The sequence below is a fragment of the Suncus etruscus genome, chromosome 14, assembly GCF_024139225.1.
Source record: "Suncus etruscus isolate mSunEtr1 chromosome 14, mSunEtr1.pri.cur, whole genome shotgun sequence".
Classification (NCBI taxonomy): Eukaryota; Metazoa; Chordata; class Mammalia; order Eulipotyphla; family Soricidae; genus Suncus; species Suncus etruscus.
In genome coordinates, this window is record NC_064861.1 from 68,311,685 (window position 1) to 68,532,248 (window position 220,564).

Genomic DNA, 220,564 nt, shown 5'->3' on the forward strand with positions numbered 1-220,564 from the left:
TTGGGAAGCCTCTGAAGATACAATCAGTTTTATAATCTCTAAGAAGTTACTCCCTTTTCACTTCTCCTATCACACGTGTACAATAGAGTCCTCCAGATGCTACTGAAGCAGTATAAGACTTCAAAGGTTTCCTAGTTAGTAAGAATTTTTTTTTTTTTTGGTTCTTTGGGCCACACTCGTTTGATGCTCAGGGGTTACTCCTGGCTAAGCGCTCAGAAATTGCCCCTGGCTTGGGGGGACCATATGGGACGCCGGGGGATCGAACCCCGTTCTGTGGCTAGTGCTTGCAAGGCAGACACCTTACCTCTAGTGCCACCTCACTGGCCCCAGTTAGTAAGAATTTTGTTTGCCATTCAACTCAATAAAAATTTTATCCCCAGAACATAGCTATTTTTCACTAATAAAATGTATTATTAATTTAATGCTCATTTACATTTAAATACTAACAGGCCAGAGAGAGAGAGAGAGAGAGAGAGAGAGAGAGAGAGAAAGAGACTGAGCTCATGATGTGAATGCTGGAGGCACACCCCAAGATCCCTGGATACCATCAGGAACTTTGGAGCCCATTTGGGAGTAAGTACTCTCTAAGCACCAACAGCTGTGGACCCCACATATTAAAAAAACAAAATTAATGAAAAATAAGATTCTTTCTTTTCTTTCTCTCTTTTTTGTTTGTTTTGGGGCCACACCTGGCGGCGCTCAGGGGTTACTCCTGGCTCTGCACTCAGAAATTGGTCCTGGCAGGCACAGGGGACCATATGGAATGCTAGTAATCAAACCAAGGTCCGTCCTACGTCAGCCACACACAACGCCAACACCCTACCGCTATGCTATCATTTCGGCCCTAAAATAGAGATTCTTAAAATTCCCATCTTGGGGGGCTGGAGAGATAGCACAGTGGAAGGGCATTTGCCTTGCAAGCAGCCAACCCAGGACTAAGGGTGGTTCAAATCCCGGCATCTCATATGGTCCCCCGTGCCTGCTAGGAGTGATTTCTGAGCAGAGTCTAGAACCCCTGAACTTCACTGGGTGTGGCCCAAAAAATTTCATCTTGATTATAATAATTACTATCAACAAAAAAATAATTGAGATCTTTAATAACCTTGAGGATCAAAGGGGTCCTGAACTCACAAAGTTTGAGAATGGTCTTGTCAGCCTCAGGACCGGTAATTACATTTTCTTTTCTCCCCAACCTCCCCAGCTCTCGCTGAACTGGTTTGGCTTCAGGTTCTTTATAGAAAGGGGAAATGAACTGCCTTGTTTGATGGTGAAAGTTGTTAAGGACAGAGCCCAGACTTTATTCAATAATTCAATTGTAAATGATGAATATTGGTGGTTACTAGAATCAGTATTTCTCTACAGCAAGCCATCATTTGAGTAGAGGAGAAAGTCTTTCTCTCCTTTCCAGAGACGATCAGGCTTGAGTTACCTCACATCCCAGGAAATCCCCAGTTGACACACATTGGGACAGTGAATCCCCAACAACAAACCAGTACTTGACAGCCTTCACCAAATGCAAGCAATATGCAAGAACCTAAAGGAGGATCTGGACATGACAACCTGAAAAATGTAACTTCAGTACTTTACCCTTTAGTATTAGTATTTTTTTGGATGGGGGAGCACACCCAATGGCGCTCAGGGATTACTCCTGACTCTTCACTCAGAAATAGCTCCCAGGGACTGGAGCAGTGGCGCAAGCAGTAAGGCGTCTGTCTTGCCTGCACTAGCTTGGGACAGACTGCAGTTTGATTCCCAGCATTTCGTATGGTCTCCCAAGCCAGGAGTGATTTCTGAGTGCATAGCCAGGAGTAACCCCTAAGCATCATTGGGAGTGCCCCCTCCCCCCCAAAAAAAGAAAGAAAAGAAAAGAGCTCCTGGCAGGCTTAGGGGACCATATGGGATGCCGGGGATCGAATTCAAGTCTATCCCACGTTGACTGCATGCAAGGCAAATGCCTTATTGCTGTGCTATCACTCCAGCTCCTAGTATTGGGATTTTGATGAAGCACACTAATAGCAAAAGGAATGTCAACAAGTCAAATGTGGGCAGAGATGAGAAGTGTGAGGTACTGGTGTGTTCCAGAGATATACGGCAGAATGGTGGGACATGGGCCTGGTATGTATGAGGTTCTCAGTCCTAGTTCTGCAAAGAGAATTAACAAAGTAACCAAGACTTGAAGCATTTTTCCAGCTGGCATTCAGGGATCCATGCTTCCTCGTGTCTTTAAAACATATAGTACGGGGCCAGAGAGATAGCATGGAGGTAAGGCATTTGCCTTGTATGCAGAGGGTCGGTGGTTCAAATCCCGGCATTCCAGATGGTCTCCCGAGCCTGCCAGGAGCGGTTTCTGAGCATAGAGCCAGGAGTAACCTCTGAGTGCTGCTGGGTGTGACCCAAAAACCAAAAAAAAAAAAAAAAAAAAAATAGTACCATTTATAATTTTACATTTATTTGGTTCTTTAATATTTTCAAGCTCTGACAGTACAGAGAACAGGATTCATATAGCAAAGTGACTGTCCCTCTCCATGAGGATGGAGATGTGGAGATGGATGTGGCAGATAAAATCACAGTTGCTAGGGAGCCTAATGCTGGCCAGGTCATCAGGGCACTTGTAAGACAACAAGCAACTTTAAAGCTTCTCAAGGTCCTGGTTCTACTTACTCTTTTTTTTTTGTTTGTTTTTTTGGGGTCACACCCGGCAGCACTCAGGGGTTCCTCCTGGCTCTACGCTCAGAAATCGCCCCCAGTAAGCTCGAGGGACCATATGGTATGCCGGAATTCGAACCAATGACATTTTGCATAAAAGGCAAACACCTTACCTCCATGCTATCTCTCCAGCCCCCTCTACTTACTCTTTCCTCAATTCTTTTTTTTTTTGTTTTTGGGCCACACCCAGCATTCTCAGGGGTTACTCCTGGCTGTCTGCTCAGAAATAGCTCCTGGCAGGCATGGGGGACCATATGGGACACCGGGATTCGAACCAGCCACCTTTGGTCCTGGATCGGCTGCTTGCAAGGCAAACACCGCTGTGCTATCTCTCCGGGCCGTCTTTCCTCAATTCTTCTCTTTTATTCTGGTACCAGGAATCAAACCCCATGTCTCAAATACCTAAAACATGTATTCTACTTCTTTTATCTATTTTTGGACCACACCCATTTGACGCTCAGGGGTTACTCCTGGCTGTCTGCTCAGAAATAGCTCCTGGTAGGCACGGGGGACCATATGGGATACCGGGATTTGAACCAACCACCTTTGGTCCTGGATCGGCTGCTTGCAAGGCAAACACCGCTGTGCTATCTCTCCCGGCCCTGCTTTTACTTTTTTATACTCAAAAGGCAATACTGAATCAAACATCATTCTCCTTAAAAATCTCTTGGCATGGTCCAGGGAGGTAGCTCCTTCAGTTCTTTCCGACTCACTAATCAGTAAGTCTCACACACTGCAGTTCCTGGAAAACTCCTCCCTTATAAAGTTCCTCCAGAGGGTTGGAGAGATCATACAATGGGTAGGCACTTAACTTGCTCAAAGTGAATAGGGTTCTATACACAGAATACTGTATAATCCCCCGAATTTGCCAGGAGTGATTCCTGAATGCTTTGCATGCCTCAGTTTGATTCCCAGAATAGTATGGTCCCCTAAGGACTACCAAGAACCACCCTGAGTACTGATCTAGGAGCAGCCTCTAACACACACACACACACACACACACACACACACACACACATTAAACACACTGAGGACTGAGTGGATAAATTAATTCACCTAACACACCATGTTATTATTTTTGTTTGTTTGTTTGTTTGTTTGTTTTTGGGTCACATCTGGCAGCACTCAGGGGTTACTCCTGGCTCTATACTCAGAAATCTCCCTGGCAAGCTCAGGGGACCATGTGGGATGCCGGGACTCAAACCACCATTCTTCTGCATGCAAGGCAAATGCCCTACCTCCATGTTATCTCTCCGGCTCCAACACCATGTTATTATTATTTTGCTTTCTACCTAGGATATCATAGGTGCTCGGTTAGTTGTTCCAAAGGCATGATTAGCCAGATCAGGTATGGTCATAACATATGATGAATGTAAACAGGCTGCAAAGAGAACAGCTGGAAAAGTTGGAAGATTTAGTTGAGATGATTCCCCTGGGGCTGGAGAAAGTGCAGAGTAGGTGAGGTCTTGCATGCAACAGGACCTGGAAGAATAGTGATGGTCCTTGCTTAGGAATTGAGGTATTCTTTTTTTTTTTTTTTTTTTATGTAGAGTTAGAATGAAAATAGAAATAGATTAGTGATGAGACCAGAGCAATAACATAGCAGGAAAGGCACTTGCTTTGCAAGCAATAAATTTGGGTTTGATCCCTGGCATCCCATATGGTCCCCCAAGCACAACCAAGAATAATTCCTGAAAAAAGGGGCAGGAGTAACCACTGAGCATTGCTTGGTGTGGCCCCAAAACAAACAAACAAAAAAACAAACCAGAAGAAATAGACTAATGATGGGCCAGAGTTATAGTACAGTGGGGAGGACATTTGCCTTGTACTCAAATTGACTCAGATTTGATCCATGACACCCCATATGGTCCCCTGAGCACATAGCTAGGAGTATGGCCCCCCCAAACAAAAACAATAGATTAGTGGCTCCCAAACTGCTGAACTGTGTCCTATATGAATCTGTTTTTCACTAAACCCAGCAGGGTTGTCCTTGCCTGAGCATTTTTGCAGCTCTCCTCAGCTAGCAGCATCTCTGTCTGTTTCTCAAAAACCTGCCTGTCATGGTTCATAGACACAGAAAGTACTTTGAATTTCAAGTCCTTGGAGCATTTTGTTCTCTTGCTTCACTCTGTTCTCCCCCCTCCCCTCTTGTTCCCTCCCCTTCTCTTCTCTCTTCTCTCTCGTTTTTTGAGCCATACTTGCCAATGCTCAGGGGTTACCCCTGGCTCTGCATTCAGGAATTACTCCTGCCTCTGCTCAGGGACCATATGCCAGGATCAAACCAGGGTCAGCCACATGCAAGGCAAAAATACCCTACCCTACTCTACCTGTGCTTTCTCTCTGGCCCCCCAAAGGTCCCTTTTCTTTTCTTTTCTTTTTGGTTTTTGGGCCACACCCGGCGATGCTCAGGAGTTACTCCTAGCTGTCTCGGGGGACCATATGGGACCCCAGGACTCGAACCTCCGTCCTTCTGCATGAAAGGCAAATGCCTTACCTCCATGCTATCTCTCCAGCCTCAGGCCTCTTTTCAAACAGACTTCAGCTTGCTGACAAGACCCCAGTCCTTATCAGCAAACACTCTTGGAAAGTCACTGCTAGCCACACTAAGAGAAGGCAACACCAGAAATCCCATGCTTCATTCAGCAGGCACTTATCAGCAAGTAGCATGGCAATTTACAATAGGATCCTTTATCTTTCTGGACCCGTTTCCTCTTGGACAGAACATGCATTTAGCTGAATCCTCAGTCCCAATCCACCTGGGTGTCTTGCAGCCCTGACTTGAGAAGCTCCTGCCTTCTCCCCACAATCTGAAAATCTTGATGCTGTGAGCTCAGGCTCCTTGCTAGATGCATCTGTTGGCTTGTTACTCTTGCTTCTCTTCCTTCCTTCCTTCCGTTCATTCTCTCCGTCCTTTTTTTTTTTATTTATGGGGCCACATCCAATAGTGCATAGGGGTTGCTCCTGGGCAGGAGTGGTGGTGGTGGGGGAAAACCCTGCAGTCCAGAGGATTCAGCCCAAGCCTCTTGCATGCAAAGTGGGTGCTCAGCCCGTGGAGCCAGATCTCCAACCCCTAATGTTCCTCTTTTCAAGCAAAAGGATAAGAATCTAAACAGTCCCGGAAACTTTGGGAGGAGCTTTCTGACTGGAAGTGCCTGGTCCACTCAGGAGAAGGCGTATGTGTGTTTGTGTGTTGGGGGGGGTTCCTCTTCACCTTATGATTCATGGAGACAGATTTCATTAGAAACCTACTAGAACAAAGCATTGACCCGTTGGGTTTTGTTTTGTTTTGGGCCACACCCAGCATTACTCAGAGCTGACTCCTGGCTCTGTACTCAGGAATCACTCCTGGCAGGGTCAGGTGCCGGGAATTGAACCCAGATCGGTTGCATGCAAGGCAAGCATACTACCTACTGTGCTATCTCTCTAGTCCTCGGCCTCTAGGCCTCTATTTTTTATGCTCTTGCAGCTCCACATTTATGATGTTTCTGGATGTTTAAACTTGGGGCTTGGCAGTGTTGACAGGTGCTCACAAACCATTTTGACAAATGATTTTATCAGCCCTTTCTCCTGACTGCCCTTGCAGGAGGGTGAGTGGTTTATTAACCTGTTTCACAGTTGAAGATGAGCCAAGAAATAGCTTATCTGGAGTCAGTGAAAGCCTGAAGACAAAAATACAATTTAATACAATACAAGAAACAAAGACCCTGATCATTTTAGGGTCCCCTGTTCTTGCCTTCAGAAGGTTCAGGGCAACTTAACAGTATAGGGGTTAAGGCACTTACCTTGCATCGTGCTGACCCTGGTTCATTCTCAGCACCACATGGTCCCTGGAAAAGGCCAGGAGCAGCCAGAGCACTGCCAAATGTGGCCCACAAACCTAAACCCCAAAACAACAAAGAAACACCTCACTTACCATCACTTGATACCTCCCCAATTTTCTCAGTTTATTTTGTGGTGTATTTATTTATTTTATTTATTATTTTATTTATTTATTTATTTATTTATTTTGGTTTTTGGGCCACACCCAGCATTGATCAGGGGTTACTCCTGGCTGTCTGCTCAGAAATAGCTCCTGGCAGGCACGGGGGACCATATGGGACACCGGGATTCGAACCAACCACCTTAGGTCCTGGATCAGCTGCTTGCAAGGCAAACACCGCTGTGCTATCTCTCCGGGCCCTAGTTTCTCTTTTCTTTCTTTTTTTTCCTTTTTTTTTTTTTTTTTGGGCCACACCTGTTTGATGCTCAGGGGTTACTCCTGGCTAAGCGCTCAGAAATCGCCCCTGGCTTGGGGGGACCATATGGGACGCCAGGGGGACCAGATGGGACACCGGGATTCGAACCAACCACCTTTGGTCCTGGATCGGCTGCTTGCAAGGAAAACGCTGCTGTGCTATCTCTCCGGGCCCTATTTATTTATTATTTTATTTTTATTTATTTTATTTGCAGTTGTTGGGAATCAAATCCAGGGCTTCTGACCTGCAGGCAATATGCTTAGTCTCTGAGCCATTATTTCAAATTTATTTATTGATTAATTGATTGGTGTTTGGATCACATCTGGCAATGCTCAGGGGTTACTCCTGGCTCTCCTGGAATCACTCCTGCCCATGAGATCCACTATTTTATTTTATTTTATTATAAATGTTATATGCATATATTTACATGCCCATATGTCCATATATTTATTATAGTTTATATTAATTATATTTTATTATAGTTATTAATTATATTTATTTATATGTACTATATTATACACAGTGTGTTATATGTTAGATATATTATTTATATATTTTAATCAAATTTATTTTATTTTTATGCTTTTGGGCCACACTTGGTGATGGTCAGGGATTTGTTTTTTTTTTAGGGGGTCACACCCAGTGGCACTCAGGGTTTACTCCTGGCTCTGTGCTCAGAAATTGCTCCTGGCAGGCTTGGGGAACCATATGGGATGCTGGGGATCGAACTCAAGTCTGTCCCAGGTCATCTGCATGCAAGGCAAATGCCCTACTGCTGTGCAATCGCTCCACCCCTGATTCTCAGGGATCATTACTGGCTCTGCACACATGAATCACTGCTGGCAGTTCTCAAGGGATTATATGGGATGCAGGAGATTGAACCCGAGTCAGCCATGAGCAAGGCAAACTCCCTGCCTGCTATACTATCACTCCCACCTATGAAAACCATTACTTTAAACCAAGAAGGTTCATGGATAGACAATACAGGGATTAAGGTGCTGGCCTTCCCATGGCCAATTCCAATTTGATTTCTAGCACCACATCTGGTATACTCAGCATTGTGATCCCTGAGCCCCGAAGCAGGAGTATGCTCTTATTGGCACTGAGTGCTCTGTCAAATCAAAACAACCCACAACAGATCAAAACAAAACCAAGCAACTACATGAGAAACTCCAAACAAAATATAGCCTAGGGGCCAGACTAGCATAGCAGTAGGGCATTAGCCTTGCATACAGCTGACCCGAGAAGGACTCAGGTTTGATTCTTAGTATCTCATATGGTACTCTGAGCTCTGCCAGAAGCAATTTCTGAGAGAGCAGAGCCAGGAGTGCCACTGAGTGTGGCCCCAACTCTCTCCCCTACAAAACAAAACAAAACAAAACAAAACAAAACAAAACACAGGCAAGGCTAAATGCAACAAAGGAGCAGCTGATGCTTACCCAAGGCTGGAGGCTCTGTGCATACTGGCTTGTGTCTCTCTGAATGGGCGGAGTCAGAGCCAGTTCCCCAAGGAAGAACTACCTCTATGTGGTGTTTCATGCTTTTATTCCAAGGGAAACCATGACCCACACAAGTGCACAGGAGCTCACAAGGGCACTGCCCAAGAAAGGCTGCCATTCCGAGTCCCCACCCCCACCCCAGCATCTGGACTTGCAGATTAGTCTCAGCTGATTGGTGAGAGAGATTGGCTCAAGATGACCTGGATGCAGGAAAATAAACCTTAAAGTCTAATGGTTATTGTGCACTAAGAAACACAGCTGTTAAGCAGCGCTAATGTTTTTTATTCTGTTGGAAAGTGTATAGAGAAACAAAAGGTCCTTAAGAAGCGTGTTCACAGTAAATCACCGGAGTACGTATCTGTGTAAATGTGGTTTATGTTGTACATGATCCCGCCTTGACATTTATTTATCATCCATACAGCCTTCCATCCCTCATCTCTCTGCATTGCTCAAACACTAAAAAGGCGGAAAAGCCATATAATAAAATAATATGGAAAATATTTCTCTCAGTTTTTATTTTTGCACTTCCCGAACAGTGCTCAGGGGCTCTTCCAGGCTTAGTGTTTGGGGGCCACTTCTGGTTGTGGCACAGGAGACCAGGCAGTACTGAAGATAGAGCGTGGGCCTGCTAAACCTGCTAAAAGACATTTCTCATCCACCATGTCACTGCTCTGCAGTTCCTGCTATTTATCCTTTAGAACTACATTGTGTTGTGTCATATTCTTTTTATGAATATGCAGGCAAAGAAGTTTGTTGTTTTTTTTTTTGGTTTTTTTTTTTTTTTGGTTTTTGGGTCACACCCAGCGGTGCTCAGAGTTACTCCTGACTCTGCTCAGAAATCATTCCTGGTGGCACAGGGGATCATATGAAATGCTGGGATTCGAACCACTGTCCTTCCACATGCAAGACAAATACCCTACCTCCATGCTATCTCTCCGGCCCAGAAAAAGAGGTTTTTTTACTTGGAAAAGGGCACCTTTCTTCATTTCTTTGAGTCTTGGCATTTTAATGCTCATTAATCACTAGACATTATGATTATTTTTGTTTGTTTGTTTTTTGGGGGTCACACCAGGGGTTACTCCTGGCTCTGTGCTCAGAAATTGCTCCTGGCAGGTTCTGGGGACCATATGGAATGGCAAGAATCAAACCAGGGTTTGCCCTGTGTGGGCTGTGTACAAAGCAAACACCGTACTGCTGTTCTATTGCTCTGCCCCACCATTATGATTATTGTTGGTTCAACTTTCTAACCTCTCTGTCCCGAAGGGGTTCCTCACCAGGCCTCACCAGACTCTCTCACTGCACTCACAGGACATTCTTGTCTGTTCTTGTCTGTCCCTTTACAGCTAGCTTTCTTTTCTTTTCTTGTGTTTTTTTTTTGGGGGGGGAGGGGCCAAAACTGGTGTTGCTCAGGGGCTACTCCTGGATGTCTGCTCAGAAATAGCTCCTGGCAGGCACGGGGGGACCATATGGGACACTGGGATTTGAACCAACCACCTTTGGTCCTGGATGGATGCTTGCAAGGCAAACACCGTTGTGCTATCTCTCTGAGCCCTTCTTTTTTTTTTTTTTTCTTTTCTTTTCTTTTCTCTTCTCCCCTCCCCTCCCCTCCCTTCTCCTCTCCTCTCCTCTTTTATTGGTTTTTGGATCACACCCGGCAGTGCTCAGGGGTTACTCCTGGCTCTGCACTCAGAAATCGCTCCTGGCAGGCTCGGGGGACCATATGGGATGCCGGGATTAGAACTACCTTCCATCTTGAATTGGCTGCGTGCAAAGCAAACACCCTACGGCTGTGCTATCTCTCCGGCCTCACTACTAGCTTTCTTTTTGGTTTGTGCCTCCTCCCTTGACATCTTCCCCTTCCTGGTGAATGCCATGTTCTCTAGCTCTCAAATCTGCTCTTCCTTCTTTTGGGAACATTCTCCTGAAACCCAATTCTCTCCCTACCACCCCTAGCAGCTCCTTGGCTACCTAATTTCCAGATATAAGCTTAGAATTGCTGTTTGGGCCTGCTTCCTGTCTTTCTACCAGCACCATGCTTTCTCTTCCAGCCTCAGAGAGCACTTCCATGCATGCCTGCATTCATTATTCTTCAGGTTGTTATTTTCTGCTACGTGCCATGCACTATTCCAGGCTAATATAGCACATCCTGCATGCCACTGTCTGTATATTTTTTTTTTTTTTTTTGGTTTTTGGGCCACACCCGGCGGTGCTCAGGGGTTACTCCTGGCTATCTGCTCAGAAATAGCTCCTGGCAGGCTCGGGGGACCATATGGGACACCGGGATTCGAACCAACCACCTTTGGTCCTGGATCGGCTGCTTGCAAGGCAAACGCAGTTGTGCTATCTCTCCGGGCCCACTGTCTGTATATTTAAGATTTATCATCTATAAAATAGATGATATATGGGGCCCAGAGAGATAGCACTGTGGCGTTTGCCTTGCAAGCAGCCGATCCAGGACCAAAGGTGGTTGGTTCGAATCCTGGTGTCTCATATGGTCCCCCATGCCTGCCAGAAGCTATTTCTGAGCAGACAGCCAGGAGTAACCCCTGAGCACCGCCGGGTGTGGGCCCCCCCCCAAAAAAAAAGATAGATGATATACGGGGCCAGGGAGATAGCATGGAGGTAAGGTGTTTGCCTTCCATGCAGAAGGACAATGGTTCGAATCTCGGCATTCCATATGGTCCCCTGTGCCTGCCAGGGGCTATTTCTGAGCGTAGAGCCAGGAGTAACCCCTGAGCGCTGCTGGGTGTGACCCCCACCCCAAAAAAAAAGATAGATGATATACAATAAATATCACATATGTTATACATATTGCATATAGACCATAAAAATTATACAGTAATACATATATACACATATGCACATATGTAAAATGTTTATAAAACATTGTACTGTAATTCACCAAAAATTTACTTATTTAAGTACAATTCAGTGTTTGGGCATATTTACACTTTTGTATAATCCCCATGATCTAATTTTAGATATATTCAGCACTGTCAAACAAATCTAGGGGCTGGGGAGATAACTCAAGACTTAGGGGTGCATATTCGCATGACAAAGAGCTGAGTTTGGGCGTTAAAGTACATCCCAGTCTTCCTGAGTCCAGCTCTCAGTGTGTGACCCTGGTGGCCTCTGAGCACCACTTGACTTCTCAGGCATCAGTCCGAGTGACCTCAGCATCGTTGGGGAAACCCTCCATATAAAAATGTAATGAAGTTGCCTGGAGAAATAGCACAGCGGCGTTTGCCTTGCAAGCAGCCATCCAGGACCAAAGATGGTTGGTTTAAATCCCTGTGTCCCATATGGTCTCCCGTGCCCGGTGACGCTCAGGGGTTACTCCTGGCTATGCGCTCAGAAGTCGCTCCTGGCTTGGGGGACCATATGGGACGCCGGGGGATCGAACCGCGGTCCGTCTCCTAGGCTAGCGCAGGTAAGGCAGGCACCTTACCTCGAGCGCCACCGCCCGGCCCCGCCAGGAGCTATTTCTGAGCAGATAGCCAGGAATAACCCCTGAGCAATGCCAGGTGTGGCCCAAAAACAAACAAACAAAAAAAAAAAACAAAACAAAAGTAATGAAGGGGGCCGAAGAGATAGCACAGCGATAGGGCATTTGCCTTGCACGCAGCCAATCCAGGATGCATGGTGGTTCGAATCCTGGTATCCCATATGGTCCCCTGAGCCTGCCAGGAGTGACTTCTTTTTTTTGGGGGGGGTCACACCTGGCAATGCTTAGGGGTACTCCTGGCTCTAAGCTCAGAAATTGCCCGTGGCAGGCTCAGGGGACTATATGGTATACTGGGAATCGAACCACCAGTCTTCTGGGTTGGCTTGCATGCAAGGCAAATGTCTTACCACTATGCTATCTCTCCAGCCCCCCAGTAGTAACTTCTGAGTGCAGAGCTAGAAGTAACCCCTGAACACCGCTGGGTGTGACCCAAACCCCCCCCCAAAAAAAAAGAAAAGAAAAAGTAATGAATACAAATAGAGCCAGGATATGGCTTATAGGGCTGGAGCACATGTTCTCATGTTCTGTATGTGGGTGCCCCAGGATTGTCTCTGGGACAGTATGTTTCCCTAAGAAATACTAGTGTGATTATACTCCAAAAGATGAGGTTGGGGTGGGGGGGAGACAGGCAGGAAGAGAGAAGGAAAGAGAGAGGGAAAGAGAGATTACAGTACTTATTTTACATGAGGCCAATCCTGGTTTGAGCCCCAGTACCACATAGGGTCCTCACAGCATCAGGAATGACCCCACACACGGAATCAGGAATAGATCTTGAGCACCATTGGATGTGGCTCAAGCCCCTGCACCCCCCAATAAATAAATGAATAAATAAATTGAATGAACCCATTAGCAGTCACTCTTCTATTTCTACTCTCTCAATACTCTGGAATACTATTAACCTTTCTGTCTCAATGGATTTGTCTTTTCTGAACGTTTCTGTCAAACTGACTTACATAATATGTGGACTGTTGTGACTGATTTTGTTTTCCAGAGCTTCATACTTTTAAGACAGTATTACTGCCTTCTTGTTTTAGTATTACTTAGCATTATGTTTCCAAGATTTATCCATGTTATACAAGATTTATCCATGTTGTACCATATTATCTGCAATTGGCACTGATCTCTTTTATGGTGGAATAGCAGCCTCTTGCATAGCCATTCCACATTTGTTTTTTTCATTCACCAACTGACATTTGGATCCTTTCTTGGTGGCTACTATAGCTTGGTGCTCATGGCATATTGAATAATATGTTATGCTTATTTGGGGAGGAAGGAGGCCACACCCAATGGTGCTCATTCCTGGGCTCTTGTGCTTAGGGTGGATCCAAGATATATGGGCTGATGTGGATTAGATACAGATGGCTGTGTGCAAGGCAGGTATCCCTACCCACTGCCACAAATATTCTTTTTGTTTGTTTTTGTTTTGGGGCTTAACCAGGCAGCGCTCAGGTGTTACTCCTGGAGGGGCTGGAGAGATAGCACGGAGGTAAAGCGTTTGCCTTGCATGCAGAAGGTTGGTGGTTTGAATCCCGGCATCCCATATGGTCCCCCGAGCCTGCCATGGGGTGCTGGGGATTGATCCTGGGTTAGCACTGGACCTTCCACTTGGTTGTCCAATTGCTGGAAGTAGTCTTCATTCCAGAGTATAGTTCGAGAGAGTACATCAAGGGGGCTGGAAAATGCAGTTCAGCAGTAGGACTCCTCACCTTGTATGTGCTTGAGGCACTGGTTGGCGGTGCTCAGGGGTTACTCCTGGATGTCTGTCTGCTCAGAAATAGCTCTTGGCAGGCACGGGGGACCATATAGGACACCAGGATTCGAACCAACCATCTTAGGTCCAGGATCAGCTGCTTGCAAGGCAAACACCGCTGTGCTATCTCTCCGGGCCCGCATTATGTACTTTCCCCCTCTGCTATCTAGAACCATTTCAGGATCTCCTTTTCCTCTGAGGAATGCTAATCATTTCCTTAAATTCCCAGTAGGAAAGTTCTTATCTACTATCAGCATGAAGCCTAGGTGCATACTGTTTAACTACCAAAAGCTTAAAAAAGAAAAAAGAAAAAAAATCCCCCAAGGCTAAGTTTCCTGATTCTTTTTTTTTTTTTTTTTAGGGGAGGAGGGGTTTCTTACTTGGAGAACCCCTAAACCCCTAAAAAGCAAAGACCGCACGTCCACCAGAGGGTGCTGTGGGGGCAAAATTTGGACAGAAAGAGGGGGGGAGAACTTGACCACATTCCCCATAGCAAGGTAGACCTCTGGAAGGAGGGTCAGATCATTCTTCCAGGGGGGTTTCCTTCCCATTCCCCCCCTGAACCCCATGGCCTCTTCTCCCCCATTGGTGGCTCTCCCTTTGGTAAACCCCCCCCCCCAAATAATAAAATCAGGCCTTTAATTGAGCAAAAGACATCTGTGTAACTCCAGCGTCACTTGGGCCCGGGGCCGGATGGTGGCTGGCTGAGTGGGTGGGTGGGAGGAAACCTCCATGGGCGTCAGCAGGCGGGTGTGCGCGCCGCAGGGGCCGCGAAGGGGTTAAAGCCGGCTGGGGGGGGGGAGGGGGAGAGGGAGCGGAGGGTGGAGGGGGCGCGCCGCGCCTGCGCTCTGCCGCCCTCCATTGTCTCCCCAGCAGCAGCGGCGGCGGCGGCGGCGGCGGCGAGGAGCGCCTGCCTGCCTGCCTGCCTGGGCGGGCGAGCCAGCGGGGCCGGCGGCGAGAACTGGGGACGAGAGCTCGAGCGAGAGCACGACGCGCCGCGCCCGCCGACGAGCGATCGCAGAGGAAGGAGAGGAGAAGCGAGGAGCTTCCCCGCGCCGCCCAGCGCCCCATGATCGCGGCGTCCTGAGACCGAGGGGTCGAGCTGGGTGGGGGGGGGGGACGCGCCCGGCGCCCCCCAAAACCCTGCAACCGCCACCCGTGGCCTCCTGCGGCGCCTCCCTGTTTCCTTCCTTCCTTCCTTCCCTGCGGCTCCGGGGGCGGCCTGTGGCGCGCCCGACTGCGCCTCTTGCCTTTGGGGGGGCTCCTGGAGAGGAAGGAAAAAAAATCATGCATTTAGCTGCGAGCGTTTAAGACCTTCTTTGACTTTTTTTTGGGGGGGGGGCTCCCCCAAAGAGCCTCCCCGCTGCTTTTTCTTTTCTTTTTCTCCCCCCCCCTATTTTTTTGTTAAAAATTTTTCATTTTATTTAATTTAGCTTTTTCAATTTCCTCTCCCCCTTTTTTGGGGGGTAATTTTTTAGGGGGGACGCTCTCCTCCTCCACCTTCCCCCCTGTATGCTCGCCCAGCCCTCCCCCAGCTGCTGAGATTTTGGGGTGGGGGGCTCCACATTGCCCGCCCGCCCGCCCGCCCCTGGGCGAGCCATGGGAGGCAAGCAGAGCACGGCGGGCCGGTCTCGGGGCCCTTTCCCGGGCGTCTCCAGCGATGACAGCGCCGTGCCCCCGCCCGGAGGGGCGCCCCACTTCGGGCACTACCGGGCGGGCGGTGGCGGGGCCATGGGGCTGCGCAGCCGCTCGGTCAGCTCGGTGGCGGGCATGGGCATGGACCCCAGCACGGCCGGAGGGGTGCCCTTCGGCCTCTACACCCCCGCGCCCCGGGGCCCCGGCGACCCGGAGAGGGCCCCCGGCGGCGGCGGCGGGTCGGCGTCCGAGTCCTCCACCACCACCACCTATGCCCACGGCAATGGGTACCCGGAGACGGGCGGCGGTCACCATAGAGACGGGATGCTCTACCTGGGCTCCCGGTCCTCGCTGGCGGATGCTCTACCTCTGCACATCGCGCCCAGGTGGTTCAGCTCGCACAGCGGTGAGTCGGCGGGGGCGACGTCGGGCAGGGAGGGATGCGGGATCTGGGGTGCGGGCACTGGGCGGAGGAGGGTGCGCCCCGGTGCGGCCGGCCCCGTCTCTGTGGATTCTCGTAGGGGGGTGAAAGGCGCCGGCTGCTGGCCCCTCCGTCGTCCGGGCGTGGGTTCTCACTTGTGGATGAATGGATGGATGGATGCATAATGGGTGGATGGATGGGCAAGAGCCAAGGGCGCCTCGCGAACACCCCCAAGATTTGACACCGCTGCCCCTTTTGGTCTCATGGGCCGCCAGCTCGTTGCCTCTCTTGGGCAGCTTGTCACTGCTGCGGTCAGTCACCCCCCCACTCCCCGACAGGGAAAGGGAAGTGGGGGGCATCCCACTACTAAGTGGGGGGCATCCCATCTACTAAGCACTGCCTCCCAGAGTATGCCAAGGATGGACAATTGAGAGCAGGTGGGGTTCTTGATGGGGCTTTCACTCTTGCTTGGCAGAAGGAAGGAGGAAGGGTGCCTCAGGAAGTCCCCAAGATTTGACACCGCTGTCCCCCCCCCCCCATGGGGTCTGATGGGCCCCCAGCTCGTTGCCTCTCTTGGGCAGCTTGTCACTGCTGCCGTCTGTCTCCCCCTCTCCCCGATAGGGAAAGGGAAGTGGGGGGCATCCAGTTTTACCAAGTGGTGCCTCCCAGAGTGTGCCAAGGATGGAAAATTGAGAGCAAGTGGGGTTCTGATGGGTGCTGCTTTCATTTCACTCTTGCTTGGTAGAAGCAAGTGCCCACCTTGTTGGAGATGCGCTTGGGTGGTTTAAAATGGAACAGCAGGAGGCCGCTGGCTGAGGCAGGTGTGGTCTGGTGAAGCTGAAGGCCCAGCTGAAGCCTCTCTCTCCCCCCCTGAGGTCTGGAAGGACCAGGGCCCCTGTAGCTTGCAGTAGACTAGGCTCCCTGCTCTGCCTTCCATCTTCTTCCTCATACCTCCCCCTCCCTTCCGTGTATAAGTTCTTGCTTGGTCTTGCAGCAATCTGGGTCTTTTGGTACCAGAGATGGGGTTTTTGTCGCTGACACATGATAGGAAGAGGATTCAAAGAATCTGGGTGAATTCATTTCTTGTGAACTCCTGGGGACAGGCTAGCAAAAAATGCTGAAAGTCGATTTCCCAGTCTGGCTGGCAGAGCTTCGGGAGAAAACAGGTCTGTCTGCTCAGCTAACCCCGAGAAGCCAGGTTAGTCTTCATTGGTCCAAAGGGATGTGGGGCCTCTCTCAGCTAATTGTGCCGCTGGCGAGGCTTGGGGAGAGAGTTGAGAACATTCAAAGGTTGGCTAGGAGAAAGGTTGCTTACTGGGGATTTTTATCTGTTGCATCACTGTTCTAGGTGTTGTGAAATATGATAGGTTTTTTAGGCCTCTTTATTTCTGGAAATGGCTTGGGTTTTGTTTTCAGTTCTAATTTAGAATTGTGCTTGACACTGCCTTTTGAATTGGGAAGGTGGTATTTTAATCCTTCAACTGACCACTAGATAACACTGGGACTGTCTCTGACCTGCATTGCAAATCTCTCCTGAATGAGGGAGGCTTGGCGAGCTCTGGCACTGTCAGTCACCTGATCCTCTTGAGATTTAGTATTCTTTCTTACAAAAATTAGTTGAGGAAGAGTGGGCTATTTGAGCTGATGTGGTTACGGTTTTTGTTTTTGTTTCTGTTTTTTTTTTTTTGTTTGTTTTGTTTTTGGGCCACAACCGGTGGTTTTCAGGGGTTACTCTTGGCTCTGCCACAGAAATCACTCCTGGCAGGCTTGGGAACATCTGGGACACTGAGGATTGGGGATCGAACCTAGGTTGGCCGTTTACAAGGCAAATGCCCTACCTGCCCTGCTATCGCTCTGGCCCCTTTTGTTTTCTAAAATAACTGTCTTTTATCTGAGTTTAAACCAAAATGTACTATGAGAAAGTTCTGTAAAATCACAGACTTGTGTGTGTGTTATAAACCAAATTTAATTTCATAAAGTTTTTTGTTTTTTTTTGTACAAAAGTTCTCTTTTATTTTTGTTAATTTTCCCGCAGGTGCTGGGGATTGAATGTAGGATCTTGGCACAAGCTAGTCATTAACATTTGAGCATTTGAGTTTGTCTCTTATTGGAAACTTCCTTTTTTTTTTTTTTTTTGGTTGAATTCTGGGTCTATGCTCAGGGATCAGTGCTAGCAGGCACATGCAAGGCACTGCTTTACCCTATGCACTCTCTCACCAACCTGGAAACTTCTGTATCCTTACTCTGATGCTCAGTTTAATGTTTCTCCCCTTCCAGTTGTGTTCATACAGCTAGTTAGTGAGCCTTGGGAAGATAAAGACATTGGAGCATATTCATCCTTTAGGGAAGGGAGTCTAACATTAGATGGAGAGAGCTCTGTGAGGCTGATTGCTGCTTTGTGTGCTGGAGGTCTGGTTTTAATCTCCAGCACCTTGTTCCTTGAGCACTGTCTGGAGCAAGATTGTTGGTACACAATCAAGAGTAGCCTTTGGCTTTCCCTTCCCCTCAGGAAAAAATAAAAGTAAGGACAAGCTCATGGTTAATTATACATTTCTTAGGGGTTGAAGAAAATGTATAGGGGGTTAGATAGTCCTCCAGATCTTTGGGCACAGGGCTGGAAGTAACCTTTGAACACTGCCACATGTGGCCTAACCCCTCCTCCACTCAAGTTTGATTTATACTTTATAGGACCAGCCTGTCTTTGTGCAAGACGTTGAGTATATCTAGATATTTCCTCTCATTTCCCTGTGCATTTTTGGTGTGAGAATTTTTTTTTTTTTTTACTGAGAATGGCTGGCGGAGGTTTATTCTTCTATCAAGAAGTGAGTTTTTCCTGTGCAGTGTAGCCAAACACAGCACATGCCCTGCTTTCTCCTAATCTAAAAACACAAGGCTCACACTCTTCTTTTCCCTAAACACTCAGAGCTCTCACCCTACTTTCCCCTAATCTGATTGGCTGAGGCACATTATAAGTATCCCACTCTCACCTAAAATAAACTGAATAATTTCCCTGAAGTGTTTCGGGGATGGTTTTGAATCTGTAAGCTCTTAAACTCTTGAACTCTGCTGTCCCTCCCTACACTAAGGTGCCGGGCGAACTCTTCCCCAGACTGAGACCCAGACCTGACATCCCCAGCTTCATCTACACACAGTCACTGATTTGACCCTTTCTATTTCCAGTCTATTGTGATGGTGGTTCTCTCTCTCTCTCTCTCTTTGGGAATAGGTCATGGGACCCTCTTTTTCTTTTTCTTTTTTTTTTCTCTTGTTCGTGGCAGCAAGAAGAAAATCTTGTATTTTGCTGCCTTTGAGTAAGGTTTGTGCTCCTGTGTCCTGAGAGTCGAAGGTCAGGATTTTGTGTACTGTTGGCCAGATGCCTGGAGTTGATGTGTTTATTGGTGTTTTCAAGGTGCTTTCAGAACTCTTCATAGACACAGAAAACTGTTGTGAGCAGAGAAAGTGAGGGGAGTTCTGTGTGTACTTGGCTTCCTCAGAGGGAATGAACCAATGTCTTAGGAGGGTTGAAGATGTTAGAGGAGTCCCAACTTCTTTTCTGAGGAGCTGTGACCTTGGGGGAGACATATCATCTCTCATCAGGCTCATCTCTGTTATTAAAAAAATATTGGGGGGAAAAAATATTGGGGGGGGGTCACACCTAACCTTAGGATTACTCCTGGCTCTGTGCTCAGGAATTACTTCTGGTGGAGCTCAGGATGCCAGGGATTGAACCTGGGCTAGCCTTGTGCAGGGCTATGCTATCACTCCTCCTCACTATGCTATCAGTCTGACCCCAACATCTGTTATTTTCAAAATTGATGTGGTGGGGGCCAGAGAAATAGCACAGCGGCAGGTCATTTGCCTTACACGCAGCCGATCCAGGACGATTCTGGTTGGACATTGGTATCCCATATGGTCCCCTCTGCCTGCAGGGTGATTTCTGAGCACAGAACCAGGAGTAACCCCTGAGTGTTGCCGGGTGTGACCCAAAACAAAAAACAAAAAAACAAAAAAACAAAACAAACCCAAAATTGATGTGGTGGACCAGTGAGATAGTTGAAGGAGTGGAAGTTCTATCTCTGACATTGCATGCCTCTTCTGAGCACTCTCTGTCTAAAGGTTGCCCTAGTAGCTTGAAAACGAGTCATTTGAGTACTACTGGGAATGTCCCAGGACCCCAGAGCATTGCTTGGGAGTGCTCCCCATCATAAAACACCAACAACAAAAATTGATGTGATCATCCTTGGGAACCAGCCTATCAGAGTTGTTCCTCAAATCCTGCGAGGGTTCCCCAAACTCATCCCCCAGGTTAATTCTCTGTGCTGAGCTGCGCCTGACTCTCAATCCTCTCTTGAATTCTCCTGGAACATTCTTCATTACCTTTTCTCCTGGGGAGCTCCTTAGACCCCTTGGGGCTCAGCTGCATTTCTTCACTGTCTACCTCAATGCCTAATAGCAATTATTCACCATATCTGCAAAATAATGGCACTTGCTCCTATTCTACATGTTATACCCTGCTTCCTTTTGGGGGCTGGAGAATACCCAGAATGGATAGGGTGCATGCCTTGCACATGTCCTTGCTCGACCTGGATTCGAGGCCTCACATCCCATATGATTCTGTGAGCCCCACCAGGAGTCATCCCTGAGGGCAGAATTGAGAGTAATCCCTGAGCATTGCCAGGTGTTGTCCAAAAGCCAAACCCAAAGAAAACCTGTTTTCTTTTTAAATTTAGTTTATATTTTAAACTCAGAAGAGCAAAACTCATGATCACTAGCATAACTGTATTGTGTGCCCTGACACAAATGTTTATTGTGGGATTGGGTTTGACTGTTTTATGTCTATCTCATTCAATGAGATCAGGCTTTATTCCTCTTTTAGAGATGAAGAAACAGATTTTGGGGCAAGTTAAGGAATCCACACAGGGTCCAGTAAATTAACCCACACAGGATGGTGGGTTAAGTTGGGGTATAAGCCAGCCTGAACACCAGGCCCTGGGTGGGCCCTTACTCAATTCTACTACATTGCCCTTGAACCCGAGAAAGCTGGGGTTGTCCCTGGCATCATATTGGCTGAATCTCGGGCCAGGCTCAGCTTCTGCCTGGGCTTCTGATTAACTGCTTGGTCTTCGATCTTGGGAAAGGGGTGCTCGAGATCGAGGCCAGGTCTCATGCATGCAAGACTGATGAACAACATCCTGAACAAATGAGTCATTTTAGCTATTTATTATTGTTTCATCTGTAGGATGGAAATATCACCTACCTGGCTTAGCGCATAGGCTAATCTGTGAGGGTCTCCCGAGATATTATATAATAACTGAGTACATATAGGCTATTAGGGACTGCTTCCAGATAATGCTCAGAGGATCTGCAGGCCACTTCTGGCCATACTCTGCCCACTAGGGCAGGACATTTAGTTTTGGGGCTCAGCAGTGTGATGCTGCGTGGGTAGTGCTGCATGCCAATGGGGCCACACGTGTAGTGCTTCCCTGAACATTATGGTACTGGCCATTGAACTCAGACTCAGGCATGGCATATGCCTCTGAGCCTTGAGTTATCTCCTCAGCCCTTGGCTTCTAGAATTTGCTGGGTAGAGAGATTTAGAGCTGCGGACTGTGTCCCCAGTGTGGAATTCATGCTCTCTGCTGCAAGCTGACCTACATTGATGGACCGTTCGTGATAATGAGCGCTATTGAGAAGACCTGCTTTGTAGTTTCAGAGGGGAGTCTTCCTTCTTTCTACTTGGTGTACACCTCCCAGTCCTATCCCTTTTGAACCCAGAACAAGGTTTCAGTTTCTGTGGCTAAGTACTAGTCCATTATATCACATCTGGGTTCACCCATTCTCCTTGAGCACTTGGGATGTTTCCATAGCTTAGATCTGCAGTGATCATTGGGGTTCTTTGAGTTGATATATAGGAGTGGAGTTCTTAGATCATGTGGTAAACCTATTTTGAGATCTTGAGAAATTTCCATCTGTTTTCCATATTGGTTGGGCCAGTTTACATTTTACCAGCAGGGTACAATGGTTTCTTTTACTGCACATCCTCACTTGCACTTGGGAAAAAAAGCCTTTCTTGTATTAGTGATATCATTTGATATTGTGAGTTATATTTCCCAGAAAATTGATGATTACAGGATTTTTTAAATGCGCCTGTTGGATATTTGTAAGTCTTCTAAAAATTCTTTTCGTTTGTGTATTTTTGGTTTTATTTTGGTTTAGTGCTTGAGGATATGTGGTTCTGGAACCAGCATCCTGTATGCAAATGCTCCAGTTCATTGAGCTATCTCCCAAAGTTTTTTTTTTTACTTGGTTTATTTATTTATTTATTTATTTATTTATTTATTTATTTATTTATTTATTTATTTATTGGTTTATGGGCCACACCCAGTGACACTTAGGGGTTATTCCTGGCTATGTGCTCAGAAATCGCTCTTGGCTTGGGGGACCATATTGGACGCCGGGGGTGTTGAACCGTGATCTGTACTAGGTTAGTGCCACCGTGCCACTCCTTACTTGGTTTTTAGATCACACCTGGCAATGTTCAGGGCTTATTCCAGGACCATCTGAGATGTTGTGGATCAAATCAAGGTTGGCTGTGTGCAAGTCAAGTGCTCATATGGTTCCCAATGCATTGCCAGCAATAATTCTTGAGGTCAGAGCCAGGAGTAACCCCTGAGCTCTGCTACTTGTAGCCCTCCCCGAAATAGATATTTTTTGTCTGTGGGCCACATCTGACTGCCTTTATGTTTTTATTTTGGGGCCACACCTGGCAGTGCTCAGGGCTTATTCCTGGCTCCTCCTCAGGGATCATTTTAGGTGATGCTCAGGGAACTATACGGTGATCCTCAGGGATCACTCCTGGTGATACTGGAGGGTACGAATGGGGTGATGGGGATCAAACCCTAGTTGGCCATATGCAAGGCAAGTGCGCTAACTCCTGTACTATTGCTCCATCCCTTAAAGACATTTTTAAAAGAAGAGTTTTTGGTCCTATGTTACTACAAGGACTTAACATTCTCTTAAAATTTAAAAAGTTCCCTCAGACCAGAGGATAGCACAGTGGTAAGATGTTTGCCTTGCATGCAGCCAACTCAGGACGGACCCTGGTTCGAATCCCAGCATCCCATATGGTCCCCCTAGCCTGCCAGGAGTGACTTCTGAGCTCAGAGCCAGGGTAACCACTGAATGCTAACAGATGTGACCCAAAGACTAAAAAAAAATGTTCCCTTAACAAGAAGATTGTTTTTGTTCCGTATCTTGCAGGCTGGCTTCTTGTTCTTATCTGGGGGCTTATCTGGGGGAATCATTCCAGGTGGTGCTTAGGGTGACCATGTGATTCTGTGTCTTGAACCTCAACTTGCTGCCTGCATCACATGCCCAACCTGTTGAGCTATGTCTCTGGCCCAAGAGGAAGTTAATTTCCTCATTAGTTCTTCCTTATTGGATTGTGAAAGATGTTATAAGAATGAGTGGTTTTATTCATAAAGTTTTATGATACGTCTACATTTTGCTATTAAGTAAAGTCCCATCACAATAATGCACAAGGAATACTCTGAGCTAAACCATTTTTTCTGGAGGGTGGTTTGGGGCCATGGTCTGCAGTGCTCAGGGCTTACTCCTGGTGGTGCTCAGGATACCATGTATTATGATTGCCTTAAGACAAGGGTCTTACCCCTGCCCTGGTCTATGTCTCAGCTACTCTTTTTTTTTGGGAGGGTCACACTCACAGTGCTCAGGGGTTATTCCTGGCTCTGCGCTCAGAATTCACTCATGGCAGGCTCGGGGGACCATATGGGATGCCAAGGATCGAACCTGGATCTGTCCCAGGTTGGCTGTATGCAAGGCAAACACCCTATCACTGTGCTATCTCTTCAGCCCTCTCAGCCACTCTTAATGAAATAAATGAGCTCTAGGTCCTTTGAGGAAAAAGTACATTGTATTCATTATTATTATTGCAGCGTTGAATCTAGGTCACCCACTTGCCGGCATGTGCTCTACCATGACTGAACCACATCATTGACTCTATATTGCACTTTATAAATGTGATTTTATAAAATATCAGCACTCAAGTTTATTGAATGGTAAAATTTTAGTCATCAATAATGAAACCAAACTTTATTTTTAACATATTTAAAGTTGGATAAACTGTCTTAGGGAAGTAGTGGAAACAAATGGGATGTTTCTGTTAACCTTTATTTATTTTGGGGATGAGGGACACATTCTGCTCTGCTTAGGGCTTACTCCTGGCTCTGTGCTCAGGGATCATTCCTGGTGGGCTTGGGGGACCATATGAGGTACCTGGGATTAAACCCAGGCTAGCTGTGTTCAAAGCAAACAGCTTCCTACCCATTGCATTCTTTTTGTTGTTGTTTGTTTTGGGGCCACACTCAGTGATGTTCAAGTGTAACTCCAGATTTTGCACTCAGGAATCACTGTTGTACTGCTTGGGGGATTCATATGGGATGCTGGGGATCAAATCCAGGTTGGCTGTGTACAAGGCCAACGTTCCACCTGCAGTACTATTGCTCCTGTCCTAGCTTGCTTCTCTTTTAAAAAGGATATTTTTCACACCATGGATCTCTAAGGGTATGCAACTAGGAATTCTGGCCCAAAACTTAAACTCTAATCCCTGTCTTTTAGAAGGATGAATGTGTACAACTTCCTATCTTTTTTCCCCAAGCTTGTCCTGTCTTTTATATTTGTTTTGGTGGAGAGGAGTTGGTTTATTTTTTATTTTTTTTTAGTTTTTGGACCATACCTGGCAATGCTCAAGGGTTACTCCTGGAAACCATGTAGGATGCCAGGGATCGAACTTAGGCAAGTGCCCTACTCTCTTTATTATCTTTCTGTCCTTCATCATGACTTCTGAATACTATATTTGAGGGAATGTCTACACACCCAGGGGTGCTAGAGGTGGTGCAGTGGGACCATGCAATGCTGGGGATCAATCCCAAGGTTTCGTGTACACTAAGCATGTACAGTAGTTTTTGGAGGTCTCCCAGGCTTCTGAAACACAAGATTTGTTGTTTGGACACGTAAATCATGCTGAGTCCATGAGGAGTCAGGAATGAGTGAAAGACAGTCTTTTTACCAGGAGTAAAAGAGGAACCCTCAAGTGTGAGGTGGCTACAGAATCAAGTTTAATCATTTCCTTTGGCGGGGGTAGGGGGGATGGGGGTGGAGGTGCCTCCCCAGCACTGCTGAGTCACCCGGGCTATACCCGTTGTACTGTGTCGTGCCAGGGATCCAACCTTGTATTGCCAGGCTTCGCTCTGGCTCTTTGAGCTCCCTTCTCAGCTCCCTGGTTTAAGGTTCTGCATCTAGGGTCCTTTCTAGAGTGCTAAGGCCGATTCCCTTGAACTGTCTCTGGAGTTGTGTGAAATAAGAGCACAACCTTCCTCTTTAGGGAGCCAAGAGGAAGGGGATCACTGGTCCCTGGATGCTGAGTCAGAGGAGGCATGATAAAAATTTACATAGCACATTCTTGGGGCTATAGCGAGGAGGCAGGTACAATCGAGCTCTCCTGAATTCCGTGAATGGTTCAAAGGATTTCCCAACTTGACTCTTCCCAGCATTCTCGGGGGGTTGTTAACAATGCCACGGCTGCACTCCACTATGGAATTCAGTGGAGCTGAGGAGAGATTCAAGGACCTCAATTTGTAACAGATGATTCTTTTGGTTTGTTTGTTTTGTTTTTTGGGCCACACCGGTGATGCTCAGGGGCTACTCCTGGCAGGCTCTGGGGACCTTATGGGTGCTGGCGATCAGACCCAGGTCCATCTAGGGGCAGTCACGTGCAAGGCAAATGCCCTTCTGCTGTGCTACTGCTCTGGTCCCTGAAACAGATGATTCTGAAATGTCATCAGAGGACCTGCATGTATTTGCAGCTCAATTCTGATGGATTTAGTTTCTCTTTTCTTTCTTTTTTTTCCTTTTTTTTTTTTGGCCACACCCGTTTGATGCTCAGGGGTTGCTCCTGGCTAAGCGCTCAGAAATTGCCCCTGGCTTGGGGGGACCATATGGGACGCCAGGGGATCGAACCTCGGTCCTTCCTTGGCTAGCGCTTGCAAGGCAGACACCTTACCTCTAGCGCAACCTCGCCGGCCCCTTTTTTCAATTTTTGATCCACATCTGGTGGTGCTCAAGGGAAATTTATGGGGTGGTGAGGGTTGAACCTGAGTAGGCACTGTGCAAGGCAAGGGCCTTATACTATCTCTTCAGCCCCAAATTTAGATTTTTTTTCCCCCAGACAGAAAGACTTATGAATACTTTTTTGGTGCTGTTATTAGCATTATTTATTTATTTATTTTTGTTTGTTTTTGAGCCACACCTGTTGGCACTCAGGGATACACCTGGCTCTGCACTCAGAAATCGCTCCTGACAGGCTTGGGGACCATATGGGATGCTGGGGATCTAATCCAGGTCTGTTCTGGGTCGGTCAGATGGAAGGCAAACACCCTACTGCTGTCCTATTTCTCCAGCCCCCATCATCATTACAATTTTTGTTAGATTTTTAATTATACCTGACTGTGTCCATACTTACTCCTGGTCTGCATTCAGGGATCACTTGTGGGGAGATTTGGGGGACATATGTGATGTGAGGATTGAATCAAGGTTGGCTGCATGGAAAGCAAGTTCTGTGCTCATTGTACTCTCTGGACCCTCAACATTGTTTTCAGTATTACTTAACTAGTCAGATAATTTCCTAAGCAAGCTCCATATCAGTCTTTTTTTTTCCCATTTCTTCCATAGGATAGATTTACTCATCAAGAGCATGGTCCATTATTTAGTGTTTTTCTTTCTTGGTGTGGGGTGAAGGATGGTGGTCCATACATATCCATCAGTATCTAGGGCTTGGATAGGGAGAGGGGTCATGGCAGTACTAGAAATCCAACTTAAGTCTTCTGCCTGATAGTATGCTTTTTGGCCCTTTGATCTCCCCAGACCTTTTACTTTACAAAAATAATTGGATGGATTGAACTCAGGGACTCACGTACTTGTGCTTTATGCTGAGCTATGTCCCCTGCCCCTTGATCTTATCTTTTCATTTGTGGGGGAATACCTGGTGGTGCTCAGGGTACCCTATGGGATGCCAGGGATCAACCCCAGGTAGACTATGCAAGGAAGCACCTAATCTGCTGTACTGTCTCTGTGATCTCAACCCTTCTATCATTCCTTTTGAACGTGGAACTCAAGCATTTTCTTTCTGCAGATCGTCCTGAGCCAGTCTGTCCTGTCCCCAAATTAAAGCTGCTCAGAACAGAAGATAATTGTGACAGTGTCCCCTTCCCTTCTGTGCTTGTCTTCTGATTTTTCTTCTACTGTGCAGCTGCCTTCAACGGATTGTGCCCAGAAAGGCTCACTGGTTACATTCTCTTTCACAGAGTCTCAGCCAGGCAGAGAGACAAGCCAAGATTTTAGGAGGAATCCAGCCTTTCAAGCAGACAGAATCAGGCTGAAGAGAGAGATCTCAATGGGCTGAGCACATGTTTGGCATGTGGAAGGCCTGGGTTTGATTCCTGGCACCACAGAGTCTTCTGGTCACTGCCAGATGTGGCCCTAACCCTACCCCCCCAAAAAAAAGAATAAAATAATTTTTTTTTGTTTTTGGGCCACACCCAGTGACGCTCAGGGGCTACTTCTGGCTATGCGCTCAGAAATTGCTCCTGGCTTGGGGGACCATATGGTATGGCAGGGATTGAACCGTTTCCGTGAATGCCATATGGTACGGTGAATGCCATACCGCTGCGCTATTGCTCTGGCCCCTAAAAGAAATTTTAAAAGGGCTATTTAAAAGGGCTAAATTTGGGCCCGGAGAGATAGCACAGCGGCGTTTGCCTTGCAAGCAGCCGATCCAGGACCAAAGGTGGTTGGTTGGAATCCCGGTGTCCCATATGGTCCCCCGTGCCTGCCAGGAGCTATTTCTGAGTAGACAGCCAGGAGTAACCCCTGAGCACTGCCAGGTGTGGCCCAAAAACAAAAACAAAAACAAAAAAAAAGGGCTAAATTAAAAAAATGGGCCAAGACTAGCTCAGTAGTCGAGTGTTTGCCTTGCCTTGTGTGTGTAAGAAGGGATTTCACCCCATCATAGCAACAAAAAAAAGAACAAAAAACAAAATGATAAAGTGAGTTGAATATCAGTTTTTCCTTTATTGTCCTACTTGTATAGATGTGTGGAGATCTGTTATGTTAAAATGCTCATTTCTTTTTTTTTTTTGGGGGGGGGGGCCGCACCTGTTTGATGCTCAGGGGTTACTCCTGGCTAAGAGCTCAGAAATTGCCCCTGGCTTGGGGGGACCATATGGGACGCTGTGGGATGGAACCACAGTCCTTCCTTGGCTAGCGCTTGTAAGGCAGACACCTTACCTCTAGCGCCACCTCGTCGGCCCCCTAAAATACTCATTTCTTCGACTTGTGTTTATTGGGTATCTCTAGTGTTCTGGACCCAGTATCTGCAGGATACTATGAATATGTTCGAGGATGAAGATCTCCAAGCAGGGTTCAGGGATCTGGGGAGCCAGATAGTTCGATATTTGTGCCTGGCAATACTGGGGATGGTTGGAAGTTGAAGCTTCTGCAGGACAGGAGGGTGCTTCTTTGAATTACCTTCCTTGTTTGGGGGGTACCTATTTTTTTTTTTTTTGGTTTTTGGGCCACACCCTGTGCCGCTCAGGGGTTACTCCTGGCTATGCGCTCAGAAGTTGCTCCTGGCTTCTTGGGGGACCATATGGGACACCGGGGGATCGAACCGCGGTCCGTCCTAGGCTAGCGCAGGCAAGGCAGGCACCTTACCTCCAGCGCCACCGCCCGGCCCCGGGTACCTATTTTTTTAAGGGGACTTGCTCCCAGCTGTGTCAGAGGTATGACAGAGCGTGAGAGAGTCACTCCCAGCTGTGACAGAGTCACTCATGGGGATGCTCAGAGGGTCAAAACCTGAAATCTGCTGATTGAGCCACACCCTCAATCCATACATAATTTTTTTTTTTTTTTTTTTTTGTGGTTTTTGGGTCACACCGGCAGTGCTCAGGGGTTATTCCTGGCTCCAGGCTCAGAAATTGCTCCTGGCAGGCACAGGGGATCATATGGGGCGCGGGGATTCGAACTGATGACCTCCTGCATGAAAGGCAAATGCCTTACCTCCATGCTCTCTCTCCGGCCCCCATACATAATTTTTTAATAAAGAAGATATCTTGTACGTTCCTTTGTTCTTTCTAAGAATCTTTGCCTCCTCACTCCTTAAGAGAGTCTGAATCAGCTGTGGAAGCTTTTACCTTGTTCTCAGCTCTTCAGCAGCATAAACAAACAAACTCAGGTGTTTGTAGGTAAGGCTACTGCACAGATGAAATTTCCTCCTGTTTTTCATTTGGGTTTTTGGGCCACCCACACACTTGGCAGTGCTCAGGAGCCTGAGAAGTGCCAGGATCAAACCAGGGCCTCCAACATAGTTGTATGAGCCTTAGCTTGACGCCTGTCGCTCATCTTTTTTTAATTCAATTAATTAATTAGCTAATTAATTAATTGGTATTTGGATACACCCGGTGGCACTTGGGTTACTCCTGGCTCTGCACTCGAAGTCATTCCTGGCAGACTCAGGGGACCTTATGAGATGCTGGGATTCGAACCACGGTCCATCCTGTATTGGCTGCGTGCAAGGCAAATACCCTACCACTGTGCTATTGCTCTGGCCCCATGTCGTTCCTCTTCTATTTAGGAGTGTGTGTATTCATTCTTCTTGGGCCTAGTGAGTTAGCCTAGGCTCCAGCTTGCTCACTGGTAGTTTCAGTTATTCCCTGAAAAGTATATCCAGCCATTCTCGGCAGAGTTATTCTGAACTTAGTTGCCTTTCTACTGTCCACTACTGTTGTGCTTGTACTTTGTTTTTGGGGGCCATGTCCAGCGTGCTCAGGGGATCATATGTGGTGCTAGGGATTAAACCAAGCTTTGCAAGACAAAGCTTCTTAACCTCAAATGATCTTTTCATTTTCCCTGGCAAAGGTGGTTTTCCTAAGAGTTGTTGGGATCTTTTATCCTGGTGCTTGTGCAGGTTGCCTGGAAAAATCAATAAAGATTAGAGGGAAAAAATGATTAGAGGAGAGTCTGTAAAGTCCAATCTATATCTATGAAATATTTTGGCTTATCATAAATACAAATTAGTTTCTGTTCTGTTTGGATCATTGATGTTCTTTGGAGGGAGGATTGGGCCATCCCCAGTGACCCCCAGGCCATTCACTCAGGGATCACTTCTGGCCCTGCTCTTGGGGATCATTACTGGATGGGCTCATGGGACAGTATGTGATGCTGGGGATCGAACTCAGGTCGATGATCAAACTTGTGTGCAAGGCACATGTCTTACCTGCTATACTGTCTGTCTATACCTAGATAATTCTTTAATTTTCTTTTTTGTTTGTTTGTTTTTGTTTTTGTTTTTTGGGCCACACCCGGCAGTGCTCAGGGTTACTCCTGGCATATGGTCAGAAATTGCTCCTGGCAGGCTAAAGGGATATGGGATGCCAGGATTCGAACCACTGTCCTTCTGCACGCAAGGCAATCAATGCTACCTCCATGCTATTATCTCTCCGGCCCAGATCAAATATACTTTTAATACCTTCAAGATATACCACCTATATCAGCTTTCTTTTTCCTTTCCTTTTCTTTTTGGTGTTGGGGGCAATCTGATAGTCACTCTTAACAGGACAAGGGGGACCATACTGGGGATTAAACCTAAGTTCGGCTTTGTGCAAGGTAAGTGCACTACCTGCTGTATATTATTTTTCCGAGCTCATTAGTCAGATTTTAGACCAACTTTGTTATATATAGCATTGCCCATTGCTTTTACCAAATACCCATGTGTATTATATGTTACTTGTTCTCCCCAGTGCTGGTCACATGTGGCTGAAACATGGGTACTTCTGCAGCCAATTGCACTGGAGAACTACAGCCAAGTTTTAAGAGCCTTGATGAGGCTGGCCTGCAGCTCACTCTTTCTCTCTCAATATCCGATGAGCCAGTGTTGTTGGCAGTATCGAATTCACCCGTTTCTTACCTCCCCTCTGCCCAGCAGCCAAGTGCAACATGAAAGGCCAGTGAATCTAAGTGTTGCCAGTGTTTGGGGGTACAGGAATCTCCTGTGAAGTAGCAGGCCTTTGAGAAATAGTATTATGAGCTGTTCTGTTTTTGCTGTGGCTTTGGAAAACCTTTGGATTCTTCTACCAAAAATTTGTTTGGGGAAAAAGATCTTTTTAATGAAACAGTGTGAGTCACAAAGCAGCCACTCCTCCTTATAATAGCATTTCTCACCGGGGGAATTTTTGGTAGCTCGTTGGGGGGAGGTATTTGAGTAGGCTGTGGGTGATACTTCCCTTGGAGGAACAGAACCAGGGGCCGCCATATCAGAAACTGGTACTTTCCACACTGACTGCAAGCCCTGAATTCAGCAGAGCAGAGTGGAGTAGAAGGTGGGTCTGACTCCTGCATGGCTGCAGGAGCTTGACTCAGGGGATGGGAGTTTCAACACTCAGACTTAACTGCAACAAGCTTGCAGTGTAAAGAGATCAGGAGAACCGAGTCCAGGGTCACAGGATCTGAGGCCATTTATGACAGCACCTCAGGTTTTGGGGATGAAGGGGAAGGCTATGAACCTAGTGATGAGAACTGAAAATAACAGGAGTCTTCTATTAGTCTCTTTTTTTCCCCCCCATTTGTGTAATAGTGACAAGGCAATTGGTATTGGCCAGCGGAATTCTTTACAATGAACGGACTTCTACAAATTTATCTGTACTTTTCAGAGGTAAGGGTTTTGGAGTACACCTGGTGGTGCTCAGGGATGACTTCTGGCTCAGGGTTTGTTCCTGCAGTGCAGGGAATCAAACTGCATGTTGAGTCCTAGTTCCAGCCCCTGTATGTATTCTTCTGATTTTAGGATGAAAGCACTTAGCAGAACCTGAAAGGAACACTGTTCTCTGGGATAGTCAAAAGGCAAGACCAGAGACACTGAGTTTATAATAAACCAGAATTGTGGGGTTTTGTTTGTCTTCGGTCACACCAGGTGCTGCTCAGGGCTGCTCCCTTGCTTGGAGCTCCTGACAGTGCTCAGAGAATCAGCCCTAGGCCACATCCAAGCAAAGCAGTCAGCCCTTTGAGCTATTCCTGGAATAAGCAAGGATAATGGTGGTAACATCCAAAACCTGTTCTCACTGTCTTCTGCCCACTGAAGCTGCGTTTGAACTGTTGACAACTTCACTGACCTGCAAATGATTTGGTCCTTGTGTCGGAGCTGCTACTTTATGTCAGCTGCTGACAGGAAAGTCTGAACAATTATTACCACTGTGGTGAGATTTACTTTTCTTTGGAAAATAGATCTGTCTCCATTCTGTATTTTCCTGGCTTTGTGCTTTCCTTCAAAGATCTCATAGTTACAAATCTCCAGGACTCAGTACAGGGGAAGAGGAAGCCAGTATTTGATGCCTTAGAGCTAGCAGTAACTAATAGAAGGGCCCAAGGATGGAACTGGAACAGGCTGGGGGCAGTTAGGGGCTTGTGGAATTCAAGGTACCCACTTCCATCATGACTTGAACCAGCCCTGCCAGCTAGAGAAGAACAGAGGATTGGGAGGACTTTTACATAGATTTTTATAGCTGAGGTGCCACATTTTTTTTTTTTATTTGACAGCATAATTACAAAGCTCCTTTGGCTTAAGGAGTTTAGAAGACTTGTGGGGTGGGGCCGGAGAGATAGCATGGAGGTAAGGCGTTTGCCTTTCATGCAGGAGGTCATCGGTTCGAATCCCGGCGCCCCATATGGTCCCCTGTGCCTGCCAGGAGCAATTTCTGAGCCTGGAGCCAGGAATAACCCCTGAGCACTGCCAGGTGTGACCCAAAAACCAAAAAAAAAAAAAAAAAAAAAAAAAGAAGACTTGTGGGGGAAAGTGGGGCTTGATCCCTCTTAGGAAACACAGGAATTCTCTACCTCTCCTCTCCCTCCCTGGCCGGCTATAGAGGAGGTAGATCTTGTTCTGGGATCCAGCACAGAGCCTGACACTTGCTTTTTCTGCTTGTTCACTCTTCGTAGACAGACTCTCAAAGTTTCAGTCCTGTGATCGCTAAATGGCAAAGTCACAGGGGTATGTGCTATTTCAATTTTGGTTTCACTTGCACATTTCAGGAAATCAAATAAGTGGTGTGATGCTGAATAGGAAAGCTGGTCTCTTTCTTAAACTATGAGCTATTTTAGGCATTTCATACTTGTCCACCAAGCAAGTTAATACAGATTGTTGATTTGCAATTATGCACATTCCAACTGGTGGTCGTTTTCTCTCTTCCCTGGACTGTTTTTAATCCAGTATGCATGTATTCTTGTCTTTCCTGTATATATCTAAAACCACATTCTGTTAGTCTATGAAATCTATTATATTTCTAACTCCATAATCACATATATCAAAAATGAATTCAAGATATATAAATTCATTGTTTTATGAATTGCTCTCTGCTACTCTTGTATGAGCATTTCACAGATAGCATTAATCAAACCATTCTTTCATTAATGTATTTAAAAATTACTTTCAGTTGCTTCAGAACTTTTTTTTGAGGGAGGGAACCACACCTGTGATGCTCAAGGAATACTCTTGGCTCTGCGCTCAGTTACTCCTGGTGGGTTTGCGGGACCATATGGGATGCTGGGGTGTCAGAGCCGGGCCTCTGCAGCTTTGCAGCTCTGCATTCCTGGCAGCCTTGGCCCTTTGCACTGGGGATTGAACTTAAGTTGACCACGTACAATACCAGTGCCCTGCCTGCTGTACTATTGTTCTGGCCCCTCTTAAAGAATGTTTTGCTTGGGGTGGAATAGGTATAGTAGTTAAGGCTCTTGGCCTGAACATGTTAACTGGGTTCAATGCCTGGCACCATATAGAGTCACCTGAGCACCACCAGGAATGATACCTGAGCACAGTTGGGTATGGCCCAATAATAAGCAAAGTCATGTTTTTCTAGGGGGGTGGTGTGAAGAGAATAAGAGAGCGCACCAGAGAGCATTTATTTTTTTGCCTTGCACATAACTGACCCTGATTTAATCTCCAGCACCCACATAATGGCCCTTGAGCATTGCCAGGGGTGACCCCACCCAATACCCGTTTTTCTTCCCCAGGGAAAAAAATGAGTTTTTGTTTCCTTACACACTTGAAGCTTCCTTTTGGACACACCCTTATTTGAATAAAGGGATTGTATTTCTTCACCACTACTCAGTAGAGCTCCATTGTGTTTGTACAAGTTTATATTCCTCATTAGCTTCAATCCTGCGACTGGGCCTTGTCCTACTTAATGTGTGTGACATGGCATACTATTTTGTGATACATTTACTATATTCTTTTATATTACTATACATGTATTACAAATACTGTACTTATTGTGTATTTATTTATTTGGTTTTTGGGTCACACACAGTGGTGCTCAGGTTACTCCTGGCTTTGTGCTCAGAAATCACTCCTGAGAGGGTCCGGGGACCATATGGAATGCCGGGAATTTAACCCGGGTCTGTCCCCTGGTCGGTTGCATGCAAGGCAAATGCCCTACTGCTGTGCTTTGGCCCCCATATTGTGTATTTAACAAAAAAAATTTTTTTGTTTTTGTTTTTTTGGCTCACACCCAGCAGCGCTCAGGGGTTACTTCTAGCTCTCTGCTCAGAAATTGCTCCTGGCAGGCTCAGGGGACCATATGGGATTCGAACCACCATCCTTCTGCATGCAAAGCAAATGCCTTGTCTCCATACTATCTCTCTGGCCCCTCAGTTTTTATTTTTAGGCCACACCTAGTGCTATTTGGGTTAGCATGTGGCCAACCCAGACTCCATCCCTGTCATCATATATGCTTCCCCAAGCACCAATGTGTGTGCCCCTAACTACCCCCCAAAAAAGAAAAGAAAAGGAAAGGGTATCAGGTTAGCTCAGGTTAAGCTATCTCAGTGACCTGGGAAGTTTCAGTGTAATAGTGACAGGAGGAGACAACTGGGCAGTTACTAGTGGCTGCCCATTGCAGCAGGACAATCTACTTATCTTTTTTAAAAAAGTTATTTATTTATTAATTGATTGATTGGTTGTTGGGCCACTCCCAGTGGTGCTGAGGAGTACTCCTGGCTCTGCACTCAGAAATCGTCCCAGGCAGGTTGGGGGACCATATGGGATGCCAGAAATTGAACTGGGTCCCTCCCAGGTCTGCCTCATGCAAGGCAAATGCCCCACTGCTGTGCTGTCTCTCTGGCTCCTCTACTTACTTATCTAAGAGGCAAGGAGTACATTGGGAATCGTCCATGTCCTTCCAAGCCCTGTTGAACTAAGGGTGCCCTGAGCTTCTCTACCTGTCAACAGCCTGAGTCTGAAGGAGGCTTATTGCCCTCCACTTGGGCCTGTTGGTTCTCCTACCTGTGCATAGTCTCCTGAGCTCACCCTTCTCTGAGGGTCCATCTTTCTTTCTTTCTTTCTTTTTTTTTTTTTTGGCCACACCCAGAGGTGCTCAGGGGTTATTCCTGGCTGTCTGCTCAGAAATAGCTCCTGGCAGGCATGGGGGACCATATGGGACACCGGGATTCCAACCAACCACCTTTGGTCCTGGATTGGCTGCTTACAAGGCAAACGCCGCTGTGCTATCTCTCTGGGCCCAGGGTCCATCTTTCAACAGCATGGTCTGATCACTGGCAGCCGGCTTCTCTGCCCTGGGCCAGAGATTTTGACAACCTGTCCAGAAATACAGATGTACCTTCATTCATTGTCTTGTTCTGCTGTTCTTTTTTTCAAGCATATAAGAAACATCTGTATGATACTTGAATGAGTAGGGCATGTCTGATGACCTTAGATAACATGGGATTGTAGACACATTCTGTTTGGTTCTCTTGACCACTGTATTCTGGGCCAAATGGTTTGTTTTCTAGGTTGTGTTTGATTTGGTACAGATTCTTGACAATGCTGTGCTTCATGAACTCAATTGCATTGATTTGGAAGGAAAGAAAAGGGGAACATGAGTTTAAATATTTTTGTTTCTGAGCAAAGAGCCAGGAGTAACACCTGAGTGCTGCAGGTGTGACTCCAAAACAAAACAAAAAAAAATTTGTTTACTTTTTAGGCCACACCCAGCTTTGCTCTGGGGTGACTCCTGTCTTTGGACTCAGGAATTACTCCTGGATATCCTTGGGGGACCATATGGGACGCCTGGATCAAATCCGGGTTGGCCAGGTGCAAGGCCAAACCCTACATGTTGAGCTATTGCTCAGACCCCACAATTTTGCTTTTATATAAAATGCTTAGTCATGTCTTTTACTCATGCTTACATTGAAGAGTTCATTCTTTGCCTATTTGTTTGGATGTATTTATGGGGGGTGTTTTTGTTTTTGTTTGGCTTTGGATCACACCTAAAGGCTCTCAGAGGTTATTCATGACTTGGCACTCAGAAATTACTCCTGGCAGGCTTGAAGGATGGGATGACAGATGGATGACAGAGATGGGACCCGGATCAGCCATGAGCATGGCAAGCATTCTACCTGCTATACTATTGTTCTGGTCTCTACATTTGTGTTTTAATTTTATTTCTAAGAGTGTTTGCCCTCATATGTAATGCAGGTGTGATTCTCCAGGTTTGTGGCTTAGCTTATTTATATGGGAGCATGCTAGGAAGTGAACCCAGGACTCCTGCATGCAAAGCATGTGCTCTAGCCTGCTGAGCTGCTCCCTTCCTACTCCATGTGATTTCTTTGTTTTATTTGTTTTTTTTTTTTGGGGGGTCACACCCGGCAGTGCTCAGGGGTTACTCCTGGCTCTATGCTCAGAAATCGCTCCTGGCAGGCTCAGGGGACCATATGGGACACCAAGATTTGAACCAATGACCTTCGGCATGAAAGGCAAACGCCTTACCTCCATGCTATCTCTCTGGTTCCCCCCCCCTTTTTTTTTGTGGTTTTTGGGTTACACCTGGCAGTGCTCAGGGGTTACTCCTGGCTCCATGCTCAGAAATTGCTCCTGGCAGGCACGGGGAGGGGGGGACGACTGGGGACCATATGGGACTCTGGGATTTGAACCGATGACCTTCTGTATGAAAGGCAAACGCCTTACCTCCAAGCTATCTTGTTTTGTTTCTGAGCCATACCTGGTGGTGGTCAGGGACTACTCTGCTTCTGTGCTTAGAAGTCATTCCTGGCTGAATTCAGAGGAGCATGCAGTGCTGGGTTGAAGACCTCTGCTGCTCATGTCAGTTCTCCAGTCCTCTCCTGTGGTAGATTCGCTTTTTTTTTTTTTTTTCTAGATTCGCTTTTTAAGGCCCACGCCCATTTGTGCATAGGGTTTACTTGGCTCTGGGATAACTCTCACTGCTACTCCAGAGACTATAAGGGATGGGTGGGGATCAACTCGGGTTGTCCTCATGCAAGACAAGCACCTAATCTGCTGTACTGTTGCTTCAGACCCTGGACTTGGGTGTCTTAAAAACATAAAAATGGGCCCAGAGAGATAGCACAGCGGCATTTGCCTTGCAAGCAGCCAATCCAGGACCAAAGGTGATTGGTTCGAATCCCGGTGTCCCATATGGTCCCCCGTGCCTGCCAGGAGCTATTTCTGAGCAGACAGCCAGGAGTAACCCCTGAGCACCACCGGTGTGGCCCAAAAACTAAAAAAAAAACACACACAAAAAAAAACCCCATAAAAATAAAAATTTCTCCAGAAATCATAAATATACTATATTTTCTTCTAAAAGTTAAATTTTTTGGTTATTTGTTCTTTTATCAAAGACGAATGAAGTTGTTTGAAGAGGTTAAGTTAGTAACTTGTTTCTCTTTTTTATGGGAAAAACTATATCTCGCTGCTAATCTTTTTCCTGCAGATTTGCAATCATCTGTCTTTTCATCGAGGACATTTCTGTCAAGGCATGGATTTGCTTCTGCCCTTTTTATTTTGTTCCATTTGTCAGTTTGTCTATCCTTGTTCAATTCTCTTGTAATTATTATAGTTCTGTCTCCCTGAAGGACAAATTCTTTTATCTGGTAATTTATTGTTTTTAAAAGCTTGTATAAATGAAGCTTATAAGGGCACAAATAAGGGACTCTGGCAGGATCAACAAAATTAAATACAAGTCGCAGGATCTGCTCTGTTTACAGTTGGTCTCCTTGATGGCAGGACATCTGGCAAAGCAAGGCTAATGGGCAGTTCCAGTCCCTGCCCCCCTCCCATACTGCACAAACAATAACATTTCCCCGGGTCTTTGTATTGTGAACAGCAGAATAAACAGTTCTGTATGATACAGACAACAACAGCAAAAGCCAACCCAAAACTGGGTAGCTATTTTTGGTGCTTTGTGCTTCTAGATAAATTTTAGAATCAACTTTGTCAGAGGAAGAAAACTGGATATTTTCTGGGATTACATGGAGTTTATCCATTGCCAGATTGATGACATTGAGTTACTTCTATAAAACTTAATGGTTGAATGAATATATATATATATATATATATGTGTACACACACACACACACACACACACACACACACACACACACACACACACACACAGAGTTTTTGGGCCACACCTGACGGTGCTCAGGGTTTACTCCTGGCTCTGTGCTCAGAAATTGTTCTTGGCAGGCTCTGGGGGCCATATGGGATTCTAGGAATCAAATCTAGGTCCGTCCTGGGTTGGCCTTGTGCAAGGCAAACACCATACCACTGTGCTTTCTCTCTGGCCCTGAGTTGAATATATTTAAAAAAAAAAGTCTTATTTGGGGCTGGAGCGGTGGCGTAAGCTTACCGCCATTAGCCTATGATGGGACCATGGTTTGATTCCCCCCACACGTCCCATATGGTCCCCCAAGCCAGGAGCGATTTCTGAGTGCATAGCCAGGAGTAACCTCTGAGTGTTACCGGGTGTGGCCCAAAAACTGAAAGAAAATAGTCTTATTTGTTTTTAACATTTTAAAAACATTTGAAGGGCCCAAAAGATAGCTCAATGGGCTGAATGTCTGCTTTTCTTGCAGGAGACCCAGGTTTAATCTCTGGTACTATATGGTCCTCAGCATCAGTGGAAGTGGCTCTGAGCAAAGAGCCAGGGGGGTACCTCAGCACCAAGAAACAAAAAAATAACTGAAATATTTTTAGACTTAAAGAAAAGTTGCAAAATTTGTATATTACAAAAGGGATTCTTTCACTTTCATTTTAAAGATCTTTTGTTTTGTTTTGTGGGTTTGGGGGCCACTGCTGGTGGTGCTCAGGGCTTACTCTTGACTCTGTGCTCAGGGATCACTTTTGGTGGTGCCCAGTGTACTACTACATGTGGTGCTAGCGATTAAACCCAGTTCAACCTTGTGCAAGGCAAGTGCCTCACCAACTATACCATTTATGCAAGTCAGTTTTGCACATCTGTTATCCTCAATTGAATCTTCTCTTGTTACAGAAAGTATAGTAGACTATACTTCAACTTATTCATTCTACATATAAAGTAGCTTAAGATCTTAATCAACTAAACCTTTTCAATCTGAGAAATCTACATGGGCTTCTCTGGGGGATGTGGAAATCACATCATAGCACCTTCCTCAGAGTTGGCCTGTGTCCTACCTGGAAATAGCTGGCTTTCCTTTCTCTGCTTCCCAAACTTGTGCACCCATCTGTTCAAAGAGGACCTTGTCATTCGCTTGAAGGTCTTTCTCAGATAACTAGGCTGGACAGTGCAGAAAACATCTGTTTGGGGAGGTGACTGACAGGCTTAGAGCAAATGCTTTGCCTGCAGAAGCCATGAGTTTTTTGTTTTTTGTTTTTTTAGAAGCTATGAGTTTGACTTCAAGGGGCAACCTCTCAGCATCACAGTGTATGTCTCAAAAACAAAGCAAGCAAACAGCAGATCAAGTCTGTCTAATATGATACTGGAGTATTTTCTGGAAAGATAGGGGATGTAGCTCAGCAGTAAAGCAGTTACCGTGTATGTTGACTCCTAGTACCATGAATAAAAATAAGTCTTGGATTCCTTTTATTAGGTTTGTATCATTAGGTGTCTTTTCTATATATATAATTTGGGGTAGGGGGGTCCGGGGTCACACCTGGCAACACTGAAGGCTTATTCTTGCCTTTGTACTCAGGGATCACTCCTGGCAGGCTCAGAGGACCTCTTGTGATTCCTGGGTTGGCTGTGTGCCAGATAAACACCCTACCCACTTTACTCCTTATTTACTTATTTACTCCTTATTAAGTGCCTTAACTCTTTTTGGTTCTTTTTTTTTTATTGTCAATTTTTGTCTTTAATGAAGTATTATACATCTATACATAGTATGTTGTGAAGCAAGTAGTTTTTTTTTTATTGTAAGAATTTATTCAAGAGTTTTTTGGTTCTTATTGTAAGTAGAAATTTATAAATAATTGTTTTTGGTTGATATATTTAGCATACTTGTCTCATGAACTCTGGTGAGACATAGTTTTAATAGGAAATACCAACAAAGGAAATCCAAGAGAGTCATGCGTACACATAATGTTATGTTTTGTGGCTGTACACATCATTCTGGCTCAGGGACCATTCTGGCTCTGTGCTGAAGGATCACTTCTGCAGGGGAGGAAAGAGGGTGCAAGGGATTGAATTTGGGCTGGGTCTTCAAGGCAAATGTCTTACCCGCTGTACAATTGTTCTTGCCTGTTTTGTGATTTTTATTGTCCCCCATCCCTTCTCTTAAGATAGATGATTAGTTCCTTCCAGTAACTAATTTGTAATCCTTTGAGTCCTTGTTTTCTTTTTAGTAAGGAGTACTGATTGCACTAGAAGGATTGTTTATGTTTTAGAGTAGAAATCATTTATTTCCTTTTGCTTTTAATTTGTTAACTTACATGCCATGAATTGTTATTTTATAAAAATTTCTTCATGCATTGATTCATCTGGTTTCTCATCTTTCACTGGTTAATGAGGTAAACTCTATTAACAGATTTTCTAATATTAAACTGTATTTTTAAAATAAGCCCTGCTAAAACCATGTGTGGTTTTGCTGTTGTTGGGTTCTTTTTTTTTAAGTTGTGCTGTTTACCATGTGTTTTGTTTGCATTTTTCTCATTTCCTGCCTTCTGGTAAATGGCTTCGGTTTTCTTAATCCCCTATCTCTGTCACTTCCTTTCAGTTCCCACCAACAGTTTCAGTTCTTTTAGAGAATACTTTTACTGTCTGGGAGGGCAACAACTGGCAGTTCTCAGAGCTTACTGCTGGTTTTGCGCTCAGGGATCACTCCTGGCTGGGCTCAAGTGACCATATGTGGTGCCAGGGATCAAACCCAGGTGTTTTATATAAGGCAAGTTCTGCACATTTTAGCTCTCCAATTCCTAGAGAATCCTTCTCAAATGTCTTTTATGCTCCCGGCCCTTCCCTTCCCTTTTTCAAAAGTTCAGGAGTTACTTCTGGCTCTTCGCTCAGAAATCGCTCCTGGCAGGCTCAGGGGACCATATGGGATGCTGGGAATCAAACCAGGATCTGTCCTAGGTTGGCTGCATGCAAGGCAAATGCCCTACATCTGTGCTATCACTCCTACCTTCCTTGTTCACTCTTAAATTTTTCACCTGCCTACTTGAATAAAATCTGAAGTTAAATTAGTATTTCTATTATTCCTGAAAAAATAGAAGACTTCACAGTTGATCTTACGCGTTGTGTGCTCAGTATGATTCCACCTTGTTTTTATAACCCAGAATCACTTGCTAAGGTTTTTATTGGAAAATGTTTGATTCATCTACTCACACACTCAATTTTTTGTCTACTCTTCTTTTATCACATCATAGCTTTTTGTTTTGTTTTGTTTTGTTTTTTTTGGGGGGTCACACCCAGCAGCACTCAGGGGTTCCTCCTGGCTCTATGCTCAGAAATCACTCCTGGCAGGTTCGGGGGACCATATGGGATGCCGGAATTCGAACCACCATCGTCCTGCATGCAAGGCAAATGTCCCACCTCCATGCTCTCTCTCTGGCCCCACATCATATCTTTGAGTTAATTTTCTTTCTTTAGAGGAAAGCTTAAAACTTTTTTGTTACTTTTGTTTTGGGGTCACATCCAGTGTTGCTCAAAGATTAATCCTACTTCTACACTTAGGCATTATTCCTGGTGGGTTTGGGAGGGACCATATGATATGTCGGATTGAACCAGGGTCAGGTTGTGTACAAGAGAAGCACCTTACCCTCTGTACTCTCCAGCCTCAGAGGATTATAAAAATTTTTTCCAGTGAGAGTTTATTCACATATAGACAGTTTTTTTTTCCTTGCCTAAAATTATTTTCCTTCATTAAAACCATTGAATGAAAATTTAGTTGGTTATAGAACTCAGTGTTCTTATTTTTTTGGTCAGCAGTAACTGTTACTGGGTTTTTATGTCATTTGCTTTTCTATTTTCAATTAAATATATATATATATATATATTTCTATGCTCAGAAGTCACTCCTGGCAGGTTCGGGGGACCATATGGGATGCCGGAATTTGAACCACCATCGTCCTGCATGCAAGGCAAGCGCCTTACCTCTATGCTATCTCTCCTGCCCCCAATTAAATATATTTTTAACCACATCCAGCAGTGCTCAAGGGGCTATTCCTGATTCTCTGCAGATGGTGTGTGTGTGGGGGGGACTTTATGTGGTACCAGGGATTTGAACCTCAGTATGAATGGTTCAAGACAAGTGCCTTAACCCCGGAACTATCTCCCTAGCTCCGCAGCTGCTTTTAAATATATATATTTTTCTTTAAACTGCTTTACAAATCTTCTGTCATGATCTTTTTTTTTTTCTTTTTTTTTTTGGGGGGGTGTCACACCGACTGTGCTCAGGGGTTACTCCTGGTTCTATGCTCAGAAATCACTCCTGGCAGGCTCAGGGGACCATAAGGGATGCCGGGATTTGAACCACCGTCTTTCTGAATGCCAGGCAAACGCATTACCTCCATGCTATCTCTCCGGCCCCTTCTCTCATGATCTTATTTGGACCATAAGGGATGCCGGGATTTGAACCACCGTCTTTCTGAATGCAAGACAAACGCCTTACCTCCATGCTATCTCTCCGGCCCCTTCTGTCATGATCTTATTTTGCATGTTCTAGTAAAATGCTGGGAGCTACACTTAGTGGTGGCACCATGGTGCTGAGGTAGATCCCAAGGCCTTACTCGGGTCACCTCTATGTCCCCCTGCAAGTCTTTTTTATCCTATCCATCGAACTTTGTTCACTTACTTATCTTGTGGCACATCCAACTATGTATGCTGCAGCCTAACTCATGGCTGTTTGTTCAGGAATAGCTCTTGTCAGTGCTTCAGTGACCAGGGCTCAGATTTGAATGAGTCCCCTTGCAAGGCCATATACCCTTGCCAGTTCTGCTTTTTCTGTAGCCTCCTATCCATTGAATTTTGTTTGTTTGTGTCACATCCTGGGGCACTCGGAGTTACTCCTGGCCCTGCACTCAGAAATTGTTCTTGGCAGGCCAAGGGGACCATATGGGATGCTGGGGATCAAACCCAGGTCAGTTGCATGCAAGGCAAATGCCCTACCCACTGTGCTATCACTTCAGTCCCACCGAACTTTAGATTTCATAGAACTTTAAATTTATTGAAATAGGAAGGTGTACACTATTTGCTCATTGCCTGCATTTATGTAGAAACAAACAAGGAGCCCATCACCTAGTTTCCAGGGCTCTGGTTTCCTTCCTTGGGGGGAATAGTAAGTGGGGTTGAGTAGGTGCTTTCTGTCCTCATCCTGTGCAAAAAATTCCATGAAGCCATATTGCTGGCATTACAGTGTTGAGCAAACAAGCACCAGGAACGGTGCAGGAAGCTGGAAACCCATCATCATTTTGTTCTCTCTTCCCAGAGGAAGGGCAGCTCCTGAGTCATGCAGGGAAGCCTTTCAGCTCTGTACCTCTCTGAGGTTCACAGCTGTGGCAGCGATTTGTTTCTATGGCAACAGAAGGCTTAGCTCTTCCTCTGTACTCAGGATGTGCGAAGGGAAGTTGCATGGTCAACTTTGAGAACTTCCCATTTTCTGAGGAGATGGGATTTCTTCCCTTTTTCTCTCCCTAGACAGTGCTCTGTCCTAACATAATACCTATGACTATTTCAGTTTTGAGCCTCAAAAATTTCATTTCTAAGTCATGGTAGCCAATTTCCAACTCTTCAGTGGCAAATGGCTTTGGCTACTATCATTTTTTTTGTCAGTAACATACATAGAATATTTTCATCATTGCACAAAGTTCTGTTGGGAGTTGTGTAGAATAGTATCAGCTGGTAAGGCATTTGCCTTCCATATGACTAAACCAAGTTTGATCCCTGGCACTGCATGTATTCCTCTGACTTGCCAGGAGTAATTTCTGAGTGCAGAGCCAGGAATAAGCCCTAAACACTGCTGAGTGTGACCAAAATGTAACAAAAAAGAAATTCTGTTGGACCATCCTTTCTGAGTGACTTCTTGGTATTTGATTGGAGTACCAGTGTAATGTTTAGAAAATGCATCCAATGAACCTCTTTTCTTTTTGGTGGGGTGCTTCACTTTGCTATGCACAGGGCTTCTATCTGTATACTCAGGAATTATTTGTGATTGGCTCTAGGGATCTTATGGGGTCCAGAGGATTGAATATGGGTTGACAACTTGCAAGGCAAACTCCCTATCCAGTGCTATTGCTCTGGCCCCTCAAATGAACTTCTTGAGACCCAGAAATCTAGATTTTCTTTAGCGTTACAACTATTCTACACTATGTGCAGGAAGAATTCAGAAAGATGTCACATCCTAAAATGATTTATGAGATAAAGTGGTAAGCCCAAGACAATCTTAGCGTAGATTTCTCCTTGGGAAGAGGGAGTTAGCTGAGTAAGTAAAAAAGTGAATGATTTCTGGGGCCGGAGCAATGGTGTAAGAGGTAGGCATTTGCCTTGCACATGCTAACCTAGGATGGATCTCGGTTCTATCTCCTGGTATCCCATAGGGTTCCTCAAGCCAGGAGCAATTTCTGAGTGCATAGCCAGGAGTAATCCCTGAGTGTCACTAGGTGTGGCCCAAAAACTAAAATAAAAGTGAATGATTTCTGATGTTGAATCCACTTTGGGGAACCTGGAGGAATGAATATCATAATATCAATGGATATAATGCAGTTGTAATTAAATCAAGTATAAGGGGAATCGGTTTGTTGGCTGATTTGGGAAAACTAGTACACGTTCCATTACTTGAAATTTGACTCATGTTGGAAATTCCTTGGAACAAAATCATCTTTCTCCACCCCCTTAAATTGCCATCTCATTTTCCTTTGAGTTGCTGCTAGAACAGTGAAAAAGATTTTCAAGGAAAGAAATTTGTCCTTCCTCTCTGCCCACTCCCCCCATACACACACCCACACCTGCTTCAAATATAGCAACATTTCACAGTGGCTGGCCTCAAGATAGAGCAAGCCTAAGAACAACGTGGGTCACACCAGCCCTGTCCCCAAAGGGCTGGGTGGAGATGGAAGAACACCCCATCCTTATTTTTTGCCCACAACAGCTTGGCTAAAGCTTACCTTGATCATGGAGTTCTACCTGGACTTGGAATCCTCCTTAACACCCTGCACCAGGTACCCCGTCCATATACACTTGCTAAAGTTGGCTAAACTTGTTTTCTGTCTCTTTGGGAGGTATATGAGACTTCCAGTTTGCCATTCAGAGGTCTTGCTGATTGCAAAGGCTCTATAAGGAGCTAAATATTTAAAAAAACAAAAAACAACAAACTTTTTTGAGTGCAGACTTAGTGCTGAAACATAAGTTGCTTGGCCAAGAAGCACTTGAAGGGCTGGGATTCAGAGTGCTAGAGTACACACTTTGCTTGTAGGAGCCCCAGATTTGATGTTCTGTACTCCATGGATCCCTCAGGTACCACCAGGTGTGACCCCCCCCCCCAAAGCCCCCCAAAGCAGAGAAATGTAGAGAAATTCATGAAGATGTATGCTAATGTAAAGGGTTAATATAATTTGTATTAGTCAAGGGGTTCACTCTTGAGTAGTTTGTGTGTGTGTGTGTGTGTGTGTGTGTGTGTTTTGGATTTTGGGTCACACCCAGTGCAACTCAGATTCTGTGCTCAGAAATCACCCCTGGCAGGCTCGGGGGACTATATGCGATGCTGGGATTCGAACCACCATCCGTCCTGTGTTGGTTGCATGCAAGGCAAATGCCTTACTACTGTGTCATTGCTCCAGTCCCTGTGTGTATATGTGTTTTTAAGTGTTGGCAAAGGTAGCTTGGACTTTCTGTAAGAAATTCAGTGAAAGCAAGCATGGCATATCCGATGGCTATGAGGGGTCTAGAAAGAATCCACCGAGGGGAAACAAAAAACTTAAAAGAAAGAGCTGTAGAACAGAGAAGTGGTTGTACAGGATCAGCTAGCAGGCATGCCCAGGAGCTATCATACAGTGGTGGCCCTGACAGTGTCTGCATGCAGGATCTCAACTTGCGAAGCAGATTGAAAAGTATGGATTTTTTTGGATTTCCATTTTTTCTGGTCACAAAAATAGTCAAATATTTATTGTTAAGATTTCAAACATTAGGAAAAAAAAAAGTTTTCAAACATTAGGAGCCGGAGAGATAGCACAGCGGTAGGGCATTTGCCTTGCATGTGGCTGACCCAGGACGGACCTACGTTTGATTCCCTACGTTTGATTCCCGGCATCCCATATGGTATCCCGAGCTTGCCAGGAGTGACCTCTTTGCTGGAGAGACCATATATATACTATTTGGTTAAAACAATGCAAAAGTAAGAAACAGCCTTGTATGTCCGCAGAAAAGCACAGCAAAGGATCACATGATTCCTTCCTATGAATGTCGCTGGTTCTCCCCAGCAATAACACTCTCAGTTGGAGCCATATCTGCCTTCTCCTCACCTGCAGAGTTCTCAGGTCATGGTTGCAGGAGCCCTGCTCTCCTCTGTCTTTCATTCCAAACTTATCTGCCATGTTCCAGAATTCTTTTTTTTTTTTTTTTTTTTTTTTTTGGTTTTTGGGCCACACCCGGTAACGCTCAGGGGTTACTCCTGGCTATGCGCTCAGAAGTCGCTCCTGGCTTGGGGGACCATATGGGACGCCGGGGGATCGAACCGCGGTCCGTCTCCTAGGCTAGCGCAGGTAAGGCAGGCACCTTACCTCCAGCGCCACCGCCCGGCCCCATTCCAGAATTCTTGGCTTCCTTCTTGCTTTTCTTTCTGGTGGGCATAAAGTACTTCTACCAACCAAAAAGCACAATTTAGAGTCTAGGAAAATGTGTGGTCTTAAGGGTCAAGATGGTAGCATAGAAGCATAGCATCTGCCCTGCAAGTGTCTGGTCACAGGTTTCAGGCCCATGATGCCTAGTTCTGCCTGACAGCTCTGTTGTCTGATTCCTGACTGCACTGCAGTCAGTTGTGAGGGGCTCCTGCGGAACACCTGTCTGAACTCTGTAGTGATATCCCACCCCCTGCAGGCCAGCACAACCACACTTGTGTGCTTCTGTTACATATGACCCCCATCGTGTGTGCGCCTGCGTGCGTGTGTGCTAGCTTGCTCTGCAGCTGCTGTAGGGGAACCTTCGGCAGTCACTATGAGCCAGTGTGTGATTCCCATAGCTTGATTACATGATTTCCTTGAAGTACTGGAGTGGGAGACAAATAGAGAGAGGCCAGGGAAGGTAGCTCAGCAGGTGAGCACTCGCGAGCACTCCCCTTGCAGTGTGGTGAGGATATGTTTCCATTTCCTGACTGTTAGCACCCAGTAGCCAAGCACCTGGTTTTGAGTGTATACTTTGGTCTCTTCTTCTTGGACATGCGAACAGCTCTTTTTTTTTTGGGGGGGGGGTCACACCCGGCAGTGCTCAGGGGTTACTCCTGGCTCTATGCTCAGAAATCGCTCCTGGCAGGCTCGGGGGACTATATGGGATGCCAGGATTCGAACCAATGACCTTCTGCATGAAAGGCAAACACCTTACCTTCATGCTATCTCTCCAGCCCCACGAACAGTTCTTAAGTAGGGGTAGAGGCCCCTCAGCATTGTTGTGGAGCCTATGTCTGCTAGTACTGTTAGCTGTGTAGTACTGGGGATTGAACCCATGGACTCATGCTTGTAAGCACATGCTCTGTCACTTGAAGCACACCCAGCTTCCCAATGGGGTTCTCTTAAAATCTGAGACTATTCCATGTGACTGGAACCTGCTGTGTTGCTGACACAGAAGTTGGACAGAGGTTAGAATGCAGTGGTCCCATGGCCTTATAGCAGGCCAATGTTACAGTTTCTGATGAGATCCCAGCCCTTTGGGATGGGATATGTCCTTTCTCCTAGGTCCCCAGAAAAGGGAGAAACAGAAGCTGAGTGGGAAAAGTACTCGGAAAATTTCTGTAATGACTTGAGCCTCAGCCAGGCTTAATTCCTGAGTCTTTGAACTCTCCCCTACTGAGACTATTGCTTTTTTAGCAATCTGTTTTATTTGGTTATTGTACTTAAAAAAAAAAAAAAAAAAAAGGAATAGGAGAAACTTTAAACAATAGTATGTAATAGCAGGATTACAAATAATTGACTTTAATGTTTGCAAAATTTCAGGCATAGTTCTAAATAGCTTTTTATATATTAATTTCGTGCTTTAAAATTTTTATTTTAAAATAAAATATACCTGGTGGTGTTCAGGGCTTACTCCTGCCTTTGAACTTAGGGATCACTTTTAGCAAGGCTCAGGAAATCATGTGAGTTTTCAGGGTTAAACCTGGGTTGGTCATGCGCAAGGTAAGAAAGAGCCCTACTGGGCCCGGAGAGATAGCCTTGCAAGCAGCCGATCCAGGACCAAAGGTGGTTGGTTCGAATCCCGGTGTCCCATATGGTCCCCCGTGCCTGCCAGGAGCTATTTCTGAGCAGACAGCCAGGAGTAACACCTGAGCACTGCCGGGTGTGACCCAAAAACCAAAAACCAAAAACCAAAAAAAAAAAAAAAAAAAAAGAAAGAGCCCTACTGCTGTACTATCTCTCCAGCCCTTTCAGTCATTTCCTATTATTATCATTTCATCTCTGCAGAATGAAAACTAAGCCCTTACGGTTAGGAACACACCCTGTGTCACAATGTCTAGAAATTGATGAGGCTTTGCTAAATGGTGTATTTCATATTGCTGTTAAACAACAGTTTGTTTGACCATCACAAATTAAAGTGTGGAAATTTCTCTCAGCCCTATTCTTGCCATAAACAGCCGGCAGCATTCTTAGAGTTTCATAACATCGTGAAGAGATTTCCTTAACACACAGGAGTTGCCTGAGACTCCAGGACCTCCCTTCCATTGAATGTCTTAGTTACTCCTTCCCATCTCTCTTTGGGGCTGAAGGGGAGGAAGGTGCTTGCTATGCCCCGCATATGTTCCCCTAAACATAGCTGGGTATGACCAGTTACATTTTTTAAAATAAAATTTATTGAGCTGTCACTCACATACCACTTAACCCGTTAATAAAACGAGCTGTGTGGTGGTTGTTTGGTCTGGTTAGAGGCTTCTGCCTGGGGCTGCAGTTAGGACAGCAAGTAAAGCGCTGACTTGCATGTGGCCTCTCCAGGTCTGATCCTTGGCATCCCATATGGTCCACTGAGAATCCCAAGGAGCAACCCCTGAGTATAGCTGGTTGTAGCCTAAAAACAAAATGAAAAAAGACTTGTGCAGCCATCTCTGCCATACCTGAGTTCAGTCCCAGGCAGTCATAGTCATTGCTTCATGACATGCTTTTTCCATTCTTTCCCCTTCTCTTGCTTTGCCACACTTGTTCAATCTGGCTCTGGCTAAATCCGGAATAGTTATTGTGGGTGTATTCCTGGGCCAGGAGGAACCCTGAACTTGCTCACTGGTCTTTCCATTCATCCAGCCACCCTTAGCAGGCCTCTGATGTCGGGAAGTCCCGCTGTTTTTCTGTAGTTGATGCATTCTACCCTCCTGGAGGACTATTCTATGCCATCTCCTCCCTTTTCAAAATGCTCTTCTCTGCCTTTGCTGAGAAACCTTATTTATTTATTTATTTATTTTACTTCATGGAGAAAACAAGTCATGGGTTGCCTACCTGCTTGCATCTGCCTCTGCTGGTTTGACCTTTCTTCTTGCTAGGTCTCTCTCAGTTGTCTGTACTCCTAGCAGGTGCCCCCTGCTTGTGTGCTAGATTTCATTCTTGCTGAGTCAAGAACATTGCTCCAGCCTTCCTCTCTCCTGGGTAAATAAATATTCCTTCTTGGTGGCACCTTCCCACCAGCACACAAACTGCTGGTATTTCTCCATCTCGGAAATAGCTGTGGATTCTCTTTATTCTACTTATCCAGAACATTTCTCATGTCTCTACTTCCTTTCATAGCAAAATTGCTTAAGAATTCTCTCTTTTTTTATATTTCTCTTTTCAGTTTTCTCAGATCAACTTTATTTCAGGTATTTGTCCTCACCACTCAATTGAAATTTTTATTATCAAGGTCATCGACAATCTTCGTTTGCTGCTAAAGCCCTGTCCTCCTCGCTCAGTACTTGGCTTGGGAAAGCCAACTGCATTTTAGCAAAGTGGTCTCCTGTGAATATTTGGTGCACTTGTTTCCAGAAACCACTGTTGCCTAGTTTCCCCCCCCACCCCCCTCTGTCTGTTTTGAGTAGTTCTCTGCATTGTGAATTCTTCCTCGGACCAGTTTAAACACTACCTTAGACAACACGTCTCATCTAGTACAAATCACAGCTCCAGGGGCTACAAAGCTGTAAATGCCAGAGGTTTGCTGATGATACCGAAGTGTTTTCTAGCCCAGCTTCTTTAACCCTTAAAAAAAGTTGGGTTTTTTTTTTTTTTTGTAATTTAACTTTTGGAGCTGAAGAACACTATAGTAGAGGAGGCACTTGTCATATATGCAAGCAAACAGCACAGTTCAATCTCCAGCACTGCATTTGGCTCTCCTGAACACCAGGTATGTCCAATAGAAAAATTTATAAATAAAATTTATTAAGGTGTCACATCTTACTTAACCAGTGTATAAAATGAACAGTGCAGTAGATTTTTTTTTTGGCTTTTGGGTCACACCCAGCAGCGCTCAGGGGCTACTCCTAGCTCTATACTCAGAAATCGCCCCAGCAAGCTCGGGGGACCTTGTGGGATGCTGGGATTCGAACCACCATTCTTCTGCATGCAAGGCAAATGTCTTACCTCCATGCTATCTCTCCGGCCCCAATGTACTCACTACAGCTTTAATCTGTTTCCCTCATGTCTGCCAGACAGGCTCATTCTACTGCATCCCCTTTCCCCAGGTATGAAGACAATGCTGTCAGGTTTCATTCATGTTATAGCCTGTATCAGACCTTCATTCCTTTTGTTTGTTTTTTTGGGTCACACCCAGCGGTGCTCAGGGGTTACTCATGGCTCTTCATTCAGGAATCGTTCCTGGCAGGTATGGGGGCCATATGGGATGCCGGAATTCGAACCAGGATCCGTCCTGAATCAGCTGTGTGCAAGGCAAACGTCTTAACACTGAGCTATCTCTCTTGCCCCAGACCTTCATTCCTTTTTGTGGCTAAATATTATTCAGCTGAATGAATGTCCTCCTGCATTACTTACCATGTTTTGGTCTGCCATAGTCTGCAAATATGGCAGTGGTCCTAGTTGGCTAGAACATGTCACCTAGATGTGTGTAAGCTGTACTACCTACATTTCTGTAATAAAATCATCCAACTTTGCATTTTTGGGGGCAACCCTGTCATGAAGAAATTCAGCACTATTCCATTGTTGTCTATCAGCTCATCAGTTGGACGTTTTGATTGTTTCAACATTTTTGTTTGTTTTTTGTTTTTTGTTTTTGGGTCACACCTGTCGGTGCTCAGGGGTTACTCCTGGATGTCTGCTCAGAAATAGCTCCTGGCAGGCATGGGGGACCATATGGGACACTGGGATTCGAACCAACTACCTTTGGTCCTGGATCGGCTGCTTGCAAGGCAAACCCGCTGTGCTCTCTCTCCAGGCCCGTTTCCACATTTTAACTATTAAAAACAATGTTACTATGGATACCTGGGTACAAGTTTTGTGTGGACATTTTTTTTTTTTTTTTTTTTTGGTTTTTGGGCCACACCCTGTGACACTCAGGGGTTACTCCTGGCTATGCACTCAGAAGTTGCTCCTGGCTTCTTAGGGGACCATATGGGACACCGGGGGATCGAACCGCGGTCCGTCCTAGGCTAGTGCAGGCAAGGCAGGCACCTTACCTCCAGCGCCACCGCCCGGCCCCATGTGTGGACATTTTTTAAATTTAATCCAGGTAGATATTTTGGAGTGAAATTGATATGACATAAGAAAACTATGCTTAATCTTTTTTTTTTTGGGGGGGGGGGGATACCTGGTAGTGCTCGGGGTACTTTTTTTTTCTTTTTTCTTTTGTTTTCTGAGTGCATAGCCAGGAGTAATCCCTGAGCGTAACCGGGTGTGGCACAAAAACCAAAAAAAAAAAAAAAGAAAAAAGAAAAGGCAGGCTAAGCTGTCTGTGTCCTTGGAAGTTTCAGTGTAATAGTGACAGGAGGAGACAACTGGGTAGTTACTCAGGCCTATCCATTGCAGTAGGACATTCCACTTACTTATTTAAGATTCAAGGAGTACATTGGGAATCATCCATGTCCTTCCAAGCCCTGTTGAACTAAGGGTGCCCTAAGCTTCTCTACCTGTCAACAGCCTGAGTCTGAAGGAGGCTCATTGCCCTCCACTTGGGCCTGTTGGTTCTCCTGCCTGTGCGCAGTCTCCTGAGCTCACCCTTCTCTGAGGGCCCATCTTTCGACAGCATGGCCTGATGATTTCTGGCAGCCAGCTTCTCTGCCCTTTGCCAGAGACTTTGACAACCTGTCCAGAAATACAGATGCACCTTCATTCATTGTCTAGCTCTGCTGTTCTTCTTTTTTTTTTTTTTTTTTTTTTTGGTTTTTGGGCCACACCCGGTGACGCTCAGGGGTTACTCCTGGCTATGCGCTCAGAAGTCGCTCCTGGCTTGGGGGACCATATGGGACGCCGGGGGATCGAACCACGGTCCGTCCTAGGCTAGTGCAGGCAAGGCAGGCACCTTACCTCCAAGGCCACCGCCCGGCCCCTGTTCTTCTTTTTTTCAAACATTTAAGATGGATAGAAATAGGGGCCGGGCGGTGGCGCTAGAGGTAAGGTGCCTGCCTTGCCTGTGCTAGCCTTGGACGGACCTCGGTTCGATCCCCCGGTGTCCCATATGGTCGTCCCCCAAGCCAGGAGCAACTTCTGAGCACATAGCCAGGAGTAAACCCTGAGCGTTACCGGGTGTGGCCCCCCCCCAAAAAAAAAAAGATGGGTAGAAATACCTATATGATACTTGAATGAGTAGGACATGTCTGGTGACCTTAGATAGATAACACAGGATTGTAGACACATTCTGTTTGGTTCTCCTGACTACTGTATTCTGGGCCACATGGTTTGTTTTCTAGGTTGTGTTTGATTTGGTACAGATCCTTGATAATGCTGTGCTTCATGAACTCAATTGCATTGATTTGGGAGGAAAGAGAGAAGGGAAATGTGAGTTTAAATATTTTTTGGGAGGGGGAGAGATAGTACAGCACTAGGTCATTTGCTTTGCTAATCTGGGACAGACCTGGGCTCAATTCCATATAATTTGCATCACTGCAAACAACATTTTGCTAATAAATTGAACAATTCAGATGAAATAGACAAATTACATGAAAAAAAAAAGTTTACCTGCTTACCTGACTAGAAATGACCCGAGTAACCTATTAAAAATGACCTATGGGGCCAGAGAGATAGCATGGAGGTAAGGCGTTTGCCTCTTATGCAGAAGGTCAGTGGTTCGAATCCCGGCATCCCACATATCCCCTGAGCCTGCCAGGAACGATTTCTGAGTGTAGAGCCAGGAGTAACCCCTGAGCACTGCCGGGTGTGACCAAAAAGCAAAAAACAAAAACAAAAACAAAAACAAAAAAATGACCTATTTGGGGGCTGGATAGCATGGAGGTACTGTGATTGCCTTGCATGCAGAAGGACTGTGGTTTGAATTCTGGCATCCCATATGGTCCCCTGAGCCTGCCAGGAGTGATTTCTGAGCGTAGAGCCAGGAGGAACCCCTGAGCGCTGCTGGGTGTGACTCAAAAATCAAAAAAAAGGGGCCAGCGAGGTGGCGCTAGAGGTAAGATGTCTGCCTTGCAAGCGCTAGCCAAGGAAGGACTGAGGTTCCATCCCCCAGTGTCCCATATGGTCCTCCCAAGCCAGGGGCAGTTTCTGAGCACTTAGCCAGGAGTAACCACTGAGCATCAAATGGGTGTGGCCCCAAAAAACCAAATAAATAAATAAATAAATAAATAAAATAAAAGATAAAATAAAATAATTTTAAAAAATGACCTATTAGTGGCCGGAGTGATAGCACCATGGCAGGGCTTGCCTTGTACATGGCCAGCCCAGGATGGACTTGGGTTTGATTCCCGGAATTCATATGGTCCCCTGAGTTTGCCAGGAGTGATTTATTTATTTATTTTTGGATTTTGGATCATACCTGATGGTGTTGATGTTTCACTCCTGGCTCTGTGCTCAGAAATCACTCCTGGTTCGGAAGACCATGTGAGATGCTTGGAATTGAACTCAGCTCCATCCTAGGTCGGCTGCATGCAAGGCAAATGACCTACTGCTGTGCTATTGCTCCAGCCCCTGCCAGGAGTGATTTCTGAGTGCAGAGCCAGGAGTAACCCTTGAGCACCACTGGGTGTGGCCCAAAAAACAAATATTTTTGTTTGTTTATTTTTGGGCCACACCCAGCTATGCGTAGGGACAACTCCTGTCTTTGCACTCAGGAATTACTCCTGAAAATGCTCAAGGTACCTAATGGGATGCTGTGTGTTGAACCTGCCTGAAGCAAGTGATAGTAATGCTATACAATCACTTCAGTCCCTGAGTTTAACATTTCTTTTTTTGGGGGAGCGGGGGCGGGTTGGGGTTGGGCCACACCTGGTGGTGCTCAGGGGTTACTCTTGGCTCTGCATTTAGAAACCTTTCCTGTCAGTTTCTGGGGACCATTTGGGATGCTGGGTATCAAACTCAGGTCTGCCGTGTGCAAGTCAACATCCTACCCATTGTGCTATTGCTCTGGCCTCCAAATTTAACATTCTTGAGCGTTTGCTCAATGAAAGAACCAGAATTTGAACACACTTGATTGGAGTTACATTTTATGAAGCCATTGGGATAGGAAGCATTTGATGTGGATTGGGTTTAAACACTCTTTCCTGAGGCTGAGGATGTGGCTCAGTGTTGGAACGCATGCCTTGCATACATGAAACCTTGGTTTGAACTATGGCACCACTAAATAAACAAACATACAAACCAAAAAAAAAAAAAAACCCAAAGCAAAAGTCTCTTGTTCCTTGTGTGTAACATAGCAGGAAATATTTGTGTGTAAAGCAGAATGATGAACCAGTTAAGACCCCCCCCAGCTCAGACCCTTCATTCCTCCTGTTCATCCAACACTTGTGAGTGGACCCACAGTGGTAGTTGGGTGAGACATGGTGACCCTCTGCCTCTTGGCATTTGAAAATATGAATGAAGCTTGCTTTTTGTGTTTTTGTTATTTCCCCTCTTCCCTACTCTTTCGTTGATGGCTGCCTATACCTGGATATGGTGCCCACACATATAGTCACTGTATCTTGTACTTTTGTGATGGGGCTGATGATACAGGGAATGGGGGTGTTGCACACTTTCAGGTGTGGTAACGAACACAGTTTTGGTTGCAAGTTTTTTCTTGAACACAAGTTTTGGTTTGATTTTAGGTTTTGGGCCACACCCCCATGTTTAGGGTTATTCCTGGCTCTGAACTCAAGGATCACTCCTCGTAGTGCTGGGGGACCATAACAGGTGCAGGGCTCAAACCTGGGTTGGCTGTTTACAAGATAAAAACCCTACTCGCTGTACTATTCTGGCCCTAAGCACAATTTTTTTTCTTGCCGAGGGTCACATTTTCGGTGTTTGCACACTTTATCGTGGTGTGTGAGAGATCACACACTTTGCTGTGGTGCTGGGAATACTAACCATTGCCCCCTGGGATAACACTTGTGTATGAGGTAGTAGCTTGGACCTCCAGTAATTTCCTTCTTTTGGTATAACATTTGAGATGCAAAAAAAAAACTTTTGCTGACAATGGGAAAGGTCTTTGATAAGGAAGCAAATTTAGTCTGATTTGGAAACACCTGTTTTCCTTGGGTAGCTGGATTTTCTTTCTTTCTTTCTTTCTTTCTTTCTTTCTTTCTTTCTTTCTTTCTTTCTTTCTTTCTTTCTTTCTTTCTTTCTTTCTTTCTTTCTTTCTTTCTTTCTTTCTTTCTTTCTTTCTTTCTTTCTTTCTTCCTTCCTTCCTTCCTTCCTTCCTTCCTTCCTTCCTTCCTTCCTTCCTTCCTTCCTCCCCTCCCCTCCCCTCCCCTCCCTTCTTCCCTTCTTCCCTTCTTCCTTTCTTTCTTTCTTTCTTTCTTTCTTTCTTTCTTTCTTTCTTTCTTTCTTTCTTTCTTTCTTTCTTTCTTTCTTTCTTTCTTTCTTTCTTTCTTTCTTTCTTTCTTTCTTTCTTTCTTTCTTTTTTTTTTTTTTTTTTTTTTTTTTTTTTTTTTTTTTTTTTTGGTTTTTGGGCCACACCCGGCGGTGCTCAGGGGTTACTCCTGGCTGTCTGCTCAGAAATAGCTCCTGGCAGGCACGGGGGACCATATGGGACACCGGGATTCGAACCAACCACCTTTGGTCCAGGATCGGCTGTTTGCAAGGCAAACGCCGCTGTGCTATCTCTCCGGGCCCTTTCTTTCTTTCTTTCTTTCTTCCTTCCTTCCTTCCTTCCTTCCTTCCTTCCTTCCTTCCTTCCTTCCTCCCCTCCCCTCCCCTCCCCTCCCCTCCCCTCCCCTCCCCTCCCTCCCTCCCTCCCTCCCTCCCTCCTTTCTTTCTTTCTTTCTTCCTTCCTTCCTTCCTTCCTTCCTTCCTTCCTTCCTTCCTTCCTTCCTTCCTTCCTTCCTTCCTTCCTCCCCTCCCCTCCCCTCCCTTCTTCCCTTCTTCCTTTCTTTCTTTCTTTCTTTCTTTCTTTCTTTCTTTCTTTCTTTCTTTCTTTCTTTCTTTCTTTCTTTCTTTCTCTCTTTCTTTCTGTCTTTCTCCCTTTCTTTCTTCGTCCGTGCCTTCCGTCCTTCCTTCCTTCCTTCCTTCCGTCCTTCCTCCCGTCCTCCCCTCCCCTCCCCTCCCCTCCCCTCCCCCTCCCTCCCTCCCTCCCTCCCTCCCCCTCCCTCCCTCCCTCCCTCCCTTCTTTCTTTCTTTCTTTCTTTCTTTCTTTCTTTCTTTCTTTCTTTCTTCTTTCTTTCTCTCTCTCTCTCTCTCTCTTTCTTTCTTTCTTTCTTTCTTCTTTCTTTCTTTCTTTCTTTCTTTCTTCTTTCTTTCTTTCTTTCTCTTTCTTTCCTTTTCTTTCTTTTTTTGATTTTTGGGTCACACAGGCAGCGCTCAGGGGTTATTGCTGGCTTTAGGTTCAGAAATCGCTCCTGGCAGGCACAAGGGACCATATGGGATGCCGGGATTTGAACCACCGTCCTTCTGCATGCAAGGCAAATGCACCACCTCTATGCAATCTCTCCGGCTCCAGGTAGCTGGATTTTCATCTCACAGTATAGAGACTACTTCTAGGTATGCTGTCACCTGAAAGAATGTCTGTTTGCTCTGAAGGCTTTGACTCAGAAATTCAGGCAGGACTCATCTAACTGGGCAGATAAGAGGGGTCATTGATGGCACATATTCCTAAGGTAGAGTCAGACACCAGCCAGAAAGAGGTGGACTATCTCCAATGCCTCTTCTGAATCTAACACTTCAGATGGCCATAGTTAAGCCTCAAGCCTCAAAGCAAGGACCAAAGTCACTCACTGTGGTACTTTCTGCACGTGGCTAGCTTGGCCCTCATTCCATGGTAACAGGTTCCAGGAGTGAACATTGCAAATGTGAGACCAGAGCTGCCTTTTGTATGGTACATGGTTTCATTTTCTCCACAGCCTGTTGATTCAAATAGGAGTCTGAGCCAGCCCTGAGAGAAGGGAGAGGGACCACTGCAGAGGAGCCCTGAGGAGTGGACCCCTTATCCCAGTTGTGGCTGGGTCTGCAGAATATCTGCTACAGAGCCCTTTCCTGAGGAAAGCTCACCCCAGCCCTGATCTGAAGACCCAGATACTCCCAGGGAAGTCGAGGGCCCAGCTGCTCTTCTCTGCAGACTGAGACCTGTGGTCTGGCTTTTGAGGCACAGTGCTTTGCATGTGAGACTGTGTTTGCTCTGTCCAGCCACACCCATAGAAGTAATGGGAACTGGGGCCCGGAGAGATAGCACAGCATCGTTTGCCTTGCAAGCAGCCGATCCAGGACCAAAGGTGGTTGGTTCGAATCCCGGTGTCCCATATGGTCCCCCGTGCCTGCCAGGAGCTATTTCTGAGCAGACAGCCAAGGAGTAGCCCCTGAGCACCGCTGGGTGTGGCCCAAAAACAAAAACAAAAACAAAACAAAAAACAAACAAAAAAAAGAAGTAATGGGAACTGTTTTGAAGTTACTTTTATTTTCTTCTTTCTTCTAGGACATAGTTCTCTATAAATTTGTCTCCATCTGCCCCACATACAGATTGCTTTTTAAGTACTCTTGTAGAAATTGGAGAATTCCTGTTAAGTACTGTCTTCTGCACCCAACTGTGTCTCCGGCGTTTGAATAGCAACAGCCTGTGGAAGGTAGCAGAAAATAATTTAATTGAACCCCTGAAAACGGCTCCTCTGCTGCTGAGTGGATCAGTACCTGTTGGCTTTGTGTGGAGTGAGGAGTTCCTGTAGAGTGAACAATTGCATACCCCTGTTAAGAATTCAGAAAAACATGTCATCTTCCACTTAAACAGGGTTGAAATTAAAAACTTGAAGTTAAACTTGAAAAGGTGCTAAACATTTTCAGGGAAGAAAACATTTACTTGTTTTGGATATTTGGATGCATGTGAAATATGCACTCTTACTCCTAAGCTCCATCCTGGCCCTAAAAAACCATGTCTTAAAAAAAGGGAGGGGATAACATGGGACCGGTTGTGCTTGTCTTGCATGAGAGGCCCTGGGTTCTATCTCCAGCCCCAGTGGGGTAGGGCAGGGAAAGATGTGATTGTATTTAAAATACCTTGAATAAATAAAATTCTATAAATTATTTTATTTAAGGGCTGAAGTGATGGGACTGCAAGCAAAGCACTTGCCTTCCACATGGTTGACCAAGTTTTATTCCCAGCACCCCATCTAGTCCCCAAGAGCTATCTGAGTACAAAGCCAGGAGTAAACTAAGCACCACCAGATGTGGCTCAAAATAAAATAAATTAAAAATGAACACATATGGGGCTGGAGCGGTGGCACAAGCGATAAAGAGTTTGCCTTGTGGGGCCGGTGAGGTAGCACTAGAGGTAAGGTGTCTGCTTTGCAAGCGCTAGCCAAGGAAGGACCGTGGTTCAATCCCCCGGTGTCCCGTATGGTCCCCCCAAGCCAAGGGCAATTTCTGAGCGCTTAGCCAGGAGTAACCCCTGAGCATCAAACGGGTGTGGCCCCCCCCAAAAAAAAAGAATTTGCCTTGTATGTGCTAACCTAGGAAGGACCACAGTTCGATCCCTGGTATCCCATATGGTCCCTCAAGTCAGGAGCGATTTCTGAGCGCATAGCCAGGGGTAACCCCTGAGCATCAGTCACCGGGTGTGACTCCCCCCCCAAAAAAAAGAACACATATAATTTAGATATTGCCAAAGTAATTTTCATGAGTGCATAGCCAGGAGTTTTTTAATAAACTTAGAGTAGTGCAACTATCACTAAAAGCTAATTTTAATGATAGTTTTTAACACTTCTCCATAAAACTTCAATCATGTTCATTTGCATTTGGTCTCTGTTCCACAGTAGTTTGTCTATTTGTTTTGTTTGGTTAGGGGGGCTTCTACGGTGCCAGGGATTGAACCTGGGTCAGCTACATGCAGAGTAAGTTCCTTAACAAATACTGTCCTTACTTTTTTGGCTGATAATCTCACAGTGTTATACAGTCTCCCTGTGTACTAATTTGCCACATTTTTCTATCCATTCACCAGTTATAGACATCAGTTGATTTGAGATGAAACAAAAGGCTGCTGTGAACACTAACGAACCAACTTGTATGTGGATGTGTTTTTATATGGTAGTTCTGTGTTTAACCCTCTAAGAAGTGGACAGACTTGTCCAGAGTGATTGTACAATCCCAGTCACATGCAGTCACAAGACTGGCTTTGGCAGTCTTCTGAGTTCTAGTCATTCTAGTAGATATGTAATAGTATGGTTGTCATTTGCATTTCTTTGGTGACTAATGGTGCTGAGCTTCTTTTATGTGTTTATTAGGGATTTATATATCTTCCTTGGTAAAATGTCTCTTCAAATCTTTGCCCATTTGATTTTTATTGGGCTGTCGGCCAGCTTATAATTGAGTTGTAAAAGTTGCTTAAGAGTTTTAGATAGAAGTCTTTTTATCAGAAATGTGATTTGCACATATTTTCTTTCAATATGTGGCTTGTTCCCTCCTCTCCTTCCCTCCCTCCCCGCCCAGGCTGTGCTTGGCTTACTCCTGGCTTTGCGCCTAGAAATCACTCCTTGTAGGCTTGAGAGTCTAGATGGGATTGTAGGGATTGAACCTAGGTTGGTCGAGTACAAGGCAAACACTACCAGCTTGCTATCGCACCAACCCCAATTTCTGTTTTTCTTTAATACGTCATGCTTTGGGGGGCAGGGATAGTGCACGCCTGGAAGTGCTCAAGAGTTATTCCTGGCTCTCCACTCATGGATCACTTGTGATGGACTTTAGGGAACCATATGGGATGACAGGCCTCATATCTGCTGTACTATTATTGCTCTAGCCCCAGTGTATCATGATTTGCTTAAGTCTAAGATCACCACATTTTTCTCATGGTTTTTTGTCTAGAAGTTTTAGTTTTAGCTTTTATATGTTTGTGTTTCATATTGAGTTAATTTGGAGCATGTTGTTATAGCAGAGGGTCTTGAGTTTTCTTTTTTACCTTTGTTTTGGGGCTATACCTGACTATGCTCTCAGGGTATGAGAATAGGATTTGGGTCTGCCTCACGCGCGCTTGCATGTGCGTGTGTGTACAGAGCTGCACCTGGCACCCTTCCTTTTGGGAAATTCCTTTAAGTAGTTTACGAGGGGTATCAGGTTCAAGCATTCAGGGGCCTGCAGAGACCACAGTGAGGTCTCCCTCCCCTTCGGTGTCTCATGGCAATTGGCACCAGTGAGGACCCCCACAGTCCTCAGTCCATGGTTGCAGATAGCACCTTTATAGTTAAGCCTAGGAGTTTGGATGGGACCGGACCAAGCCCAGTTTCCTCTTCACTGGGATGAGAACCCTTGAATTGGATGAGGGTGGCCCCTGTCAGGTTTTCTTTTCCCCTGATTTGCCCGAGTACATGAATCACGTACTTTCTCTTTTTAGAAACTTGTAAGGGACTCAAGCTTCTTTGACCCAGTCTTAAAGTAGTCTCTCTCTCCACACTCTATCCCTCATATTTTTGCTATGATTACTTTTGGTTTGGGGGCCATACCTAGTGGTGCTAAGAGGCTATTCCAGCTCCATGCTCAGAGGTCATTCCTGGAGGTGCTGGGTCATGCATTGCTGTCAGAATCTAATAGAGTCCTTTGAGTTTTCTCCATACCTCCCCTTCATTATACATTTGTATTGTTTAGGGGCCACAACTAGCAGTGCTCAAGGGCTACTCTCAGTATTCAAGGACCACAAGGTACCAGGCCTTCTGCATGCAGAGCATGTATTCATCAGTTGGTCCCCTCTTTCATATTTTGAAACTGTGATTTTTGACTTTCAGAATTTAATCCTGAGATTCTCTTAGAAGTTGGCCTTTCCTGGGATGGGGAGGGTAAGTCAAGTGCTTGTCATCTAGGCCTCCTGGTCCTGCAGCTGTCACTGATTCAGGATATATTTGTGACCAGGGTATTTGATCACAGGCATTCTGCTTTCCACTGAGAAGAGCTGTCTGTCTACCGCAGGAACCATATCCCTGCACACTCATCAGGGAGTAACCAACCACATGGAAGAATCTCATAGGTTCTTAAATGTTCGTTCCCAAGGGGAGTTCTCTGACATCCAGGAACCTCTTGAACGTGAGTCTCTTTTCTCTACCATAGTTTATTTCTTCGTCCAGACAAAGGAGGTGGGAGAGGATTTGAAACAGTGATTCTGTTAGCTTTTTCCACACCCCTTTCTGTCCTGTGGGGAACAATCCTATTCAGCAGAATCTTCTTATTGGGTATGGTTGCATGTCTGGTGGCCTCAGGGACCTGGTTAGTGATGTGTTCTTTGGACACTTGGTGAGAGAGGTTGGTTGGTTTGTTTTTAATCAAACCCACACACCACACAGACCATGCACCCCACGCCAGTACCAGAATAACCCTGGCCAGGACTTGAGCAAGACCTGGTAACTGTTCTAAAATTAAATGCATGAACTCTGCCTGCCCTTTGGATAGGACGTCTGTTACTTTCTCCCCCCCTTAGAAAAGGGCTGGGAAGAAACACTCTGGTCACTGTCCCAGGTGTTGTAGACAAGTTGGGAAGGTTATTTAATGATGAGCACAGGTCAGTACAACTTTTACTGCCGCAAAGACACTTTTTTTTTTTTTAGCCTAGCAATAAAGATCATCCCATACATGATCATCAATTGCGCTGTCCCTGAGCAGTCCATATTATGGTCTTTGAGTCATGTTACAGGCTTTGCTGTTTGGATGACTCAAAACATAAGGAGCTTACTGAACACTCAGACCCATGTTGAGAGTGTGACACATTTTCCTTGATGCCTTTATTTCAGGTCTAGAAGTGTTGGAGGGTGGCTTGTGGCTGTAAGTGGGCCTGGAGAGCAGGCGCCCAAGCTCACACTATAGCCCATGGTGCCATCTCTTTGGCTTCCTAATGCCTTTTATTCTGACTTTAAAAATGAGAGCCAACATTGGATTGCCAGAAACTAACTGTATTATGAGCATATTTGTAAACCACCATGTTTAAGTAAAAAACCAAAACCAAAAAAAACTTAGAAAAATCAAAATTAAATGTGGGCCAGAGATGTATATGACTTAGCAGAACACATACCTAGCATGAATAAGGGATTCAGTGCTTAGCAGCACACATGGGACACACACAGTGTCTTGACTGAAAGGGCTTTTTATTTTGTGGTGATGGTGTTGCCTTCCTGCTATGGTGGAAGTGAGCTGGATCTCGAGAGATGTGTGTGCAAAGTCAAGGCAGTGTGGTAGGGCAGAAGAAAACATTTCTGAGCGTCTTTGATTTTTTTTTTTTTTTTTTTTTTGCGTCTTTGATTTTGATGTCGGCTTTGGATGTAGAGCTTGGAGTGTCTTATTTTTATGCAAAAATAAAGCCTTTCATATAAACAGAAACAATATAGAAAGGAATATGGTAAGTGTCTTTGCCCCTCTCATCAAGATGAAATATTTGTATGTTTTCATCATTCCTGTGGCTTTATCTGCCTTCTGTAACTTTTATATTGATCCTTGTGATTTTGTAAGTGAAAAAGAAATAGGTATATTGCATCTTTCTCTTTGCAACTTGTTTAGCTTTTAATTCAGAGTTACCTTCTTTGAGAGGTATATGAATTGATTCAGTAGACATATTATAACTGCTTTATAGTGTTCCTTTGGTCGATGGATAAATATACTTCAGCTTATTCATTTATTTATTTAATTTATTTTTTGTTACTTCAGCTTATTTCTATGCACAGGGAGGCCCAGTTAATGAATGTACCTGTTGTTCTCCAACCACTTTCAGTTTAGGGAAGGGCATTTGTGAGAACTCCCGTCTACGTCATTGATTTTATGTTTACATTAATTCCAGCGGCTTGTAGATTCTCTGTTCTCAGGAATGGACATTGGGACTGTCTGGTCCAGATGCGCAAACTCTTCTTTCACAGTGAAATTCAGAAGAACTCACTAGCTGGCTGTAAAGAGCTGTAAAGAGCAGCTGAGCTAAGTATTGGGAGGACTGGGTTCCAGCATACAAATGCTCAGACGTGGTGTGTGTGTGTGGACCTCCCTGGTCTGGTTTCATGGTGTCATGTCTGAGTGGCTCAGAAAGCTCAGCTTCCTGCCCATGTCACTTTGTACCACCCGTTCAGGTGACTGAACTTTGCTTACTGCTTACTGTCTGCTGTAATTTTGAGGAAGCAGCTCTCACACTCTTTGGGTCGATTTCTCTTCCCAGGTGGTTCAAAACTTTACTTTTTTTTTTTTTTCTTTCAAAAACTAGATTTCTAAGTGTTTTTTTTATTGTTGTTGTTTTTATTTTATTTTATTTTATTTATTTTTTTTTTTTTTTTGGTTTTTGGGCCACACCCGGCGTTGCTCAGGGGTTACTCCTGGCTGTCTGCTCAGAAATAGCTCCTGGCAGGCACGGAGGACCATATGGGACACCGGGATTTGAACCAACCACCTTAGGTCCATGATCGGCTGCTTGCAAGGCAAACACCGCTGTGCTATCTCTCCGGGCCCTGTTGTTTTTATTTTTATTTTTGGGGTCACACCCGGCAGCGTTCAAAGGTTATTCTTGGCTCTACGCTCAGAAATTGCTCCTGGTAGGCTCGGGGGACCATATGGGATGCCAAGATTCCAACCACCATCCTTCTGTGTGCAAGGCAAACGCCATACCTCCATGATATCTCTCTGGCCCTTCTTTTTTTTTTTTTTTTTTTTTTTTTTTTTTGGGCCACACCCGTTTGACGCTCAGGGGTTACTCCTGGCTATGTGCTCAGAAATCGCCCCTGGCTTGGGGGGACCATATGGGACGCCGGGGGATCGAACCGCGGTCCGTTCCTTGGTAGCGCTTACAAGGCAGACACCTTATCTCCAGCGCCACCTTCCCGGCCCCTCTCTGGCCCTTCTAAGTGCTTTTGTTTTATTTTGTTTTGGTGGGCCACATCCAGCAGTGCTCAGAGGTTATTATTCCTGGCTCTGCTCAGAAACCACCCTTAGCAGGCTCGGGGGACTATGTGGGATGGCAGGAATCAAACCCGGGTCTGTCCAGGGGTTGGCAGCATTCAGGGCAAATGCCCTACCACTCTTGTATTGCTTCAGCCCCTCTGTTAGTTTTTAACATCTCTAGTTCATTTATTTTGACAACTTTATTGTTCACAAATAATTCATATTTCATCATTTTGTTTTGGGGCCAGACCAGTCAATGCTTAGAGAATTGTACATTGCCAGGGACATAGAGTTCAGATCTCCTGCATACAAAGCATGTGCCCAATTGCAATCCACTCAATGAAAGTGCACATATCAGGTGGTGATTAATCTATTCAGATTTTGCAATCAATAACACACAAAATATTACACACACACACAGGTGGTGATTAATCTATTCAGATTTTGCAATCAATAACACACAAAATATTTTACACACACACACACACACACACACACACACACACACACACACACACACACACACACACACACACACACCACTTCACCCAAAATGAAAAAGCACAGAAGCCAGAGGAATAGGAAGGGCCTAACACAACGAGCCTTGCCAAGCATATAGCCTGTTTCCGACTCTTGCTGCCCTGTTTGCTTGACCATCATCTGGCAGCTCTGCTGTTTGACCCAGCTGCTTTTCTGCTTGATTTCTGAGACCACAAGTGATTCCCGGTTATGGTTTACACACAACCAGATGTTTATAAGCACCACAAAAGGGTGTGGTCTTGGGGGCCGGGCGGTGGCGCTGGAGGTAAGGTTCCTGCCTTGCCTGCGCTAGCCTAGGACGGACCGCGGTTCTATCCCCTGGCGTCCCATATGGTCCCCCAAGAAGCCAGGAGCAACTTCTGAGCGCATAGCCAGGAGTAACCCCTGAGCGTCACAGGGTGTGGCCCAAAAACCAAAAAAAAAAAAAAAAAAGGGTGTGGTCTCCATTAAACACCACAGCTTTTAAAAAGATGTGTGCTGGACTGGAGAGGTAGTCAGTGGGGAGGGTGCTTACCTGTATTTAATTCCCAGCATTCCATGTGGTCCCCTGGCACCACCAGAAGTGGCCCCAAAACAACAGTAAAACAAGCAAAAGTGTGTGTGTGTGTGTGTGTGTGTGAGAGAGAGAGAGAGAGAGAGACAGACAGACAGACAGACAGACAGACAGACAGACACCCAGGAAGTTGATCTTTGGTGAGCACCTGTGTGAGCTACATACAACAGGATGCCAGGTGTGTGATCACTGCAACCTGATGTACAGTTCCTGGCAGGCACCCCTCACCACCACCGAGCATTGTTGCTGGGCCCCAGCACTGCAGCAGTGAAGGAAAAGGGGCAGGAGCAAAGGGCAATAAAATAACATATTAAGAAACAACATAAAGGGGCCGGGCGGTGGCGCTGGAGGTAAGGTGCCTGCCTTGCCTGCGCTAGCCTAGGACGGACTGCAGTTCGATCCCCCGGCGTCCCATATGGTCCCCCAAGAAGCCAGGAGCAACTTCTGAGCGCATAGCCAGGAGTAACCCCTGAGCGTCACAGGGCGTGGCCCAAAAACCAAAAAAAAAAAAAAAAAAAAAAAAAGAAACAACATAAAGCTCCAATTTGAGTCTAGGCAATTTGTTTCCCCCAGACTCCCAGCCTTACGTGCTTTACTTTCTGTCCCTAGTTATCTGCCTGCTTTAGGAGTGGCATTTTAAATTCCCCAATGTTCTGCTCAGCTATATGCAAGTGCTTTTTCTGATCATAGAATTTTTTTTAAAATATGGAACGCTTCACGAATTTGCGTGTCATCCTTGCGCAGGGGCCATGCTAATCTTCTCTATCGTTCCAATTTTCGTATATGTGCTGTCGAAGCGAGCACCTGATCATAGAATTTTTTTCTAACCCTTTCTTCTTCCTTTTCTAAAAATCACTTTGATACTAGCATAAGAAGCCCTCTGCTAATTTAATATTCAGGATTTATGATATAGAATATGTACTGAAAATATACTCAGATCTTTTTGAAGTTGGTAATTATATTTCCTTAGATAATCCAATACAAATGCCTGCTAGTGGGTCCAGAGGAGTAGTACAGCGGGTAAGGTGTTTGCCTGGTGCATGGCCTCCCAGGTTTGATCTCCAGCATCTCAAACACCGCCAGGAGCAATTCCTGAGTAGGAGTAACACTGAGCATCAAGGGACGTGTCCCCTTTTACCCTCCCCCCCCCAAAAAAAACAAAACAAAACAAAAATGCATTATTATCTGCTCAGTTTGTTTTTTTTTTTTTGGTTTTTGGGCCACACCCGGTAACGCTCAGGGGTTACTCCTGGCTATGTGCTCAGAAGTTGCTCCTGGCTTGGGGGACCATATGGGACACCGGGGGATCGAACCGCGGTCCATCCAAGGCTAGCGCTGGCAAGGCAGGCACCTTACCTTTAGCGCCACCGCCCGGCCCCATCTGCTCAGTTTTAAGAACGGAATTGAGATTCCTGAAATCAATGAACTCTTGGGGCTGGAGAATGGCTCAAGACTGAGTCCATGCTTTGCATGCTGGAGGCCCAATAATTCCCAACACCCCAAAACGGTAACAACAACAATAATGTTAAGTGAATATTCTGGGAGATTTCTTTCTTTATGTTAATTACCCTGATTGAAAGTATATGAAATCATTCTTTTTTCTTTTGGTTTTTGGTTTTTGGTTCACACCCGGCAGCGCTCAGGGGTTCCTCCTGGCTCTAGGCTCAGAAATCGCCCCTGGCAGGCACAGGGGACCATATGGGATGCCGGGATTCGAACCACTGTCCTTCTGCATGAAAGACAAACGCCTTACCTCCATGCTATCTCTCCGGCCCCATGAAATTATTCTTTTTTTTTTTTTTTTTTTTGGGCCACACCCGGTAACGCTCAGGGGTTACTCCTGGCTATGAGCTCAGAAGTTGCTCCTGGCTTGGGGGACCATATGGGACGCCAGGGATCGAACCGCGGTCCATTCAAGGCTAGCGCAGGTAAGGCAGGCACCTTACCTCTTGCGCCACCGCCCGGCCCCATGAAATTATTCTTAAAGTGCTTTCTTTCATTGTTTGGGGGGTGGGGAGTCCACATCCAGCAATGTTCAGAAGTTATTCCTGGCTCTGCATTCTCCTTGTGGTACTTGGGCGATCCTATGGGATGCTGCATGCAAAGCAAATGTCCTACTAACCTCTGTATCCACTCTCTTACCCTAGATGTGCATTTTCTTGCCTGCCTTTTCCATCATTCCTCTGTAATGCCCTGCTTGAAATGTTGAGCCATGTATGTATGTCTGTATGTATTATGTATTTTTGGGTCATCCCAGGGGTACTGAAGGGTTACTCCTGGCTCTGCGCTCAGAAATCACTCCTAGCACAGGGACCATATGGGATGCCAGGATTCGAACCACTGTCTATACTGGATGTCTGCGTGCAAGGCAAATACCTTTGAGCTCTTTATTAAAGCTGTTAATATTGTTGGGGGGGGGGAGGGAACTGCTCAGTGTTTTGGGTTCAGGTTCCATCTCCTGAGAGGCAAATGTAGGCTGTGCTAAGGGTGGTCACAGACCCTATAACAGACCTGATATTTTCCCTCCTCTGAGGAAGCTGGCCGGACATACCCCTTCCTTGTCCCACCTGGTCTTTGCACTTCTCCCACCTGCTTTAGGGGAGTTTCCAGTTGACTTATTTCCCCCTACTGTTTGGTATTGGCAACAGTAGCCATTTCTGGTTATCTAGGGTGTCATCCCTACTGCTAGAAGTTTCCTCAGTTGTTCTTTTCAGACTGAGACTTTTGTTTTTGTTTTGGTGGCTACACCCGGATCAGATTCCTGTTTCTATGCTCTGGAATCACTCCTGGCGGTGCTCAGAGAACCTCAGGCTGTGTGCAAAGCAAGCACCCTACCTGCTGTACTCTCTAGCCCAACTCTTTAAGCTTGGGTTTACTGTTTTTGTTCTTGAAATAGATTTATTGAAAATAAAAGGAAACTCCCCAACCAGGGTGGAACTTAAGTTCGCAGTAAATTGAGCTCTTAGCTAAGTGACTCAGGTTACTGCCTTCTCAGGATTTTGCAGTTTGGGGATTCTTAGCTCCTAAATTACTTGACCCATTGAGGTTTTACAAATAATCATTATTTTGGGGCTGGAGAGATAGCATGGAGGTAAGGCGTTTGCCTTTCATGCAGAAAGATGGTGGTTTGAATCCCGGCATCCCATATGGTCCCCTGAGCCTGCCAGGAGCGATTTCTGAGTGCAGAGCCAGGAGTAACCCCTGAGCGCTGCCGGGTGTGACCCAAAAACAAAAACAAAACAAAAAGATTACTGGCTGGAGTGATAGCACAGCAGTAGGGTGTTTGCCTTGCATGTGGCTGACCCAGAAAAGATCTGGGTTCAATCCCCAGTATTCTGTATGGTCCCCTGAGCCTGCCAGGAGCAATTTCCAAGCTCAGAGCCAAGAGTAATCCCTGAGCACTGCAAGGTGTGACCCAAAAACTAAAAAACAAAGATGAAAAGATTATCTCAAGGGAGGAATGGGATGGATCTTCAGGTATAAGTGGCTCAGAAGTAGTAGCACTGGAGGGGTCAGAGTGATCAGCACAGTGGTATGTCGTTTGCCTTGCATGCAGCCAGGTCAGACCCCAGTTCGATTCCCTGTATCCCATATGGTTCCCCGAGCCTGCCAGGAGTGATTTCTGAGTGCAGAGCCTGGAGTAACCCCTGCGTACTGCTGGGTGTGACCCAAAAACAAGCAAACAAAAAAAGAAGTAGCACTGGAGGGTCAGAGCAGTAGGACAACAAAACAAAAACAGAAAAAGAAATAGTGGGGCCGGAGAGATAGCATGGAGGTAAAGTGTTTGCCTTGCATGCAGAAGGTCAGTGGTTCGAATCTCGGCATCCCATATGGTCCCCTGAGCCTGCCAGGGCTGATTTCTGAGCATAGAGCCAGGAATAACGCCTGAGCGCTGCCAGGTGTGACGCAAAAACAAAACAAAATAAAATAAAATAGTTCTGTAGATTAGATTTTTGGTAATTGAAAACTTTAGTTTTGGAATCAGAAGATTAAGGCACTTGGACTGGTAGAGGAGGGAGGGAGAGAGAGGGGGGAGAGAGAGAAAGAAGTGAGAAACACACAAAACAAAAAAGTGAAACAAAACAAAAAGGCATTTATGTGTAGTAGCCCACTGTGGAGTTTCGTTTCTTCTATATATTCTATATATGGTGATTACATTTCACCAATAGGGGTATATAAAATTTTTGGTTGGGGAAGGTATACCTATTAGCTCAGGGGACCTTGTGGTGCTGATGATCAAACCTGAACCTTCTGCATACAATGCAGCCTCTTGAATTATCTTTCCAGCCTTGGACTAGAAGGTCTTATCCAGTGATAGGTTTTGGAATCATATGAGGGGCTTTTAAGCATTTTTGTTTTTAGTTTGTTTTGTTTTGGGGTCATATCCAGCAGTGCTCAGGGCTTACTGCTGGCTCTGTGCTCAAGGATCACTCCTGCTGGTGTTCAGGGAACAATATGGAGTCTGGGGATCAGACTACAAGGGTTGGCTACAAGCAAGGCTATTGCCCTGCCCATTTTACTATTTTGGGGGGGGGGGCGGGGGAGATCCTGGGACTTTAACTTTTACTCTAAAATATTTATAGGTGCTCAGGATGGCGAAAATTTTTTTAAAAATTGGGCCCGGAGATATAGCACAGCGGCGTTTGCCTTGCAAGCAGCCGATCCAGGACCAAAGGTGGTTGGTTCGAATCCCGGTGTCCCATATGGTCCCCCGTGCCTGCCAGGAGCTATTTCTGAGCAGACAGCCAGGAGTCACCCCTGAGCAATGCTGGGTGTGGCCCAAAAACCAAATAAATAAATAAATAAATGTATATAATGGTCACAGTGTTTATACCCATTTCCCATCAAAGGTATACCTTTTGTTGCTGTTTCTGAGTGTTGATCTGCTGAGAATGACATTCAGCACAATGGTATTTTTTGTGTATGATTCATAAAATGACTCTGATTTCATTAGTTTGATATTACACAGTTATGTGCATGTGCACTTTTTTTGGGTGTGTGTTTGTTTGGGTGCCACATCAAGTGGTGTAATGGGGTTACTTCTGGCTCTGCACTCATTACTGATGGGGTCAGGGGACCATAGGGGATGCTGGGGATCAAACTCGGGTTGGCAGAGTGCAAGACAAGCACCCTGCTACTGCTGTGCTATAGCTCCAGCCCTGTGTATGCAGTTTTATCAAATGTGTAAGGCCTGAGTATCCACCACCACTAAGTGCAGAGCTGTTTCATCAACAGAGATCCTAGTCACATCCATGCTGGACTCTCTACCTGCTTTTCCTTGTTTGCTTCATCACACACTCTCTGTCCTCCAGCTCCCACCCTTCTTGTTCAGCTGCATCACCCCACATTCAGTTTTAATCTTTGCCCAGTCTTCTCTAGTTCTGCTCTGTTGCAAGTCAGCCCCTGAAGAGGTTGACTGATGGAGGGATGGAGGATGAGGTCTTTCCCCTCCAGCTCGGAGCACACGTCTGCCACCCTGTCCAGCCGTCGATTCTGAGGTGAAACGGCGGGTAAACAGCTCGCAGTCAGGCTGGCTTGTGGAAATATTAGCTTTATTCGGTGGACAAGACTGAAGTCCAAAGACTCAGCATAAGTTCCAGCCAAAAGCCTCTCGCCTTCCACAGACCCTTGTTTTTATCCCCCAGAATCAGGTACCACCCTAGGGTGGGGGCAGAATGCCAGGTCACACCCTAGGGTAGGGCACAATCACCGATCAGGGTAGGGTCAGTAACATAATAATCCCCTAAAATATTTACATACACAACACTGCTCCATGACAGCACCAGGTAGAGAATTCCAACAGAGTAGGCCACAAGGAGAAGTAGTTGCCCTTGCTGCCGTGGGGGAAACATGGCATGTTTCTTCCCGTCACACTCTATCCTCTGACACAGTTCCAAGGGGGTGTCCACTCTGAGAGCAAAGGAGGAATCTCCTAAGGAAGTGGACTCCCAAAAGTCCTGCCCCAGGTAGGCTGACCGCCTTCCTGAAGCTCTATTTCTGGATCCTTGAGGAAATCTAGGGGATTGCATCTCACTTCCCACCCTACCTTATAAAATTAGTTCAGGTGGGTGGTTCGAACCTTCAACTCCAATTATCTAAATATACGCATAAGGTGGGAACAGAGGGTCAGAAAATAATTATGTTCTCCAACTTGAGTGCTCTAACTGGAAGGAAAAATATTTTCAAATGCCTGGTGTCTGCCACTATACAGCACCACTTAATACTGGGGTTTTCCTCTTTTTTAGATCCATGATTCTTTTTTTTTTGTTTTGTTTTGTTTTTGTTTTTGGGTCACACCTGGCAGCGCCCAGGGTTTACTCCTGGCTTCATGCTCAGAAATCGTTCCTGGCAGGCCTGGGGGATCATATGGGATGCCTGGATTCGAACCAATGACCTTTTCTGCATGAAAGGCAAACGCCTTACTTCCATGCTATCTCTCCGGCCCCAGATCCATGATTCTTATCACAGGTACATCATGCTACAAACACTCACTCCTAGCTCTGTGCTCAGTGACCAGCCCTAGCAGGGTGTGAGAGGGACCATATGGGGTGCCTGAGATAGAACTTGGGTTGGCTGCATCCCTTTCCACTGTACTATCTCTTCAGTCTTTAGCTCCTGATTTTATTTCCACTTTAAACCATCTCTCCCTTCCTATAGACTGTATGCACTGTCTCCCCCACTACCCCAGGAAGTCTCCCCACTTTCTCCTGTTTTTCTGCTTCCTCGAAAGGAATTGACCTTCTTCTGTGTACTGCCTTTTTCAGCAGCGCCATTGACAGTATTTTGTGAGCTTTGTATTCCAGAGAGGGAAGCGTCTTCTGAACTGCCCAGATTCTGTGTATTTTGGTAGGACAGCAAGATCCAACACATCTTGTTCCTTTTAGGGCTTTGCTTTTGTGTGTGCAGCTGTGGTGAGGGGTCACCCACCAGAGCAACTGAAGCTGCTTTGCCTTCCTGTACCTCTGGCTGCCTCCTTGCCTCAAGCTAAGGTCTCTGGTCTAAACTCCTGGGCAGATTTTCCCGTAGAACTAGAGCACTGGCACAGAGGAGGTCATCTGGACTTGGGGAATCTCAGGTGGGTAGTCAACCTTGACTCTGGCACCTGAAGTCCTTGCTTTTACCAGGGCTCTCTCCTTCCCCAACGTTAGCCCTTTTGGATTCTGAGTACCTGTGATTTCCTCCTGATAGTAACTCCAGGGACTGATACGGGGTGACCTTCCCCATTCACTGGCCTCTCTTGGAGCGTGAGACTTCTGTGGCCATGGTGCCCAGCTCTCTACCCTGCCCGCATCTGCCCACCCCTCCTCTCACACCTGCCTTTCATACAGGTCAAGTCCAAACAAGCAGCTCCAACTCTTTTTCTGCTGGTTCTCCCAGGTAGTTTTCCTGCAGAGCTGTCATTCAGGGCTGTTTAAATGGACCTGTTACCTCGATCTTATCAGCTTCCCACAGCAGATGCATAAAGAAGCCTTTGTAAAAAGCAGAATGGGGGGCCCGCTTCCCTCCCAGCGGGCAGGCTCAGGCCTCCTTCCCAGCTGCTGGGATGCGGGAAGAGAAGTGAGACATGTGGGAACATCATTTCAACTTTCTCCTCCCTCCCTTGTTCTCCTTGACTCATTGTTTTCCAAGTAGCAACTTTTCTTGTAGAAAGGAAATGGCAGTGCCCACAAACTGGAATCAGGAACCACCCTTCTCTTGGGCTTATCCATGTAGCTATTTTAGCCCCTCAGCTAAGTTCAGATGTATTCCCATCTGGGGATCTCTGGCAAAGAACATGGTCTTGGGAATGGGTCTTCTTGGGAAGGCTACGTCTTTTTTTTTTTGGGGGGGGGGCATACCATGAGCAGGGGTTACTCCTGGATCTATGCCCATAAATCACTCCTGGCAGGCTTGGGGGACCATAAGAGAGCCCGGGTATCAAATCTGGGTTGATTGCGTGGCAAGGCAAACACCCTCCACCCTCCCTTCTGTGCTATCATGCTGGCCAGGGAAGGCTGCATATTGAATGGGTACCACTTCTACCAGGAATATATCCAAATGCCCTGGCTAGGGACTCTTCAGGTGAGCGTGGAGCTGCAAGGGCTTTGCTTTTGCAGAAGAGAAATGGTCCTGTTAGGGGTTACACCTGCCTCCCCAGGATAATTCAGCTCCACCTATCTGGTAGATCCCCCAGGTGCCTCCCCCTTTACCAGCATCAAAGAAAACAAGGCCCATTTCTGCTCCACTGTTTCTCAGTAAAGACATTTGCTAGCTGGTGACCCAAAGCCATCCCTGAACAGTTCAGCATTGATATTCTTGCTGAGCCAGCAGGTTATATTTATATAGAATTGCGACTCTTGGCTGAGGGCAAACATTCTTAGGACTGGAGTTGCAGTTAGCTATTAATAGCTAATGGTTATTTTTAAATTTCAAACAATTGTTTGGTTTTTGGACCACCCCCGACAATGATTTGGGGGGAGCACAGGGGCCGGGGATTGAGTCTCCGGCTCCCACACAAAAGGCACATGCTCTCCAGCCCTTCAGCCACTTAAGATTACTTCTATAAGTTCCTCTCCTCGGCCCGGAGAGATAGCATGGAGGTAAGGTGTTTGCCTTTCATGCAGGAGGTCATCAGTTCGAATCCCGGTGTCCCATATGGTCCCCCGTGCCTGCCAGGAGCAATTTCTGAGCATGGAGCCAGGAATAAACCCTGAGCGCTGCCGGGTGTGACCCAAAAACCACACACACAAAAAAAAGTTCCTCTCCTCACATCACTTTTGGGGTGGGTGGGTGTATCTGGTTGGAAGTTTTAGGATTTATAATGTGAATTGAATATTCTCCAGAGGTGATGACAAAAGCTAACCATAAAAGGTTCCTCCCTCTCCTTCCCTTATTACTAGTCCTGGGGGTCAGCTGGCATCTCTGGCCACAGGACACAGACAAGCTTTCAGGCTGCAGATTCCACCAGTTCCAGCGACAGTGCTGCCTTTAAATCCAGTAGGCAGGAAGGTTATAGAGAGTCAGGTGTATAGTTCTGCTGCTAGTGTTTACCTTTCTAGCACTTGGCCCCTCTCTATTATAAACCTGAGCTGTCTGCTTACTTTCCCAAAGGCTTAAAGATGTGAGCATTGATATCCAGATTATGGGACACATCAACCATTCTCACGGAAGGAGCTTTGTAAAAATTTTGTGGGGGCTGCTCCAGGGGCTGTACTGGGAGTCTCCAATGACTGGGATTGAACCCAGGACCTTGTACAGTCAGGATGTACTCAACTGCTAAGCCACATCCCTTACCCCTCATGAAAGAGACTTATTTGTTTATCAGTTTGAGGGCCACACCCCTCATGATGCTTAGGGCTTACTCCTGATTCTGTGTTTATGAATTATTCCTAGTGAGGTTTGAGAGAGACACACACACACACATATATATATACATACACATACAAGGCAAACACCCTACCTGCTGTGCTATCTGGCTCTGACTCTCCTTTATTTATTTATTTTTGTTTTGTTTTGTTTTTGGGCCACACCCGTTTGATGCTCAAGGGTTACTCCTGGCTATGCGCTCAGAAATCGCTCCTGGCTTGGGGGGACCATATGGGAACATATGGGACACCAGGGGATCAAATCGCGGTCCGTTCTACGCTAACGCTTGCAAGGCAGACACCTTACCTCTAGCGCCACCTTCCCGGCTCTGACTCTCTTATTTTTATTTATTTTTACCACACCTGGCAGTGCTGGAGAGGGTTGGGGGGCGCTTCTGGTGTCAGAGAACTGGGCCACTTGCATACAAAACCTCACTCATTCCTTCCTTCCTTCCTTCCTTCCTTCCTTCCTTCCTTCCTTCCTTCCTTCCTTCCTTCCTTCCTTCCTTCCTTCCTTCCTTCCTTCCTTTCTCTTTCTCTCCTTCCTTCCTTCCTTCCTTCCTTCCTTCCTTCCTTCCTTCCTTCCTTCCTTCCTTCCTTCCTTCCTTCCTTCCTTCCTTTCTTCCTTCCTTCCTTTCTCTTCTTTCCTTCCCTTCCTTTTTCTTTTCTTTCTTTTTTTTTGGCCACACCCGGAGACACTCGGTTTACTCCTGGCTATGTGCTCAGAAATTGCTCTTGGCTTGGGGGATCATATGGGATGCCAGGGGATCGAACCACAGTCAGTCCTAGGCTAGCTCACACAAGACAGACAGATGCCTTACACTCTGCACCACCACTCCGGCCCCCATTGAGATCTTTCTTCAGTCCCTGGAATAGATGTTTGATGCCATAGTACCACCCCTTTTCCCCCCTTCCAAGCAGGCACTGTCCCCCAAATGCCTCTCTGGGAAGCAGGTATGTCTCCTCTCCAGGCCTCACAGGCCTGAGAATTCAGCACTGGAAGTTGGTGCTGAAGAGCTACAGACCTATGCTTGAGGTTCTACGGGGCAGAAAACTTGCCCTCTCCTGAGGTGACCATTCAGATCTGTGCTGTCCTCCAGGGCACTTCTATTAGTGGGGGTTGACCCACACCCAGTGGTGCTCAGCACAAGGTCCATATCGGATGTCAGGGATCGAACTAGGGTGGGCTACATGCAAGGCAAGTACATTACCCACCATACTATGTCTCCAGCCCCATCAGGGTACTACTGGGCAGGGGTCATCGGAAGTTTCCCGATCCCTACTGTGTGGCATTTCTCCGGATTTCTCACAGATCTTTTCCTATGCTTCAGGGCATCCTTGAGAACCTCTGCCTTGTAGCCCTCCTTTTCATCATCTCCCTTCTCTAGTGCCTGGTGTGATGTTCTTTTATGTCATGAAGATCTGATCTAAAAAATTTGCTGTAAATAGAGATAGATGATGGCTGAATGTTTGCTTTCTTATTTGCTCTGTCTGGTTTGGGCCCAAGATATAGCTCAACAGACTGAGCATGTGCTTTGCTTGTGGGAAGCCTGGATTTGATCCCTGGCATCACAAGGTGGTCCAGAACACCATTGGTATCAGCCCCAGAGAACAGAGCTAGGCGTAGCTCCTGAGTACCATCTGGTTGTTGCTCACCCAAAAATGATGAGACCTGATTTAACACTGGAAATCTCTGTGGCCAGAGTGATAGCACAGCAAGTAGATCGTTTGCTTTTGTTCCCTGGCACTTATTATGGTCCCCTGAGCACCACCAGCAATGATCCCTGAGCACAGAGCCAAGAGTAACCCAGAAGTATCACTGGGTGTGGACCCTTCCCCCCCCCAAAAAAAAATAAAACTGGGCATCTCTTTCATACCAGAAATAGCTGCACACAGGTTGGAAGGCAAGTTGGAGCTTACCAGATGGTGGAGTATAGTCTCTGTGAGCTCTTGAGCAGAAAGCAGCCTGTCATCAGGTGGCTTTGGAGAGAAGTGTTTAGATAAGGTGGTAACAAGGAGAGAGGTTACTTAGAAGTGGGCAGAGGCTTGTTTTGGGAGCAGCTTTGACTACTGGGCACCAGTAGTAGCATCCCTTGTGGTCCTTCACCTTTTCTCCTTGAGGAAAGACAGGCCTTGATGCTCAGGAGGATTTGTCCCCTGTGAATTTTCCTCCTTCCTCATTCTAGTGCTGAGTTGTGGCCTGCCCAAGGGCTGCATTAGGGGCTGCTGTTTTGAGCTCGACCTTTTTTGTATTTTGAGCATGAATGTCTAAGTACCGGCCTTAATCTCTGGCCTTGTGAGCTCTGGGAGCTGAAGAGAAACCTCTCATGTTTCTGTCCCAGGATAGCCTTCTAGACAGTAAGAATTGTGGTTCAGACTCTTAGCACTGCCCTGCCCTTTGCAGCTGATGTTAAGTATCCATGGAATTTTAAAGAGAGCAGCATAATAAATGCCTGATGGGGTCAGGAGGTAAGTATAGCTTTTTACATTTCTGTTGGATCACTTACCAGCCAGTCTTCTCAGTGTGTTCACTAGAACCTTTCATTTTTGCATGTGAGCGGAGGATCATTTGAAGGCAAACATTTGAGCTCTATATTCAACTTGTGGGAGTTGAAATTGCATTCAGTGTAAAAGTGGACTAAAGGGCTTAGGCTGTTGGGCCTGACCCCTCTCCTAACTCCTTCAGGCCCTTTCGCTTTCAGCTGAACCTTAGAAATTCTATTGTTGTGCTCGCTTCGGCAGCACATATACTAAAATTGGAACGATACAGAGAAGATTAGCATGGCCCCTGCACAAGGATGACACGCAAATTCATGAAGCATTCCATATTTAAAAAAAAAATTTTATTGTTGTTTTATTTCTTTACACTTCTACCCTTTTCTCTTTATTCTATGTGTTTCCAAATCTAGCGAATTAGAGAGAGTGGGTAAAGTTGTATGACTAGAAATCCTGGTTTAATTATTTGGTTTAGTTAAAAAAAAAAAAGTTCAGAAGTTCAGGGCCAGAGAAATAGAATATATAGGGCACTTGCCTGGTTCAATCCCCAGCACTACATCCCAAGCACTCCAGAAGTGATTCCTGAACACAGAGCCAGGAGAAAAGCCTGAGCACAGCTGCAGCGCCTTCTTCCTCCACCCCATCAAAAAAAAAAAAAAAAAAAAAAAGAAGAAGAAGAAAGTAAGTTCATGGCCAGATAGCTGAGTGGGCTAGAGTACATATTTTGCACGTAGCCCCGGGTTTGACCATCAGCAGTGCATTGTCCCTTGAGCCTCCACAAATTGTAGCCCAAAAATCAAATCAAACCAAACAAAACAACACAGTTCATAAGATTGGTAGCATGAGGCTGGCTAGCAGATGGAAAGGAGCTCTGAGTAACTAACTATAAAACAGAACACTTTTTACAGGCAGAAAGGAGATGGGTCTAAGAAAGAGCATCTGGTTTGTGGCCAGGTCACGGGGGTCTCTCAGGCAAACCTCACTGCACTCACTGGTTATTCCAGATAATTGGAGGAAGGTGGAACTCACTTGGTCAAATAGTAAATAAGTTGTAGTTTGTTAGCATGAGTGACTCCTTCTTGGACCTATTTTTTCTTCCAGTAGCCCAGTTCAGGATGTGAAGATTTTCTCAGTTATAGAAGTTATAGAAGTTATTTCTCTGACCCAGACCTTTGCCCACACTTAGGAGGCAGGTTGTATTCGAGGTCAGGGCAGCTCAACTGGCCTCTGGCAGGAGTGGGAGTAGACTTTCCTGGCCCATGTGATCCCAGCACTTGAGCTGCTGCAGAAAGGGAGTGGAGGAATCCAGAAGTCTGTTTGTTTGTTTTTTTTTTTCATTCAGGTTATTTTTAAAGTTTTCCAGAAAATACTTAGAAATCATGGTAATATAGCAACAAATTTGGGACTCTTTTGTTGTTGTTGTTGTTGTTGTTGTTGTTATTTTCTGTTTGTTTTTGGGCCATCCCTGACAATACTCCTGGTGTTGCTTAGGGAACCATATGGGATGCCAGGGATCCATCCCAGGTTGGTCATATGCTAAACACGTGCCTTATTGGCTGTACTATCCGCTCTGCCTCAAGCACTTAAAATTCTTTTTGTTTGTTTTGTTTGGGTTTTTTTTGGGTTACACCCGGCAGCGCTCAGGGGTTACTCCTAGCTCTACGCTCAGAAATCGCTCCTGGCAGGCTCAGGGGACCATATGGGATGCTAGGATTCCAACCACTGTCCTTTTGCATGCAAGGCAAATGCCTTACCTCCATGCTATTTGTCCAGCCCCTGCACTTAAAATTCTTAAGTCATCTTCAGTGATGTCAGTCGGGAAATTCATTGGCAGAATAACTTCCCCAGTATCCAGAATATTCTAGTCGTCCCCCCCCCCCAACAATGGCATGTGATCTCTGAACAGGGTATTTGAGATAATAGGGAATAATCCACGCTGGAATGAGTATATAAGTAAAATCAAAGATACCTGTGGGCAGGTGTTATAGGTCACTTCTTCTGGACCTGGTCAAGCAAAGGCCTTCTCCAGCCCACTATTGTTGGCCTCACATGGTCCTTCAGCCTTTTCCTTTTTGAAAGCGCTCACCGTTGTTGTATCTGTGGTGTCTCGTCTGGCATGTGCCCCAACATGTCACCACTGGCAAGAAGGCAGAAGGACACTGTGTGCCTCTGAACTGGCGACACACAGGCTCCTATGCAGCAGATGCCAGAAACCTGGATTTCCGTCTTGGCTGCACTCTTGATTTGGAAGGACAACTTCTGAAGGCACCACTGCCTTCACTGGGAGATCTGGGGTTTCTCAGCCGCTTGAGGAAGAAGCTAAGCAGAAGAGACATGTAGGTCACTCATGGGACCTTCCTCCAGGCCCTGAGGTGAACTCTGAGACTCTCACTGCTCACTTTTGTGCCGACAGGGACAACAGAAGATGACGTGAAAATGCGGCTGGGGTGCTTCTCACTCAGTCCTGGCATCCCTATGTACTTTAACTTAGCCCAGGCAAGCTTTTTATCATTGAGCTACCAGCTCAGTTTCAAGTGTTGATAGGAGAATTCAGCTTTCTATCAGTTTCTGGCCTAGCTGAGGTCTTTTAATGGGCACTGGCCAAAGTGTGGGGGTGCACTGAGGCCCTTACACCAGAGTTGGGTTTCTGACATGAATCAATCCATAAACCAAAATGAATGAGCCAGAGAGATAACACAACGGAGAGAGCGCTTGCCTTGCACTGCCAACCTGGGTTCAATTCCCAGATTCAGTCCTCGGCAACCCAGATGGTCTCCATAGCACCTCTAGGTGTAACCCAAAACCTAAACTAAACCCCCCCCCCCCAAAGAAAGAAAAATTTTAATTGGGTATGATTGGATACTTTGCATTTGACAAAGTATCAGTGTTCTTGCTGGTAATGTGGTTTGGAAGGATCTAAGCAAATGGCTGTTGTGTATCTTCAAAGGCATAGGAGAGGGTAAAAAGAACTTGCTTTGATAAACCTGTTATATCTCGTTTATAATGATATGCTTAAGAGAAACTTAGTTCTTTAAGAGCGTCACAGAAGAAAGGTAGGGCTTTGCGGTTGCCCTGCTGAGAAGTACCATTAAACACAGGCCCGAGATGTTTGGTCTCCCAAGCCCAAACTCCCATTTCTTTTCAGAAAATGCATTCCACAGTCACGTGGTAAATATAGAGGAGCCCCTATCCCCTTGCTGTGGTTCTGCTGAGGCCTGTTATCTGTAGTCCGCTGTGTTGTGAAATATTGGGTACAGTAGACCATTTGAGAGAGAGGCAGTATTCACAACTGCTGTAGCAGTATATTGCCACTATTCTAAAGCAACTGTGAGTTTTGTATAGGTAGATGTGTGTGTTGTGTGGGGCCATACTGTTCTGTGTATTTGTGTTGGGGAGGGGGGCATTCTGCTCTTCCATACCCCCCTCCAGGCCTCAGAGAATAGAAGGGCTGGACTTCATGCCTGCTGCCCCCAGCCACCTCAGCATTGCAGAGGAGTGAAGTGGAGGGACTAGTGGGAGGAAGTACTGTTCAATTATCCCTGGAAGCTCTCCCTGGGCCATCTGTATAGCAGGGACTGAGGGCAGGGAGAGAAGGAAAGGTAACGTCCCTGAGTTGAGTTGCAGGGGTGTCTAGTGGCACCCCAGCCTGACGGGGGGGGGGGGGGCAGACGCAGCAAGGAGAGGTGAGAGGATTGATGCAGAAGCATGAAAGAGGCTGCTTAGCTTAGAGGCCATGTGAAGAATATGCACATGGCGGTTAGGGCCTTATATTATACTAAACCTGGATGTCTCTTGAAACTTCATCTGACTGCTGTGGATCATTTCCTCCCTGTTATCCTGAACCCACAGACCCTCGGGCCAAAGGGACTGCAGGCGGGCTGGGCCAAGAAAGGCCATTCATCCACAACACTATGACACTTAATTCAGGGGCTGGGCAGTAGCGCTAGAGGTAAGGTGCCTGCCTTGCCTGCTCTAGCCTTGGACGGACTGCGGTTCGATCCCCTGGCGTCCCATATGGTCCCGCAAGCCAGGAATGACTTCTGAGCACATAGCCAGGAGTAACCCCTGAGAGTCACCTGGTGTGGCCCAAAAACCAAAAAAAAAAATTAATTCAACACATCATATGCAAAGTCAGCCCTTCCCGGTATACCACCTCTTCACCCCTTGGATCATTTTATTTGTTTGTTTATCCCTATTAGAACCCTTAGTGAAAAGCTATTCCTGACTTCATCCCAGGCCTCCAGCCCTTAGCGCCCTCTCCCTTGCTGGACTGGGTCATTTTTGTTTTGGGTTTTGCTTTTTATTTTATGAGATGGACCTTTGACTTACAGAGCTGTTCACAGTAGCAATTCAGGCCCATGGTGTCACTTTTTTTTTTTTTTTTAACTGTCTTGCGCCTCAGGCTGGGTGGGGCAGGATGACTCATTTTCTGATCACATCTGAGTTTTATGGTTTTCTGACGTTTGTTACTTCACAGGTGTGGAATCTGTCATCACTCTGTGTCTGGCACTGGCCGGGACTCCCCAACAGCCTTGCCTTCCTCATACATACAGAAGCTGCAGCAGGGCTGGCCAGCCAGGAGCTGGATTTTCTGCCCATCGGCTCAGGGTCCTTGGGAGGAGCTGAGCTGACTCTGCAGGAATCTCTCATGTGGACCCCAGAGTGGTACTGTGAGAACCCACAGAACAAAACCCAGAACAATCTTCTTAGGTTTTCAATTTGAATACCAAGTATCACTGTTGCCTTTTCCTAATAGGAGCCTTTTTAAAAATACGGGTATCTACCAAAAAAAAAAAAATGGGTATCAGGGGCCGGGCGGTGGCGCTAGAGGTAAGGTGCCTGCCTTGCCTGTGCTAGCCTTGGACGGACCGCGGTTCGATCCCCCGGCGTCCCATAATATGGTCCCCCAAGCCAGGAGCAACTTCTGAGCACATAGCCAGGAGTAACCCCTGAGTGTCACCGGGTGTGGCCCAAAAACAAACAAAAAACAAAAATACGGGTATCATTTCTGCAGAGATGTTAGAATATTTACCTTGTGTGAGGCTGCTGTCCAGCTGCTTTTGGTTCTCACCCGGGAATCTCCCTTTTGGCATGGAGGAAACCAAGGGGCCTCTGAGAAAGAAAGAAATGCTGCAGTAATCTCCAGTTCTGAGTATTTAAGCCAACAATTCAGAAGGGATCTCTGAGGCACATCAAACTGGTCTCCACTTCCCAAGTGAAAACAGGGAGATGCTGAGATGGAAAACGTGCAGAGCAGAGGGTTCCAAACTTTTGTGGGAGTTGCTTTGTCACTCCCCTCTTGGAAATGCTGTTGCAAATATCCAATGCCTACTAGTAAGCTCCCTGTTACCCTGCAGCTAGGAAGGCCAGGGGCTTTCTGCTGGCAGCACCTCTGGGAGGTAAGAGGGGTGGAGGAGTGGGAGGTCTGCAGCCTGGTAGAGCTGGGCTTTATGTTCCTAGAGGGCATTCCATTCCTGGAAGAAAGGACAGTTTTCTGCCTCAGTCATTAGGTGGTACTGAAAGCCAGACTCCACCTTGCTCTGCCTTTCCCTTAACCTTATTCCCTTTCATTCCTGCTGCAGGGCTCTGCATTCACCTTGACTGTTGTTTTTTGGTTTTTGGTTTTGTTTGTTGTTGTTGTTGTTTTTGGGCCACACCCGGCAGTGCTCAGGGGTTACTCCTGGCTATCTGCTTAGAAATAGCTCCTGGCAGGCATGGGGGACCATATGGGATATAGGGATTTGAACCAACCACCTTAGGTCCTGGATCGGCTGCTTGCAAGGCAAACGCAGCTGTGCTATCTCTTCAGTCCCTTGACTGTTGTTAATGCTGTTGTAGTGCTGGAAAGATAAGGGGCTGGTGGGCAGGAAGGCATTTCATGTGTATGTTTCTAATTTTGGCCCAAAAGACCTTCTCCTGTGCTGGAAATCGGGGTGGGTGACTAGGGTAAGTGGAGATGGAGCCACTCCATGAGCTGTGAGGTTCACACTGCCTGTCTCTGCCCCTCTGCCTGGCCCTGTATTAGGGGAATACCTACCCCTAATCACTCAATCACTCAAAAAGCACCAAGAAGACTCTGGCATAAAGGAGGGGGTGGGGGCACAGTTGACTGTGATCTCCCGTGGTATCTGATTCCTTCCTGCCACGTGGAGCCAGCTGACTTTCCTTTTTTAAGGTTTTGCTCAAGTGCTTGACAACTCAGAGTTTCTCCCTGTGCATCCATCACAGGGTCACCCAAAGGAGTTTTTCCCATTTTTTTCCCCTATCTGCTCTCTCCACCTTGAGTCTCCATCAGCTAATCATTGAGATGAGGATTTGATTTGAAACCCAGGCTCTGGTAATGCCCTTGATTGCACGGGGCTGGGGGTGGAGCAGGAGACGGAGCGGCTACTGTTGAGCTGAGGTGGTTTTATTCCTTGCCCTCCTCATCCTGAGCCCCTGTTTGATTCTTTGATTTGCCCTGATTGTAATCTAAGGCGGTCCTGTGTCCCTCGCAGCTCTCTGACCAACGCTTTTCTGAACCTGGATTTTCTCATCAGATAAGGAGCTTGCACGGTGCCTGACAGGGAGGCCAGAGATTGGATGCAGTCTGGTAGACAGGGCACAAGAGCTAGTCTGGATACCAGGAGTGACCCTGGAAATGCCGGCCACTGTTCTGTCCTTTGATTCTCCTCCTCTTCTTCCTACTTGCCCCTCCCGCTAGCTGCAAGGAAAAGCTAAGTGAGCAGCAGACTCAGCGCTGCTGCAGAGAGAGGACTGAGACTTTTTTTTTTTTTTTGGCTGCTGTTGACTCGTCTTGTAATACTTGGCATGTGGTACATGAGGAGAGCCAAAGGGGCGTTTTGGAAGGACTGACTGCCCAGTCCTGCCCTCACCTCACTTTTGTCCTCCCTCTGCTGCCCTTGTGCCTGCCCTATGCCCCTGAGAGGTCCAGCAAAGGGCTGTAAGCACCACCAGCTAGTTAGTGCAGCCCTTCTGGAATGCAGAGAGCCCCATCCATTCAGACTGTTAAAACCACTGCTGATTCTGCGGATACAGAGGCGGTTCTCACCTGGTTTTACGACAGAGAGACCCAGTTTCTGTAGGCCCTGCCTAGGAGCTCTGAGCCTACAAATAAGAGATGGAGCAAGTTAGAAATGGCACCAGTGCTCTGCTCACATAATCGTAGTTTATTACATGTACTAAAAAAAAAAATAGTATTAGGACTTTCTACTGAGTTCCTGGCTGGGAAGAAGGATCTGTCTGACAAGAAATCTTTGATTCCTGTTCACAAAATCAAACAAGCAGAGTGTTTGAGGCTGCTACTTTCTCCGCTCCCATTCCCTGTCAGAGGATATGCAGGTGGCCACTGTGACTCAGGGTGTATCTGCTCTTTTGTGTTGAAGCAGGCATGTTGGGGGGGGGGTTTATTGTTTCCTAAAGGTGTCATACCCCAACTATTGTCCTATAACTTGGATTTGTTGTTGTGACCGTAGCTCCAGTGGCGCAATTGGTTAGCTCACCGCAGTACTTATATGCTGTTGTTCTAGTTTTCTAACTCTATTTGTAGGTATATTAGCATACAGATAGGTGTTTCACCTCTTTTGCCTAATAACTAGTCCTTCAAACAGACGTTATGCAAATTGTTACACCTCAACTAGCCTTGAAAATAAGAAGAAAGGGAAGGTAGGGACAAATGTTCCTCGTTTGTACATGTGTGATGGTTTAGTCTGGAAAGACTGCTGTCCAGGTGAATGAGGCCAGGAACTCAACCCCGGGGCCATGCCAATGTGATCTCTGGAACACAGCATACACTCCCCTCCTGCCCCCCAGCGCTGTACACAGGCAGGGCATGGGCACCAGGAGCAAACAAGTACTGCTCTTGGGGAGCACCATAGCCAGGCGTGTCAGACATCTGGTGCAGTTGGAAAATCTGTGGATGGAGCCACTTGTCTTTCCTCCATTCCCAGCCTGGTATGCAAGGGGCTTAGGGGTCTGGGGAAACCGAAAAGGGGCAGGCTGATGGGGGCCTGATGAGAGGCAGGACAAATACCTGTGGTGGCTTACAAGGCTGGTACAAGAAGTTCCTCTTTCCAGCCTCTGTCTCTGTCTCTCTCTCTGTGTCTGTCTGTCTGTCTGTCTGTCTGTCTGTCTGTCTGTCTCTCTCTCTCTCTCTCTCTCTCTCTTTCTCTCCTTCCCTCCCTCCCTCCCTCTTTCCCCTATAGTGTGGTGTGACCATCCTCTGTGAAGACATGGATCTATGTTTCCTTTCCTTCTGCCTACAGTGACCTTTGCACCTGCTTTAACCAATAAGGAGACAGAGGAGATGCCCATATGACTTTTAACGACTGGCCATGTGAACTTCCTATTCTCTCTTGAGAAAAGGCCATGGGATCTTGGGCACATACTTGGGAAGTCCAGAGGCACCGTGTTGGGGAGATCATATGTGTGAAAAGCCTTTCAAGATGATTCCCTCCACAGTCACATTCTGATTAAAACCTCACCAGAGACTTCAAAAAGCTAAACTGCCTAGGAGATTTCCTCCCAGGTGGCTGACTCACTGAAGCTAGCTGAGAAAGAATAATACTGGTTGTTTAAACTCTTTCATTTTGGGGCAGATTGTTACTTTCTAGTTAGTTACTGGGGAAGCACTGAACTTATAAATCAATTTAAACAGAAGAGAAACATCTTCATAATACTCTAGTCTCATCTGAATATAGAATGTTGAAGTTGGAGTTGGAGTGGGTAGGGTGCTTATCTTGCACACAGCCCACTGGCTTCCATTACGATACCTCATGGTCCCCGGAGCACTGCCAGGAGTGATCTCTGGAGCTCAAGAGTTAAGTCCTGAGCCCTACTGAGTATGACCCAAAACAACCAAAAAAAGAGAGAATGTCTTTCTTTTTTTTGAAACCCCCCTAGAGTTTCATGTATTCTTATTCCAGTTAAACACTGGAAACTTTTTGGTTTCCTTTGTTTTGCTTCCTGTATGTGGTTTATTTTTTGTTTGTTTTGTTTTATTTTGTTTTTGTTTGTTTGTTTTTGGGCCACACCAGGTAATGCTCAGGGGTTATTCCTGGCTATGTGCTCAGAAATCACTCCTGGCTTGGGGGACCATATGGGATGCTGGGGGATCAAACTGTGGTCCATACTAGGTCAGCCACATACAAGGCTACTTGTACACCTACTGATGCTGTGCCACCGCTCTACCCCTTTCCCCCATTTTGTTGAATTTTTGGGCCACACTTGATGATGCTCAGGGGTTACTCCTGGCTATATGCTCAGAAATCGCTCCTGGCTTGGGGGACCAGATGGGAACCGGGGGATCGAACCACAGTGTGTCCTCGGTCAGCCGCGTGCAAAGCAAATGCCCTACCACTGTGCCATCACTCTAGCCCCTCCGGCCCCTTGTTTTACTTCTTATATTTAAAGCCATTATTGCTGGGATAGAGAAATACAAATTGATTTGATAGCTCATATTATGTAAAAGTAAGTGTTCTCTCTTCCCTTCCAATTCCTCCATTTCTTGGGGCTGGGGATGTAGCTCAGTGTTAGTACATTTGCTAGTAGTACATTTGCTTTGCTTGTTTGAAGTTCTATTTCATCCCCAGGTATACTACAAAAACAAACGTTAGGACATGTAATCTGTTACTATATGTTACTGATTATAAGTATTTCCAAAAGAAAGAAAGAGAACCTTTTCCTCTAGTATCATCATATGATTGTTACACCTTAAGAATCAACCATAGGGGCCCGGGGAGATAGCACAGTGGCGTTTGCCTTGCAAGCAGCTGATCCAGGACCAAAGGTGATTGGTTCGAATCCCGGTGTCCCATATGGTCCCCTGTGCCTGCCAGGAGCTATTTCTGAGCAGACAGCCAGGAGTAACCCCTGAGCATCACCGGGAGTGACCCAAAAATCAAAAAAAAAAAAAAAAAAAAAAAAAAAAAAAAAAAAGAATCAACCATAGGAGGGGCCGGAGAAATAGCATGGAGGTAAGGTGTTTGCCTTTCATGCAGAAGGTCATCGGTTCGAATCCCGGCATCCCATATGGTCCCCCGTGCCTGCCAGGAGCAATTTCTGAGCATGGGGCCAGGAATAACCCCTGAGCGCTGCCGGGTGTGACCCAAAAAAGACCACCAAAAAAAAAAAAGAATCAACCATAGGGGCCGGAGAGATATAGCATGGAGGTAGGATGTTTGCCTTGCATGCAGAAGGATGGTGGTTCGAATCCCGGCATCCCATATGGTCCCCTGAGCCTACCAGGAGTGATTTCTGAGCGTAGAGCCAGGAATAATCCCTGAGCGATGCTGGGTGTGACCCAAAAACCAAAAAATGAAAATAAAAAAAATCAACCATAATTTAATATAATACCTAATAAAATCTAATTCTCTGCTGACATTCAAGCTTCCTTCTTTGTCTCCAAAATGTTTATCCTCCCCATTCAGCACAAGCTAATGAGCTTTGAAAATAATTTGTTTATTGTTCATTGAGCACTAATGTTTGGTAAACATTATCAAACATCTGCTATTATAAGTCACTATGGATAATATAGAAGTAAATTAGACATGTTCACTGCACTCAGGAACAATACCGGGTAAGAAATGCAAATATGTATTGTGTTTGATGTCAAGCAAATTATGTAGTAGGTGCTGTAATACTGGCAGAAACCCAGATACTGAGAACAGAGGGTAACCCCATCCCTTGTCCAGGTGGCCTTCTGCTATAGAAGGCCTGCAGAGTTGTGAAATCTTGTTTCTAGCTGTAGCCCTGATCTTTCTTGGTTTTTTTTTTTTTTTTTTTTTTTTTTTTTGGTGTAGTTTTTGGGTCACACCCGGCAGTGCTCAGGGGTTATTCCTGGCTCCATGCTCAGAAATTGCTCCTGGCAGGCACGGGGGAACCATATGGGACGCCGGGATTCAAACCGATGACCTCCTGCATGAAAGGCAAATGCCTTACCTCCATGCTATCTCTCCAGCCCCTAGCCCTGATCTTTCTACTCCCCTCTTCCCTCCCCTCCTCTCCTCTCTTCCTCTACCCTCAACTCCCCTCCCACTCCCTTTCTCCTTGGGCCTTTTCCCTTCTCTCCCTTCTCTCTCTTTTCCTCTCCTCACAGTGATTACTGTTTGAAGGGTAGTTGGCCTCTGAGAGACCAAACATGTGTCTTTGTGATGGCTGTATATACTGAACAGAGAGCTAGTTGTAAGTTCCATAATTCAATTACTTTGGTGTGTTTCCATCTAAAACCCTACATGTGTGAGCTACTGCCCCTGTGGGGACCAGAACCACTGACCTGGGGAACTGGCATTATTCTGGATTTAATTGATGCCTTTCTCATGCTCTCTGCTGTCATTTGGTTTCTTTAAATTGCCCTTATCTTTGTTTATCAATTGGAAGTAGGTCTAGAAGGCTTGTTTTGGTTTAAATATTTTAGTAGTAAGATCAGGGTAATGTCAGATACTTTGTATGGCATAGCACGTAAGGAGTTATGGGATGAATGTTAGGTTTTTCCACCTTCACTTTATGTTTGGATAAGATGATCACTGCTTGTAAATCTACACCTCTTCCCTTTTCAGTTAGCCCATTACTTACACAGCCATTCATTATTGTCTTGCTGATTAGCATGTTCTCTAGCAGCCCAAATGGGCAAATCTAATGGCTGCTTTACTGTCGGTCCTTTGATTATCCTGGCCTAAATCATTTCTTTGAATGGTCATTTTAGCACTGTTGATGTGTGTCGTTGTGCTGTGCTGTGCTAGAAGTTAGAAGAATATCACAGAACATCACCGTGTTTTTGGTTTTGGGCAACTTGCTGGATGTACTCAGCCCTTATTCCTGGTCTGCACTCAGGGATCACTCCTGTTGGGATTGGGAAACCATATGGGGTGCCAAGCATCGGTCCACGTACGAGCACAGCAAGGGTCCTACCTGCTGTACTTGCTGTCTGGCCCCCAAATCACCTTTTAAGTTCTGAACAATCTGAGTTCCAAAATGCCTCTAGGCCCAAGATTGCTGATAAGGAATTATATAAACTGTTTGGGGAAATATAGTATATCTTTGTATCCCAGGAACAAGGAAGGAATTTTATAACACAAATAAGTCATAAATACTGGTGGCAACAGAAGCATGGAGACCCAGGAGGGGAGGGGCTGAAAAGAGTTGAGGGTCAAGACTGCACCCTTGAAACCTCTAGGACTGAGAGGAAATGATGTGTGTGTGTGTGTGTGTGTGTGTGTGTGTGTGTGTGTGTGTGTGTGTGTGTGTGTGTGTGGAGGGGGACAACAAAGGAAACACCAATGCAATAAGAGGAAAACCAGGTGCCCAGATGACAGTGCCCGAAAGAGCAGGGTCCTCCCTATGCTCCAGGCAACTTCTGGCTGATGTCATGGGAAGTACACTGGTTTTTACCATGTGGTCAATGGTATCCTCCAGAGCAGTTTAGATGTGGGGAAGGCAGGAGTCTTGACAGGAGTGGGTTTAGGATGAAGGACAAACAAGACATCAGTGAACAGACTTTGCTTTGAAGGAATTTGGGTCCAAAGCACATAGAGAAATAGGAAAGTAGCTGTCAAATAGAACAGAGTCAAGGCACTCTTCCAGAATTGGAAAGACACCAGTGTGTTGGTAGCTGATGAAGGCGAACCAGTTAAGAGAAAAACAAGAGACCAAGGAAATGGTAGTGCATGTTCCTGGTATGTATGAGGCCCGGAGTCTGATCCCTAGCACGTGGTGGATTTCCCAAGCACTGCAAGATGTAGCCTCTACTAAGGAGAGAGAGGGAAGCAAAAGCTCACTTACCCAAAATAACGTCCACCTTTTGCAAGCTCCTCTCAAAGCTGATGGCTGTCGGTAGCTGCCAGTTAGCTGACTGCTTCATGGGGAGCTAATGAGTAAGGAAGAAAGTGGAATGACCCTTTGGAGGAAAGGGAAACAGACAAAAGGAACATCTCCAGTTTGGGGCAAGTACCTTCCACAGGAATGCGATTAAATCAGCACCTGCAACTGGAAGAGAAAAGCAAAGATCAGGTTAAGAACCAGCCTCTTTGTCTTGCCCTGGTCAGTCAGCCAGGCAACCCTGACCACCTGTGAGGGTGGATTCAAGTCATTTTTGTGGACCCCCCAAAAAAAATTAATCTTTTCTCTGGAAGCTCCTGAAGCATGAGGGAGAAAAGTCTGCAGTGAAGAGGACCTGGCAAAGAGGGTTGTAGAGAAGCTGTTAGCAACAGTTACTCTGGAAAAGGGAACGGGACCTTTTCCTTTAGCAGGACCTTTTCCTTTAGCTTTTTCCCTTAAGCCCTATGTAGCATGTAGGTAAAGTAGTATGTAAAGATACTTATGTAAAATACCTCTGTCTTAACTAAGTAGTTTTAAGTTATCTGAACAATTAAATTTACACTGAACCAATGCCCCCAAATTCTCCACTGGTGCCAAGATGTAGTGTTTCTGTATTTAAAAAAAAAATGCAACAACTAGTGTCCCTCTGGGAAATTAGCTAAGTGAATTAAATTTCTACAAGTTGGGATACTGTGTGGCAGAATAATATTTTGTAGTGGTGGGGCAAAGAAACCAGGCCCAGATATGCATGTCAGTGGTATTCCACAGCCAGTCCTACAAATGCTTTATTTTATTTTATTTCATTTTTTTGGTTTTTGGGCCATACCCGGTGATGCTCAGAAATCACTTCTGGCTTGGGGGACCATATGGAACACTGGAGGATGGAACTCCAGTCCATCCTAGTTTAGTGCATGCAAGGCAAACATCTACCATTTGCACCATAGCTCTAGTCTCCACAAATGCTTTCTTAAAAGAGAGGAGAGAGAGGGGCTGGAGAGATACTATATATAGTATAGGGGTTAAGATGCTTTCTTGCATGCAGCCCATCCCAATTTGATCCCTGGCATTGCATATGATTCCCTCCAGGCAGTGCCAGGAGTGACCCCTGAGCACAAAGCTGTGAGCAGTCCATAAACATCACCAGGTTTGGCCCCACACTCTCCCCAAGAGAAGGAGATTGAGGGGGCATACCCCACTGTGCTTGAGGGACTATATGGGATGCTGGAGATCAAACCCCAATTGACCTCATGCAAGGCAAGCGCCCTTACCCACTATATTATCTCTCTTGCCCCAGAACTGTATAATTTTCCATTTCCAGCAGGCCTCGATGTTCAGTGTTCAGTGTTTTCCCAAGAGTACTATGCACGGGGGAGGCTTGGGGTGAGGAGACCCCTTATAGAATGTCTGAGTGATGGGATGTCAGCCCTTCACATGGCAGAAAGAAGGTGCCTTGCTGCGGGGGCACCCCCACAAGCTTAGGCCAGCCACTCTGTCCTTACTGGTCCCTTTCAGAAGCCGTTCTTTGGGTTCTGCTTCTGCTGCCATTTTTCCCCCCCAGTGTCTAGTTGATGAGCTTTGCTTATTAAAGCCAACTAGAACCTTTCCCAAATAGAGTTAAAGACCCCATCATTCAATTTGATAGTGTGTGTGCCTCTGAGGCAGAGCCTGGGATTTCCCCTCTAGCGGCCAGGTGAGCTTTGTCAAGGATGGTGCTAGGCTCTGGAATTCTCATTCCCCCAGAAACCTTGGCCTCTCTCTTGAGCATGAACTGTGACCCGAATAATCCAGGTGAAAACACTGGCCTTGGGCCAGGAATCTTTTTACCCCAAATCCAATTCCTCACTTGCTGTGAAGTTGATCCTTCCTGCCCTGTAAAAGGACCTGAGGCCAGTTTCGCCTTGTGACATGAGGTTCTTGCCCTCCAACCCTATGTCCATGTCCATTAAGCAAATGGATAGGATCTCCCTAATGCCTGAAAATAGTGGAGCCAAAATAGTGCTGTTCTGTCAGGCAGATGGTTTCACCTTTTTTTGTTTGTTTGTTTTTGGGTCATAGCCGGTAGCCCTCGGGTTTCTCCTGGCTCTCTGCTCCTGGCAGGCACAGGGGACCAAATGGGATGCCGGAATTCAAACCAACGTAGGTCCTGGGTTGGCCGATTGCAAGGCAAATGCCCTACTGCTGCGCTATCTCTCTGGCCCCATGGGTTCACCTTTTTTTTTTTTTTTTTTTTTTTTGGTTTTTGGGTCACACCAGGTGGTGCTCAGGGGTTACTCCTGGCTGTATGCTCAGAAATAGCTCCTGGCAGGCAGGGGGGACCATATGGACACCGGGATTCAAACTAACCACCTTTGGTCCTGGATCGGCTGCTTGCAAGGCAAACACCGCTGTGCTATCTCTCCGGGCCCGGGTTCACCTTTTTAAAGATCTAATTTAGGCAAAGACAAGAAGTGGTCTTCTCCAGAGAATCAAGAAGGCAGAGTCTGAGAAAGCAAGACTCAGTTGATACAGTCCTAGAAAGGGAGGTTAGAGGGACTGGAGGAGTAGTACAGCACATATGTAAGCTTTCACATAGCCGACTCGGGTTCAACTGCCCACATGCCACCAAAGCCAGCCTGTTCATCTGCACTGCATGCACCTCAGGGTGCTGGAGGAGCAGTACCACAGTCTGTGCCGAGGCGCACAGGGTCCTTATCTGTGCCCTTATCAGAGCAGCAGGAAGCAGTGCCAACTGCCATTCTGTGGTGTGGCAGCTGCGAGCACCATGAGTGGCAGAGGGCCCCTGTGCCTCTGCATGGATGCAGAGGACGTCCCCACAAAGGTGATAACACTTCCCGCTCGCATAGCTGAGTCTTTCAACACTGTGCCACCAAGTGTGGTCAGCAATTTCCCCCACATACTTTCAAGGCACTGTCAGATGCTGGGCTCTGCCTTCAAGGCACTTGTATGGTGGAGGATGTGGTGGCAAGTGCAAAGGCTATGCAAGGGGCCAAATACTGTTGCAGACTCATAGGTGTCTGAGACAGGCTTGTTGCAGGGAGCCCAGAAAGTGGATGTAACAGATGATGATGAGTGGGATAGTTTTGTAGTCACTGGTCACTGTCAGGGCAGTTGGAGTGGAAGTATAGGTTGTGGGCACAGACAGCTCGCAGGCAGCTGGTGATTTTTGAGTAGCCTATAATTGCATGAGGTGAAGGTCAGTTGGCCTGCTGATTTGCACAAAGGGAGCCCCATACTCCCTCACCCTTCACAGGGCCTAGTCCAGTTCTCTCCCCCTTGGAGCTCCCTCTTCTCTGCACTCTGGCAATTACCCATATTTGGGTTGTTCCTGGGCATCTATCAGACTTTTCTGTCTTTCATCTGTCACCTTCCTCCTGGTAGACCAGACCATAGGTTCTCAACTTCCCATGCCCTTTTCACATTCTAAATGTAAGGATCAATCTGGGGATGTGGCTTGGTGCTAGCTCCTTTGACTCCCACCTGTGAGTCCAGGGATTCATTCCCCACACTGCTAATAAACAAAATAAACTTGCACAAAATCTCATGTGCTAGTCGCAGAAAGCCATGAAGATGTCAATCTCCAACTTTGTTTTCTCTCTTCTTTCCTATTGTGGGGTAGGAGGTGAGGTGCCCTAAGGTGGAGGTGAGGCACTTACTGAGGCTACTCCTAGTTGTGCTTCAGAGGGAACCATAAGGTGCCAGGGATTAAACGTGGCACTCCTGTGTGCAGACCATGTGCTCTAGTGCTTTGAGCATCTCTCCAGCCCCCTTTTCACCTCTAATAGATCATTGGTTTCTTTTTTTTTTTTTTTTTGGTTTTTGGGCCACACCCAGTGACGCTCAGGGGTTACTCCTGGCTATGCGCTCAGAAATCACTCCTGGCTTGGGGGACCATATGGGACACCGGGGGATCGAACCGCGGTCCGTCCTAGGCTAGTGCAGGCAAGGCAGGCACCTTACCTCTAGCGCCACCGCCCGGCCCCGATCATTGGTTTCTTGAAAGTAGAACTTTTATATAAAGTTTGCTTTTCCTTCCCACTTAATAATGAACTAGTTGACTCACTTGATAGCTAACCATGCTTGTAAGGACAGATAATGATGCAATATTTTTGGAGTTTTTAGAGGTGCTTGGAGGACCATGAGATTCTCTTGAGTGGAGTGGTGGATATCAAACCTGAGTTTCCAGCATGTGAAGCCTGGACTGGGAGGAGGCTGGGGCCACACATGGCAACTGGTTCTACACTCAGAAATTGCTCCTGGCAGGCTCAGGGGACAATATGGGATACTGGAGATCGAACCCCGGTCTGTCTAGGGTCTGCCACGTGCAAGGCAAACACCCTGCCACTGTGCTATCACTCCGGCCTTGGACACCACCTATCAAGTTCTCTGTTCTGCCCTGTTCGGGGGGCCCATACCCAGTGGTGGACAGGGGCTATTCCTGGCTCTGTGCTCAGCAGTAACCAACCCCTAGTGGTGCTGTGCAATGCCAATGATCAAACCAAGTCCATTGTACACAAGGCAAATGCCTTAACCCCCTGTACTGTCTCTCTGGCCCCATTTGTCAGTGGCCCCGTGCTGCAGGAATTTTTAGTGCAGCTAAGGAACCCCAGGGATCATTTTATAATGTTGATCTTTGAGGGGGAAATGAGACCTCCTCTAACGTTTTGTATTGATTTCCAGTGACTTGTGTAACAAATTACCACAAGTTGAGGCAACAGAGATTTACTCTCTTGCATTTTTAGTGACAGAAAGTCTGAAATGACCTAAGTGGGCTTGACTCGCAGAGCGGCAGAGCTGCCTTCCATCTGGCCCCTCAGAGGTGCCTCCACTCCCTTGCCATTCCCAGCTCCCAGAGTCACCTCTTTCCTCAGTCCAGAACCTCTTCCTTCATCTTCAAAATGGCTCAACATTTTGAATTCTCTCTTTGACATCTGCTTTCCTGACCTTCTCCCTCTTTCCCTTATAAGGTTCCTTATGATTCTGTTGGACCCTTCTGGATAATACAAGATACTTTCTCAGTCAAAGTGCTTAATAGGGACATTAGTGGAGAGAAGTGGGCATTGGTGAAGAGATTGGTTTTGGAACATTCTAACTCTGCAATTCACGATGATCCAATTTAAAAAAATTAATACTTCATGGGGGAAAGGGAAAGATAGTACATTGGGTAAGGTATTTGCCTTGCATGCAGCTGGCCCAGGTTCAATCTCTTATGGTCCCCCAAACATCATTACCATTTGATCCCCCAAGATCACCAAGAACTAAAGCATAGCTGAGTATGGACCGAAAAGAAAAATAAAATCATAATTTTGCATCATAGAGAGAGTTCAAAGGGCTCAAGTGTATTCTCTGCATATTTGGAGCCCAAAATGTTTGGTTTTATTTGGGGGCCACACCCTTCCCTGCTTAGTACTTACTCCTGAGTCCGTGCTCAGGGAATCACTCCCTCCTGGTGTACCTCTGGGCACCATATGGGATGCCTAACCCAAGTCAGCCCCATGCCAAGTAAGCACTCTGCCCACTGTGCTGTCTCTCCAGCCTTGAAGCCTGAATTTGATCATTTGAGCACCACCTGGTGTAACCCCCCAAGTAACCCCCACTAAAAATAATCCTTTAACTTTTCATATCTGCAAAGTATTTTAGCCTTAGAAGGTAACACTCGCAGCCTCCAGGAGTTCCAGGCAAGCATCTTTAGGGAACCGTTACTTTGCCTATCATGCATGTGTTCAGTGCTTTAGACATAGGCTTTTCTTGTGCAGTGGCTAGCTCAGTTAAGTGGTTCCTGTATTACCAGTGAGAAAATAGAAGTTTGGGGGATGAGGGCAGCCACCCAAGTCGTGACCTGAACTCAGATTTTCACTCCAGATTCACAGTTCTCTGTTCTGTTTGGCAGCTTTTGATTCTCTTGTCTGTCACAGATGTCAATCAGCTCTATTTGTCAATATTTAGGCTCTTGGTGCCAGTAATATTCTGGGAAGTTGATATGTAGGCTTGAAATGTGGGAATGTCAAAATTGACACAAAAATAGTTGTCAAGGCAAGAGTCAAAGCGGAGGAGGGTCTCTCAGTCTCTGGCCTTCCCCTTTCAGAAGCATGTATGCTTTGAAATTGCCACAAGGATGCTGTAGACTAGCTTAGCCTCATGTGCACCGATAGGCACTTGACTGTACAATATGTCCCACCTTTTTTGCTTGCCAACCAGCCAGATTGCATTTCATTTGGAGATCCCTGTCTCTCCTAACCTTGGAGCTCTTACCAGGAACAAAGGTTTGGGAAGACGCCATGGGTGCTGTCATATTGGGCCTGCTCTATACTTTCCCCCTCCTTTCATTCACCCGTCTATTCATTCTTGTCCTCCAAACTCAGTATCATCTGAAGCAGGGGGAGCACACTAGTATCACAGAATGTTTTATAGGACTTGATTGGAGTGCAGGGATTCCCTGTCCTAGGGAGCTGAGAATTAATGATTTTTCTTTCTCCTGGTTTGTGTCTGGAAAGCCTTTTTAAATCATTGCTCAGTTCCCATACACTCCTAGAGTCTCTCTCATACCCCTCTTATGCCTCTTCATTTCTCTGGTCTCTTCTCCGTACATTTCATGTCAGCACACAGTTGTGGCCTCCAGGCCCATGTCCTCTGTGTCCTGGCCTCCATCTGCCTCTGTGTTGGAGGTACAGCTGTACAGATGATGGCCTGCAGAGGAGGAACCTCGTCTAGATCTGGGCAAGGAGCCAGATAGCTCTCATTCTGCCCAGTAGCAAGGCCCAGCCTGCAGTGTTGTTACTGCATGCCAGGGCCAAGCAGACTGTTCGCATGGGCTGAATGCAGCAGCACGTGCTCTGCATCCTGAGAGTGTGAGTGTCGGGAGCTCCTAGCAGGCCTCCACGGACATGAAGGCCTGGGCAGTTGGTGTTAAGTGCCACAGTGCCAGGCAAATGGTGTTTTTCAATCTGAGCAGTCACTTAGCCCTGAGTGTCAGGCCTGTTTGCCTGGTGAGTCAGATATGAGCAGAATACAATGGAGTTATGTGTCCAGATGTTATTCTTCTTCTTAATGAAGAATCCTTCGGCCATGTGAACAGTGCCTCCATGAACCCAGAAATCAGCTCTTGGCCCTGTCTGGATTTGTGTCGAGATTGTCTTTTCTTTCCCACCACCCCCTTTTCCTCCTTAAATATCTTGGAAAAGTCTCCCATGGATAGTGGGCTGCAGTGCCATGTCCAGTCCTGTTCTCTAGGAAACTTCACAGTGAGTGCCTACTCTTAAGTCAGCCAGACTATGCCCCTGCAGGAACGGGGGGCTTCTGTGGCCAGTATGGAGGTAAGGCAGCCTCCAAAATCTTTTGTCATGAGAACTGCCTGATAGACTCAGCTTTTGCTGTTCTGTATCTTCTCTTATGGGAGTCATCCTTAGCCCCACCCAGTTCCCTGAGTTTGTGAGGATTTGGGAACCCCTCTCCCATTCCTGAGAGTGGCGTCTGGCTTTGCCCACCCCTGCAACAACTGTGAACATGGGTTATGAGGGGCAGAGGTGTGTAGAGTGTTGGGGAACAAGATGAAGGGAAGACAACCGGAGGACTAGAATGGCTGGTAGTTGGCTCAATAGCCAAAACAGACCCTTGCCAGACTTGCCCATCCCATGTCTGGCTTGTAAAATCGAAAACTCCCAGTTGACGAGGAATTCTGCTTTGGCCTCTGCATGCAGCACTATCGTCCTTCTTCATCAAATGGTCTAACCTTAAACAAGCATCTCCCCAACAAAAGCTAATTGTTAGCTGGAGACTATAGCTCCACTGTCAGAAAGAATCACGATTGGATTGCCCTCAGTGTGCCCGGGTGTGGTGGCCAGGTGGTGAGGAGTCACTGCCCTGGGTCAATCATCTTTTCTGCCATAGTTGGGGACATGGGCACAGTCCCTTGGAAACTTTCATTCTCCCATGTTGTGCCTGTTGTGTATCAGACCATCCCTGCTTTCCTTCCTGCCATAGTAAGTAAGGGAAACGGACACAGCCCCAGGAAGCTCCATTTTCATGTTCATGCCTTTGTTCATCAGACCATTCCCACTTTTCCTCTTCCTAAACTGTTGTTTGAGAGTTGGAGAAACAAATCAGTAAGTCAGCAGGAACAGGACCTGCTCACAGCCACAGCTCCTGCTCTTGGCAAATGCTGCTCAGCCGCTCACTGGGCTGTGGTGCTATAGGTAGGCGGGCGGGTGTGGTACCTTCGGGCTGGTCCAGGTGTGCCCGCAGCTCCTCCCTGGGTCTCCACTGCAGGTGTCTGCTCTGTGTCTCGTTGTGTGGGTGGTACACTAATAGGAGTAAGTACTCCCCTTCTACAGGGCTTTCAGTAAAGTCATCTGGGCCAGCATTGCTCCATCAGTAACAACTTGATGACAGCTTCTTGTTTTGTTAGATTGAGGTAGGATAATGCTGATCTTCCAGATTAAACATCTGCAGATTGGGGGTAGACAACCAGCTACCCTAGAGCAAACTTTTCAGGCTCTTATATTTGACCAGTTAGTTAGCTCTGAAGCTGAGTTATAGAATATCTCGGTTTACAGAAATTTTCTGGAAAGAATTTTGATTTAGTTTTGAATTGGGGGATATATGTATATATACACACATATAATATCTATGTATACATCGCTGCCTTATGATAGGTAGGTAATTCATAGGTGATTACTTAAAATAGACATTAGAAAAATCTGCATCCACATTTAGTTTTTCCTTAATCATTGATTCTAAGACACCTGCGTTTCAGTTAACATCTCTAACACCATGTTGTGGTCATATAATCAACTTCAAAATTATCAACAGCCTTTTCTTCTTGTGGATTCCTAATGATGCGTCCTAGGAGTGTTGACTTCCTATAATCCTATAATCTATTTCAGGTCAGTGCCAGTCACCACTTTGTCTGAAATTGTGAGGGTTTATTCCTTAGATAGACAGTTTACCAGCAAACATCTGCATGTTACAGCTATGCTGGGGGCAGCCAGATATGGGCCCTCCTGTATGACACTTTACTTCTCTGCACACACACATGGCCTTCAGTTGGTTCCCATGGTTTACCTGGAAGCAGGACACTTGCTCTGCCTTTGATGCTAAGTAGCATGTACTGGGCCACCAGCTAATGGTTGGGAGAGAAAAGCCTGTTTCTCTGACTCCTCACGGGATTCCCTTTCCTGCAAACCAGTGAGCCTAGAGTCTATAAACAGCAGAAATATATTGGGGGTGGACTGTGCTGTATCAGAAAATGGAGAGCATGACTGAGAGGAAAAACCTTCTCAGTGGGAAAAACTTAGAATCAAACACCCACAAGAGAAAATAGCTGAGCACAGAACATGTTCACCATAGAATATATAGACACTGAAAATGACAAGTATGCGAATGATGGCTCGTAAATACATATATCTAAGGAGCAGAATAGAAATATCCAGACAGTTGTTTCTGGAAAGGTTGTGTCTGGGAGGTATGTCTTATCTCTCTGACTCCCAATGCCAGTCATTTACTTTAGGTCAAACTGGGGCAGACAGGCAAGACCTAGGAGTTAAAAACTGAGTTACTGGGGGCCAAAGCAGTGGCACAGAGTGGTAAGGTGTCTGCCTTGCCGGCGCTAGCCTAGGGCAGACCTCGGTTCAATCCCAGGTGTCCCATATGGTCCCCCAAGCTAGGAGCGATTTCTGAGCACATAGCCAGGAGTAATCCCTGAGCATTACCCGTGTGGCCAAAAAAAAAAAAAAAAAAAAATGAGTTACTGAGGGGCCAAAGAGATAGAACAGCAGTTAGGGTGCTTGCCTTGCATCTAGCCATCCTGGGTTCAGTTCCCTGAATACTATAGAGACATCCCCAGAGGTGCTGTCTGCCAACCTCTAGTAATACCTGGTGGGAGAGCCGGTTGACACATAATTGACCATCACAACAGATATTAAAAGCTACACTGATGGTTTCAATTGTTGTTGAGTGTCCTATGCTCTCTTTTTATTCTTTTTGTTTGTTTGTTTGTTTGTTTTGTTTTTTTTATTTTTTTATTTTTTTTTGTTTTTTTTGTTTTTGGGCCACACCCGGCGGTGCTCAGGGGTTACTCTTGGCTATCTGCTCAGAAATAGCTCTTGGCAGGCACGGGGGACCATATGGGACACCAGGATTCGAACCAACCACCTTTGGTCCTGGATCGGCTGCTTGCAAGGCAAACACCGCTGTGCTATCTCTCCGGGCCCTCTCTTTTTATTCTTATGTCTGCTGGTGGGCATTTCCTTGGCTTCTGGGGCAATAGGTGAAACCCAGACCCTATTACTCAGCTGCAGAGACCCAGTTCAGAAGAGAAAGTGTTACACTGGCAAAAGTGAGAACTGCAGGAATTTTCCCAAGTCTATTCTAGACTGTTCTATTCTCCAGGAAAGCCTGGCCCAACCTCTGCAATGGTGAGTTGTTGAGTGTTATGTTGGCTTCCAGTTATTCAGTTATTTTTGAGGGAGAGAGAGAGGTATGTGTGTGAGAGAGAGTGAGAGAGAGAAAAAGAGAGAGAGAGGTGTGTGTGTGTCTGAGAGAGAGAGAGAGAGAGAGAGAGAGAGAGAGAGAGAGAGAGAGAGAGAGAGAGAGAGAGAGAGAGAGAGAGAGAATAGTGATAGCAAGTGGATACTGTCAGCCTCACTTTGGAGACACAGCTCCTCAGGCAGGGAAATGTCAGAGAAAGCCATGCTGTCATACCCTTTGATCTTCCCCTTCTATTTGGAATAAACCCCGTCTAATAACCATCACTTAGTCACATCTCATTTAACAAATGTTGAACAAAAACCTGGAGCCGAGCATTCAGGCAGACTTGGGTGACGCACCCCCTTCCCAGCTCCCTGGTGGCAGGATCCCACACCTGTCTGCCTTCTGGGATTTCAGAACCTGACTTTGAGGCTAGAGGGCTGGTCTTTATGGCCTTTATCCTGGCCAAGTGCTGCTTTTGATCCTCCTCCCTTTAGGTGATCCCAGAGACAGGCAGAACTGGGGCAGCCATGAAAATAGCGCATCAGCCTGGGAGGGAGAGAGGGGAGGGAACTGGGGCAACGTGCAGAGCACATGTCCTGCCTGAGAAATCAGGTCTTAAAGGAGAAGTGTGCAGTTTGGGAAAGGTCCAGGAGCTTTCTCTTTTGAGGTCCAGTCTCCATAGGACTGGGAGAGTGGGGCCTTGACCCAGTGTTTCCTATCTTTCTTCTGTGGCCCCATCGCAACATGGAAGGATATGGATAATATCCAAGAGGCCCCTTCAGTCAACCCATCCAGGAAGATGCTTGATGCATGGTCCTGGGGATGTTGTTGGATCCCTTCCCAATGCTAAGAGTAGGGCCTGTGCAAACTTGTTCAGGATCCACCAGCCTGACACTTCCGGCTGCACAGCCTTGAGTTGATCTAATGGAAAGAAAAAGCTGGACAGAGATCTCTGCCAGGGGCTCTCTCTGATGGTGTTGAGCCAGTGGGGGAATTGAGTTGACCCCACTCAGCACAGAGGCCCCCGGGCACTGACATGCACTCCCTCCTCTACTGAGAGGTTGGCAGAAAAGAGGAAGCAGTGAGTTCAGTCCAGTCGAGTGAGAGGGAGCAGACACTGACAAGGGGAACCTGCAACCAGGCCTGTCTGAATCCTACGGGTATAGCCTCTGAGAGGATATTTAGAAAGGGGGCACAGGGAAGCTTCTGCCAAGACATACCAGGGTAGCTGGTTCAGAAGCAGGTAGTGAGTGCCCTGAAGCCTCCACTATAAAACTATAAAACTCCACACAAAACTATAGTTTTGTCCCACAGAACAGTGGATCTTCTCTCTCGTGTACCCTTCCTGGGTGCAAGTTAAGGGCAGCCATGAAATCTGCCAGATTTCATGTTGCTTGAGTGACTATAGTACTTTGAAGGTCTGGATTTCAGTTCCATTTAGACTTTTCCTCAAAAGACTATCAAATTTTACTAGTTTTTTAAATTTATTTTTGGGGATTTTTTTTTGGGGGGGGGGGCTATACTGGTGCTCAGGGGACCACATAGGACATCAGGAATGGAGCCAGTGACCTGTAGCACTGCCAGTCTTTATGGCAGCAGACCCATTCTTAGCTATTTTAATTGTCAGGCAACACACACAAAGATCATAGTATATGTCATGCCATATCGCAAGAATCTGGGTGCTAACTTGTGACTGGGCGCTTGCTGAAAGGTGGCTGGGACTGTAGAGTGGCGTGTCCTATCTCAGTCACCTGATGGCCTCTTTGTGTTCCTTGCTTCTTCCGTCCCCTTACCTTTTGCCCTTTATTTTCCATCTCAAGGATAATTTACAAACTGAATCCTGTCCTTCCTCATCCATAGACTTCCTGGGGAAAAGAGGAATGGTTTTTAGTTTGGAGGGCTCTTCAGGACCCTGGGTACATCTCTGGAGTAGTGCTTGCCTTACAAGGTTGAAGGGTTCAAGTCAGTGTTCAGTGCTATCTCATGCTGTGGTCTTTGATGTTCCCTCTGTGGTGTGGCTACACTTCTAGTGCTGTTCAACCACTGTTCCGTGCAGGGAGCAGGGAACAGGCAGGCAGCAGGAGTGGGGCTTCCTGGGGCCCGTGTGCCTACTCAAGTGCTCTGGGCTATATTGTGTGAGTCTCAAAACCTCCTGATGGAACAAAAGATGCCTAACACATGCCTACAGATGTGAGCTGTTACTTGTCTTCTCATGTAAGAGTGGGGCCCCTCACAGCTAACCAGGGACTGTTCTTCCCACATTGGTGGTATGGAAAGTACTGTCTCTCAAGCTCCAGAAGCTCAGGAGAAGCAGAGCTGGACCAGCAGAACAGCAGCCGGCCAGCCTCAAACATCCTACGCAACCTTTCTGCCCTTTTCTAGGCCCTCACCTTCCTCCAGGCTAGAGGACCTGCCACAGGATATTTGCTCCCCTTACATTCAGCTTGCTTTCTTGTTTCTTAAAAAATTTTTGCAAGACCATGTAAATAAATGTCTTTGGGAGCAGAAGGCACATTCAGGGTGCTTATAGGCTACTCCCAGCTCAGTGCCTGGGGATCACTCCTGACAGTGCCCAGGGAACCATGCAGTTCCCTGAATTGAACTGGGCACACACATGTAAAGCCCGGGCACCCCCAAACTGTTCAGCTGTCTCCAGGGCTCACTGCCTATATTTTTCAGGTGGGAAACTCCGCTCCAGGTAGGGTGTAATGAATGGGGTTGGAGTGATAGTACAGTAAAGATGGTATTTGCCTTACACACAGCCAACCCAGGTTCTATCCCCAGCACACCATATGGACCCCACAGCACTGCCAGGAGTTAAGTCCTAAGAATCACTAACAACACACAAATCAGGTAGAGTATATGCTTACAAGGATTTTGTTTGTTTGCTTTTGTATTGCTAGGGCCTTGAGATAAGGGCAGCCAGGTTATGTAGGCATTTCTCCTCATAGAATACACCTTGAGCTTTGTCTGGTCCTTATATTGTAGACCCAGAGATAGGAGGTCAGAGGGTCTGTGCTCGAACAAAATGTCCACATCTCTCCAGCTCATAGACCCTACTTCTCCAGAGCTGCTTCACTCCTCCTGCCTCTGTTCAGAAGCCATGTCGACTTCCTCAGAACTGTGATTCAGTCCGATCCCACTTCAGGCACCAGCCACAAGTCTGCGATGCATTTGTACTTTTGACCCCTGCAGTTCAGGGGATTTCCCAAGAGCCCCTCTTCAGGCACCCTGGATTCTCCAGCGCAGTTCTCAAAGCTCTGAGAACACTTCCTGACCGGCTTCCAGAACTGTTGTGAAAGGGTAGAACGAGAATAGCCAGATGGAAAGGATGCCTATGACAGGCACAGATAGGTATAGGGAGGGATAAGTACGCTGTTGTGCCCCTCGTGCTGATCTCTGAGCCCCATACTTTTGGGTTATTGTGGAAGCTGTTTTACCACATCCTGACTGACCAAATCATTGCCCCTGCTCCGGCGATTGGAATCTGTGTACCTACCGGCATTTCTCTGCTCCATGGTGGGCTAACAGCTCACACCCTCCGAGACGCTGCTTCCCTGGCATCCAGTCCCCCGTCCTCCATTCACCTTGGGGCTTCCCAGGAATCTCTTCCCTCATGTACCATTTTTGGAAATAGGGTGTTTTCCTCTCATTTTCCTCTCAATGACTCAGCTAGGTCAGGAACTCAAGATGAAGGACCACAACAAAAGAGACTCCCAGGCCCTTAGTGCTCAGGAAGCCTCACAGGTTTAAGTTGCTCTGTGCCAGAGGAAAAGAAGATCAGAAAGTGTCTTTCTTATTGTGAGTCACTGGCATCCTGCCTAACTCTCCTCTGAGAGAAAAGACTTCCTCTGGGGACACCTCTACTTTTTACCTGGGACATAAATAGCCAGTGACTTTCCCCAGGTGGCTCCTTTTTTTTTTTTTTTTTTTTTTTTTTTTTTGGTTTTTGGGTCATACCTGGCAGTGCTCAGGGGTTACTCCAGGCTCTACGCTCAGAAATCGTTCCTGGTAGGCTTGGGTAACCATATGGGATGCCGAGATCCAAACCATCTTCTTTCTGCATGCAAGGCAAATACCTTACCGCCATGTTATCTCTCCCACCCCTGGTGGTGCCTTTCTTAACTGCAACCTGACCCTCTCTGGTACTCAGGTCAAACTGGAATGCTTGTGGTTGAGCTGAGCCCCAACAGTCATCGGGAATGGTTTTGGGTTATCGGAAAAGCCACAGAGGAGACTATGAGAGGAATTTTGTCAGGGACATTCCCTTCAATATGTCTGTGACTGCCTGGGGCCTGCTGATAGGACCTGGCACATCCACCCTGGCCACTTGCCTATAGCAAATCCTGGTCTTATGAGTCGGAAGAAGAGAGTGAAGGACACTCTGAAGAAAGTAATGGTGTCATTCGGTGGTCAGTGTTATTGACTGGGAAGATGGGCATGTCTCCAGGACCTGAGCATGAGGCAGATCCAAGGGGGTAGCAGGACCAGAGCTGGATTTTTCTGTCTTGTCCTGTCATTCATAGACAAGAGATTTGGAGACTTGAGGCCAACCACTTGCACTCTGACCAGGAACCAAGGTTCTTCTGGTCAGTCAGAATGGGCAAGTGTTCCCTCGCAGACTGGATTACCAGTATCTAATATAACAGTGCCTGGAACATTTGGGCTAAAAAATTCAAAGAAGGGGGTTAGAGAGATATCATGGAAGTAGGACATATGTATGCCTTGCATACAAAAGGATGGTGGTTCTAATCCCAGCATTCCATATGGTCCCCTGCGCCTGCCAGGAGCAATTTCTGAGTGTAAAGCCAGGAGTAACTCCTGAGTGCTGCTGGGTGTGACCCAACTTCCCCCCCAAGAAATAGATAAATAAATATATGATTTAGGGGAACAATTAAAAATAATTCAAAGAAGAGGGCCTGAGATAGTTCAAGGGTTAAGGCATTTGCCTTGCACACAGTTAACCCAGTTCAATCCCCAACACCCCTTGAATACCTTGAGTACCTTGAGTACTGCCAGGAGTGAGCCCTGAGCACAGAACAGGAAAAAAAACCCTTCCAGAAATTGGGGACAGTAGTGAAGCGAAGGTCACAGTGGTGGTGAGATTAGTGTTTGAACACTTAATGCTTGAAATGATTTTAAAATAAGAACAATTTGGCAAATCTCCGTGTTATAATAAAAAGTAAGAAAACAAATTAAAAAAGAAGAAAGCCTCCCAAAAAGTTCACAGAGTTGGAACTCACAGCAGTGTTTAAATGTGCTGAATTTTATTTAGGAAAAATAGTGGGCATGGCCATTGGGTCACAATAGCATGAAAGTAAAATTTGATGTAGGGGCCGGAGATAGCATGAAGGTAGGGCATTTGCCTTGCATGCAGAAGGACAGTGGTTCGAGTCCCAGCATCCCATGATGTCCCCCGAGCCTTCCAGGAGTGATTTCTGAGCATAGAGCCAGGAGTAACCCCTGAGCACTGCCAGGTGTGACCCAAAAATAAAGAAATATATATTTTTTTATGTAGACAAATACATTTCTTTGTCATCGGATCATTTGTAAAGCAGCTGATCTAGTTAAAAATGATATCAATAAAAGTAAAGGGAGAGTGGGAATACCTTGTGTTTATAGAAATCTAGATAAGTGGGCTAGAGAGATAGCACAGCGGTAGGGCATTTGCCTTACATGCAGCTGACCCGGGATGGACCTGGATTCAATTCCCGGCATCCCATGTGGTTCCCCCAAGCCTGCTGAGTGATTTCTGAGCACAGAGCCAGGAGTAACCGAGTAACCTTTGAGAACTGCCAGGTATGGCCCAAAAGCATATATATATGCTTTTATAGGAGGATATATATATATATATATATATATATATGAGTAATTTATTAGATAAGAATAATTTATGAGTCAGAGATATATAATATTGTTCAGGGCCCTTGCCTTATACAGAGCTCACCTGGGTTTGATCTTCAGCACCACATATAGTTCCCCAACTCCCACAGTAGTGATCCCTGAATACAGAACCAGAAGTAAGCCCTGAGTACAACCAGATGTGGCCCAACACCCCAAGAAAGAGAAAGAACTTGGTTATACAGAGCTGGAGAACATAGCCCAAAGGGCTGAGCACATGCCTTGCATGTGGGGGGTCCTGGGTTCAGTCCCCAGCGCCACTGAGTAATCCCAAGCTCCAAGAGGGAGCAACCTGCTAACACTAGTAGGTAAGGCCCAAAAGAGCACAAATACAAAGTCATAAAATTTAAATCAAGGGACTAGTTTTGCTTCGTGGGAATCAACTACAAAGAGTCTTAGCTGGGATCTTGATGCTGAGACTATTACCCTGAGCCTCACTGGCCTAAAGTACTGGGGAATAAATGTGGGTTCACAGCCTCATTGCTTCTTGGCTCATGATACAGCTGCCACTCAGAGACACGGGCAGCATCTAGGAGTGCTTTGTAGGACCCAGTTCCAGGGGCATCTGCATTGGCCACAGGGAGACAGTGGTCAAGTGAGGGCGGGAAGTGCCACCTGGTTCTGCGTGGATGAGTCTTCGAGGCCCCAGTGAAGAAAGGGATTGGATACTGCGATGAAGCAGCTGTGCGGAATGTGTGACCTAATGAGGAAGAGATCAGGCCTGGGTGTCCCCAAGTTCTCTGCAATGGCTCTGATCGTGCGGCCTTTGTGTCAGTATGTCTATTTGATTGTGCGAATGCTTGGTTGGGAGGAAACATCTCTCACCCACCTTTCTTCTCTTCCAGGTTTCAAGTGCCCCATTTGCTCCAAGTCTGTGGCTTCTGATGAGATGGAAATGCACTTTATAATGTGTCTGAGCAAACCTCGCCTCTCCTACAATGGTAAGGACTGGGCCAGGGCCCTATGAGTGAAGGTCAGCTGGCCTCTTCTGGCTCCAGCAGCATGTGAACAGGTCTAGGGTATTGGGGGTACCTATCTAGGAGAAGGTCAGAAAAGGCAGTGCTGCACACCAAAGCCTCACCTGCCCTTCCTCCCACCCTCTTGTTCCTTAGAGCTCTGGCTGGTCAGTGGCCATGCAGTCCCCAGAAGACTCAGAGGGCTTACCAGCTCCTTGGAGGATAAGTCTTGTTGGGTGGCTGCTGTGGATGTGGGTACCCTGGCTCTGGGGGAGTTGGTACTTCTGCACACACCTTTGGGGTGAAGGTGTCCCCCTGCCTCTCTCCCACAGTCCTGTTCTTTCCACCCCAGAGGCAGCAACAGGAAAGTCACCATGCCAGGGGGGTCCCTGAAACTGAAGTACTTTTAACTTGGCCCATTTAAACATGGAAGGTATCAACATCTGTCTGTGGCATAATTAGGGGGCCACCCAGTTTGGTTTAGAGAGTCTGCCTGCATCCCTGACAGACCAGTAGCAGAAGCTCTTTCTTGGCCCCTGGGCAGGGCCATCAGTACCTGGTGCCTCCATTGTGTCCCAGTGAGGTTAGATATTGCAGGAAAACCCTTCAGCCCTAGAGCCAGAGAGATAAAGACTAGGGCCATTCCCACGTCCCATATGACCTCCAGCACACCAGGTGTGATACCAGAGCATAGGGACAGGAGTAAGCCCTGAGCACTTCCAGGTGTGGCATAAAGAAAAGAAAAAAAAAAAAAAAAAAAACCTTCAGCGGGAGCCAGGAAACCCAGAAAACTGGCCTCTGTATCAAAAATGGCATCTGCCCTTGAAGGGACACTCAATGGACTGCATGTCCAGAATGAGGGGCTAAGTGCTCCACCCCACTCCATGTCTCCTCATGCTGTGTGCCCAGTCGGGTCTCAAACCATGTTGGTCAGGAACACTAGATCTGGGGGTTTGGGGGCTAGCCCAGCCCTGGGAAAAAGGTCATAGCATTTCTAAGAGTCTGTCCTGGGTGGAGGGAAGCCTGGAGCCTTGTCCCAAGCCTCTAGCCCAAAAGAAGCAAATGGATCTAGTTAGTGCTATAAGGTGGGGTTTTGTTTGTTTGGTTTTTGTTTTTAAGTTTCTGGGCCACAGCTATAGCTCTGCTCTCAGAGGCCATGTGGGGTAGGACTGGGTGGATTAAGTGCAAGACAAACACAATCCACTTGGATAGATTAAGTGCAAGACAAGCACCCTGCCCGCTGTACTATCTGAGATTTTTTTTTTTTTTTTTGGTGTTACCATTTGCCTTTAGAGGACAGCAATTACCAGGGGCCCATGAGGAATCTGTGATAGAACTCAAGACCTGTGGGGGCAGATTTGCAGTCCCTCACCTTCCCCACCCTGGCCCTATTCTCTTACTCTCATATGCTTACTCAGCCTGTAACTGGATGTGGTCTTGCTGACGGGGTCCTTGCCTGTCTTTGTTCTGTACAGCCTGACTCAGAACTGTCTCTGCTGCCACATCTCCTTCCCCTCCTTTCTCCCCTGAGAGAGAAAGTCTGGCAGCCCCCTCCTCTCCTGGGTCTGGCTCTCGTAGCCCTGGATCGGTTGCCTTGGGTCAGCATCTTTCCTTTGAGAAGGATCCTGGCCCTTCCACTGTGCTCCTGTCTCTGCCTGGGACCAGGAGGGACACGTTTTTCCTTGGACCTAGTCTCAGACCCTGCATTGAAGTCCCCTGCATGTGTGGGGCCCTCATGAAGATGCTTTTTGTCCATCAGCTGGGAGAAGCCTCTGTGGACACAGCCTTCGTGTCCCGGGAGCACAAAGCGGCCTGTAGGCTCCTTCAAGGACGGGGTCTGGTGTGTCAGGACTTGGAGCAAGATGCTATGAGAAATGTGTGTTGGGACGCCTGAGCAGGGATGGGATAGGAGGGTGGCAAGGGGCTGCTCCCTCCAGGGCCACATTTTTCTGTCTGCTTTACCTCTGGCCCCTGACTCAGCAAAAACAGGGTTCTGTTCCCTTTCTCTCCCTAACTGAGGTGACAGTCCTTTTCCGGGAGTGTCTGTGTGTACGCCTGTGAGTACTCTCCGTGGCCCTTCCTTCCTCCAGGGCCTTCATCCCACTCCTCAGTGGGCTCAGTGGGGCTGCATCTAACACATAGTACGGCCCTCTGCACAATTGCTGCCTGACAGAGGCCACCTGGCACCACCTCACTTTAAATCTTGCTCTCATCTGGGGACCCCCAGCCTCAAACATGTGCCACCTGGGGTGTATGGAGTGGGAGTCTCTGGGCCAAGTCTAGACCCCCAAATGTTTTGGTTTTGCAGGTTATTGCCTTTCACCCTGATTCCTCCTCACCCCAGCCTCTTCCTCCTCACTTTTCTTTAAGAATAAGAAAACACACCCTGTCCGTGCCTACAAAAAGAAAAGACACTGGGGTCAGAGAGATAGCATGGAGGTAGGGCGTTTGCCTTGCATGTAAAAGGACAGTGGTTCGAATCCCGGCATCCCATATGAACCCCTGAGCATTGCCGGATGTGACCCAAAAAACAAAAACAAACAAAACAAAACAAAAAGAATAAGAAAACACAGAGGCCAGAGCAATAGCACAGCAGTAGAGCATTTTGCCTTGCACAAGGCTGACCCAGGACCAACCTGGGTTCAATTCCTAGCATCCCATATGGTCCCCCAAGCCTGCTAGGAGCAATTTCTGAGCACAGAGCCAGGAGTAATCCCTGAGCACTGTCGGATGTGACCCAAAAATTAGAAAAAAAGAAAACATGAGACGTCTCTGAAGTGTTGCAAGCTTTTTTTTTTTTTTTTTTTGGTGGGGGGTGAGGCCACATTTGGTGGTGTTCAGGGGTTATTCCTGCCTCTGCATTCAGAAATCACTCCTGGCAGGCTTGAGGGGTCCATATGGGTTGCCAGGGTCCAACCTTGGTAGGCTGTGTGCAGGGCAAGCACCCTACCCACTATGCTAGCACTCCAGCCCTGATGTGTTGCCAGTAGAACTTCTGGTCACTCCTGTGAGTGTGTGCAGACGGACACACACACAGTAAAACCACAAACACAACAATAAAATGTTCTCACAGGGTAGTCACTCATTCAGTAGAACGTCTCTGGTCCCTCCCAGGGAGATTCTCACACACGCACACGCCACATTCTCTCTAGTTACTGGCACCAGTTGGAGAAATTTTGAGAAAATTTACAGTGGTTATATAAGTTGAAATTTAGTCAACCACCAGAGGAAAAAAAGTAGAAACCTCCTAAGTGAGATGGATAGAAAGTAGTGTTTTTCTTATTATGAGGGTTGGCCTGAGTTGGAGGTTGGAAGGTCTCCAGTAGTCTCCTGCCAGATTTAAAAAAAGAAAATTTAGGCCAGACTGGTTCAACTGGTTCCCTAGCGCTAGAGAGAAGCGCCAAACCCACTCTGGGTTCTGCAGCTGGCCCAGACGGACAGTCACAGTGCAGGACAGGTGGGGAATCTGCCTCGGAATCTGCCCCTCAGAACCCACCCAGTGTTTCAGAGGAGTGAGCCAGAAGGGCCTGATACTGTGACCAATTTGACGGGTCTTTGCAGCTTTCATCTGCTGAGCCTCCATGCATGGATCTGAGACAGGGAGACTGGGCATTCCCACAATTTCAGCCCCCTCCCACCCCCCCCCATAGTATGGGCTTATTTTTTGATGATTGTATTTATTTGGGGGGTTTTAGCTGCCTGTCAGATCTGAGGCTGATCCTTTGTGTTCAAATGTATTCTTGGACACTTGGGTTATTTCCAGAATTCGGCTACTGTAAATAGTGCTGCATGAAACGTGAGGGTGCAAATATTTTTTTCTCTTTTTTGTCTTTGGACCTTTGGGGTATATTACAAGAAGTGGGATTCCTGGATCAAATGGGAGCTCAATTTCTAGTGTGTTTTTGTCGTTGTTGTTACTGTTTTTGTTGTTGTTATTGTTTTTGTTGTTGTTGTTCTGTTTTTTAGCAATGGCCATATTGTTTTACAAAGACTATCAGGGGCTAAAGCATGTAAAACATTTGTCTTACATGTGGTCAACCTAGGTTGGATCCCCTGGCATCCCATATGATCCCCCCAAGCCTGTCAGGAGTAAATTGTGAGCACAGAGCCAGGAGGAACCCCTGAATACCACTGGGTGTGCCCCCCCCCCCCAAAAAAGAGTTAGCAACAGCACTGTAACCACTGAGAAAAAAGTGCCTCTTGCAGAAGCAGACTGATGGGTAAGAGGCAAATGGGGGTGGGGAGATCACTAGTGGAAGGAGTGGACACTGGTGAAGGGATGGGTGTTAAAACATTGCATGTCTAAAACTCAGTCACGAATAACTAACTTCATGATATCTATATGAATTTTATTTAATTTTAGGGGGCCAGAGCAATAGCACAGTGGATGCCTTGCACACAGCCTACCAAGGTTTGACCCCCAGCAACCCATATGGTCCCTTGACCCTGCCAAGAGTAATTTCTGAGCACAGAGACAGACACCTGAGCACCACTAGGTGTGGCAAAAATTTAGTTGCTTTGAGGCTTGGGTGAATAGCTCAGAGACAGAACATAAGCATCACGTGTTTTGGTCCCTCAGTGCAATCTACGGTGCATACAGTCACATTGATATTCATAGCTTAGCAAAGCTAAGTCTTTTGATTTTTTTGTTTGTTTGTTTTTGGGGTTTATTGTGGGCCATACCCGCAGGCTCAGGGGTTACTCTTGGCTCTGTGCTCAGAAATCGCTCCTGGCAGGCTCGGGGGACCATATTGGATGCTGGTGATTGAAACAGGGTATCTCTGGTCCGCTGTGTGCCAGGCAAACGCCCTACTACTATGCTATCTCTCATTGTCTACATTTCATTATTGTAGTGTTTTTGCATACGGGTGGTGCCAGAACTGGAACCAAAGACCTCTAATAGGCAAAACTGCCCTGTATCATTGAACCACATCCCTGTCCAGAATGAACCATTTTCCAGTGCTGCGTCCACAGACCCCGTGTACACAAGGTCCCCCAAATCTTCACCCTTGGAGAAGCTGAGGGAACAGTGGGGCCAGGGACTGAGAGGCGCAGCTAACTCTGCTGCCTCTGGAGAGGCAGAAGTTTCCTTGTCCTACCTGTGACTGGTCCCTCCACAGCCCCTACCCAAAGCCCCCAAAGCCCCTGGCTACCTTTTCTGTCTCTACCAATATTGAACATTTCAGATCAACCCAGGTGGTCTCTGTTTGGCCTCTCTTTCCTGGCAGAATCATGTTCAGGATTTGTCCCTGTTCCCTGAGGCCTGTCCAGGACTCAGATGTCACACTCCCCCACCTTAGCCTTTTGTTGGCCTGCAGGCCTGGAGCACTTCCCACTTCCTCTTCTATGAGGGAAACTGCCATGGACTCCCCATTGTCCTTGCTGTGTTCTGTGCTCAGAGGAGACTCTGGGCCCTTGAATTACCCTAGAGCTGCCTGTGCCTTGTCACCACAGGGAGGTCCTTCTGTGTCTCCTCATTCCGCCCAGAGCCTGGCCCAGCTGGGGTATCCCAGGCCAGCTGGTGCCCCTGCCTGTCAGTGACTGCCTGTCTCCTGCCCTCCTGTCCCTGCAGATGATGTGCTGACTAAGGATGCAGGGGAGTGCGTGATCTGCCTGGAAGAGCTGCTGCAAGGAGACACAATAGCCCGGCTGCCCTGCCTGTGCATCTACCACAAAAGGTACAAGGGTCAGGCCCCACACCAGCTGTTCTGGCCCTGCACTCACGGGCTTGGTGGGGTCACCATGGGAGAAGAAGCTGAATAGACTCTGAGCTACTGCCCTTGGCTCCTTGGTAGAAGCTCCACGCCCACTGGACAGACCACACCTTCTCCCTCAACGCGCTTTGCTTCCCAGCCTGCTTTCAGCCCTGCATATTCTGAGACTTGGCACTCAAACTGAGGGAGGTGTCAGGCACAAGGTTGGGTCTGTGGGGAGTGCCAGACCCCAGAAGAAACCCTGGGGAGAATTTTTAAATTGTCGGGTTCCTGTCTTAGAAACTACTTTCTAAGTATCTGGAGATACTCAGAGAGAGAGCAAAAAAGAGAGAGAGCACAGCAGTAGGGCATTTGTCTTGCACATAGGCAGTCTGGGACGGACCTAGCTTCAATTCCAGCATCCCATATGGTCCCCTGAGCCTGCCAGGAGCGATTTCTGTGCGAAGACCAGGAGTAACCCCTGAGTGTCGCTGAGTGTGCCCCCAAAGAAAGGAAGGAAGGAAGGAAGGGAGAGAGAGAAAGAAAAGGAAGGAAGGAAAGAAGGAAGGAAGGAGGAAGGAAGGAAGGAAGGAAGGAAGGAAGGAAGGAAGGAAGGAAGGAAGGAAGGAAGGAAGGAAGGAAAAGAAAGAGAGAGAGAAAGAAAGAAAGAAAAAGAGAGAAGACAGGAAGGAAGGAAGGAAGGAAGGAAGGAAGGAAGGAAGGAAGGAAGGAAGGAAGGAAGGAAGGAAGTATGCAAGGAGGGAGGAAGGAAGGAAGGAAGGAAGGAAGGAAGGAAGGAAGGAAGGAAGGAAGGAAGGAAGGAAGGAAGGAAGGAAGGAAGGAGAGAGAAAGAAGAAAGAAAAGAAAAGAACTATTTGTGAAGTGTGCCAGGCCCATCTCCCCTGATTCTGCAGGCCTGCTGACTGCTTGTCTGTTGAACATAGGCTTCAGGGCCAAAGCCTCCCTCCCCAGCTCCGACTGTGCTGAACTTGAGGGTCTCCTGAGAATTCAGCCACCAGCTTAATGACATGACTCTGAAGCAGCTGGCCAGGTCTCATGGGCCCCCCAAAAACTTGGAATTTCTAGATTGTCACCCAGCCCTCCAGGCCTGTCTGTCCTCGCTGGAAGGGGCTCCATCCTCTGGGTGCTCCTGCCCCTTCCGATCAATACCGAACAGCAGGGGAGCCAGAATGAGCCTGGTGGCTTCCCTCCTCTAGCTCTGGAAAGTGGGTATCAGGGACTCTGGGCTCCTTACAGAGGAGATGAGGACATCCTTCTATACCTGTTACTTTTTTTTTTCCTACCCTCCCCCCCCCTTTTTTTTTTCTTATACCTGTTACTTTTCCTTGTCCCTCTCATAACTGTTTTCTTTGCCCCCTACCCCAGTTGCATAGACTCGTGGTTCGAGGTGAACAGATCTTGTCCAGAGCACCCCGCGGACTGACCGTGCTGGGCCTGCTGACTCCTCTCAAAGGTGAGCATGTGGTTTGGAGGTGCCCCAGGCTCAAAACCTGGGGTTGAGTCACTCTGGGATCTGCACTTGTTCTGGTGGAGAGAAGGGGTTATCTCCAGAATGTGTGATGAACGTGGGCTGAGGTGAGGGCTGCTGGGCTGGCAGTGAGGAGGGCAGGGAAGAGGCTGGGGCTCTCCACTTCGAGGGCCGCCCTAGAAAGGATAATTCAGGTCTATATCAATAGGTAGCTAAGACAAATCCACCCTTTTGTTGGGGTGGGTTGGGCCATACCAAGATCCGTGCTCAGGGCTTAATTTTGGCTCTGTGCTAAGGGATCAAACCTGCTGGGTTGTGGGCAAGGCAAGCACCCTTGCAGTATTTTCTCTCTGGAACCATGTTCTCCTTCTTGAGGTCTCTGCTTCTCTGGGCACGAGACCATCCTGTTCCTGTCCCTGGCGACATCACTCTGGAAAATAGGCACCTGTGGGACGGTACCCAGTCTCCTGAGTATTTGTCAGCCACCCTCCACTGCTGCCTCTGCCTGCCTATAGGCCAGACCCTCCCCCTGACTGCCACCTCCCCTGCCCCCTACCCTCTGGTAGGCATTTCTTCCCCAGGGACCTTAACTCTACTGCTGACCATCCTGACCCCTAAACACCCACCCTTTGTGGCTACACTGGCACTTGGCAAATATACAACCCCCTCCCCAGAAAATCCCACATCCAAAGGTTTGAGGAATATTTTCTCCCCCGCTCTCCTGTTCCTTTCTCTTTCCTTCCTTCCTTCCTTCCTTCCTTCCTTCCTTCCTTCCTTCCTTCCTTCCTTCCTTTCCTTCCTTTTCTTTCTTCCTTTCTCTTTCTTTCTTTCTTTCTTTCTTTCTTTCTTTCTTTCTTTCTTTCTTTCTTTCTTTCTTTCTTTCTTTCTTCCTTCCTCTTTCTTTTCTTTCTTTCTTTCTTTCCTTTCTTTCTTCCTTTCTTTCTTTCTTTCTTTCTCTCTTTCTTTATTTCTTTTCTTTCTTTCTTTCTTTCTTTCTTTCTTTCTTTCTTTCTTTCTTTCTTTCTTTCTTTCTTTCTTTCTCTCTCCCTCTTTCCCTCTCCCTCCCCGCTTTGTGTTTGTTACGTATAATTTTATTTATTCCAAGCACATTCCTAGAACAGCTTATGATCTCAGACAAATCAAGGATATTTGCTCTTTTTCCTTCACTCTAAACCTGAAGATATGGGGAGATGCAGCAGTGGGGGGGTACAAGCGAGACAGAAGGTCCACACCTGGAGTATGTACCCACTTTCTGGGCATGTGGCTGGGGGGACTGTCCCAGATGGAACCAGACACCCCGACTGGTCAGCCTGTGCCCCAGATAGATGCACGCGACCAAGGAACACGATTCATGTGTCACGGTCCAAACAGGGACAGCCAACCCTGTGCCTAAGAGGATCGCCGGACGCTGGGGCAGCGCTGTGTTGGGGACCCCGGTGGGGCCGGTCCCTTCATCACGGACTCCAGAGAACGGGTCTCCCTTTCTCCCCGAGGACACCACGCCGGAGGAGAGCAAGCTGGCAAGAAGAAAGAAGCAGCCGCCGCTGCCCTGCCCCTGTCCCCGGCGGGCGGGGCATTTTCCTTCCACCTCCAACAGGCATTGTGGGGTCTGTCTCTGAAGTGTTTACCAAAAAAATTACACACACAAAAAAAGGCTAGTGTCGACTGGTGTTTTCGTGGTGTTCACAGATGGCGCCCATGCCCGGCTCAGACCCACCCCTTGACTGAGACCAGCAGAGCCGGGGTCCCGCCGCCGCCCGTCCAGATGGCCTGGCGCCCGCCTCAGCCCTCTCCGTCACCCACCGATCGGCCCCGGGCATCCCCCACTCCTCTCTTTCTGGCTTGGTTTTGCACTTTCCTCCCTGATACTTTTGACTTCATTACCCGGGGGAAAAAAAAGACACCGAGAATTTATCCCACCCCTCCCAACTCTCTCCTCTTCCTTACAGTCAGTTCCAAGGACTTCACACTCACAAGTGTCCTGCAAAAATGCCTGAACATTTTTCTTAGACCCTTGTGGATCTTTGTTTTCCAGAAACTGAAACAAAAAAGACTTACTCTTAAAGGAACATGTACAGCCACCCTTGTTTTCAGGCACTCTCAGTTTGAGAACATTTCAGCCATCAATGTGCACACCTGGCATCGGCCCGTGCGAGATAGGTTTCTGTATTTATATACTCAAACTCACAAAAGAAACCTGATCTGATGTTTAAAATGATGTTCAAAGCCTAGGGGAAAAGCTTTCTTCATTAGTCAAGGTGTTTTGATATGGTATTAAAATAATGTCTAATAAAAGATGCACAGTGTGGTTTATTTTCATCAAGACTTCTTCGGAGTGATAGTGCAGCAGTAGTGCTTTTGCTTTACACACGGCTGACCCAGGACAGACCTGGATTCGATCCTCTGGTGTCCCATGTGGTCCCCCAAGCTAGGAGCAATTTCTGAGCACTTCTCATTGCAGGGAGGCTGGAGTGATAGCACAGTGGTAGGGCATTTGCCTTGCACACTGCTGGCCCAGAAAGGACCCAGGTTCAATCCCCACCACCAATATGGTCCCCTGAGCCTGCCAGGAGCGATTTCTGAGCACAGAGCTAGGAGTTACTCTTGAGCACCATCAGGCATGACCCAAAAACAAATATTTCTCATTGCACATTCAAGCATTGGGGACTTGGTCAAGTCTGTCACCTCTCACCTTCCTTCTTAACCTTCATGGGGGGTGGGGAATTTGCTGCAGGGGTGTGAAAAAGGTTCTTAGCGACACTGTTAAAGAGAAAAGGTGGCTGAGAACTCTGAGGCACTGCCCTGCCATCATAGCCATGAAGAGACTCTTCCAGAACCATCCAGGACACATCTTTCAGCTCCTGCTCTGTTCACATCTCAGTGCTGACTCACAGGCAGAATCCACAGAGGCTCAGGAACAGGGCCGGCTGGGGGGAGTCACTCTGGACTCAGAAGTCAACACACGCCTAGTTGTTGTGCCCAGCCTCTGCTTTTGTGCCAGACCAGCTCCTCCAAGGGCACTCCAGAACCTCCTGGGGCCTGCTAAGGAAATCTCTGGAGTGCAGTGAGGCCACTGACTGCTTTGATTTCCTTCAGGGTTCCAGGTCTGCAACCATCTGCCAGCTGGTGGAAGGAGGCAAAAGTAGCACAGGGCCCAAGAGTGTGTCTGCCTGGTCGTGGGCTGGAGGCCCCAAATCAGCCAAACAGACACATGTTTGTGTCTTTGGGAACACAGTGCCCCCTCACAGAGGTCACCCACCAAGGAGGACCTTAGAATCCTGGCACCTCACAGCACTGCTGCCTACTGCTATTCCCAGTTCTGCTTCTGCCTGGCAACTGTGTCTCCCTGTTCTATATTTAATGCCTCCTACAAAGCTGGCCCTGAAGGTCTCCTGGCCTGACCCCAGGGGGCCGCCTGAGCCTCAACTGGGTATAATTCCGGGTTCACCCCCACCCTAGCGCTTCTCCCCCTGCTGGCTTCCTAGTCCAGCCTCAAACTGGGGAAAGTGGGCCTTAGGGTTGGGGGCTTTGGGTGTCCTGCCAGAAACTGGTGTCCCTCATCACTGTGGCCATGCATCTTCTTTTTGGGGGTTGAGGGGCTTCACTTCCCTCAGATGGGCTGGTAGCCCTGTAATAAATAGTGGGAGAGGGCTGACCTTAGGAGAATGAATGACTTTAGACTGGGTGCTGAATAGTACAGATGAATGATGCTGAGAAACGTGGTAGTTAATTCTAAATGGTTTCTCTCTCTCTCTCTCTCTCTCTCTCTCTCTCTCTCTCTCTCTCTCTCTCTCTCTCTCTCTCTCTCTCTCTCTCCCTGTCTCTCTCTCTTTCTCACACACACACACACACACACACACACGTACCTACGTGAAGAAACCACACAGCAAGTAATGCCCATTAGATGACTTGTTGAATCTTCAGGGGCTGGGATTTCTGAATGTGAAGGTCCTATTCTTCCAGTTACCTCTTTGTCTTAGGAGTTTTTTCCATATAGAAGACTACAGGGAAGTGTGGCCATTTGCCGGATGGGGTGGGGCTGTCATCTGAGAGGGGAGACCCCAATGGGCGGGCACCCCCAGGAGGCCATGGAGAGGGGTTTCTCAGGAACACATACTGATGAATTCATCAGCAAGGGAGAGGGGCATGAAGAGAGTGGGGCTTAGGCCAGGCAGCATCAGCACAGTGAGTCTCCCTGGGAAGGTGGGTGGGAGTAAGGCCAGATGGAGGGAACTGCCTAAGGAGGGACCCCCAGGATTCTGATCTTGGGAATTGGGGAATGAGGGAGATAGCGCTGCAGACCCCCCACAATTGTGTCCCGGGAGCGGATGCCCTCAGCCAGATGCTGTGGTGTCGGGCGCCCTCTTACGGACTGAGGGAACAACTCCCAAGTCTCCGGAGATGACGGCTCCTCGGGCCCGGGATCCCCAGATCCTGAGTGATGGCTGCACAGCTGGGAACGTCACACAGCACATGGCGAAGAGGCGGGCTGCCAGGAGACTTCCTGCTACCGGGAGAACACGCTCCTCTCCTCTGGAATGCGGGGGCCCTCGGAGGAGGCTCTGGGGGGACAGTGCTACAGGGCAGGGGCAGGTGGGAACCTTCGTCCCTGAAGACCACTTTCCTTCCAAGGCCATCACGTCCCTTCTCTGGGAAGGAGGTCCCCGGGGACGAGGGGGAAGTGGAAGCCAGGTGCAGAGCTCTCTGCAAGAAAGCTGCTGATAGATGGAGGCTGGGTGGGGGTAGTGGGATCTTCCAGCCCTCACCCCTGACACCAGGAGACTCTTCCAGGTCAGGCACTTGGCTTCTGGGAACTCACAGCACCTTGCCTGGGTTCATGAGGCCTCGGGGGTCCAGCGTGGCCTTGAGCTGCCGCATTGTCTCCACGCCCACATCACCCACCTCCTCCTGCAGCAGCTGCCGCTTGCCCAGCCCTATGCCATGCTCCCCAGTACATGTCCCGTGGAGTGCCAGCGCCCGCCTGCAGGGTGCAGAAAAGAGGGCATCAGCGTGGTCGTGGTGGGTGTGCGCTCCCACCTCCCCAGGCTGTCCGGCCCTTTCTCGTCCAACTGACCTGCCCAGTTGTTTTGCAAAAGCCTCTACCCTGCGGAGCTCCTCAGGATCTTCGGGGTCCACCAGCAAGATGCAGTGGAAATTGCCGTCGCCCACGTGCCCAACAATGGTTCCTGGGGGCCCAGAGGAGACACAGCTGCCACCCTGCCAGCTCCCATCTGGTCCCAGCACCTTGCATGCTCTCACACATGGGTGGTAAAACCTGTGATCCGAGAGGCCACCAGGTCCTCCTTGGCCTGCACCATGATCTCAGGCAGCCGGGAGATGGGGACACACACGTCTGTTGAATAGCCCTGAACCAGAGGAAGGCCCATGAGGGACACCCAGAGGTCAGGGGGGCCCTCCTCCCCCCGTACAACAGGCTTAAAGGAGAGCTGAGGGGCCCCGATGAAACTGGGGCCCTGTGCTCTCCCATCTTGCTCCCCACCTCAGTCCATGTTCCCTGGTGCCCACAGTGGCTTGTCACATGCTGTCTGGGAAGGCCACACCTGCCCTTCCCCTTTCTGTTGGCATCTCCATTTCCTCTCTGCACAAGCCCTGAAGGCTGCTTGCCTGGCTTACACTGGGGCTCCTACAGGGGTCCATTAGGGTCAGGGGGGTGGAATGGGAGGAGTAGAAGGGAGAGGGTTCATGGACTGAGCCTGCTCACCTTGCTCCCTGGCCGCAGCGCTAGCGCTGAGTACCAGGCGTTGTGCCTTGCCGCCCAGAGCCGGCTACGCTCTTCCGCCTCCTTGGCCCAGGAGAAGTGCAAGGCTCCATTGTGCCTGCTGATCTCCTCTGCGGGAACCAGTAAAAAGGTGGGGGGGAGGGTTCACACTGGGTCCTGCCCTCCCTGCACCCTCCACTCCTCCCACCCCTGCACACCAGAGCGGCGCAGTTGCTCAGCCAGCATGTCCTCAGAGCCATGGAACTCCAGGAAAAGTGTGGGCGCCACCGTGTAGCTCAGTTTGCTATACTTGTTGCAGGCATCCATCATGACATCATCCAGGAACTCTGGATGGGGGGACAGAACATATGAGGCCTGGGTGCCACTTCTTGGAAGTCCCCCCCAACCCACATGCCTCTGCACCATCCCGGCCCCACTCACCAATGCGTGCCACCGGTACCGCAGCCTGGAGGATGTGCACTGTGCTGTCCACAGCTGCCTGCACGCTGGGGAACGCGCAAGTAGCCACCACTGTGGCCTCAGGGGCAGGATGCAAGCGCAGGGTGGCAGCTGTGATGAGCCCCAGGGTCCCCTCGGAGCCCACAAAGAGCCCCGTGAGGTTGTAGCCAGCAGCGCTCTTCCTGCGCCACAGAGACATGGAGGATACTGAGGGCCAACTCTGAGCTGACCTTCAGTCCAGACAGACTCCGCTATCCAGGGCCACTTTCTAGGGCTTTGCCCAAACTGGCTTCACCCAGGAAGACTAGAACCAGAGGCCTCTGAAACCCTCTCCACCCAGAAAACCCCAATGGCCCAACGGGTTGGGGGCCCCACTAAAAGTGGGAAGAAAGGTGCAGGAGTGCTCCCCAGGAATGGCAGACGTGATATGGCTCACTGGATCAAGGGGGTCATGTAGAAATAAGGGGAATAGTGAAAGTGATCAGGACCCCCAAAAGCAGCAGACAGTAGGGTGAATTCTCAGGAAGTGGGACAATAGTGGGGAGTACACCCCAGAAGTGACCCCCAAAGTGGGAGCACTCACCGGAAGTACCGGCCCTGGCCCGCTGTGTGCAGAAGTCGGCCCCCTGGCAGCACTACCTCCAAGTTGAGCACGTTGTCCCTCATGGTGCCATAGCGTACAGCATTGGTGCCCGAAGCCCCAGTGGCAGCCATGCCACAGAGAGAGGCATCAGCGCCTGGATCTGAGGAGCAGAGGCTTGTCTGTGATGGGTACCTGGGTGCCCCTTGATACCCTGCCTCCAACAAGCCCACAGGGCCCTGATGGGGGAAGCCTGGAGGCCACAGCCTACCCACGGGGAACCAGAGCCCGCTGTCACGTAGATAGGTGTTGAGGGTCTTGCGAGTCACACCGGGTTCCACCACCACAGTGAAGTCTTCAGTGTTGAGCGCCAGGATCCGGTCCATGCGGGTCAGATTGACACAAACGCCACCCTTTTTGGAGGGGGGAGTTTGGCAAAGGGCTACTGACCTGGGTGTCCCAGAATCCACCCAGTACAGACTCCAGCAGCCAGAGGAGTCTCTGAGGGCTGGCATGCAGGATAGAAGAAAGCAGGGCTCAGCCTCCCTACCTGCACGGCGCACACGCCGCCCTCGAGCCCCGTGCCAGTGCCGAACGGGATGATGGGCACACCCTGCTGGTAGCACAGCGCAGCCACTTGGCTGACCTGCTCGGCTGTCTGCGGCCACACCACAGCATCTGGGGGCTGGCACCTGCAATCCAGAGAGAGAGATGGACCACATCCAGGTCCATCTCCTGAGACCTAACATACCTGGGGGCCTGACCTGAGTGTTTGCTTTAGTTTGGGGTTTGTTTTTTTTTTTTTTGTTTGTTTTGTTTTGTTTTGTTTTGTTTTGTTTTGGCCACATCCAGCAGTATTCAGGGTTTACTGAACCTCTGCACTCAGGGGTCATTCCTGGCAGTGCTTAAGGGACCATATGGGGGCCACACCCAGTGGTACTCAGGTTACTCCTTACTGCATTCAGGAATCGATCCTGGCAAATTGGGGGACCATATGGGATGCCAAGGATAGAACCCTAGTTGGCCACATGCAAGGCAAATGCTTTACCTGATGCACTATTTCTTTTGCCTCTACTGAGGCTCTTGATGAGGATCAAACCCTGGTCTCCCACCCCTGGAACCAGCCTCCCTGTTCCTGTTTGGAGACCCCCTGGAGGTGATATCCTGGGGGGGGGGCTGAGAAAACCTTTGGGGTGGAGGTGGAGAAGAGGTTAAGAAGGCCAGAGTGCCTCAAAACAGCTAGGTCTGGAGAAAAGAACGTGGACCGTTGCCCCCCTCGAGGGAGAGGGAGACCCGTGGGCACCCCCATACCTGTGCATGGATTCATCGTGCCCGTGCTGCTCCAAGACCGCAGGGGCAGTAGACACCTGGGGGCTCCCCACAATCGCCTTCAGAGCTTCCACAAAGCCCTTGCTGAGCTCCCCCTGCAGGTGAGCATATTCTGGAGTGACTGACCATGGGGTGGCACATGGGGGAAGCTGGAGAGGGAGGTGGGGGTTCAGGTAACTCCTTCCCAAGAGAAACATCCATTGGGATCCAAAGGGGACTGGGTGGGTCACTTCTGAACACCCCAGGAAGCGAAAGAAAAAGTCAAGGTTCCTCTAGAGAGGGATGGGAGTGGCGACTTCTGCTAGGTGCTTATGGAAGGAGCTTCCCTCTGCCCTCTGTCCAGCCCACAGGGGGGACCGGGGAAGGGGGAATAACAGGGACCCAGCCCCCCCTACATCACGGCCCTGTGCTGGCAGTGTTTTTGAGCGGGTCTGGGGAATTGGTCCCTCTTTACAGACCTGTTTACAGATCTAACGGATCCTGTGTGGCTGCCTGGAAACCTCCCTGGGGTGCCCTGGAATTCACACAATTTTTTATTTGACATCCCTGTAGTCCTATATGTGTCAAATGTGAGGGTCCCAGCGCCCTGGACAGATGTGGAGGGAGCCCCGTAATCCTCGGCCCAAAGTCACTCCTCGCCGGTCCGGTCCACCTACCTGAGCCCCCCTGGAGCAGTAGCCCCTCCCGGGGAACAGCCCCCAGGTAGCAGCAGCCCGGAGCAGGCGAGCCATGGCAGCCCAGGCAGAGTTGTGGGTACCCAGTGGGTGGACTCCCGGGGCTCAAACTCCATTGGCAGTCCCAGGGGCGGGGCTTGCTCGAAGGGCCTGGCCTTAAGGTGGCCGACTTAAGGAGGCCTGACGCAGCTGCTGAGTCAGATTTTCTAGCAGTCCTTGGCCTTAGCTGGTCGGTACTTTTCAAAGAGAAGGGAGGTTTCCCCAAAGGGGGGGGGGGGAGAGAGAGAGAGAGAGAGAGAGAGAATACAAGGAGTAATTTTAATTTTTGCTCGTCTTGTAAGCAGCCAAGCCAAATTCCATGGTTCAAGTGGTTCCCTGACCCCCCCAGCAACCCTTCCTCCAACAAGAAACAGAGAGGAGAGAGAGGGAGAGATAGGGAGAGAAAGAAAGGAAAAGAAGGAAGGAAGGAAGGAAGGAAGGAAGGAAGGAAGGAAGGAAGGAAGGAAGGAAGGAAGGAAGGAAGGAAGGAAGGGCCAGTTGGAGCAATAGTACAACGATAGAGCATTTGCCTTGCATGCAGACAACATGGGACAGACCAGGGTTTGATCCCCACATCCAATATGGTTTCCTGGGGCCGGAGAGATAGCATGGAGGTAAGGTGTTTGCCTTGCATGCAGAAGGTCGGTGGTTCGAATCCCGGCATCCCATATGGTCCCCCAAGCCTGCCAGGAGTGATATCTGAGCATAGAGCCAGGAGTAACCCCTGAACGCTGCCAGGTGTAACCCAAAAACCAATATGGTTCCCCAAGCCTGCCAGGAGTGATTTCTGAAAGCAGAGCCTGGAGTAACCCCTGAATGCTGCCAGGTGTGCTGCCAGGGGCCCAACCCCCCCAAAAAAGAGAAAGAAAGAAGAGAAAGGGAGGGAGTGAAGGAGAAAGGAAAGAAAGAAAAAAGAGAGAAAGAGGGAGACAGACTATGGAAAGAAAAAGGATTAAAAGCAAAAAGAAGGGCCCAGAGAGATAGCACAGTGGTGTTTGCCTTGCAAGTAGCCAATCCAGGACCAAAGGTGGTTGGTTCGAATCCCGGTGTCCCATATGGTCCCCCATGCCTGCCAGGAGCTATTTCTGAGCAGACAGCCAGGAGTAACCCCTGAGCATCGCTGGGTGTGGCCCAAAAACCAAAAAAAAAAAAAAAAGGCAAAAAGAAGAGGGGGAGCCAGAGCAATAGGCGGTGGGGCTTTTGCCTTGCATGCAGCCAGCCCCAGAAGGTTCCTGGTTTGATTCCCAGCATCCCATATGGTTCCCAAGTCTACTAGGAGCAATTTCTGAGAGCAGAGCCAGGAGTAACCCCTGGGTAGCGCCGGTTGTGACCCAAAAAACAAAATAAAAGGAGAGAGAGAGTCCTGAAGAAGAGAGTTCTTCAACTGCCACTGACCCCTCCCTCTGCCCCTCTTCCTTCCGGTCTCCTCCCTGAACTTCCTTCCATTCCTAGCCCATTTCTGGCCCTTTGGGCTGAGTCCTGGCACACTCCCAGTATCCAGAGCAGCCTTAAGCATGCACCTGCTCTGTTCTATAGGATCCTGCATGTGTGTCAGCTCTATGGTGAGGAGGGAAACACAGGGGAGTCCTTGGAAGATGGAGCAGGGCAGTGAGACTATTCGGAAAAAGAGCTTAGCCTAAAAGCCTCAAAGCTGAACTGCATTTCCTGGAGAGATCTCAAAACGGAAAGACTGTTGCATCGCTCAGAGCTCCGCCCTCCCACTGGGCAGGTCCCAGGACTATCTTTCGGCGCCCAGGAGAGGCATATCGCTGACATCAGGGAGTGATAAAGCTATTCCTAGACGCCCTTTGAACATTTCCTTAAAAACTGCCCTGGCTGCGGTTAATGTCTCACAGCTAGAAGAATGAACATGGGCTGTGCAAACAGGCTCTGAGCACTGAACAAATACAGGAGTGTGGGTGTCATCCCCTACATGGCTTGGTCCTCACTCAAGGCATGGCTGGGAATGATGCCCCCCACGCCCCACAGCACCATACTGAAAATATGGGTGGATCCCCCACAGGGAAAGCAGCCATGAGAAGAGAATCTGTGTCTTCTGAGATGTATAAAAAGACCACACGCAGAGGGTGAACTCAGAACCCGTGATCCTAAATGGAACTGCACACAACTAATCATTTTTGTTGTTCACCCCCACAGTGATGCTCAGGGCTTATTCCTGGCTCTGCACTCAGGGATCACCCCTGGCTGTGCTCCAGGGACCATATAGGATATCGGGGATCGAACTCAGGTCACCAACGTGCAAGGCAAGCACCCTCCCCACTGTGCCGTCACTCCACAGCTACTGTTCTCACATCAGGAAAGTTGTTTCCCACTGGGATGTGAGGCAAGAATTGGATCTCCAGGGGCAGATGCTATAGGAATCCAAGTTGACTCCCTGTCCACTGTTGTAATTAAACCTGTTCTGGGGGCTGGAGCGGTGGCACAAGTGGTAGGGTGTTTTCCTTGCATGTGCTGACCTAGGACAGACTGGTTTGATCCTTGGCGTCACATATGGCCCTCCAAACCAGGAGCAATTTCTGAGCACATAGCCAGGAATAACCCCTGAGTGTCACTGGGTGTGGCCCAAAAAAAAAACAAAAAACAACAAACAAATCAAACAACAACCTGTTCCTGGTGCAGCAAGGAAGCAACTTGCATTTCCCTGAAGGACAGGACATGAGACTCAGAACTAGCTGAAGGAATGGATTAAGGACCTGCTAAGAAGCTAGAGGTTAGCAGACCTGGCCTTGGAGCCAGTCTTTTTTTTTTTTTTTTTAATTTTTGGATCACACCCGGGAGCGCTCAGGGTTACTCCTGGCTCTATGCTCAGAAATCTCTCCTGGAAGGCTTGGGGGACCATAAGAGATGCCGGGACACAAACCACCGTCCTTCTGCATGCAAGGCAAAAAAGCCTTACCTTCATGCTATCTCTCTGGCCCCCAGTCCCCATCTTGGTGCCATGACTCTTAGGACCCCCGGTGTCATATAAGCATTGCTCATTAGCGGGGACATGTGCCATAAACAGAGCCCTGAAACCCAGTGCGGTGTCGGCATTAGCAGATCAAGCTGTATAGTTCATCAGTATCACCCACTTGCAGACAGGTTGAATTAGGCTTGCAAGTAATTTGTATGCAAAGCCTAAAGAGGAGGGAATGGAGGGGGGAAATTTAGAGACAGGAACCCAGAAACAAGAGGCTGGTCCTCTGAGCGATGCATTCTGGGAGCTAAGCAAGAGATGAAGGAGTTGCAAATCACTAAGTTATGACTAGACAGAGTGGGTCAGGTTAGCTTGAAAATTAATCATGATGGGACCAGAACAAGAATATGGCAGGTGGGGCTGGAGCGGTGGTGCAAGCGGTAGGGCATCTGCCTTGCACACACTAGCCTAGGACATACCGAAGTTCCATCCCCGGAATCCCATATAGTCCTCCAAGCCAGGAGCGATTTCTGAGTGCACAGCCAGGAGTAACCCCTGAACGTCACCGAGTGTGGCTCAAAAACAACAACAAAACAATACTGCAGATAGGGCACTCGCCTAGTACACAGCCAATTTGGGTTCAAACCCTGGCACCACATCTGATCCCCCAAACCCATCAGAAGTGATCCCTGAGTGCAGAGCCAGGAGTTAGCCCTGAGCACAGTCAGGTGTGGCCCCAAAACAAAAAATTACTCAATTGTGAGTAACTTGTTAACTTTGCAATTTACAATTAAAAAAAAAAAAAAAAGCAGAACCAGAGCTAGGATTGTAGATCTAAATTAAGTAGAGCACTTGTAAGGCCCTAAATTTGATCTCTGACCCATACAATCTTTAAAAAGCAGTTTTAGTAACCTTTTAGGAGAAGAATAAACAGTCTCAGGGTCAAGGGATTATCTTGTTTGTTTGAGGGCCACACCCGGCAGTGCTCAGAGATTTCTCCTGGCTCTGCTCTCAGAAATTACTCCTGAAAGGTTTGGGGGGGGGTTGGGGACCCTATGGGATGCCGGCAATCGAACCCGTGTCAGCCTTGTGCAAACAACAAAGCAAACGCTCTCCGCAGAGCTTCCGCTCAGGTGGGCCCCCAAGGGCTTCATTAGTTTGGACAGCGCTCAGAGGCCAGGGACTTTCCGGAAGTGTCCTGAGCGCGGACCCGCGGGCTTCTGGGAAATGTAGTCCTGGAGTGCCGGGACCCCCGTAGGAGGACCCTGGGCGCCCGCTCCTGCGCATGCGCAAGGGCCGCCGGGCGCCTCGGGCCGCGCTTCGCCAGCCGGGCCCAGTGAGGGGGTGCAGGGGCCCGGTTCCCCGCGCCTCTGGGCCGCCCGACCCCCCCGCCGAACCCCAAGTGGACGCTTGGGCCCTCCGGGTAGGTCTGGGCCGCGGGGCCCGGGCGCTGAGGAGGAGAGGAGGGGAGAGCCGGGGCGCCCAAACTTGGGGCCCGCGTCGATGGCCGCTCGGCTCGGCCGCTGCTTGGCGGGGGACCCCTTCTCCAGGGGCCCCATCGGGGCTCCAGGCCCCCCATAGCCTGCGGGGGCCAGCTCGGGCGGGACTGGCCCAGTGGCACTGACCACTTGGCCACTTGGAGATAATACCAGGTGTTTGCATGCGTGTGCGTGCGTGTGTGCGTGTGAAAGGGGTGTGCGTTGTTTGCAGTGAGCACCTCGTATCTGTTTTTGTTTGTTTTTGTTTTGGGGTCACACCCGGCTGCACTCAGGGGTCACTCCTGGCTCTACGCTCAGAAATCGCTCCTGGCAGGCACAGGGAACTCGATGGGATGCCGGGATTCGAACCACCGTCCTTCTGCATGCAAGGCCAACGCACTACCTCCATGCTATCACTCCTGCCCTTGTATCTGTTTTTTGAAGACGTTGATGGTCTCCTTCTAACCCCACACACACAATCTGTTCCTGTCCCCTGTGTTTAGTCTCCTAAGGAAGAGTTTTAGACTCTTAAAAGACTTGCATTTTTCTAAACATTTTTTTTGGAATGCTCAGGCATCACTCCTACTGGGCTTGGGGACTTTACGGGGACAAACCCGCATTGGCTGAGTGCAAGGCAAGAGTTCTACCTGCTGTACTGTTAGCTCTGGCCCCTCAAATAACCAACTTTTTGGTGTTTTTCTTTTTTTTTTTTTCCAAATTTCTCCACTTTCTGTTTTCAGTTTCACTGATCTCTGCTCTTTATTTTCTTACTTGTTTGTTTTGTTTGGGGGGCCTTACCCTGCAATGCTCAGGACTTACTCCTGGCAGTTTTCATGGGATTATATGTGGTGCCAGGAATTCAGGAATTGAATCCGGTGGGCCTTGTGCAAGGCAAGCAGCCTATCCACTGAACTATCTCTCCAGCCCCTTTGTCTTTTTTTGTTTTTTTTGTTTTTTGTTTTTGGCCAAACCCGCGGTCTCAGGGGTTACTCCTGGCAGGCTCAGGAGATCATATGGGATCAAATCCGGGTCCTTCTGGGTTGGCAGCATGCAAGGCAAACGCCCTACAGCTGTGCTATCACTCCAGCCCTTTTTTTTTTAATAATATGTTTTGTTTCTTAAAGTGGGAACTAAGTTTATTAAAATCTTTCTTTTCCAATAACTTCTCTTGAATACTGTTGCTACATCCCTCAAATTTTGAATATGTTTTGAGTTTTTGTTTGCTTGTTTGTTTTCATCTGTGCCGTGGGGGTGGGCATTCCCATTGGTTCTTGGCCAATTGACAAATAGCTCCTGTGGTGACAGGGACTACCGGGATCGCCTCTAAGAATATGTTGGAAAGCTTTTAGGGCTATACTCTGTGATACATGGGTGCACAAGTCATGCATCTTAAGTCTGATTTTTCCAGCCCTGGCTTTGCACTGCTATCTAATTTAATAGCGTATTTAGTTCCCATATTTAGAACAATCATTGCAATGGTTGCGTTTTGGGTAACTGGTGAAGGAGGGAGTAAGGGTGGTGGCTTGAGAAAAGAGTATTTCCTTCCACCTCTTTCTTCTCTACCTACCTCTGCTACCAAAACGCAGGGAAATATCTGGCTTGAATCAGGACTGGCAAAGTTCTAACCTGGGCGCAGGTGCTCTGTGTCCATCACTTTTTTCTCACAGCAAACCATTTCAAGAGGTTTTTTGTGCCACACCTGACAATACTCAGGGGTAACTTCTGGCTCTGCACTAAGGAGTCACTCCTGGAGGTGCTCAGAACCTTATGTGTGCCAAGGATTGAACCTGGGATGGCCTGTGCAAAGCAAACATCCCACCCAACTTTACCATTGCTCTACCAATCCCTCCCCCAAAACAAAAACCCTACAGATCCGAAAATTTCTTTTTTTTGTTTTGTTTTTTTTTTTGTTTTTCGGGCCGCACCCGTTTGATGCTCAGGGATTACTCCTTGCTAAGCACTCAGAAATTGCCCCTGGCTTAGGGGGACCATATGGGATGCCAGGGGATCGAACGCGATTGCCATCTTTCCTTGGCTAGCGCTTGCAAGGCAGACACCTTACCTCTAGCGCCACCTCGCCGGCCCCAGATCCGAAAATTTTAAATAATTAGTCTAAGCAGAGAATATACTGAAAAATTTTTTAAGTGTATCATATTTCATATTCAAACCACTGAAAAGCAGTTAAAGTTATGAAAAAAAAAGCCAGAGAAAGACTAACAATACTTAGGAATCACAGGAAATTCTCATTAGAAACCAAGGCAGAACACAATGTACTGATGTATTTAAAGAACTTAAAACACAAGGGAAGAGGGGCTAGAGAAATATTACAGAAAGTAAGATGCTTGCCCTGCATTTCAGCTGATTTGGATTTGGTTACCCTCATCCAACATGGTCACCTGAGCACCGCCAGTCATGATTCCTGATCTTACAGCCAGGACTAAGCTCTGAACACCTTAGAGGGTGGCCCTAAACAAACAGACAGACAAACAAAAGTTGAGTGTTAGCAGCCTAGTCTTTTCTGCCCTTTCTGAAGAGGCAAAGGGAAATAATGCAGGTGAAGTAAAGTGATTTTTGAAATCACTCCTGGATTAAGGTATATTTGATCTTAAGTGACGAAACTTTTCTTTTTCCCTTTATTCCAGTTCTGCCTTCATAGTTGTTCTCTGCCTTTATCCCAAACTTCAGAAAATGAACAAATCTGAGGTAAGTTTATTTTGTTTTTCAGTGTATTTGAGGAAGTTTATAAGGATACAGAAAATGAAATAGATAAATTTAGATGAATAGAACTAGAACTAAAAAAAAATTATAAGAATAACTGATCAATGGGGCAGGAGAGATAGTGCAGTGGACAAGGCATTTGCCTTACACACAGCTGACCCAGGTTCAATCCCCAGAACTTTATAAAGTCCGCTAAGCACCACCAGGGAGTGATCCCTGAAAGTAGAGCCATGAGTAACCCGTGAGCATAGCCAGCTCTGCACACTCCTCCCTAAAAAGAATAACTAATCAATATTAGTAACCAAATAGGGGGCCAGAGAGGTAGCATGGAGTTAGGACATTTGCCTTGCATGCAGGAGTACGGTGGTTCAATCCCAGTGTCCGATATGGTACCCCGAGCCTGCCAGGAATGTTTTATGAGCATAAAGCCAGCAGTAACCCCTGAGCATTGCATGGTGTGACTCCAAAACCAAAAAAAAAAAATAGTAACGAAACAGTAAAAAATGTTCATTATTGTACAGTTTTTATGAATGTCATTTTGCTGGTTCTCTAGTGTTAGGTCTAAACAAATGTTATGGACTTTTATAAAGGCCTATTTGCTTATCAGAACATGAACTGTTTAGTTTCTCTCCTGAAATGTGTAGCCTTTTCTCTTTGTACTGAATGTTCTTTTTTGCTTGTTTGTTTGTTTGTTTTTGGGCCACACCTGGCTGCTCAGCGGTTACTCCTGGTTCTTCCCTAAGAATTCTCTCTTGGCAGGCTCTGGAGATCATTTGGAATGCCAGGAATCGAAGCCGGGTCCATCCTGGGTCGGGTGTGTGCAAGGCAAACACTCTACTGCTGTGTTATCACTCCGGCTCTCTGTACTGAATGTTCTTAAATTTTTTTTGGCGGGGGTGGGGGGGGGGCCACACTAGGCGGCGCTCAGGTTACTCTTGGCCATTCGCTCAGAAATCGCTCCTAGCTCGGGGACGATATGGGATGCCAAGATAGAACCAAGGTCCATCCTAGATCTGCCGCATGCAAGGCAAACACCCTACATTGCTTCGGCCCTGTTCTTAAATTTTCTGATTGTTTCTTTTATTCTTCTTTTTGCCTGGCAGTTTATAGGGTTGTTTTTTTTTCTCTTTAAAATCTTTTTTAGGCCTATTCTCCACTCCGGAGATGCGCCCACATCTTGGCCTGAGATTGGCACTCTCGGCTTTTCTTCTCTACAGGAGCCCATGTTCTCTCATGAACACGTCTCTCTCACATTTCTCTCAGCAGATTTCTCTAAATAGACTACTGCACATTAGGGCCAGTGTGATAATACAGCAGGTAAGGTGCTTGCCTTGCACGTGGATGATAAATTATCTTCTTTGAGAGCCAGGAATAAGTCCTGAGCGCTGCTACATGTGACCCAAGTTACTCCCCCGCCAGAAAAAGCTTATATCTCAAAAACAAAAACAAAAAACTTAAATACCAATAAAATACATTGTTTGTTAGTTGTTGTTTTTGTTTATTCCCAGCTGTGCTAAATGCTTATTCCTGGCTTTGTACTCAAGGGTCATTCCTGGCAGGCTCGGTACTAGGGATTGAACCCAGGTCAGCCTCATGCAAGCAAATGTCCTATCCTCTACTATTGCTCTGACCCTAAAAAAGAATTATTTTTTGCGGGGAGAGCATACTTACACTCAGCTGTTCTCAGGCGTTACTCCTGCTTCTGCACTCAGGAATCACTCCTGGCGAGCTTGGGGGATCTTTATCCACTCTACCATCTGACTCCAAATAGAATTTTTGTTTGTTTGTTTTTGGGTCACACCCAGTGGTGCTCAGGGGTTATTCCTGTATCTGTACTCTGAAATCACTCCTGTTAGGCTTTGGTGACATATGGGATGCCTGGAATCGAACTGGGGTCCATCCTGAGTTGGCTACGTGCAAGGCAGTTTGGTTTTTGGGCCACACCTGGTGACGTTCAGAAGTGACTCCTGGCTATGCGCTCAGAAATTGCTCCTGGCTTTGGGAACCATGTGGGATGTTGGGGGATCAAGTCTGTCAAAGGCTAATGCCGGCAAGGCAGACGCCTTACCACTTCGCGCCATCACTCTGGCCCCATTGAATGTGTTTTTATTAACAGATTGAGGCACCAACATCAATGTATTTAGGTGTGTGTGTGTGTGTGTGTGTGTGTGTGTGTGTGTGTGAGTGGCTAGGGGAGTTGTGTATGTATGCAGTGTATTTATGTGTATTTTGCATTTAGTTTTAGTTGGTTGCTTTCCTCCTGGAGAAGGGAGTGTTAAATCCTTTTTTATACTATTAATGTTTCTCACATAATGTTGATAATGTTGTCTAGTGATCACAAGTTGTCAAACTATAACCCAAGGCTAAGAGACCTTTGTTACTTTGTGTTTTGTGGGTTTTTTGTTTTTTTTTTTGGGGGGGGAGTGGTGTGGACTCTGAGTGGTGCTCATGGGTTACTCCTGGCTCTATGCTCAGGGGACCATATGGATACCAGGGATTGAACCCTGGTTGGCTGTGTGCAAGGCAAACACTTTACCCACTGTATCATCGCTCTGGCTCAATACTTAATGTTTTATCACATTTAAGAATGATTTCTTGGGGCCGGGCGGTGGCGCTGGAGGTAAGGTGCCTGCCTTGCCTGCGCTAGCCTAGGACGGACCGCGGTTCGATCCCCCGGCGTCCCATATGGTCCCCCAAGAAGCCAGGAGCAACTTCTGAGCGCATAGCCAGGAGTAACCCCTGAGCATCACAGGGTGTGGCCCAAAAACCAAAAAAAAAAAAAAAAAAAAAAGAATGATTTCTTGGGGCCGGGCAGTGGCGCTGGAGGTAAGGTGCCTGCCTTGCCTGCGCTAGCCTAGGATGGACCGCGGTTCGATCCCCCGGCGTCCCATATGGTCCCCCAAGCCAGGAGCGACTTCTGAGCGCATAGCCAGGAGTAACCCCTGAGCGTCACCACCGGGTGTGGCCCAAAAAAAAAAAAAAAAAGAATGATTTCTTGGGGCCGGAGAAATAGCATGGAGGTAAGGCGTTTGCCTTTCATGCAGGAGGTCATTGGTTAGAATCCCAGTGTCCATATGGTCCCCCATGCCTGCCAGGAGCAATTTCTGAGCCTAGAGCCAGGAATAACCCCTGAGCACTGCCGGGTGTGACCCAAAAACCACACACACAAAAAAGAATGATTTCTTGGGGGCAGAGAGATAGCATGGCGGTAAGGCGTTTGCCTTTCATAGAAGGTCATTGGTTCGATTACCGGCATCCCATATATCCCAGATGGTCCTCCGAGCTTGCCAGGAGCGATTTATGAGCATAGAGCCAGGAGTAACCCCTACCAGGTGTGACCCAAAAACCAAGAAAAAGAATGATTTCTTGGGCCGGAAAGAGCATGGAGGTAAGGCATTTGCCTTGCATGCAGAAGGACTGTGGTTCAAATTCCGTTCGAAATCTATATGGTTTTTGGCAATACCTGGCAACACTCAGAGGTTACTCCTGCTCTGTGCTCAAAAATCACTCCTGGCAGGCTCGGGGACCATATAGGAGGCCAGGAATTGAACCTGGGTCCGTCCCAGGTTATCTGCTCTATCTGCTTGCAAGGCAAGCACTCTACTGCTGTACTATCATCCTGCCCCTCCTTGTACAGAATTTTAAAACCACATCCATCACCATTGTGCCCACCTCCCTCACCAGGGACTCTAATGTCATTCTCTTTCTCTCATCTTGCTTATGACAAGATTTGTAACCTCAATTCAATAGTAGTTTGTTCTCAGCTGTGGAAAATAGCATCAGAGCCATATGTCTCGGAGAAATTATTTCAGTGCTTGGAGAGTCATCTTTCTTAGAACCCTCTCAAAATTTTCTTTTTTCTTTTTTTGTCTTTATTTAAACACCATGACTACAAAAATGACTATAATTGGATTTTAGTCACAAAAAGAACACCACCCTTCACCAGTGCAACATTCACACTACCAATTCACCCAATATCCTTTCCCACACCACCAGTCTCTCCAGGGCCAATTTCTACAAGGCAGCTCTTGCCTTGCACTTGGCCAAACCTAGTTCATTTCTCACTCCTAAGTAATGCCTGGTGTGGCCCAAAACAAACAAAAGAATGATTTTAATAGTTTGGTTCATGTTCAGCAGTGTGTAGGCTCTGAATTCAGGTATCCCTCCTGGAGTGGTTAGGGGATCATAAATAGTGCCAGAGATGGAATTCAGGTCCAATGTGTACAAGACAACTACCTTACTGCTGTGTTGTATTTCCTGCCCCACAGCCATGTTTTTGTTTGTTTATTTATTTTATTTATTTATTTATTTGCTTTTTGAGTTATACTTGGTGGTGCTCCGGGGTTATTCTTGGTTTTACTCTGTACATAGGAATCAAACCTGGTCAGACACATGCAAGGCAAGTGCCCTTCCTGCTGTAATATCTCTCCAGCCCCAAGAATCCATTTTCTTACAGTTATTTACATATGCCCCCCCCCCAAATACCAATTATTTCCAAATTATTATTGATCTGCCGTTTCAGGGATTAGTTTCTTTCACGGATGTGACTGTGGACTTCACCCAGGAGGAGTGGGAGCAGCTGGACCCCACTCAGAAGATCCTTTATATGGATGTGATGCTGGAGAATTACAGCAACTTACTCTCAGTGGGTAAGGATGGGCATCTTTCATAGAAACTCAGCAGCACGTCTTTTTTTTTTTGGGGGGGGGGGGAGGTGCAGACCTGGCAGTGCTCAGAAGTTACTCTTGGCTCTGTGCTCAGAAATTGCTCCTGGCAGGCTCGGGGGCCCATATTGGATGCTAAGGACTAAACTCATGTTGGCAAAGTGCAAGGCAAATGCTCTACCTGCTCTACTATAGCTCCGGCCCCTCAGCATCACATCCTGTGTGGTTTTGGCCTTTGACTTCAGCGTTAAAGCTGAGAGTACAGACTCAGGTTCTACATTTATTTTCATAATTCCTAAAGTCAGCTATGCTCCATTAGTAAATTATCCAATTTCATTCAGTCAAGTCTGATGTTCAGATTGGAATAATGAAGGGTGTGGATAGCAGAGTAGGAATTGCCCTCTCAGAAGTTTCTAGAGAAGGAGAACCAGAAGCCAGTGGGAGTTATAATCCAGGGATGTTAATGATCTCCCTGATCCTGGCTTGTAGCTGAGAACAGAGGGCCAGTGTCCCAGTCGCACCTCCCAACACCAGTCACTCTGGCATTACTCTTCTTGTTTAGTTGTAGATATTCTAAGCCTTTGCTTTGTATTTAGTTACCTTTTATTAGTATTCTAGTTTTCCCAAGTATTTGCTTTTCTATTTTGTGGAAATTGGTGTTATGGCCTCAGGAAAGAGAATTTTTTCCCCCAGTATAAGAGTGATATTTTTTAGGACCTGAGTAATAGAGCAACAAGTAGAGTATTTTTGTCTGACATGCTGCTGACCGAGTTTGATTCATGGCCCCCTGGGCCTGCGAGGAATAAGTCCTGAGTAAGACAGGTGTGACCCTAAAACAAAACAACAACAACAGTATTTTTTTCCCCTGCTGGACACAAATGATAAGAGTCAAGATCTAAGAGTCAAAAACAGCCAGGGGCTAGGACATAGTACATAGGTTAGGGCTTGCAGGGCACAAGTGGGAAGTCTGGAATTGGAGAAATAGTACAACGGATAAGGCACTTCCCTTGCTCACGGCTGATCCATTTTTGATACCTGGCACTCCATGTGGTCCCCCAAACTCTCCAGGAGGAATCATAGAATAAGCCCTGAGCACAGCTGAGTTTGGCCCAAAAACAAAACAAAATAAATGGAAGTGGGCAGTCTAACAGTACAATTTGTGTCCATTATCATATCCTACATATTTTTGATCTGGGTTTTTTATTCTTTGTCTATCAAATTTTAAAAGCTAGGGATTATTTGCAAAGGAACTTTTTTTTTGTTTGTCTGAAGAAAGGTTGGCTTTTTGGGGCCACTCCTTGTAATGCTCAGGAGATGGTGTATGAGGTTATTGGGGATTGAACCTGCATTTGCTGCCTGCAGAATGAGCCCATTTACCCCTGTACTACCTCTCCAGCCTGTCCTGGACTTTCACTATTAGGAGTCCAGGTCCCAGGTGAGATCGGAGGTCCCATGGTGGAGCATGCACCTTCTGTAACAGCTGTGTGTCCTTTCCTAGAAGTGTGGAAGGCTGATGAGCAGGCGGAGCGGGAGCACAGAAACCCTGATGAGCAAGGAAGGCAGGTTGTCGTCTTTAAGAATCAGAGCCCAGTTGAAGACAGAAGTGACCTCTCTGAGAAAACATTCGACCTCAGCACAGACTTTGTTTCTTTAAGAGAAGTGCCCTATAAATATGACTCATATGAAAAATCCCTGAAATACAACTCAGACTTACTTCAAACTAATAGAAGCTACCTAAGAAAGCAGGTGGACGACGAGTATGAGGGCTTTGGAAAAGCTCTCCTCTATCTGAAGCAAGAGAATGTCCATGATGCAGTGGAATACTCCGACTATAGTAAAATCGAGAAATCCTTCAGTCATAAGGAAGCCATTTTTAAGCATCAAAAGATTCGAAATTTGGTGCAGCCTTTTATTTGTAATTACTGTGACAAGGCTTTTTCCTTTAAGTCACTCCTCATTAGTCACAAGAGAATCCATACTGGAGAGAAACCTTATGACTGTAACGTGTGCAAGAAAACCTTCTCCCATAAGGCAAACCTCATCAAGCATCAGAGAATTCATACTGGGGAGAAGCCTTTTGAGTGCCTGGAGTGTGGGAAAGCTTTCACTCACCAGTCAAACCTCATTGTACACCAGCGGGCACACATGGAAAAAAAGCCCTATGGGTGCAGTGAATGTGGCAAGACGTTCGCCCAGAAGTTTGAACTCACCACGCACCAGAGAATCCACACAGGGGAGCGACCCTATGAATGCAGTGAGTGTGCAAAAACCTTCTTCAAGAAATCAAACCTAATCATCCACCAGAAGATCCACACAGGGGAGAAACGCTACGAGTGCAGTGAATGTGGAAAATCCTTTATCCAGAACTCACAACTCATTATACACATGCGGACACACACAGGGGAGAAGCCCTATGAATGTACTGAATGTGGTAAGACGTTCAGCCAGAGGTCAACTCTCAGACTACACTTACGGATTCACACAGGAGAGAAGCCCTATGAGTGTTCTGAGTGCGGGAAGGCCTTTAGCCGCAAGTCCCGGCTCAGCGTCCACCAGAGGGTTCACATAGGGGAGAAACCCTGAGCCTGCAAACCCTGCTCTGGAGGAGAAACCTCAGGGAGGTTCTTAAGGAACAGGGGAATTTGCCCCAAGATACAGATCATAAGCTGAGGAATGGAAAACTAGGGTCTGCTAACAATGGGATACTGAAGCCAGCTAAAGAATGTGTAACTACGATATAAGTAACTTTTCAAAGTCTTGATTTATTTAAGAATGAAATATTGGGGGGCCGGGCGGTGGCGCTAGAGGTAAGGTGCCTGCCTTGCCTGCGCTAGCCTAGGACGGACCGCGGTTCAATCCCCCAGCGTCCCATATGGTCCCCCAAGCCAGGAGTGACTTCTAAGTGCATAGCCAGGAGTAACCCCTGAGCGTCACCGAGTGTGGCCCAAAAACCAAAAAAAAAAAAAAAAAAAAAAAGAATGAAATATTGGAGCCGGAGAGATAACACAGCAGTAGGGCATTTGTCTTGCACACAGCCGAGCCAGGATGGTCGGTGGTTCAAAGCCCGGCACCCCTTATGGTCCCCCTAGCCAGCCAGGAGTGACCCCTGAGCGTCCCCAGGTATGACCCCCCCCAAAAAAAAAAATGACCTCAGTGGCAGCTACCCAAATGCCATGTGAAGTGAACAGGCTGGGTTTTGGTTCCCCCTTCAATTTAAATGTTACGTAATGTAAACTCTTATTTAAATAAAACTTGTTTTCAGGAACAAACAAAAAAAATGAAACATTCTGGGTTCTTTTGTTTGTTTTTATTTTGGGTCCCCACCTGGCTTGTGCTCAGGGCTTATTCCTGGCTCTGCACTCAAGAATTATTCCTGAAGGGCTCAAGGGACTATAGGGAATGCTGGGGGATGCCAGGGATTGAACTTGGGTTAGCTTCATATACAAGGTTATGTATCCTGTCCCTGTATCATCTCTCCGGTCCCAGGAGTGAAATAGCTTGGGCAATGCCATACATACTACAAATTATACCCTAGGAATGTAGTGGCTGTGTTAGATGAGGCTACAAAAATAGTGTTTGAGGGGCCGGAGAGATAGCATGGAGGTAAGGCGTTTGCCTCTCATGCAGGAGGTCATCGGTTCGAATCCCGGCGTCCCATATATGGTCCTCCCGTGCCTGCCAGGAGCAATTTCTGAGCCTGGAGCCAGGAATAACCCCTGAGCACTGCCGGGTGTGACCCAAAAACCACAAAAAAAAAAAAAAAAAAATAGTGTTTGAGTTGCACACAAAGGTTTACAGTCACAAGTATTGGAAAGGCTTGTCCTGTGATGATTAGGACACATTGTGCAAAAAACTTTGATACCAAAAGTCCTGTGTTCTTCAGTGTCCCTCACAAACCCGTGTTTCTCATTCCAAGTGATGTGTCTGAGAGCCTCTTTGGTGGTATGGGAGATGTTTTCCCTACCATTGGCAGGTACGATTGGAAGACCACATGTTAGAGCTGCCTCTTGAATCAAGGGAAGACACTCTTGATGCTTTAACCTAGCTAGAGAGTTTCCTGGCATTTAAGCCGTTATGCAAATGTGAGGTAACTAAAAGATCCCAAGAGTGAAAGGAGACAGGTGTGGCTTGTATGGCACCACCCTATGGAAATGAGCCCTGAGAGAAGACCTACATCTCCACATCCCAGCGATCCTTCCCATTCTGTTGGGTATTTCCATACAAATGTGCATGTCTTGTACCTGAGTATTGTATAACTGTATTTTTTGTTTCTCTAATACTTTATGTATTTTATGGATTGTCTTGCAGGAAGTAGGGTGCATGTATGACGTTTCACATGTTTTAGAGCAAAAATGTTAAGAAATTTATTAAAATGTTACTTTTTTAATGTCCACATTCTACTTGAGAAATAAAAGTCTGTGTCTTCTGTTTAAAGGAGACATTTCCACCTCTTTGAGTCTTTAAAGAATTTCTCTTTGAACCTAACAGTGTATATTATACCTTCTAAGAATCACAAGCACTTCAAAATTAGATTCTCAGTGATCTCTCCATGTGGTATTTTTTTTTTAGGGGGTTTTTCAGGCCACACCCGTTTGATGCTCAGGGGTTACTCCTGGCTAAGCGCTCAGAAATTGCCCCTGGCTTGGGGGGACCATGTGGGACGCCGGGGAATCAACTGTGGTCCTTCCTTGGCTAGCACTTGCAAGGCAAACACCTTACCTCTAGCGCCACCTCGCCGGCCCCATTCATGTGGTATTTGATAATCTCTTCAAGGTGTTTTGCTGGGGCCAGACAGAATACAAAGGGTAAGTATTTGCCTTATTTGTGGCTGATCCTGGTTCAGTCCTCAGCACCACTTATGTCCCTTGAATGTAGTTTGGTGTGGCCCAAAAAACAAAGCAAAACAAAACTTTTTGCATAACTCATATGCCATTTTAGGGACTTGCACACTATTTGCATATGTTAGTTCAGTTCTCAACACCACATGGGTATGATAAAAAAATTATATACCATATTTCTGCAGCTATCTTTGGTTATATTAGAGAACTTGTTTGAGTTCCCTCTAGGAGAGTGGTACATGGATGGCAAAATATGAAGAAATGAGGGACCACACAAGGTTATATGGGAAGAACAGCATTCTGATTTTTTTTGTTTTTGTTTTCGGGTCACACCTGGCAGTGCTCAGGGGTTACTCCTGGCTCTATGCTCAGAAATCACTCCTGGCAGACACAGGGGACCATATGGGATGCCAGGATTCGAACCACCATCTGTCTGCATGCAAGGCAAATGCCCTACCTCTATGCTTTCTCTCCAGCCCCAGCATTCTGATTTTTTTTTTTTTTTTTTGGTTTTTGGGCCACACCCGGCAATGCTCAGGGGTTACTCCTGGCTGTCTGCTCAGAAATAGCTCCTGGCAGGCACGGGGGACCATATGGGACACCAGGATTCGAACCAACCACCTTTGATCCTGGATAGGCTGCTTGCAAGGCAAAGGCAGATGTGCTCTCTCTCTGCCCCCCCCCCCATTAGTTTTTTTATGGTATGAAAAGAATGCTCACATTTGTTTCTGTGCAAAGTGCAAATATCTTGTTAACAGAAATTTTTATCAGTATACGTTGTTTGATTTACAAAACAATTCACCTGGCTCTAGGTGGTAAGCAGATCAAGAGTTCAGAGTTAAAAAGAGGTTAATTTTAAGATCTCAAATCAGTTCCTGTCCAGCTAGTCTCTGATGTAAATTAGGGGATTTAGCAAGGAGCTGGGTTTCCAAACTATCACACTTCCTGTTTTTGAGGGGAGAGGTTTTTGTATTAGGGGCAAATAAAGGAGACAAACTATAGAAGGGATGCAAATCTTATGTCTGGTAAAAGTTCAACTGCCCAATGCTATATCCTGGCCAAATCTTTTTAATGTTAATTCTGAGGTGAAAGTTAACAAGTACTCAAAGTCCTTTAGAGATGTTCTGAAGGCAGAACATTTCGTTCTGTTAAAAACTGCAAGGGTCTGTTGTTTATTTTTTTTGTTTTGGGGTCACACTTGGCGGTGCTCAGGGCTTACTCCTGGCTCTGCGCTCAGAAATCCAGATATGGAGAACCATATGAGATGCCAGGATTCGAACCACCTTCTGTCCTGGGTCGGCAGCATGCAAGGCAAACATCCCACTGCTGTGCTATCTTTCTGGCCCTTGCAAAGGCATTTTAAAGACAAAGGAAAGTTGTTGGGTTTTTTTTTTTTTTTTTTTTTTTGCTTTTTGGGTCACACTCGACAGCGCTCAGGGTTACTCCTGGCTCTGTCTTTTAATATTAAAAATATAGTTCAAATCTCGGTGGGACCTCAGCCTGACTGTTTTGGGTCCGGAGAGATAGCACAGCGGTGTTTGCCTTGCAAGCAGCCAATCCAGGACCAAAGGTGGTTGGTTTGAATCCTGGTGTCCCATATGGTCCCCTGTGCCTGCCAGGAGCTATTTCTGAGCAGACAGCCAGGAGTAACCCCTGAGCACCGCCGGGTGTGACCCAAAAACAGACAAAAAATATATATATACACACTCGGAGCTGGAGTGATAGCAAAGTGGTAGGATGTTTGCCTTGCAAACTGTCGACCCAGGACAGACCCAGATTTGATCCCTGGCATCCCATATGGTCCCCCAAGCCTGCCAGGAGTGACCCCTAAGCACTGCTGGGTGTGGCCCAAAACCCAAAAATAAATAAAAAAAAATATATACACCTTGGGGCTGGAAAGATAATACAGTGGGCAGGGCACTTACTTGCCTTGTATGTAGCTGACCTAGGGTTTGTTTTTTTTTGGGGGGGGGGGTTGGGTCACACCTGGCAGCGCTCAGGGGTTACTCCTGGCTCTATGCTCAAAAATCGCCCCTGGGAGGCACAGGGGACCATATGGGATGCTGGGATTTCTGCATGAAAGGCAAATGTCCTACCTCCATGCTATCTCTCCGGCCCCTGACCTAGGTTTAATCCCCAATACCCCATACCATACCCAACCCAGGCCTGCTGGAGTACACAGTCAGGAGTAAGCCCTGAGTACTGCCAAGTGTGGGCCAAAAAACGAAATCTAGGGCCAGAGAGCATAGCAGTAGGGCTTGCATGCTACCGACACAGGACAGACCTAGATTCAATTCCCAGAATCCCATATGGGCCCCCAAGTCTGGGAAAAGTGATTTCTGAACACAGAGCCAGGAGTAATCCCTGAGTGCCACTGGTGTGGCACAAAAACAAAAACAAAAAAATTTATTTAGGACCAGAGAGATAGCACAGCAGTAAGGCGTTTGCCCTGCATGCATCTGATTCAGGATGAGCAGTGGTTTGAATCCCGGCATCCCATATGGTCCCTGTGTCTGCTAGAAGTGACTTCTGAGTGCAGAGCCAAGAGTGACGCCTGAGCACTATCAAGTGTGACCAAAAAAACAAAAAAGGAAAAACACGAAATTTAAACACTCTTCAACTCAAGAACTAAATCCTGGGAAACTATCCCTAAGGAATAAGTACCAGTACTTAGGGCTGGAGTCATAACACAATGGTGTAGGTCATTTGCCTTGCATGCAGTCGACCCAGGCTCAATTCCTGGCATTCCATGTGGTCCCTGAGCCTGCCAGGAGTCATTTCTGAGCACAGAGCAAGTGCTGCCGGGAGTGGCCCAGACGTGCAAGGCAAACGCCCTACTGCTGAGCTATCTCTCCGGCCCCAATTTACAAATTTTTATTTTAGTTTACCTTTTTACTTTTTTTGGTTTTTGGGTCACACCCGGTGGCACTCGGGTTACTCCTGGCTCTGCGCTCAGAAATCGCCCTTGGCAGGCACGGGGGAACCATATGGGATGCCAGGATTTGAACCACTGTCCATCCTGAACCATCCACATGCAAGGCAAATGCCCTACCGTTGTGCTATCTCTGTGGTTCAAATCTTGGCATCCCATATGGTCCCCGGAGCCTGCCAGGAGCAATTTCTAAGCATGGAGCCAGGAGTAACCCCTGAGTGCTGCTGGGCGTGACCCAAAACCCAAAAAATTTGTAAATTGGGGGCCAGAGAGATAGCACAGCAGTAGGGCATTTGCCTTGCATGCAGAAAGATGGTGGCTCAAATCCTGGCATCCCATATGGTCCCCCGAGCCTGCCGGGAGTGCTACCGGGTGTGACCCAAAAACCAAAAAAAATTTCCTAAATTATACCGCTAATCAATCTCATTTTAGCTGGTAGGTGATGGCCTCATTATGGGGCTGTGATTTTCACTAGAGTAGGTGGGGCAGAGGTGAGATCGTTAAGGCAGGACCTGCAAGTGAAAAAGTTATTTATCTGGGTCTGGCACCTTAATGTCTGTTAGAGCACACCCAAAAGTGTTCAAGGAACACCAGGCTGTCCTTTGGACTGGCTCCCCAGTCCATGCCTGCTGCTGCTTTATATATTCCTCCTACTCTATGTTCATTTGGTCATGAATCAAAGTTGATATAGCAATTAATACATGCCCTTTACTGTTTGAGTCTGGAAGTGTTTCCCCCGTACCCCTGCAGTTTTGGGGATACTTCAAAGAGCTTTGGAGGGACAAGGTAGATGACTTGGTCTGTAGTATAAGCTTTGCATGCAAGATCTGGGGTTCCACCCCTAGTACCATATGGTTCCCCGAGCACTGAGCCAAGAATGCCCCTGTGCAAAAAAAAAAAAAAAAAAAAGTATAGGTGCCAGAGAGATAGTACTGGGTAGGATGCTTGCCTTGTATTTGAACAAATTTGGTTCAATTCTGTGGCATCCCATATGGTTCCTCGATCTAGGAGTGATTCTTTTTATTTTTTGTTTTTGTTTTGGGGCCACACCCAGCGGCACTCAGAGGTTACTCCTGGCTAAACACTCAGAAATCGCCCCAGGCAGGCTCAGGGGACCATATGGGATGCTGGGAATTGAACCTGGGTTTCTCCCTGGTCTACAGCTTGCAAGGCAAACACCCTACCGCTGTGTTATCCCTTCCGTCCCCACAAGGGGTGATTCTTGGGATTGCAGAGCCAGAAGTTTTATACTCTGAGCACCACTGGCTATGGCCTCCAAACAAACAAGTATAATTATACAGCAGTTACCTTGCATCCAGCGAGCTCTGTTCAAATCTCTAGCAATATGTAATGTCCCCTGACCACCAAGGATTGCTTTTGAGAACCAGGAATAATCCCTGAAAAAAATGTTGGGGGCAAAGATAGGCCTTTAAAAAAATTGCGGGGCGGCTACTTGGGAGGCAATCACTCTATCCACTATACTATTTCTCCTGCTCTCTTTAGCCTTTCCTTCATTCACATGTCAGGCCACATTGGATTGTTTCCTGCCCCAGTAAAGAAATTGTACCTAGGGCCCGTAGAGATAGCACAGCGGCGTTTGCCTTGCAAGCAGCCGATCCAGGACCAAAGGTGGTTGGTTCGAATCCCGGTGTCCCATATGGTCCCCCGTGCCTGCCAGGAGCTATTTCTGAGCAGACAGCCAGGAGTAACCCCTGAGCACTGCCGGGTGTGACCCAAAAACCAAAAAAAAAAAAAAAAAAAAGAAAGAAAGAAAGAAAGAAATTGTACCTATAACATACTTTGTTGTTTTGTTTTGTTTTGTTTTGTTTTTTTGGGTCACAACTGGTAACATCAGGGGTTACTCCTGGCTATGTGCTCAGAAGTTGCTCCTGGCTTGGGGGACCATATAGGATGCCGAGGGATCGAATCACGGTCCGTCCTAGGCTAGCACTGGCAAGGCAGACACCTTACCTCTAGCGCCACCACGCTGGCCCCTATAACATACTTTGTACCCACTATCAGAACACAGCTCTTACTGGGCAGAGGAAGATACAAAGGAAAAACACTGGAGAAAAAATACAGGAAGCTCCCCAATTCTACTCTGCCCAGAAGGCACGGGCTCACCCAGCCTGCCAGGAGTAAGTCCTGAGCGCAGCCAAAGTGGTCCCCAAACGAAAACAAAAGTGTGCTTCATGCTGAAGAGATAGCACAGTGGGTAGGGCTCTTGCCTTATACATCATAACCTGGGTTTAATGACTAACACCACATGATTGATTCCCCAAGCCAGTGAGCCAGAAGTGAGTGTCCCAAATATCCATCTGGAGTGTCCCAAATATCCCTCAGTCCTCCTAAAGATCTTCAAGGGGCTGGAGAGATAGCATAGAGGTAGTGCATTTGCCTTGCATGCAGAAGGACAATGGTTCAAATCCTAGCATTCCATATGGTCCCCTGAGCCTGCCAGGAGCGATTTCTTTTTTTTGTTTGTTTGTTTGTTTGTTTGTTTGGTTTGGTTTTTTTTGTTTGTTTTTCGAGCCACACTCGTTTGATGCTCAGGAGTTACTCCTGGCTAAGCGCTCAGAAATCGCCCTGGCTTGGGGGGGACCATATGGGACGCCAGGGGATTGAACCGTGGTCCTTCCTTGGCTAGCGCTTGCAAGGCAGACACCTTACCTCTAGCGCCACCTTGCGGGCCCCCAGGAGCGATTTCTGAGTGTAGAGCCAGGAGTGGCCCCTGAGCGCTGCCGGGTGTGACCCCCCAAAAAAACAAACAAAAAAAATAAATAAATAAATAAAATAAAAATCTTCAAGTAGAAATTGCTCAACAGGCTGGAGCATATTCTTTGTCTGTGGGAAGCTCATGGTCCCTGAAATATCTCCAAGAGTGACATATAAGCACAAAGCCAGGAGTAACATACAAGCGCAGCTCACCAAGCAATACAAAACAAAACAATAGCTGATGCTCCTAAAAGTGTGTAGGGTTAGGGCTAGGCTGACTTACTATAAACATGTTCTCAGCTTGTGTATAGTGGGCCAGTCAAAAGGCTAAGAAAACCCTATCTAGACAAATGAACTCTGCCTTCCAGAAAGTTCCCTGGGCCAAGCTCAGCTGGTCCTCTCTACCCAAGGAGCAGGAGAGGGGCCGAGAGGCTCGGCTTTATCGAGAAGGACATGCAGTCCGCCTACTGGTGCCCCACTATGCTGGAGAAGGACACAGTCCTTAGAGGTTGCCCAGGGCTGCAGCCTGCGGAGCAGCCTCACTGCCCCCTGGCGGTGACAGGGGACCTGCAGCCTTCCCCAAGACACAGACACTCAGCAGCCAGAGATTGGTCAAGAGGCTTTTATTGGGGACACAAGGCTGGGCACTGGGAGCCCCACATGCTTAGTTGGCGGCCATGATCTCCTGCACCCAGGGCATGAGCTCAGTGACCCGGGCGTACACGGCGGGGGTGGAGGTGGAGCAGAAGCCGCTGCCCCAGGACACGATGCCAGCCAGGGTCCAGGCTCCATCCTTCTGGCAGACCAGGGGGCCACCAGAGTCACCCTGCGGGAGGAGAAGGCGCTGGGCTCAGAAAGGGGGTGCTAGCGGGGCTCAGGTCTCCCTGGACCTGGACCAGTTATCCATGCAAAGATTCCTGGGGCTCCCCCACCTGCGCTGGTCACCCACACCCCACCCAGACCCTGGCCAGCCTCGGACCAAGCACGCACCATGCAGGAGGACACACCACTAGCGCCGGCGCACACCATCACGTCGGTGATCTTGTTGCCCCAGAACTTCTTGCACTCATCGTTGGACAGCAGGGGCAGGGCGGCCTGCTGCAGCTTGTCGGGGGTCTTGTTGGCTATAGGACAGAGATGGGGTCAGGACTTCTCAGCCCCATGCCCTCCCTGCCTGTATGGACCAGTGCTCTGGGGTAAAGGGTGGAGAAGGACACCGAGACAGTGACTAGGGAGTCCCCTGCTGTCTCTTCCTGACCAATCCAGAGTCCTCAGCCTGCCTGTGCTCCAGGGGCATTGTCCACCCATGTCTGGGGCTGAGGTGCTGCAGGGACCCCTTGTCACCTGGCCATGAGCACTGGGAATTACTCCAGACAGCTCTTGGCAATTGTGTTGGGTTTCCCATTGTTTCTTTACACAGGCTGGAGTTGTCTAGCTCAGGGTTTAGACCTTATTCCAGCACCTCTGGGAACCCCAAATCCAGCCAAGGGCTTGCTCACATACCATTGTACTTGGTCTTGCCCCATCCGGTGGTGGCGCACATGGTGCCAGCGGGGAAGTCATCGTCGGCGCTGGGCAGGCACACGGCGGACACGGTCTCGGAGAACTGGGCGGGTGTGGCCAGTTTCAGCAGAGTGATGTCATTGCGGACAGTCAGCATGTTGAACTTGGGGTTCTTGAAGACCTGGGGGGCAAAGCCAGCAGCCAGCAGTGAGTCTCCCCCAGAGTGCAGCTGTTGTCCCAGAATTACTCAGACACCCCAGAACTACTGCCATTCCCCAGCGACTCCATACCTGGGCAATCTTCAGAACCTGGATATCCTCAGCAGGTGAGCCCTGGTCAAACTCGCCAGCCACCACCAGGTGGGAGGTCCTGTGGGGAGCAGTAGGTGAGACCCCCCCAACTGGGACTCACCCTAACCCTAACCCACCCATGTCCCCGCTTCTGGAGCAGGCCCAGTCTCACTTGACACCGCAGTGAGCAGCAGTCACCACCCAGTTTTCGCTGATGAGGGATCCCCCGCAGAAGTGAAAGCCAGTGCTGTCCTGTGGAAGAGAGGGATAGTGCTGGGAGTCCAGATACACCCCAGGATAGCAGCTCCCCCAGCCTGGTCTGAACCCCATCAGATCCACCACTCAGCTGCAGACACACACACACACACACACCCTACTTACCTGCAGGGACACCTGCCAGGGCCAGGAGCCGGGGATGGCATCCTCACCATTGACAATCCTGGAGAGGCCGCTGAGCACGGGGTGGATGGTGGGGACCCCGCAGCCTGGGAAACATGGAGCAACTAAGGGTGCAGTCTGGCCTGTGCGGCACCCCTAGACCCTCCTTCAGACCCAGTTGTACTGTGCCCCAGCACCCCTCAAGATGCACCACAGGCTAGTTGGAGGGTCCCCCACACAGCTTGTTGCCTGGTGCCCCTCACAGGGCCAGAGCTGCTTCCTGTTGGCAGCCACCTCTGGAAATACATAGTTTGGGAGTTGATTTTTGGGGTTTTGTTTTTTTGTTTGGGGGTCATATCCAACAATGCTAAGGGGTTACTCCAGGCTCTGCACTTGGGACTAACCTCCTGGCAGAGTTGAGGAGCATATGGGATGACAGGATTGAGCCCAGGTTGACCATTTGCAAGACAAGCATCCTCACAGCTGTACTATGGCTCCAGCCCCAATAGATACAAGCACACCCAGCAGTGCTCAAGGGTTACTCCTGGCTCTACGCTCAGAAATCGTTCCTGGCAGGCTAGGGGGACTCCTGGGATGCCAGAATTCGAACTACCGTCCTTATGCATACAAGGCAAATGTCTTACCTCCATGCTATTTCTCCGGCCCCCAACAAGTATATTTTTAAACTTATTTAAAATTAAAATAGAGGGCCCGGAGAGATAGCACAGCGGTGTTTGCCTTGCAAGCAGCCGATCCAGGACCAAAGGTGGATGGTTCGAATCCCGGTGTCCCATATGGTCCCCCGTGCCTGCCAGGAGCTATTTCTGAGCAGACAGCCAGGAGTCACCCCTGAGCACCACCAGGTGTGGCCCAAAAACCAAAATAAATAAATAAATAAATAAATAAATAAATAAATAAATAAATAAATAAAAAATAAAAATTAAAAAATTAAAAAAAAATTAAATTAAATTAAAATAGAGAGGCCAGAGAGATAGCACAGCATTAGGGCATTTGCCTTGTACATGGCTGACCCAGGATGAACCTAGGTTCGATTCTTGACATCTCGTATGGTTTCCCTACCCTGTCAGTAGTGCTTCCTGAGCACAGAGCCAGGAGTAAATCCTGAGCACAGACAGCCATATGTGGCCAAAAACAAATAAACAAACAAAAATAAACAAAACAAAAAGACTAAAATAGGGGCCGGAGCAGTGGCGCTAGAGGTAAGACGTCTGCCTTGCAAGCGCTAGCCTAGGATGAACCGCAGTTTGATCCCCTGGTGTCCCATATGGTCCCCCAAGCCAGGAGTGATTTCTGAGCACATAGCCAGGAGTAACCCCTGAGCGTCAACGGGTGTGGCCTCAAAACAAAACAAAACAAAAACTAAAATAGAGGCTTTCTTGTTCGCTAGTGTTCACCCTTGAACATGCATCTCACTCGCTGTCTCTGTTTCTTTATGACCCATGTTTCCTCCTGAACACATTTGCCCTCTTCCCTCTTCCTCTCTTCACATTCTTTTTTTTTTTTTTTTTTTTTTTGGTTTTTGGGTCACACCCAGCAGCGCTCAGGGGTTACTCCTGGCTCCACGCTCAGAAATTGCTCCTGGCTGGCTCGGGGGATCATATGGGATGCCAGGTTTCAAACCAATGACCTTCTGCATGCAGGGCAAACACCTTACCTCCATGCTATCTCTCCAGCCCCCTCTCTTCACATTCTAAAGAATTTTAATAATATGAACTTGCTTTATAAAAAATTAAAAAAAAAAGAAACTTGCCCAAAACCTAACGCCTGGATTCAGGGAGATAAACAGATATCTCGGTGCTTGCACTCAGCTGGTTTCTACCCCCAATAACATCTTGTTCCCCAATAAGGGCTGCAGACAGCTTTGGGGCCTCTGAGCCTTGTGTGCTCAGGTTTACTCCTGGGACTATATGAGATGGTGGGTACTGAAGCGGGTTGCAAGGCAAATGCCCTACCCACTGTGCTATCACTCCGAACCTCTTTTCACATTTGTCTAAACAAATTTCAATAGATATGATCTTGCTTCACAATTGAAAAAAAAGAAAGGATGGGGCCGGAGTGATAGCATGGAGGTAGGGCGTTTGCCTTACATGCAGAAGGACAGTGGTTTGAATCCCACCATACCATATGGTCCCCAAGCCTGTCAGGAGCAATTTCTGAGCATAGATACAGGAGTAATCCCTGAGAGATGTGTCCCCAAAACAAACAAATATAAAAAAGAAAGGGGGGCTGGAGAGATGGTACATCAGTAGGGCATTTGCCTTGCATGCGGCCAACACAGAACCAACCCCGGTTCGATTCCTGGCATCTCATATGGTCCCTCGAACCTGCCAGGGGGTGATTTCTTAGTGAAGAGCCAGGAGTAACCACTGAACACCGCTGGGTATGACCCCCCCCCCAAAAAAAAAAAGAAGAAACAAGAAACACATCAAGAACACCTTGTCCCCCAAGAAGGGCTGCAGACAGCTCTGGGGGCCTCTGAGCCCTGCGGGGTACAACCAGGAGGTCCCGAGACCGCCAGGCTGATCTGGGGTACCAGCAGCATGTCTTGGGTGGCACATGAACTACTTGATGGGTAGGTGAGGAATCACCAAATGTGTACCTGAAAGCTCCTGGGGTTCACTAAAGAGAACTCCCAAAGGAACCTGGGCTGGAAAAGTTCAGAGGGCCGGAGCATATGTGTGCAAGGAGAGAGCATAGGTGTATCCCTGACACCCCATATGGCTCCCCGAGCACCACCAGGTGAAGCCTCAGAAGAGGAAACGATCAAAAGAACCGACCCTATAATATCTCCTCAGGACCTTTGGGTGCCTTCACCTCACTCTCACTGTGCTCTAGTCCCCTCTAGGCCACACAGGGGGAGTCCGGCCTCTGCTGACCTTGGGGCTCCCCTTCTCTCCAGCACAGGCTGTGAGAGCTCAGGGAATGCCCAAGACCCTTCTGTCCAGCAAACACGGGCATGTCAACTCGAGCTCAGGGTGTGGGAAGGCTCACTGATCTCTTGGGCCCAGGTATCCGAAAAGTGCTCTCGGGCCCCAGGGCCACTGTGCTGATACTCACCGAAGGCAGAGCCCAGGAGGGCAAAGCATGAGACGAGCCAGAGGAAAGCCATGGTGCTGGACAGGTGATGTGGGCTTCTGGGTCTTACCTCGGCCTCTTTTATGGTCCCAATACTCCTGGCCACGCCCCCTAGCCCGGCCCAGGGACCTTGGGCAATAAGCACAGCCAGGCCTGGCTTGGGGCTGGACACAGGTCTGGGAAAAACGCAGCTGCTCAGCCCACGTCAACCCCGCTCTCTCGAGCCAGGGAACAGGGAGCAGGATCCGAGCCCCACAGTCCCCATCACCCCTCTTCCAGCCTCCTTAGTTCCCCTAGGAAGTGTTTGCTCTTGGGTCAGCCAGAGCTACAACCACATAGGCCCAAAAAGCCAGGCTCAGGCTTCTCTGCTCTGGAAAGACCAGCCAGGCACCCTGCCGGGACATCCCAGGAACAGCCTTGGATGAGGCGAGGACAGGCCTGTGCATTGCAACTTCAACATTAGCTGCTGTCTGGGCCCAGGTGCTTATCAAGTGGGCCTTAGAGGAAGCAGAGGAGCATGCAGGCCCTAGGGGACCCGCATTTGTGCTCAAGACCCCCACCCTGGGCCAGGCCATGTCTTCTAGCACTGCACTGCACCTGCTGCTGGGACAGATAGACAGATACACAGACAAATGCTGTGACAGTAGGAAAAGGACTTTAGGTAGCTCAGGGCTGAGCACGTGCCTGTATGCAGGGACCCGAGTTGGGTCTCAGTACCATGGGATCCATCAAACAGAAACAGCCATGAAGGATAAACTCATCAAACTCATGCCCTGGCTGGGCCCTGCTGGCCACAGGTCAGACTGAGCATATCCTCCAAGGAGGTCAGCATGGGACACGGGGGCACACTGCCACACTGGCCTCGCTGGGCCTGCTCAGTGAAACACAGCTGGCTGGTAGCTGGGGGCCCTGTCTGAGCCTAGCACCTCAAGGCAGCCCTGGTCCCACTGCCTGTGGCCCCCAAGGAGCAGCAGGGACATTGCAGTGGTGGATACGTGGGTCTGTTCTACTGTGTGAGCTTGTCTCAGAGTCGCACTCTCCCCTAGTAGTGTGAGCTCAGATTAGGCTCCAGCACAAAGACCGAGAGGCAGCCACATGTGGACAAAGGGCCCTTTGCACCTGATTCTGAAGCTTATAGAATCTTCCACAGTGGGACAGGCTCTGAATTGCAGGTGGCTTTGAAGCTTGGGGACCTGGTGAGCTGTGGCTCCCCTCTTCTGATCCCAATGAGAAGTGGATGGACCCCAAAATGGGCCAACCTCAAAGAAGATCAGAACTCTGACCCCAACCTGAAACTTCACATCTGGGAAACCCAAGGCAGTCTAGAACCAATGTGCGCCACCACCAACCGAAACCTTAAAGACTGGAACCTCTCCCAAGGAAGCCTGGAATTCCCCCGAGATAGCCTATAGCCTCCCCCAAGGTAGCCTGGAACCTAGCCCCCACCCCCAGCACTGCTATTCTCTTTAGCCCTTGGCCTGGAGCCTCTCCCAGAGTCCTGCTCAGCCAGGTGGGAGATTGGGGGGAGCAGAACTGGTTAACACCCCTTCCCAGGCCTACCTTGCTGCACCCCATTCCCCTTTCTCTTAACCCCAGTGAGGCCAAGGCCACAGATGCTGCCTTCCCAGGCTTCCAGATAACAGCTGGGTCTGGGATACAAAAGGGAGCCTTGGACAGCTTCCCGCACCAGCCCACTGCACCATGGCCTTTCTGTGGCTCGTCTCCTGCCTCGCCCTCCTGGGCTCGACCTCCAGTAAGTAGACAGGGCAGGCATGAACTGTGTGCCCACCTGAGGCCAGCAGTGCAGTGGCTGGGCTGAGTCTGAGACAGGCCCAAACACCATCTCTCACTGCTGCGACGATTGCGCCAGGGCAGGGAGGGTCACTGTGGGCCAGCAGAAGCCTCAAACCTGGGGCAGGCATGGTGGGGGAACAGGAAGTTTTCAGGTGGGGCAGCACCTGAATGGGGTTCACTGACCACGCATGTGGGAAGCACAGCGAGCCGAGGACCCCTGCATCCTTGCACCTACTTTACAACGTGAGCCTCTGCACATCCTACCTTCTGCCATGCTGATGGGGAAACTGAGGCTCAGAAGGGGCAGAGAGGCGATAGGTCCACTTTCACTACTCCATGCAAGATTGAGGCTGGGATCTGGAGACAGTGGGCCAGGGTCTGAGTTGGCTGCCTTGCTCCCCCCAGGCTGCGGGGTCCCCGCCATTCAACCTGTGCTCAGTGGCCTCTCCAGGATCGTCAATGGCGAGGTTGCCATCCCTGGCTCCTGGCCCTGGCAGGTGTCTCTGCAGGTAAGTGAGTTTGGGTCTGTGGCCAAATGGGATTTAGATTAGGGTGGGGGGGCTGCTGTCCCTGGGGTATGGCTGGATCCCTCAGTGCTGTCCTTCTCTTCCACAGGACCACACGGGCTTCCACTACTGCGGGGGCTCCCTCATCAGTGAAAACTGGGTAGTGACCGCTGCCCACTGCCCTGTCAAGTGAGGCCGGGAAGGATCCAGAGGCAGGGACGAATGGGGATTGTGGGTACAGGGGGGGCCTCACCCGCTGCTCCCCGCAGGTCCATAGACATGGTTGTGGCTGGCCTGTTCAACCAGCGCCTTCCTGATGAGAATATCCAGACCCTCAGGATCGCCCAGGTACTGGTTGTTGGTGAGTGGGATGGGCAGTTGTTCTGGGGGCACTGAGCCAGTTCTGGCAGCAGCTGAGCCCTAATCGGCCTGGGAGGCTTATTTCTGGCTTCTGGCCTCGTCCCCCCAGGTCTTCAAACACCCCAACTACAACATGTTGACTGACCGCAACGATATCAAGTTGCTGAAACTGGCCAGGCCTGTCCGTTTCTCCGAGACCGTGTCCACTGTGTGCCTGCCCAGCGCTGACGACGACTTCCCCGCTGGCACCATGTGCGCCACCACCGGCTGGGGCAAGACCAAGTACAATGGTGCGTGGGCCAGAGAGAGATAGCACAGCGGTAGGGCCTTTGCCTTGCATGCAGCCAACTCAGGTTCCATCCCCAGCATCCCAAATCCGAGCCTGCCAAGAATGATTTCTGAGTGCCGAGCCTGAAGTAACCCCTCAGTACGGCTAGGTGTGCCCCCCACAAAAAAAAATAAAAACAATTACAATGGTGCGTGGGCAGGCTGGGGCTAGGGACTAGGCCTGGGGTTCCTAAAGGTTTTGTCTAATTCTGAGCAATAGCTCTGGCCTTCTGAAAGTCTGTGGGTGCAGAGTTGAGTCCTTCTGGGAAGACCACTCTCAGGGGCGCTGTTTCCTACCCCAAGGCGTTGGGTGAGTGGCTGAAACATCCTGACCGTGTCTCGCCCTGCAGCCAGCAAGACCCCCAGCAAGCTGCAGCAGGCTGCCCTGCCCCTGCTGGCCAATGAGGAGTGTAAGACCTTCTGGGACAGCAAGATCACCGACGACATGTTGTGTGCGGGCGCAAATGGTGTCTCCTCCTGCATGGTGAGCACTCAGGGGGACAGGGGTGGTGCTTAGATCTCCTGCCCGGAGGTGCTATTCCTCCAGGCAGGGGGCAGAGATGGGCACAGCCCGGGTCCTGAGCAGCTTCAGGAGCTGGTGCGTGTGTCCATGCAGAGTTTCCTGCGAGGCCTGCTAGGGCAGCTCTGGACATTACGACGCTGTGCACCCCATGCCCTGCTCCCAACTCCCTCTCCTTCTGCAGGGTGACTCTGGCGGCCCCCTGGTCTGCCAGAAGGACGGAGCCTGGACCCTGGCTGGCGTCGTGTCCTGGGGCAGCGGCTACTGCTCCACCTCCACTCCTGCTGTGTACGCCCGTGTCACCGAGTTCCTGCCTTGGATTCAGGAGGTCATGGCCTCCAACTAAGCGTCTGTCCTGGGGGAGGCTGCAGTTCCCTTGCCATCAGCCAGGGTAGTAGCCCTGGGCAACTTCTAGGGCAGGGGTCTTCAAACTTTTTAAAGTGGGGGCCGGATTACGGTCCCTTAGAGAGCTGGAGGGCCGGACTATATGAGCTACTAATTCCTACTCACACTGCACATATCTTATATAAATAAAATGAAAACCATTTATAAATAAACAGATCACGGGCCAATATTTCTTTTTTGTTTTGTTTTGTTTTTGGGCCACACCCGTTTGACGCTCAGGGGTTACTCCTGGCTATGTGCTCAGAAATCGCCCCTGGCTTGGGGGGACCATATGGGACGCCGGGGGATCGAACCGCGGTCCGTTCCTTGGTAGCGCTTACAAGGCAGACACCTTATCTCCAGCGCCACCTTCCCGGCCCCACGGGCCAATATTTCAATGGGAACTGTGGGCCTGCTTTTGGCTAATGAGATGGTCAATGTCCGGTTCCATATTTGTCACTGACAGCTGTAACAAGTGATGCAAGTGGGCATCAGTTAATCTTGATCTGGTTGGAGATTTCAGATGTTTCATTCTTGAAAAAGTCTGTTCAGGGGCCGGGCGGTGGCGCTGGAGGTAAGGTGCCTGCCTTGCCTGCGCTAGCCTAGGACGGACCGCGGTTCGATCCCCCGGCGTCCCATATGGTCCCCCAAGAAGCCAGGAGCAACTTCTGAGCGCATAGCCAGGAGTAACCCCTGAGCCTCACAGGGTGTGGCCCAAAAACCAAAAAAAAAAAAAAAGAAAAAGAAAAAGTCTGTTCACAGGCATAAGTGCTACCAAAGATGGTTACCATTTTGAGTGCATGGTTCCTGATATTTGGATATACACTGAGTGTATATGCTGGCAGGTATCTTGGCAACCAAACAGCGCTCACTGCTGGCGGGCGGATCAGACTCCTCTGCGGGCCGCATGTGGCCCGCAGGCCGTAGTTTGAAGACCCCTGTTCTAGGGACTTGAGGTCTATGTCCTGCTCCAGGCTACTGGGGTACCAGGGTGCGGACCAGCAGAGCCTCTTTTTTATTTTTTATTTTGGTTTATGGGTCACACCCGGCATTGCTCAGGGGTCACTCCTAGCTCTACACTCAGAAATTGCCCCTGGCAGGCTCAGGGGACATATGGAATGCCAGGATTCGAACCACCGTCCTTCTGCATGTAAGGCAAATGCGCTATCTCCGTGCTATCTCTCCAGCCCCCTCTGACAATCGTAATCCAAAGGCAGCCCTCAGTCTGAGATCCAGGGTCCCTCAGGGCCATACTAGGTATTGTGCCTTGAGCTAAAAGGACCTGACTGCAGCCATGACAGGCTTTAGAAGCTACAGTAGGCCTCTAACTATAAATGACACAGCATTTATAGTTATAGCATTTATAGTTCCACAAGCTTGCCACACTATCCCCAGGCCAACATTTTACTTTACATTTTACTTGCAACATTATATCCCCTACCCCCCAGGCCAACATCCTGTTTACATCCTGCTTGCAACCGCCATAAAATCCTTATTAGGTATAACTTTTCCCGACCAATCACTAGTGCCCTATAGCAATAATGTAATGTGTGGCCAATCCTCACAAAGGTCACCTAGCCTATTTGAAAAGTTCTCTAAACTGGGTATAAAAATAAGAATGTAAGTCATTGCCAACTGCACCTTGTTGACCCCAGGATGTGGTTTGTGGCGGTCAATAAATTGCTCTGTTTGATTGCATCTTGAGTGTTCTGGTTCTTGGGCTGGACTGGGAGATGGGACCCAACATGGGGAACAGTCAGGCACAGGTTGTACTACTGCCCTCCCTTGCCCATCCCTGGTGTGCCCTTGTCTCTGTTCCTGTCCCTATCCCTGTATGTTCTTTTTTTATTTATTTATTTAATTTAAATTTATTGAAACCATTGTGATTTTGGGGAATCTATACTAGGTTCATTCAAGGGTGCCAGGAATCAGAACCATATTGGCCACATGTAAGGCATAAGCCCATATCCACTGTATTATCTCTCTGTGGGCACAACCCTGCAACCTCCTTTTTTTTAGTTCTGGTTTTTGGGCCATGCCCAATGGTGGGTTTACTCCTAGATTTGCACTAAAGAATTGTTCCTCATGGTGATCAGGGGACCATATGGTCCCTGGGGTGCTGGGGATCTAATCCAGCTTGCCGAGTAAATGTCCTCCCCTCTATATGTACTATTACTCTAGTTTCCTAACCTCTTTGTCTTTTCTTTTTCATTTGGGGCGGGGAGAGCACACCTGGCAGTGCTTAGGGCTTACTCCTGGTTCTGCCTGAGGAATCACTCCTGGCAGAATTCCAAGGACGATATGAAATGCCAGGGATTGAACTCGAATCAGCTAAATGCAAGGCAAATGCCCTCCCTGTTGTGCTATTGTTTTAGTCCCGAGCCTCCTTTCCAATGAAAGACAGGACACAGAGATTAGAGGCTGAGTTCAGGCTTGATCCCAGGCACCCCTGAATGACCCTAAGATTGGAGTCAGGAGTCTGCCAGCACTTGCACTGCTGGGAGTGACCCCAGACACAGCCCCAGAGCAGTGTATTATGGGAAACAGGCAGTGGTGGCCCCATAATAACTTTCAGAAATTTGTATACAGAGGGGCTGGCAAGATAGGATGAGGAAGATGCTGCTATTAAGGGCCTGAACCTAAACAATCTTAACGTGGCACTGGGTACTTCAAGAATAGCTAGAATTTCTCCTGAGCACAGTGCCAAAAATAACCCGAGAGCTCGACTGTGACCCCAAGACCCCCATATACAACGTACAAATAAACTTTATGTATAGTTAAATGCATAAGTCTCTGTTTCTTGTTTTATTTAAGATTCTTTTTATTCCATTACGATGAATTAGAAAGTTCCAAAATAATTTCTGGTTAAGTTTCAGTTATACTATGTCCAACACCCTTCGCCAGTGCACATTTCCTGTCACCAATATCCCCAGTTTCCCTCCTGAGGAGGTCCAGGGATACCCTTCCTGCCTCTGTGACAGGTATTTTTCTATTTTTCTTCTCTCTCCCTCCCTTCCCTCACTTTTTTCCTTTTAGACACTGTGGTTGCAATTTTTGTTATTGAAGGGGTATCATTCATGTCACTTTACTTCTTTTTTTTTTGCACCCAGTTCTTGTCCTGAGTGATCATTTTCAACTCTCATTATCATAGTTGTTCCTTCTCTGCCCTAAATACACTCCTCCACTCTATTTCTTTTTCTTTTTTTGAGGTCACACCCTGTGACACACAGGGGGTTACTCCTGGCTCTGCGCTCAGGAATCGTTCCTGGCAGGTACAGGAATATATGGGATGTCTGTAATCAAAGCTTAGTCTGTCCTGGGTTGGCCACATGCAAGGCAAATGCTCTATTGCTGTGCTATCGCTCTGGTTCCCTATATTTTTTATTAGTTATTTTTTTTTTTTTTTTTGGTTTTTTTTTTTTTGGTTTTTGGGTCACACCCAGCAGTGCTCAGGGTTTTTTCCTGGCTCCGTGCTCAGAAATCGCTCCTGGCAGGCACAGGGGACCATATGGGATGCCGGGATTCGAACCAATGGCCTTCTGCATGAAAGGTAAACGCCTTACCTCCATGCTATCTCTCCAGCCCCCTTATTAGTTATTTTTTATCTTTTCTTTTTACATCCCACAAATTAGTGCAGTCATTCTATGTCTATCCCTCTCCCCCTAACTCATTTCACTCAGCACAATACTTTCCATATCCATCCAGGTATAAGCAAATGTCATGACTTCATTTTTTCTAGCAGTATTCCATTGCATAGCTATACCACACTTTCTTGATCCATTTATCTGTTCTTGGCCACTTGGGTTGTTTCCAGATTCTGGCTATTGTAAACAGAAGATGAACATGGGGGCGGGTGGGTGGAGGGATAGCATGGAGGTAGGGCATTTGCCTTGCATGCAAAAGGACAGTGGTTGGATTCCCGGCATCCCGTATGGTTCCCCCGAGCCTGCCAGGATGATTTCTGAGCATAGAGCGAAGAGTAACCCCTGAGCGCTACCGGGTGTGACAAAAACAACAACAACAAGATGAACATAGGCATGCAGAGGGTTTTTCTGCACTAGTCACTGGGCACATTCCCAGGAACAGTATTGCTGGGTCATACGGAAGCTCAATTCCTAGTTTCCTGAGAAATGTCCATGTTTTCCAAAAAGGCTAGATGAGTGGACATTCCCCCCACAGCAGAGCATTTCCTTACTTCTGCATCAATACTAGTTAAAGTGGAAATGTGAATATAAAATTCATATTTTGTCTGTATGGCATCTGTATTGATTTCAGTGTTACTGATGGTCCTGCTATTCATGAGTCATATTAACATTCTCTCTGTGAAATCATGGTACAGTCACTGCCCAGAGGTACTGAGGACAAAGCTCTATGGGTTCGGCAGATGGTGGGTGGTAAAATGAATCACATGTAATGTGATAGCTAGTGAGTTCTGCTTTTGTTGCACCACTACATGAAGTACAGTGTTACCGAAGTGGCAAAAGCTCTTATTTTTTTTTTTTTGTTTTGTTTTGTTTTGTTTTTTTGGGCCACACCGGCATTGCTCAGGGGTTACTCCTGGCTGTCTGCTCAGAAATAGCTCCTGGCAGGCACGGGGGACCATATGGGACACCGGGATTCGAACCAAGCACTTTTGGTCCTGGATCGGCTGCTTGCAAGGCAAACACCGCTGTGCTATCTCTCCGGGCCCAAAAGCTCTTATTTTTAAAGATGCAAAATATTTGTATAATATGACTTTATGCTTCCAGATAAAAATGTATTTAGACAGCAAGAAGTGAATACTTTGAGAAACTGAGATAGTTGGAGTTTTTTTTTTTTGTTTTGTTTTGTTTTTGGGCCACACCCGGCGGTGCTCAGGGGTTACTCCTGGCTGTCTGCTCAGAAATAGCTCCTGGCAGGCACGGGGGACCATATGGGATTCCAACCAACCACCTTTGGTCCTGGATCGACCTCTTGCAAGGCAAACACCGCTGTGCTATCTCTCCGGGCCCAATAATGATAGTTGGAGTTTTTAAAACAATACACTAAGGAGAAGAAATAAATGTGAATCTCTTTGCAATGTATATGTTGAAGTCAAAAGAGATTCTCCAGAAACTTACTACAGAATGATTGCATTCTCCCTTCAGCAGAAAACTTTGGATGTGCCATGCAATGGTGTCTTTTTTTTTTTTTTTTTGGGTTTTTTTTTTTGGGGGGGGACACACATGGCAGCGCTCAAGGGTTATTCCTGGCTCTATGCTCAGAAATTGCCCCTGGCAGGCACAGGGGACCATATGGGATGCCAGGATTTGAACCACCGTCCTTCTGCATGAAAGGCAAATGCCTTATCTCCATGCTATCTCTCCGGCCCCAGTGTCTCTTTATTAATAATTTGACTTTGATAAAAAATAAAATAAAATAAAGACCCTCCACCTCTGCTGCTACCATCCCAGCAATAAAAGCTGGGTCACTCTATTGCCCTCTGATATATATTTTATAATTTAAATAAATAAATAAATAAATAAGTGAAAACCCACCAACCCTGAAAGGATTGGGGGAAGAAAGTGTGTAGAACAGCACCTGGATCTCAGTGACAGGAAGGAAGCAGAAGGTGAAGACCGAGCTCACCTGCTCCAGGACAGTGCCTTTTCCCATATGACAGTTACTTCTGTTCACTTCAGTGTCAGGGGTCCCTCACCCCCATGACACCCACCTGTGGCTCCATCTCCAGACCCTTTCGTGGCTCAGGGGCTTTCACATGGGCATATACCCTTGTTTACCTAACCCATTGCCCTGCTGCTCCTCTCCCAGGCCTTGTCCCTAGTTGACTCTTTTTTTTGTTTGTCTGTTTTGAGGCCACACTCAGTGGTGCTCAGAGATTACTCTTGACTCTGCGCTCAGAAATTGCTCCTGGCAGGCTCAGAGGACCATTTGGGATGCCGGGAATCGAACCCAGGTCTGTCCCAGGTAGACCGCTTGCGGAGCAAACACCCTTTCTCTGTGCTATTGCTCCAGCCCCCCACACTGACTCTTGACCCCAAAGCCTAGACCTAGATAAAATGCCAGTGTCTCCCACATGGGCTCATATTTCCTTGTGATTCCAACTGGGGCTGTGCCCTTGACTGGCCACCTGGGAAACCACACCTGGGCAGCAGAGTTGGCCCTCCGCCATCCATGGGTGTCCACCCTGCTGTTACCAGGTATGATGTAATGATTGGGCCAGAGAAAGAGAGGACAGTGGGTAGGTGCTGGCCTTGGGCATGGCAGACCCATATGGCCCCTTGCAACAACAGCCAAGAGCCCTGAAAGCAGAGTACACCTGGAGTGCACCCTGAGCACCGCCGGGTGTGGCCTCCCCCAACAATAGGATTCGATGTGCATCAGCCACTGCTGTGGAGTCGTGTGGAAGAGGCCATATTTAAAGCTGTCACCATGAGAAACAAACTGTCTCTCCTTCACTTTTTGTTCAAAGAGAAAAGTTGGAGCTAGGGAGAGAGTATAGGGTAAAGCATTTGCCTCCACACAGTCCCCCTAGACTGGATCCCTAGCCCCCCATATGGTTTCCCTAGTACTGCCAGGAGTCATCCCTCAGCATAGAACCAGGAATAAGTCCTGAGCATCACAGGTGTGGCTCAACCTTTCCATTCCCCCCAATCAAAAAAAAAAAAAAAAAAGGAAAAATCAATAAATCAATATTCCTCACTGCCATGGCTGCCTGTCAGGGCCCCAGACCACCCCAACTCCTCATTACTGAGACCGCTTTTGACCTTGAAGGCACCTGATCACCTGGTGCACCTCTAAATCTGGAGGAGGACTCTGGGTAGTGACCCCTCTGCTCTGAGATGTGACCCCCTGCTCTTAGTTGTGACCCCTTGCTCTGAGCTGTGACCCTGCTCTGGGTTGTGACCTCTTGCTCTGGGCTATGACCCCCTGCTCTGAGCTGTAACCTCTCTGCTCTGAGCTGTGACCTCCCTGCTCTGGGTTGTGACCCCCTGTTCTGGGCTGTAACCCTCCTGTTCTAAACTCTGCAAGAGGAGCTGGGGGCCGTATGAGAACCTGCAGAGCACAGAGATGTCACACAGTCATGGCCCATCTCCAGCATCTGCTCCCCCAATTCCCCACCTGGATCAGCAGGGCCCCACACAGTGGGAAAGACTCAGGCCAGTGCTCAGGGACAAACACATGGGGGTATCACTCGGTCAGGGGGTGCTAACCAGGGAGATTAACTATTGCAAACTATCCTATGGGGACTGCATTGCATGAGATCACAGAGAGTAATAGCTCTACTCAAATAGCTCCAACCTCTGATGCCCAGAGGGGCACCCCACAAACATATCCAGGCTCCAGCCAGAGTCAGGAGTGAAGGGCACTTCTGACTGCCTTTGGGGGTGATTCCAGCTGAGTATTTGCAGTTCTGTCTGCCTTGGGCTTCCTGGATGTGAGTTTTTAGGTTGGGGTCAAGTTCTGATCTTTCTTGAGGAGAACTCACTGAGGTCTGGGTGGAGGGGGGACTCTTTTAGAACTCTCCTACAGCTTTAGCTCAGAAGAGGGGGACCCACAGCTCACCAGGTCCTCAAACCTCAAAGCCACCTGAGACTCAGGGCCCCTTCCACTGTGGAAGATTCCAGAAGCTTCAGAATCAGGTGCAAAGGGTCCTTTATCCCATGTGTGGCCTCCTCTGAGTCCCTGTGCTAGGCCCTGGTCTGAGCTCACCCTGCCAGGGGAGGACACGACTCTGAGCCAAGTTCACACACTAGGCCAGACTCATATGTATACCACTGCAATGTCCCTGCTGCTCCTTGGGGGCCACAAGCAGTGGGGCCAGGGCTGCCTCGAGGTGCTGGGCTCAGGCAGGGCCCCCAGCCAGCTGCATTTCACTGAGGAGGCCCAGTGAGGCCAGTGTGGCGGTGTGCCCCATGTCCCATGCTGACCTCCTTGGCAGAGATGCTCAGTCTGCTTGTGGCCAGCAGGGCCTGACCAGGGCATCTGGACCCCAGTTTGATGAGTTCATCCTTCATGGCTCTTCTTTGTTTGGGGGGCCCCATGGTGCTGAGACTCAACCCAGGTGCCTGAGTGCAGATATGTGCTCAGCTCTGAGCTGTCCTTCTCCTACTGTCTCAGCATCTGTCTGTGTGTCTGTCCATCTGTCTCAGCAGCAGGTAGAGTGTAGTGCTAGAACTTGGCCTGGCATGACCTGGCATGACCCGCAAATATGGGTTCCCTGCAGCAGTACCCCAGAACTTGCCTGCTCTTTTGCTTCCTCTGGGGCCCTTTTGATCAGTACCTGGGCCCAGACAGCAGCTGATCCTGAAGACATGATGCTTCAAACACAGGCACATGAGCCAGAGCCTACCCTGATCTACTTCAAGGCTGTGTCTGGGGCTCCCTAAAGAGAGACCACCTGGTTTTTCCAGAGCAGAGCAGAGAAGCCCAAGCTTGGCTCTCTGGGCCTGTGTAGTGGCTTCGGGTGACTGAGAGCAAACTTTACTCAACAGGGAAGCTGAGGAAGCTGCACAGGAGTGGGTAGTGGGTAGGGGTGTCATGGGGCTACGTTAGTCTGCCCTCAGAATGGGGCCTCCTGCTCCCTGCACCCTGGTTCGAGGGAGCAGGGCTGACGTGGGTCAAGCAGCTGTGCTTTTCCCAGACCTGTGTTCGCCCCAAACCAGGCCTGGCTAGGCATATTGCCCAAGGTCCCTGGGCAGGGCTAGGGGGTGTGGCCAGGAGTAGTAGGACTATAAAAGCGGCCGAGGTAAGGCTCCGAAGCCACAGCACCTGTCCAGCACCATGGCTTTCCTCTGGATCGTCTCCTGCCTTGCCCTCCTGGGCTCTGCCTTCGGTGAGTGTCGGCACAGTGGCCCCGAGGCCTGAGATCACTTTTGGGAAGCCTGGGCCCAGGGGAGCAGTAAGCCTTCCCATACCCTGAGGTTGGGGCCAACACAGGGACTGGATGCCCCCACTGTGTTCTGGGGGAACATGAGCACAGTGAGGGTGGGGTGAAGGCACCCCAAGTCCTGAGGGGATGTTTATTTTTGGGGGTCACACCCAGCAGCACTCAGGGGTTACTCCTGGCTCTGTGCTCAAAAATCACCCCAGCAGGCTCAGGGCACATATAGGTTGCCAGGAATAGAACCCTTAGGGTTGGCTGTGTGCAAGGCAAATGCTCTACCACTGTGCTATGGCTCCGGTCCCCTGATCTTTTTTTTGTCACCCAGTGGTGCCTAGGGAGCCTATGGAGTATCAGGAATACATTCGGGCTCTCCTGATGCAGACATGTGCCCCGGCCCCCTGAGCTTCTCCAGCCCAAGTTCCTTTGGGTTCTTGGGGACACACAAGGCAATCCTCTACCAACCCATCCAGCAGTTCATGGGCTACCTAAGACATGGGACTGCCAGGTCCCCAGCTCAGCCTGGAAGTCTCTGGGCCTCCTGGTTGTACCCACAGGCTCAGAGGTCCCCAGAGGCTGTCTGCAGCCCTTCTTGGGGGGACGAGGTGTTACTGGTGTAGAAACCAGCTGGGCGCAAGCACCGAGATACCCGTTTATCTCCCAGAATCCAGGCATTAGGTTTTGGGCAAGTTTTTGTTGTTTTTGTTTTTGTTTTGTTTTGTTTTTGAGCCTCATCTGGTGATACTCAGGGGTTATTCCTGGCTATGTGCTCAGAAATCGCTCCTGGCTTGAGGGACCATATGGGATGCTGGGGGATCAACCTCGTCCGTCCTAGGCTAGTGTGGGCAAAGCAGATGCCTTACTGCTTGGTGCCATTGCTCTGGACCCAAGTTTTTGTTTTTGTTTTTTTTTAATTTTTTTGGTTTTTTGGACCACACCTGTTTGATGCTCAGGGGTTACTCCTGGCTAAGCACTCAGAAATTGCCCTTGGCTTGGGGGACCATATGGGACACCAGGGGATCGAACCGTGGTCCTTCCTTGGCTAGCGCTTGCAAGGCAGACACCTTACCTCTAGCACCACCTTGCCGGCCCCTTTTTTAAATTTTTTCATAAAGCAAGATAGTATTATTGAAATTCTTTAGAATGTGAAGAGAGGAAGAGGAAGAGGATAAGTGTTTTCAGGAGGAAACATGGCCATAACCGTAAAGAAACAGAGACAAATGAGATGCGTGTTCAAGGGAGAACACTGGCTAACAAACAAGCCTATATTTTATTTTTATTTTTTATTTTTTTTGTTTTTGGGCCACACCCATTTGATGCTCAGGGATGACTCCTGGCTAAGCGCTCAGAAATCGCCCCTGGCTTGGGGGGACCATATGGGATGCTGGGGGATCGAAATGCGGTCCTTCCTTGGCTAGCACTTGCAAGGCAGACACCTTACCTCTAGCGCCACCTCACTGGCCCCTCTATTTTAGTTTTAAATGAGTTTAAAAATATACTTGGGGGGGCCGGGCGGTGGCGCTAGAGGTAAGGTGCCTGCCTTGCCTGCGCTAGCCTTGGACGGACCACGGTTCGATCCCCCGGCGTCCCATATGGTCCCCCAAGCCAGGAGCAACTTCTGAGCGTATAGCCAGGAGTAACCCCTGAGCGTCACCGGGTGTGGCCCAAAAACAAACAAACAAACAAACAAAAAAATATATATATATACTTGGGGCCAGAGCAATAGGACAGTAGGGCGTTTGCCTTACACTTGGCAGACTGGGGGACGAACTTGGGTTCGATTTCTAAAATCCCATATGGCTCCTTGAGCCTGCCAGGGGGGATTTCTGAGCATATAGCCAGGAGTAACCCCTGAGTATCACCAGATGTGGTGATATATATATATATATATATATCTTTTTTTTTTTTTTTTTTTTTTTTTTTTTTTTTTTTTTTTTTTTTTTTTTTTTTTTGGTTTTTGGGCCACACCCTGTGATGCTCAGGGGTTACTCCTGGCTATGCGCTCAGAAGTTGCTCCTGGCTTCTTGGGGGACCATATGGGACGCCGGGGGATCGAACCGCGGTCCGTCCTAGGCTAGCGCAGGCAAGGCAGGCACCTTACCTACAGCGCCACCGCCCGGCCCCCTATATATATATCTTGTATCAATAGATACTTGTATCTATTGAGGCTGGAGCCATAGTACAGCGGGGAGGATGCTTGTCTTGCAAATGCTCTTCCGGGGTTAGATCCTGGCATCCATATGCTCCCCAACATCGCCAGAAGGTTATTCCCAAGTGCAGAGTCATGAGTAAACCCTAAGCATTGCTGGGTGCAGCCCCCAAAAAAACTCCCAAACTATGTATTTCCAGAGGTGGCTGCCAACAGGAAGCAGCTCTGGCCCTGTAAGGGGAACTGGGCAATAGGCTGTGTATGGAAACTTCCATCTAACCTTCAATGCATTTTGAGGGGTGCTGGGGCACAGTGCAACCAGGGTGGGGTCTGAAGGAGGGCCCAGGGGTGCCGCATAGACCATTGCACCCTTAATTGCTCCATGTCTCCCAGGCTGCGGAGTCCCCGCCATCCACCCCGTGCTCAGCGGCCTCTCCAGGATTGTCAATGGTGAGGATGCCATCCCCGGCTCCTGGCCCTGGCAGGTGTCCCTGCAGGTAAGTTGGGGGGTGTGTGTCTGCGGCTGAGTGGTGGACCTGATGGGGTTCAGGCAAGATTGGGAGTCCTGCTGTCTCGGGGTGTGGCTGGACCCCCAACACTCTCCCTCCCTCCCACAGGACAGCACTGGCTTCCACTTCTGTGGTGGCTCCCTCATCAGTGAGAACTGGGTGGTGACCGCTGCTCACTGTGGTGTCAGGTAAGACCAAGAGTCCCCAGGAAGATATAGAGTTCTGGGGACCTGTAGCACCATAGATTAGGCCTCTGCCAACTTTACTTATTTGAAAAATTCAGTCCTGCACAAGCCCTCAGGGCTGATGGGAAGGGATCAGGCGTGGGTAGTTATTTGGGCGGATGCTGATGATTGCGTGGTGGTACATCTGCACGCCTGGGTCCCCCCCACCCCCGTTACGCTGTGCCGACATGCATCTACACAGAAGTGTTGCCCATAGAGCTTGTGATCAAGTTTGTAACCTCGGCCCCTAAGGCCCTACAAAGCAGACCAGACCCTCAAGTCCTCCATCTCTGAGGGCCAAAGCTCTGCCTCTGTGTACCCTGGGCTCCAGGCGCCTGAACCTTTCCTGGTTTCCCCAGAACCTCACACCGGGTCGTGGCTGGAGAGTTTGACCAGGGCTCCGATGCTGAGAATATCCAGGTCCTGAAGATCGCCCAGGTACTGTGACCCCAAAAACCAGCACGACCCAGAATGGGCCCCCACCTGTGCCTTGCCCATCACCCACTAGGGGGCTGTTAAGAGGCAGGAACATGGGACAGGGGGTCCTGGTCCTGCCGGTGTTAGCCTCTGCCCACACCCTACGGATGCCATCTGCCCCTCCCCTCCAGGTCTTCAAGAACCCCAAATTCAACATGTTCACCATCAACAACGACATCACTCTGCTGAAGCTGGCCACTCCCGCCCGCTTCTCCGAGACCGTGTCCGCTGTGTGTCTGCCCAACGAGGCCGACAACTTCCCCGCTGGCTCCGTGTGTGCCACCTCCGGCTGGGGCCTGACCAAGCACAACAGTGCGTGCCAGGGCCAGGCAGGCAAGTGGAGGGGGAGGACTTGCACTGGAGGTGCTGTGACTGACACCCCCTTTGCCTTCCCAGATGCCAACACCCCCGACAAGCTGCAGCAGGCTGCCCTGCCCCTGCTGTCCAACGATGAGTGCAAGAAGTTCTGGGGCAACAAGATCACCGACCTGATGGTGTGCGCCGGCGCCAGCGGTGTCTCATCCTGCATGGTGCGTGCTTGGTCTGAGGCTGGTCAAGGTCTGGGATGGGTTGTGGGGACCAGCGCAGGCAGGGGAGCCCCAGATTCACAAGGGTGGTTGGTTCAGGTTCTGGGAGCCCCAGCTCCACCAGCACCCCCTTTCTGAGCCTAGCACTCTCTCCTCCCACAGGGTGACTCTGGTGGCCCCCTGGTCTGCCAGAAGAATGGAGCCTGGACCCTGGTGGGCATCGTGTCCTGGGGTAGCGGCGTCTGCTCTACCTCCACCCCCGGCGTGTACGCCCGCGTCACTGAGCTCATGCCCTGGGTGCGCCAGATCCTGGCTGACAACTAAGTACGCACACAAGCTCAGGGGTCTCTCCCTACTGCTCATGTCTCAATAAACTGGTTGAAGCCAAGTCTGTGGTGTCTGAGTCCTCCTTGGGTCCCATCTCTCCCACATCTGGGCGCAGGGGGCGGTGGCTGAGAGGCGGGTAGGTAAGTGCTAGCAGGACACAGCGTCCCTTCCCTGGACACCTATGTTCCTACACCTGTCAACACATGCAGGTCCCAATGGCATTGAGTACGTAGCTGGGTGCCCACGTCCATGCTGCAAGCAAAGGGAAGGTTCTAGACTCAGTCCCCTTCCAACCCAGAATAACTCCTGGTCACCTTTTCGTTTGTTTTGTTTTTGGGTCACATCTGACAATGCTCAGGGGTTACTCCTGGCTCTACACTCAGAAATCACTCCCAGCAGGCTTGGGGGACCATATGGGATGCCAGGATTCAAACCACCGTACTTCTGTATGCAAGGCAAACACCCTACCACTGGGCTATCTCTCCGGCCCCTTGGTCACCTTTTCATGCAACACACAGCTGCCACACGGGGGTCCTGGAGCCGGCCAGCCTCATCCTTCCACAGAAGCACCTTCAGGGCTGCCAGGCTGGGCAAGAAAGCTAAATGCTTACCGTAGATCTAGTGCTGGTACCAAGACCCTGCTGAGACCTGGCACACGGGTCCACAGTCCTCCCCGGCTTCGACATCATCCTGTGTCAAGGCCTGTCAACCTCCCTGAGCGCACAGAACTAGCCCTGTGCCTAGGCTCTGAGGTCCTAGTCTCTCCCCTCCTTTCTTCAGCACCGCTACCCTCTCAAAGGCCCCCACTCCCATCCCCAGCCCCTCAAGTCCCTGTTCCTGGCAGGGGCAGGTGTTCCAACAGGCAAGGGAGAGGTTGAGGGCGGATGGATGGGGCTCAGGCAGGGCCAGGCCAGTCTGGCTCCCCAAGCCAGCTAAGCAGAGCACCCCTGCCTACGAAATGTCCCCTGGGCTCAGGCAGCCCCTGGGCACAGAAGACAAGTGTCACTTTCTGTCCAAGGCAACTGGATGAGAAACCTGAACCAACACAGAGGGTACTTAGCAGAGGAAATGCTCCATAGCTCTTCCAGGCAGCTGGCCCAATCCTGCACCTGGACAGACAAGGAAACTGAGGCCGAGCATGGTGACAACTCAGTGATGAGTATGGCTCTTCTGCTATCATGCCTGGGGGGTCTCATTTTCTCTCCAGGACATGCACTGGGCCAGGTTGGTGAGGGCATACACAGGGGAGGGTCAGAACAACCCGATAGGGACTTGCCCTCCTTCTCCCAAGACTCCCCTGTAGGCACCGGCCCAGACCCCCAGTTAGGTCTCCACTGTCCAGCCCCAATGGGGTCCTAAAATTCACTGTGACCTGCCTCCCTTTATCTCTCTGTGGCTTGTTCTCCTTTATCTGATGCTGAAGCTGAACCCCTCACACCCTCATTGTGGGGCTCCCCCAAGCCCTGTCCCCACGAAAATCTGGCATTAGGAGGCCTGTGAGAGACCAGGGGCGCATTCTGGGTTTGGTCCAAGCGCAACCATGAGAGTCTGTTGCAACCTGCCATTTTATTTTTTTGTTTTTGAACCACACCCGGTGACACTCAGGGGTTACTCCTGGCTATGCACTCAGAAATCGCTCCTGGCTTGGGGGACCATATGGGAAGCCGGGGATAAAACCAAGATTTGTCCTGGATCAGCCGCGTGAAAGGCAAACGTGCTACCACTGTGCTATGGCTCTAGCCCTATCCACCTGCCATTTCTGATGAAATTGTGGAACTGTAAAAAATCATGACAGGGGCCCGGAGAAATAGCACAGCGGCGTTTGCCTTGCAAGCAGCCGATCCAGGACCAAAGGTGATTGGTTCGAATCCCGGTGTCCCATATGGTCCCCCGTGCCTGCCAGGAGCTATTTCTGAGCACACAGCCAGGAGTAACCCCTGAGCACCGCCAGGTGTGGCCTAAAAACAAAACAAAACAAAAAAAAATCATGGCAGACCCAGAGCGGGGCTCATCACCCAGAGGGGTTTGGTTCATCCCCTGTCCCCCAACCCTCTGAGGTTGGGGTGGAGGATGCCCCTAGAATGTGGACAGGCTGGGGGTATATGAGCTGATCAGGAAGAGGCAGCAGAGGGGGATCCCTACCTACAGCCCCTTGTCCACCAGTCCCATGGCTAGCTCGGCCCAGAGTGCTCACCTACACAGGCTGGGCGGGTAGAACTGGGGTCTGCGGTTCTGAAGTCCGGGGTGCCAGCCCCTTCCTCTTGGTGGGGTCACACATCTGGCCCCCTGGGGCCTCAGCCCATCTCTGATGAACCGAAGGCCAGGCTCCCCCTTCCCCAGGCTCCTCTTGTAACCCCAGCTGTTCCCCAGGGGCTGGAGGTTCTTTTCAATGGAACCCCTTCCATGCACCCTCTGGTACCACCTGCAGCTGCCACTCTGACCCCCACCCCCTCCTGTCTCTCACACAACAGGCAGCACCTTTTCATTTTGTAATTTTATTTAAATGTCAAATGATTGGAAAATCAATAGTGAAAAATAGCCTTTAGGATTCTGCCCTGGTGCAGAGGTCAGTATGCTAGGCAGCACTGTGCCTGCGCCTGCCTGGGGGGGCAACCTGGTAGCCCCCCCCCCCCACCTACAGGGGCAGAGTCTGAAAAGAAAGGGGTGAGAAGTGAGGGCTTTGGGCCCTGCCCAGCCCCACATAGGTCCTTGGGGAGCTGCCGGCCGTGCCCCACACCCTGCCTCGTATAAATATGTACAGATCCCGGGGTGTTGGGGTGTCGGGGTACCAGACAGCCTGTCCCCAGGCCTGGGCCAGGCACCGCTCTGTGCCCATTTTGGGTCACGGTAGCTCCCTGTATAGGGCTCAGGCAGCAGCCAGCTGTCCCAGGACGCGGCGGAACTGCTGGGTGCTGTAGCCCAGCTCCTTGACCCTGTCCACCATGTCCTGGGCGGCGGTGGCCGAGGGGTACTGCAGGGCGGCAGCCTTGGTAGTGGCCACGATGCCACGCAGCAGCTCACAGAGCAGGTTGCTGTAGTGTGTCACCTGGCTGCGCACATCGGCCGCCTTGGCCTGCCGCGACAGTGTGTCCCCGATGAACACCAGCTTGTGGGCGCTCAGGATGACAAACTTGCTGTGTGCCACGAAGATTTTGGGTGGCTGGTTGGACTCCACGGCAGAGAAGAAGGCTTCCACGGCATCCGTCAGTGTGGTCAGGTTGGCCTCACACTGCTCCAGGTAGAAGAGCAGCAGCTGCCGGTCCGAGGGGCCCAGCCCGCCTGTCCGCCCGGGGCCCAGGGCCTGTGCCGACGTCCAGTTGGCCAGATCGTGGTCGATGGGCCGGGACACCTCCTGCTCCAGCCGCTCAAACTGCTTCAGCTAGGACAAAGGGAAAGCAGACAAAGGGTCAGGAGGGTGCCATTCAGAAAACAGGGCACCAGGATCCTGATGCTATGGGACTAGCCCTGGCTGCGAGTCAGTGCTGCAGCACTGAGAGTGGCTGCTCAGTCCTGAGAGACGCAGTCACCCTGCGCAGGAGATGGGAAAGAGGCCACACTTCCCCAGTGACTGCCTCAGCCTCCAGATGGTTCAGAACGAAAAGCTGGGAAATTATTTTCTTCCAGGGGCTGAAGTGACAGCACAGCAGGGAGGGCATCTGCCTCAAACAAGGCTGACCTGGGTCTGAACCCCGGCACCCCATATGCTCCCCCCCAAGCACAAACAGGAGTGATTTCCAAGTGCAGAGTCGAATAACCCCCGAGTGCTGCTGGGTGTGGGCCCCCCAAAGAAAAACAAACAACAAATATGATCTTCTCCTTAACATGCAGTGTAAAAATACTCAGAGATCCCCAAGCAGGAGGGACAGAAGCAATGGCCTCTTCTGCTCAAAGCCCACCCCGGCCTCTGCAGGTAAAAAGCTCCTGTACTCTACACCAGCCCTTGGCAGGAAGGAGACAAGATCCCAATCTGTAAAAATAGCCCAGCCTGGTGCAGTTCATGGCCCGTCTGGGTAAGGGTGACCAGGAACCATGTTCCTAAATGCCAGAATGGAAAAAATATGTTGTCAACCAGAGACCAAGACATTACCCAGTGCCACCCCAACGTCACTGGGCTTCAACTTTCCACTCCTGTTGGCTGAGTATTGCTGAGAGAGATGAGACTCCCAGGTCTCTGAGCACTGCTTAGGGACCCCCTGTACAACCCCACCAGAAACCATGGTGATAGCGAGCATCACACATACATGCACGCTCATGTACAGACAGATACACTATGCCATTTCTTTAAGAAGCTCCTCTTGGGGCCAGAGTGGTGGCGCAAGAGGTCAGGCATTTGCCTTGCACATGCTAACCTACGACGGACCACGTTCCAATCCCCCAGCGTCCCATATGGTCCCCCAAGCCAGGAGCGATTTCTGAGCGCATTGCCAGGAGTGACCCCTGAGCATCACTCCAAAAAAGCAAAAAGCAAAAAGAAAAGAAGCGAAGCAAAGCTCCTCTTAATAACAATCCTGCCAGGCTGAGCACACACTATACATGAAAGAGACACAATAGGATCCCTCCAGCACCTAGAGCGAACCTCAAGTACTGAGCTGAGTGCAGTCCCTAATTCCTGCCCAAACAGAAGCAAGGCAAATCAACATCAGACCACTGCCCTTTCCTTCTTTAGATGATGGGTAGGGCTTTGGCCACAGCTGGAGGTGCTCAGGGATTACTCCTGGGAGTGGCAGGACTCAAACAAGGCGAGCATTCTGCCTCCTTTACAAGCATTGCTCTAACCCTGCCCTTTCTTTGCAATTAGGGATCAGAAAACACTATTTCAAGGGCTCGTCCTAGAACTTCTCTTACATCCCCAAGTCTGCTCAGGGGTCCCCACACACACCTTGGGGAGGGGAGAACCATGCGCTTTCCCAGAGCTGGGGTACAGCCGGCTGGGGCAGACTCAGGTGGTGGCCTGGAGGCTGACAGAGAAGACCACGCCACCTTCCCCGTGCTCACGACCTCCCAGGGTCCTGCTCTACAGACACCTCCAATGGACTTGACAAAGGGAGTGGGATGCTATGGTGTCCTACATCCAGGAAGTGCTGGTCACTTCAGCATGTGCCCAGGGCATCATGGCCCACCAACAGACAGGTCTGGCCCTGCTCTCTCGCCCAGGGGATGCTGGTGGCCTCCTTTCTGTGTCTTTCACTCTATAACCCTCCTGAACAGCTTCATACTATCCAGCTGTGCACATGTTCATGTCCTGCCTCCCAGTGCTTTTTATCAATGAGCCTTTGAGGGCGGTTCCCAATATTTTGCTGATAAAAGAAAAGTGATTAAGGAGCCAGAGTGATAGGAGCACAGAAGGCAAGGCATTTGCCTTGTACATGCCCGACCAGGGCTCGATTCCCGGCATCTCATATGGTCCCACGGATGAGCCTGCCGAGAGTGATTATAAAGTGCAGAGCTAGGAATAAGCCCTGAGCACCGCTGGGTGTGACTCAACCCCTTCCCAAATCCTCCTTTTCCTGCTCAGGAAAATGGCCCAAAAGACAGTTATTCTCTGCGAATAAGCTACGCAAGTTGGCTACGCGGGATTATAATGTGGGAGACTAGTCACAGGAGCAGATGTCACAGCACTGAAGTGGCCCCTGGGAACAGGCTCAAGCTGATGACGACGACGGTGATGACTCCTGCCTCTGCTGTTCTTTGTTCTCTCACTTTCTCTGTCTTCCCTCCCACCCCGCCCTCTCCCCCGTGGCCTCACCTGCTGAAGCTCCAGCTGGCCCTTGCCCTGCCGCATAATGTTGCCCTTTTCCAGCAGCTCCTTCTGGGTCTTCTCAAACTCTTCCTTCCCCTGGAGGAGACAAGACCCGGCTAAGCACGAAGCCCATCCACCAGGTGGCGCTGCAGCCGTACCCCAAGGAGACAACTGTGAGGAAACTGCCTTCTGGGCCCACCAGCAGGGGGCGTGGGCACATCAGGATGGCACCATAGTCTCTGGGCCTCAGATCCCATGCCAAGACCCCCAGAAAGTCTCCTCAGGACATTTTTTTTTTCCTGTTTTTGGATAACACCCAGCGGTGCTCAGGGGTTACTCCTAGCTCCACACTCAAATCGCTCCTGGCAGGCACAGGGGAACCACATGGGATGCCGGCATTTGAACCAATGACCTTCTGCTTGAAAGGCAAACACCTTACCTCCATGCTATCTCTCCGGTCCCTTTTGCCTTTTTTTTTTTTAAACCACACCCTGTGGCGTTCATGGGTTACTCCTGGCAGGCTTGGGGACCATACAGGGTGCCGGGGATCCAACCCACGTTGGTAAGGCCCTCCAAGCTATGCTATTGCTCCGTCTCCTCAATGAGACTCCTGGAACCTGGATTCTCATCATGATGGGGGAATGACACCTGGTTCCCGTCCCAACTCCCCATCACCCCACTTTACTCCCAAACCTCTTCAAAATCCACCTCCTCAGCCAGGGGGCACCAGTCTCCCATGGGCCCATATCCGGCTGTGGCACATCCGGAGCCCCCCGAACAGAAATGGGGGACACCTCAGCACCTGGAGCCTGGTCACGAGTGGGCACCCACCCACCTGCAGGTGGACGTAGTCGTAATCCTCCATCCAGCCCCCTTCACTGTTCTCGTACTGCCCGTCGGGCGAGTCCTGAGAGGTGAACTTGGGGGGTGAGGGCAGGGGCCGGGATTGAATGCTGCTGGCCTTGTCGGGGGTGCCCCCTTCGGGCGCAGGGCCCTTGGTCCGTCTGAAGAGCAGCGAGGCATTGCCATGCAGGAAGGAAGCCAGCTGCTTGGTGTCCTCGGGCACAGCCCTCGAGCAGGCCACCAGGCGGTCCAGGTCTTCAGGCGCAGGGCCTGGGCCACCCCGGAACCCATCCAAGGCCTGCCCATGGGCCAGCAGTGTCTGGTATACGCCGTCCATCTTCTGCAGTTGCCTGACCAGCTTGGCGTGCAGCGTGCGGTCAGTGGTGTGTGCAGCGTGGCCCACGGCACTGCGGGCAAACTCCAGCAGTTCGTGCACAGCCCCCTGCACAGCGGCCAGCGCAGCCCTCAGGTCCTGTGCCGGTGGCGGCTCGTGGAGCTCGTGGGACCCCCGCCACGCGCCGCTGCTGCCCACCAGGTCCAGGAGGTGGGCCACGGTTGCACTCACGGCCTGCTGCAGACGGCCCAGCGCCTCCACAGCCGCCTCCAGTTCCAATGGCTCCCGGCAGGGCCCAGCCACCTCAAGGGATGAGGCCGACTGGCTGCTGCGGGTACTGCCTGTGCTCGAGGCTGACAGGCGCTTGCCGTCGGTGGGGGCATCCCGCTCAGCCGGTGGGGGCACCGCATACACCCCCTCGTCCGCCCCAATGCTGCCACCACTGCCACCACCGTCCATCTCCCGGGGGATGTCGTAGAGGGCACTGGGGCCTGCCCGCCGCAGGCCAGGGGGCACGTCGTAGAGGTCAGGTGCAGGTGGGGGCACGTCATACACATCCTCAGGGGGCGGTGAGTCGGGAGGGGGCGCAGTGAGGACCAGCGGGTGGCGGGTCGGGTCGAAGGGCTTCACCTTGGAGAAGGCAGGGGGCACGTCATAGGTCTCCTCACGTCGCAGTGGCCCATCAGGGGCATCCTGGCTGACAGACGGAGGGACGTCATAGACCTGTGGGCAGCAGGAAGGGGGTGGTCAGCACAGGAGCACCCAGGCCTGAGCCCTTCCCTGCTTGCACACCACTATATTAATTTTTTATTTTACATAAATATAAATATATTTATATAAACATAAATTTAACAAATTTATATATTTAAACAAATATATATTATTCATTTATATTTATTAATATATAAATATATTGATTTTTATATTTATAGTAATATTAGAAGTATAGGGTGCTGGGGGTTACTCCTGACTGTCTGCTCAGAAATAGCTCCTGGCAGGCATGGGGGACCATATGGGACACTGGGATTCGAACCAACCACCTTAGGTCCTGTATCAGCTGCTTGCAAGGCAAACGCCGCTATGCTATCTCTCCGGGCCCATATTTTTTTATATTATATTTATATATACATTGGATCACACCTCACGGTGCTCAGGGATTACTCCTAGCTCTGTGCTCAGAAATTACTCCTGAAAGGCTTGGGGGACCCTATGGGATGCCAAAGGTAGAAGCAGGGTTGGCCACATCCAAGGCAAACACCCTCTGCCATGCTATCACTCTGGCCCCAACTCTGGAGGTTTTATCGTGGAGGGGGCAGGGGAGATTTTTTGGGCCACATCTGGTGGGTGCTATTCCTACCGTGGTGCCAGGAATGATCCATGGTGGTACCCAGTAGCTATATGCAGAGCTGGGGATCCAATAGGCCTAACCCCATAACCTCTGTACTATCTGTCTCAACCTAAGTGCTAAGCCCCAAATCTGGCTCCCAGGCACTGGAGCAGGTGTGAAGGCCAGCGCTGGCTCCTGAGGTTCCTCTCCTTGCTGCCTGGGGGTGCTGATGACAGCCTGACTATCCACAACCCACTCCCGACCCCCCATGCTTTGCTCTATGGCGGGTCTGGAAGGTCATGTACACATTCTTTGTGGCTGGCACCTGCTTGGGACTGACACCCCTGATGGTCACTCACCACCTCCTTTTTGCACTCAGAAGAATGACAGGACAGTCACCCCATGGATGTCCTTTGTAACTTGACACCACAGCCTACAGGTGGGGTCCCACCTAGCCCGATCCTCAGCTTACCGCATGGTGGTTGGACAGGGGAAGACCCTTCTCCACACTGGGGGGCACATCATATACATCCAGGGTGGGGTCCCGGCCGTTGGGCCCCTTGACGGCCATGGGGGGTGTGTCATATACCTGCAGGCAGAGAAGGGGCAGTGAGGCCATGCAGGACAGGACAGGGCAGAAGCAGAAGGCCCCCGCACCTGCTTCCCCATACCTACCTCCTGGCCATACTGGCAGGGCACGAGCCCGCGCACAGGGGGTACGTCGTAGATGTCCTGGGGCCCAGGGCCTAGCAGGTGGCGAGGGACATCGTACTCATCCTGCTCAGGCTGCGGCGTCTCAAACACATAGCCTTGGCCCACACGGGTTGGCACCACCACCTGCGGGCACAGAGTAGCAACTCCAAGGCCTTCGGCCAGATGGGAAACGTGTGGATCGACAGTGGGGCAGGGTCCTTGCGTGGAGTGTGTCTGCCACCTCCAGACAAGCTCCTTAGAAGGGCAGGCCCGAGATTTCCCCTAGGGCCCAGGGGCTGTTCTCTCAATGCCAAAACACACGGAGGTGCCAGCACCAAGCTGAGCTCAGGGTGTCCTTGATGGAGTCTCAAAGCCAGGACCTGGGCCTCAAAAGAGGAGACCAAATGTGGCATCGAGCACTACCTCTTCCCCTCCAGGACCCCAGAAGTCGGTCACCAGGACTCCAGACCTCTGTCTGGGTCATGGCGGGACCAGCTGGTTTGTAAAGTCCTGAATGGGGCAGGGAGCGGCCAGGGGCGGAACCCAGAAGGCGCCCCCCACACACACACACACTGGCCCTTAAGGATAAAGCCAAAAGGAAGCATCTGGGGCCAGGAACCAAGACAAAGCCCACTGTAAGTGGGTGGGGGGAGTCTGCAACAGATAGGCCCAGACGCGGGCACACAGGGGCTCTCTGAGCCCACATGACCCAGTGCGGGGGAGGCAGGCAGGATCTCTGAGGAGAGACACAGGGACCTGATGTGGGGGTGGCGGGGTCTGGGTCGGGAGCAGCTCCAGGCAGGCACCCCTCCCCCACGAGGCTTCGCAGAAAGGTCTTTTGTCCCTTAATCAAAGGGGACATCTGGGTGACTCACAGCCTGTGCCACAGCCCAGATGCCACTGCTCTGCCAGCCCCAGCAGAGCTCAGGGGATCCCAGCAGGGTCTGGTCCCCCCTGCACCGCGCCTCAAGGGGCTGACAGCTTGGCTGAGGGGGTCCCTGCCCCACGTGTTGGAGTGAGCTGGCGGCCTCACGGCCTGTCTCACAGCGAAGCCCAGACTGGAGTCTCCTCCAGGGCTATTTTTAGACTCTGGGACCTGCCAAGAGCAGGGCTGACGGCTGGACGTGGCAGGTTGGCTGGCCTGGAGGCGAGGCAGGGCGGCCTGGGACCTACCAGGAACAGGGTCCCCCACGCACACCCTGCGGATGGGGGGCGGGGGAGAGGGCAGTGTCCTAGACTGTGACCGATTCTGGGGGACAAGTTTTCTGGGGATCAGCAGCCTGAGCCCACCTGTGCCAAGGGGAGGCAGAGACCAGGCAGGTCCAGGCAGACATGGGGTCCCCTGGGTGTCTGCGGGGAGAGTGAGGCAAAGGCCATGCTAAAGCCTTCGGATGGGACAGGTGTCCCCCCTTTGTCCCCCCATCCATCTGCTCTTCCCAGAGACAACCTGACCTCTCTTCTGGCCCTTGGACATGGACCCACAGAGGGGCCAGAGCCTGTGGGGTGGCCTCTATAACCAGGAGAGGAGTGTGAGAAACCATGAAAATGCTCTGATGCCCAATCCTGGGTGCTCCCCATAGGCTTGAGCGCAGGAGACAGGACAGGACCTACAGCTCATGCCAAGGGGCAGGCCCAACTCTCCAACCACCCAACGAGCTGGGGAGGCAGGGAGGCGCAGACACATATACTCCTTCTGGGTCACACACCAGTCTGAGCTGGAGGGGAAAGTCAGGGGCCCCAAAGCATTGGGGTGAGCCAACCTGACAAGGGACATGGTCCTGTGCTGCTGGCCCGGCTCAGACACACAGGACCAGCAGCCTAAGGAGAACAGAGGGGACACACACCAGGGACATGAGTCTGTGGAAATTCATGTGGGGGTTAGTGAGAGTGAGTAAGAGAGGGAGAGCATGGGCCAGTGACATGGGAGTGACCCTGTGGGTTATTGTGAGGAAGCACCGTGCATTGTGGGGTTATGGGCACGTGTCGGGAAGGTATGTGGGACTATGCAAGTGTGTAGGACTATGTGTCACATGTGTGTGGGGAGCTTCAGCAGTGATAAGACTCTACCCCATGTCAGCCCGAGTGCAGCCACCAGGTTCAGCTCATCACACGTCCCCACCTGCCGTGCCTGACTAGGTAAGGACAAAGCTAGCATTTACAAGAGCTCATGCCTACCAGTGACCTCTAAATGCCGAGTGGTGCCCTGAGAAGCTGGGCAGTGCGGTTGCTGCCTGGTCACTCCCAGAGCTTGGCCCACAGCCCCGAACCTCTCCAGGGTGAGCAGATGCACAGGACACAGGAGAACTGGGGCACAAATCTGTTTACCCCATCTGGGCAACTCCTCCCCAAGTCTGGACTCTGACAAAACTCCTCCTCCCCAACTCTTATTCTGGGGCTTCTCCCAAGCAGTGCCCCAGGCCACTGTGGTGATGCTCAGCCACTGGGCAATGAATGTATCCGCACTTAGGCCCAGTGACAGACAGTGCTGCTGGGGCCATCAGGGAAGTGCCAGAGATCAGCCCTGTACAGATTCTCGGGCTATCTCCCCGCCCACACTCTAACTCTGGGGCACAAGAGTCACAGGCCTAAGGTAAAAAAAAAAAAAAAAACACAGCTCAGGACAGCCTGTGACAGTCGGGGGTGGGGGATTCCTGATCCCCCTCCAGACACAAAGCAGCTGGCTCTGAGCCATCCCCCCATCCCGCAGATACCGTTCCCCGGTGGCAAGGGCCCCCCCCCCAGGAGGGCCTGAGAAAGAGGCTGTGAGGACTCTCATATGGAGGACTCTGTGGGTGGTGCAGAGATGGCTCCAGCCCTAGTGGGGACTTGGCTTGCCCTGTGGGTGCATACAGGCCGGGGTGGTCTTACCTTGGCTGGGGGCTTTGCAGTTCCCTCCCAGCTGCGCGTGTCCATAGATGGGGGCACCTGGTAGATGTCCCGGCCCATGCCAGCTGACGGTGGCACCTGGTAAATGTCCTGCGCTGGGCTGCCGGGGCCCGGGGGCACCTGGTAGAGGTCTGGGGCCGGGTGATGGGCCCCAGGCTTCGGGAAGGCTGACGGCTGCTTGGCTGGGGGAGACTGGAACTGGGGGCTGGAGCTGGGGGCCTGGTAGAGGCCCTGTTGGGCTTTGCCGGGGGTGGGCACCAAGTAGACGCTGTCAGGTTGTGCAGGGAACGCGGTGGGCAGCATGGCTGTATACGGGGCGGTGGGCTGGGCCGAGGGGGCGGGCGGGCCTGGCCCGGGTCCCGCCGCCTTCTTGTCATGCATGCCCACCAGGATCTTGAGGCGGTTGCCTGGCACGATGCCCTGGCGTCCATGCAGAGAGCACAGCCACCAGCCGTCTAGACCCTGCGTGTCACGCTCCAGCACCGTCATGATGTCGCCCTTACGAAAGGACAGCTCATCTGGGGACTCGGCCACATTGTCGTAGAGGGCCTTGGCCAGCACGTTCTGGGGAGAGAGAGAGAGAGAGAGAGAGAGAGAGAGAGAGAGAGAGAGAGAGAGAGAGAGAGAGAGATGCTGATGGGCGTGAGGGGAAGGGGCTGTCCTAGAGTTCCCCAAAAAGGTCCAGCTAAGGGTCAGAGCAATAGCACAGAGGTAAGGCATTTGCCTTGCATGCAACCAACAAAGGATGGACCCCGGTTTGAATCCTGGCATCCCATATGGTCCCCAGAGCCTGCCAGGAACAAATTTTTTGGGGGGGGGGCCACCCCCGGCGATGCTCAGGGGTTACTCCTGGCTGTCTGCTCAGAAATAGCTCATGGCAGGCACGGGGGACCATATGGGACACTGGGATTCGAACCAACCACCTTTGGTCCTGGATCGGCTGCTTGCAAGGCAAACGCCGCTGTGCTATCTCTCCGGGCCCCAGGAACAATTTCTGAGCACAGAGCCAGGACTAACCCCTGAGCACCGTCGGGTGTGACCCCCCTCCAAAAAAAAGGCCCAGCTGTGGCTGAGACCTCTGAGACTTGTCCTGGGTACAGGGGCACCTCACTCCCTGCACCCCACAACCTGGGCCAACAACCAGATGCATCCCTGAGCACAGGCCAGTAGGTCAGTTAAGAGAAAAAAAATAAATAAATAAACGGGACCCACAAGAGCAAAGGTGAGAATTCTGACAAGCTGTAAAGAACCAAGGACACACACTCTAGTTTCCCTGGAAGCGACCGGGTGAGGAAGGTCACAGCAGACATGAGAGCTGTGGAGAAGTCTTCCCCTCTCCCCACGAGGGTTCAAGGAGACCCCAAATACAGGAATGCGGGTAATAGATCCAGAGCAGAATGACTCAGAGCTGGTAAAATGCCAGTTGACCCAAGGTTACTCATTAAGTTACAATTACAATGAAAACAGCAGCAGGACTGTGGGTGGGAGAGGGAGAAAAGTGACTCAAGAGAAAGATCCTTTTAGAATCCAGCAGAAATGTGGAGGGCACAGGTAGCTCAGGGCTGGGTCAGGAGGGGCCCATGTGGGCAGCGCTGCCCAGCCAGGAGGAAAGGGATGAGAAGCAGCTGGCAGAGGGACCACGACAGGCTCGGCATGGGCTCTACTGCCATGCCCAGGTGTGCCACCCAGGCATCTCGAAGTCCCCAAGGAAAACCAGAAACAAACCAGAAGGGACAAGAGGGCACTAAGCCCGGAGCTGGGAACAGGGGGCATAGGTGTGACCTGAGACCAACTTCCCAAGAAGATACAGGGTTGAGCCCCCAGCTGGGGCACCTGCTCTCTGAGGAGGACAGGGATCCAGGGTCCACAGATAGGGGCCTGAGATCCCAGAAGCGGCCCCTAGTGGGTCTGCAAATCCCCTGGTGGTTTCAGGATCTGGTCCTGTTGCCACTGTTCCCAGGTGTAGTAGAACTGAGTGTAAACTCAAGTGTGCCCAGAAATGCCCAAGGCCTCGAGGGCTTTTTGAGTCAGCAGAGGGCAGGTGGGGCGGAGACAGGGAGCAGGCCAGGGTCTTGGTTCCTCCTTCCTGGGACTGAGCCAGGCCTTAGGTTCAGGTAGGCACAGAGCGATGGAGGGCTGGAGGTCAGGGGCCTCCTCAGCTCCAGGGTCTCAGAATGTAGTGTTTAGTCTATGCTGACTCAACAGAGGAGAGCTGAGCAATCTTCCCAGCAGGAACAACAGGAGCCAGTAGGAGCTGGAACCCAGGGTGCAGGGAAGGGGAGAGGCAGCAGTAGCAATAAAAGGCGGCACCAGGAAGCAGGGCCCAGTTCAGGGACCGTGGCAAGGCCCAGACACACAAAAGGGCACTCTCTGGGGCAGTCAGGCTTGGACCTGCACCCTGTTCCCAAGGACATAAGCCCAGGCAGGTCCGTGAGAGACCCGAGGTGGGTGAGGACAGATCCCAGATGCTCACTCCTGCTGCCTGCCCTGATTTCTGATTTGATGAAGCCTCTACAAGCATTTCGAGGCTAAGCAAGATGAGACGATGAACCCCACTGAGGCTCCAGACAGGGGGAAGAGATGGAGTTCTGGGAAGGGCAATCAGGGTCTGAGGTGGGGGGGCTGCCTATCTGCTACCCTCTCCCTCTCCCCCCTCCATCCCCTGGGCTCAGGCCCCCAGCCCCAGGCTGCTCCCAAGAAGAGCAAGTTTCCCAAATATGGTCTGCAGTAGCCTGACCCAGGGACGGGATCCGGTGACCCCACAACGCAGAGCCACGCCAGGTCCCCCCTGCCCCTGCCTGAGGACCACAGGAAGTGCCAGCAGAGTGAGTCACAGGAAAATTCCCTGCAGCCAGCAGAGGGGCGGGAGGGAGGCCCCTCACCTAGGAGGCGGTGGAGGGAGGGACACAGGGCTGGGACTTGGGAAGCTCAGCAGGGGCTAGGATGGGTCAGGGTGTGGGGGACATTGGGGCTTGATCAGGGGTGGCCCCCCCATCCCCTCCGATCCACTCCAAGTGGGCTGGTGGGACAGTCAGTCAAGGCCTGCCAAGGATAGTTGCGAACGTGAAGCAGGGGTGGCAGAAGCCAGGCTGGGCACGTGGCACCGGGCGCCTGGCACAGGGCTCCTCTCCTGCGTCAGCCTCCGGGCACAGCCGCCCCCTCCTGCCTGAGCTGGGTCAGCCCCAGAGAGCCTGGATGGTAGCCATGAAATCACTGGGGCCTGTCAGGAGGGATTGATGCAGCCACAGCTTTGAGCTGGGAAGGAAAAGTGGGGCCCAGGAGTCCCTGGAGTGAGATCTCTGGAGATCCCTGGGAAGCGGTCCAACCTGGTCCCTACACACCTCAAAAAGGCACAAGAGGGGCTGGAGAGATGGCGCTAGAGGTAAGGTGTCTGCCTTGCAAGCGCTAGCCAAGGAAGGACCCTGGTTCAATCCCCCAGCGTCCCATATAGTCCCCTCAAACCAGGGGCAATTTCTGAGTGCTTAGCCAGGAGTAACCCCTGAGCATCAAACTGGTGTTGCCCAAAAAAACAAAACAAAACAAAAAAAGCACAAGAGGCCCAGATAGGCAATACAAAATGCAGCCAGGCATTCCTGTTCTCCATACTCTGGCCCTCTGGAACAGCCAGACCCTGCTCCGTGGGCCCAAACGGGCACTAATCCAGGTTGGCATCGTCCTGGGCATGGCCACAGGGAGGCTGTTGCTCACCTGCTGCCACATCTGGGAGCCTTGAGGACCCTCCCTGCAGTCCTGCTCCCCAGCGGAACAGAATACAGCACCCCCCCTCAGCCCACCCTCCCAGGGCATCTGCTGCCCGCAAAGTGCCAAAAACCCAACAGCCCTGATCCTGCCCCAGGCTTTGCAAGACCTGGAGCCAGGCATTTGGCAGAGCCTGGTGAGGTGAGGGCCACCCACAGCAAATCTGGAGAAGCCTTGGGGGTATGTGAACCTCAGGGGCTGTCCCCCAAGGTCCTTTTGGAGTGTGGGGTGCTCAGCCCCCAATAGTCTCAGACCCAGGAGTGTCTAGGGGTTTGGGAGGCGCATCACAGATCACAGCTGGGGAAGTGACAGGACCCAGGTGACACTGGCTCTGGGGACACACAGAAATTCCCCCCTCTTGTGCTCAGAGGGACATAGACTCTGCCTGTGGGGACCCCAACACCAATGTCCTGACCACCACCAGCTGTGAGTTTCAAACAACCCAGACATTAGTCACCTCCATTGTGCAGGTGGGAAATGAGGCTCCACCCGCTACAGGTTGGGTGCAGACATAGTGGGGATGTGAGGAGGGCCACACATCACTTCATGGCCGGTGGGGACTTCCTTTGGGACTCCTCTTCCCTCCTGAAAGGCAGCACCATGTGCAGCAAACCCTAAATGGTCCCTCAGGCTCAGAACCTTCTCCAAAGTGGGTCAAGTCCATTCCAGGCCCTATGAACACATCCCAGGGTGTTTGGTGGCTACCCTGCACCCCAGGCTTGCACTCCTCCTGCAAGGCACCCCGTCCTGTGCCCTGCTGATGGGCCGTTGCCTCTCCTGTGCTCACACCCTTGATAAAGTGGTGAGCTTGGACAGGTCCTTTGGGGGAAGAGTCCCAGGGACAAGTGCTTGGTGCTGGGTTGGTAGGAGGCCCGAGGAGCCCCATTCCTGGCAAGCCTGTCCAGCTGCCATCAGGAGGGCACCATAACCAAGACTCAAAACCCTGCCATGGCCCCTGAGCCCAGTCTGGCTGGGCTGCAGCAGAAACAGCAGAGAAGGGCGGGGTTAAAAATGATAGCACCGGGCCTGGAGAGATAGCACAGCGGTGTTTGCCTTGCAAGTAGCCAATCCAGGACCAAAGGTGGTTGGTTCAAATCCCGGTATCCCATATGATCCCCCATGCCTGGCAGCCAGGAGTAACCCCTGAGCAATGCCGGGTGTGGCCCAAAAACCAAAAAAAAAAAAAAAAATGATAGCACCATAGGGAGGGCGTTTGCCTTGCACGCAGCCAGCCCAGGTTTGACCCTCGGCATTCCATATGGTCGACCTCCTTCCCCCGCGCCTGTCAGGAATAATTCCTGAGTGCAGAGCCAGGAATAACCTTGAGCACCGAAGGGTGTAGCCCCAAAACAAAAAAGTTAAAACAAAAACAAATAGCAGAGGCCTTTGTACACATGTATGTATGTATAGTGAGTGGGGGAATGGACACATTCTTGACCCCCCTTCACTCCAGTGTCAGGCAGGGTGTCCCAGGCACTGTCTCAGGGAAGCTGGGCAGCCGCAAGCATGATCTTGCCTCAGGACATGGCATTTGAGCCCCTACCAACCACATGGGAAGGTGCTCATTCCAGAACTGGGTGAGTCTTTGTGATCCACTATCCTCAGCTATGAGACTGTGACCATCCACAGCTGCCCTGTCCTCTACGAGCATTGGAGAAAAACCTTCCTCCAGTGAGCTAGCCCTGGGCAACAGCATGACCCACACCCTTCTGAGACTCTTCAGTTTCCCCACAGCTCTGCCACCCCAGCAGGACTGAGAAGACACGAAGATACGAGGTGCTGAAACCCTGACTTCTGGTTGAGATGGAGCCAGAGCCACCTGGTGACCCCCGATTCTGGGTCGATACCTTGAACCCCCTTTCACCTCTGAGATGAGACTGACGCAGAGACACAGTGGTGGGGTCACAGCTTCTCTCCAGGGCCAGCATACCCCCCAGGGTCTGCCTGCAAACAAGGTCCCTCTCCCCAGGAATTCTCTGCCTGCCAGCTGGCTGGTCCTGCTGCCCCAGAAACTAGGGTGCCTGGAGGGGAAGTAGGAACAGTCTATGGGGGTGTAGTTCAATGAGCTCAGGTTTCATCCCTGGCACCAAAAGGCATCACACCTGAGCACTGAGGTGTGAGGGAACCCCTGAGCACCACTGGGTATGGACCCCAAATAACAAGACAATGCATGCCAGATGGACACAGCCCTGACACCTACCTGGCCACCAACCCAAGAACTGAGCCTACACATGAAGCAGAGACCTGGCTAGGCCAGGAGTGTTCGTTCTGACCTTACTTTTGCTCAGCACCCCGAGTGGGAAGGAGTGACCTGCCCTGCCCTGATGACAGTGCCTACAGGGAAGCTTCCTTGCCTGGGGCCAGGAGATCAAGCCAGCAGCTGCCCCTTCACTTACCCTCTCTCCCTCCTGAGCTCCACCTGTACCTGGGCCCACACACCTGCCTACTCTGCCTGGGAGCCCAGTTAAGGCGGATGAGGCACCTTTCTGGGCTTGGAACTGTCTCCCGTGCTAGATCCTTCCTTGGGGGGGGGGGGTGGTCGAGGAAGGCACAAGTTCCTGTCTCCGACACCCAGCCAAGGGCCCTGGCCCCGGTGTGACGGAGGCCGGGCACGAGAGGGAGGGGGATGTCCACGCCTCCACCTGGTCTGCCCTCCAGCAGGAGAGCGAGCCCTGCCTATTACTCCCTGCCACCTGGCTGGCACCAGGCTGCCAGAACCAACCCATGCCATGGCCAAAGGGCGAAGTCTCGGCTGCAAGGTCGAACCCTGGAGGGGGACAGATCCCTGGTCCTTGCATGCCATGCATCTCCAGGTACCACGCGAGGAGAATTGTGGCCGCTGGTAAAGGGGGGCATGGGGCAATATCCCCGCAGCCCCCCACGGTGGACAGTGTGACTCAGTACCGGCTCCGCACTCGAACCCTGGGTCCCGAGGGCTGGCCTGGTTCTCCCACGACAGACCGGCCCGTCCACCCGCCCGCCCAAGGTCACCGGGGGTGGGGTGGGGTGGGGTGGGGAAGCGGGCCTCCCGCCAGCGGCTGGCTTTCCCGGATCCAGGAACTTTCCGGCCGCTCGTGGTGGCCCGGCCCTCCCGGCCAGCCGGGGTTGGAAGCAGCATTGCCTATGGGAGGCTCCGCATTGACCGGGAGCCTAGGGCCGCGGCTGCCCGGAGCGAGACCCCAACTCGGGCTGGCCCCGCCGAGCCGATCCCCGGACCGGTCTCCCCGACCATCGCGCCGCCCCGGGCACTCACCAGGTAGTTCATGGTGTCGGGCCGGCCCGAGATCCCGCCGGGCACAGAGCGAGTCGCCGGCGCCGCGCAGTCCTCGCACTCCCGAGGCCCGGAGCCCCGCCGCCGCCGCCGCCACCCGGCCGCGGGCCCCACGCCCGCCAGGAGACGGAGCCGGTCCCGGTCCCGCTCGCTCCGCCCGCTGCCGCCGCCGCCGCCGTCCAGCGCCCGGCCCGGCCCAGCGCCCGGCCCCGCTCCCGGCATGCCCGGCCACGCGCGCCCATTGGCCGCCGCCGCGCTCCATGCAAATGAGCCGCCGGCCCCGGGGAGCGAGCGCGCCGGGTCTGCGGGAGCCGCTGCGGGAGCCGGAGCGCGCGGCCACGCACCTCCCCGCCTCCCGGCCCACGTCTGGGGCTCGGCTCCCAGGACGTGGCCCTGGCCTCCGGCGGGGACGAGCAGGATCCCGAAGAAAGGGCGTGCAGCGTGCGGCGGCGGGAACGGGCCTCCACGTCCCGCGCCCCGGGCTCGGGCTGCTTCTGCTCTCCCCGAGCTGTGACACCGCCGCATCCCGGCCCCACCGACAGGCAGAAAGGAAGGAAGGAAGGAAGGAAGGAAGAAGCCCGCTGGAGTGTGGAGGGCAAGGCAAGCCCCTCGCTGGCCAACAAAGACTAAACTGCACTGCCTGACTCTAGCAATACCTAAAGCCCTGAGATACAGGGCCAGGCAGGGGTTGGGAGACTCATAGGTCCCCCAGAACCCGCAACCTCTTCCAGACCTGTGGCCCAGAGGTCAAGAGGCCGGAGAGATAGGGTGTTTGCCTTGCATGCAGAAGGAAGGTGGTTTGAATCCCAGCATCCCATATGGACCCTCGAGCCTGCCAGGGGCGATTTCTGAGCGTTGAGCCAGAAGTAACCCCTGAGCGCAGCCGAGTGTGACCCAAAAACAAAAAACAAAAACAACAGGCAGAGTAGCCGGCCTCCAGTGGGTTGCATCCAGCCTCCTGAAACTCCCAAGTGGCACCCCAGAGCCCCCAATGGCTGATATTCAGCCCAGATTCTTTCTGACAGGCAGATGAAGGCAGGGCTGACTGATGCAGAACCCTCAGAGGGAAACTGTGGGGAACCTGGTTCCCCCTGAGCTCCTCCTCCACAGGAGGCTGGTCCGGGACTCACAGCATCCCAGGCCCCTAGAAGAACACAGGGTGCAGAACACAGGTCTGGGGAGGCAGGAGTTGGGAGTCAGACCTGGGAGTCAGACCATGACTGAGCACAGGACACCATCTGCTGCCAAGGAAAGTGGCACAGAGACACCCAGGTGTGGCCTGTAAAATACACAACAGCCCCAGGAGAACCCACATCTGACAAGGCCCACTGACACCCCCCACAGCCCCACAGACTCAGTCCCCTGCCAGCTGGTCACTGTCAGAGCTGTATTCCTGGGTCCCAGCCCTCCTGAAAAAATGGGAACTGTGTCATCTCCATTCCCCCCCCCCCAAAGCTTCTGGGAGACACAAATCAAAACCACCAGTCCAAGAGATAGGTGAGGAACAATGTCCCTTCCTCCAAGGAAGATAGGGGACAGCCCCTGGGGGGCCAGAGCTATAGTACAGCAGAGAGAGCACTTGACTTGAATGTGGCCAACCAGAGACACTGACCTGAGAGTTTGATCCTCGACATCCCATTATGACCCCCACCCGAATCCCACCAGGAGTGAATTCTGAGTGCAGAGCCAGAAGTAACCCCTGAGCTCCAAAGGGTGTGGTCCCCCAAAATAAACTTAAGTCTAGTCCCCTATTCCTGCTGCCCCTGGGCGCTACACATATCTATGCCAGCCCCTCTCTGCTGATGCAGGAAGCTCCCCCGCTTCACCCCTCCAGGGGGCGCAGGGCATAGGCCAGGCTCCCATGGGGTGTCTAGGCAGGCGTGGGGCGGGGCAGTGGGACCCGGGAAAACAGCGGATCCAGGCGCTGGGGGCGGGCAGTGGCGGCTGGCGGGGGAGGGGACGCCTCCGTCACAGGCATCTCAAAAATGTGCGCCTTTCCACTCGCACCCCCACCCCCAGCCAGTGCCTTCCAGAATGGCATTTCCGCCTGGAACCGAGGCCCTAGGATCCCTGTCTCACCATGCTGGGTGGGGGAAGGGGGTCAGCGCTGGCGGGAGAGAGGCCAGTGCTGTCCAGAGCGCATATTCGGGGTGGCAGTAGTTCCCAGACTGCTGGGGTTCCCCCCCCAGTCAAACTTTGGCATCTGAAGAGTCTGAGCATGACTGGAAGGGTGGACCAGGCCAGGTCAGATCACCCTGTTACTTGCAGGGGTCCCCAAGGGCAGGGGGCTGAAACCCAGGTACCCCCACCTCCACAGCTGAGGTTCCCAACACTCACAGATGGTACAAGGGTTTGGGGGCAGAAAGAGAAGGGCCAGCCTGGAGAGTGTGGAGGCAGCCTCAACCCCGTGGGGTAACTCAGGGCCACCTGGCAGCAGATGGGTGTCACCAAGCCTCCCTAGGGATCAGCAACCCATCTAGGAAGGAAGCGGCCCCAGCACACAGCGACACTGGCTCTCAGTTGTCCATTCCTGGCCCAGGCCAGGAGTGGTGGTAAGCTAGTGACCGGGGGTCTCTTAGGGGAGGGACAAGAATCTGGGCCTCACCGCCCTTTCTCTGGGCCCAACAGTCAACAAAAGCAACAGCTCTCGGATTCACAGGGACCTGAAGGCCATGCTCATGGAGAATGGCTCTGAGAGAGGCCCCAGCTTGAAGCAGGGAGCCCTAGTATCCGGGCCTGTGAGCCCCGCACAAGCAGGTGAGCACACACACATGAACACACACGCACGCACACATATGTACACAGTAGTGACTGTGGGGTCAGCTGATGGCTAGCTCAGTTCTGGGCGCAGCAGCAGCAGCAGCGGATTTCCTGAGGCCGGAGGCAAGTGTTGCTGCTCTACGGACAGGAAGATGTGACCATCAGAGGGCCACCGGGAGGGGGCACACCCAGACCTGGCCTGTGTGGGGGGCAGTGTCTGCCACTCTGGGTGCCGGGATTGCCCAGAGATCTCAGGAGAGGATGGCATGAACACAGCCTACTGTCCAGGCTCTGAGGTCACTGAGGGGAGCATGTGGCCATGGGGGGTGGTCACACCTCTTGGGGTACGGGCGTTGCCTTCCTGCAGTTCACACCCAACCAAGCCACAGAGACTGAGTGGGCAGGATCATGATGGAGCAGGAGGAACTGGGGCTGCCTTCTGGATGTGAGTGAGGTTTGGGTTGGCTTCCTGGATCTGGGCAATGTCAGCAGCATCCACTGTGCCAGGCCCGGGGGCTAGAAGCAGCAGAATCCACAAGGTGCCCAAAGGGGGTTGGAAGCAGATCTTCCCAGAGACCCTCTACCACCCCACTGCTGAGCCCTCTATCTTTCTCTCTTCTGCAGGCCTTCTATCCAAGTCCCAGCGGGGGCTGCCAATGCTGGGAAGCAGCAGGGAGTGGACCATGGCCTTTCCCAGCAGGGGGGTTGGTGAGAATTGAGCAGGGATGGGACAAGTGGAGGCAGGAAGGGGCAGGGGCCATTGCACTGCACCCCCAGTCCTCTAAGGAAGGAGGTCCTCTCACCCCTAGTCCTCCCAGGAAGCTTCACTGCTTGGTGCCCACAGGGACAGGCAGGGTGTGGCCAACTCCGCCCAGCGGCCATCTGCTCCCCTCTCCCATAGCAACCAGCGTACCAGGGTGGGTGGGGGACCTCACCAGCCATCTGCCACCCCACATTTGCTGCTGCCGGGGCACGAGAGGGGCCCTTGGGTTGGGGAGGACTGTGGGAGAGAGCACGGGAGACAGGACACTGGCTCCCCAGCCCGCGCCACAGTGGTCTTGGCCTGTATCTCTGAACATGACCACCCCACAGGCCGGCTGCTCCCTGCACCCACCACAGCCAGGTACTCTTTACCTCCCAGCTATAGCTCAATATTACCAGGAGGAACCAAGTCCCTTGGGAGACTTGGGGGCACAGTCTCTGCACAGATCACTGGGATCCAGGAAGATGGGAAGTCTGGGTACAGGTGCTGAGGGTCTCTGGGGAAGTGGGCTGTGGGTAGGCAGGAATCTTCTGCCAAAACAAAGGCACACTCAAAGTGCTGGAGATATTACAGCGGGGAGTTTGCCTTGCATGGGCCAACCAACCCAGGTTCAATCCCCAGCATCCTTTATGGTTCCCTGGCAGGAGTGATTTCTGAGTGCAGAGCAGGAATAAGCCCTGAGTGCTGCCTGGTATGGCTCAAAAACCAAAAATAAAACAATAAAATAACAAAGAAAGGGACCAGAGAGATAGTACAGTGGGGTGGGCGTTTGCCTTCTACAAGGCCGACCTGGATTTGATCCCTGTCAGGAGTGATTCCTGAGCTCAGAGCCAGGAGTAAGCATCAACAGGTGTGGCCAAACAACAAAAAGAATAAAGAAACATGGGGCTGGAACAATAAAACAGTGATAGGGCTTTTGCCTTGCATGAGGCCAACCTGGGACAGATCCAGATTCAATTCACAGCATCCCATATGGTTCCCCTTGCTTGCCAGGAGCGATTTCTGAGTGCAGAGTCAGGAGTAATCCCTGAGAACCACTGGGTATGGGCCCCAAAACTAAACAAAAACAAACAAACAAAAATAATAATAATAAAAAAAAAAGACTGAGAAGAAAAAGATCATGATTGATAAGAACAGCCTACCCCAAATAGTGAAGGGCAGGGCACAGAGGTATTAGGGTAGCTTCTTAGTCATCCCAGCTTCAGGCGTGAAAGTACCTATGGGCCAGGACCAGCAGGTAGAAAGGAGAGCAGCCAACATCTGTCTAATCGACCTTGGCCAGAAAAGGGAGCCCAGGAATCATCCTGGACTAGGGAGGATGGGGTGCAGCCACTTCATTCCTGCATCCCTATTCTCTTGCCAGGTAGCTGCAGGACAAAAAGCCTAAGAAGCTCAGCGGATGCCAGAACCTGAGGTGGGTCACCTCAAAGGCAGCACTGCTGGGGGAATGGGAGGGCATGTAATAGGACAGCAGAGAAGGCGCTTGCCTTGCATGCGGCCAACATGGGTTTGATCCCAGGCACCCTAGATGTTTGATCCCTGGCATCCCAGACACCTGAGTGTAGAGTCAGGAGTAACCCCCCCCCCTCCCCAGCACCACTGGGTGTAGTCCAACCCCACCCTATCCCCATTAAATGCAGCAGTGCTGGGCTGAAGGAGGAATGTTCAGTGCAAACAGCATCACAAGGAGCTCTGCGGTCTGTCCTTTGGTCCATCAACATCACTAAGCGCAGGCCTAGCAACTGTGTCGCCTGGGTCCCCAGCAGCACATCTGGCCCCAAACATGACAATCCAGCAGCGATGGGAACCCCAGCATGAAAGATGGAGGTCCTTAGGGAGCACATGGGAACACCACCACCAAGGCCATGTGTGGCTACCACTCACTGTGACAACGAAGGGAAGAGAAATAGTGGGCAGCTCCCAAAAACTGGAACCACGTGTTTGCTAGTTTTGGGGCCACACCCAGTGGTGCTCAGGGCTTACTGCTGGCTCTGCCCTCAGGGATCACTCCTGGCAGAGTTAGGAAACCTTATAGGATACCAAGGATCAAACCAATGCCAGTCATGTGCAATGCAAGCATCCTATTGCTCTGAACCCAAGTGCTTTTATTCGCACTCCTAAAGGCAGCAGGCACAACAACCACCATGCACAAGAATTACTGACAGGCCAAAGCATACACAGGTCAGAGGCACAGCCTAGAAAGGACCTTGAAACTTCTATCAGCATCACGTGCAAGAAGAGGCAAAACAAAGCCACACAGGGAGAAATCAGAACACAGCCACACTTGTAGGGCAGGAATACCAGACTGACCATGCATGCAGGGGCACGAGCAAATCTCGTGGGATAGTGGTGTCCAAACCCATCATGGAGGTCCAAACCCATCACAGCCATGTTCCACTACTGACATGTTTCAGTGCAGGAGTCCAACGTGGTACAAAACCCCAGTGCTGGGCCCGGAGAGATAGCACAGCAGCGTTTGCCTTGCAAGCAGCCAATCCAGGACCAAAGGTGGTTGGTTCGAATCCCTGTGTCCCATATGGTCCCCCGTGCCTGCCAGGAGCTATTTCTGAGCAGACAGCCAGGAGTAACCCCTGAGCATGGCCGGGTGTGGCCCAAAAACCAGAAAAAAGAAAAAAAAAAACCCAGTGCTGAGCCACATTACGTGGCACCAGGCAAACAGAGATGGGCACTGACACCCTCGGCCCAGCGCTGGTATCAAGAATACAGAAGTTCCCTTGGTGCATCTACAGCACAACTCTGCCCTCCTCCATGGCCGACATAGTTCTGGGCCTGCTGATGACCCCCACCATGCCTTGATGTCCTTGTCTCTATTTCTGGTCCTCCTGGGGACTTGGTACAGTGACACAGTACATTGGTGGGAGTAGGAGGAGAACAGGAAGGAGGGGGAAAGGCACTGCACAGGCTGACCCGTTCCATCCCTAGTACCACATATGGTACCCAGAACAGTGCCAGGAGCGGTCCCTGAGCAGAGACAAAGTACAGTAAAACCCTGAGGGCCACCAGGTGTGGCCCACACATCAAAACCAGACTACCACCAAGAAACTGAATTTAAATGACTGACCAGCCCCAGTCTTTTGTCCCCTCAAGAAAACAATATGGCAGCAAAGCCGTGGCCACGGTCCTGCGTGGACACCACCACCATCACTATGGCCCATGTAGGAGGAATAGGGGGCCGACATGCTCTGCGTAGGGCACCAGACTAGCATGTGTCTTTGGGGGCCAGCAGACGGAGTCCCTGAGTTCTGCCCTGCCCATTCCCAACTTCCACCACCTGCAACTCTGCACCTGCCCCTGGGCCCTTCAGCAAAGAGGGCAAAGGGAGGAAGCCAGGGTTATCGCAGCACCAAGGTCCTGGTAGGAACATGGAGAGAGGGGGTCCCAGGGAAGGATGACCCCCTCCTCCAGCTACAGGGGGCCCAGAAGGTAGAGCACAGCAAGGGGAGCATTATAAGGCCCTGAGATGCTCTCAAAACAGCTGCTCACAGTGCTGGGAACTCTCAGGAGTCATGACCCTCAGCCTCATGACGGTGACCCCTCAGCTTCTTCCTGTATCCCCCATGTCCCTGACACTGTGGAAGCAGAGGCCAAGGACCCCTTAGTAAGAGCCAAATCCACATGCATTCCCTTGCTTCCAGCCCAGGGCATATGTCCAGGACAGCAGCAGAGACACCATGTGGCCAGCACAGGGTCGCTGTTCACCCACCACCAACACACCCAGCTGCCCCTTAAAATCCCGAAGAGGAAGGGGCCGGGAAGGTGGCACTAGAGGTAAGGTGTCTGCCTTGCAAGCGGACGAACCGTGGTTTGATCCCCCGGTGTCCCATATGGTCCCCCAAAGCCAGGGGAGATTTCTGAGCACATAGCCAGGAGTAACCCCTGAGCGTCAAATGGGTGTGGCCCAAAAACAAACAAACAAAAAAAGAATCCCAAAGAGGGTTTCCAGGACACAGGGTGGGAAGGCAGGCGTGGCCTGGGAAAGTGGCAGCTACTGGAGGGCACTTCGTGCAGAGGGCAGAGAGGACAGGGAGTAGGTAGGCGGGCTGGGTGGCTGCCTTGGCAATGGGACTGAGGACTTTGGACACTGTCTCCCCACTGTCCTCTGTGAGCCAGGACCAACTACCACAGTCAGGCAGGCCCCGCCAGCGCCAGTCACGGATATGGCTAGCCCAGGACCAGGCCCAGAGCAGGCTCTCAGGGCGGCCAGCAGGAGTCGATGCAATGGCCTGGCCTGGCCCTCGGATCCTCACCCACTGCGGCTGAGGGGAAGCTTGGAGCTAGCCCCACCCTGCTGCCCAGCCCTGGGCACACTGCCTGGCCTCTGGGAGTGCCAGCCACCTCAACTCATGCCCACATAGCCCCACAAATTCATGCCTGGAAGGCCTGGGGTGGAGGGTGGGCCTCTTGGCAGCGTGGATGGCCTTGAGGCCACACAGGTAGATGTCCACTCCCGGCTCTGGGTCCTCTCAGTGGCCCTGTGGCCTGGCGAGATGGTGGGTCACACCAGCATGTGCCCCACGGCCTGAAGGAGTGGTAGAGCCTGTCTCACTGCCCTGCTCTCATCTCAGGGAACTTCCCCACCTGCTGGGTGCTGAAATCTCACCGGACAGTGCCATGAACAGGCTTCTCATCACTTCCAACTATAGACCAAGTGAGGCCTGAGACACAGCATTGCTCGCAACCAATCTCAATTCGATCCCTGGCACCCCAGATGGTCCTGATGTCCACCAGCAGTCATGCCTCAGCCTGGAGAAGCCCAGAGCTCCTGTCCCTGCCCCTGGGCCTGGGGTCTGAGGAAGGCACTCAGCCCTTTCCTTCCTAAGACTATGGCAGCCCCGAGGGAAGTGGTGACAGGCCCAGGAGGAAACAGAGGCCAAAGGTGACCAAGAGCGAAAGGCCCCACAGAACTCTTTCCTCTCCTTGGGGGACTTGAGACATGCTGCTACTTGGAGAGACCCCACTACCACTCACCTTCACATCCACTCCAGAGCTGCCTGTTCTCCCTGGGGCCACGATGTCTAGGGGGCCCCATGCAGGAAGGGCAGGGCTGGCAGCAGGTGTGCCCCAGGACCTCCTGCAGTGACTCCACCCGTTTCCAAGCACAGAGCCTGGAGCCTTCCAAGCGGCCTCTGCACAATGAGCACCTTCCCCACCTTCCCCACAGCCCCACTTGAGAGAAATGCAGGGTCCCAGGAGTGCTGGTAGGCAGGGGGTACAGAGCCACCCCCCAACTCAGGGTCTAGTACCCTGAGTGCCCTGGCCACATCCACACAGGCACCCACAGATCTGGTGCTCTGTGCCAGCCCTGACCTGGGCTCTGCAGAGAGCGGGGCCGGAGAGAAGGCAGGCTTGGCAGGCATCCCTTTCTTTCTGAAGATGAGGCAATTACGCTCTGAACCAGAACAGATGGGGGGATGCGGCTCACATCAGCACGGTCTGCAAGCCCTAATTTCTTCATCTGTAACTCGGCATTACCGCTTCTGGGGGCGGGCAGGAGCCGGGGGCTTTAATTCTATAATAACCACACTGAGCTCTGACACAGCGTCTCCAGCCAGGCCCCCAGCACCACACTCGAGTGCGGGCGCTTAATTAAGAAACCCCAGCCCTGCCAGAAAGCCCCAACTGGCTGCAAGGACCGGGTGGGGGGTATAGAGAGGTGTAGAGGGTGGGGTCCTCCCAGGGCCCCCCCAACTCCCCCACCAGCCAGGAGCTGCATCCCTTCCGGTCACCTAGCAAAGGTCACTTGCGCACAGAACCAACGGCTGGAGGCCTCAGCCTGCAATAGAGGGGCCTGTCCCCCCAAACCCTCAGTGTGTACATCTGCAGAGTGGGCAGGTCAGCAAGAGCTGCAAGGGTCAGTTAGCACATGCTTCCTGACCAGAATGCTATGGTGGAAACCAGGCCTGGGGGTGCTAATCAGGGTCCTCCAGGGCTGGGCCAGAAAGTGGGGGTGTCCCGAGTTAAGTGGACCCCACCTCTGCACTTGGAGGGCACCAGAAGGGCTGTCGCAAGGGGTGGCAAAGGTGGCAGAAAACTTGCAGGACCCTCAGGAGCAGGATCCCCACCTGGTCAGGCGACTCTACTGAGGCCCAGAGCCCCCCCATTCTGGGGGATACCACCAGGCCTGTCCACTGCCAGCCGGTTGGGCCATCTTGGTGGAGGAGGCGGCCTCGGGGGGACCAGCACAGGCTCCTTCCAGGCCCAGCAGTCCACGGGGGATCCTGGGAACCTCAAGCCCCCCACTCCAGCCGGCCCAGACGTCCAGGGGTGGAGAAATTAACAAGGGGGGGGGAATCCCCATGGACATAGATCAGACCCCGTCCGGACCCTGCTCTCCCAGGGGAGAAGCAGCAAAAGAAACAGAAAGGCCAGAGCAGAGGAGCTGACTTGGAGGAGACGCCCCCCAACAGCCCGGCCCCGAGAAGGCCTGGAGGGCGCCCCAAGACTGCCCGGCCGGCCGTGGCCCTGCGGGGCTGGCCAGGGCCGGGAGCGTCCGTCCACCGGGCGGGCCCAACTCACCGGCACGGACATCTTGGCCGCCGCTCCCGGTCCCGGGCGGGCAGGCGGGGGCTCCGTACGCCGCGGCCTGCTCGGGCCCCCCCGGCGCGCAGTCGGGCGCTCTCGGGGCTCCCCGCGGGCTCCTGCGCGCTCCCGGCCGCCGCCGACCGACCGACCGACCGACCGGACTGTCCGGCCCCGCGCGCTCTGCGCATGCGCGCCCGCCGCCCCTCCTCCCGGGCCCGCCTTGGGGGGCCGCGTTAAAGGCGAGGACCCGGGACCCCGGCGATTTTCTGTCGGCCCAACGCGGCGGGGGGTTAGGGGCGCGAGTTCCCTGGCCGCCAGAACCTCACTCACCCCGCATTGCTCCCCTTGGGTGCTGTGGGTTAGGGGAGGGGGCATCCTGCCCATTCCCCTCAATGAAAGCGACTGGAAGTCTCCAGAGAGGGGGCCCTGGGCCCCTAATTCCCCACATGAAAGCTCAGAGTTCCCCCTCGACTCCACCCACACGTCAATAGCTTTGCTTCTATTTCTGCTGCACCCACAATCTGTCCCCAGAATAGGGGTTCTGCCTCATCCTCAAGTCACCCTGACACTTGGACTCAGACTGGTTTTCTTGTTTGTTTGTTTTTGGGGCCACACCCGACAGCACTCAGGGGTTATTCTTGGCTCTGAGCTCAGAAATCACTCCTGGCAGACTTTGGGGTTCATATGGGATGCCAGGAATCAAACTGGAGTTGATTGCGTGCAAGGTAAACACCCTACCACCCTACCAGCTGTGCTATGGCTCTGGCCCAAACCCCCCAGACTGGTTGTTGTTGTTGTTGTTGTTGTTGTTGTTGTTGTTTTGGTTTTTGGGTCACACCCAGCAGCGCTCAGGGGTTATCCTGGCTTTACACTCAGAAATCATTCCTGGCAGGCTCCTGGGACTATATAAGATGCTCGGATTCAAACCACCGACCTTCTGCATTCAAGGCAAATGCCTTACCTCCATGCTATCTCTCCAGCCCCCAGATTGGCTTTGTGGAGCGGAGGTCTGACCTCCCCAAACCACCCCAGCCTGGCTCAAAGGTAAGCTCAGACACATAAGTGAGCACCTGTTTCTTCAGCTGTTCCTCTGGCCAGATGTCCACACTCAGGCCCCTTCTCACCCCACTGGGGGTGGTGATTCCGGGTGCCACTAAGACTGAGCCCCTAAACCTAAGGCAGAGCCAGGGCTTGGCATTTCTTTACCCCTCTCTAAGGCCACCTGTCCCACTGCTGGGGTCTTCTGGGCCAAAGGCCCATGAAAATGGGAGTGGGGGCCAGAAAGATAGCATGGAGGTAAGGCATTTGCCTTGCATGCAGAAGGACAGTGGTTCAAATCCCGGCATTTCATATGGTTCCCCAAGCCTGCCAGGAGCGATTTCTGAACATAGAGCCAGGAGTGACCCCCTGAACGCTGCTGGATGAGACCCCCCCCCACAAAAAAAAGAAAGAAAATGGGAGGTGACCTTGGTCCAGCAGATGACAGGATGCAGTGGTCCTCAAACTATGGCCCGTAGGCCACATATTGTATTTGTATCTGTTTTGTTTCTTCATTGCAAAATAAGATATATGCAGTGTGCATAAGAATTCGTTCATAAGTTTTGTTTTTACTATAGTCAGACCCTCCAAAGGTCTGAGGGACAGTGAACTGGCCCCCGTTTAAAAAGTTTGAGGACCCCTGGGAGGGTAAGGCCAGATCTCCGGAAGTCACCATCACCTGGAGGAAAAGCAGCTCCTTTCAATCTGACCAGCAGCAACCAGGTTCAGGGGGACCCAGGTTAGGGGAATCTTTGGTCCAGGTGTGTGGAGTCACGTGACAGCTCAAGGAGGAAGCAGTGACAGGTGACAAAGCACTTTCCCTGAAATCCAGACCCATACCCTAAAGCCTTCAAACCCTGTGGGACTACTTTGGCCTTTTCTCCAGGAGAGACTAAAGTGGCGACCCCAAAGGGACAGAAGAGGGGAGATCAATACCTAGGCTGGGCTGGTCACATGCAGCCACCCCCTGGCCCCCTTCCCCCAATCAGGAACCATGCACTCAGTTGTCACAGCCCAGAGCTCACCCAGCCGTGTTGCGAGGGCAGGCCAGGCCACAGCGAGGATGGGGGGCTGTGCCGACAGCTGCACCTCCTCAAAGGCCGCTCTGTGTGAGCTTGGCTTACTGCCCTACCCGTGCCCACCCGCCCGCAGCCGGCTGGCACCAGGGGCTGCCTAGCTGGGCACAGCAGCTCTGCCTAGTGCCTGGGCTCTCAGCCACACGCGCCCACTGCCAACCCGTCTGTCCCCATGGCAGGCCCAGACTGCCCTCTTACCCTGCTTGGCCGCACCCCTATCCCCATGGGCCCGCAGGTTCCTCAGGAGAGACCAGGCGGATCCCTATAAAGGAAGTCCAGGGGCCCCCAAACTCTCCTGACCCACTGGCCTCTGAGACTGACACTGGTCACTCTCAGAGTAGGCACAGCCCGGGAGACCTTCTCGGCAGCTTCTGAGGCAGGTGTCCTGAACCCACCAAGTACAAGTACTCCCTGACATGTAGCACCCCTCAGTCCTCTGCAGAATCTCTCCCTCTCCATTTTTTGTGGGGCGGACAACATCAGACCACACTCAAGGGTTACTCCTGGCTCTGTGCTCAGAAATTACTCCTGGCAGGCTCAGGGGACCATATGGGGTGCCTGGGATCAGACCTGGGTTGGGTTGGCTGTATGCAAGACAAACTGCATGTAAGACACCCTACTCGCTGTGCTATGGCTCCGACCTCAGCTCCTCTCGTTTTTTTTTCTACAGGCACACATGGTGTGTGGTTCTCAATGATCACTCCTGACTCTGTTCACAGGGGCCATTTCTGGTGGGCTCAGGGGACCATATGGATGCTGGGGATAAAACTTAGATTATTAGATTATTAATAAATTTATTATTATTAGATAAAACTTAGACACTTGCAAGACAAGTGTCTGACATGCTCTGTCTATCTGTCTCTGCTGTCTCTTTGTCTCTGACTCTGTCTCTCTCTCTGTCTCTCTGTCTCTCTCTCTTTTCCCTCTTCCTCTCCCTGCTCCCCTCTCTTTCTTATCATCATCATCTCTCTCTCTCACTTACTCTCTTTCCCACACCCCAGCTGTTCAGGCCGGAAGCAGTCAGTTGGGCAGTTCAGAGGCCCCTGGAGGGCTGCCCAGGGTCCTGGGGTGGGGGGCTGGTGACCTGGGCCCTGAACTCAGCCAGACTTAATCTGAACCCAGATGTGCTTCCGCACTCCCCACGCTCATTCCAGGGCACCCAGCCTCACTCAGCCCTCGGATTAGAAGGTGACCCAGAGGATGAGGCCTTCACCTCGCCCCTCTCCTCTGATAGTAGGGTGCAGGCACAGGTGGTGCTCCTGTCCTGAATGAACCCACTTTGCAGCTTCCTCAGGAACCAACATTCTTTTTTTTTCCTTTATTTTATTTTATTTTTGGTTTTCGGGTCACACCCAGCAGCACTCAGGAGTTACTCCTGGCTCTACACTCAGAAATCGCTCCTGGGGGGGCCGGGCGGTGCGCAAGAGGTAAGGTGCCTGCCTTGCCTGCGCTAGCCTTGGACGGACCGCGGTTCGATCCCCCGGTGTCCCATATGGTCCCCCAAGCCAGGAGCGACTTCTGAGCACATAGCCAGGAGTAACCCCTGAGCGTTACCGGGTGTGGCCCAAAAACCAAAAAAAAAAAAAAAAGAAATCGCTCCTGGCAGGCTCAGGGGACCATATGGGATGCCAGGATTTGAACAACCGTCGTTCTGCATCTAAGGCAAAGGCCTTACCTCTGTGCTATCTCTCTGGAACCAACATTCTTGTTCTTGCTGTTTCCCTATGGCCATTTTCCTGAGCTGGGTTTCATTCAGGACCCACATTTTTTTATTTTTAATTTCTGGACCACACTTGCTGACACTCAGAGGTTACTCCTGGTTATGCATTCAGAAATGGCTCCAGGCTTGGGGAACCGTATGGTACATCAGGGAATAGAACCGCAGTCCATCCTCAGCTAGCACAGACAAGGCAAACGCCTTACCCCTTGTGCCACCACAAGTGACATCCAGAGTCACTTAGGGCTACTCTTGGCTAGGTGTTTGGGGTCATTCCAGTAGTGCTGGGGGACTCTGCAATAATGAAACATGCAAACCTTTAGCTGCCTCCCCAGTGACCCATCAGTTTTAGTCCCTGTGTTTCCTTGGATCCTCTGGGTTGTGACCATTTCCCAGGATTTACTTGTTTATTCATTAGTTTTGTGTCACTGGGGGTCAAACTCAGGGCCTCACACATACAAGGCCTGCATTCTGCTGTGAACCACATCCCCCAGTCCTGCTCTCTGGTTTCATGACCTTGACATTCAATAAGCATTGCCCAGAGATCATTTTAATGGTCCCCAGCATGCACGCACAGACATAAACACACACACACACACACACACACACACACACACACACACACACACATGCGCGCCCGTGCGCTCTCGAGTACACGTAAGTTCCTTTGATGGGATTTGTCAGATGTTTTATTTGTGAGTAAGCTGGAATGATGGATGATTAGGGAGAGGAAGACCCATGAGATAAAGAGATAAAGTATGGAGGAGAGCAATAGGACAGTGGAGAGGGCATTTGCCTTGCATGCGGTCAATTCCATCCCTGGCATCCCATAGGGTCCCTCAAGCCCACCAGGAGTCATTTGTGAGTGTAGAGCCAGGTGTAACCCCTGAGCACTGCCAGGTATGAACCCCCCCCCAAATCAAGAGATGAAACTGGGGCTGGGCGATAGCACAGCGGTAGGGTGTTTGCCTTGCAAGCAATTGACCTAGGACAGACCGCAGTTAGATCCCCAGCATCCCATATGGTCTCCCAAGCCAGGAGTGATTTCTGAGTGCATAGCCAGGAGTAACCTCTGAGACTCACTGGGTGTGACCCCAAAACAAAACAAAACAAAAGATGAGGCTGATGGAGGGAAGTCACAGACTGCAGTAGAGAGTAACCCTGGAACACTCACTGAGGGGCTGAAGGTCGGATCTCACTGGTATAAACTTACTCTTGTGGGTGCAGATGTGAGCAAGGTATAGCACACAGGCCTTGTGTGTCAACTTTTCAGCACTGAATGGCTCCCCTCCACACTGTTGGGTACCCCTGGAGCACTGCTGGACTGTTGGGAGTGCTCCATCTCAATACTAACCCATAATAATAAACTTATTTTTTCCTAGAGTGTTTGGACTATATCCTTTGCAGTGCTCGGGGCCTTTCCCTGGCTCTGCACAAGTGCTAGGCAGAAACTATGTGATCCAAGCACCCCCTCTGAAAAGGAAAGGCACCCCCTCTTGAAAAGGGGTTTCAAGACCTGGGGTGCTTGTAAAATGGATTAGTTCTTATTGCTGCTCTAACAGCTGAGCAGCTGAAGACAATGGACTCCCTATGTGTTGGAAACTGAGCCCGCAAAGGGCCCGTTTGTGGGGAATGTTTGGGGATGTTGGGCCACCTCAGGTGGTAATTAGGGCTTATTCTTCACTCTATGCTCAGGAACACTCTGTCCTGGTGGGACTCGGGTGAACCTATGTGGTGATGGGGAGCAAACCCAGGAAGATCTTTTTTTTTTTTTTTAATTTGGTTTTTGGGTCACACCCAGTAGTGCTCAGGGGTTACTCCTGGCTCTACACTCAGAAATCACTCCTGGCAGCTTGGGAGACCATATGGGATGCCGGGATTCGAAGCACCTTCCTTCTGCATGCAAGACAAATGCCCTACCTCCATGCTATCTCTCCAGCCCAAGATCTTACATCCTTGTACTTGCTCTCCTCTGGTCCCAACATATTTTTTGTTTGTTTGTTTTGGTTCACAATGGCTGTGCTCAGGACTTACTCCTGACTCTGTACTCAGGGATCACTCCTGGAGGTGCTCAAGGGAGCAACATACACTTTTTTATTTTATTTATTTTGGTTTTGGGGCCACACCCGGTGACACTCAGGCATTACTCCTGGCTATGTGCTCAGAAATCATTCCTGGTTTGAGGGATCATATGGGGCACCAGGGGATTAAACCGTGGTCCTTCGTGGGTCAGCTGCGTGAAAGGCAAACGCCCTATCGCTGCACCATCGCTCTGGCCCCACAACATACACTGTTTTGTTTTTTTTTGGTTTTTGGGTCACACCCAGCAGTGCTCAGGGGTCACTCCTGGCTCCACGCTCAGAAATTGCCCCTGGCAGGCTCGGGGATCATATGGGATGCCGGGATTTGAATCAATAACTTTCTGCATGCAAGGCAAACGCCTTACCTCCACGCTATCTCTCCGGCCCCAACATACACTTTTAAAAATACTTTATAGGGGCCGGGCGGTGGCGCTAAAGGTAAGGTGCCTGCCTTGCCTGCGCTAGCCTAGGATGGACCGCGGTTCGATCCCCCGGCGTCCCATATGGTCCCCCAAGCCAGAGCGACTTCTGAGCGCATAGCCAGGAGTCCCCTGAGTGTCACCGGGTGTGGCCCAAAAACCAAAAAAAAAAAAAAAATACTTTATAGGGGTCAGAGAGATAGCACAGCAGTAGAGCATTTGCCTTGCATGCAGCCAAACCAGGACAGACAGTGGTTCAAATACTGGCATCCCATATGGTCCCCCATGCCTGCCAGGAGTGATGTCTAAGCACAGAGCTAGGAGTAACCAGGGTGTAACCCAAAAACCAAAATAAAAAATGTATTTATGTATTCGTTTGGGGGCCACACCCAGCGCTGCTCAGGGGTTCCTCCTGTCTCTGCACTCAGGACTTACTTGTGGTGGTACTCAGGGAACCATATGGAATACCGGGGATCAAACCAGGGTCGGCTGCATAAAGCAAGTGCTTTGCCTGTTGTACTATATCACTCTGGCCGGCCCTAACATACACTTTTTTATCCTGAAATTCCTGAGGCCGGAAGGTTGGCAGGGCTGCCTTTCTCTGGGGACTCAGGCTTTTCTGGGGCATCTGCCTTCCGAAGTGTCCTTTCCTCTCCCCTGGGCACCACATGGACAATCCAGAACAATCTCTCCACCTCAAGAGCCTTCCTTTAGGGACACCTATCAAGTTACCTTCCGCCCTGTAAGATAACTGTGTCATAGATCTGAGGATTTAGATGTATACAGGGTGACCTCTGACCCTAGACCACATCCTCATGGGGTCTCCCAGGCTTGAGCATCTCCCATGGCTGTGTGTGTCGGGTGCAGCCCCCTCAGCCCACTGACCCTGCCTGTGGGAGCTGCTCCAACCACCAGTCGGGCAAGACGAGGCAAAGCCTCTGTCAGGCCCGGACGGACCTTGACCCAGCAATTCCAGGAATTTATCCTGAAAAATGTCCTCCCAAGCAGCCCAAGATATCTGTGTGGGGGCATTCTTTTCAGCTTTGCTTTGCTCTGATAGCGGGCATGACCTCCACATCTCATAGCAGGCCCCAGTTAAAGGCATCTAGGGAACATTCACCCCACCGAGTCTCAACTTGGGGGCCCCTGAATGGCATGATCCCCTGAGAAAAGGCTCAGCACATTGCTAAGAGGACCCACAAAATCTCTTTTTTCATAATCCTCTATGTTCAAGCCTGTATTCACAGGGATGTAGGTGCTGGCCCCTCATTCACCAGCCAGATTGGGTAATAAGCTGGTCGTTTATGGTCCAGATACCAAAGCCAAATGTTTTTTTTTTTTTTTTTTTCACCCAATCACCATTTCTAACCTCTATTTGCACTGGAGAAGTTGTGGTGGACTAAATTCCCCACTCAGAGCAGTTCTGGGGACCCAAGATCAAGCTTTGTTCAAATTGCAGTGGCTCCTGGGTGATTTTCTCGGTGGGAAGGACCTTTTCTTGGACACACTCTGCAGAGGAGACTCATTCCTGAGTCTGTCTGTTGAGTGCTCAGTGACATGAAGAGGGGTTTTGGTTTCACTCAGGTTATTTTCTAAAGTTTCTCAATTTACTTGTGCAATTGTTTTTTCTAATTCGATGACCTTTCTTTCTTTCTTTCTTTCTTTCTTTCTTTCTTTCTTTCTTTCTTTCTTTCTTTCTTTCTTTCTTTCTTTCTTTCTTTCTTTCTTTCTTTCTTTCTTTCTTTCTTTCTTTCTTTCTTTCTTTCTTTCTTTCTTTCTCTCTCTCTCTCTTCTTTCTTTCTTCTTTCTTTCTTTCTTTCTTTCTTTCTTCTTTCTTTTGTTTTCTCTTTCTCCTTTCTCTTTCTTTCGTTTTCTTTTTCTTTCTTTCTTTTCTTTTGTTTTCTCTTTTTCTCTTCTTTCTCTTTCTTTCGTTTTCTTTTCTCTTTCTTTTTTTCTTTTGTTTTCTCTCTTTTTCTCTTCTTTCTCTTTCTTTTGTTTTTTCTCTTTCTCTTTCTTTTTCTTTCTTTTCTTTTCCTTTCTTTCCTTTCTTTCTTCTTTCTTTCTTTCTTTCTTTCTTTCTTTCTTTCTTTCTTTCTTTCTTTCTTTCTTTCTTTCTTTCCTTTCTTTCTTCTTTCTTTCTTTCTTCCTTTCTTTCTTCTTTTTTTTTTGGTTTTTGGGGTCACTCCTGGCTGTCTGCTCAGAAATAGCTCCTGGCAGGCACAGGGGACCATATGGGACACAGGGATTCGAACCAACCACCTTTGGTCCTGGATTGCTGCTGTGCTATCTCTCCGGGCCCTTTCTTTCTTTTCTTGTTCTCTCTTTCTTTTTTTGTGGAGAGGGGGCACATGTGGTGCTGGTGAGGAACTGTTAGTGCTTAAAGCTCACTCCTACTATGTTTGGAGGACCAAGGAATGCCAAGGATTGAGCCTGAGCCTCATGTGTACAGAGCAAACGTTTAGCCCTTTGGGTCTTTTCCTTGACAATGATGATCTTTTTCAAATAGTGAAGTAACAGGGGTCGAAGAGATAACACAGAGGTAGGGCATTTGCTTTGCATGCAGTTGATCCAGGAGGAATGGTGGCTCGATTCCCAGCATCCCATGTGGTACCTGAGCTTGCCAGAAGTGATTTCTGAGCACAGAGCCAGGAGTAACCCCTGAGTGCTGCTGGGTGTTACCAAAACAAAAATTGTGAAGTAACAATGGTCAGGAAGATTGCTCAGAGGTCATGGATACACCTGTGCCAGCATGTGCCAGGATCTGGTTCAAACCTTGCCACCATATGCTCTGACCCCAGTTATTGACCATCAGGTGTGCTGGTGGTCCCCAGCACTATAGGGCCCAAGCAGCACATACTCTCGGAACCTCACCTTGAACCTCAGCTGATCAAGAATTGCTGAGAAGGGGGCCAGAGTGGTGGCGCAGCAGTAGGGTGTTTGCCTTGCATGCAGCTGACCTAGGACGGACTAGAGTTGGATCCCCTGACATCTCATATGGTCTCCTAAGCCAGGAGCAATTTTTGAGAGCATAGCCAGGAGTAACCCCTGAGCGCTGCTGGGTGTGACCCAAAAACCCAAAAAAGAAAAAAAGTTGCTGAGAGTGGGTGACCCAGAGCTCCCTGAGGATTGCTTGGCTGGCACCCTAACTGAAGCAATATTACATTATAATATTTTATAGTTTCAAGTACAATTATATTGTTGTGCTTTTCATATCTGGTTTGTTGCACTTAGCAAATATTTTATCTAGTATGCATTTTTTTTTTTGGTTTTTCGGGCCACACCCATTTGATGCTCAGGGGTTACTCCTGGCTAAGTGCTCAGAAGTTGTCCCTGGCTAGGGGGCACCATATGGGACGCCGAGGGATGGAACCGCGGTCCTTCCTTGGCTAGCGCTTGCAAGGCAGACACCTTACCTCTAGCGCCACCTCGACGGCCCCTAGTATGCATTTTTGTTTGTTTGTTTTTGGGCCACACGCGGCGGTGCTCAAGGGTTACTCCTGGCTGTCTGCTCAGAAATAGCTCCTGGCAGACACGGGGGACCATATGGGACACCGGGATTCGAACCAACCACCGTAGATCCTGGATTGGCTGATTGCAAGGCAAACGCTGCTGTGCTATCTCTCCGGGCCCTAGTATGCATTTTTTTAAAAGAACATGTAAGGACCAGAGTATAGTACAATGGGGAGGGCATTTGCCCTCCACACGGGTGACCAGGATTTGATCCTGGCACCACCTATGGGCCCCTGAGCACCACTGGGAATAATTTCTGAGTTCAGAGACAGGACTTATCACTAAGCATGGCCAGGGGTGGCCCCCCAAAAACAAAAAACCCCGTCTTAAAATATTTTTTGTTTTGTTTTTTTGGGTCACACTGGGCATCGCCTAAGGGTTACTCCTGGCTCTACGCTCAGAAATCGCTCCTGGTGGGGCCGGGCGGTGGCGCTGGAGGTAAGGTAAGCCTTACCTGCGCTAGCCTAGGAGACGGACCGCGGTTCGATCCCCCGGCGTCCCATATGGTCCCCCAAGCCAGGAGCGACTTCTGAGCGCATAGCCAGGAGTAACCCCTGAGCGTCACCGGGTGTGGCCCAAAAACCCAAAAAAAAAAAAAAAAAAAAAGAAATCGCTCCTGGCAGGCTCGAGGGACCATATGGGATGCTGGGATTCGAACCACCATCCTTCTGCATGAAAGACAAACGCCCAGGCTGGAAAGATAGCATGGAGATAGAGCATTTGCCTCGCATGCAGAAGGATGGTAGTTCGAATCCCAGCATCCCATATGGTCCCCTGAGCGCTGCTGGGTGTGACCCAAAAACTAGAAAAGCAAACGCCCTAAGTCCATGTTATCTCTCCGGCCCCACCTTAATATATTTTTATAGTTCCCCCCACCCCAGCCTGTGCCGGGGAACATGTATTGCTTCAGTCCCATCCCAGTTCTTTCAGTAACACTTGTTTGTTGTGTTGGGGCCACACTCTGGGATTCTCAGGGGTCACTCCTGATAGGGAGTATTAGAGGGACTTTAGAGTGTCTGGGAAGAAGCAGGTATCCTGTAGGGCTCACAGCTGGGCAGCTCCAAGTTCCTAGCAGCTAGTGGGCAGGAGACATGGGGAGGTAGGGGGGATGACAGCAGACAGGGTCAGTGGGCAGGGAGGGGTGGGTAGGGTGCAGAGGGTCTCCCAGGACCCTGGCTGTGCTCATGGTCCTCATGAATGTCTATAAACAGAAATTCGAGTCCCTCCCAGAACAGGCTCCCATTCGGTGTCAGTGACAGCAGTGACACTCCGTGGGAAACAGCTCCAGGCACGTAGCTGCACATTCTCTGAATTATTAGAGAGTGGGACTGAGGCATAGTAGTATGGAGGTTAAGTACTTGTTTTGCTGGCGGCTGACCCCAGAGTCATCCCCAGCGTAGCATAGGGGCCCTATTATTGCCAGGAGTGACCCCTGAACTCAGTCCAAGAATAAGCACTGGGCAAAGCCAGGTGTGGCCTCAAAACAAAAACAAAGAAAATTGAGTCAGTAGGGAGTGGGGAGAAAGGAGTGCAGGTCTGAGTCAGAGGGTTCCACAAATCAGAACCGGAGCAACAATGTACAGGGACAGGAAAGGATGTCATTGCTTGTGTAGATAAATCCACCTTCACCACTGGGAGATCTGCCTTCCCCACTAATCAGCTCTGCTTAGACCCTCAGTGGTGACGAGACTGCGCTGGGCCAGAGGTGAGGAGCAGCTTCCATCTTTCACCGTCTAAACACTAACTTATTCCAGAATGACAGTTTCCTCTGGCCAGGCCTCCTTAGCCCAGTCAAACTGATACATAAAATGAATGCTTCATGGGCATAGTTTCACAGAGAAAGATCTGGCACCTGGAATTAATTGTTTCTCCATGGTTGGCCATTTCCAAGTTCTGGATGGGTCTCTTGCCCAGAGGTTGAAAGACAGGCACTCAGATGTCAGAGCAATAGCATAGCAGGGAGGAAGTTTTCCTTGCATGTGGCTGAACCAGGTTCAATACCTTGCATCTTCTTCTTTTGTTGGGGGGGGGGCGGTCACACCCTTGGTGCTCAGGGGTTACTCCTGGCTCTGTGCTCAGGGGGTTACTCCTGCACAGGGGACCTTATGGGATGCCGGGATTCGAATGATCCATTCTTCCTGGATCATCTACGTGTAAGGCTACCTACCTACCTCTGTGCTATCTCTCATCTGGCCCCACCCTGCATCTTCTTATGGGTCCCCCAAGCCCACCATGAGATTCTTGAGTGCAGAGCCAGAAATCAGCCCTGAGGACAACCAAATGTGGCTAAAAGAAAAACATAAACAGCCACTCAGGCCTGTCTCACTGCATCTTCCAAGACTCACCCAAGCCAGGGCAGAATCTTCAGACTAGAGGGAAAACTTTAGGGGACCCCCAATGCAAACAAACCCTGAGATACTGTTGGGCTACCAAGGAAGGAGGCAAAGGGTGGGAGAAGGGCAGTGGGGTAACCACAGAGGGGGTGATGCACAGCCAGTGCATGGAACAAACTTTGCTGGCATTATTGAAAACAGCCACGGCTGCACCATAAAGAGAAGTGTGTTATTTTAACAGCCATGTTCTAAGGCCAGGATGTGGTTCAGTGACTGGGCACATTGTTGCATCGACCCCCAGCAACCCCAGGCCTCCAATAAAAGATACTTAAAAACATAAAGCCCAAATGTGTCCCCAAGTGGACAAAGCTCTTGGAAAATGTTAGAGGAGGAAACGTTTCAGGAGGTTCCGGGTTTTCCGTTCCTGCTTTCAGGTTTGGGGAACAAAGCGGTTTCCCAGTACAAAGAGAACAATGAGTGTGGGAAGCTGTGGGAAGCGGGTCTCTGAAAAGCCGAAGCGGCGCCCCGACCCTGCAGGGCTCCTTACCGCAGGATGGTGCTGCTGGCTGGGTGGGATCTTCCCAACTGTAGGGACCCTGACATGCTTTGGGCTGAACTGGAGTGTGTGTGTGTATGTGTGAGCATGTCTGTGTGTGCATCTGTGTCCATGGTGTGTTGGGTGTATGTATAGGTGTATGTATGCATATGTGAGCATATGTTTATGTGTGTGCTTAGGTGTGCATGTGTGCATAGATGTGCGTTTTGTGCATGTGATTGTGTGTGGTTTTTTTGCTTTTGGGCTACACCTGGGATTACACCTGGCTCAGGGATTACTCCTGACTCCGTGCTTAGGAATCACTCCTGGCAGTCTCAGGGGACCATATGGGATGCTGGGGATTGAACCCATGCAAGACAAACACCCTCCCTGCTGTACTATTGCTCCTGCCCCCTTTGGGTATAATTTCTTTTTCTTTTTTTTTTGGTTTTTGGATCACTCCCGGCGGTGCTCAGGGGTTACTCCTGGCTGTCTGCTCAGAAATAGCGCCTGGCAGGCACGGGGGACCATATGGGACACCGGGATTCGAACCAACCACCTTGTGCTATCTCTCCGGGCCCTTTTCCTTCCTTCCTTCCTTCCTTCCTTCCTTCCTTCCTTCCTTCCTTCCTTCCTTCCTTCCTTCCTTCCTTCCTTCCTTCCTTCCTTCCTTCTTTCATTCATTCATTCATTCATTTATTTATTTTTGGTTTTGGGTCACACCCAGCAGTGCTCAGGGGTCACTCCTGGCTCTATGCTCAGAAATCGCTCCTGGCAGGCTCAGGGGACCATATGGATGCCGGAATTCGAACCACCGTCCTTCTGCATGCAAGGCAAATGCCTTACCTCCATGCTATCTCTCCAGCCCCGTTTTTATTTTGCTTTTTAATGGGTGGGGTCATACCCAGTGATGTTCAGGGGCTACTCCTGGTCTGTACCCAGGGGTCATTCTTGGCAATGTTTGGGGGAACCTAGGCAGAGCTAGGCATCTAACGAGGTCAGTGCATTCAAGTGTCTCATCCTTGTACTATCTCTTCAGCCCCTTGAGGGTTTCTCCAGAGGTTCCATAACCTAGCAGTGTGTGAGGGCACTACCAGAGCCATATTTCTTAGTGCTTGGGGGAACCACACAGTGTCAAGAACTGAATCTGGAATTCCACACGTGCCAGGCACACACCCGCATTCGATCTATCTCTTGGCCCCTGAACATTCTAACCTCTCAGGGACAAGGTTGCTTTCCTGGTGACCTTCCTCCTATCCAGACATGAATACCTCAGTCATCTCCTGACCATGTCACAGAAATCCCCAGAGAGAAATGGCGCTCTCTCTGTGCCAGGATCCACACAGGCAACAGATATTTTTTTTTTTTTGGAAAACAGCACTTGATTGCAAAGACAAGATCAACCTCAGCAAGACTGGAGAGAGAACACAGAGAGCAACTCACGTGCTCAGTACGTAGCTCCCACCCTGCTGCCCCGAGGCTTGCACAGAGCTGGGTGTGGTCCCTAGAATACACACCTCCCCTCAAAACTGATCTTTTTTTGTTTTGTTTTGTTTTTGGGCCACACCCGGCGGTGTTCAGGGGTTACTCCTGGCTGTCTGCTCAGAAATAGCTCCTGGCAGGCACGGGGGACCGAATGGGATGTCGGGATTCGAACCAACCACCTTTGGTCCTGAATTGGCTGCTTGCAAGGCAAACACCTCTGTGCTATCTCTTTGGTCCCTCAAAACTGATCTTAGCTTCCAGCTTCAGCTGTGCACGAGAGACTGAAGGAAACCTACAGTGCCCAATGATGGACACTACTGTGAAGTGGAGGGCCAGAGGAGTCCCTCAGGCTGCCTCAGGACATGCCATCTCTACTTCTTCAAAGGTCCCATAATGGAGCTCATGGGCATGATTCTCACAGAACCAGGTCCAGATGTGGACAAGAGCAAAAGAGGGGGACAGTGAGATGGGGTGTCTGGGAAGGGCTTGGCCTACCCAGAGTACCCTTTGAGTACTTCAAAAGACCTCCTCCTCAGGTGGTTCCAACAGCAGGTAGAGGCTCTTATCACCAGTGGGAGAAGTTGGGATTCTGCCTGATGAAGATTTGCAAGCTCCTGCCACTTACACCTGCCTGGGGGGACAGAGTAGCTACCTGAGGCTGTTCTCTCCTGCCCCCAGCCTGGAGTTGAAGCTGGAGGCAAAGGTCCCCTAGCAGCACAAGCCCTAGCAAAGTATGAGGACAGGCAGTCTGGGAGCTCCTGCAAGTGTCCTAGCGTCATGTCGCAAGCTACACATCTGCAGCTCAGGACTCGTGTTTGTTTGCAAGCCCAGGCCTGTGCAGCATGTTTCCAGCCACCTGCCCTGCCAGCTCGGCCCCAGGCTCAGGAGAGGCAGGTCCTCTATGTGCAGGGACCAGCTTGCAGCCTGGCCCCCACGCTGCTCTCCTGCCAACTCAGGGAAAGGTGAGTTGGGGGGCACCTGGCAGATCCTTTAGTTGAGTCACTGTCTCCTGGGGAATGTTCCAGAAACCACAGTGGGGATGCCACGGAAACTTCTGCTAGCCTAGAAAAGGATAGATAGATAGAGACAGAGACAGGGAGATAGAGAAGGGCTGGAGTAGTGGCAAAGTGGTGAGGAGTTTGCCTTGCATGCGCTAACCTAGGATGGACCTCGGTTCGATCCCCCGGCGTCCCATGTGGTCCCCCAAGCCAGAAGCGGTTTCTAGTGCATAGCCAGGAGTAGCCCCTGAATGTCACCGGGTGTGGCCCAAAAATCAAAAAGAGAGAGAGAGAGAGAGAGAGAGAGAGAGAGAGAGACAGAGAGACAGAGAGGGAAATAGAGATAGAGAGAAACAGAGATATAGAGGAGACAAAGGGAGATAGAGATAGAGAGACAGAGAGAGGATAAAGAGATAGAGACAGAGAGAGATGTACTACTGAACTATTATAGCCTTGGTTCCCTCATGCCTCATTTTATTTATTTATTTTGGTTTTTGGATCACACATGGTAGGGCTAAGGGTTACTCCTGGCTCTGCGCTCAGAAATTGCTCCTGGCAGGCTCAGGGGACCATATGGGATGCCAGAAATTGAACCAGGATCTTTCCTGTGTTGGCCATATGCAAGGCAAATGCCCTACATGCCGTTATCTCTATCCTCTTTTTAAAAATTTATTTCCTTTTTGGGTCACATCCTGCAGCACTCAGTGATTACTCCTGGCTTCGCACTCACAAACCACTCCTGGTAGGTTCAAGGGGATGCTGGGAATCGAACCCAGGTTGACGGCATGCAAGGCAAGTGCCCTTCCTGCTATATTATCCGAGGTCCTCACATGTCTTTTTTTTGAACCACCGTCCTTCTGCACGCAAGGCAAACGTCTTACCTCCATGCTATCTCTCCGGCCCCCTCACACGTCTTTTTAATAAAATTCTGACAGGAGTTTGAAGGTGAACTCAACACTCCTCAGAAACTTTATACTGGGGGCTGGAAATAGTTCACAGGGCTGACAGTTTGCTCTGTGTGCCAGAAGCCTAGACTTAATTAATGCCTTGCACACATTGCCCTGAGCACTACCAGGAATGACTCTAGGGCTCAGAGATATGACTAACCCCTGAGGGGCCGGAGTGATAGCAGAGTGGTAAGGTATTTACCTTGCACATGGCCAACACAGGATAGACCCGGTTCGAATCCCGGCATCCCATATGGTCCCCCAAGCCTGCCAGGAGAGACTTCTGAGTGCAGAGCCAGGAGTAACGCCTGAGTGCCACCGGGTGTGACCCAAAAACCAAAAACCAAAAAAAAAAAAAAAAGAGTAATCCCGAGCATTGCCAGGTGTGGCTCTTGCCTTCTCTTCCCTTTCACAAATTGTCTTGGAAGGTCTAGGGATGTAGCTCTGGGATGCACGACTTGTCTTGTGCAGGTCTGATACCACTAAAAAGAAAAGGAAAGGCAGTATTAAAAAAATTATGTCCAGGGGCCGGGTGGTGGCGCTAAAGGTAAGGTGCCTGCCTTGCCTGTGCTAGCCTTGGACGGACCATGGTTCGATCCCCCGGTGTCCCATATGGTCCCCCAAGCCAGGAGCAACTTCTGAGCACATAGCCAGGAGTAACCCCTGAGCATTACTGGGTGTGGCCCAAAAATAAAAAAAAAATTATGTCCAGAGCAGTGGACAGTACAGTGGATAGTACCGGTAAAGTGAATAGGGCACTTGCCTTAAAAATGCAACCAAAAAAAAAAGTGGGGGGGGAGGCAGAGAGATAGCATGGAGGCAAGGCCTTGTATGTAGAAGGACAGTGATTCAAATTCTGGCATTCCATGTGGACCCCCAAGCCTGCCAGGAGCGGATTCTTTTTTTTTTTTTTTTTTGTGGTTTTTGGTTCACACCGGGCAGTGCTCAGGGGTTATTCCTGGCTCCAGGCTCAGAAATTGCTCCTGGCAGGCACGGGGGGGGGGGGGACGGACCATATGGGACGCTGGGATTCAAACCGATGACCTCCTGCATGAAAGGCAAACGCCTTACCTTCATGCTATCTCTCTATCTCTCTGGCCCCGCCAGGAGCGATTTCTGAGCGTCAGCCAGGAGTAACCCCTGAGTGCTGCCGGGTGTGACCCAAAAAAAAAAAAAAATGTGGCTCACCTGGGTTCAATCCACAGCCCTCTATATGGTCGCCCATTCTCCATTTGTCACCAAACACAGGGCCAGGAGTAAGCCTTGAGCACCACCAGGTTTGGCCCCCGAACAAAACAAAATCATTCTAGAGACCAAAGTAACAGTATAGCAGGGAGGGTACTTGCCTTGCATGATCCAGGTTCAATTCCCAGAATCCCATAGGGTCCCCTGAGCCCACTTAAAATGATTCCTACGTGCAAAGCCAGTAATAATCGCTGAGTATAGTTGGATGTGGCCCAGAACAAAACCAACAAAACTATCCCAGTGGGGCAGGGAGACAGCACAAGACATAGATCACCTGCCTACATGTGTGGCCACAATCCCATTTACAGCACTACATGACTCTGGGAGCAGCACAGGGTAGACCCTAAAAGCCCTCAGCAAGGTTGGGCATGAGCACTGAGCTAAATAGGGAGTGACTTAGAACCCCAACGCCGTGGACAAGGGCTAGGTACCCAACAATGCACCTGGAGTGTAGGATCCAGTCGCCAGCACCACATGGCAACAACAAACATCACCCGAAACCCTTCAGATAAACAGAGGCAGAATCAATAAATAATCTAGGAAATATGCCCCCCCCCCCATATAAACCCCAGTCTGGAGGGGAAGCTCCCTTTTAGGAGTGCTGGGATTGAAACCAGTGCTCTGCTATGTCCGTCTTGTCCTGAGTTTTCCTTTCCTCGGATTCTATAACTGGCCCTTCCCCATACTGCTAAGTTTGGGGCTTTTCATCCCTGGCCCAGTGTACCATGGGGAGTGGTGGTCCCCATCTCTGTGTCATGCTGGGGAGACCCTTTTCATTTCTCCTTTGGAGGCGAGATTCAGTATTAGTCATTTTATTTAATTTTTAATTTTTTATTTTTTTGGTTTTTCGGGCCACACCCATTTGATGCTCAGGGGTTATTCCTGGCTACACGCTCAGAAATTGCCCCTGGTTTGGGGGGACCATATGGGACGCCGGGGGATCGAACTGTGGTCCTTTCCTTGGCTAGCGCTTGCAAGGCAGACACCTTACCTCTAGCGCCACCTCGCCAGCCCCTAATTTTTTTAAATTTTTTTTTGGGTCATACCCAGCAGAGCTCAGGGGTTACTCCTGACTCTATGCTCAAAAATTGTCCCAGGCTTGGGTGACCATATGGGATCCGGATTGAACCACCATCCATCCTTCTGCATGCCAGGCAAACACCTTACCTCCATGCTATCCCTCCGGCCCTAGTTTGGTTTTTAAACCACAGCATGTGCTGCTCAGGGGAAACAACTGGCTCTGAGCTGACTCTGAGATTCCGGGTCCCTCCTGGTAGCTTTGGGGGGAGCATGTGGATGGAATTCCAATCCTTTGGTATGCGAAGCACTTGCACTAGCCCTTTGGCTATCCCCCAGGTGTGCTATTTTACTTTTTCTTTGTGTGTGTGGTGGGTGCACACCTGGCAGTGCTCAGGGCTTATTCTGGCTCTTGGTTTAGGGATCACTTCTGGCAGGGCTGGGGGGCACCCTACGGGGATTGAAGCAGGTCAGTCACCTGCAAACTCTTGCTGCTGGATTATTTCTGTAGAGTGTAATTCATTGTTATTCCGTGCGCTCACCAAGTTGGGCAAGACAGCCTCTGGATGTGTATGTTTTCAAATTTGCATGACTGAGATTGCGTGTTAGATTTTTTGCAACTTGGTCTTTGCTTTACCGCCGGCTGCCTACGCAGTTCATCTGTGTCTAAGTTCGTAGAGATTCACTTCACCGCCGCACTGCACACTGTGAGGAAACTGTTCCTAAGTTTTTGCCTTTTTATTTTGGTGGGGCCATACCTGGTGGTGCTCAGGGGTTATTTCTGGCTCTGTCCTTGAATCACTTCTGGCAAGCTCAGGGGACCTTATGGGATTGAACTCCGGTCTTTTTTGGGGGGATGGTTTGGGTCATACCCCGCAGTGGTCAGGGGTTACTCCTGGCTCTAAACACTCAGAAATCGCTCCTGGCAGGCTCGGGGGACCATATGGGATGCGGGATTCGAACCACTGTCCTGCATACAAGGCAAATGCCCTACCTCCATGCTATCTCTCTGGCTCTGAACCCCAGTCTTAATGTAAATGACCTCTTCACTGTACTATATCTCTCCAACCTCTCTTCCACTTCATTTCTTTTTCTTTTTTTTTTTTTTTGGTTTTTTGGTCACACCCGGCAGTGCTCAGGGGTTACTCCTGGCTGTCTGCTCAGAAATAGCTCCTGGCAGGCACGGGGGACCATATGGGACACCAGGATTCGAACAAACCACCTTTGGTCCTGGATCGGCTGCTTGCAAGGCAAACGCCACTGTGCTATCTCTCCGGGCCCTCCACTTCATTTCTGTCCCCCCGAGCCACCAGCCCTCATCCCACACGGAGTTGGGCCTCAGTGGGCCAGGAAAGGTGGATCTGGCTATGTCCACCTCACATGGAGCTCTGGTCTAGGAGCTGGGCTTGATTCTTCAGGCACAAACATTCCTCCTCTGAAGGTTGGGGAGTGAGGACAAACCAGCACTGGGGCAGCCCCATATCCATCTGGATACCTATCTGAGGTGAAGAAGCTAAGAGCTTCTTTCTTCTTCTCTCCTCTCTCTTCTCTTTCTCCTCTTCCTTCTTTTTTGACCAGATCCAGAGGTGTTCAGACCTTACTCCTGACTCTAATCTCAGACATTACTCCTGGTTGTGCTTGGGGGACCATGAGATCAAATCTGGATACGTTACATCCAAGTCAAAGGCCTTCCCCACTGTCCTAAGCCTGTCAGTGGCTCTGAAGCTAAGAGCTTCTGATCCCATTCAATGTTTCTATGTCGAACCAATCCCTGCTGCTTCACTTCTGGTTTCAGTCAGTTAAAAAAAAAATAGCTCACTACTATGATAATGAGTAGAAAATGAATTTTCTGGGTAAGAACTGGGTGCTCCAAGGAAGGAAAATATGCAGGGTACCCTCTCTCTCTCTCTCTCTCTTCTTTTTGGGGGGTCACACCTGGCAGTGCTCAGGAGTTATTCTTGTCTCTATGTTCAGAAATTGCTCCTGGCAGGCTCAGGGGACCATACGGGATGCCGGGATTCGAACCACCGACCTTCTGCATGCAAGGCAAACGCCTTACCTCCATGCCCCTTACTCTCCGACCCCTAGGGTACCCTTTCAAAAATCACAATAATGCAAATCAGTGTCTAAAAGGGAAAAATGAGAGAGGGAGAGGGAGAAAGAGAGAGGGAGAGGAGGATAGAGAGAGGGAGAGGGATAGAGAGATGGAGAGAGAGAGAGAAGGAGAGAGAGAGAGAGAGAGCCTGTCAGAGAGGCAGGCTGGAGAGGGACGTAGGAGGGAAACTGAGTACATTGATGGCGAAAAATGTGCACTGCTGAAGGGATGAGTGTTAGAACATCGTATGGCTGAACAACTTTGTGAATGATTCAGTTAAAAGAAAATATGAGGTCGGGCTAGAGAGATAGCATGGAGGTAAGGCATTTGCCTTTCATGCAGAAGGTCATTGGTTCAAATCCTGGCATCCCATGTGGTCCCTCGAGCCTGCCAGGAATGATTTCTGAGCATAGAGCCAGGAGTAACCTCTGAGTGCTGCTGGGTGTGACCCAAAAACAAAAAACAAAAACAAAAAAAAAATTATGGGGTCAAACAATAGCACAGCACGTAGCGCATTTGCCTTTCATGTGGCCAACCCAGGTTCGATCACCGGAATCCCGTATAGACCCGAGCCTGTCAGAAGTAATTTCTGAGCACAGAGCCAGAAATAACCCCTGAGCATCACCAGGTGTGATCCAAAAGCAAGAATAGAAACAAAACAAAAAAATATTAAAAAAAAGATAGCCCAGGGGCTGGACCCAAAGCACAGTAGGGAGACCATTTGCTTTGCATGCAGCCAACCAGGGTTCAATCTCCAGCATCCCAGATGGTTCCCCCGAGCCTACCAGAAGTAATTTCTGAGCTCAGTGCCAGAAGTAACACTCAGCACCACCAAGTATGGCCCCAAAAGAACAAGCAACCAAAAATTAACGCTAAAGCACAAGCATTTATGAGGCATTGGGGTTCCTCTGTGGCACCTAAAAGAGGTGAATCACCCCCAAACCCAAATCCATTTGTAGAGTCTGGGCGAGAGGGTGGGAAGTTGAGTACAGGCTCTGCCTCCAGCTTCAGCTCTGCAGAGCAGAGTGTGGGGCCCAGTAGCCGAACAATAGAATCCAAGCGCTCCTCAAGATGGCTCCTCAAGATGAGCAAGGCCCAGAGTGCTGAGAGTTGAGACCATCTGGGCCCTCCTCAACTTCTGCCCCAAGGCCACTGCCTGGAACCCCAGTTGGGTCCTAAGCCACCAGCAGTCTAGCAGGGCCTCACATCCCTTTAGGCCCCTCTAGCTGGCACTCAGCACCAAGCCACTGATGCTGCCTCCGCAGCTGCTGTTGCCGGGAGCCTGGGCCTTGTCCTCCAGCACCCAGTGCCCAGCCTGGGCCAAACCCTCATCTCCGACTCCCCATGAGAGTGTGAAGTCCCCTCACCCAGCCTCCAGGAGACTTGCTGTCAAGTTCTCCTAATTAGATCACCAAGTTCCCCAGGAAATGGGTGAGGGGGCCCTGCTTCATCTCAACACCTTATGCCGTTTTCAGCTAGTCTCCGCGGTGATGAGAAGGCAACAGATGCCCCGGAAATCAGGGACAGCCATTTGGAACAAGGAGAAGACAGAAACAGCAGCAGGAACAAGGCCAGGGAAGTTCCCGCTCCTTGGGGCACCAGGAATCCTCAGGCGCCCTACCCTTCCTGCTGCCAACCCTCCTTAGAATGCAGCATGGAAAGATGCCCCATGGTTTCTTGTCTGTGGAGGTTCCTTTCCTGTAGAGTAGAAAAACAGATGGGGAGGACCCACAGGGTTTTTCTTGGTTTTGTACTTTAGGCTATTCACAGGGGTTACTCCTGGCTCTGCACACAGCGATCACTCTTGGCGATGTTTAGGGACCTTATGGAATACCGGGGATAGAACCTGTTAAATGCAAGGCAAGTGCCCTCCCTGCTGTACCCATATTTTCTCATTTCTGGGGCCATCCTGTTGGTGCTCAGGTGGCAACCACTCATGAGCCTGTTTTCCATCACCTGAGTATGGACAGGCCTTACCAAAGTGTCTTCTCATGAGACCAATGACAAGAGGTACTTCTTAGTTATTTTTGGGCCATACTTGGCCCTCCATCATCCCTGCCCTGGCCGCTGCCCTGAGACACTTCCTGACAGAAAAACTTGCACTGGGTCAGTCTGAGATGGGCTTTATGATGAAAAAACAAACAAAACAAAACAAAACAAAACAAAACAAAACAAAACAAAAAAAACCCAGGCTACAAACAACAGTGTATAGAACCTAGTGTTATTCCTTAACTTAGTCCAGACCACCATTACTAGGCATTACTCGGGTTCAGGTTTCAGCTTGAACTTTTTTTTTCTTTTTGGGCCATACTCTGTCATGTTCAGAGGTTACTCCTGGCTATACATTCAGAAATTGCTCCTGGCTCAAGGGACCATATGGGACACTGGGGATTGAACCAAGGTCCATCCAACATGGGTTGGCCGCATGCAAGGCAAACACCCTACCATCATACTATCTCTCTGGCCCTCAGCTCGAGCTTTTCTCTGAAGAAACATTTTTTGTTTCAACTTATTTATTATTTCCTTCCTTCCTTTTTTGTTTTTGGGTCTCACCCAGCAGCATTCAGGGGTTTATTCCTGGCTCAGTGCTCAGAAGTTGCTCCTGGCAGGCTCAGGGAACCATATGGGATGCTGGGATTCGAAATGGGGTCCGTCCTGTGTTGGCCTCATAAAGGCAAATGCCTTATCGCTGTGCTATCGCTCTGCCCCCCACCCCCGTTGATTTTGGGCTACACCCGGTGATGCTTAGAGGTTTCTCCTGACTATGTGCTCAGAAATCGTTCCTGGCTTGGGGGGACCATATGGGACGTCTTAGGCTAGCGTGAGCAAGGCAGACACAGCTCCGGCCCCGTTTCTTGACTTTTTAACTTTTGGGCCATACCTGATGATGCTCAGGGGTTACTCCTAGCT

General features: G+C 49.6%; 7 protein-coding genes and 2 non-coding genes across 13 annotated transcripts; 5 read left to right on the forward strand and 4 right to left on the reverse strand.

The window, feature by feature from the left end:
- The first annotated feature begins 15,276 nt into the window (after window positions 1-15,276).
- On the forward strand, window positions 15,277-117,240 carry ZNRF1 (zinc and ring finger 1). Of its 2 annotated transcripts, none has more exons than XM_049786452.1 (5): window positions 15,277-15,736; window positions 107,651-107,746; window positions 113,334-113,439; window positions 114,841-114,928; window positions 116,315-117,240. In XM_049786452.1, the coding sequence occupies exons 1-4, from the start codon at window positions 15,295-15,297 to the stop codon at window positions 114,896-114,898; spliced, it is 702 nt and encodes a 233-aa protein (XP_049642409.1). In that variant the 5' UTR covers window positions 15,277-15,294; the 3' UTR covers window positions 114,899-114,928; window positions 116,315-117,240. The 2 variants fall into 2 exon arrangements, with proteins under 2 accessions (XP_049642409.1, XP_049642410.1); XM_049786453.1 differs by having other exon boundaries at window positions 116,633-117,240.
- Window positions 66,487-66,591, reverse strand: LOC126029096 (U6 spliceosomal RNA). The gene has a single exon (XR_007502751.1). It is a non-coding gene; the product is annotated as a U6 spliceosomal RNA (small nuclear RNA).
- Window positions 77,858-77,964, forward strand: LOC126028991 (U6 spliceosomal RNA). Its single transcript, XR_007502655.1, has one exon. It is a non-coding gene; the product is annotated as a U6 spliceosomal RNA (small nuclear RNA).
- A 2,072-nt stretch (window positions 117,241-119,312) lies between the features above and the next one.
- LDHD (lactate dehydrogenase D) lies at window positions 119,313-123,765 on the reverse strand. The gene is made up of 11 exons (XM_049786404.1): window positions 123,687-123,765; window positions 123,013-123,125; window positions 122,252-122,393; window positions 121,973-122,114; window positions 121,705-121,864; window positions 121,104-121,303; window positions 120,881-121,009; window positions 120,666-120,793; window positions 120,219-120,309; window positions 120,018-120,129; window positions 119,313-119,924 (listed from the first exon to the last, which is right to left on the reverse strand). The coding sequence occupies exons 1-11, from the start codon at window positions 123,759-123,761 to the stop codon at window positions 119,759-119,761; spliced, it is 1,458 nt and encodes a 485-aa protein (XP_049642361.1). The 5' UTR covers window positions 123,762-123,765; the 3' UTR covers window positions 119,313-119,758.
- Window positions 123,766-130,805: 7,040 nt separating this feature from the next.
- ZFP1 (ZFP1 zinc finger protein) lies at window positions 130,806-138,249 on the forward strand. 2 transcript variants are annotated; one of them, XM_049786420.1, is made up of 3 exons: window positions 130,806-130,841; window positions 135,379-135,505; window positions 137,019-138,249. In XM_049786420.1, exons 1-3 carry the CDS (start codon window positions 130,827-130,829, stop codon window positions 138,101-138,103), a joined length of 1,227 nt encoding a protein of 408 aa, XP_049642377.1. In that variant the 5' UTR covers window positions 130,806-130,826; the 3' UTR covers window positions 138,104-138,249. The 2 variants fall into 2 exon arrangements, with proteins under 2 accessions (XP_049642377.1, XP_049642376.1); XM_049786419.1 differs by having other exon boundaries at window positions 130,824-130,841; window positions 137,022-138,249.
- Window positions 138,250-146,669: 8,420 nt separating this feature from the next.
- LOC126027440 (chymotrypsinogen B) lies at window positions 146,670-151,306 on the reverse strand. 2 transcript variants are annotated; one of them, XM_049786458.1, is made up of 7 exons: window positions 151,255-151,306; window positions 148,180-148,283; window positions 147,971-148,050; window positions 147,799-147,877; window positions 147,509-147,689; window positions 146,996-147,129; window positions 146,670-146,831 (listed from the first exon to the last, which is right to left on the reverse strand). In XM_049786458.1, the coding sequence occupies exons 1-7, from the start codon at window positions 151,304-151,306 to the stop codon at window positions 146,670-146,672; spliced, it is 792 nt and encodes a 263-aa protein (XP_049642415.1). The 2 variants fall into 2 exon arrangements, with proteins under 2 accessions (XP_049642415.1, XP_049642416.1); XM_049786459.1 differs by having other exon boundaries at window positions 146,996-147,124; window positions 147,507-147,689.
- Window positions 151,307-152,973: 1,667 nt separating this feature from the next.
- Window positions 152,974-155,125, forward strand: LOC126027438 (chymotrypsinogen B-like). Its single transcript, XM_049786456.1, has 7 exons — window positions 152,974-153,025; window positions 153,472-153,575; window positions 153,682-153,761; window positions 153,842-153,920; window positions 154,042-154,222; window positions 154,610-154,743; window positions 154,964-155,125. The coding sequence occupies exons 1-7, from the start codon at window positions 152,974-152,976 to the stop codon at window positions 155,123-155,125; spliced, it is 792 nt and encodes a 263-aa protein (XP_049642413.1).
- Window positions 155,126-163,926: 8,801 nt separating this feature from the next.
- Window positions 163,927-168,236, forward strand: LOC126027439 (chymotrypsinogen 2). The gene is made up of 7 exons (XM_049786457.1): window positions 163,927-163,978; window positions 166,569-166,672; window positions 166,793-166,872; window positions 167,268-167,346; window positions 167,517-167,697; window positions 167,782-167,915; window positions 168,075-168,236. Exons 1-7 carry the CDS (start codon window positions 163,927-163,929, stop codon window positions 168,234-168,236), a joined length of 792 nt encoding a protein of 263 aa, XP_049642414.1.
- Window positions 168,237-170,718: 2,482 nt separating this feature from the next.
- BCAR1 (BCAR1 scaffold protein, Cas family member) lies at window positions 170,719-197,280 on the reverse strand. Of its 2 annotated transcripts, none has more exons than XM_049786349.1 (7): window positions 197,153-197,280; window positions 180,045-180,626; window positions 177,159-177,320; window positions 176,956-177,072; window positions 174,815-175,879; window positions 173,986-174,075; window positions 170,719-171,618 (listed from the first exon to the last, which is right to left on the reverse strand). In XM_049786349.1, the coding sequence occupies exons 1-7, from the start codon at window positions 197,162-197,164 to the stop codon at window positions 171,106-171,108; spliced, it is 2,541 nt and encodes an 846-aa protein (XP_049642306.1). In that variant the 5' UTR covers window positions 197,165-197,280; the 3' UTR covers window positions 170,719-171,105. The 2 variants fall into 2 exon arrangements, with proteins under 2 accessions (XP_049642306.1, XP_049642307.1); XM_049786350.1 differs by lacking the exon at window positions 197,153-197,280 and adding an exon at window positions 187,075-187,160.
- Window positions 197,281-220,564: the final 23,284 nt, after the last annotated feature.

Excerpts from the sequence above, each read along its gene's own strand:
- ZNRF1 (XM_049786452.1), top strand. The coding sequence starts at position 15,295 with ATGGGAGGCAAGCAGAGCACGGCGGGCCGGTCTCGGGGCCCTTTCCCG. Across the intron at positions 15,737-107,650 it reads GTGGTTCAGCTCGCACAGCG|GTTTCAAGTGCCCCATTTGC; the intron begins GTGAGTCGGCGG and ends CTTCTCTTCCAG. Across the intron at positions 107,747-113,333 it reads ACCTCGCCTCTCCTACAATG|ATGATGTGCTGACTAAGGAT; the intron begins GTAAGGACTGGG and ends CTGTCCCTGCAG.
- LDHD (XM_049786404.1), bottom strand. The coding sequence starts at position 123,761 with ATGGCTCGCCTGCTCCGGGCTGCTGCTACCTGGGGGCTGTTCCCCGGG. Across the intron at positions 121,865-121,972 it reads CGGGCTCTGGTTCCCCGTGG|ATCCAGGCGCTGATGCCTCT; the intron begins GTAGGCTGTGGC and ends TCTGCTCCTCAG. Across the intron at positions 121,304-121,704 it reads GGCCAGGGCCGGTACTTCCG|GAAGAGCGCTGCTGGCTACA; the intron begins GTGAGTGCTCCC and ends TCTGTGGCGCAG.
- ZFP1 (XM_049786420.1), top strand. Across the intron at positions 135,506-137,018 it reads CAGCAACTTACTCTCAGTGG|AAGTGTGGAAGGCTGATGAG; the intron begins GTAAGGATGGGC and ends GTCCTTTCCTAG.
- LOC126027440 (XM_049786458.1), bottom strand. The coding sequence starts at position 151,306 with ATGGCTTTCCTCTGGCTCGTCTCATGCTTTGCCCTCCTGGGCTCTGCC. Across the intron at positions 148,051-148,179 it reads CCTGGCAGGTGTCCCTGCAG|GACAGCACTGGCTTTCACTT; the intron begins GTAAGTAGGGTG and ends TCTCTTCCACAG. Across the intron at positions 147,878-147,970 it reads GCTGCTCACTGCGGTGTCAA|GACCTCCCACCTGGTGGTGG; the intron begins GTGAGACTGGGC and ends TGCTCCCCACAG.
- LOC126027438 (XM_049786456.1), top strand. The coding sequence starts at position 152,974 with ATGGCCTTTCTGTGGCTCGTCTCCTGCCTCGCCCTCCTGGGCTCGACC. Across the intron at positions 153,762-153,841 it reads GCTGCCCACTGCCCTGTCAA|GTCCATAGACATGGTTGTGG; the intron begins GTGAGGCCGGGA and ends TGCTCCCCGCAG. Across the intron at positions 153,921-154,041 it reads AGACCCTCAGGATCGCCCAG|GTCTTCAAACACCCCAACTA; the intron begins GTACTGGTTGTT and ends TCGTCCCCCCAG.
- LOC126027439 (XM_049786457.1), top strand. The coding sequence starts at position 163,927 with ATGGCTTTCCTCTGGATCGTCTCCTGCCTTGCCCTCCTGGGCTCTGCC. Across the intron at positions 166,673-166,792 it reads CCTGGCAGGTGTCCCTGCAG|GACAGCACTGGCTTCCACTT; the intron begins GTAAGTTGGGGG and ends TCCCTCCCACAG. Across the intron at positions 167,347-167,516 it reads AGGTCCTGAAGATCGCCCAG|GTCTTCAAGAACCCCAAATT; the intron begins GTACTGTGACCC and ends CCTCCCCTCCAG.
- BCAR1 (XM_049786349.1), bottom strand. Across the intron at positions 177,073-177,158 it reads CCTGCCAGTATGGCCAGGAG|GTATATGACACACCCCCCAT; the intron begins GTAGGTATGGGG and ends CTCTGCCTGCAG. Across the intron at positions 171,619-173,985 it reads GCCAGCTGGAGCTTCAGCAG|CTGAAGCAGTTTGAGCGGCT; the intron begins GTGAGGCCACGG and ends CCTTTGTCCTAG.